The sequence below is a fragment of the Schistosoma haematobium genome, chromosome 6 (assembly GCF_000699445.3).
Source record: "Schistosoma haematobium chromosome 6, whole genome shotgun sequence".
NCBI lineage: Eukaryota > Metazoa > Platyhelminthes > Trematoda > Strigeidida > Schistosomatidae > Schistosoma > Schistosoma haematobium.
In genome coordinates, this window is record NC_067201.1 from 7,654,768 (window position 1) to 7,895,687 (window position 240,920).

At 34.8% G+C, this 240,920-nt stretch overlaps 9 protein-coding genes across 11 annotated transcripts; 3 read left to right on the plus strand and 6 right to left on the minus strand.

The window, feature by feature from the left end:
* The first annotated feature begins 1,121 nt into the window (after positions 1-1,121).
* On the plus strand, positions 1,122-24,721 carry MS3_00008430 (uncharacterized protein). 2 transcript variants are annotated; one of them, XM_035730189.2, is made up of 11 exons: positions 1,122-1,270; positions 2,816-2,895; positions 4,528-4,675; positions 6,613-7,188; positions 10,255-10,562; positions 12,856-13,187; positions 14,888-15,234; positions 17,883-18,295; positions 20,828-21,147; positions 22,045-22,113; positions 23,882-24,721. In XM_035730189.2, the coding sequence occupies exons 2-11, from the start codon at positions 2,832-2,834 to the stop codon at positions 24,062-24,064; spliced, it is 2,760 nt and encodes a 919-aa protein (XP_035587922.2). In that variant the 5' UTR covers positions 1,122-1,270; positions 2,816-2,831; the 3' UTR covers positions 24,065-24,721. The 2 variants fall into 2 exon arrangements, with proteins under 2 accessions (XP_035587922.2, XP_051065384.1); XM_051216771.1 differs by lacking the exon at positions 1,122-1,270 and having other exon boundaries at positions 1,751-4,675; positions 10,255-12,293.
* An 8,586-nt stretch (positions 24,722-33,307) lies between these two features.
* Positions 33,308-138,564, minus strand: MS3_00008431 (uncharacterized protein). Its single transcript, XM_051216772.1, has 3 exons — positions 138,170-138,564; positions 40,598-40,777; positions 33,308-34,637 (listed from the first exon to the last, which is right to left on the minus strand). Exons 1-3 carry the CDS (start codon positions 138,497-138,499, stop codon positions 34,353-34,355), a joined length of 795 nt encoding a protein of 264 aa, XP_051065385.1. The 5' UTR covers positions 138,500-138,564; the 3' UTR covers positions 33,308-34,352.
* Positions 46,321-55,376, plus strand: MS3_00008432 (uncharacterized protein). Its single transcript, XM_012937045.2, has 2 exons — positions 46,321-46,477; positions 49,851-55,376. The coding sequence occupies exon 2, from the start codon at positions 50,115-50,117 to the stop codon at positions 53,520-53,522; it is 3,408 nt and encodes a 1,135-aa protein (XP_012792499.2). The 5' UTR covers positions 46,321-46,477; positions 49,851-50,114; the 3' UTR covers positions 53,523-55,376.
* Positions 138,565-141,820: 3,256 nt separating the features above from the next.
* AP1M1_1 (AP-1 complex subunit mu-1) lies at positions 141,821-153,363 on the minus strand. 2 transcript variants are annotated; one of them, XM_051216774.1, is made up of 6 exons: positions 152,765-153,363; positions 152,604-152,730; positions 152,415-152,557; positions 151,199-151,270; positions 145,466-145,753; positions 143,344-144,110 (listed from the first exon to the last, which is right to left on the minus strand). In XM_051216774.1, exons 1-6 carry the CDS (start codon positions 153,335-153,337, stop codon positions 144,012-144,014), a joined length of 1,302 nt encoding a protein of 433 aa, XP_051065387.1. In that variant the 5' UTR covers positions 153,338-153,363; the 3' UTR covers positions 143,344-144,011. The 2 variants fall into 2 exon arrangements, with proteins under 2 accessions (XP_051065386.1, XP_051065387.1); XM_051216773.1 differs by having other exon boundaries at positions 141,821-145,753; positions 146,472-151,270.
* A 15,356-nt stretch (positions 153,364-168,719) lies between these two features.
* On the minus strand, positions 168,720-171,119 carry GLIPR1L1_6 (GLIPR1-like protein 1). Its single transcript, XM_051216775.1, has 4 exons — positions 171,024-171,119; positions 170,881-170,965; positions 169,241-169,344; positions 168,720-169,088 (listed from the first exon to the last, which is right to left on the minus strand). Exons 2-4 carry the CDS (start codon positions 170,914-170,916, stop codon positions 168,815-168,817), a joined length of 414 nt encoding a protein of 137 aa, XP_051065388.1. The 5' UTR covers positions 170,917-170,965; positions 171,024-171,119; the 3' UTR covers positions 168,720-168,814.
* A 4,406-nt stretch (positions 171,120-175,525) lies between these two features.
* On the minus strand, positions 175,526-177,281 carry GLIPR1L1_9 (GLIPR1-like protein 1; the record flags this gene model as incomplete). The annotated part of the gene is made up of 5 exons (XM_051219440.1): positions 175,526-175,886; positions 175,996-176,084; positions 176,797-176,878; positions 176,919-177,049; positions 177,108-177,281. The coding sequence occupies 5 exons, from the start codon at positions 177,279-177,281 to the stop codon at positions 175,526-175,528; spliced, it is 837 nt and encodes a 278-aa protein (XP_051065389.1).
* Positions 177,282-186,726: 9,445 nt separating this feature from the next.
* Positions 186,727-196,814, minus strand: TCF20 (Transcription factor 20). Its single transcript, XM_051219441.1, has 6 exons — positions 196,681-196,814; positions 194,086-195,340; positions 192,963-193,372; positions 192,276-192,871; positions 190,095-190,188; positions 186,727-187,426 (listed from the first exon to the last, which is right to left on the minus strand). Exons 2-6 carry the CDS (start codon positions 195,156-195,158, stop codon positions 187,365-187,367), a joined length of 2,235 nt encoding a protein of 744 aa, XP_051065390.1. The 5' UTR covers positions 195,159-195,340; positions 196,681-196,814; the 3' UTR covers positions 186,727-187,364.
* Positions 196,815-206,843: 10,029 nt separating this feature from the next.
* EXOSC2 (Exosome complex component RRP4) lies at positions 206,844-210,360 on the plus strand. Its single transcript, XM_051216776.1, has 3 exons — positions 206,844-207,327; positions 208,257-208,394; positions 209,096-210,360. Exons 1-3 carry the CDS (start codon positions 206,935-206,937, stop codon positions 209,723-209,725), a joined length of 1,161 nt encoding a protein of 386 aa, XP_051065391.1. The 5' UTR covers positions 206,844-206,934; the 3' UTR covers positions 209,726-210,360.
* Positions 210,361-231,088: 20,728 nt separating this feature from the next.
* BRIX1 (Ribosome biogenesis protein BRX1) lies at positions 231,089-235,770 on the minus strand (the record flags this gene model as incomplete). The annotated part of the gene is made up of 7 exons (XM_051216777.1): positions 235,642-235,770; positions 235,443-235,609; positions 235,350-235,403; positions 235,084-235,316; positions 234,259-234,619; positions 232,971-233,065; positions 231,089-231,223 (listed from the first exon to the last, which is right to left on the minus strand). The coding sequence occupies exons 2-7, from the start codon at positions 235,471-235,473 to the stop codon at positions 231,089-231,091; spliced, it is 909 nt and encodes a 302-aa protein (XP_051065392.1). The 5' UTR covers positions 235,474-235,609; positions 235,642-235,770.
* Positions 235,771-240,920: the final 5,150 nt, after the last annotated feature.

Sequence of the window (240,920 nt, forward strand, 5' to 3'; positions counted from 1 at the left end):
AAGAAAGTTAGAGGTGGCCAAACCAAAACGTGGCATCAGTCCACAAAGTCACTAACTTCTAGTCTGAGCCATGTTGGTAGATGCAGACTACTTGGCCGGGGTCCGCGCGACTATCGTAACCAATGGTTGGAGACTCTTGGTGACATGGCTCAGAATCGAACAAAATGGCGTAGGTGTATACACTCTCTATCTGCCCTTAAACTATGAGATTAAAATCGCTTCATACCTTTCTTTCTACGAAATAATTCTTTCTTCCTGTAATATATCCTTATATTCAATCGTTCTTTCATATATTACTACCACTGAATTTACTACTTCTATGAATCCGGTATTCATCTTGTTGTGTTAATGAGGTATGGCAACTTGAACCGATGCATATATGTGCCTGATCCTACGTTTTAGCTGACTGACTGGCTGGTAGAGAGTGTTACCACTTAAAGTGTTGTCAAACTAAAAATAAATATGGAATTTTCAGGTATAAGATAACATAGTTACAAGACTTCGTCAACTCTTAGTTTAGTAAGTATCCTGATCAAAAATTGCGCCCATATTCATTGCCAGACACAGAACTACACAATGGGAGTTGATTTAATTACTTGTAAACCGTTATTACAAAAGGCATAAAAGAATTCACTTTTCTATCCGTTGTAACGTAAGGAAAAAATATTGGGGACACACCCTCACATTCCTCAAATTTATTGCGATTGTTAAGAAGCAGAGCATTGTGGTGGCACTTAAATCCCTAAAATAGACAGTGCTATAATTTTCGACAATGAATTTGACCACAGTCATTCTGTTGGATACACCCTATCTGGAGAAACTCGGACCCGTATCAACGCTAAAGCACGATCGGTGATCCATACCACACATCTCTTGTCTTTGTTTCTAGGGCATTCACCCACAACAGCGTAGTCGAGCACTGAATATCTGTGATAACCATTAACAAAATATATATCTCAGTGCCTGGAAATCCGTTCAGAGAGCTCTTATAGACGCTCCATTTTTCTGGCAGTCTGCTTTTAAACAGAACTTTGTCTCGTAGTACTGAAAATTTTATTGGTTGGTGAATATAATTCAAGTCATGTTCGATTGGGCGAAATTACCATATCATTTACAGAAGCGCTTAATTCGTATAGTGCGCCTTCTTTGGTTTACATGCGACGTAGTGAGTATGAGTATTAAAGCTTACCTCTGGTCTTCTTGTTAAATTGGTCATTTCATCATCGGTAACCTCAATTTTTACGACATTGACTGGCAGCAGCAACTTCAGGTAATATTCACAAGTTAGTCAGAATTTCCTAACGCGCTTATGACCTTTCACTGATGACTCCGGAGCCATGATAAAGTCTCAAAAACTTTTAGCCTCGACCATACAGTTTCTATATTGTTTGTGTGCACTTCGGTTGTTGAGTAAACAATATGCTACTTGTCGATAACGACACGATGCACATAACCAAGCCTATGTAAGAGTGTACGCTTTCCAAACATCCGTATATATTGTAGTACTTGGCTGCAGCCAGTGTTACTGGCGCTTTTATTATCCAGTTGTATGTCCTTTAAGTTCGCCTTGATTTCCCCACTCTTGTTTGTTTGAAAACCTACTACTTAAGTAGTAGCGGTGCACTATATTATTTTGGAATGCAGCTTCAAAACTAATTTCACAAACTTAAAGTCAACTAGATATTATATAGTTCAGGACTTTAGGTAATCTGATCGTCCTAGATACTCTGAACTCCCTTAATTCAATGATTGAAAATAGTATATTTCTTACAGATCATTTGTATACACATTATTCTCACGACCACGTTGTTGATTCATTTTATGAGGCCGGTAGATTGTGGTTATACTGTGTTGATTTTTGTATTAGGCATTATCAGCATACTTGGCGTTTTGACTTAAAATTAAGTCATAAAGATCCAGTTTACGACGTGACCGTTTAGAGCTGGATAGTATGGTCCAGTTACTCAGTGCGCAGGTATTTGTTCGTGGACTACACTTTAGGTAATATTTCAATGGAGGGCTACTTTAGCACCCCAACTGAATTATTCTGACATCTAACTCAATGTTTTAAAATCTACTGCTTAAATAAGTGTTCTACGTTGTGGATAAATTAATAAAAGCTTCGTTAAAGGTATCTAGTTTGTTCAAACGTTTCTTTTAATGGAGTTGTCTCAATATTCTGAACACTTTTTTCAATTAAAAACGTAGTGGCCCTGTTGATCCGACTCCGTTTTGTATGAATGAGTGTGCCGTGAACAATAATCTCCCGTTTAATTCCGTATACTATACCTGGGCTAACCCTGCTTGTGTGGCGGCGGTAATATGGATTAAGTTGGATTGGTTTATTTCATGCAATCGTTTACTCAGACATTATAATGGGAAGCAGAAAAATCAAAGGGAAGAGAAGTCAAGCGCGCTAACTCATATTGATAAAACGTGACTAGTTATAGTCAAACAAAAATAAGCTAAAGACGTGGTAAATGGGAGTAAGAGAGACACACTCCTAATTAGAAACAGTCCAGTTTATGAGCAAGTAGTTGACGAAGTCAAGATGTGACTCAGGAAGAATAAATTAACTGGTCTATCTGGAAAATAAAACAACCCATTCAAGCGTAAAATAAAACTAAAAACTACAAACTACAAGTTTTGTTCGTTATAAATCAAGATTATCTTAAGTCTCATATGTTTATGAGTTACTCAATAAGTGTGTACTGATTTCTGTTCATCTACCTAATTAAGCTCATATGCTCTGCTATGCTGCCTATTAAGTTATTCAAAAAAATGTTTTTTAAACTGAAATTTTGTTTCCATTTAGGTCTAACTGTTTAAATATGGATACGTCAATGGAAGATTTGTTTTCTGATTTTGATAAATCTACTGTTTTAGTTGAGACAGGTAAATGGATTACAGTGAGCATGCCAGCGAGTCATTGTTAGGTTTAAACTGTTCTGATTTTTAAAAGATGTTTTTTACTCGTTTCAATAACATAAATTGATGAAGCAAAATGTGGACACTGGTTTTAGGACGTTTCATACCATAAAAGTGTTTACCTAGCCAAATACATGCGTAGCTTTTTGGCCAATAGTAATGACGTGAATTTTTAACTCATTACATATTTTATGTGATCAAATATAGTATCAAACTATCCAAAGATCACTATTCATAATCAATCTCTCTTTAGATGCTATATACCCCTTCGTGTATATTGGGACAACCAGTGGTCGCGACCATTCAGATGGGATTACATCCAGTTCCCAGATTTTAGCTAAAATATTACTCGACATGGTTGCTAAGACTGGACCGCCATATTTAATGACCTCTGGAGCCAATCCGTCTGGACCAGTTGCTCTTCCTCGTTTCAGATTAGCTATAGCTTTTTGAACTTCAATTAGAGTCCGGGGGTCTACTTCAATAATCCATTCAGGCTATTTGGGAATGGTGGGTGTTTGTAGAGTAGCTGGAGGCCAGTTGAATTGCTCCTTAAAGTTTTCCACCCATCGTCCTAAAAGTTCGGGCTGAGAGCAGATAAGAGTGTCATCTTTTCCCGAGATCGCCTCAATTACACTTGACTTTTTAATTCCAGTTTCTTTTTAATTACCCTCCGGAAAATTCCCATTATATTAAAAACAATTGTCTTTTTAATTAGTCTGAAAAACTGTCTGGTGTTACCTACAGCCGCTGCCTTTCTATTTCTTTTACTTTTGTTACCCACCACTACTCACGATCGTTCCATAGATCTGATGTACATATAAATAAACATACAGTACCAAACTTGAACTGTAAACCCACTTAATGAAGGTTAAGTGTTGAAATCTTGATGCAGCTTTGTTTGTCAATAGCTTTTAAATATTTTTATAACATGCGAATATATTTTAAAACTCTACAAAAATAGTATTTGCAATTTGTACACAGTAATCAATACGAATCGTCACATGCCTGATTGTTCAGTCACAACATCCACCTCTTAAAAAACATTTTTAAATTGTAGTACAAGATTTTCGGTTTTTTTTCAGTTATTATTATTTCTTAGTCTAACTAACTGTCTAATTTTATTAACTATCCCTGTACGGGACAAAATGTACGTTAGTTGTTGGACGCCCAGTTAGTACTGTATTTTTTCATACAAAACTCATGGTACCACCAGTGCGGATGAGACTTCCAGGATGTGGACAGTCCACTCGATCATATCACTCCCTATAGCCATTTCTTTAGTTACACAATATCTTTTATTTATTGACTGTTAACTAGTTAAATCATTCACTAGATAGTTGAGTATGAGCCACACTTTAAGTTCAGAGACTACTGTTACCATTCGATTTCCCGAACCGAATCCCTTTACCGCTAACCCACTTCTCTACTTTTTTATTGATTCGTTTACGGTAATTTGTTTTTTAGTGAGCTACTACATCAAGAATTCTTTTAACGTTATAAATAAGCAAACAAGTAAGCGAATAATCCTCCTAACCTTGCCGTTTTTCATGGTTTTTTATGGAATGATACAATAATGTTCTTAGTATTAATTCTTAGCAGATACAAAGAAAAATAATACAGAAAAGCATGACTTAATGGTACTTGCTACTGAGACAATAGGCAATGAAACTATACGTATTGAAGGTGTTCACCAAGCTTCTACTCAAAGTCTATGCTTAACCATTGAATTACATGAAAACTCTTTGTAAGTCTATTTTTATTGTATTTTCAGTTATACATATATGTTCAAGTCGACAAACTTGTTTCCTATGTATACAGAAATGACCAACTTCTGAACGAATACTTTGATCACAATTAGGTTTGAATCAATTTCCTTTTAGTTCACAATTCAGCGCTCCGCCGCGTGAACATTGAAATACAATCGCTACTTATATCTCTTCATTTTAATGATAAATTTTATATTTCTAATTGTCGTATTATTTAAAATATTCACCAAGCTACATTTATTTCATCAAACCAACATACCAACTATGTCTTCTTCCCAAATGAAATCAAATTATTAGATAGGGTTAGAGGCTAAGTTATTAGTTGATAAAAACGGGATCAGCAGCTTAATGTATTTATATGTGACCACAAAGTCAAACTTAAATCCAGTTTAGTTAGCCTTAATTTACATAGCTAGACTTCATTTTTATTCCATCCAGGCAGTAGGTCCCTATCACAATTGATTGATCACTGGGTTGTGATAAGTATCATGTGTGTTAAGTCCTTATTAGTGCAGATCGAATGCTATCGACCATGTTGCAATGTAGCCACCAGTCTAGGTGACTCGACACTGCGTGCACTATGTTGAGATAAGATGGTGGTTGGAGGTAGTCAACGGGAAACCCTGGACCCGGGACTTGACACACATGACATTGGTCACCACCCAGTGATCAATCAATTGTGATTACATCTCAGTCCTACAGGAGGTCGGTCGCGGCCCGGATAGCTCAGTGGTAACGTCTCTGACCGTGAAGTTGGGTAACACGGGATCGAACCAGTTCCCTCAAGATTACAGGTACACCTTGCTGACGAGTGCCAAGTAGCACGAAACCCGGGTCCAGGGTTTCCTGTCGACTACCTCCAACCGCCATCTAATCTCAATATATATCTGTATCTATTGATCAACAAGCTAAGCAGTATGACATTAATGGCCACAATGTTGAGCGTTTTATTGCTTCAAATAGCCAACGGAAGTTCTTCATTTTAATTTTTGTTGTTGATAACCATTTTTTAGATATTCAACTGTTCAACTTTCATCACAAACTGAACTTGTGACGAGCGTTTCACCTTTAAACTACTGAGTCCACATTTAGTGCTTTGCTTCTTTAACTTTAATCAACTAACGATCTTGCACAAACATTTTCCAATATCGTCAATTGATAACTACCTCACACTTGACATAATCAAACTTCATTGGTGATGGCTTCTCACTAGAACTCCAAGAATAGTCACCCCTTGGAAGTAATCACTAATGGGTACATTATTATCAATATTATCATGACCGGTTTGTGGAGACTGTTGAGTTTTATTTTTTACATCACAGACTGTACTATGTGATAATTATTTCAAATGTTTTGTCATAGTAGTCTAGTAGCATCTAACAACAACCAACCGTCAGTAAGTGTCATGATTCACTGTCTAGTATTCCTTGACCATGATACTTCACTAGACTCCTCTCAGATCAGAAAAATAATTGACAACGAACATATATATATATATATATATATATATATATATATATATATATATATATATATATAACGTGAACAACAGATATTCAGTTGTAAAGACATTGAAGTTTACACAAGAATCTTCTAACATCTCAATTCGTCCACTAGCTCTGGTCGGTTGAAAGTGGGCCAGTCAGCTCGTTTCGACTTTAGCTTGATCACAGCATGCAAACGTTAGAGCTTTATCCTACTAACAGTGGAATATATACGTTCATCTGGTTTGTATTGATACTTTATGTTGGGATTGGGAATTAAAACTAAAGCTCAATAGCCCATCTCTTGTACACATTACTTGCTTCTATAATTTAGAATCCTTTTGTTTTATTGATTTACCGAACAGAATTGATATTATTCATGAAAAAATCTCTGTTAATAATACTTTATTTTGTGTAAAATTTAATTTCAGGTTGTCTAGTTGCATTAATTTGGAAATTCCATACCAGTATCCCTCATCGAGCACAAATTTGTCAGAGACGAAGAATATACCAGTTCATATCTGTACTCTTTGTGATAAAAATCACTTTATGAATATAATTACTTATCCACAACATCAAACTTCGACAGTATTTGCTGATTTATCCTTCACATCGTCATCATCCTCATCAATATTCACCTGTTCTAAACGTTTTATTAATATTCTTTGTGATATTAAAAATGAAGATATTAGATGCGATCCTCATCTGGTTCGATTATGTAGCCTTCCAAATGGACTAGTCTATGCTATTTGGTATACAACTATGAATAAAAAACTTCATTGTTCAGTTGCATTTCCATTGTCATGTTGTAAGCCAATCGTGACTTGGGCTTTTATTCGTAATCCTGCAGCTAATTCTACACTGTCTCGTATAATTGACAATACATTAGCAGATAATCGTTGTACTCAAATCGAAAACAATACTGTGAATGATCTGCTTATTGGTTTAACAAAAGATGGTGAAGGTGTAGGTGTTTGGTTCGATTCATCAGATGTTTGTAACAAAAAGTTAGTTCTTATTTGTTTGTTTCCTAATTCGAGGCGCAATTTTGGTTAGTGCTAGGAGTAGATTGGAAAAATGCTGATAGAGGCTGAACCTAAACGTAACATTAATCTATGAAATCACTAAATATCGATCTAAACCACGTTAGTAGATCCAGACTATCTGGTTGGGGTTCGCGTATCTATCGTGACCTGTGGTTCATGTTGAGCGATGCGGCTCAAAATCGACTACGATGTCACAGTAGCACTCATTGCATTGACCTTTAGATCCTGATTTTCAAAATGATTCTGTGTTTTTTGTTTCGAAAAGTCATTCTCAAATCATATGTATTATGCCTAGACCTTTTTTACTGTCAATATATACTACTACTCTGATATTTATCTTAATTTTATTTTATTGTCCTGATATGTTGTAGCAACTTCAATCGATCCACATTTCTCAAGCGCCGCGTTGCCTATATGAGTGAATAACTGACTTTTTCACTGGTCATGTCTCAATTTTTATCATCGTCATAAGTTTGTTCTTCATATCCTTCTATTTTCCATCAGTATTACGTATAAATAAACAGTGGTCATAATCAGTATTCTGAATTCGATTGTCACAATTTATTTAGATTATTAATGTGTACTACTGGGCGGTTTGAACTTGTCATTTAGTAGTGTCTTTTCTGAAAAGATTTATATCATTTTTAAAGGTAAATTTTGCGGATATATCGACTGTCACAAAGCCACTCACAATATCCAAACAGTACTTGACATTTGTGTTCGTCATGGTTTGGAACTGTTAAACAGTGTACATCCAGGGCCGTACACATAGATGATTAATTCCATGAACTTCAAGTTCTTATAAATCTAAGTAACATATAAATAAAATCAATCATTTGGTAAAGTTGTTGATCTCCATTAGCTGTAGCGATTCGTAACCATTTGCTTCAATGTGGTACACTCAGTCGTGTAAATAGAGAAAAATCTAAATACTGTTAAGACAAAGTAAGTTTAATTTTTCCATAATGGGTTTATAACTAGCTTATTTCTCGTGGAAGGCTGTGAACTCTGGTTTAGAAATATGCGTGAACACTAATCACAATTTGTATAGAATATATGGAATCTGGCTAGCAGTGAAATCCAGGAAGCGCATTTCGTCTTATTTGGAACTCATTAGCTGCGTGTACCTTATCTGTCTATTTGAACACAATCATTGATACAAGGGAGGACCAACATATGTATGTGCCACAAAAAGCGATTATCATTCAGTTTTTCTGTGGACTGTATTACTGTTCGGGTACCCAAACCGTCACAGATAATTTTCTGACGAGACCATTCTCCGAGCATTTCACTTACACGTCTAATCCACAAAGTAGTGGAGCAACGTTGGAAGATGCAGTTCAATACTAGCCGGTCACCAATAATATATTCATATTCCATGTGTTCCCTCAGGATTCTGAGGCTCATGTGCACCATTGTTTTGAAATCAGAGTTTTTCAATTCATCTAGGTGGACCCTCCGTATCCATTAACCCGGTTTCAGTGCCGGACATTCGATTTTTGTCCTGTCAATTTCGTAAATAATAGCCCGTCGCGAGAAGGCTGTGAGTAGAACTCCCTTGGCAATGGCCATATACGTATAACCATGTGAGCATTTCTAGAGGGAGTGCGGACCCCCCCCTACCCCCAGCCGTACCCAGAGTTGATGTTCACCCGGAGACTCGAACCCAATGCTTTTCTCTTCAAACGCCATTACGTTATCCACTTAGTTTCTGGGTCCAGGTAGCTACTCACTTTTGCAACAGGATACGGGTACATTCAACCGACGATTTCCAAATAGGACAAAACGCGCCTCCTGGATCCCGCTGCTATACGCACGAACTATTCTATATCAACCTGTGTCATAGTGGCTATTGCCCCCAAGTGCCCTGGTACGGCCGAGAGTGGGGAGAGTCAGCTCCCTCTCGAAATGCTCTCACATAGCCACGCATATATAGCCTCTGCTAGGGAAGTCCTCACTACCTTCTCGTGGCGGGGGTGCTGTTTGCGAAATTGAGAGGACGAAAAGCGAACGTCCGGCGCTTCAACCGGGTTGGTGGACACGGAGAGTCCATCTAGGGGAGTTGGAAAACCCTGATTCCAAACCAATGGTGCACATGGGCTCCAGTATCCTGAAGGAAGAAGTGGCGTATGAACTAATCGTTGGTCACCGGTTACCATGGGACTGCATCTCCTTACGTTGTTCCACTGTCTTGTGGATCAGACCTTCAGGTCGAAAGCTTCGGGTGTGGCCCCCTAAGAAAACCACCTGCTTCGGTTTGGACACACGGGCAGTATCACAGCCCTCACACATATCAAATGAGATCTGTGTGGTGCATATGTATTTGGCGCCTCTTTGTACTAATATCTATGTTTTAAAATAAAATAAATAAATAATACATAGTGGCTATTTCGGGGAAGTCTGTACAAGATGCACATAAGCCAACTAAAACTGATCAACTTTTAGTCAAAAGATATTAATAACGGAATTAGCCAGATCATTTCAAATTGAACTGATCACAATGCCTCTTATACTTTTACTCTCCGTAAGTTGTGGAACATTTTTATATCATCCATTACAATGTTGCTAGGCTTCACGTGATTATAAAATTCCTCCAATTAATTTTCTTTATATTCTTTTTTTATAATTTAAAACACGGACTGATTATCTTCGTCAAACGACCACTAAATGTCAGTTTCATCCTCGTGGTGTAAATTCATAATCTCACCGGGTAAGGTTAGTCCACGGAGTTGGTCTCGAGTGGCTTACATCTCTGACTTGAATCAGTTTGCGATATTGTGCATATATCATCCACTACCACTTATGAGCGACTGTCACACGTGAAATGTTTTCCCGCCACTAATGACAGCTCTTCACTAAAGCTCCGGTAATTAACCCTAGAAATTAGCCACTGGTTAGAATATGATTGTTATTGGGATTCGTATCCCATGAACTTAGTTTTCTACACTTTACCATCGTTCATATTTCCCCAAATGTTTATTTATTTATTTTTTTTTTTTTGATAAATTTAATTTACTTGCAATACAGAGTTTTAAACATCACTGAATTCAGTTTACCCCAATCACCTGATCCAATTACAAAATGTCGTGCACAAGGTTCATGGCTCCATGTGATCACTCAAAGTGGACATTTAACATCAGTACATTTCAGTTTACAATTAAGACAATGTAATGACAATAATAATAGTGAATCAACGAAATGGGATTTGTTATGTCAACCAACTAATTTTCCTCGATTACCTATTCATTTATCACCTGTGAATAATATTGAGCAATGGATAAAATCGTGCCCAAGATGGCGTAATCTTAATGTTTGCGACTTTACTCGTTTGGCTGGTTGGTCGATAAATTTTTATTTGATTTTTGATTTTTTGTTTCAAGTTGTTTAATATGTACTTTCTAGATTTCTTCAGTGTTCTTTGTTTTCTGTGTGTGTTTGTGTGTGTAAACACATATAGGTCGTCCAAATTAAAAAAACACACAACTTATTTTGTTCATAATTCAGTCAATCATATGCAATGTACAACCTTTCACATATGTGCATCAGTTCAAGTTGCCACACAACATTATCTCAGTATGATGAATTAATCAAGCAAAATCGCATAGTGGTAGAAGTAGTAACAGTATCAGTAGTAGTAAAACGATTAGTTATAAAAGAGGGAAAAAGTACAGGAACGTGTTGAGACTTAGGATCTGACGTAGTACAAAGTGAATTTATCCACACCATTTCAAATAATTCTAATCGATGTCACTCAATTCTCCCAGTCACTGGTTGTAATTATAGTTAGGATTACAATCAGGTAATCCTCATCTATATACATAGTCCAGCTCAGTTTTCAATGACTTCATGGACCGATGCTACATTTTCTTTTGATCGCCCCTAACTTTATTTCAACCTATTCCTACACCAGATAACATCTCTCATCGAAAGAGGTGGTGTTTGGCCATACGTTATACATGTTCTAACCACCTCGGTGGATGAATATTCACTGCCTTATGAATCGGTTTGCCATCTTTACGTCCTAACGTCAGCCTTGCTCACTCGGTGGTCTCAACATACGTGTGCAATGCTTCGAAGGCATCTATGATTAAATGCTAACAACCTACGTATATCCCCTGTTCTAATGGGCAATGCTTTACACTCACAAAACAGAAGAGAGCAAACTGCCTTACACTGTACTCGTTTTTAGTTGGCAGATGAACGTCTCTCCCATACTACAAGTAACGTAAGTTGGTAAGAGCCAGTACATTTCACAAGGTAATATTTTCCAGTGTAGGCTCTTTTTCATCGTTTCTCTATAGCTCCAAGATTTTCAAACTTTATACTTTTTGTTATATATGCTCAGATTATTCGTTTTTGATCGTAAATTGATTCGAAGCACCTCCCACATGTGATTGAACTATGAAGTGAGTGGTACTGAGGACAGGTGTAGGGTACTAGGTAGAGACAATGAATCTGTATGATCTTCACAAAGGCGGTATTTGGGCATGTCCAGTATATTCACTAACCATCATCTACACCATTACGGAATGCTAACTGATTTTGTAGTAGATTGGAACAAAACTATGAGCAACCAAGATATCATCTCACTCCATACATTCAGTGACTGAAGGTCTAGAAAACCTAGACTGTAATAGATAGGTTAAATATGGAGATCAACGCCGTATTGCATAACTTCAAATTGCTACTGGTCGTAGTTGCTATATGAATATTTTCGTCCAGTCTGCCTGTCGTGTCAATCAAACCAGTTTGTATTGTAGGTGGCATTCGTCACGGGTGATGTCATTCAGAGTACCACTAAGAATCAAGGAGCACTAAACGACTGTTTCACCCTAGAATGAAACTTTTCAGCAGTGCATACTGCGATGCACCCGAGGATTGGATCCACAACCTTCAAGTCTCATGCCCAGCCCTTAACCACCAGACCACCGGATTGAGGGACCCAACGATGCAAATTTCCAGCTCCAATCAATTCACTATATAAAGCGACTATTATCTATTCATAGTCTTTGGCAACGACTGTTCCGCTCCAGATCAGTCCTTCATGAAACCATCTACGATGGCAAGTGAGTAGATTAGAAAAATATAACAAATATCCTTTGTCAAATTGTTCGAGATTTCATATTTTTCCAGGGACCAAATGGTTAAAGTCCTTAATCCTAGTTTCAAAGTCCACTCTACGTACTCCATTCTAGAGATCCGGGTAGTAACACCTAACCCTCATGTAAAACAGTCAATCAAACATAGTCCACACGATGTTAAATCACTTAGACTAGTGAACATAATACAGCTTGAGGGATAGAGTTTTGAGCTCGAATAGATCAATTATAATCCTTCAGATCATGAAGCTGGGTAGTGCGGATCCAACTCCACAGGGTGTATCAGTTCCCTTGTGACTGCATGCACACTTTTCTGAAGAATGCTAACTAGTTTGAAGCCTATATCTAAGGGTTTCCCACTTACTACCTTCAATCAAATAACAAAACATTCACTCTCAAAGTCTACTTTTATAAAACATTAAACTTTTTTTCATTGGTATGTCGTATTTGTATTAATGTTGTTATTATTGTCCCCTCACTGTTTTAATTCTCAGTTTTCTCTATCCGTTTTTGTCTTTCTCTAAACTAGATGGTCATTTGGGTAGTGTTGATTCACAAGGTTGCAAGACACGTCTAGTTGATCTATTATCATCTAAATCTGAAATTGATGCTCCTGTTAATTATACAGAACAACAATTGAATCAAACATTCATGAAATTAATCAAGACAAAATATCAAGTGAAAAGTTATTTAGCATGTCTACTTCTACTAAACCGTTTGAGTAATTTTAAAGTGAATACAGACAAAAATAATTGGTCTCAGTTCCCTTTAGATTGTAAAATCTATTTGACAACATGTCGTGCAGATCATGAGTCAGGAAACCAATCACCTTTGGAATTGATTGTTGATATCACAGTCCAGGTAAATTGATCTTTGTCAAATATAAATTTGAAATAGGTATTTATGTATTGAAAAGTGATATTTCATACCTTTTAGCCTACTATAATATAGTTTTCTTTATTCTGTCAGATTGAATTAAAAGTCAGTGTTAGTTGAATAGCTGTTACTTAATATAACTATGATGTATTTAATTTAATTCATCTTGTTACTGAACTCAACTTTTCTGTGGAAATGAGGCTTTACACCTGCATTGTGTTTTTTGACTATCTAGTTATCTTCAGTAGGGAGTTGTGGAGATTATTGAGTTTTTGATTGAGATTATGAATCGACCAAGATTAGACCACCATTGAAAACCTGGACGACCGTTTCGTCCTAGTATGGGACTCCTCGACAGTGCATCCACGACCCCTCATGCTGGATTCGAACTCATGCTGATAATTACCATGTGCTCACTAGTGACTAGCTTGGAGAGGTAATTCTCGGAGTTCTAGTGAGAAGCCGTGACCAGTGGAGCGAATCCGTGTCAGGTAGGGACAAGTATCTATCTCGAACAATGGAAGTTGGTTGCTCAATTTCGTGAATTATTTGGAGTTAAACAATAACACCGTTGGATGCCGGCTCAGTGGTCTAGAGGTTAGGCGTCTGTGCATGATGCCGAATGTCCTGGCCTCGGGTCACGCGAGCGTGATCGTGGATGTGCACCCCCGAGGAGTCTCACACTAGGATGAAATGGCCATCCTGTGCTTCCAGGTGGTCTAATTTTGATCAATTCATGATCTCAATCAAAATATCTAGTTATCCCTTGGTCAGTTATATTTAATTCAACTCTTCCCGAATGAATACACGTATTTATGGGGAGCGACCTAATATATTCCAATAAGCTGAAACAACAAAATATACCATAGTTGTTAGAGTGTCCATAACATCCTTTTTCAAAGTTTCCAGTAGCTTAGGAAACGCCAAGAAATGTTTTGTCCATCCAACATTAGATAGAAACACATCAAAAACATCCAAAAAAAATGAAGGATCACTTGTCACGTTTTTGATTGGATAATTACTTATACCACTACTATATTTAGCATATTATAAAAATCTAGACTCACACAACTATAATTATACTCGATTTTCTGTACATGAACTAGCTTTGAAGTCATGCTCTTACATTTCCCCCCTTTTCTTTGTTGTTCGGGTTGACGTGTGGATGTAGTTAAGGGTTATAAGAAGCAGTTAAGTAGGTAGTACTAGGCTTTTCAGTAGCAGACTTATTTGTATTAAAAACCTCCGAGTGTAGATGTCGATTTTACTTATCAGTCTTCTAGCATCTTATTGATTTACTCATCAACCATAACTAGTTGAATATGAGTCAGTCATCGTGTTCCGTTCAGAGTATGGAATAATCACTGACAAATAAACTATTTATCTTATTGCTATAAAAATAAAATAACACTTATTAGGAGAGCAGAATTATGACACCTTGGAAGAAATCATTTAAGTCACATTGTACATTTTGAATTGTGTAGTGTAGTTAAAAAAAAGCAACGAAATATTATATTCTGCATATATCCTGTCATTCTCACCTTTTCAGATTTATGAAAAGAAGTGATTGTATGGAATTATTATTATTATCACTATTTTTATTATTATCATTACTAATATTACCATTACTATTATTTACCTTCTTTGTATGAATACTCTTCTTTCTTATTAATTCTTATTCAAAGAATACAAAAGCTGATGACAATCTAGGAGAGAATATTAATGAATTATTATTTCATTCCGATTTAAACAAAATTAGTCTAAATAATCTGGCGCAAATTATATTATTCAAATCGTACATGAATAATGCAAAGAATTATATCATATCTGATTATCTTGAGAAATATTTATACATTGTTATCAAAATGGAAGCTGTTAGAACAGACTGTGAATCGTCATCATCATCATCGAATATGAAGGATTTAATCACAGATACCGATAAGAACGTGGTCAACAATCATCATTCACTTGTTTACACGTATAGAGAATTGTGGTTTTCATCACCGATAAATATCAATAGTGATAATTCCAAGTGAGTGAATTGTGTTATAAAATGTATTGTCAATGTTAGCATAGCGAAGGTTTGTGAAGAACGTTAAATTCATATATTATTTACATCTTTAAGTAATCATACTATAACTCAAAAAAACATTGGAAAACAGTGCATATCAATGACCTCCCTAAAGATCAAGACCTTCAGATCTCGTTGCGAACGTCTAACCTGACCATTTAGTTGGAAGTTCTGTGGTAGGAAGAAATACTATCCAGTTCTTTGTGGTTTTTCATGTGGTGAAGCTTTTGTTCGTGGACGACCTTTGAGCAATACCAAATTGACCTTGAGAAAATTTACCTATCTACTAGGGTCTAAAGGAGGTCTGAAAAACTAGAATCGAAATTTACAGTTGAAAGTCAGGGTTAGAAATTAGAATTAAGGTTTTCATCACAAACTGTCATCGACTATAATGCCAAAATGCTATTCAGCCGTATAGAGAAATAAACTTTACGCCAACATACAAGACTTGCTATCTTAAACCTGTTTGGTTCGTTCATAAATTACGGTGTTACCTTCCATGTTTATGCAGCTAATACTTCTCTGTGTTGTAATGCTTGGTTTTTCTGTCTACACAAATGGGATGCTAATTTGCCCTAGACGAACATCTACACTAGAAACCCTCCCAGTATCTATTCTACAAAACCTTAACACAATTCACATCGAGAACATGTGACTAGCCGGACTAGAACGTAAGTATATTTCCACACCAAAACCGACAATAATCACAATAATAATAGGAGTAGGAGCATATATAACTCATACCTGTCAAACTATCTATTAGGGTGACTAAGCAAATAACAAATCATTATCATCCTTTCCCATACATCACTGTGCCAATTTCTACATCGTTCATAGACAGTTGTTGGTTAATTGATTGACTGACTATTCGTAATATTTAAAATCCCACGCTATCTGTTTATCAACCTATAATAGAGAAACATTTTTACTAATAAGTTATTTTTTAATTTCGATAAATTTTTCCAGAAAGCATATTAAAACCAATAAATAAAGACCTTCTTAACCGTGGGTGATAGAAATAAATAACAGAGCTTGTAAGAATTTCGATGAAAAGAAGGTAATATCAACACTTGAGGAAAATATACTGCAAGTAGTTTTGGGAAATCAGATGATCTTCAAAATCAGTTGTAGTTTATTGAAGTTTCGGTGGCTTTGTTATTTGTACGGTTTAGTATGGCTATTATGTATGACAGTTCAGTAGTATTATGTGTTGGTGATTAATATTTCCGTATTTGTAGAGCAAGGAGAAAACTTTCATTAAATTAAATCTTCGACCTTAAAATCCGTCTAATTTTTACGATGTGTCTGTGGTTCAGTTGTTAAGTCGTTCGATTTTCAGTTACTAATTTCCAGGCTTCAACCCTTCTCCACTTCATTTTGGGCAATCTTGAATCTGTACCTGGTAAATGAGTTTAAAGAAAGTCCTCATACTTTTGGTGCTCACTACCTCTCACAATCCTTCCCTAAAATGTATAGAGGTATATTTGTAAAGAATTGGAACTAAGGAGTCAAAGACTAATATATAGATCTAAATAAATTAAATGACTACCTTTCTTTATCTATCTAATCCCTTAGTCGAGTAGTCTTCCGTTAAATACACATATGTACAACGTTTGTGAGTATATTGTAGTTGTTTTGTTGTAACCTTCCTACGTATATTTTTACTTTGTCCTGGTTTTAAACAATATCATACTTAAAAGTAGTATACATATTCATACATACACCATTTTGTACTGGGCTTTGAGTCTCACATTGTGTCGAACGCTAGTAAAGATAATGCCGTAATAATAAAGTAATTGGAATGGGATTCGACTCTGTGACCTGTTAGTTGAAAGTCAAGCACTTACGTCGATAAACCCCCATCTAATATCTACAGGTAGATAGTTATTCAAAGTATGTTCCACACTTCCCAACATTCCCAATTGATACAACTTCACTAACTCATTTTATGATTTCTGCGGTATTTCAACATAGCTCATCCAAGGATTTAGCCACATAAATCACGTTACGCAGTAGTCTATTAATTAAAGTAATAGTTATCGCCTCAGTTGTTTTTGGTCTATGATGCTTAATGATATGCTTTCATATTCAACCTAACGTTAACAAATATTAGTTTTTTACTCAGAAACAAAGTACAGATTCGTTTACTTGAATTCGAACAACACTGAGTGTTAGGGTTCGTAGTACTACCTATTTGTTCTGGCAGAAATAGGTAGAGCGGTACTCGGACCTACTACTTAGTGCCCAAAAGTTGAACGCCTTAAAACCACTGAACCACTGGTAATGCTAATTAGCACTTATCGCCAAACAGTATTTTAAATTTTGAGAGAACTGATGCTCCTTGTGCTATTCAAATTCTCGTCACCTATCTTCTCAATCTACGTTACCACGTTTGATCTCCTATAGGACTGAGATGTATTTACAATTGATTGATCAATGACCAATGTCATCTTTGCTTAATCCTTAACTCTGATTGAATTCTATTGATCAATAAGACATAGACATACATGACATGGTTAACTGCTCAATGATCACTTTATATATATATATATATCCATTAAAATATCACTGTAATAAAGTAATTAATACTTTTCTCAAAAACTGTGCAGATTACGACGTTGTATCATTCCATCAACAAATTGGTCACAAATATTTCATATAACTGAATTGAATAATTCTTCACTTTTTCAACATAATCTATTGCCTACTACTACTAATACTAACAGAATATTCTCAATTGACGGTAGTACACTTCAAGTGAATATTCAATTAGAATTTCAACCACCAATAATACCACAATATTTAGATTGTTTCAATCAAAAATCATTTGAAACTATAAAAAAATGTAATCATTCACCAATTTTAGTAAACATTGGTCATTGTTGTCTTGATTGTATACATTTTCTATATCAAATAAAAATGAATTCATTATTGAATAATGTTGTAAATGATAATCCAATGAAGTTAATTCATACAATGCATATTAATATTAATGATTCAGTATTTCAATCCATCATATCAGGTAGATTATGGTAGTTTTCTTTTGTAAAAAATTGGCTAAATCGATAGTTGTTTTTATTTTCTCTCTCTTTAAATGATGAATTAATCTAAGCTAGACTATTTCTAAAGGAGATTACTAACATCCAGTAACTGGATCATAATAATCATGGTTAAGGTTTGATAATGTATAGTTTAAGCACGATGACAAAAATTCAACAAGTGATTGTTTTCATTGCCTGGATATGTGCTATGAATGTGTTGGGGACGTTAGATCCCCAGAACTCACTTGGGAAAGGACCTAATTTTGTAATTTTATTTAAAAATTTTGAAATTTTCGCACCAAAGGCGCTCTTGTCACCTACATGTCGTATTTCCCACTTGGAAATATCTTAAATGCTATTGGTCCGTTGCGTCTTTTAGTATGCTATTTGGTAACTCTCCCCAAGGACGGTTTTGCACTGTATATATATGTGTTTGAATTGTGTTTGTTGTTATCACTCGTTTCTGGCTGTTTGGCAGAATATACTTCCCATTCCAAGCTTGAACTTCTCCCTCTAGTTAATGGGGCTGAGATACATCAATAGCTAGCTTAGTGGTCTTTGGTCACCGAGTCTTGTTCTCGTTCGCCGATCAAGTGAACGCGTGACAGCTTCAAACGTAGCAGAATGTTATGCTAGTAGATTTCAATTTGTGCATTATTCTCCCAATTCTGAAATTAGTTGGAGAAAGTTTGAGAGTTGGTCAGTTTATGACATTGGTGAGGTATAAAAGAAAGCTGTATAGGTCTGGTATCTATTTGCCCCTTGTTCGAATCCGGAAGATGGTATAATTCAGTGGCTTAAGATATCACTTGGCATAAGTCAGAATAGAAATCAGTGGTACACTAGCTATAGGTTTCTTTTACACTTTATAAAAGTAAGACGAACTTCCTTTCTTGGTTGTAATGTAACTGAGTCGTATCCATTATTGTATAATAATTTTGTCTACTAATTTTTTGATTGTACACTCCCCTCTTTCCCTTCTATGTCATTACAATTTCATCTCTTTATTTTTGTATCGGTCATACTTATTTTGATGCTCAGTTAGATCAGACTTTGTGTGTTAAACCAATAATAAGTAAATAAATAAGAATTTCAGAAAGGGGTTTTGCAGAGATTGTAGTAATTTAATAGTTGAGTTCATGAGTCAATTAAAGCTAGACCATCATGGATGTTACTAAGAATCAAAATGTACCACTGGATAACTTGTTTTTTTATGTAGTTTGGATCTCTTCAATGGTCCACATTCCCATAGGTTCGAATCGGGGACCTTATGGCGACCACGATAACTTTAGGCCTCAATGAGTTGCGGTTAAACTGTTAACATTTCCAGTTTTATATAATTTGTGGTATACCGCGGTAACCGGCTTTTTTGTTATGATGTATCCGTATCACTTCTGACATGGTTAGATTCTAATCTACTTGCTCTTTCTCATTAACATATCAGAAGTCTAAACTCTGTTCTTTCTTTTTCAGTTCAATTAGTCAGCTCTTTTTTTTAATCTGCTTTGATATAATACTTGTAACTTGTAAGTTGAGTATATGAATCCATATTTGCTACTGGAATGCATCACCAAAAATTTAATGTTTTCATCAAAAACTGACATAATTTGAAGGCAGAAAATAGGATTAAATAGAAAACTATTTTGTAGTTTACATCACGAACTAACTATGACTCTAAAATAGTCAAGAAGCATTGGAAGGCTGTTTTTCCGTGATGTGAGATTTCAGAATTACTCCAGCCTGTTAATTCGAAGGTCAGGGGCTTTCCACGAAGTCTGAAGGTCCTGAGCTCATCCTTGGCGTAAGTCGTAAATACTCACTGCTGAAATATTTCATACCAGAACAAATCAACTGTCCACTTCTTCATCCGTTCAAAGATTATCTAACTATTGCCATTCCCTGAGGTAAACTGTAGAATCCGATAATAAGAAAACCATTGTTAAACTTCTGAATCTTATTTTTTTCTTACATAGTTTACACATTTCTTGCAAAATCTGGCATACACTACTCTAATTTCTCAATATTTTTGATCTGCATCACTCACTTGATATTCAATTGTTTATCATTTTGTTTTTCAACTGTTTAGTAATGACATCTACCTAAGACACTTATCAGCTACAATTGTTTGATCACAGGTTAGTGCGTGAATAAAGTTGTGTTTTTTTAATCCTTTAAGTTTTAAACGAATTAGATCGATAAAGTTGCGATGTGACCAAACTGTGAAATTGGATAATGTGGGTTTTGATCCCATAGGAATTATCAGTTCCCTCAAAATTACAGATTACCCCTTGTTGACGAATACCAACCAGCATAAAACTGAGGATTTCTTGCCAACTACCTTGCAAATTATCTAACACACTTATAGGCTTTTATCATTTTTCTGCCTTCAAAAAAATCAACCAGTAGTAACCTACATTCTGATAAATTTTCTTTTATTCAATGCAATAAAAAGTAGCCAACTATTTGTTGATACTTATCTGCACTTTTTTCCGCCTATTTCCTTCTTTCTACAGATATTTTCAAAAATTCCATATCATGTTCAAGTAATCATCATGAAAATTTCCTTAAATTAATGGTAAAAAATAATAATAGCAATAATGGTCAATTATTTTATTGTTGTTTAACAAATCAATCTGTCAAATGTGAATGGTCTTTAAATTTAGATCCATTTAATTTTAAACAAGAGAACAAGAAAGAAGGGGAGATAAATAATATAGAAAACAACAATTACAGTTCCAATACCTGGTGTTTTACAATATCATCTGTTTGTTTACAAACATTATGGTTTATGTATAGAGCTATTGAGTTGCGTCAAAAAATATCATTACAGAAGGTAGATCTTGTTATCTTATAACAACTAGTATTGACCTATTGTTGTTTTTACTTGCAGATTTTATTGCTTGATTTAATTCCACACTGATATTTTATAAGATGCTCAGCAGGAAACTCTACTTGAACTACGTTTCTTGATAATTGCCACTGTTGGTAAAGCAAACCTACATTCTTGCAAAACACTGGTATTTTCTGTGGGATTTAAAGCAGGATCACCAAGCTTCACAGTTTGAGATATTATCAATAAATCTACTTCCCCAAATGCCATGGTACGGTCGAGAACGGGGAGAGTTCGCTCTCCCTGTAGAAATGCTCTCACATGTCCACGCGTATACAGCCACTGCCAGGGAAGTTCTACTTATTCCTTATCGCAACGGGGGTATTGTTTATGAAATTGAGAAGACGAAAAGCGAATGTCCCACATTTTAACCGGGTTAGTGTATACGGAGGATCCACCTAAGGGAGTTTGAAAACCCTGACTCCAAATCAATGGTGCATATGGGCTCCATAATCCTGAAGGAACAAATGGCATATGAACCTTTTGTTTGTCACCGGCTACCATGAGATCGCATCTCCTAACGTTGCTCCATCGCCTTGTGGATTAGGCACGTAGGTCAAAGGTTCGAGGAGTGGCTCTCTGAGAAAACCACCTGTTTTGGTATAGGCTCCTGGACAGTATTCCAGCCTTCACAAATTGAATGATTTCATTTTGATTGATAGATTTCGAACACCATTAAGGAGTAGAAAAGCATAGTATATTGCTCGCTACTCGCTACTTTTAACTATGATGTAGTTTGACTGTCTTTTTCTAAAACCTTATGACTATTGATCGATTATTTAAGAAACTTTTAAATTATCTTTGTTTTCCTATGCCTTGGTTTTATTTTTCTTCGCTTAGAATAATTCGATAGAAACTTCCAAACGTCCTACTGTTGAACAACTTAGATTAGAATGTTCTATCTTAAAGGTAACTATTGCTTATCGATGATGATATTTATCTTTTTTGTCGTTTAGACATCATTTATTCCACTAGATACTACTTATTGTTTTGAATGAGTAGTCTATGATAACAATAATACTTGCTTTATTCAGTACCACATGTTTGATTACAGTAAAATAAAATCAAAACAGCATCAAATATGCGGAATTGCAACAAAATCCCTATTTTCGAAGCACTGAATTTGTGAAGGTTAAAAAAAGATATCAAAAAATGATTACCAGTTGCGATTCATATTCATCTGTGAATATTTACAGTTAGTCTTGATCCAATGATAATTCTTTTTATCGTTGAATATGCGGAATCACCGTGATGGTACTTCTTAATTTTCGCAGTAATTAGATTTCTGATAGGTTGTTTACATTTCGTGAAAGTATGTAATTATACGCAGTTAATGGACATAAACCTGAAATAGGAATGTCTTTGTTGTAAATACATATTTTGAAAACTGAAGACCCAGATGTTCGAGCAGGTCATTCGTATCTGATATAATATTTAATTATCTAAATACAACTTATTTACTAAGTTCCTTTAGGTCCAAGTAATTGTTACTCCAAGACTATATGGTCTGCCTAAAATGCACAGAAACGGCCTGATTCTATGGTTAGTTTTAGATATGAGTAATTCATTTACGAAGTACTACTGGTAAGTCACGCTTATTCGTGTCTATAAAGGCTATTGATGCTACTTAACAGAAATAGATAAATCGGTTTTTCAAACCTGAAACACAATGAAAAGAACTTACGGCTTAGGATAATTATACTTCTGCCCAAATTATTATACTAAATCGATACAATAATTCAGTAAGTCGATTTGAGTATTTGATCATAGGTATCTTCGAAGCATCGCCAGTGAAACTTTGGACTACCGAGTAACCAATGCTAGGGTTAAGAATATTAAGGTACTAGGTATATATGTCCAATGGATTAAAGAGGTAGTAAATCTTCATCAACCAATGTGGTTGGGACATGTGTTACTTCTTCTGAGTCACCAGCTACCTTAAATAAGGATTTTGCTTGGTGTAGGAATAGGTTAGAAGAAAGTTAAGGTTGGCCAAACTAAGACGAGTAACCAGTCTATGAAGTTAATGACTATTGTACTAAGCCATGTAGGTAAGTGAAAACTACTTTTCCATAAACAATAGTTAGAGACTGATTAACATGGCTTCGTTTGCATTGACGTAGTCACACCCACTCCTTGTCCTCCCTTTAATCTTGAGTTTCTGAATTCCTCATAATTTTTTTATTTCACTGATTTATACTTTCTTGAATCATATCTTCGACACCTAATCCTTCCTATTACAATTAAAACTGTCAACACCTGTGCTACTCCAGTATTTGTCCTGCCAGGTTCTACGTTGCGTTTGACTACCTGATATCAAGACGAGTATGAAAAACGTCAAAAGTGTAAATTGGTGAAATAAAACGTCCAACGAATACAATAGAATTAGAAATAACTGTTATAAGTATTAAAAAGTTGCAAGTACAATAATAAATAGTTAGAATGGAATTAGTTTATATAAATACTTGAAAATGTACAATAAATGAAAAACACAAATCGATATTCTGTCAAAATTTATTAGATTCGAAGTGGTTACTTAATATTATTAAGTAGTATGATTGATATGCTAACAAGTTGGAAAGTTAGGTATAGAAAATGCCAACAAACTTTTAAATCATTTTTATTCATGAAAGTAATACACATCAGTGCACCCCACTACCTTTTTCTCTTTATTCAGAAATTACTAACTTCCCTACGCGATATTCGAGAAAGAATTGGTAATAAAGATAATAATAACATCAACGATAACTACTTAACAGAGAATTTATTATCGGAACCAAAGTGTATGCTGAATTTTCTTTTAGACTCTTATTGTGTCATTCGAAAAACAGCAATGTCATCATGTTTATTTTACCAATGATGATGACGATGTATATTATGTTGTATATATTTATCTAATCAAAATAAATATCTATCATCTGTACACGTCTTTTCAGAATGGTATCGTTTGATTTGTATTTATGACCAGTGAATGATTATGTGAATTATGAAACAGAATGAGAAAGGTTACTTCTATAGTAACCATTATTAGAACTGTATGTGTGGAGTTGGATATTCCTCGGACGCCTAAACCGAAGCTAGTGGTTTTTTGGGAGGTTATGCACTGGACGTTCAATCTAGAGGTCTAGTCCACAAGTCAGAGCATCAAAGACAGGATGCCGCCCTGTGGTAGCGGATAACGGAAATAGGTTCGTACCCCTTTGGTTCTTTGAGGATCACGGAGCCCATGTGCACCATTCGTTTGAAGCCAGGGCTTTCTAGCTCTCCCTCTAGATCGACCCTTCGTATCCATCAACTTGGTTTGTTTGCTAACTCTCACCTTTTGTTTTCTTACTTCCTTAAAGAACATTCGAATGCATGAAGTCAATAGGTAAAACTTCCCTGTCAGAAATTATAAATGCATGGGCGTCGGAGAGCATTTGTAAAAGGGTAGTGAGTTCTCTCTGCTCTCTACCATACGAATAGATTTAGGGATCATTCATTAGTCTAGCCTGTTTACGGAGTATATATATTTGGCTTTCAACCGCATTGTATCAAAGCTACCTGGTTTTTCAAATTGTATTAGATGAAGCAGAATTTGAACATGTAGGTTATCGGTTTAAAAATCAAACTAAACTCTAAGCCCTATCATATCGTCTGCATTACTGACAACAGTATCTTCATAATTAAATCACTCATTTTCCAACTAGTAGTTATAGGTCATCAGTTTAAATCTCACTCTTTCTACTTCGGCTCAAACAATCAAGGTATTATCACCTGATTCTGTTATGACTGTGTAACTCAAGATTAGATGACGAAAAATTGCACTTGATATATGATTTACATTGAGATTAATTAAATTGTTACTTTATTTAATAGAATGTTAACCAATTAAACAAGTTGATGTGGGTGAACAGATGAATAATCTGTATTCAATGTTAGTTCTAGCATTTATCAACTTATTACATTAATTACACTACAAAAAATAACCGTCTATTTATTCTAATCAAAATTTTGACTATACAAAAGCAACACTATTTTATGAATTCACTGTAATGCGTCGTTTCTTTAAAAATTGCTGTGAACATTGTGCGCATATTGCATAAATAACGCTACAATTGATCAGTGTGTTATATCATGCTACATCAATTAAGATGATTAAGTTTTTGTTGACTTGTCATTTTGCTAATTAAATTAGTTTTATAAACGTTTATTATAAATAAAAGTATTCAGAAAGAAGCACGATACTGTTTACACGGAGATCTGTTATCATACAATGAAGTTATTAACTATTGTCGTATCATTATCTATAGCAAATTTAATTGTCCTTATTATATGGTTTTGAAGAAACTAACAATTGTGATTATAGGGTTGTAAAGATTATTGAGTTCCACTGAAATCATGGACCGATCAATATTAGACCGCCAATGAAAACCTGCAAGCTCTGAATGGTCGTTTCGTCTTAACATGGTACTACTTGACAGTGCGAACCCGCGCACGTTAACCGAACCCAAGGCCATGGGTTAAACATTAAACCATCTAGACTCCGGTTCATTGGTCTAGAAGCTAAGTTTGCGAGGTCGCAGGCGCGTACTACTGAGGGGTCCAGTACTAGGACGAAAGGGCTATTCAGTGCTTCCAGGTTTTCAATGGTGGCCTACCACCGACTGGTTCATAATCTCAATGAATATGATCATATAATATCAGTATTTGATTGAGATCATGAACCGATTGGTGTTAGACCACCACTGAAATCCTGGAAACACTGGACAGCCGTTCCGTCCTTTTGTGGGACCCCTCGTCAATGCTCATCCACGATCCAGCCTCGCGAGATTCGAAACCAAAATCATTAAATTTTGGCAAAATATCTAGAAGTAATTTTACTTTTCAACTAGTCAATCATGAGAAGAAATCGTATAATTTTCTTAAATTTTTATTATCATATTACTTATAGTTATTGCTAAATATGAAAAAAGTAATTACTCTTCAGTACGTTATTGTATTTAATGGGTATTTTAAATTTTCTACTGTTTGACCTACGAAAAAAATTCTCGTAGACACTTCATTAACTGGTTTTTAATGAGATGCAATGCATACTAATCAAGTGAAGTTTGTTGGGTATTGCTCATTTGGTTATCTCCAGTTTATATGTAAATACATTTGACTGTTATGATTTATGACCCTCCTAATTATCATGTGACGAAGTCGCCAACCAGATCGTCGACCTATATGACCTTGTCTCTGTGCTAAACCAATGGTGCGTTGACCAGCAGCAGCAACGTCGATTCAACTCTGAGTCCTTATTGGTCCTCTGTATAGTAGCTTCCTGCTTAATCCAGTTCGCTAGATATAAACCATTCCCGAAACTGACTGGACTATGTACCAGACCTACTAATTATACACTTAATTTGATGTATTAAAAAGTATTTTTTCGTTTTGAAGATGATATTTTCCAGTATTAATCATCAATAGACTAAATAGCAATTAATAACTTTGCGTATATTAAGTGTAAAATCTTCAGAAAAATCAAGCTGTTATTCGTTCAATTTCGTGATTTGGTATACAAAACGGATGCATTGATTCAACAATTCAACTTAAGTTCCAAAATTCATTCAGTAAAAAAGTGTTAGTAAGTGGAAAGGATACTACCGAAGGACTTTGATATTTTGACCCATTTTAGTCAATCGGAAAGCAGCATGTAAATGGATTATACTCCAAAATAAAAAAAAACTAAGGAGAATATATTGTTTATGAGCGATGAATAAATCTTTACAATTCGACTATAGATCCCTAAAGATTGAAGTTTAAGAATTGGATTGTGGTTCAGTATTAAAAATAGAAGTTAGTTTATGCCATGACTTCTAATCTTAACCATAAGCCCTACTCCTGAACCTATCGTACTCGAGTCCTAACCTCTAACACAAATCTTTAATCTTGACTCTAGAAAATATTGCAGTAAAAAATTACTCTGTTTCGTGTTTCTGTGCACCCATGCACCGTCATTCTATTTCCGCATTCACATATAAGTATCTTCTTCAGCAATCCAACATCTTGTAAATATCTAGTGATGTTTTCTTTACAAATATTGGTCACTATACCGTCCACTGTTAACAACCTGATTTTATATAGCTCGATAAACTTGATCCTATGCTGATATATGCTCCATGACCTGGAAGTCCTTTTCTCTATCCTTATTGGTTCAGCAGTACACTTTAACTTTACCAAATTTCCAATATGCTTTGAGAAATTGGTAATGATTTGACTATCCAAAATAGCAAATATATATATATGAATCTCCCTATGAGTTCTGTCTTCATAATTTAATTTCACTGTGGTGATATGTTGTGGTAACTTGAACCTGTGTACATATGTGTCCCAGGTTCTATGTTGTTTACAACTAAATCACTTTTTGGTTTCATTAACATTAATCACCTACGTGGTAAAACATTTTTAGACTATCTAGTTAACCAGCTAATTATTCCATGGTATTTAGCCTTGTATAAACTAACTTATTGATAATCTTTTGTCTATTTACTCTCTTTCATTTCATTGTAAAAACAATAAATAAATATTCAAGAGCTACCAAGTAATCTGTCATGATGCATCATTTCTCCCATTTCAAATTAAACATTGTTTCCAAAATCAACATAACCAACTTCTTGTTTTAAATACAGATTAATTTATGGAATCGAAACAAATCGACCGTAGGATATGCATAACATATATATGCAGTTGAATTCATGAGTCGATCTAAGCTAGATCATCACTGAAAACCTGAAAGCATTGAATGGCCGTTTCATTCTAGTATAGGACTTCTCAGTAGTGCGTGCTCACGGACCCATGACCTTAGGTCTCACTCGCTAACGTTTAACCTCTAGACCAGTGGACCGACATCCAACGGTGTTTATGTTTAACTTCCATCGATCCATGAATGACTACGTTTCAAAATGATTTCCTTAAGTTCTAGTGAAAAGTTGTGACCAATGGAGTCTCCACAAATTCCATTCTGATATATATATATATGTATATATATAATTCAAGGGTAGCTGGGTTGGAATTTTCCAATCGATTTATCATTCCAGACAGACTTATTATTTGCCTGTCTTACTATACACATATGGATATAAATTTATAACAGATATTAATATGATACACATTAAACAGATTAAATAGACAGATAGCGCTATGTATTTCTTTTGTTTTTTCTCTTTCTAAAAGAATGATCCATTAAACTGTTACAAAATTCAATGTCCAATAAGTTTGCTTCTTTTTTTGTACAGTGAATTCTGTTTGTTTGTTTGTTTGAATAGAAATGGTACTAGACAAATTTCGTTTAATTTAGTTACATTAATCATTGAAATTTAGTAATATATTCATGAGAATCTGTGGGGTTTTTTTGGCTTTTCACAATTTGATTCTCATAAGATTTGAATAATTTGACATAGAAACTAACTGAAAGAGTAATCGATAAAATTAAAACACCGGTAAATAGTAAATCTGTGTTCTATAAGTTGTCAACAATTTTCTCATTTTATTCATGGTTATATAATAAAATATACCTTTGTGGGTCAGGGTAATTTTACATTGATTTTCAGGAGAACCAGACATCATCCAGATTTTCATGTGATAATCCAAACAGCACAGCTCAATCCCGCTTCACAAGAGAACTAGATACCATATAGGCTTAAACGCTACAATCTGAAAAGTACAGCTCAATCCCACTTGCAGGAAAACCAGATATTACCCAGGTTTAAACTTTATAACCTGAACAGTACAGCTCAATCCCGCTTCACAGGAAAACCAGACACTATATAGACCTAAACGCTACAATCTGAATAGTATAGTTCAATCCCGTTGCGCAACCACATAGGTACCAAGCACCCTGATTGACCATCTCATCTTATTTACTGATCCATGTTTTCAAATGGCACTCGACTCTTATCTGCCTCATAGATTGTCACGAATAGACTGAAATTATGAGTTGAGGTGGGGTACTACTACTACTACTATGAATACTATTAGTAGCATCAGTAGTAGTTGTATTAGTTAAGGAAGAGGAAGTTTGGAAATTTCATCATTGTTTCACACTATTAGTTCAATATATAACTTTACAATAGTGTTCACTGTCACATAATTTCCGTCATGGTTTAAACTGACTGATGCTTTGTACCTCTTATAATAAACAAAATTGGTTATCAGAAAAGAGGTGTGTTTTTTGTGGGCTAAACTTTGATTAACCTCATACTTGAAAAAAGATTCAAACAATCTTGGCTAAACTATAAGACTGACCAAGTGCATTCCTGAATAACAACGGGAAGATACAAGCAAAACAACACCAAGTGATCACAATTGGTTGATCACTGGGTGGTGATCAATGTCATGTGTTTCACGTCCTTCTTAGTGCATATCGAATCCTGTCCTGTTGACTACCTCCAACCATCATCTAATCTCAACATAGCGCACGCAGTGTCGAGCCACCTAAACTAGTGGCCACATTGCAACTTGTTCGATAGCATTCGATCTGCACTAAAAAGGACTTGACACACATGACATTGATCACCACCCAGTGATCAATCAATTGTGATTACATCTCAGTCCTACAGGAGGTCGGTTGCGGCCCGGACAGCTCAATGGTAACATCTCTGACTGTGAAGCTGGGTGACACGCGATCGAATCCGTCAGGGAGCACCAGTTCCATCAATATTACAGGTACACCTTGCTGACGAGTACCAATTAGCACGAAACCCGGGTCCAGGGTTTCCTGTTGACTACCTCCAACCACCATCTAACACCAAGTGAACTTAATCTTTCAATTTCTTCCACTTTAATATTTTTAATGTTGGTTTCTTGGTTCTCACATAGGTGATATTTTATTAAAATATTTTACGAATTCTCTTATTAAACTTTAAGTAGTCGAATGACCACTTAACCACATGTTTTTGATTCCTACAAATTATTATTTTGATTATTATAATTCCCTCCTCCGCCTTCTTCTTCCAAATACTCAATTCATTATTTGACATTATTCTTATAATCAGTTTGAAATTATAGAAATATTATATTACACCACCATTCGAATGTTGGCAGAAGGCCTATGCTCCTCCACGAGGGGTAACAAGCGTAAGTTAGTAACTACTCGATTTGCATTGTCTTATGGTTTTAAATTATATATATATAAAGAACTGAGTGAGAATAAATTTCTTCCTTCTATTCATCTGCTTTAAACATAGGGGTTGAACAATTTTAGTCTATTCGCTCATTGCAAACCATTGAGATACATGGATAGGGGGGGTAATCGGTGTTCATTGTTGAATATACACTAACTACAACAAAACAGTTGTTCAATTCATTGAAGTGATTCTAGTAATTAGAAATCAACTAAGAACCATTATTTTTTATATTGATGAAAGCGAGTTATCATAACTCTAGTAAACGATAATGTTTTTAGAATATCAGCGTCCCAGTTTCCATCAATAATTCAGACTAATACACAATCTAGAACATGTGATTTTTTGCAGTCGGCTTAAACTAGACAGAACAGAATTTCAATTTTGATAGAGTTTTGTTCTTTGAGCTGGATGGTTTAGTGATGGAGAGTTCATCGTTCTTCTGAACGACATCATCAGCACAAACTTCAGGTAAAGAGAACAAAACTCCATCAAAATGATCCATCTGAGCTATAAGTCTTCTCCACCATCTCAAAATCATATGAGCGTAGTACGCTTCTCGTTGTTCGAAAATGGAGGCATTTCGCGAAAAGGCAGGCTTTCACTTGAGAACAACTGTATTTTCTCCACGACTGTCTTCGTCAGCATGTTCTACCAACAAGTATATGATACAGACCTTCAATCAACTCCCCAATAGATGGAGAATAGCTGAGCAAAGTGGAAGGAAAATGGTACATCTAATGATAACTGATGCACACTACAGAATTTCAATTCAAAAGTTTTACTCTTGGATTTGAATAATTCTTTATACTATTTTACCTGTCCTGTTTGGTCATTAAACAGATAAATAAATACAATATTGCATTTAACCATAATCTAGTGAATGAGAACGCAGGTGAGGAAGAGCAATTTATGTTTTAATGCAAAATTACAGAGCTCTTTCATAAAATGTGAAAACCATACATCAATTATTTCATTTGCAAATCTATCAATTGTCTCTTATATCCTTCATGCTTCTTCCATTTCCCTATTCCTTTATGTCTCCCTTTCTATTTTCTTCAGTTCAATCTTCCCAACCTTTTAATTGATATTCCATTTTTGATCGGTGTCAGATACTACTTATATCTGTCAACATAAGTAGCATGCACCACAATAATACTTATTAAAACCATGTTAATTTTTCTGATTCATAACTCGTCACACTCGTGAATGTTTATCGAGTGATGTGTTTGGGCTATGTGGTACAAAAGGTTAACTACTGCCTTTTTTGAAGTACAATATTGACTTGTGTAGATGTAGGTTGAAAGAAAGTTAAGGATTGTCAAACCAAAATATTATATCAGTCTATGAACTAACTGACTTTCGACATCCACACGATTACCGTGTGGAGAAGTTGAACAACATGGCATGGAATCGGTCACACACATCGGTCTTTCCTTAAATCTGAAACTTTAAAGTGATTTTATACATTTTATTATTGATTCATCTTTTCTTCTACTACTACTGTAGTGAACAGAACACGGGTAGGGACAATCGAATGTATTTAACACAAAATTACAGGACTTGTTAATAAAATCTAACAATCAAATAGTAAATACATAGTTTGCGAAATGTCCACCAATTGTCTCAAAATAACTCAGACTTCATTATTCTTGCATTTTCATACAAATTGCATTTTGCTTCCATTCTTTACTGTTCGATCCTCTTGTCTCTCTGCTTCCAGACGTTGTGTTCACGACTAACATCATATACTACTTATGTCAATATAAGTAGCGCACACCACACTACTACTAATATTTTTACCACTTGTGCTACATTGGAATTTCTCTTGATAGTTTCGTTTTGCTATGCTGATATCATGTGACAAGTTAAATCAGAGTACATACATATACCAGGTTCTATATTGATTATGACTGTTCCAGTTTCACGGTCTCATTCCTGATATTATTTTATGATAATTGACTATCAAGTTTGGAATATAAATTCGTATTTGCATATAAAACATTAATTAGATAATAAATTATTTGTGTTACATTTCTTATGAAAATGCTAATAAAATGTAAGGTCTATTGTTTCAACATCGTACAATGTTATGTGTTCAGTCAATCGTTATACGGAATGGTATTCATTGGGAGTAACTCACTATTAAAATATAAATGTATATAGTAGAAGACATAAACCATCTTCTAACATCAGTATCTAGTAAGCATAATTTTCTAAGTATCTATAAGTGAAATCTTTTAGTTTGTAAGAACTTATTTATTTAGCTAAATAAATCATTTAAAGTATACATATTCGTAAACATGTTCAATAATCTATGGTTTGTTTTGAGAAACTTAATCGTTTAGTTTTAATGTCAACAATGTTTCATTCACCGAGTAAATATCAGGTCATAGATAATAATAATAATAATAATAATAATAATAATAATAATAATAATAATAAGAGCACTTGTGTCAAAGACTACAACCAGAGGTCTAAGAAGCTGCTAACAAAAATTAAGACTAGAATCATATTAGCCCAACCACCTACTGCCCCGATGTGCGATGTTTCATGATGTAGGAGTAGGTTGGAAGAAAGCTAGGGGTGGCCAGAACAAAACATGGCACAAATCCATCAAGTCACTGACAAGTGGACTGAGCTATGTTGGTAGGTTTAGACTACCTGGTTGGGATCCGTGAGCTGATAGCAACCGATGGTTAGAGACCTTGAATGATATGGCTCAAAATCGTTTGCAATGATGCAGGTGCATCCGCTCTTTGTGTTCTCCCGAGTTCTAATCTTCTTAATAATTCATGTCCCTTGTTTGTCCTCTTTCCAAATTTATTTCACTGGATTATACTCTTTTGAATAACATCTTCAAACCCCAATCTTTCCGATTACTGTTTATACTTTTACTACCTCTACCACTACGGGATTTGTATTAACAATTAAATCTCTGTGCTAATATGGTATGGCACGCACATACGAAATTCTACGTTGTTGATGACTGACTGAGTCAAAACCATTCATTTGTAATAAATATTCTTCGTCAAAAGATTATATATTCAATGCTACCAAATCATTTGACCGAATGTACTTGATTAAAAAGAATTTTTCACACTCAACAGTCAACGAAGTAAATCACAAGTCAACAATACTAATATTCTATAGTTAAATCATTTTGATATATTCCATGAAATCTAACTCTGCCTGGAGATCCTCTAGGGCTACTGCCGGTCCCAAGCCTAGATAAAGGAGGAGGAGGGTTGAGTATAGGGTTAACAACCCCATCTCGTCGAAAACTAACTCACTAAAGAAAAAAACGCTAACTAGAAAAAAATAATAATTCAATGAAATCTACGAATTAATAGTTACCTGTTCCAATCATCAACAATAGATTCTTGGGTGCATAGAATATTTTTATTATGTGTATATCCACACAATGTACAGTATAAAATAAAAGGAGCATGTCTTTAAAAAAAATAACCGAATTCCAAATATAATCCATTTAAAAGTCAATATCAGATAATTGTATACAAAATGAACATTCTAACATTGAAAGTTCAATTGTAAGCAAGCAAAATAAGGCATAGAAAATAAATATGATTAGCAGAATGTAACCATTGATGAAATCAATAATCAATTAACCAAACTCCAATTATTTAAGATAATTAAAAATCAATACTGAAAACAATATATATATATATATATTTTTGGTTAGCGTACACATTAAGGGAAGCACCCAACTGAGTCACAAGGCAAGCCCTCACATGGAATTCTGAAGACCAGAGGAGAAGAGGAAGACGAAAGAACACATTACGCTGGGAAATGCAGATAAACATGAGAAAAATGAACAAGAATTGAATGATGCTAGAAAAGAAGGCCCAGGATAGAGTGGGTTGAAGAATGCTGGCCGGTGACCTATGCTCCATTAGGAGTAACAGACATAAGTAAGTAATTAAATAGTCAAGAAAACGATTAAAGTAGTATTTAACAAAATAATTGAAAAAACACAATTAATTACATTCCTTGAGCATCAAAATAATCCCTCATTTCAATTAATAATTGTTTTGCATCATTAGTTCGGTTACCAATTTCATAGATTGCAATTAATAAAGAATTTTTTGTTAATAAACCAGATAATTCATATTTACCAATATTATATTCATTTGTATTTGGTCTTGTATAGTATTGAATTATATCCGCTAGAAGTACACCAGTTTCATCATCTACATCTTTATATAAACAAGAATCCATAGCTACATGAAAGTGTTTATCTATAATTACACGATCTGCTCGTTCAGCCTTATTATCATGATAGACAGTTGTAGTCGCCGTCGTCGTCGTAGTAGTAGTAGTAATAATAATAATCATTGAAGATGTCGTGAAAATATTGATCATAAACAAAAATACAAAAAAAAAAACAGATTTTGGGAAATTTATTTATAAAACGTAGATTAGTTACATCGTCGAATAATTCCATCTAAAGTATTACTGAACATTAGCGAGTATCTATTGAATAGGTGTATCATTTTAGTTTGAAATTTATTAAACTGTATACTCATAGTTGAAAATAGGAATCATCTTATCTTGATTTAAATTGTTCGAAAGTAATCCATTCACTGTGAGATCTATGTTCCATTCAATAGTGAAGTAGTGAATACTAATGGAAAGTTTCAAGCTAAGTGGAAATATTTGTTCAGTTGTGGGGCCCTTTTATTTGACGTCATTAAGGTCGGAAGATGTTGTCGAAAGGGCTCTCTACTTTAGTGTCCCGAGATCTGACTCCAAGGTGACCGTAATGAATGTTTGTTATTGAAATATATATTTCGCCTATTCTCGTATATAATCATCGGCTTAAATCGCGTTAGTCAATAAAGGAGTCAAATAAGGAGAATGGACATATATTTTGTATATAAAGTGAATGGAATAGGATGAAACAAAATGACGCGCAGTGGAGATGGCGAATAAGCCAACTCCTATTTAATCAAGCGTTAATCAATATTTTTAGGCACACAAAAATAAGTTACAGACGTGATGAGTAATGGGATAAGAAATGTACACACACCTAGGCGCTCATGTAAAAACAGTCAAGATTTTTAAGCGAATAAATAACAAGGTCTGAATGTGACTCAAGTAGAATGAATAGAATGGGCTTTCCGGAAGCCAGAATAAGGTACATGGGCTTAACATAATAACCGACATTACACAGTGTTCTCTAGTCTCCAATATTCGTTTGGATGAAGTCAGTCCGGTTTTTTTATTATCTTCAAATTGAACAGTATCCACAACCACCTTACCTTAATATTAAAGGTAACTAGCCAAAAAACAGCGTTAAACACTTTTCTTTTTAACTGCTAATCTAACCGATTATGTTAATTATTTCATACTAGACACAATGAGTTCCACAATATTTATGTTTTATTCAGATGAAATCACCTTATTACTAACCTCAATGGAATGTATCAACTTCCTCTATCCAACCTCTGGTTGCCTGCTTGAACATCTGGACTACTTATTCCTGCCATTTAGATATTTCAAAAAGTTAGTCGTTTTTTGTTGGGTTTTAACACATCATTAATTCTATTAATCACATAACCTTAATAGGTACGTTTCTGAAAAGTTTACAACTTTTCATTGTCCAAGTCACAAAAAATGACAATCAGATATATCGTGGTAGCCGGAAATATGCATTGAAAGAAATGAACATTATTCATATATGGATTCCTGAACTGTTTACATTTAACTGGCTACCACTCAGTATTTATCGTCAGGGTCAATCACAAAGTAAGAAAAGGAAACTTGTTGAAATACTTTGCTCTGAGGATTCTATATTGTACCAAAAAGTATAATATTGAATAAAGCCTCTAATAAAAATAGTCATTATAATAATGATAATACACACTTCTATCTAGTCACCACTCTAGTTGATATCATATAACTTTTAAGTTGTATACCCACCAATGCTATTCATGTTTCTTAATGCTAGATATGTCTGATTGTTATAAATTCTCAAAAACATCAGTTATTTCAAATTGGTTCGCTTTACCTTGTTAAAAAAAATCCGACATAAGGAAGTTCACAATACAAAATTATACCGATAGAACTTTCCAAAATCACTTTCAATTCCTAATCTTGAATAGTTCACATTGGAGTTTAATCACAATCTTGTATTATAAGAAGAGATGAATGGTGGCTAGCAGTGGATTCCAGGACAGGTGTTTCATCCTATTCCGGGCTCGTCAGCTGAATATACCTGCCAAATCCCATAACTGATGTTCAGTTAGGCGCACTAATCCAATTACCATTCGCTTCAAATGCCATTTCACCATATATCCACTTAGCTACTTAGTTTGAATGGCCACTAGATTGTACAATGGGGTGGAGTTTAATTCATTTTCATTAGTTTTTTGAATCTCCCAATTGACGTTTAGGAATGCATTTAGTTTAAGCATTCCCCACAGAGTGCAAAAATACCAAAAAGAGACCTATAACCTATAGTTTTAAGAAATTATCTATCATCAGTTATTCAGGATGGATGAATTATAACTAACAATGAGACCCGGAATGCGCGCTTCGTCCTATATATGACTTGTTGGCTGAATATGCCTGTCACATTTCCGTGTTGATGTTCATATCCAGATATGAACACAGTAACTTTACTTTCAAACACCAAGTGCGGTAGTCCCTGGGCTACCAACTGCAACAATATCAATCTAGATCCTTACTCAATGATATTCATTTACTGTCAAGTAATAATCAGTGATTTTATTTAACATATGCCCTCAAAATAATTGACATAATTGCAAAATTGATATCAACAATACTGAACTTTAGTATCAACAACGCATTGTTTGCCGATATTTCAAACTATTCTTCTTACAATGAAGTTAGAACAGGTCACTGTGTGCTTATTAGTTAAACTGTTCTCGTAATAATAAATTACTATTACGATAATCAGACTGACTCTGTAAATCCAGTGTTTGGGTAGAGAAAATAAAATCTACTGAACATTTTGTACTTTAATATTTAAGGGATATATATCATTAAATAGATTAAAGCCCAATATCCACCTTCACATTTATATAGCTAATTAAATCTATCGAGATGTGTGCTTTCCCATCCACTAAGAATAACATGTAATAGATAATAACAATTTTCCCTCCACCAGTCTACCTATCTCTGAAACACAGTATGAATCATTCCCTACCTTAATCATATGTAAATATTTACTTCATGTGCGTTTGTGTGTGTATATGTCTTTGTTTCTTTTGACATTCAACGTTGTATTCGCCTTAATTCACATAGTAATGATGATTTATTGACTCTATTTTTTGTACAGCAAGACTCTACTATCCTTTGCAATATATATAACATGGGATTTCCCAGTAGTAAACATCCATAACCTCGCTACATTGAATTGAATCCAGTATCCTCGATCTCGTGCGAGAACGATTAACCTCTAAACCACTGAGCTGACACGCAGCGATCTTAACATCTAACTTCAACTACTCCATGATTTCAACAGTGAAAATGTTACAATCTCCACAATTTGCGTAGGCTAATCATATAAGTGTATCAGTTTAATTCTGTTAGCCATAACAATTCGAAATGTTTCTGACCACTTATAAGTGCAAAACTTGATAAGAAATCACTGAAAATACATTGTGATCTTTATGGATTAGGATGAGAAATAGTTTATTACAATATGTGAACTATTCATGATTTATACTTTTTATACTACTAACAAGTAGTTCAAAATATTTTTTCTAAAGTTTTTCTTTCCTGAAGATTTACAACTTCCATCATTTGGACGTTCGGCGTCGTTTTTTTAAAAAAAAATTGTACTAGGAACTCAAATGAGAATTAGTATACGAAAATCCAAGGAAACCACGCCCATGTCTATAGTAGTAATCAATATTATCTAGCACATTAGCTATGAATACATTCCAACTGAATAATTTGTGGATTAAAATAGTCTATTTTTAGGGTAAAATATGAATCATAACTGAATCATCCAATACATTTGAAGTTTGTTTTAAATTTCAGCAGTTTTATTATTAAAACATACTGTCATTACGTTTATCAGATTTATTTTTATACTAATAAAAGTGTGTACTGCTCAAATATAAGTGGTGAAATTACTTACATTAAGTCACGAAACGTCCGAAATACAATCATTCTATACAGTGTGATATAACAAAACTATATCTATTAACAAGTGATGTGGTTTCGAAGTCCACAGACATTATCAGTTTCCTCAAGATTGGATTTTTATATGAAAACCAAAAAAATTTACGACAAACTGTCCGTCGGTACGAAAAGTAATTGGGCACTACTTATTCACCTTGTCAGTAGTACATAAGCTCATTTTAAATAGTAAGAGTTCAGATCAGCAAATCGTGGATTATTAGAATAGGTAATTTCTGGAGACGGTATAATTTTCATAGTTTTAAACCATGAACTGCTCTTAGCTAGGCCACGATTAAGGAATTGGAAGCATAAGACGATCGTTTAGTTTTATTATGGGAATTCTTTGCAGTGTGCATCCACGAACTCGCTAGTGGGAATCGAGGTTGAACGTTCGCGTGCAAGATTGAGGAGTTCCATACTAAGACAAAATGGTTGTCCAGAGCTTCAGTCTTTTCCAATGGTAGTCCAGCTAAATTGGTGAATTGCATTTTTCACATTTTAGCTTGACAATAAAGTATGCCATTACAAAAAACATCCATTTGATATTGTCATAAATAAATTACATATCTCTTAATAAAAATCAAAGAAGATTGTAATACATTACTATTTTTCCCCACACTTTATACTTTATACATATGACAGAGCTCATCATCCATAACTTGATAGAGTAATGATACAATTTTACAAACAGTTTTTGTTCTGTATGAAGTTTTTATTCTGAGTATTTCAAAATGAAATATTCATATAGCATAATACTGGTCTATCATAGACTAGACACAAGTTTTACCCGTGTCAGAGTTGTGAATCAGGTATCATCGATGCCATTAAATGATAAATGACTGGGACTATAAATCATGATATATTAACTCAGCGATTCGTACGTTAAAGGTTTGCAATGAGATATGCATAAACTGGGTGTACGTTTGGAACCACACTACTTAGAAGTTCATACTGAAACAAAACAGCTGTTCACTTTTTCTCATTTACTTACTTACGCCTGTTACTCCCGATGGAGCATAGGCCACCGATCAACCCTCTCTGTCCTGGACTTTCCTTTCCAGTTCTATCATATTGTTGTTCATTCTTCTCATGTCTGTCTCCATTTCTCGACGTAATGTGTTCTTTGATCTTCCTCTTTTCCTTCGGCCTTCAGGATTCCATGTGAGGGCTTGTCTTGTGACGTAGTTCGGTGCTTTCCTTAATATGTGTCCTATCCACTTCCAGCGTTTCTTCCAGATTTCTTCCTCCGCTGGAATTTGGTTTGTTCTCTCCCATAGTAGGTTGTATCTTTTGGACGATGGCTTTCGTAGTTCTCCAAGTTTCTACCCCATACAGTAGAACTGTCTTGACATTTGTATCGAAAATTCTGACCTTCGTGTTGTTTGACAGAAGGCTGTTTTGAGTTCTAGATGTTCTCCAATCATAAATATTCTGCTCTTGCTTTACCGATCCGCGCCTCCATATCTGTATCAGATCCATCATGTTCATCCATGATACTGCCCAGACATGTAAACGTTTTTACATCTTCCAAATATTCTCCATCAAATATGATTGGATTGGTGCATTTTGTGTTGTATCGGAGAATCTCGCTTTTCCCTCTGTGTATGTTAAGACCTACTGCTGCTGAGGCTACTGCTACACTGGTCGTCTTCTCCTGAATTTGTTGTTGCGTGTGCGATAGAAGAGTCGGATCATCTGAGAAGTCTAGATCGTCCAACTGCATTCTAGTTGTCCATTGTATCCTATGCTTCCCTTCAGATGTTGACGTCTTCATGATCCAGTCGATCACCAGGAGAAAGAGAAAGGGTGAGAGTAAGCAATCTTGCCTGACACCGGTCTTTACTTCGAACGAGTTTGTCAACTGTCCTCCATGCACGATTTTGCAGTTTAATCCATCATAGGAATTCATTATGATATTGATTATCTTCTCAGGTACGCCGTAGTGTCGAAGAAGCTTACATAGTGTTGTCTCCAATTTTTTTTAGTTTTTATTAATCATCTAGTGAAATTCATTCCATGATATAAACTACCATTAACACTAATGATAATAATAATAATAAACAACCACTTACCTGTGCTAATATCATAAATTTATTAATTTGTTCAATAGATGGTGTAAAATCCTCTGGTCCATAAGCATTTATGGCACCTGATCGACGATTGCATATAACAGCTTTTTTGACTAATCTCGTACCCAATATACTATTTTTTAAAATTCTATCATATACATCAGAATTGCTTGTTTGATCAAACTAGAAAGAAATTTATAGAATAGAATAAACTTAAGAAATTGACATAAATTTAACGGCTTCATCATAATAGATGTAAAACAGTTACCAACCAATAGTATTTGAAGATAGCTTTTTATCGAAGAACACAAATTAAGTGACATTAAAAATGTAAACCATAGGGTATTAGTTTAGTTGTTTGAAGGTTGAGTGATTTTCCTTAGAACTGAGAATCCTAAGATTAATACTGGTTGATGAAGTCTTACATGAACAATACTACTGAGGAGTCTTATACTACGAAGTAATAGTTATTCAATGACTCTTACTTGCCAGCGGTTGTTCGATTAAAGTCAGTTTATGTTGTAAATTAAAAGATTCAACAGAAAATTTCATGAAAAATCTTTTTTTATTAAAGTTGACTTATTTGGGAACAAATGAAGTGAGAAGTTAGGTAATAGAAGAACCTAAATTCATCCAAGTAGTTGCAACTAACTTGAAAATATATCAACTGTTGTTCACAGTTATATAACATATAGAAAGTATCAGTATAGTGGTTGTGGAGATTGTTAAGTTTTTGATTGAGACCATGAACCGATTGATGTTAGACCACCATTGAAAACCTGGAAGAACTGGACGGCCGTTTCGTTCTATTGTGGGACTCCTCAGCAGTGCGCACCCACGATCCCGCCCGCGCGATTCGAACCCAGGGCCTCCAGTCCCGCTCGCTAACGCTTAACCTACTGAACCAATGAGCCGGCATCCAATTGTGTTAATGCTAATCCCACGAGCGGGATCGTAGATGCGCACTGCTGAGGAGTCCCACAATAGGACGAAACGGCCGTCAAGTGCTTCCAGGTTTTTAATGGCGGTCTAACATCAATTGGTTCATGATCTCAATCAAAAAATATAGAAAGTACTTGATTTAAAAATCTTCATTTTATATGAACAGATCATTTTGTGCTTTGATGAGTTAGATCGTAACTCACTAATAATATAGCACGAGAACTCATCTACTTTACTTCAATGCTTGTCTAGGATTTTGAACCGAATATCACTTAACGTCTATAACAAATTTTATTTTTATTTATTAAACACATAAACATTGTTACAAGGAGGCACCAAACAGATATGCGCCACATAAATCATAAGATTTGTGCCAGGACTGGGATACTGCCTGGTTGCATAGACCAAAGCAGGTGGTTTTCTTAATGGACCATACCTGGAGTCTTCGACCTAAAGATCTGATCCACAAGGTAGTGGAGCAACATCAGGAGATGCAGTCCCATGGTAGCCGGTTATCAACGACTGGTTTATAGGCCATTTGTTCCTTCAGGATACTGGAGCCCATGTGCACCACTGGTTTGGAATCAGGGTTGTCCAACTCTCCTAGGTGAACCCCCCGTATCCACCAAACCGGTTAAAGCACCGGACATTCACTTTTCGTCCTCTCAATTTCGTAAACAACACCCGTGGTGCGAGAATGCAGTGAGTAGAACTTCTGTGGCTGTGGTTGTATGCACTTGGCCATGTGAGAGCATTTCGAGAGGTAAAGCTAACTCTCCCTACCCTCAGCCGTACCAAGGCATTTGGGGTTACTAATGTTTTAAGGATATTTATGGTGGAATATGTACAACTATGCCATGTTAAGTATCGTCTATACACTATCTCACCCAGCAAATGTATGAATCAGGCTAGAGTGGAATATAATTGTCATAGGCAAAAAAGGTATTCATAACCGTCATGATTAATATATATATATATATATATATCCTTATTAAAAAGTGTGTCACCTAGTAGTTTTATATTTAAAAGTTCAAAAATTCATGATGATAATGGATAAACCACGTGTAAACCTTCAGTTAGATTGACAGAAGTACATCATAATAATTGTTTTTGAAAAAACTACATCAACTGATCTATCTATCCCTACATCTATTCACATATTATTATTCATACTAAAACGTACTGTTTCTTGTGATTATAGCAACCGTATGAAAGAAACCCTGGGTTAGTCACTAGATTTGCGGAGATCAGTTACATATTCAGATAGTTTTTGTCACGGGCTGAGTTTATTTAGGATATAATTGACAACCGATTTCTTCATCTGATCAAATATCACTACCAAGATACTACTATGAATCGCACCAATGTCTTTTAGTTCTTTTTGCGACTAAGTTACTTTTAGACTACTGATTCATATGCAATTTGTTGCTATAAATGTTTCATGCTAGAACGAAACAACTTCTCAGGAATCGCTGATTTCAGTACTATCCTTAATTAATATTGATCACTGACAAAAATCACTTATAAATTCTCTGTCATTTGACAATAGATGTAATGTGTCATGTAACCAAACATGTAATACAAATATATATGTACTATAATTTACTTCGTATTGTCATTTATTGATTGAATAGCTGATTATTATTATTATTATTATTATTATTATTATTATTATTATTATTATATCAAACCGATCATGTCACTGAGAAAACTAATTGTACACAGCTAGTAAACATTTGATGATAACAATAATAAGACAATCACACAGTCTATTCATTTGATGTATTTACATATAAAATATTCTGTTCATAAAAAAAAAACACGACACAATTATACAAAAGCACACCGTTATTGATTAATTGGTAGTACCCAATGTCTTATTTATCTAAACTTTAGTACTAATCATATTATATCGATCAAATTGAATAGAATGTGGAAACTAGTCGAAGTGATTCTTAATTGTTTGAATTCAGTTTTGTGATAGTTACCATTGATCAGAGTAATATACCTGTGATGATATAACTGTGTCAAAAGTTTACTGTTTACACATTATACACACTTCAATGTATAATAAATATAACTGTTTAAACTTATCACAATTGACTGATCACTGGCTGGCGATCAATGTCATGCGTGTCTAGCCCTTATTAGTGCAGATCGAATGCTATCGACCATGTTGCAATGTAGCTACCAGCCTAGGTGACTCGACACAGCGTTCACTATGTTGAGATTAGATGGTGGTTGGAGGTAGTCGACTAGAAACCCTGGACCCGGGTTTCGTGCTACTTGGCAATCGTCAGCAAGGTGTACCTGTAATATTGAGGGAACTGGTGCTCCCTGGCGGATCCGATCTCGTGCCAAGTAGTACGAAACCCGGGTCCAGGGTTTCCTGTCGACTACCTCCAACCATCATCTAATGTTTAAACTTATCTTCATAATTTAAATCACAAACGGATATTAGCTAAACTATTATTGAAAACGCGGAGGCATTTGGCAATTACATTGTCTTAATTTGTAACTCTTCAGCAATGCACATCTACAACTTCACCACAAAACATCGAATCAGTTATCATATAATTCAAAAATGTGTGTTTTTGAAACCAGCGAACTAATTAAATGCCTTAAGGTAATCTAATGATCTACACCAGCTTACATCTTCGAATTCATGTTGTCAAGATAGCTGTTGAATTACAAGTGGTATTCAAATTCAACTACATAAATCTGTACTCAACTGAGGCTAACTAATGAAATGATTACAGAAAGATTATAAAATCCTAGAAATGTCACATTATTACACATAAACTAGAAATAGATAACTAATAACTTTATTTTATTATTATCAGAATGGGTTTTGTGGAGATTTTTAGAAATTTGACTGGTTGAAATCACGAGTCAATTGAATCTAGATCACCATGGAAAACCTGGATGCACTGGACGGCCGTTTCGTCCTAGTATGGGACTCTTCAGCTTTATTTTAGCTTTTCATACAATTCTAGAATCAGTATCAATTCAGAATGAAGTATTCATTCAATAGATTAGATGTTAGTAATTTGTTAATTCTTTAGAGAAAAAAAGGGTTTTATGATTATGTAACATTAAATCGAGTTTTGTAACTAATGTAATAGTAGTACATAAGTACACACATATATATTTCATGTTCATTATTATTGTTATTATTATTATTATTATTATTATTATTATTATTATTATTATTGAAATTTAAAGTGTTCACAATGAATTAGATTGACGTGTCATAAGAATAGAATGAAATTAAACTGTATCTAATTCATTCACTTCATAATGTACACATGTAACAAAGTAGGTGACTGACTTTTTGGTTACTATAAAATTATATGTTTTAATGATAATCAATTATACATGTACACATTCATAAACACACACACATATATATATATGCACATACACAATGACCTGTTAATATTATATAGAACTACGTATTTGAAATTCTCTGGTAATATTGGACATTCACATGCTTTTCGATTTAGTTAGATTGATTTATAATTATCATCAGTGTAAGGGTTGCAGAGATGGTGAAGTTTTTGATTGTGATCATGAATCGATGAATGTTAGATCACCATTGAAAATTTGGAAGTATTGGATGGTTATCTCGTCCTAGTATAAGACTTCTCAATAGTGCACATCCATGATCATTAAACTACGATGCACAGAAGGCTGGACTATGGAGATTTAATTATTATTTAATATGTTAGTACAAAGATGAAAGGTGGGGGAGGAATGGTCATCAGTGTCATATCATCTTCCAGTTATATGTAGATCAGATTTGATTCAGTTTGTAGAATGTGGAAAGTTTTCATTCATTTGATAAAATGGATGAAGTTCTGGAAAAAGATTTACAACTAAAATCAAATAACTAAATAATCAAGTTTGTATCTCAGTGATCTTGTAGTAAGTAGTGTTTTTGGACAAGAAAGTATATGGACTAATCTATCAGAAAGATTCTGATGATGTTAACAATCTTTTAAGTAACTTATTACTGTTACTATTGTGAAGAATTAGATGTTATTAAGAGCTAACTTTACCTGAAGCCCTTCTAGGGTTACTAATACCGGTCACAACCCTGGGTAAGTGAGGAGAATTGGTCATAAGGTTAGTAAATTCGTCCCCTAATGAGGATTCTTACTAAAAAGATATGCTAACTAGGATAAAGCCTGTTATGACGGGGTGAAAGGTCAAAATTAAATTGATTTGCTCATTATGATTTTTATTCAACATTAATGATTACTCAGTATAGTATTTGTTTCGTTTTCCCCAACGACATTTTATTCTGTATAACATACGACATTTTGTGTGAAGTATTTTTCATCTGTCATTTATTCTGATTATTAATCAAAAATGGTTGTACACACCAATATATAGATGGGTGTATTTCCAATTAGACGGGTCGGGATCGCTCGTGTTTCTGGCTGCTTGCGGAGTATATTTCCCCGTTCTAAACTTCGACTTTTCTCTCTAGTTAGCGGGGCTGAGACGCACAAGAATATCTAGCTTATTACTCTTTGGTTACAAAGTCTTTGTTTCGTTCTCAGACCAGGCGAACTCGTAATCTCTTCAAACATAGCCAAGCCAAGTAAACACTGTACAACTCATTTAGAATTCAGTGTTGCCTGGTAAATTCTGCATATTTCTATATTATGTTTCGAGGAAAGGAGAGAGAAAAAAAGATGACTGTTCATTTATATATCGTTAAAATCCATGTATTACTAATAAGATTTAATAATCCAGTGTGATGTATTGTCTACTTACTTGTTAGGTGTTTAGAGATAATTAGAAGAAAACTATGAAATCCGGTTTTAAGCAAGTTGATGCTTTCCACCAACATATACCTGTAATCTAGAACAAACTGGTGCTTCCTATGACAGTTGAACCCATGTCACCTCGTTTCAAAGTTTGATTTTTTCGGTAAGTGATTAGATCTTGTAGGGCTGAGATATTATTCACTGTGTAGTAACCACCGTCATGTTTGTCTAGTCCTTTAGTGTTAAAAGAGATTTGGGTAGGTAGATAAATAGATAATTATTCTCTCTTTTTAAAATTATCTTTCTATAATGTACTTTTAGCCATTAAATTAAAGATATCGTTAACATAGAATAAAGAACCTATTAGTCTATTCCATATTATCATGGTTTAAATCAATAAAATACACAGATTAAACTACGTAATAATGATGTAATTCACGGGAATAGCTTTTTGCTATAACTTAACTGTTTATTTATTTTTGATTAATATATTACAATTTAAATGTTATTACTTAAGTCTTGTTTCTGTCGTAAACATTTTAATTGAATACATTCAGTTCCCTCTGAACATACTAACCATTTAACATAGCCTTAGATGTTGTAAATATTTCTAATTTTGAGACATTCATCATCAAGATGTATAGATAGTCTTCAAATGATGATAATGGTCTAATCATCTGATTTAATTCACGGTTGCTTCTTCCTTGTGTCTTTGTTTGTGTATTGTATTGATTTAATGTCGATATATTGAATAATATTCTTCAATAGGCATAAAAAACATTTGAGTACGAATAAATAGACGGTGAGTCTATAATTTATGGACGAACGAGACCATGGATGTACACTGCTGAGGAGTCTCATACTAGGACGAAACGGCCGTTCAGTGCATCCAGGTTTTCCATGGTAATCTAGCTTCAATTGACTCACAATCTCAACCATTGAAATTTCTATTTTATGTGTTAGACATTTTGTTTATATAGGTTGGTTATGTTATTATTATACTGACGAGTTATACTGTCTTTAGTAATATTCGTTTATTATGGGCTTGTGTTAAATGATTGAAATTTTTGTGCAACCATCAATTGGTTACAATCATATCAAGAGATTAATCGCTTACATATCTCATAATCCATATCATTTCATGTTAGTTATAACGTTAGTTTGGGTAATATTGAACCTAGTGATCAACTTACTGAAAACATAACCATTTGTGCTAGTTATTATTAATATAATATAAAAAAAGTGATGATGAATTATGACCTTACACAATACTAAATTGTATTTAATGATCTGAATAATCTAATCTAAAATAATCTGTTCATAACATTCAGTCATTTGATGTATTATTCCAATCATAATCAGGATCTAGATACATATACGTGTGTTGTGTCGTTTATATCATTTGTGATACTTGGAATAAATGCAGTCCGATTTTAAATGTGTTATACAATCAACTCTTGTTTAAACAATTGGTACCTGGTTAACAGTCATATATATTATGTAAGCGTTAGAAAATCAATTCAACCTAGTTCTGAACAAATCCGATGAAGTTTATATTAAATTCACAACAAAATGGTTACAGATTGTGGATTTCACACATTGAAACATATTCCAATGGGTAGAACTTTTAATATGATTGAGTGTAAGAGGGAATTTTACTTGAGTAATTGGATTATGACGGCATAGCTAAATGACATCATGCTTACGGAAATATTTAATGATCCAATTGACTATGAGGGCGTTGTTATTGGTGGTGGATATTTCTAAAGATTTAAAATTTAGGATGAAGCAGTTATTCGTTATCTTCAGATCTTCATTAGTTCCCTAGTTATTTTAGGTTCTGGTGAAAACTGCCTTCAATCGAATCCAGAAACTCTAAAAGCTATCTGTCTATCTGTCATACGTTAAATTATTATGAAATATTAGTGCAAAGGGATTCTTGAACAATGTAGAATTTTCATAATTTAAATCACGAGCTGATCTTACACAGACCACCATTAAAAAAAGGATGCATTGAATGGACAGTTTGTCGTAATATGGGGGTCCTTAGAAATAGGCATCTATAACCTTGCTATAGATAATCGAATCCAGGACTCTCACTCTCGCGCAAAAGCGTCTAACCTCTAGACCACTGAATCGATGTTCGATGGTGAACATATCTGACTTGTATCAACTCATGATAATGTCTGACCATCTTCCATTACTTGTGAAGGATAACTGTCTCACACCTGACACGGATTGAATTTCGCTGTTCACAGTTTTTCACTAGAACTCCAAGGACTGGATCTTGAGACTAGTCGTTTGGGAGCACATGATGAGCGCTGCCGACGAGTCCTATACCAGTATGAAATGCCCGTACTATCCTTCCAGGTTTTCTCTGGTGGTCTAACTAAGATCAATTAGTGCTTTAGACTATTGGTAAATAGTTTGAATCCTCACTACTTCATGATGATAAATAGTCACTTCTAATCAAGTTTGCTTAAATATGCTAACTGCCATAAAGAACTTCGACTGTAAAATATCATAGATTTCAAACAGTAGCTGGCAAGAATCTTACGTACTAAAATAAATCTTCATATTGTTCCACTCAAGGCTTTGTTACTACTCTCTTCAAGATACTTAAAATAAAATTACGTAAGTGAAGAAATAATTTCTACTTTATATATTTCATTTCCTCATAACAAATTTCCATGTCAACTTTATCTCAATAAATCTCAGATAAATCATGTAGAAACAAAGAATGTTATGAGTTAAATATGTCCCACCAATAGAAAATAAGATTAAGATACTAAATACCGCCAAGATTTTATGGAGAAAAAAAACTTAAAGGCAGTCAAAACCATATACGTAAGGTTTTAAGTTTCCCTCTTTTTACGTTTTAACACTTTTGGAAAAGTTCAAAGTAAATATTTAAACATTTAATTTCATTTGTAATGGTTTGAAGTATTTTATCATTCATATTTTGAATGAGTTTTTATCAATCTTGGTTGGATTACATGCATCTTGTGTATAACACACCGATATAGCCATAATGTTACAAGCTTATGGATGGAATGTTACTGGTAGTTGGATCCTACACTCATGTTTAATTCCATTTAGGACTCATCATTTGGAAATACCTGGTCTCCAGAGTTTATTTAAAATTGAATTTCATACCGTTCTAGAAGCTAGTGCTTATCTGGGCTCAGTAGCTCAAAGGATAGTGCGTTGAGTGTTTAAAGCTAAAAGTACTGGGTTCGAACCCGTGAGTAAAAATTAACTCTAGGATGTAAATACATCTAACTGACGAGTTCCAAATAAAAGGTAATGCTTATTCAAGATTATACTGCTATCCACATACTACTTATTTTATATTTAAACACACGAATTCACCAGTGTTATTCCGCTAGTAACTAGAACACACTTTGTGGTATAAGAATCTGAAGATTCATGTTTGACAAGAATTTTCTTGTAAGCTATACCAGTTTTCTTCCTTATGATTAATCTAATAAATCTTATCTCTCTAATATTGTGCTTTACTATCACTATTTTTGAAGGAATGGACTTGATTTACTTAATACACATAACAAGTCACTGCTAACGCGCAAAAATTTTGGTGTAAAAAACTTGCTTCATACAGTTGAACCAATCAAAAATCAAGGTTATCCACACAGTTAATTAAAATGATGATTGGTAGTTCTAGTACTGTTTATTAATAATCTGATTGGTTACTTGTCAATTAGATTTGATACAGTTTATAAATCAGTCATTTTCATTTTGGAAGACTTATTCAAACTTTGTTGGTGTGATTTACCTACACAATGGGCTCTATTTTATCACGATTCAGTTCACGTAAAGATGAAAAATCAGACACAGATTCACGTTCAGCAACTACTATACGCAAACGTTTTAGTTGGAGATCTAATAAAAAGCCAACTGATGTCGGTGGTACTTCAGTGAACCGATCAAGTACTATGCCTGCAAGAACTAGATTACAACCAACTGAAGAAACTCCTGAAGACAGAAAACATGATGACATTTTTGATAGTGAACAAGATGAAAAGAGTTATTCAAAAGCTATTGTCAAACCAAATCAAAATGACGATACTTCACAACATTCAAGTGGACAACTGGAACAACACAATGTAGAATGCGCTAAAAAACCTATCGTATGTGAAATACCTGGGGGAAAAGATGAGAAACAACCTATTCAAATTTCATCGACTATTGAACCAGAAAATAAAGATAATATGGCGAGGACAATTTCTACGGAAGAAGCTGAACTGTTGATGGGTCATGTTTTACCAAATCAGGAAAATGTTAGTCCTCATGAAAATATAACTGTATCAGGAACAAATAGTTCTCTTACTCATGATAATATAAATTTCAATCATACTGAAGATCTAATAGTTAATAAACAACAACTACAAGAAACATTGGACCACTCTATTAATGATTCTTGTCTAACGATGGACCAACAAGAAATTATTAAAGACCAGAATGGATTTGTTGACGATACTCAGCATCATTTTGAAGATAAGACAGATTTATTAAAAGATGATATCCACTCTGAAGTAGTTCGAGAAGAGATAAAATTGGAGCAAAATCCACCATTATATCTTTCTCCAGAAGAGAAAGAAGAATTTGTGCATCAGGATATCCGTAGAGATAACAGTACTGAACAGTTAAACGCTGAAGATGATATTATAAAACAGGAAGGTGAAGAAAATCTGAGTATTGAAGGTTCTAGTCATAATGAAGTTATGCAGTCTTCACCGGCGGTATGCTTTTCTCGTTCAAATGTAGTTGAATATACACCTCCTGAGCAGACACACCTTGTTGATATAGATGAACAAACGTATAATCAGCAAACAAATAATATTTCAAACATTCAATCTTCAGAAACTGTTGCAGAGAAAGATTTAATCCATGAGCAGATTGTACAGAATGAGTTATTGGAATGTTCAGCTGAACCTCGTCCATTCCATAATCTATCTAACAATGAAAAATTCTTTAATTCAGAACTTATTGACACAGATAACAAGGTGAATTTCGTTGAAACTGAGAATACATTAGATAACGTAATTTCAGAACATGTCGAACAGAAAGATGCAATCCAAGAAACAATGGAAAAAGAGTTCAACGAAAGCTTAATCAATTCAGGTGAAACAAAAATTTTGTCGGCTGATGAACCACCTAATAATTTGAATGATAATACACATGTTGAACAAACTGATAATCTCTCCCACCATAAAAACACAGAGCATGAAGCACCGATTGACGAGGAAGAAACACTCAATGAACTAGATAAATGCTTATCTCAACCAGGTTTGACACATGATCCAATGCATAGTATATCTCCTATTACCACGGAACCTAATAATTTGAATGATAATATACATGTTGAACAAACTGATAATCTCTCCCACCATAAAAACACAGAGCATGAAGCACCGATTGACGAGGAAGAAACACTCAATGAACTAGATAAATGCTTATCTCAACCAGGTTTGACACATGATCCAATGCATAGTATATCTCCTATTACCACGGAACCTAATAATTTGAATGATAATATACATGTTGAACAAACTGATAATCTCTCCCACCATAAAAACACAGAGCATGAAGCACCGATTGACGAGGAAGAAACACTCAATGAACTAGATAAATGCTTATCTCAACCAGGTTTGACACATGATCCAATGCATAGTATATCTCCTATTACCACGGAACCTAATAATTTGAATGATAATATACATGTTGAACAAACTGATAATCTCTCCCACCATAAAAACACAGAGCATGAAGCACCGATTGACGAGGAAGAAACACTCAATGAACTAGATAAATGCTTATCTCAACCAGGTTTGACACATGATCCAATGCATAGTATATCTCCTATTACCACGGAACCTAATAATTTGAATGATAATATACATGTTGAACAAACTGATAATCTCTCCCACCATAAAAACACAGAGCATGAAGCACCGATTGACGAGGAAGAAACACTCAATGAACTAGATAAATGCTTATCTCAACCAGGTTTGACACATGATCCAATGCATAGTATATCTCCTATTACCACGGAACCTAATAATTTGAATGATAATATACATGTTGAACAAACTGATAATCTCTCCCACCATAAAAACACAGAGCATGAAGCACCGATTGACGAGGAAGAAACACTCAATGAACTAGATAAATGCTTATCTCAACCAGGTTTGACACATGATCCAATGCATAGTATATCTCCTATCACCACGGAACCTATTAATTTAAATGATGATATGTATGTTGAACAAACTGAGAATCTGTCACACTCTGAAAACATGGAGTCTATTAACTTGAATGATGATATACGTGCAGAACAGACTGAGTACACTTCACCTTCTGAATACAATGTAAATAATAATGTGTCTACGGAAAAGTTCATTGACACTGTAGTGGAAAGCTCAGCTGAACAAGTTATAGAATGCGATTTCTCTTCAAATGAGTCACGTTTTACATCAGAACTGGTATTAAGTGAAGAAAATAGAGAAGCTACTACAGACGTTGACTTAGAACATCCTACTGAAGATATTAAAACAGAAGATATTCATCATAAGCAAGCAAATGACACTGAAACTTTAACTACACTCGAAGAATCAGTTAACCTGCAAAATACAATGAACTCAACTCATATTGATGATGAAATTGATCAGCATCAAATACTTGAATTATCGTACAATGAAAATCATTCTGATGTTCCACTTAATGCAGATACCATCGATGTAATCACTTCAGAGAATTTACATACAAATTTGATAAGTACAAATGATGTACTAAAACAACAGGATGTGTTCAATTCAATGTCAATGAATGATGATAACGATATCATTAAGAATTTAGAAAATTCTAAAAATAATGAAATTCATGAATTTGAAGATGAAGCCCAATCTTTAGTTCAATCTGTTTTAAACAATGCAAAAGAATTTGTCTTTAATGAGAATAATTTTGATAATCATTACAACTCTGATAACATGAATACAAATCTTAACTTGACCAATAATAACAATAATGATTATCTTACTACTAATAATAACAGTTTTATGAATGAAGAAGATACTATTGAAATGAAACAAGATATAACAATGAAAACATCAATGGAATTTGATCATTCTGATCTATCTGAATTAAATAATCAACTTTTAAAGAACACAAATGATCTTGCCATAGCATAAATACAACAACAACAAAAATGACACATCGTTCTTCTTTTTGTTTTTGGTGACATTATTTGTACACATCAATGAAACCTATGATATGTTCATTAGTCAAACTCAATGAAAATCTAACTGTTCTTGTCAAATTTAAGTAAGTTTCATTGTTGTAATTAACCTGACCATTAATAAGACAGAGATAACTACTACTACTAATTCTCGGTTATTGATTGATACTATATATAGTTCCGTTTTGCCTATCAATGCTTTCTGATTAGTTTATGAACATTATCTTGATCATTGTTATGCTGTTATTGACTATGGTTTACATTTCATATATATATAACAATAATCTTATTCAATTATTTCATCTTTGTATGTTTCATTATGCATTTTCCTAATTGAAACGATTTGTGAGACAGGAGTAATTTTTATTTGAATTCACAAGCAAGACTATAACCATATATATATATATATATATATATATATATATATATATATATATATATATATATTATACAACGAATTGACATTGCTTTTGTTTGAACCGAGTGTTTTGTATTAGAACAAAAAGTATATCCATTTTTCTTTTCTTTTTTTTGTGGAGAAAAGAAAAAAAATTTAAAAAAATTAATTGTTCCCATGAATAATCAATCGATGTTTGCTTTATTTTTTACTGCTTTACCATTCAACGAACTAGTTTGTTGCTATGGCATGAATGATTGGAATATGTTCTCTGTGTTTTTTTTTTAAATTGTCATGTTCTTTTATTGATTTTAACTTTAATGCTTACTTACTTAAATAATGAGTAGTTTCTTTTTCTCATTTTTCCCAGTAATGAATTCATTTGTGTAGTATCAGTTTTGTTGTGCTACAACCCCCCCACACACACACACAGTATGCTTATAATCTTGTCTTATTTTTTTATTAATAAAAAATCAAATTACCATTTTGGTTACTTAATTGTTAAATATTAATATTCTTAATTATTATTACGAAGAAGAAAATAAAACACAATTACATTGATTATAACAATAATTTACTATTTTTACTCTATTTGGGTTCCTTTTATTTTTTTTCAAACTATGTGCGTTGACATCATTGAATCTAGTGATTACTCAGATAGGTCGTCATCATCATCATCATGGGTTGCACCTACGTGTGATTATCTCTCTCTCTGCGTGTGTGTGTGTGTGTGTGTGCACACTCGAACATGTATCATTCTAATAGTTAGTAAGTACTGATAATGAAAACGATGATGATAATGATTATCACATTCGATAGTTTTTTATATTTAAGAAGATAAGACCTTTAAGTGTTTGTTCAACTTGGTGAAGAATCTGCACATATATTCTATGTGATGACTGTAATGTATATATATTCAATTATATTTACCATGGAGCCTAGTACAATTGTACGTTAGTCAAAGTTGACACACTAAATTAGCAATGTAAGATACAATTAATAAAGCAATAAGCACAGGAGTTGAAATAATTGTTTCGAGAACATAGAATTAAATGACATTTGGATGAATACTGTCACTCAAAATCTAGACGGTAAAATGTGAATGCATTTACCTTATCCTGACCTAATTATGAGCTATAGCATGCAGCGTTTCCAATCGCTAGTCATATTAACCACCTAGACTCCAGCCAAGAAGCCCAAAATATGTCAACACGACTTAGACTAATAGTCACTGACTTCATAGACCATTCTCATCTCTTGGTTCGATTCCCTCCCCAATTTTCTTCCGGCTTACTCCAACTTAAGTCATCGTTGCACATAGAGGTAGATAGTGGTTAAGGGAGGGAATAGTCATCAATTAGAAATATATTACTCCTTATCTATTTAAAATTCCTGTGTATAAATTTCTAGTACAGTAGTGTGAATGATACTCATGTGTAGTATGTTTAGTACTAAATATATATAATTTTAATTCAGGAAAGGAAAGTTATGTATTAAATTAGGATTAGATCGCATTAGCAGATTATGATTTTAAAAAAAAGCCTAGATATTCTGTGTATGTGATGAAAATGTGTAACTAAGTAGCAGAAAAAGTGATAATTTGCATAATTACAACAAAAAAAATAATTCATTTCTCGAAAGAATATCAAGTATCATACTTCTACTTACCGGAATAAAGTGTTAAGAACAAAAGATTTTTTCAAACTGTTCCTTTCTCCTTGCTTTCGTCTGTTCCATGATATCAGACGCCCAATAGGATGCCTGTTTTCAAGTCAACAAAATAAAGTGATTTTCCCTAATTTAGTACTAATAACATCATAAAAGGAAATTCGAGCAAAGTAAGAATTTGATCTGATGGTTTAAGGATTTAAAGGTTCGAACTTCATTTTCTAGCTAGTTCAGTTGAAGCAACTGAATAGGATAATTTTTATGCTTCTAAATTGATGACTTATGTTCATTACATAATTATTGAGTTATATTTAAGAACCACATCTCTAAGATAGTGAAATAACACAGTCAATTAAATGTATAACATGAGAAAACATAAACTGTTTTACTATTGACGGGTAAATAAGGCATGTTATTTAAAGGTTGAAATTAAGTTAACTGTTGAGTACTTTTCCAAATAAACCATCACCACAAAAATAAAGTTCTCAATTATCTGAAATTAAAATGATATTCCCCAGTCAAATATGATATAATTCCTGTATTCATGCATACATATACACATATCAAATAGAAATCTTCAAAAATTTGAATGATTGCTTGGCTACATTAATGATGTGATACTATTAGATATAATTCACACCAAGAGAAACTAATGTTAAAGAGTATTGTTTAAGTATATGTGTTATCTTCTACATAACAAACAGTTTACTCAGGACTTTTCAATTATCATACACTATTGTTCACATATATGTGTAGTATACATGTTATAACTGTCTAATTAAAGGATTGCAAATAAAAAGTATTGTTAGTATTATAAGCAAAGATGGGTAGTGGCTAGCAGTGGAATCCAGGACGCGCGTTTCGTCCTATTTGGGACTCGTCAGTTGGACGCACCCGCATCACAGAGTTGATATTCACTCCGAGACTCGAACTCAGTGCCGCTCGCTTCAAACACCATCGTGTCATCGACTCAGCTACTGAGTCCTGATAGCCGCTTGCTTGTACAATGGGGTAAAGTTTAATTCACTTGGTATTGTTTTACATACGTCAATACGAGACTCATCAATTGCGGTCCTAAACATCAATGGAAAGATTCAAGTAAAACAATACTAAGTGAATTATTGATAGTATTATTTGTTAGGATTTGTAATTACCGATTTCGATACTCAAGACTGTCATTTTATATATTAATAACAAGAAAGCAGTCCCAAATATTATAGCATATTCGTTGAATAGTTTGCTGACAATTGTTTCTCTAGAACTTACTGGATAACGTATTGGCGTTTAAAACAATCGTTATTCATTTTCAGTCTCTATTTGATTTATTTATTTATTTCAACACATAAATATTGGTACAAGAGGGTACCAAATACATATACGCCACACCATATTTGTGGGTGTGTGGGCCGTGATACTGCCCGGATGACCAAACCGAAGCAGGTGGTTTCCCTAAAGGGCCACTCCCCGAGCCTTTGACCTAAAGGTCTGATCCACAAGACAGTGGAGCATCGTGAAGAGATGCATTCCCATGGTAGCCGGTGACCAACGATTGGTTCATACTCCATTTGTTCCCGCAGGATACTGGGGCCCATGTGCACCATTGGTTTGGGATCCGGTTAAAGCACCGGACATTCGCTTTTTGTCCTCTCACTTTCGTAAACAGCACCCCCGCCACGAGAAGGCAATGAGTAGGATTTCCCTGGCAGAGTCAGATTAACATTAAGCTACATGCAAGTGTATCTAGTTGGTAAAGTTCAAAGCATCATAAATTCAGTCCTAGATACCATTTTTAACCCTTATCTGGAAAATATCACATATCTTTGAGATTCTATTTTGATTAACTAGTTTAAAAATTTATCAGTTTATGTAAACATTAATAGATAATAATGGATGAAACAAGAGGACATACTTAATTATTAGTATATCAGTTTGTTTGTGTATACTTGAGATTTTTAATATAAGATAAGGATAAACGAACTAAGGGGAGTTTTACGATAACTTTTGGGAAAACTTATTATTCAAGCAAAAAGATATTTATAAAACAGAAAAATAGTATACTGAATTGAAGAAGTCTATCTATATATGGTTAGTTGCTTTATTAAAAAATACAACCAAAACTTATAGTCGCATGGAAACAGATGTCTATCAAACTATAAGTACAGTTTTATTTTCTTCATTCAGTATTGGACTATTAAAAAAATGGTTCACACAATCAATTTAATGATAAACAGAGTTTGTATGCGTATATGCTTTCCTATTGAATAAATTAGTTGCAAATAGTAAGATATTCTTATCTCAGTTGTGATTGAATGAAATATAACCAAATATACACTGAGTGTACTGGTAGCTCAATTGTCAGGCGGCTTCATAGTTTGAATCCCACTCCACCGAGTTTGGTTTCGACAACAAGTTTGTATCACTAGCGCTCACATTTAAAGTATAGTTCAAAGCCAAGGACTTAAATTTGTATCTGGTAAGAATTTTAACAGTAATTTATCAAACGTATTATTAAAAGAGCATTCATGGTATGAACTGGATATCAACTAGGAAATCGTAAGATACCAAAAGCATTTAACATTAGTTAGCAACATCTTAACGATGCGTATTTGCAATCCTATACAGGATAGAACCTTTGGATGTTGCAGTGAGCACTATACCTTTAGGATATTTACTAAAAATCTAATACTTACTTATCCATCTAATACGAGCATTGTCATTTTTAATGTTACTAATAAGAATTACTGACTGACTAGTAGACGGGCTATGAATTTTTCGGAAATTCTATCTCGAGGCAGTTGGTTACACCATTTCGTGGTCTCAAGTCAAAAATGACTAAATTCCTTACTTTAAGTGATTTGTTCTACTATTTTTTCAACTGATATTTCATTTGATTTTAGGCTATAAATGCTGTCTCCATGTGATACCACATCATCGAGAGATATAATAAGTGTGCATATACAAAAGCGTTTCGAGTCATATATGTGAGAGGCCGAATCACGGCTGAATCAATGAGATTCGATCACCACTGAGGAAAAAGCAAACATGGAATTAGTTACTAATGAGCGATTAATCAACCGCAAATATTTCAGTTAAACAGAAGGTCAGTTACGTCCGGAGCATTTCAGTGGTAATATCTCAAATTATAAAGCTCAGTGATATGAGTTAGAACCCTATGGGAAGTAACAGTCTCCTCAAGAATACAGATAAGTCTAATCGATGAGTACCAACTAACTGGGAACATAAGTCAAGTAGGGTTTCCTGTCGACTGCCTACGATCACCTAACATTTCAACGTAATACACATGATGTTGAGTCATTCAGACCATATGGCTGATCGATATAATTCAGTCGTCACCATTAAAACTAAAAGAACATGACATTTGTGACTACCGAGTGATCAGTCAGTTGCATTCATTTATTTTTTAATATAGTTTAAAATAAAATGAAGAGGAATCACTAAATAAATCATGATTGTTATTGTCTAGTAATCTTATCCTCATATTGATCACCAAAAATGAAACAATGTCACTTTCAACCAATATATAATGAAGAAATCAATCAGCCTTTCTTAAGGTTATTATAAAAGTTATGTACGTGTGGCACAGATTTAAAGAGTTCAATGAAATGAACGGATAACAAATATCTCTAGTTATATTAGTGGGAACCTTATAATTTTCAATGAGGAAACAATCTTAGAACTTAATAACAGTCGTGAATGTTGACTTGATAAAATCAACTATCAATATAAATTATATAACTTCAATTTCAGACTTTCATCAGCATCGCAATATATATCATCATTGAATGGTTGTTTCCAACTAAAAATGATTTGAATCCCATTTACTCAACTCATTTAAATATCTTATTGTCTAGTATAACTATAATTGACTGTTACTTTTATGACTGTTTGAGTACAGTAAACCATCAATACGCACTGATCGATATCATACTGTCTAGTATTTAGTTTTCACCGGAAAAGTCTATGTCGATTAAGTTTGCGATGTGGTCAGTAAATGTATTGAATGGATGGATATCCAGACTGTATTTCTGTTTCATGTTATATAATTTGGGATATTTGTTAGAAACCCTTTAGGCTTAGGACTATTTTGGCCTACTAGCACTCATTAGAAACATATAGGTACAGTCATCAGGAAAAAAATTCCCTCATGATATCAAATCAGTGTGTTTTAGTAACAATATTCTAAAGGAGAAATGATAAATATTCCTTGAAAAAATTTGTAGTTTTAAATCTTAAATGAAATGATTTCGCAAAAAATGAGTTTTATTACAATTGACGGTACACGACACTAAAATACATCCCTGTCTTTAAATGAATTAACCGAATGTGTTTCTGTGTTAGAATGTGAGATCTGTGCAAAACACAGTGAACAATGTCATATTTACCTAGTTCTTTACAGGTGATCGAGTTCTATTGATAAAGTTATAGTGTGCCGGGCACTTGTCTTAGTGAATTAACGTCGCGTACATTATGTTCAGATGCTAAGTGGTTGAAAGTAGTCGGAAGGACACTCTGCTTGTCCTACGTTTCAAAATGGTTGATACTCATCGACGAGACTCACGTGAAATCTTAGAAGGACCGAAACTACCTATAGAATTCAAATACGCATCGTCCAGCTCCATAGTCTGGGACGTTGCTATTAAGTTATTCAGTCTACAACTGAACTTTCGTAAGAACCATCAGTTCCTTCAACAATACGAGTGAGAATTAGTATGGAAAACAGGCCAAGCTGGGTTTTCCCCAAACTAATTCCAACCACCTAGCTTTGAGATTACCTTATTGAATATTTGTTTTAATCATTAAGTTAAAAATATTCAACTGATATTTATAACCAGCTTTTTGTAAGTGTTTTGGAGATTATTATGTTTGCGGTTCGACTCCATAGGTTGACATTAGTCGGATAACCACTGAAAATTAGGAAGTGTTGGATAGCTAGTTCGTCGATGTATGAGAATTTTCGGCAGTCCGTATCAATACTACTACCAGAGATCTAACCCTCAGATCCTTATATCTCTGGAAAAGTGTTCAATCTTCAGATCACTGTGGTTAGAATTGGATCCTTCACATTCCTAACTTCAATAAAGTCATAGATATACACCTCTGTAGAGTTCTGTACCATAATGAAACAATCATCCAATACATTGTTGATTACCTAACCAATATTTAGTCCGGGATGTAAAACTACTCGTATACCGTATTTGGCTTTTGATCACAAGAAGAGAGAATGAAAGAAATACAAGAACATAAGGAATAAAATTGCTAACTCCTACGACATGAAAAGTCGAGTGTGAAAAAATCAATACAATCTAAATAAACCAGTGACCTTTCTGAAAATACGATATTATCAGTTTTAAAACAACTATCCAACAACATTAAGTAGCATATGACCAGCGTCAAATGTTGCAGATATGAGTCATCATCATAGTAGACTAACTTTCAACAGTGTATGTTTGAGATGAATTACATCATAATAATTCAATGTTCTTCTATCGACGATCTACATTATTTATAAAAGATTTCATCGTTTCAATATTCAGAATTTAGATTATACTTTGGGAGAACACAAAGAGTGGATGCACCTGCGCCATTGCAAACGATTTTGAGCCATGTCATTCAAGGTCTCTAACCATCGGTTGCTATCATCTCGCGGATCACAACCAGGTAGTCTACACCTACCAACATCAGTCAGTCCACTTGACGGCGACTTCGTGGATTTGTGCCATGTTTTGTTCTGGCCGCCTCTAGCTTTCTTCCAACCTACTTCTACACCAGAAAACATCGCACGTCGAGGCAGTCGGTGGTTGGGCATACGTAACACGTGTCCCAGCCATCTCAAATGATGACGTTTTACTACTTCATCAATTGATTTGCCATCCTTACCCAGTACCCGTTTCCTAACAACGAACAATTTGTCAGGATTCTTCTAATATGCCATAAGATTTAGGAGGTCGAATAAATCGAACGTTTATTGCATAATTACACTTCAACATTGATAATCCATACTGCCAATATGAAACAGTGTAGACGGGAGGAACTTTTCCGATAGCTTCATTATCCCAAACAGAAAACAAAAAATAATAAAACAAACTAAAGGCGATAACAATCAGTCAGTTATTGAAGAAATCCAAATTAGGAAATGTTATCGTAGTTATCCCTTAAAGAAATATTTGACATGTAATAACAAAAAAACATAACCTAATTTCTCTTGTTAGAAAAGCTAGAGACTTTTTGGCCGTAAGTACATGCGACCCCAAGACACGAAGATAATTTAGCCCATTAAGAATAGAATTGATAGCAATTAACCTCATCTTTATTCAGAGCAACTGTTCACTAGAATGAGCTTGTTTTTGTTCTGTTTACGTTGACTAAATCGGATTGACTTGTTTCATCTTGATTATTGATAGTCTTTTGTAAGTTTATCGAATACTATTATAAATTTAGCTAATATCGTATTAGGAAATACTATACACCCTGCAATTCAATCACATTTACACGTGTATAAAAAATCTCAAGTTAGATTGATTTGGCAATATACTTGTTTTTGTCGTTTTACTTTATTCGAAATAAATGTCAGTTGGTTATCTTATAGTCCTTGAGCTATGATACATTATTTCTATTAGAGTTTCAACCACATTCCCATTCGAATCTTGATACATTCGAATGTGATTCATAGTTATTTCATGCATTAATTATTTAATAAGGTAATTTAATCACATGTAAAGTAACTTATTTACCAAGTGCATGTTTATTTACTCCGGCTTTGTGATAAACTTCGTGTGCATTGAGAGAGAGAGATCTAATATTAATTGATTGGCCAAGTTGAAAGAATTGGAGTGGTGTTCAAACCAGCAACATACTAGTAAACAACGGATGCTTTAATCAATAAACCACAGTGCTCTTTTTATATCTGATATGTCAAAGATATTTTATCTTGAAGACTTTTTCTAGGCTACTTGAAAATAATCAACCATATTGACGTCAGTGACTTATTTCTAGACGAAATTGCCGAATTTCTAATAAGAAGCTATGACTAGGGGAGTTTAATTAATATCAAGTGATAGGCAGCTACACATTCGATTCATTGTAAGACGATTGTATGATAGTATAAATTGATTGAAATTAAACATTTAAACCATTTGCTTCCAGCTTAGTAGTCTAAAGATTAAACATTCGCTCACATGATCTGGAAGGAACTGGAAAGAATTGCCCAGGACAGGGTTGGATGGCGAATGCTAGTGAGTGGTCTACGTTCCTTCATGAGGAGTAACAGTCGTAAGTAAGTAAGTAAGTCACATGATCTTAATATCCTGGTTTCAAACCTTGGTGATAGAATAGTGGATGATAAGAAAAGATAGATTGCTTTCTAGTTTCCAATGTGTATATTTAACTAAGATCATTCAATGATGCTAATAATGAAATAAAAGAAAGAACAATCATAATAAACCCACTCTATTCTTTTACTGATTAGTTTTTTTATCAACTTTCTTATTACGCAACATAAATTTCATCAGTTTTCTATTTTTGTTACATTTCTTCTATTCTAAACTTTTAATCTTTGTAATTACTCTCTTTCTCACACTGATTATACTTTTATGTATCTTCTTTTTTTAAAAAAAGAAAACTATTTTCCGTTAATTTGTCCATTTTCTTTGTCAGTTACAATGTCGTATTTATCGTAACAGAACAACAACAACAACAAAAAAGATAGAATAGTACAATAGAACAGTTTTAATACATTTTGATAAGAAACTACATATTTCATTCTAATGAAATTGAATTGCTCATTATTATAATTATTATTTTCTAATTGTTAAGCTTATGAGAATCTAGGGAATAGATTATGTAACGTCTCTTTTTCTTATTATTATTACCATGGTTGTTGTTGTTGTCAAGTTGTGTTTAAGATTTTTTTTCTTTTTATGGAAGGAGAAGAACTGTTATCGATTTTTGTTGTTGTAGACGAAAACATAAGATAATGTGAATGCTGTTTTAGATTTAATCGATTTTTTTAAATAAAAATGATATAAGTGTATATGTTGTGTTGAATGTATGTCGATTTAAAATAATCTTATTTTAATAGTTGAGATGGTGAGTCAATTGGAGTTAGACGACCATGAAGAACCTATAAGCACTGAACAACCGTTCCGTCTTACCATGTGGGACTCCTTCTTAGCAGTGCGAATCCACCATCTCACCTCGCGAGATTCGGACTCAGGACCTATCAGTTTCACGCACGAGACTACTGAGCTGACGTCCAATATGCACTGCTGAGGAGTTCCATAGTAGGACGAAACGGCCATTCAGTGTTTTCAGGTTTTCCATGATGGTCTAACTTCAATTGACTCATGATTTCAACTATACAAATTATTATAATATCCACAAAACCCCTTCTGATAATATTCTTATTATGAAATAATAAGATGTAAGGTAATAAAGACTACATGTGACCAGTTATAGAGATTTTGTTTGCTTTAATAAAAATATATGTTATTTGTACTATTGAGCTATAAAGTATTATTACAAGATTAAATAGTAGAATTTACATGTACTCATTTGTAAACAGTATGGAGTCTGACACAAGTGTACGTTGGTTTAAGTTATCTTTAACGTGATTTTAGTAGGACAAGATAAAGTCAAAATGGGGAATAGATAACTAGTTGAAATAATTGTAGTCACTATGATAATGAGAAGGATTAAATATTTAGAATATAGAATGAAAAGACAGAAAGAAATGACATGTATGAAGGAATACTAGAAATCGATATCTAGAAGAAAACAAATAGTGAATGCATTTGCATAATTGTGAACGATTTTAAACCACTTCACTCAATATCTCCGACGTTAATCGGGGTTATCACGGTGTTCCGAACCAGGTGTTCTGTATTTACAGACATAATTCAGACCAGTAGTCAATGATTTCATGGATTGACGTTATAGCCCCTAACTTTCTTTCAACCTACTCATATTACCAAACATTGTCCACCTAGACAGATTGTGGTTAAACATGCGTAACACGTATTCCAACTACCTCGATCGTTCTCATTGAAGACTTACAACATCATCAGGCGGTTTTCCTTATTTCCTTGAGAGCTCTATAAATTAGCGGAGTAAGTAGGTTGTGTGATAAATGGATAGCTTACGTATGCCACAAGTTATTCAAGTCGGCAAAGGCCAGCCGAGTCTCTATCTCTTCTCTAACTCATCCCTACGCTATGCAGCATTACACGTCAAGGTAGCTTGCAGTTGGACGCACACAACATGTTCTAGAAATCTCAATTGACGATCATTCATAGCTTTATCAGTCGATATACTATACTGCCATTGTACTCAACTCTTGATTATGGTATTACTTTAACGATTGTTGCACCATTGGTCACCAGTGGTTCCGTGACGTCTATATTATCAAACTACTTATATCATCTAACTTTATAGACCATGTTTCACAGTCAAAACAGGTAATACAATACTGTGTACTCATATTTTGACAGTCAGACGGATATGTTGCCTGTGTTACAGCTAGCTGAAGTTGGTGCAGGCCAATGAAATTTTAGATTATATATTGAGATTTGTTCAATCAACGATCTTTTGACTGTGTGCGGAGATTGTTGATGTTATCCAGAATTATTATGAAAGCTCGTTGATTAAACCGTCTAGCTCAGAGAATGCAATATCACCAAAAGTATCCACTTAAACTGCATATCTTTTGCATCGTTTCGAAATAAACAATCTACCAGAGCTGATGGAAATTCCGAAGTGGATTGACCAACGAACTGAACAACTTCAAACCTGGTGCTGATGAAAACCAATTCTAAAAAATTATCCTTTATCAAGAGCAACACATTCTAAGTATCCTTAGACTGTTGCTAACAGTTTTTATAAGATTCGAAATTTTGTGCAAGTTATAGTAGTTGTGTAATAAATGATATTCATCCCCTTCTAGCTATATTCAATAGAGACTTATATGAAGTTTATTTCACAGTTGGTTTCTTCACTACGTTAGTTTAGCTGTAAAAAATCAACCATCATACACTTTAGTCCAATCAGTTATGTACTATGGCCCGTAAAACATGATCTATGTTAGCTGAAGTTAGCTGACAATTTTCTTGTGTTAAACACATTCATACTGAAGAAACATCTATCGGTCCTGATAACAAAACATACCCTATTACATATTTATGAAATCAAACCTAATGCAATTTTAAATGATGAGTTCAGTTCACTAGTTTTTCTTTAATAGGAGCTGTAAATATCCACTCCTAAAGTCAAATAGTAACCCGAATAGATCAATCAAAATGTGATGTATGCCACTTATACGGACAGATATTAGTAGTATATATCAAGAATTGTAAACACAAAGAGCATTCGGAGTAGCATCAGAAATGAAGGAACAATGGAATTTGTAAGGGACAATCCAAGGAAGATGTGCAATTGGTATATTCAATGTACTATTTCCATATTTTGTAAATGCAGTGCGTAATTAGTCGTTCTTTGCCAAAGTCTTCTAAGGCTGTAATACTAGGCGATAAGAGTTTTAACCCTACAGAAAGAATTGAACCTGTTGCTATTTTAAACAGTATTTTCAGTTGACTAGATGCTTATAAATCACTGAACTAATAAAATAATCAATTATTGTTTACATTACCACATTATGACTGGCAGCTGTTATCAATTATTTAAAGTAAAAGTAAATTATTCATTTAACAGCACAACAAATCCCGAGTTCATCTATACTATTTGGATTCATACACAAACACACACACACATACAGAGAGAGAGAGAGAGAGGTAAAAAACATGTACACATTGGAACATGTAACAGTAACTAGTGTTTGCATGGTACTGTGAATTTTTTATGCCAAATAATATTTTTTGGATTATAGGACATGGTTAAATTGTAACATAATGTGAAAATCAGTGTACTGAAGTAATATGAGATATACAATTTCAATCTATTATGAATTAGGTCATTTCCTATAGTAACGAGAAAGGAATACAAAATGAACTTTGATTAATCTATAAGATAGTTTTTATTCAATATGAACTGTAGTGATAATGATAACTATACAAAGTTCTAAAAGAACTCTTGAAGTTTTTATGAAAATCTATAAATATTAAAATTTTCCTGTTGTTAAGAGTAAGGCAGATATCATTATCAGTGATATTAGGTGTTGTTAGATGTTTGAAGGCATATAGAGTTTGATCATTAACGAGGACTAGATGAACATAACATTGGCCATTACTACTTAGTGATCAATCATATGTCAGTATACAGTACTAAAAACAGTCAGTCGTGATCAATATACCGCAGTGGTAGCGTCTCAGACTGTAAGACTGGATAATGAGAGCCTGAACCCCACAAAAAGAATCATTTCCTTCAAGATGACTGGCGAATTCTACCGACAAGTCCCGACTTTTGAGAAACCCATATCAAACATGGTTTGCTCTATTCTAACTTCAACCATCCAACAGTGCAATGTGATCAACAGAATCCGATCAATACCAGAAGATTTAGATAAACGTGACACTTGCTACTACTTAGTAATCTGTCAGTTATCAATGTTATATGAAAATTGTAATATCTCATGAACTGATTAAAATTCGACATGTAAACTAACGAGTTCCAACTAAATGGTTTAAACGTATCATACTATACGTAACATTTGAATGTTTAAGATTTAACTCCTAATAAGATGAGTCGGAAACTAGCATGAATACAATTGTCCAGTGATTTATGTTTTAAATATATCTTTGTGATGTAAAACTTCTTTATAATTGAATAATCTCAATATACCACTTTAAGATGATTACAATCGTCAATCAATTCGGTAAAACAGTCAAACGAACAAAGAAATATAACATTATTATTTGAATTTGAATGTGATAGATTGTCCAAATAATCAAACAACATTCTCATAAACACATACTGCTGAAGAGTTTAATACTTTGTTGTTGTTTTTTTAGTGTATGAGCGAGTACTATCTGAAACTTTTAATGACGATCACAATACGATTTAAACCAATGTTAGTCAGTGCTACAAATGAAAACATTGCCATTACTTAATTGCAATGTTTCTAGTGATCAAACATACATTATAATAACTTAGATACTATTCTCATGTCCTTAGTACTAGTTGGATTCTACTGATCAAATGTTAATATGTCTGCTAGTCTATTCAATCACCCATCTATTAATCTCTAGTTTCTAAACTACTTTTCTCATTTGTACTAATCTGTAATTATCAGAAGGGGTTTTGTGGAGATTTCAGAAATTTCACTAGTTGAAATTATGAGTCAATTGAAGCTAGATCACCATGGAAAACCTGGAAGCACTGGACAGCTGTTTCGTCCTAGTATGGTACTCCTCGGCAGTGTGCATCCATGATCCCGCCCCTTGAGAGATTCGAACCCAGAACCTATCACTCTCGCGCCAGGCGCTTAACCAACCACCGTCCAGTGCTTCCAGGTTTTCCGTGGTGGTCTAGCTTCAATTGACTCATGATTTCAACCAATAATCTGCAATTGTAACTATTTACTAGGAAAGAAACATTTATTTTGTACACTTATTTTTTGAATGTATTTAAAAAAAAATTATATTAACGTTCTGTTTATCAATTCATCACATGTGAATGAAATGTTTATCAGTTCAATGTGTTAGCAACTACTAATCATGATAATTCTATGAGGATAAATGTATCAATCTCATTATTTCAACAACCCAAAAAAATCATCATCTGACAATCGAATTGGCAATAATGTTTGTTGAATAGATAATGAAAGATGTATAGGTAAGATATCGAGGGGTAAGCGAACGAGTGTATATGTTCTTATATACATGTATTTATATGCATGTTTAAATATTGACTGCAAAATTCCAATGCCATCTGATTAAAACATTACATTAATTCATATGTAGATGGTAAAATTGGCACTAAAGAAAGGAAGTTAGAATGATATTATGAATAGGAGAAAGCATGTAAACGATAATAAATAAAAGAAAGGAAAGTTTAAAAAAACTATTTTCGGTAATATCACCTCGATGTATGATAGATTGTATAGAATAGATAGATTGTGACTAGAATTGAAATTTAGGGTAGATGTTTCATCCTATTTTGAAGGTACCTTTAACACAGTATTGATAATCATGATAGAACTTAAACCAGGTACCTTTCACTTTAATTCATTGTGCTACTGAATCTAGGTAGTCAACATTTATGAAGTTTATATCATTGAATTTGAATGATTTGAAATATTTCATTTTTGATATTGTTGACGGAATTTTGACCAGTTTTGTTGATATATGAGCATTTTGTACACATTCCCTTAATTCCACTGTTGCACACAATTAATTCACCTTATAAAACGTATAACAAAATGTGTATATGAGAACAATCCAGATGGAATGAATATAGTTCCATGAACAAAAACAGTCAAAACTCCGTACTGAATATCATTAGCGGAATAATTTGAATACTTTTTAATAAATATCTAGTAGAATGTGGTTGAACTAATGTTTAGACACAGATTTCAATAACTTTGAACACTAGTTTTTCGTGTTTGTTCGTACTTGTCAGCAATACGTATTTAAGTTATCTAGTTTACTGGTGTTGTCTATGTGATTTGACTCTATTTCGTGATAATTGACTGTCAGAGATGTTAACAGCGAGTGATTCGAATAATGACTGAAATGTTCATATCAGATGAAGATAGCTAGTGAAATTTGTTTTAATGTTCAGAAAATTGTATCACTCAAGTTGGAATATGGCAACTAATTTAATTGACTGAAAATCATGCTGTACTTTGGCTTGAGTTAGTTGGTTGGAAGAAGCAATTAACAAGAAATATTGTTTTTCCGTCATAATCTTATATTCATTGCTGATTGATCTGAGTTGAGATACCATTGAAAATCATTGATCATTCAATAGGTGTTTCGTCTCCGATTAGAATTTATAAGCAACTCTCACCACCCTGTCAGGGATCAAGCCCGAGACCTGTATCTCGAACTCATTAATGTTTCTCGAGACCTTAGGCCTTGTGTTCGATTTCTGATGATGTCGCGGGTGCATACTTTTGAGGAGTTCTATACCAGAACGAGACAGCTGCCCAGCGCTTCCTGGTTCGCAGTGGTATCTCAAATGAGATCAACCTAAGGAAAATGCAATCTACAGAATAAACTGATCTTCGAAAAACCTCACTCAACTAAATTATAGTTAGAAACTTGGTTCATAATAGTTTGATGAGTCAAAAACAAAACGAAACGGGCGCCTTGGATGCCACTGCTGACCGTATTCCATCTATTCCATAAAAAACTTGTAAACCTTGTAAACCTTAAGCCAGTTAAGACTGATCAAAATCCCGTTAAAAATGCCAACGACAGAATAACTCAAATAATCAAAAATCAAATTAAAATTCATACAGATTGAACAGGCTAGCGCCTATCTGAACTTATTAACTAAGTGGATAACGCATTAAGCGTTTGAATTGATAGGTACCAGGTTCCAGTTTCAGTGTGAACATCAACACCAGGATGCAACAAGTACATCCAACTGATGACCCCCAAATAAGACCGATCAGAGGTCACAGATTCTGCTGCTAGCCACATTCAACGATCCTATATTTTACCATTTCTGATTCAAAATCCTGACTTCAGTTTTCGTAAAGGAATAATTAGTTATGGGTTTGTGGTGTATTTGACTGTTAAACACAGATCAATAGACAATGGATAAAAGCCTATGCATAAATAAATTCATTTTGTATTGTTTGTTTGTTCTAATCCTCCATTGATGTTTAGGACTGCAATCGATCAGTCACTTATTGTCATATGTGCGAATTGCCTCGAAATTGCCTTAAGTCACTAGCATTACAAGCCAAGATGGATTGTGGTTATTGGTCGATAAAATTGTGTGGAAAATTCGTCGCATTTGTTTTAATGTTATTCCTACAGTGTACTTTTATTGAATTTGATACCAGTTCAGATGTGACAAATTATTTCTGATGTTCGTCAACAGTTTAGTACTTCCAGTCAATGTAGATTGATGAGTCAATAATAGTATTAAAAAGGATTACATAACTATAGAATAATGCATGAATAGAACAGATCGATTATAAAATGACTTGCATGGTATTAATTAATCAATGCCATACTAATATGAACAAATGATTTGACAGAAGGGGTTTGTAGAGATTTTAGAAATTTCAGAGATTGAAATCATGAGTCAATTGAAGCTAGATCACCAAACAATAGAACGAATTAGTAAGATTATTTTTTAAGTTTTCTTTGATTAAGCAGGTGAATGAACCCATCACAGAATTCTTTTAGATTGTCAGACAACTCAACTAACAAGTTAGAGAGCATCTTCTTTTGAAACTTAAAAAGAATTAGACAAACTACATACAAATCTCCGTTCTGTCATACCGGGTCACTGGCGGCTATGTGGTAAATGGACAGAACCAAAGCATTCAATTTCTTCATATGAGTTACAGTATCATCAGTATATAAATTCCTTCCATCAGTGCTAATCTTCATTTCTTATATGTTTGCATAAATGTAACTATAATGTAAGAGAAAAACCTAATGGTGCATGTGTTGTTTTAATTTACACAATTAAAGTATTTTTAATGGTTCGAAATATTATAAACTCATAGTCAGAAAATCCATCCGTTATATGTTTAATTCTTGGTAATGAAATGACTACACGATTAGTATGTGGTATACATGGATGATTACATATTGTAAATTATGCGGTAGTTTACAATACTTCATCCATGCAAAAACATTACAATTAGGTTATTTGTAAAATTCCTGACAACATTCCTTTTTCTTCACTTCGATTCTTTTACACTACATAATATTTGCATAGCAGTGAACCAAATAGAATGTGGGAAGGAAAAATATTCCATGTTTTTTTAAACGTTAAATTAAATCTATTAGAGTCAACATATATGATGAAATTATTCACAAAAGTAGCCAACTAAAAGTATGGCCTATCGCAGAAATATTCATAAGTGCTAATCAACTAGTTTGACAAACAAATTAACAATGTCCTGAGTTCGCGCTCAGGATACGCGGTTGTATATGCCCATTGCTGAGGATTCCCATGTTATGACGAAATAGCTTTCCAGTGCTTCCTTGTTTTCAATAGTGGTCTAGTAAAATAAGCTCATGACTTAAACCAAGAATATTATGATCCAGTCGAAGAGTTTAATGAGTTGGCCAATTGTCACAGTAGTAGCGAATGTTCAACGATTTTCCAGCCAAAATAAACCTGTAATAAAAACTAACTCGGTAATTGTATGTAAGGGTGTGTATTTTCTTGCAGTTAGTGTCAAGAACTGTAGGTGATGTTTCGCAATTGGCATTTTGTGTATCATTAGGAGTTTAGTTTAAATATGTGGGCCACTGGGTACTGACTCAGTCGTCTTGGGGCAGAAAATTCCTTACTGGATATAAATGTCCTGAGCATTACATTCTTTAATGGATCTTAGTGTTCACTTCTGAGGAGTACTAAATGAAGGACAAAACAGCTGTTCACTATTGTGTAACCGTCAAAGCCTTGATACAAATAAAAATTATGTTCTTAACTTATCATATTAGTTATTAAATCACACTCTACTTCGGTCAATCAGTCGGTCAAAAGCAACGTAAGAACCTGGAACAAGTGTGCATAGGTCTATTTTGTAACAAATCATATCAGTACGGGGAGATGAAATCATGAAGAATGCCATCGTAAAAGAAGTGTTTGTAGTAGTATCAGTCATAATAACAAAGATTATTCAGAAAGATAATGATTCAACAAGGAAGAATGAACTAAAGTAATGAAAAAAATAAAATAATCTTAAAACTCAGTATCTAAGAAAAGACAAGGAGTGAGTACATCGACTCCATTGTGACCAATTCTGGGCAATATCACCCAATGTCTCAAACCACAGATTACAATTATCGAGAAGATCCCATTCAAGTGACTTGAACCTCCTAACATGGTTCCGATCAATAGTCATTCACTTCATGGATTGATCTCACGTTTCGGTTCAATTGCTCAAAGCTTTCCTCCAATTTACCAACACACCAGTTAACACAGTATACCAAAGTAGACTGAATTAAAAAACCAAAGTGAAATATTTATTAGTAATCTGACTATCTAAGGCATATTTATTCGACAGCAAATAGGCACCAACAACTTATATGTATCGAAAAGTGAAAAACAATTGTATCGTGGTAATCACTTGACTACTAGATAACTGTCTTGATATCTAGTGATGTACACTACTATGACTATACAAATCGTAATATTTGTGTGATAATCATCTATTGTCATTGACTATGACTGTTTCACTTTTAAATTCTCTGAATTCCATCAATCATGAATTCCCAATAGAATTTCAAGAATAAATACTATCCAAAAATTCAGATTATCTCCAATGTACTATTCACCATTGTAACTGGACAAAATATTGATATATCTACCGTTATCACTAGAGAAAAACTCAATAAGACTGATAAAGCTGCATATGAGAAAGAAGGCAAGCCTAATAATAAAGATCAGTTATACATCACAAATAATTCAGTGTATTTAGATATGGTTTTTGATTCATATTATCGTTTACTTATCTAGTTATCAGTTAAATGTAAACATAGTGTAAGAGTCAGTACTGAAATTAATCAATAATTTTATGCATGTATTGAATTTACAACATCAATAGATTGTACTGTTTTAAGTAAGAAATCTAACTTAACCATTGGGTTAGATACCGGGACCTTCGTAACACTAAACTAGATCGTTAATTTTAAGAAATGGTAAGATGTTACCATAGTGATTTTCGACTAGGGATGACAATAGTATTCCTCTAAAGAATAAGATTTGAACATGTGTAGAAGTACTGAAAAAGTCTTGAAATAATGATGAAACTTGTAACCAATATGTTTAAATTAATGATGCAAACTGTGTATAAATTTAATTCTGTTTGATTGTATATTGAGGAATAGATGACTGTAATTCGAATACACTGGTCACTAGAATCTTTTTTCCTTCATCCAAGCTCCATTTAATACAAAAGACAAATCTTATTGAAATATTTACAGATAAAGACTGATGAAGAATGAATATGACAAATATTGTGGTGTATGCTACTTATGCCGACAGACATAAATAGTATGTAGCACCAATGAGAAGTAGAAACCCTAGCATCAGACGACTAAGAATCTCGAGTTGAAGAGAATTGAAGTGAAAATAGAAAAGAATCGTGAACTGGAAGAATCATACAGAATATGAAGGATAAATGATGGAGATTTGCAAATGATGTATTCAATGTATGGTTCTCATATTATACCAAAATACTATGTAGTTTCGTATTATAATACATTGATTGTCCTAACTTGTGTTCTCGTTCATTACAATATCTATTGTTTATAATTACTTTTTCAATGTCGTTGAAACAACAACATTATAAACAAGAAACTAGCTAATCAATAAGTTTAAAATGGACTGTAACAGTTGTAATATAAGGAAATATAGAGATTTGAATTGATAAAACGGAATATAATGGTCGGCATTATTCGCATCGTTCATGAAATATGTTATATCCAAAACTTGAAATTCATTCTTCTATTTATTTAGTCAGCATGTGATACATATCAAAACGTAACATTAAGAATCAAGGAGCTGTAAAAAGTTGTTAGGACGCCTTAAAAATGTGTACCAACAACCAGACATGATATAGAACTGAATATCCATAGTTTTCATCATGAGTACAATATTATATATAACAAATTCAAACTGCCTATATAAAATAAATTATTCTAAAATTGTGTGGGAATGTACAAGAACATGTGACAATTATTGGATTTTAGGTTATGTGCAATCGATAGCAGAAAACTTTAGTTTCTATAATGTTAAATTTATGATATTTTTAGGGGGTAGATTTCTGTTTTCAGTCGTCAAGTTCCGTAAAGTATTTTTACATTCTTTCCGGCTTCCATTAATTAATATCAAGAAACTGAAATAAATTATATTAGTGGATATCAAGACAACACACTATATGTCAATGTTAAGTAATTCCCGACTTATAATACAACTTTAGTTTGTGCGTCGGCAACAACACATTTTAAGGAATCATGACAATCGAAAAGAAGTGGTTTCAGCTATTTTGAAGGAACATAGTTGTAATCTATAATTACTAATCATTATTATTAAAATACAAACACGAAGAGTATATCTATTGTGTTAAAAGGTGATAGTTATTAATGAAAATCCATGGGACATGTTACCAAGACACGTGATATTAAAGAAATCAATACTTACTATACAATTCTAATCTGTTACCAAATGTTACAGTAAGAAATGTTACCACACAAAGTTCATTTGGTTTGTAATCGGACACTAGTAAAACTAAGATGCTTTATAATAATAATCAATCATTTGAGTAATAATCAGTAAGATGATATAGTGTAGTTCATAATCCTAACCAAATGATACCGATCAATTTTCAATTTATTGATCGTTCTATGTAACTTGGCCTATCTGAGTACTTTTGCCGAATCCTCAACACAACGTATTTATGACCTGTAGTTGTGATTGCTCTAAGGATTAAAAATACACTCACAGAGACAATGCAATATCACTGAAACCTAGTCAAATCATCCAACAAATTTAACTGTTTCTACATGGAAGGACTGATCATTGGATGTTCTACTGTTTCCTGAATGTTGTCAAGGTCAAGGATGGTTAAAGCCGATTGATCAATTCAATTACTGGAATTGGTTCATGAGGTAATCAGTAGCTGTTTTACATTTTACTTTTACATTCTCTTTCTATCTAAATAAAACGTTTACATTATTAGATTCTTATTGTTGTCATAGTGTACTGTGGAAGCGGGATAACCTGAACGTTATGTTAAGGTGGTCCAGTCTAGCCAATTATTGTATAGTGTGACTTTGAAATAAAATTACATACTATACTTAGCACATTATTCCAGTTTAACTCCAGAAGTTTAAAATCTATATACCCAACTGATGACTGCTAATAAGTTAGGAATTCGCAGTTCATAGCTTTCTGCCACTCAACCAAAAATATAATTAACTCTGTTAAAACTTCGTTTATTATCGGTTGGAAAAGTGGTTACGTGTATACATATATTTGTAAACAGTGTCAGATATACATAGAACAAACTGAATATGGCCTGAAGAGCAATCCAGGGAGTGCATTTTGTCCTATATGCGACTTGTCGGCTGGTTGTACCTGAATCCCAGGGTTGATATTCACACCAAGACTCGATCCGATGCGTTATTCAACGAGTTCATGTAGGCTCTAGCTTGTGCAACACTATGAATTTTAATGTTAAATCAACCTTAAGATGCAGGTACTTCCAGATAATGAATCTCCAAGAAACACGCTCTCTGGATTCAAATGCTAGCGACATTTTATCAATTTTACATAAACTTGAGAAATAATAGCTATATCGAGGTGATCCCCATTGGACACACATATACCAACCAGGATTGATCGAAATTCAGTCAAAGTATGAACAATGGAATGATCTAAACCTCTGCACATTGAACTGATTTTAGATATAGATAATGTATTCCGACAAAATATGTTTAAACCTATATAATTTGACATAATTTTTAAGGAAAATTATAAATTTATGACTATTGTACAATGTAATCTTATTCCAGACAGATACATTAGACATACATGAATGAATTTCATTTATGAGACATGTATAAATAGTCAATAACCAGTTTGTACACATATATATGGATATTTGATTGACTATTGTTGTGTACATCACTCTTATCTGGGAACTAATTACTACCCAACTAGATTGATATTTAGTTAATAATAGTGTGAGTTGATAAACAGTTCGAACTGATCATTTAACTTCAGAGGGTTTTTTTTGGAAAAGAATTGAAAAGCAAAGACCACTGGAAGGTTGTTTCCTCATAGTATAAAACTGCCCTACAGTTTACATTTATGATCCCATCAGACGTTCAACCCATAACCTCCAAACTTTGCAACAAATACTCAAACATCAGATCACTGATTGAGATCGATTGGTTAAAATGTATGATCTTAGTCAAATCGTCATAGTGCTTGACCATTATTGGTTAGTAACATTTGCCTAAGATACCAGTGCCGTATCGTGAACTAAGAAGCAATGGAAAACGTATGATGAGTAGTCAAACGATATCTTCTGGTTCAACTTGGATGTTATATAACATGAAAATCATCAGTTACGAATAGAATTTTCATAGAAGCTAATATGAACAGTTCTAAATTTTACGGACAAAGCAGAAAAAACCCAACTATATAAAATGATCTTTCTTTGAACTAGTTTTAGAATCTCATTTGTAGAAATAAATGTCACCAGAAATCATTGGATGATCGTCAGTCTACGTGGTGAATTAACGAATCTTGGAGAAACGTGTATCACTGCACACAGGCCTAGTAATTTTAGTGGTCGGCTACGAAACCTCGAGGTCGTGGGTTCGATACAAGAAGGGGTTTCACGTATACACCACTGAGGAGTCCTGTACCAAGATGAAACGGCTTTTCAGTGCCCCCGATTTTCAATGATAACACAATGAAGATAAATTTGTGGCAAATCACTTCACCTCAATTACTCCTGTTACCCCTCGTGGAGATGTATGGGCCGCCCAGTTGGATTCTCTACCAAATTCTTCCCTGGGCAATCCTTTCCGGGTTTTTCCAGTTGCTACTCATCCTTTTCATGTCCGCTTCCAACTTTCGATGCAGCGTGTTCTTTGGTCTTCCTCTTTTACTTTTCTCTCCAGGATTCCAAGTTAGCTCTTGCGTCGTGATGCAGTTTGATGATTTCCACAATGTATGTCCAATCCACTTTTAACGTCATTTCCTAATTTCCTTTTCAGCTCGAAGCTGATTTGTTCTTCCCCACAGTAGGCCGTTGCTGATAGTATTTGGCCAACAAACATTGAATATCTTTCGTAGACAGTTGTTTATAAATACTTGTACCTTGTTGACGATGGTTGTAGTGTTTCTCGAAGTTTCAGTAGAAATGTCTTGAAATTCGTATTGAAGATTTTGACTTTGATATTCGTTGACAGTTGTTATGAGTTTCATATATTTTTCCCAATCCGTGTCCTTACACCTACATCAGAAACTGCTTGTTTATCAATGATGCTGTCTACGTACCTCTTACGCCTTCCAGAGCTTCTCCATCAGGTATGATTGTGATGGTGTTCTCTATGCTGTATTTCGAGACTTCGCTTCGCCAGTTTTTGTTGAGATACCCTCCATTCCAGTTTGTTGGTGTTTGTTCTCATTCACAAATCTCCCTGAGTAAAATGTGTAGTATCTTCGCAGTTATTCTATGTCGAACCTCAGTGCTTCAGATTAGTAATTTATCTGGTCCTGATGACTTCCTGCGCTCAACCTGTCTGTCTCGTTCATTGACCTTCTGAATTTTTTATTGATGAAAATCCGATTCTCCGTGTAGCTTCGTTTGTAGGTTTGTGGAGGAATATAAAGCCACTTATAAACATTTTATTGAATGCACATAAACTTGCAAACCTTTCACCATTCTCGTCCCTTGCTTCCAGTCATTGTCGTCCCATGATATCTTCATATCCGGTGTTTTCCATCCCGACTTTGGCGTTTAAGTCTCCCACCAGGATGATCAGGTTCTTTTCGTGATCACTTCTCTAGGGTCGATTACAACCTCTCATAAAACTGATCCTTATCGTCGTCGTTGCTATCATAGGTGGGTGCAAAACGCTAGATAACATTCATTGTGACCCTTTCCTTCTTTCTTAAAGGATGATTTAATGATCCTGCGTTCATGAGATTCTCATCCTATAGGTGTTTTTCATGCTTCTTTAGACGGCGTCAGAGCAACTCCTTGAGCATGCGAAGCGATTTCTACTTCATGGTTAGAGTATACCAGCATCTTTCCCGAATCTAATATTTCCCGTCCAGCTTGGTTACAATGAGTTTTACCTATTCCGCAGACATTTGACTGATCCTCCCACTTTCTCACATTGTTCGGACATTCCATGCACTTATAATAATTGTTGCTCTGGCTGCCAGAATGGGCATCAGTCTTGGAATTTTCGTAGAATCTCGGCTTTCACCGTGAAATGTCATAATTCTTTTAAGTGGAAATCCTTAGGCCTCGATGGCGGAGTATAAATAGTTTGACCTGCTTTCTCTGTCTGGAGTTTTTTTAATAAGGTTGTCTTCTATGGGACGGAGTTACTGACCCCGTGCTCAACCCTCCTCCTTTGTCTGGGCTTGAGATCGGCAGTAACCTTAGAAAAGTTACATTCTGAGTGACAAATACTGTCTAAGAATTAAACAAATATCTACAAAATCCCTCCGAATTAATTCAAGAAACAATCAAATCATGATTTCATTAATAAATTGTTTACATTCATTTTTTATCAGGTGAGATAGAAATTATTCTGGAGAATAAATCTTATGAATATTGTGATAGACTTAAGAGGTTAAAGGAATTAATTATGCACCCATACATAATAGTAATAATCAAGACACTTTTGATATCATACCTAGTTCAAGACTGTCAATGTATTATTTTTATATGTAGGCGTAAGTGGATATCATATTTGTGAAGTGAAAAATGAATAATTCTCTTTGTGTATGTATAGGGTATGGTTGGTTGTATTAGGAATGCAATTATCATCAATCAGCATTAAATTGCAATGATAACATTGACTTCAAATTACTTCAGGTGGTCTTAAATGAGACTTAAGATGCCTTAAAATTTCAGTCACACTTATCAGTCAGTGTCATGATCAACGAAATTCCATATCTATGAAAGTTGTCTAGCGCTGAATGAATGTGTTTGCTTTCATTATGGGAATTAAAATATTGTACTGAATGTTCCAGTGTAGATGATGGTGTCGGTATTTCTGTAACATTTAAATAAAATCAATATCTTGGAAGGAGTTAAATTACTAATATCACAGACAGTTATTAGGGATTGTGGTGTATAAACCGAACTAATAAGGCTTTAGTAATGTAAAAATTGATCTCACAAACCACGTATATATTGATATAGTTTCAACAGTTTGTTGCAAACACCAAAAAAACGCATACTCACCGGGACTTATTGTCTAAATCTGATTAGTATATTGTGATGTTAACTAAAGATTATAGATAAAACGGCCATTACCATGACGTAATTATTTTGTCCGGTTTATATTATCTTTTTTCCTTCGAAACTGAACATTTTCTGTAATATGGTCAGTGTGTTTCATATTTTAATACCAAAAAGTAGAATAGATTATAAGATAAATTAATATTCAATTCTATATTAGTTTAAAGCGTAGGGATAAGTTTGAAATGGCCGTATAATGTCGTAGTCAATTTTCAGCCAATCATCAGCAAGGCTATTTAAATCAAAGTATTTAGGAAAAGAGATAATGAAACCTGTTCGAGTTTAGTGAGATCTAGATAGTTTATTGATTTTCCATTAATCCTAATCAGTTTTTCAATCTTAATGTTGTAAAAAATATTACTACAGAAAATTTTTTCTTTTAGCCATGAACATTTTTGTAGTAAATTCATCATCACCTATAGAATTCTCACTAATAAGTATGCCTGCAAATTACTGACATGAAATTACAGAAGCCATACGCCTGGAGTCCCTCCGGGGGCTACTGCCGGTCCCAAGTCCGTATAAAGGAGGAGGGTTGGGCATGGGGTTAGCGATCCCATCCCGTAGAAAACTAACTCGCTAAAAAAACGTCAACCAGAAAAAAAAATGCATATGAAGAAGTTGTAAATAGTATATCCTGAATTATTTTTAACATTCCTACTTTGAATTCACTTGATATTGTTTTCTTGAATCTTCCCATTGATATTTAGGACTGCAAGTGATCAGCCTTAGTGGTTAACCACCATCCATCTTTACTTGTAATGCTTGTGACTTAAGACAATATCAAGACAATCTGCAAAAGATGTACATATGCCAATAAGATACTGATGATCAATTGCAATCCTAAACATCAATGAAAAGATTCAAGTAAACAGACAATATAAAGTGCATTTATCTATACATAGGCTTTTATCCATTGTCTGTTGATCGATATGTTTAGCAATCAAATACACCCTAAAGAAGAAACTAATCAAGATCTCAAAACCATTCATGGAAGAAAACATAAACAACTGCGTGGTCAACTACTAACAAATATAGAACACCTACTTCGAAAGAGATTAAACTACAATACAATCGACGCTTCAAAACTGGAATTCTTCGCAGTACTAGAGTCATAAATCAAAACTTCAGGAATAAGTGAAGAAACGCAACAAGAAATAAGGCAAACTATAGTAACGCTGACTCAACGGACTGACCTCACAAGAACAAAACGCTTTGAAGGAACTCAGTACTAGAAAAGATATTGTCATAGTTCCAGCAGACAAAGGACTCACCACAGTGATTATGGACAAAGAAGAATACACCAAGAAAGCCGAGAAACTACTTGAGGATAAGAGCACATACAAACTGATAAACAAAAATCCAGTCAAAAAAAAAGTTAGAAAACCAGGTCTTAATGACTTTAAACAAGCTCGTCAAAGCAGGAGAAATAACAAAGCAAAACCAATGGAGAATGAAATCCAATGGACTAGTACTCCCTCGATACAATTAAAACATTCAGCTTAGAGAACAAAGCTCCATAAAAGCAATAAAATGTGTATTAATCTTTATCCAGCTACAAAATCATTGTGTAATACTAACAAACAGATATACAACAAACTTTACATTATGTTGTTATGGTATTTGTTTGAAGATCATCTATTAATTGATGAAATAAATGACCGATTAGATGAATAATTTTTACATAAAACATAAATGAAAAGTATGTTTGTGGTCATTTATTATGAAAGAAACAAACAGAATTATTTGAAGCATTAAGATATTTGCATAACTTGAAGCAGAAAACCAATATAGACCAAAGGTAGAGTAAAACTTCGGGTCATTAACATTTACTTTATATTTTTGTATTTGTTATGAATAAATGTTATTTATCGGAAGGGGTTTGTGGAGATTTTAGAAATTTCACAGATTGAAATCATGAGTCAATTGAAGCTAGACCACCATGGAGAACCTGGAAGCACTGATAGGTCCTGGGTTCGAATCTTGCGGGGTGCGGGATCGTGGATGCGCACTGCTGAGAAATGTTATTTAGTTTGAATGATGAAGACTGTTCGTAATTCAATTAGTTAATATCATGTTAATTTGGCTTATTAACCATTTGATTACATAACATTCACTTTCTAGGATATTCGATTGTTTGTCCTTTTAATATATAATTATATTCTGGATAGTGACTAGTAGCGAAATTTCAAATATTTCTCATTCTACTTGGTATTCATTATTCGAATGCATAGTAGCATTTCTAGTTTGTGCACCCAGTCGATGATGTTTGGAGAGATCAGTAGTGAGTTTGAGTCATATTGTGACATATAAACACTAAGATATAGATACATTTAGTTGATGAGTCTGAACTAGGATAAAGTGTGTGTCTTATATTCTACTGTTAAGTAACAGGCGTCTGATCAACTATTATGTATAATAATAGTTTGATTAAGATTAATCCTAAATATGAATAACAAGAAAACACAATCTTTATAAATAATAATTCATTAACAATCCTTTCAAATTTTCCTGTTTCTGTGTACCACACACAATTTACACTTGCTTCATCCTTTCAATTGATATTTACTGATGTAGGAGTAAGTTGGAAAAAAATTAAGGATAGTCAAATCAAGAGGTACCATCAACTGTTATACTGAACCGTGTTCGTAGTTGTAGACTAGCTGGTTGGAGTACGAGCAATTCTATCCTTAGTCTATTTTTTTACTACTACTTATACTTTTACTGTTTCTACTGCTCTGACATTTATCTTGATAATTTCTCTTCATTATATAGACATGATGAAGAAGCTTGAACCAACGCTCATATTTCTTAGGTTCTATGTCGCTTATGACTGATTGATATCATACTTCAATAAGTGTTTTATGTCACCGGGCTAAAAGTATGAAGAAATCAATAAACCTAACCAAATAAAATGAATTAATTTAAGACCCCTATAAAACTTTCAACTACGACTACACGCTCTCACACAGCATTTGATCAATAACTTTTAGGTTTCGTAATGAATACGATATATTTAAGCCACTGAGTCATTATTTAGTTACCCACACTGTTCACGTTCAATCAGCATATAATATTCATCATTTTTCATCCAATATGTTAGTACTTTTTTTTGCCTTAGACATGATAAATTACACAAATCATCTCATTCTGCTAGAATTCCAAGAAATCTATTTCACAGATTTTTTCCAACAAGTACTATTTGTGGACTTCTGGACGTTGGCTTCCTAGTAACTTTTTAATACCAATACGTCTTCTGCATTCGAACTGTAAGTAAAAAACAGGAAGCGGACAGCTACGAAGAAGCATAACTTCAAAGAATAGAATAACTTCAGAAAAATCAGCATATAGATATGATCCCATGTACTGTTGAGACTCTGGAAGCTCCTGGAAAACATGTGAAAATTGACGAAAAATCCGATACTTCTCTGCTCAGGATGATGAAGGAATAAACAGTTGTTTTTTAGATTTACTTTGAAGTTTTCAAGACAACCGATTGATCGAAATATCTTGTTTGTGTTCTCCTGACTTTTGGAAAGAATAAGAAAGTATCACGTGCACTAAGCACTTACCTTCTGTCTAAAATCATGTTTTTCTGCTAATAATCTTTAGTTATCATTTTTATTATTAAGCATTTATAGATTTATTATTTCTAATATTTTATACATTGTATGATTCTTTGCGAATAATGTCTAGAGTCGATGAATTAACGTTGAACGTTCTACAAATTAGCAGTCATACTGAATGTATCTTGACCTTAGTAAATTGATACATGAATGTTAGATTTTCAATAAAATTTCTTCAAGCTCAGTGATGATTAACGCAAATTGGTCAAACAATGACATGGTTCGGGCACATCAAGCAACTTAATCTCTAGAAATTGCCTGTTTTAATCTGTTCTGCTAAATAAACCATCTATTTGTTAGGATTTTGCCTGTTCTATAACTACACTCAGAAAGTACTATAACCTGATCATCACCTGTTCCTTCGATCTAGATATTTCTTCAAGTTATCTGTTTTGTCGTTTGTTTTAGCACATCATTATGTCTATTGTGCTCACAATCTGTTCAGGCGCGTTTATGAAAAGTTTACAACCTTTCTCTATACGGGATACAAAAAGGTACAATCAGCGACATCATGGTGGCTGGCAATATGCATTAAAATGAATGAACATTAATCAAATGTGGATTACCGAACTTCTAACATCTAACTGGTCATCATTCAAAATTTATCGTCACAATCGATCAAGATATAAGAAAAGGAAACTTGTTGAAATACTTTATGCTGAGAATTCTATGTTGTACCAAAAATATAATGTTGAATAAAGTTTCTAATAATAAAAAAATAAATAAGAATACATAGTTTAGGCAGTTATAACATTCCATTTAACTCTAGTGGATCAAGACTGTTCATCAAACGACGTAAGTAAGTACATTATACCGATTATAGTCTAACATCAATCAATGTTATATATTCAGTTAAAATAATATTTTAATAGAATTTCGATAAAACTGTATAACACATAACCTTAATTTCTTAGTGTATAATCAACTGAAGTAACCATGTGAAATTAAAAAAACAATCAGCAAATGTGTGTAATGTCAACAGACAGCTAATAACATACTTCACATTATCATTGTATTTAGATGTACTACCAGGTAAAAAGAGATGGTTCAGATTCATTTAAAATAAAACAGTACTATGACGCAGTACGTCAAAGATTATACCATGGATTGGTGTCATAGCAGGAATAAACTTAGTGAATTTGTAATATATGACCAACATCCAAAAATCAATAACAGATGTAACAAAACCTTCAGTCGTTTTATGAATAGATGAATTTTCATGTAATTAAGCTCTGTTCTAATTATAAATAGATAATAACACTGTAAGTTTTACTCTAAAAGTATTTTTGTATTTAGGTTAGTTGTGAATCTCTTTGGTTATTTTTAACAATATAAGTACATGAGTAAATAATGATTGCGATCGATATTATTAGTTCCTGGAAATCATTAACAACTGGAAATTTTCATTTTTCAATGACCATAACATTAAATTTTCAATTGACCTAGTTGAGTAACAAAAGGAAACTCAATCGCAGTATAGTGATTCGTTCGAACCGGAATGCTACATAACATGTCAGCTTATATGTCAATTTTTAGTATGTGCTAGACAGCCACAACCACAATAGTTTTTCAATAAACAAAATCAACAAGCGTATCTTAAAGTCTAAACGAGATACGAATAAATAATTATCAGTTTTAGGGGTTGTGAAGATTGTCAACTTTTTTTCGATTGAGATCATAAACTGATTGATGTTAGACTACCATTAAAAGCCTGGAGGCACTGTACGGCCGTTTCGTCCTATTGTGGGACTCCTCAGCAGTGCGCATCCACGATCCCACTCGCGGGATTCGGACCCAGGGCCTTCAGTTCCGCGCGCGAACGCTCAACCTACAGGACCACTGAGCTGGCATCCAATGGTGATTGTGTCTAACCTCAACCAATCCACGAAGTTGCACGACCATCTTCCATTGTACTGAGATAAACACCTGTTTCTAGCCAACGCGGATTAGCTCCACTGGTAATTGTAATACTGTTAATAGTAGTGGCAATAATATTGTCAATATTAATGGTAGCAATAATAGTAGAAGCCACTATATATGGTGTTAATTCTTTTAGTTAGTCTGGATTAATGTGATATTAAATTTCCAATATACTAATTCACAGATTGAATGGGGTACCGGCTCAATGGTTTAGAGGTTAAGTAGTGACGCGCGAGATAGAAGGCCCTGGGTTCGAGCCCCGTGTGTTGGATAGTGGACGCGCTATACTGAGTCCCATACTAGGACAAAACGGTCGCCCAGTGCTTCCAGGTTTTCATTAGTGGTATAGCTTAGATCGACTTGTGAATTCAATTATAAGTACTTCAATCTCTACAAATCCCGAACTGGTAATTAGATAATTATTAAATTATTTAGAACTGGAAGAAATCTGAAGTTTCAACCTCCTCAATATGTGAATGCAACGAGAAAATTTTTTCTCAAAGAATAAAAATAAAAATCTTTCTAACCGTAATAGATAAATTTGGTAAACATGATCATTGGCTTACATCATCATCATCATCATCATCATCAACTGATCTTAACTGGAAAACTGATTTGTACGATATTCTGAAGATATGAAATTGTTTTGTGTCAGTGGTTTCGATCTGCTTACCCTTTGTAACACTATATTAAATCAAACTAAAGTGTATGCAAATCTTGAGATTGTTTTCAATGTCTCCAGTGATATTTAGTAACGAAATTTATAATTGATCGATCAATGATTATGTCATGTTACGTTTGTCTCATTATATCGATTTCATTCAGATCTTACAATAGATTTTTAATGCTACAAAATTGTTGCTATATGCATAAATTATTAATTAACTGATGTCATGAATAGCGAACGAGAGAGCGAGAATTTGAACAGAACGTATTCTAATGAAAAATGATAATTTTCAATACTGTATAACACCAATAACACGTAAATAACAAGCAATCACAAATATGACTTGTATCGTATTAAAAGTATTTCATGTTTATCATTATTGAGCATTGGGATCTGATCTATTTCAAGATTAGAATATCTTTACAACATTCAATTATTACATGAAGTTCTTTTCAAGAAGAAAGGCAACTATGAACAACACTCAACAATAGTTATTAACGACTGACAATTTGATCTCTAATGAAAAGACTATTTAATGGTCGTGGTAATTGATTGTAAGTCAACTGATGCTAGACCACTATAGAAAAATTGAAAGCACTAGACGGCTGTTTCATCCTAGCATGTAACTTCTCAGCAGTGCTCACTCACGATTCCGCCTCGCGAGATTCGAACCCAGAACCTACCAGTCTCACACGCGAGCACTTTACCACCAGACCACTGAGCCGGCACTCAACGGTGTTAATGTTTACCTTCAACCAATCTATAACAGATTCAGTAGTGATCAATGTTAATAAAAGCCAGATAAGTTCAGTGTCAACGTTTCAGACTATGAAACTGGTTTACACAGGTTGGAATCCTATAGCGAATATCATAGCCGTTATGATTTTAGTTACTACTTGATGTCAGGTGCCAGCTAACACAAAGAGTGTTTCCTCTCGATTATTTTTGAAGAACTATCACATCAAACAAAATACCTCTTTGTTTCTATTTCTGCCACCATTGAGGAATTAGCTAAATTCCAGTCATCATCATCATCCATATTTGTGTCAGCTTTCAATCTGTCAATTTGTCATCACAATTTATCCCAGAGAGTACAGTGTCATATGAAGATAATGACTCATTACGAACAGGTATCAGGGGGAAAATAATCGAAAACTTATATGAACTAGACAATAATTTTTGTTCTCATTCAGAACTCTTTATCTATATGAACAACTCTACAACACCAATACAATCCATCAAATCAACAAATCTAAAACCCCCTTGGGTAACGTACTACTACCTACTATGACAGTGACAATTATCTTATATTTTCAACTTTTAATTTCTTTTACTATTTAGTTATTACGGAAATGAAAGTGAATTAGTCATCGTTAGAAATGATTAAAAAAAAGATGTTCTGAATTTTAAAATCACATAGATACTATTGTTTATTTGAACATAACAACGATAGTAGCAACTATGATTATTTATAACAGTAATATGCATAAAGATTAAAAAATAGTAACATGATTATAAGTTGTAATTATATATCTTATCTCTAGTTTATACTATATAGATGCATCATTTTAGTTAATCAGTATTACATCAACACAATCGACATGGTGAATTAGTCATCAACTTTAACATGCTTACAAAATCAATTTATGAACGAGCTTTGAGCGGCGCCTTAGTGACCTTGAGAATGTTCATCTACTTACTATAGCTAAATGAGGGTTTGAAGAATAAAATGATTATGATTTACAATGGATGGTTAGGGTTACAAATTAGATTTATTGTTTTCATCATGAATTGATATTATTTAAATGCCAAAACATTATTCAGACAAATACATAAATGAATTTTGTGCCAAAATCTGAGATCTATTATCTTAAATCTGATTGGTTCGTCCATAAATTATAGTCTCACCTATAATACCAACGTGTATACACTGATATTATGTAATTAGTTAGAGAACACGTGTATAAATGCCAAATAAAATCAACATTAGACATGATTTAAAGGTTAAACTTTTCATTGACCTTGACTGACTACATATGAAAACATGTTGACCCTCCCCCCACCAAATAAGATGTAATGTAAGAGAAAAAAAGAAATTTACTATAACAGGGAGAATACTATGCAAGTTCTAATATATGGAATCAACTTATAATTAATTAGTATCAGAAGGGGTTTTGTGGAGATCGTAGTAATTTCAACAGTTGACATCATGAGTCAATTGAAGCTAGACCACCATGAAAAACCTGGGAGCACTGGACTGGCGTGAGACTGATAGGTTCTGGGTTCGAATCCCTCGAGGCGGGGTCGTGGATACGGACTGCTGAGGAATCCCAAAATAGGACGAAACGGCCGTCCAGTGCTTCCAGGTTTTCCATGTTGGTCTAGCTTCAATTGACTCATGATCTCAACTGTTGAAATTATAATTAATTAATTTTAGATATTTTGTATAATGATTGAAAAATTTAATTATAGTACTCTTATATTCTGCTATTTGTAAGCTTTCGTTAGGTACATAAACTGTTGTAATGTGTTGTATTTTCGTTAATTTATTACAGATCTATTGTTCAGTTACTTTTCACTTATAGTGTAGTATGTGTAAATTTTCTTTTCCTATTCATGCTGCTGAGTTCTCAGGTGCTAATCTACAATAGTATTTCCAATAAAATGACAGGTGTATCTTGTCTTCTCCATGTGATATGAAAACCTTAGTAACACATGACAACACTTTCAGCAATCATTTGTATCAGTATACAAATTAGTGAAGATTATAGAATTTTTACCAACTTTAAATCATGAACCGATCTTAGAGAACCATTAAACATCCAGAAACGTTGGATGGTTGTTTCCTCTTAGTATGAGACTCGTTAGCAGTACATATTCACAACTGTCACAAAGGATCGAAACAAGGATCTTCGATCTACCGAAATTAAATCACATAGTTACTAGTAACTACATAATTATTACTCGTGTAAGGGATCTGTAGAGATTATCAAATTTTTACAGTTTAATGGACACTTCAACTCATATACGTTACATTCCGTCAGTCAGTCATTTACGTATGTACATTGGTTCAAGCTGCCGTACCCAATTAGCCCAGAGAGATGAAATTACCAGGTCTAATCTCAGAATGGTAGAGGTGGTAAATTGAATAATTTTCATTTTCCTCATAATAATTGTATATGTTTGATCAATTGATAATTGATCAATATACAAATCATACCTAAAAATAAGGAAAATTATGGAGAATGAAAGTATAAAGCAGAAAGAGAGAGTGAGATAGAGAAGTAAGTAGACAGAAAGAATGTCTGTCTGCTTTGAATGGAACTATCGAGTGACTGATGTTACAATTCAGATAATCATTGGTGAAAAACGTAGATGATAAAAAACAGATGTTCATGTATCTCTAATAACATACACATGTATTCGCTGCTAATTTTACAGTAATGATAAACAAGATTAAGTAGACGCTCTCATAACAGACCTATTTTAATCAATTACATGTTGCGTCACCACACTATGTTTCAAAAAGAAATAATAATGTACTGGTTTTCTATTTAAATTTAGTATACGTAGAACATAGACCGACTCCTATCAAATTTGGGTGGTGGCTAGCAATCGAATCCAGGATATGCATTCGTGCCTATATGGGACTCTTTAAGAGAATGGATATGCATTTTCGTATTGTTACCCTCACTTAGAATTGAATCTAACACCTTTTACCTATAACTGCCAACGTTTTGTCTACTGAGCAAATGAGTTCAGATGGCTGCTGGATTGTATAAAGGGCATAAATTATTTATTTTTTTAAGGGTATATATTTTCCATCGTTAATATTATGAATCGCAATTGATCAGTCTCTTTCGAGATGTGCATCCTAAGTGAATTGTCTTGATAATGCTGTATAATTTCTGTTTGAACATCAGACTGGAGTAGAGATACATCCAGCTGGCAGGTCCCAAATAGGGTGGGACGTATCTTAGATTCCGCTGTTAACTACGATTCAACTTTTCTACGACTTGTAACTAAATTGCCATAATGAAGCACTCCACTCAAGATCCAGATACTCTAATGAAGAATGATTAACTGAAGTATACAACATCAACCACGGAAATATACAAACAATGCTAATAACAAACAGACTTCAACTTCGATTAATTTTGATTTGGTTATTTATTCTCTGAAGAAGTGGCTTACACTTAGCTACGAAACGTTAGAAAATCTGGTTTTTCTACTCATTGAGATATTACAAATATATTAGTTTATTTATGACAATCTAACAAATACTCACTTTATTCGAAATTATCAAGTCGAACCTTGGCAATGATACCTACAGACTTCAACTAAAATGTCATTAATCATTATAACATCAGCAAGGTTTTTCAGCGTTATTCATATATCCCTGACATTGTATAGGGAATTCTAGCAAAGTCCTAAATAGACGAAATCTGTTAGAAGTAAAACAATAATTTAGTGTCCGTTTTGAATGACTTACTGATTTAGGATGAATACTTGACTAAATTAGTAGGAATATTTGATTTGTAAAATAAAGCACTTTTTATTTATGAGTTCCTACGAAATATATATGATATTCATCAAACTATGTAACAAAATAATTGGAACTAAAATCAGTGAAATTCATTGCAGTGAACTGAATGAAAATCTATGCATCCTTAGACGCTAAAGATTTAAGTTCAAGTCCTTGTGATTGCTAAATAGATCAGTACTGTGACAGAGAGTAGTTGTTGAATGTTGTCTGCTTTCTTTGATTGCGATAAGTTAGGTCAGAAACATCGATTAGTATTTTATAACTTTTAATGATTACTGTGTGAAATTTTTGTGTAGAACAATACTTTCCTAATGATGAAGAGGAAGAATAGAAGTAGATCGTCCCGAATTACTACATCACAACAGCGCAGTGAGTTAAAATTACTGAAATAAATGTCATCGTAGTTTAAGAATGTACAATATGATTCAAGAATAAAGAGAAAAAAGAATAAATAATTGTGAAACTGAAGATCTAAGAGAAGACAAACAATGAATAAATCTGTTTCTACAGTAATGAGTTAATATAATCTCGCGGATTACAACCAAGCAACCTGCAGCTACCTATATGTTTCATTTCAATAATCAATGGCTTAATAGACTGATTAATTCATTTCTGTATTTGTTGTTTGAATATTTCCATTGATGTTTAGGACTGCAATTTATCAGTCTCTTATTTTCATATATGGATCCTGTGCGGATTGCATCGGTATTGTCTCAAATTACAAACATTATAAGCACAGATGGATGGTGGCTTGCAATGGAATCCAGGACACGCATCTCGTCCTATTTGGGATTCGTCATCATTGAGTGAACATTAATTCTGGGATGAAAGTACATCCAACTGAGTGTTGTATATTATAATAGAGTTTTCTAAAACGATTTCACTACAATTTTAATTTTCATTCAGGATTGTTGAGCTACACATGTGTGTGAACTTCTAGAAGTTCGAAATAAAATTTTTCATGAGAACTTCACCCCATCACTAAATGAACAGGAAAATGATCGTCAGTCAGTCAGTCAGTAACAACGTAGAACTTCTTACGTACGTACGTACATCAGTTCAAGTTGCCATACCACATTAGAACAGAGATGCAGTTATTGATTCAAATCCCATAATGGTAGAGGTAGTAAGAGTATAAGCAGTAATCGGAAAGATTAGGGTTTGGAGATGTTATTTAAAGAGTATAATACAGTGAAATAAATTTGGGAAGAGAAAAAAAGAGACAAGGAGGATTCAGGAAATTAGGATTTGGGAGAACACAAAGAGTGTATGCAACTGCGCTATTGCAAACGATTTTGAGCCATGTCATTCAAGGTCTCTAACCATCGATTGCTATCATCTCACGATCCCCAACCAGGTAGTCTACACCTACCAGCATCGCTCAGTTCACTTGTCAGTGACTTCATGGATTTGTGCCATGTTTTGTTCTGGCCACCCCTAGCTTTCTTCCAACCTACTCCTATACCACTGAACATCGCAAGTCGAGGCAAAGGAAAATGATTGAAGGTTCTGTGAATACAATATGTTTATTGAAAACCCAATAAATAAACTGGAATTATCAGTTTCTCATTTAGTATCTAAGACAACGATGTTTAAAATGAATTATTTCTTTTAAAAAAAGAGATATTCTGCTAAATATTGTTTTAACTTTTTTTTGGCAAACACGCACTTACACACACACACACGCATGCACTCTTACCTACATTATAGGAAGTGCAATGTTCAATGTTTTTATTACTTCACTGTTGTTACATTACTTTATTATCCTCAATTTAGTACAGTTAATGAATTCTATCATAATTCTATCATATGACGGATTCTTTTCTCTCTTCATAATTTAAAACACAAACACACACACATGATTACTGGAAGTGTAATTTTATTTTAATTAAAGAAAATTAATAGTAAATATTTAGGTTCCTCTTTTTTTCATGATCTTGACTTTTATTTTTGTCAACTTCTTAAATAAAAAACAACTTTTGATTTCTCAACATGATCATGTCAAATTGATGTTGACATACTGAAAAGTGATCATGATTTTCCTGTCCAATGTGTTTAATTCATCAGTTAAAATAGTTTAATACGAAGGTAGTGATATGATATAGAACTGATACAATAACTATATCAATTGGTTTACATTATAGAAAACATATCACACCGAGAAATGAAAACAGACATGAGAAAAATGAACAAAAATTGGAACAGAACTGGAAATGAAGGCCCAGGATAGAGTGGATTGGAGAATACTGGTTGGCGGTCTATGCTCCATTGGGAGTAACAGGCGTAAGTAAGTAAGTAAGTAAGTAAGTAAGTAAGTAAGTAAGTAAGTAAGTAAGTAAGTAAGTAAGTAAGTAAGTAAGTAAGTAAGTAAGTGAAGTAAGTAAGTAAGTGAGTGAAGTGAGTGAGTGAGTGAGTGAGTGAGTGGTGAGTGTAGTGAGTAAGTGAGGTGAGTGAGTGGTGGTGAGTGAGTGAGTGAAGTGAGTGAGTGAGTGAGTGAGTGAGTGAGTGAGTGAGTGAGTGAGTGAGTGAGTGAGTGAGTAGTGAAGGTGAGTGAGTGAGTGAGTGAGTGAGTGAGTGAGTGAGTGAAGTGAGTGAGTGAGAGTGGGTGAGTGGTGAGTAGGTGAGTGAGGTGAGTGAGTGAGAGTGAGTAGGTGAGTGAAGTGAGTGAGTGAAGTGAGTGAGTGAGTGAGTGAGTGGTGAGTGGTGGTAGGTGAGTGAGTGAGTGAGTGAGTGAGTGAGTGAGTGAGTGGAGTGAGTAGGTGAGTGAGTGAGTGGTGAAGTGAGGTGAGGTGAGTGAGTGAGTGAGTGGGAGTAAGAGTGAGTGAGTGAAGTGAGTGAGTGAGTGAGTGAGTGAGTGAGTGAGTGAGTGAGTGAGTGGAGTGAGTGAGTGAGTGAGTGAGTGAGTGAGTGAGTGAGTGAGGTAGGTGAGTGGTGAGGTGAGTGAGTGAGTGGTGAGTGAGTGAGTGAGTGAGTGAGTAGGTGAGTGAGTGAGTGAGTGAGTGAGTGAGTGAGTGAGTGAGTGAGTGAGTGAGTGAGTGGAGTGAGTGAGTGAGTGAAGTGAGTAGGTGAGTGAGTGAGTGAGGGAAGGTGAGTGAGTGAGTGAGTGAGTGAGTGAGTGAGTGAGTGAGTGGTGAGTGGTGAGTGAGTGAGTGAGGTGAGTGAGTGAGTGAGTGAGTGAGTGAGTGAGTGGGGTGGTGAGTGAGTGAAGTGAGTGAGTGAGTGAGGTGAGTGAGTAGTGAGTGAGTGAGTGAAGTGAGTGAGTGAGTGAGTGAGTGAGTGAGTGAGGTGAGTGAGTAAGGTGAGTGAGTGAGTGAGTGAGTAAGTAAGTGAAGTGAAAGTAAGTAAGTAAGTAAGTAAGTAAGTAAGTAAGTAAGTAAGTAAGTAAGTAAGTAAGTAAGTAAGTAAGTAAGTAAGTAAGTAAGTAAGTAAGTAAGTACATTATAGAACTTTACATCACTTTATCAATAAGATGAGTGAAACTGTGTGCAATTTTTTACTAGTAATCAAGAATTGTTTTATTTGTCATATAATGCATACTATCAACTACAAAATTGTGTCTGTTCGTTGAGATTCAAGTTTTAAATGATCGATGTTCATGTCAGGAAGAAGCGCTGGAAGTGGATAAGACACACATTGAGGAAAGCACCCAATTGCGTCACAAATCAAGCCCTCACACGGAATCCTCAAGGCCAAAGGAGAAGTTGAAGACCAAAGAACACATTACGTCAGGAAATGGAGACAGACATGAGAAGAATGAAAAAAAATTAGAAAAGAACTGGAAAGGAAGGCCCAGGATAGAGTGGGTTGGAGAATACTGGTTGGCGGTCTATGCTCCATTGGGAGTAACGGGTGAAAGTAAGTAATTAGTTAGCAATATTATCATTTATTGAAAATTTTTGGATGAAATTGTACAAAAATGTGTTATTTATAAAATAACACGCAAAAAACTAGTGTTTTTTTAAAAATCACAGTTATCTTCTTTAATATTTTCAACTATATACTTTAGGGTAATGAACTAACTGATTAAATTTAGTCACATCTGAGATGTTAAAAATAATTGTTGTCTTTGCCATTAGATGAGAATCATACAATACAATGAAACGATTGAAGTGGTGAACATGTTTCAGTGGAGCTGGGGCACAATAGTTTAAGGGTAATAGATTTACCTTAGGACATGAAATTATTGGATTTTATCCTTTATATTATCGATCATGGATACTGTTGCAAGACCTAAAAGTAGGATAACATTCAATGGTTCTTAAACTAATGTAAATCTCTTTTCAAAACACCATAATTTTTGTGTTCATATAGAGAAATAATGGCTGAACTTGGAAAATAATTGAACTCGAGCAATTTTCAGACTATGCACTTTTTTTATTTGTACTGGTTGTTTCAATCTGCTCGTTGGTGTTATAGACTGCAAATGATCAGTCACTTTTGGCATATAAGCAACTTGTGCTGATTGCCGCGAAATCCCCATTAAGTTATCAGTGATATAAGCAGAGTCGGATAGTGCCTAGGAGTGAAATTCAGGACTTACGTTTGGTCTTATTTGGGACCGATCAACTCAAATCCATAACATTAACAGGAAGATTCAAATAACCAATACAAATGAATTAAAATTGATATCTTTGAACAAGACAGAGATTATCTGGAATCAGTAACTAAGTTTATTATGCATTTGGCGTTTGAAAAGTACTGGGTTCGAGTGCCAGTGTGACCATTAACACTGTTGCAAACACAACCATCTGATGAGTTCCATATTGCACAAGATGATCACTCTAGATTTTACTGCTAGCCACTATCCGCTTTTTGTTATAGCTTTACACAATCAGGTGACTTGTCGACTTCCGTCTATTTAGATTTTACATTACATGTTTAGTAATTTGCTCAAAGATAATTAGCAGTTTAGTGTTTCAACCCACTCGTTAAATTACTATGTATCACGATCAAATTCAACTCGGATGATCTCAGATAGTTCAGTAATTAATTAATAATTACCTTGTTTTATGACACACTAGTCACTATCATAAGTTGATAATACCAGCTGAAAACGCTTTGACAACTGAAGAGTTTCACGTACTACCTCAGAATTGTTAATCAGTTGATACTCTATCACTGATGCAATTTAAAAGTCTTCTGTACTATGAGAATCATTATATCTTCTAACCTAATCGTCGAAGTGCATTATATCCATTGTGAGACTAAAAAATCATTAATTTACACTCATGTGCACATGTCGATGTATACTATAAAGCAGTCTCATACAATAACTTATCATAGCAATTTAGTTTTCAGTAGTTTTTCAGGTGATATCATTATATAATATGAAAAACTAACGAATTTCTCTTATGGATACTTCCATCATAATTTTGTTTTATCAAATTAAATCGTGAATGCGCACTTCCGAGGAGTCCCATACTAGGACAAAACGGCCATCCAGTGCTTACAGGTTTTCCGTGGTGGTTTAGACTCAATTGACTCATGATTTCAATCAAAAAACTTAACAGTCTCCACAACACCTAAACTGATAATTACCATGTGCTCACTAGTGACTAGCTTCGTGAGAAAATTCTCGGAGTTCTGGTGAGAAGCCGTGACCAGTGGAGCTAATCCGTGTCGGGTAGAAACAGGTTTCTACCTCAGTACAATAGAAGGTGGTCGTGCAATTTCGTGGATTGGTTGAGGTTAGACATTAACACCATTAGATGCCGGCTCAGTGGTCTAGTTGGTTAAGCGCCTGGCACGAAACTGATAGATCCTGGATTCGAAGCTCACGGGGTGCGGGATCGTGGATGCGCACTGCTGAAAAGTCCCATACTAGGACGAAACGGCCATCCAGTGCCCCCAGGTTTTCCATGGTGGTTTAGCTTCAATTGACTTATAATTTCAATCAAAAACAAATTAAATCTATTTGATAACTCGACTATCTTTTTTACTTAAGAGAAAGCTCCATTGTTTATTCAGTGTTTCAATATATGGTAGTCATATAAAACCTAGATTATGTGACATTTTCTAATATATTCTAATTGTCAATTTAAATACTAATCAGAGTATAGATATTTCGACTGATTTTTTCTGTTTATTTGTTTGTTTGTTTGTGTTTTATACCTGATATCATTTAGTAAATAATAATAATAATAATAACACTAACAATAACCCTTCAGTGTCTAATAAACATTAGTAATCTGTCTTCGATTTTTATTTCTTTCGGTAACACAAAAAAGACGTCTCACATTACTCGGATACTGAAATGTTCACTGGCACGTACACATACGCATATAAACGCAAACAAACAGTCTGTATAAATTTTTTTTAGGTTTTATTTACGTGGAATAAATCAATACAATTATTATCTATAAATCACGTGTGACGTACATTGATTAAGTCAAAAAAGTTTGATTGGATTTTGTCAACTTGTATCACTTGTGACTTGGGTTAAGTACATGTTTACCAACCAAAAGACTAAGATAATGTCCAGTAGTTTACTCTGTTCCACTTCCTAGCTGTGAAACATGATCTTTAGAAATAGAAGATATTCATAGATTATTATTTGTCGATCACGGTCGCTTTCAAAACATTGCTTGTTTACGTCGGACGTATAAAGGGAGAAATATTGAGGTTATTTTCAGAGGACTAAGTAATGAATGTAAATCGGTTGTTAATGTAGTGCATCTTTATCGACTAAGGTTATTAAGGTATTTCTTACGTGTGTCCAATACCGTCTACCTGGATGAACAATATTTGCTGGTGTAAGGAAACTAGAAGTGACCAAATCAAAACATGACATCAGTCCATGAAGTCATGACTATTAAGTTGGGTCATTATATACAGGTACAGATTAACTGGTTGTGGTCAACGAGATTATTGTAACCAATAGCTAGAGTTATTGAATGACACTGGTTAGCATCGGCTAAAATGACACAGATGCTTTTCATTATTTTTCTTCCCATATATCACAAGTTTAGAAATAATCTCGCACGTTTTTATTCCACAAATGTAAATTTCTTCCAATCGTATAGTCTATGGATGAGTTTTTCTCCTACCACAGAGACTGCTACAACTTCTACTTCGATATTTTATTGTGCTTATATGATATGCGACTTGAACCTATGAACATATATGCCAGGTTCTACGTTTTTCATGACTAACTGACTGACTGAAATAGATAATTTAAGAATAGCTATTCGTTTTATTTTCCAATCTCTTACAGGCAGACTAACAATACAGCATAATCGAAAAAGGCTAAGATTGATATGAACAACCTTAGCTTTCCCCATACATAGATTTATCTTGTTTACCACATCATTACGTGGATTTTTCTTGACTAGTTCTAAATATTCACCACAAGGAGTGAGTGAAGACATAAGCTTTTGTCTGTCTTATGGAGATATTTTGTATTTTGGATGTGCAAACTACATATCATATTCAGAGAAATTATATCTCGTACAGTTATTGAACTAATTAAATAATCGATTAAGGCTAAACAATTTATACTAAGCTTACACTGTCATGATACTATACTGTCGAAACTACTCGATTTGATCCCAGATGGATTTTTGAGAGTACACACTGGTTAATAATCACTTTGTACCATAAAAAACTGTTCAATGTTCCCTGATTTCCCAAAATTGTGTAGCTAAATCCAATCCATAATGTGGAATATTGTTTGTTCTTAATATAGACAACGGCAAAATGTAAACTTATTAGAAAATTGAGATATTAGTTAAGCATCATTTACCATCATTTACCGTTGATATTTGCTAATTAATAACATAAACTATCGGTAAAACGAGGGCTAGAAACGATCAAGCCAAAACGTGACATCAATCCATGAAATCATTAATTGTTCATTTGAACTGTGTTGAAATGTTCAAACATCTTAGTGTAAAGCCATGAGAAATTTAAAATTTTTAGTTGAAAATTCTAAGCAAAATGATTAAGAAATTAGTTTAGTTGAAGATAATTTATTGTTATAATCTTCCTCTAATGGTTAAGCCTAGTATTATCCAGACTCTTATCCATCTAATTGCTGCCGCTTTGTCTTGTATAGCATTCTTCAGCTGAATATACTTGTATATAAATGTTGATGCTTATAAAAGGACTGAAAACTAGTACCATTCACTTCAGTCGATCAAGCGATATCAATTAACGTGACAGACATAACAGCTTAATCTCATAGTTTACATCATTGGCTAATCCTAGTTAAACAATCACTGAAAACAAGGATGAGACACTGTAAAATTCTTGTTGTGCATCAAGTTCGGAACTAGTTGTGTAGTATCTATATTCACCCCAATGAGTCATGGTTTCTAGTAGTTGTTTAATTAAGATTGAAATGTGATATAAACTATAAAAAGATGTAACTTTTCTACACACAGTCAAAATTATCTTCAAATTTACACCATCCATCATTTTTCCTAGAATGTAGTAATACAATTGATCATAGATATTATCACTTTTGAAATAATTCAGGGTCTTTTCTTATTATTGAAAATAACACATACTAGAACAATTGTTAAATAGTTAGAGAGGGGTTTTGCGGAGATTGAAGTAATTTAATGATTGAATTTATGAGTCATGGATGTACACTGTTGAGGAGTCCCATACTAGAATGAAACGGTCGTCCAGCGATTCCAGGTTTTCCATGGTGGTCTAGCTTCAATTGACTCATAAATTCCATTGTTAAACAGTTATTAACATAACTTGCTAATTCAATAAAATTATAAACTTTAGTGGATAACCATTTGATATTAATGTATTAGCCAGCAACTTTTCATTTTTTTCAACCGTGTCAGCAGTACGAATTCTTTGAGTCTTATTAAAGAGACACTTAATCAAGCCTCGCTTGTATTGCAATGGATAGAAACTATAGAAATCTAAGTATTGCCCCATCCAAGTTTGTTTCCTATAAACTGATCATCTTATAGTACCATACTCCATTCGACTCAAAAGTATATCTAAAAAGGGCAATCGGCCATTATTTTCTATTTCATAAGTCATCACAATATCGTTTTGAACTCTATTAAGTTTATCTAATAATCGGGAATATAAAATTACCATAATTTTATTACCATTACTCATGGAAGTTTATCTGTTTTGCAACCACTAAACACTTGAACATAATAGTATGAAATGTTGTAGAGATTATTAAGTTTCTGATTGAGATCATGAATTGATTAATGTTAGACCACCATTGAAAACATGGAAGCATGAAATGGCCGCCCAACTCTTCGAAGTTCTCAATGGTGATCTAACACATCAATCAGTTCATGATCTCAATCAAATATGTTGAACTATTTTAATTTCCAATTATTTGTAGATTCAATTAATCTGTGTATCTCATTAAGTTAGTTTGTTTTTTTTTCAACTATAGTTACAAAAATTACATGTGGTATAAATTGGATATGTTTTTTGTCAAATTGTTATATGTCACGTCCAACTACGACAAATGTTTCAATTTTGAAAAGATATATAGATTTATATTTAATGAATATTATAGAGTTAACTGATATAATGAAATTAAGTTACCTAGAATTACAAGTTATTTAAAGATTGTTAAGTTTTTGATTGAGATCATGAATCAATCACAATTGATTGATCACTAGGTGGTGATCAATGTCATGTGTGTTAAGTCCTTATTTAGTGCAGATCGAATGCTATCGACCATGTTGCAATGTGGTCACCAGTCTAGGTGACTCGACATTGCGGGCACTATATATTGAGATTAGATGGTGGTTGGAGGTAGTCAACAGGAAACCCTGGACCCGGGTTTCGTGCTACTTGGCACTCGTCAGCAAGGTCTACTTGTAATCTTTAGGGAACTGGTGCTCCCTGACGGATTCGATCCCGTGTCACCCAGCTTTACAGTCAGAGGCGTTACCATTGAGCTATACGGGCAGCTACTGACGTCCTGTTGTGAGCCTGAAATCAGGATCGTCGGTAGCTCACTGCTGAGGAGTCCCATACTAGGATGAAATGGCCATCCAATTCTTCTAGGTTTTCAATATTGGTCTAACATCCATCGATTTATAATGACTTATGTTAATACACATACATACATACATATATACATACAAACAGCTCAGTACTAGTTAATCAGTTATGTTTTGAAATTTCCTCCTTAAATATTTTTTAACGAATATTCACTGTTGAATAGTTCTCAATTTTAAATAATTACAAATAATTTTTTTCTTAGTTTCCATAGCTATAAATTCTAAATTCTAAATGATAAATAATGGCCAAATTTAATTTAAATAGATCGTTTAACATGAGTGTATGAGTTTCAGATTGTTGTTAATGTTGGGCTAACTATTGTGCAGTGTTAGAGATAGGATAAGTGTCCATGAATTTGTAGCGCTTTTTTTTATTATTCAATATATATGGAATGTCTAGGATTTTCGAGTACTTTTTCATTTATTTAATGAGTGAATGAATATTATATGTAAGAGCATAATTCTCACTTGGGATTTCATTTCAAGCTCCAACTTTCACATTATTTGGATTTTTTTAACCCATCGACCAGGGATACTCTATAGTGGTATGTTCACTAAAGATGTATATGAATAGCCTCAGATAATTGTAGTGAAATCCTTAGTGAAAATTATGCTCTCATATACAGCAGTTATTCATCAATGAGCTAAAATGTTGCTAGAGAGTGCTAGCTATTAAACTATTAATGAACGTTGTAAAAAGGATTGTTAATCACATGAACAGCGTTAATTTGAATGAGTTTATACGTCACTTGAAATGGTGAGAATAACAATTCGAACTACCAAACATAGGGTCATAACATTAATAACGTAATCAAAAATTAGAATCAATGTTTAACCGAAGACTAAGTGATATTAATCCAATAAGTGTAGTGCCAGTTAAATTATTCATGTGTTCAAAAAATCAATATTATTAATCCATTTCATATATAGGTAGTTTTACGAGGTCGTTTACATAATGTGATCATTATTAGTAGATATTTAAGTGACCCGATTGTCCAGTAGATAACAAACCGGTGAATGGTAGACCGAGATTTGAGTCCAACACCTTTCGTTTCAAGTGCCAACACATTATCTACCAAAGGTTATTGAGTAAAGTTAGTCATTGATTTGGGAAGAATTGGTTAGGATTTTCTTTTCGTTAATTAATTATGATTCTGACAAATCACTAAAACATCGGTAACTTTTAACTTAACTCACTCACCTTTGTTATAGTCTGATTGGTTGCTTTTAAATAGGGAATTTTGAACTAAATGCAAACCATGGTAATAGTTTACTTTGGAAGTGGGCCAATCAGAATCGAGAACACAACTTTTCAATATTTGTGCAAAACTCAAACATTACATATAATAAGAAGTGGATATACCTATGTACACGCATCAAAATGTTTTAAATGATAGTAAAAAATTATTTCTGGTCACCAATGAGTAAAAATTATTGTGTTAAACGCAAAAAATGTTCAATTCTTTTTGTGTAGGTTTTATGTAACAGGAAAATTGAAACTATTCCTAAATCCTGATAATTAATACTCAAACAAACCTCACTCTGGTGCTACTATATTGAATAGGTGAACTAATCAGATCATTACTTACTTAATTACTTACGTCTGTTACTCCCAATGGAGCAAAGGCCGCAGACCAGCATTCTCCAACTCATTCTGTCCTGGGCCTTCCTTTCTAGTTCTATCATATTGTTGTTCATTCTTCTCATAACTGTCTCTATTTCTCAGCGGAATGTGTCCTTTGGTCTTCCTTTATTCCTTTGACTTTGAGAATTCCATGTGAGGGCTTGTCTTGTGATGCAGTTAGACACTTTCCTCAATGTGTGTCCTATCCACTTCTAGCGCTTTTTCCTGATTTTGCGTAGACAACTTTTAATAGACACTTGTATCTTCTGGATGATGGCTTTCGTAGTTCTCCAAGTTTCCAACCCATACAGTAGAACTGTCTTGACATTTGTATTGAAAAATCTGACCTTGGAGTTGGTTGACAGTTGTTTTGAGTTCCAGATATTCTTAAGTTGTAGATGTGCTGCTCTTGCTTTGCCGATCCACGCCTCCACATCTGCATCAGATCCACCATGTTCATCAATGATGCTACCCAAATATGCAAAGGATTTTACACCTTCCAAATCTTCTCCATCAATTATGACTGGATTGATGCATGCTGTGTTGTATTGGGAAATCTTGCCTTTCCCTCTGTTTATGTTGAGACCTACTGCTGCTGAGGCTGCTGTTACACTGGTCGTCTTCTCCTGAATTTCCTGTTGCGTGTGCGATAGAAGAGTCGGATCATTTGCGAAGTCTAGATCGTCCAGCTGCATCCTAGATGTCCATTCCCGATTGTGCTGACCTCTCGATGATCCAGTCAATCGCCAGTAGAAAGAGAAATGGTGAGAGTAAGCAACCTTGCCTGACACCGGTCTTTACTTCGAATGACTTTGTCAACTGTCCTCCATACACGATTTTGCAGTTTAACCCATCATAGGAATTCCGTATGATATTAACCATCTTCTGAGGCACACCGTAGTGATAAAGAAGCCTTCATAATACCTTATGAATTTTTCTATTCATTTATATGTCTAGAGAACATTTTGAATTGTCGCTGCTAATAGTTCATGATGAAAACGGTAAACGGAAACCCTAATTCTAGCCCTAAACACGTGAATATATGTAGGAAAAATGCAGGAGCTCTTAAAAATCTATTTGTGTCTTTATTGTGGTTTGAAAAGACTGGCAATCTATATCAAGACGAGATGGTGGTTGGCAGTGGTCGACAGGAAACCCTGGACCTGGGTTTCGTGTTATTTGAGACTTGTCAGCAAGGTGCATTTTTAACCTTGAGGGAACTGATGCTCTCTGACAGATTTCATCCCATGTCAGTCAGCTTCACAGTCAGAGACGTTCCCTCAAGATTACAGATGCACCTTGCTGGCGAGTCTAGAATAGCACGAAACCTAGGTCCAGAGTATCCCGTCGATTACCTCCAGCTACCTTCTCATCTTACCATAGTGCACAAGATGTCAACCCACCTAGACAAGTGACCACATTGAAACTTAATTGAACGAATTCGATCTTCACTAAGCAAAACCTGACACACATGACACTGATCACAACTAATCAATCAATCAATTGTAAAAGCTGGTAATCTATATCCATGAGGAAGAGTTTACATGTCGTCGCTTTTTTTAATGAAGGGCAAACTTTAGAATGCTTTAATAAATTTATTAATAATGTAAAATCAATCAGTACTTTGCAATGTCACTGCTTTCTTTTCCATAAACTATTCATTTACAAAGCTGTTTTCGGATTGTCTGAGAACTGGTTAATAATTAATTGTAGTTGTTTAAAGTTCTTTCCTTTTAACCAAACCATAAACCATATATTGTACAACGATAAATACTTTAAAAGCGTTTCCTTTTTGTTTATACAATACAGTTAGAGACTACTTGAATGCTTATAAATAATATAACTTGCTTTTGATGTTGACAGAACTCATTAATTATACGAAGAACAACGTAAAAGTACAATGTAGAAGCATAAAGACAGTTGATTTAATCGGGAAAAGTGCACTAGTCTTTGTGTCCTTCAACATCATTATTTGTATTTTATCATTTGATAATGTCCATTCAAAACGAAGCCCTACCATAACAGCACTTACATTTTAGTATATTGATTCGACAGATGTAAGTTCTATTTCAATAGATTTATTTAGAAAATAAACATGAGTATTTTGTTTATCTTTAGCAAACTATATAATTCCTAATTACATTCTAACTATTCTTATCTAAGTTGAATTTTTTAAAGTTTAACATATACTTATGTAAATGTATGATCCATCACCCCATCTGGGGTTGAAACAAGAACCTATATGTCTTGATGTGAGCGCCTAACCTCTAGACTACTGAGTCAGTATTCAATGAGTTACGTGGCTAACTCCAATCCGTGGTTTAAAATGTAGGCGCCTGTTATATCCGGACGAAGAATAAGTGAATAGTAACCTCTTGGATCTATTTGGGAACTAATATTATATATATTCTTGTCGCAAAACTATTAAGTAACTATATCATATGTATGTTCATATTCTTTTCATTATAAGCTTTTACTTGACTTATTGACTATTATTATATGATTTACTATTCTTGAGATATTCCCAATTTATTAATAGCGGTTTCTCACAATCACAGTCAATTTTTAGCTTGAACCTGTATAATTGTTATTCTCGGTTTTATGATATGATTAGGTCCGATTTTCTCGTATGTCTGGAATATATGATTCGTATAGCAGAGGCTGATATTTGCGTTCTGGACTAAACCGGCTGGGTTAGGCGAGAAGCTACTATCTTAGGGAGCCAATAGGAACTCGAAGTTGAATCTAGGCTGCTCGTACTGGTTTATGCGTTATTGACCTTGTCAAAAAATCGGTGTTTCAATTGGCGATCATATCACGTGATAACTAACAAGCCATAAGAACATAACAGCGCTTGTTGAGAGACCCATGGGGCTCGGGTTGGACCGTGGTTGAGATCTCTTAAAGAGTTCCGTAATCGGACCAAAACATTTTCCAAGTCTTCCTGGTTTTCAGTGGTTCATGATATAAACTATGCAATCCGAAAATGTCCACAAACTGCCTTTAGTAAATTTACACGTGGTTTACCACTGGAATAGTTTTGTTTCCTTATTAAGAAACTGGACATATTTGTTGTTTTAATTCGAAAATGTAACTGTTTATTTCTTATATGTCCATAATGTAAACCTTAATGACCATTTGGACTGAAATGCTTATGGATACGAAATTATCAAATTAAATAAAAAAAATCAGGAAATATTATGATGCATTTTATAATAAGGAGTAGGCTGCTTAATCAATACTGTCGTCCAAATTACAGATCAACCAATCAACTGAATAAGTGGACTTAAGTTGATTGGATAATTATCTATGATTGTTTGGCTGTTTGAATTTGGCCTTTATAACCATAACTGTCGCACAAAAAAAGCTATTTGAGACCGGTCTTATAATCAAATACCAAATCAAATACCGAGATCTATTATCTTTTACCTGATTGATTCGTCCACAGATTATAGTCCCGCCGTTTTATTTGTTATAGCCGCTCAATTATCACGTTTTGTACAAAATCCCCTGTGAACCGATCGTACGTTAGCATTAAGCACTGAAGTTGGCGCCGTAGCCTTGAAATCTCTAAAACGCTTCTGATTGGCTCGTCCATAAATTAGAGTCTCGCCCGACTGTCGAGTGAATGAATTACAATCAGCTAGATGGATGATTATCTCTCCTCTGATAATGCTTTAAAATCATTTACATCAGTAAATATATCTCGTTCCTTTACTGAATTTATGGAGACAAAAATGTTTGAATCCTGTTATTATTAAGTATACTGGTTAAACTGTCCATCTTATTGATACTTTACTCTAACATTATCACTGGTTAATTTAATTAGTTTAAATAAAACCTAATCAAATCAGTAGACCACAAAACATTCAAGCAAATTTATAGGGACAAACGTATCGCAGTAATTTTTGGTGTTATTATTATGTGTTCTCTATTTCTGTTGTCTTCTCTTTAGTTGCAGAAAATTATAATTCCTCTGTAATGGCACTGGAATTATCCCTCGTTACACTGTTCAACAAGATGTCTTAGTTCTTAACTCATACCTCATATCATTATAAACTTTCAAAAAGGTTTATGAAGCATATCTTCTCAAACATTGTAATTACATGTCTCTACCCTTTACATATAACATCACTATTTGCATCAACCTGGTTGTACCTGTAAACTGGCATGCCTTTTGTAATTATTCCCAGAATATTATTTATGTATGTATGAGTCCACCACTGTCCACTTTCTCAGATGACAGTGCTAACGTATGTACAAAAAAACTCATGGAATTAAATGCCATTGTCTTTAATTTAAGAGAAATAGATTGAAAATACGGGATTTGTTAGGATGTCATTAAGAACTATTGAAAATTTCGATCATTGTATTATATTTACATTTGGGCATTTGGGGGCAAAGCATGTTTCCGCCCAGGCCCAAAATGTCCTGGGTATTTACATCACAGTGAAAAATCGAGTAGTTCAATAAATTATTCCTACAATACTTAACCAATCTGTAGTTTCTAAACCTTAACATCTCTTTAAATTGTAAAAGAGCGTACTTGGATTTAAAAACTTATTTCTGTAATAAACAAAGGTGGATAGTGGCTAGCAGTGGAATCCAGGACGCGTTTTTAGTCCCCTTTGGGACTCATCAGTTGGACGCACCTGCATCACAGAGTTGATATTCACTCCAAGACTCGAACTCAGTGCCACTCGCTTCAAACACCATCGTGTCATCCACTCAGCTACTGAGTCCCAATAGCCATTTGCTTGTGCAATGGGATGAGGTTTAATTCACTTAGTATTGTTTGCTTATATCTCACCATTATTGTTTAGGTTTGCAATTGATCTTTGCTTATGAAACTTGTGATTTAAAACAATATCGAGGCTGCCCTCACAGGTTGCACATATTCCATTAAGAGACCGATAAATTGCAGCCCTAAATAACAATAGGGAGAAATAAGCAAACAATACAAAGTGAATCATTTCTGTAATGTGTAGTAATATTTCACTCTCCCAAAACGTAAAAAGTAGCAATGTACTCATCTAGCTGAAGTTAAACAAGGGCGGAAACTAAAAGATGACTATACCACCTAATGAATATTTAATTTAGAATGGTCTTTATTTTTTTTCCATGTTCTATTTATGAGATATTGGATGTATAATATCTTTCCCAAGTCAAAAAAATATTCCCCGCTAAATATCTGAGTCATATTACATTGTCCTAAAATTAGGGTGTTTTTTGTACCCTATGTAAATGAATCATACTGATGAAGCAAATAGATTAGAGATGCTGACCTTTAAGATTTAGAACAAGATTTAAAAGTGGTGTTTCGTGCACGAGATGAAGAATTATCGATGGGTCACTGGATAAAGTTGTACTTTATCGTCTAACGACCTTGGTATCTTGACTTATTTTAGCCAATCGAGGGAAAGGAAGCATAAATAAATGTTTTATTATTGGTAGGTCATAGGACTAAGGTCTTTATGCTATAGTTAACTTCAGTTAATAATGAAAACTTTAACTGTAACCCCTTACATGTGTACTGTGACTTTCAAATAGTTTGCAACCTGACCGCTGGTTCAACGGTAATCAACAGCTTTACCGTTTTCTCATTGGATTTCAACAATTGGGTTATAAGATAAAATTTGGTTAGACTATAGAGGGCTATCTAAACCTTCTTTGTAGTGTTGCTTTATGTAATTCTCGACTAAGTTGCACAAAACTGATTTTGTTTTTAGATCTCTGGTTGTTTAAATATTTTGGGCTAGAGATTTATTAGTAGAAATTCAGGATTTCTTATTTGTTGTTCTATTGGTAAAATCGTTATAATGCTCACTGTAAATACCGTAATATAGATCATTTTTAAGAAGAAATCTTTGCAGAATATTAGTGTTGTTTCGATTAGCTGAGAATGAGGTTAATTCACCAACATAGAGGATATTTATTATTTATTTTAACACATAGATATTGGTACAAGGAGGCACCAATTACATATGCCCTACACAGATCACATTTGATCTGTGTGAGGGCTGTGATACTTCCCTGGTTCCTAGACCGAAGCAGGTGGTTTTCTTAGAAGGCCACACCCCGAGCCTTCGACCTGAAGGTCTGATTCACAAGGCAGTGGAGTAACGTAAGGAGATGCAGTCCCATGGAAGCCGTTGACCAACAATTGGTTCATACACCATTCGTTCCTTCAGTATACTGGGGCCCATGTGCACTATTGGTTTGAAATCAGAATTTTCTCTCCATGTCCACCAACCCGGTTAAAGCGCCGGACATTCGCTTTTCGTCCTCTCGATTTCGTAAACAACACCCGTGGTGCGAGAAGGCAGTGAGTAGGATTTTCTTGGCAGAGGCTATATACGCGTGGCCATGTGAGAGTATTTCGAGAGGGAGAGCGGACTCTCCCCACTCTCGGCCGTACCATGGCATTTGGGGGCACATAGTGGATAAGCGGAATGTTATGAGTACAAGGAAAAGAGATAATTATTAATTTAATGAATATAGATAAAGCTGAACTATGCCGCCAGGTCAGTGGTGAACGTGAATATTGTTTAAAGGTTACGGAGTATTTATCGAAAGCTGCTAGGAATTAGTGTCAGAGTTTAGGATTAGGAGTTCAGGTTAATGTTTTCTTTACCAAATGGCATAGAATATATCGTTAGTATCCTAAAATCCATAGCTTCATATAGATGTCTAGCATAATAAGTTGTTAATTTATCCTTGATGTCTCTTGAAGAAGTTAAGATATCGGGGTCATTCGATGGTTTAGTTCAGTCTTCCTATGTAAATGTTTATCTCAGTACAAACCAATGGAAATTATTTGATTTAATGTTACTCATAGTCGGTTTCCTAGGAAATTATGTTTTTGCTTGTTAACTAGATAGTAGGGAGTTCATCAGTGCACAGGGGACTACATATATTTCTCTGTGGTTACTAAACAGTTGTCTAAATGTACATGTAACCGTTGTAGCTATGTCAAGTTGTATGAAAAACAATTTTATGGCCTTACAGAGGAATCGGAGGAAAATTGATCTACGGTTACATAAATGAGTTTGTATACTAAAAACAAAACTTAAACCCTGTTATGTTCATCAACCATGACTGGAAAGTACTGCACACGCATGTTTGAATAGTTTCTCAATAACAGACCCTAGAATTAACCAGTGACTGATAAACGACAAATGACTCAAAACCAGTTTCGGAGCCATTAAAGTTCATTGACTACGAAAAGGCATTTGATAGCGTGGACAGAACAACACTATGGAAACTTCTTCGACACTACGGCGTGCCTCGGAAGATAGTCAATATCATACAGAACTCATATGATGGATTACACTGCAAAATCGTGCATGGAGGACAGTTGACAAAGTCGTTCAAAGTGAAGACCGGTGTTAGGCAAGGTTGCTTACTCTCACCCTTTCTCTTTCTCCTGGTGATCGACTGGATCATGAAGACGTCAACGTCTGAAGGGAAGCACGGGATACAATGGACATCTAAGATGCAGTTGGATGACCTAGACTTCGCAGACGATCTGGCCCTTCTATCCCAAACGCAACAACAGATGCAGGAGAAGACGAACAGTGTGGCAGCAGCCTCAGCAGCAATAAGCCTCAATATACACAAAGGGAAAAGCAGGATTCTCCGATACAACACAGAATGCACCAATCCAATCACAATTGACGGAGAAGATTTGGAAGATTTAAAATCCTTTACATATTTGAGTAGCATCATTGATGAACAGGGTGGATCTGATGCAGATGTGAAGGCGCGGATCGGCAAAGCAAGAGCAGCATATTTACAACTGAGGAACATCTGGAACTCAAAACAACTGTCAACCAACACCAAGGTCAGGATTTTCAATACAAATGTCAAGACAGTTCTACTGTATGGGGCAGAAACCTGGAGAACTACAAAAGCCATCATCCAGAAAATACAGGTGTTTATCAACAATTGTCTACGCAAAATACTTCAGATCCATTGGCCGGACACTATTAGCAACAACGTACTGTGGGAGAGAACAAACCAGATCCCAGCGGAGGAAGAAATCGTGAAGAAGCGCTGGAAGTGGATAGGACACACATTGAGGAAAGCACCGAACTGAGTCACAAGACAAGCCCTCACATGGAATCCTGAAGGTCAAAGGAAGAGAGGAAGACCAAAGAACACATTACGCCGAGAAATGGAAATAGACATGAGAAAACTGAACAAGAATTGGAAGGAACTAGAAAAGAAGGCCCAGGACAGAGTGGGTTGGAGAATGCTGGTCAGCGGCCTATGCTCCATTGGGAGTAACAGGCGTAAGTAAGTATTATATAGGAGATTTATTATGGCCTATGAAAATGGAAAGTATAAGTAGACTACAAGCGTTTAGTCACAAATATCTTTTCATCATTGGTAGTATATGAAATAACCATCAAGAGAGTAAAGTTGAGGTTAGGAACAAAGTACTAGGTAGAAAAGATAAGTCCATTGATGAAACTAAAAATATTCATGAGCTAAGATAGTTGTGGCACATATCTAACTACCCCATACCTTGAAATGCAATGCTGGTTCAAATAGATTTATGTTAGAAAGATAACTTGGAGTGAGCTGATCAAGACATGGAATCAGTTCATGGAATAAATGATTACAAATATGTGCAGTATCTGGATGTTTGGACTTCATTTAGTTGAAGTTAATGAGGTAGTTAGAATTTGTGGTTTGACTTTAGTGACATTTCTTATCTTTCACCCACACCAACAGAAACTAATCAAAAATCCTATCCTGCACATCAACAACGAGACAGTTCAAAGTTTATCTAACCATGATGTAAACTTCATAAATGTTGAGCACGTTGGCAGCTATCTAAACTCAATTACTCAATAGATTAAGCATCATTAGGCTTTTGAAGTGAAAGATACAGGGTTCAAGTTCCAGTATGAATACCAACATAGATATGGCAGGTATATCCAACTAACGAGCTTTAAATAAAACAATCATACATTCTGGATTCTACCTCTAGTCAAAATCAATCTACCTTAAATATATATATTGTTACTTGCACATAGAACATGAGCTCCTGGTAGATTGCCATCACACCTTGTAAAAAGTGTGTCAACCTATATGAAACCTAAATCTACCAAAGTTTCCTTCCAAATCCTTCTTATTAACAAAAAAAGACAACCTTTCTTCTATTCAAAACTATTTAATGGCTTGTTGATTTTATGTGAATTCCGGAATATGTTAAATGATTCAAATAAGCAGTTCATTTATAATATGCATCTAATCACTGTAAACCAATAGTTTAAAATTCAACATTAGAATAAATTAATCCAAAGATGAGGTAGACAGGTCAATGTATAAACAGTAGCTTATCATCTCTTTCATCTTGTTTTAATCATTACTTTTTGTTCAATGTTTAATATTTCACTGTATATATACTATTGTATTGATACAGTTTTTATTGTTATTTACAAAGCAAGTAATAAAACAACATTTGATCGACAAATTTTCCATAATTTTAAATAAAAACGCTTTTTTTTCCTCTAAAAGTTACCATAGTAACGTGAATAAAATCTGTTTGTGTCACAGTGATTCCATATATCGTTTTTCTTTGTGTGTATAGAAGAAAAAAACATTGTTACCAGTTATTTATTGAATATGTTTTTGGTTGCTTTTTACTTATGAATATGAATTGTTGAAATACAAAAGAGAATTTCAAGATAATACTAATGATAAAGTGATATTAAGCAAGAATACTATAATATACAAAAAGGAAATAGTGTTGTTTCATTTTAGTACTGAACAATTGTTAACAGTATACACTGAAGTATTCTATATAGAAATGAAACCATTTAAACATTAAGGTCTAACATTCAGCATCTTGTTATTTTAGCCGTTGAATTGGAACGTCATCAATGATAAATTCACTCTAATTTTTGTAAGCAATGATGAATAGTGGCTAGCAGTGGAATCCAGGACGCGCGTTTCATCCTATTTGGGACTAGTCAGCTGGATGTACTTGCATCTCGGAGTTGATGTTCACTCTGGGACACGAACCCAGTACCATTCGCTTCACACGCCATCGCGTTGTCGAGTCCCAGAGTGAACATCAACTTCGAGGTGCAAGTACATCCAGCTGACGAGTCCCAAATAGGACGAAACGCGCATCCTGGATTCCACTGCTAGCCACTATCCATCACTGCTTGTAAAAAGCCTGTGAATTAAGGCAATATAGAGGCACACGCCCAGTATGCACATATTCCAATAACAGACTGATCAATTGCAGTCTTAAACCTCAATGGGAAGATACAAGCCAAACAATACCAAGTGAATTCACTCTAATTTTGATTATAAAATAGTTTGATGTTAGAATTCGACAAAATTTATCTTGAAACTAGATGATAATAAGTAGATGATTATGTTATTTTGTTTATGCTATCTGAATAAATAAGATTAGAAATTTTGTATAAGTCACTCAACTAGTCGGTCATTTATAAGTAGAACCTTCTATGTAAATGTATCGGATCAAGTTGCCGCACAACACGGAAATATGAAATCATGAAGAAAAACATATCAACAGTAGTGATAGTAGTAGTAGTGTGGCGAGACTATAATTTACGGGCGAACCAATCAGATTTACGATAACAGGTCTTAGATTTTGGCGCAAAATTCACTCATCCATAGAGTCTTGGCATTATAGCTGATGTCAGTTCGTGATGAAAACCCTATATCTGATTCCTAATACTAACCAACAACTATATATTAATCCTAATTCCCCATGCTGGTTTATAACCCTCATTTAGCCGTAGTATGTATATGAACATTCTCGAGGTCTCTTTAGCGTCGCTCAAAGGTCGTCCATAAATTATAGTCTCACCAATGATTTGAGAAAAGAGAATATATTCGCTTAAGTAAACGTATGAAATAAGCCTAAAACCAACGTTTCAAAGATAGAAAATAGTTATTTCTGCACTACTGAGATCGATCTTGAACCTGATGTGGGGTAGTGAGAGTAAAATATAATTGATCACTGAGAGTGGACAAACAGGAACTTAGCTTACTGGCTTAAATATGTGGTTTCCCTTCTCATTGGTTTCTCCCGATTCACTGAGACTAATTACTTGAAAATGTGGCATAAAGTTTTGTTCTAATTTATAATCTGCTCCTCTATTCTGGGTCGTGAATCCTGGATCTGTTATGACGTGACAAGCCTCATCGTTGCATTAACGTAATGTTGTAGTATATCTGAGAGAAAGAGAAGAAAAATAGTTTAAGCCATCCGTTATATCAAAACCATGTTGGTCAATAACTGCAACTATTGATCATGATAGTCCAGAGGATTTTAACTGGGTCGTTTACATCTACCCATATGGCCTAACCCAACATTCAGTGACTTCATGAATTAATTTTACATTTTTATATCATCGTCCCTCGATCTTCTCCAACCTGTTTCGTGTTCAGCCAACACTGCACATTGAGGTGGACAATTATTGGACATACGTAATATTACGTCATGATCATTCAATAAAGATTCACAGTCTTGTCAGTCGACATGTTAACTTTATCTAGCACCCTCTACATCTTTCTTTATGTATATATATTTGGTTGAAATTTAATGTAGCGACTGGTTTGATAAACCTAATTTAACCGGAACAAGTCATTGTTTTAACTCCAACAACTTGGTAGATGCTATAGTCTTAGTTAGAGTCCCACTGAAAAAAATTTCCTCACTCCTGGTATGATTAAATTTCGTTGGTTGTCATTTCTCAGTAGGACTTCAGAAACTCATAATGAAGTCAGTAGTGAACAGATGAATATAACCTACAAACTAAACTAATTTCCAAATAACCCTCTCAGATAAAAACGATGATCATTTGAAATAAGGAATGAGCTATTGATCATAATAACATTAGCATAGGTAGATAATGAAGAGGTGATGTTGTTAAGGGATCGTATCAAGTAGAAATACCTCAGTAAGTGTTATATGAAGTACAATAGTAAGTCATAGTAAAAAAAGAAGTAAGTATTGAGTACTGATCGACTTCTGTCAATCACTTCTCACTGTGTTGGCTACTACTGTAATTTACCCTACACTGTGAAGAGTGTATTTTGATGAGACCCGAGTTTGAATTCAACAGAAAGCATAAGTTCTTTCACGTTTAACTGTAAATCTAATTGAAGACATTCAATGAATATGAAACCTACATCAAAAAAGGTTTCCTCCCGACTTTTCCCAAATATCTAATATGAAAATATTAACTCCTTCAAGAAATACCGACATATCTTTTAGAGTAGTGTGACACCTAATCTGAGATCAAACTTTGGACATTCACAACAACTGTATCCGATGACCTCATACAAAATATAATTACTAGTACTTTAGATCACAGGCCAACACCTTGAAATTTGATCGACGAAATCCGTCAGCACTAAGGGATATTTCACATGGTATTAGTTATTTATATGGTCAATCCATGTAAACAGGTTCATTACTACGGTAGATAAGTTAGGACGTGTATAACTCAGTAGCACCAAACTTAACTAACACTAGGAGATAAGAATTGGAAACTCAGACAAAATTTACAGGTTAACAAAAATTCAGTTAAAATCCCAAAGCTAAAAAACAATCAAGTGTGGATGAATTGCACCATCGTCTGTTTACATAAATGTGTTTTAATTTGTAATAAGAAAATAAAAAAAAGAAATATTTTAATGGTTAAGATCATGAGTCAATTGAAGCTAGACCACTATGGAAAACCTGGAAACAAAACTTCAATTAATAAATTTACTCAGTAAAAATGAACAGCAACTATTAATCAACATCATCATCATCATCATCATCATCATCATCATCATCATCATCATCATCATCATCATCATCATCATCATCATCATCATCATCATCATCATCATCATCATCATCATCATCATCATCATCATCATCATCATCATCATCATCATCATCATCATCATCATCATCATCATCATCATCATCATCATCATCATCATCATCATCATCATCATCATCATCATCATCATCATCATCATCATCATCATCATCATCATCATCATCATCATCATCATCATCATCATCATCATCATCATCATCATCATCATCATCATCATCATCATCATCATCATCATCATCATCATCATCATCATCATCATCATCATCATCATCATCATCATCATCATCATCATCATCATCATCATCATCATCATCATCATCATCATCATCATCATCATCATCATCATCATCATCATCATCATCATCATCATCATCATCATCATCATCATCATCATCATCATCATCATCATCATCATCATCATCATCATCATCATCATCATCATCATCATCATCATCATCATCATCATCATCATCATCATCATCATCATCATCATCATCATCATCATCATCATCATCATCATCATCATCATCATCATCATCATCATCATCATCATCATCATCATCATCATCATCATCATCATCATCATCATCATCATCATCATCATCATCATCATCATCATCATCATCATCATCATCATCATCATCATCATCATCATCATCATCATCATCATCATCATCATCATCATCATCATCATCATCATCATCATCATCATCATCATCATCATCATCATCATCATCATCATCATCATCATCATCATCATCATCATCATCATCATCATCATCATCATCATCATCATCATCATCATCATCATCATCATCATCATCATCATCATCATCATCATCATCATCATCATCATCATCATCATCATCATCATCATCATCATCATCATCATCATCATCATCATCATCATCATCATCATCATCATCATCATCATCATCATCATCATCATCATCATCATCATCATCATCATCATCATCATCATCATCATCATCATCATCATCATCATCATCATCATCATCATCATCATCATCATCATCATCATCATCATCATCATCATCATCATCATCATCATCATCATCATCATCATCATCATCATCATCATCATCATCATCATCATCATCATCATCATCATCATCATCATCATCATCATCATCATCATCATCATCATCATCATCATCATCATCATCATCATCATCATCATCATCATGAGAATACAAAATAAGCTAATCATTACACTTTGATTGTAGTGGAGAATATAAACAGAAAGAGTAATTACACTTAATAATAATAATAATAAACATGTTTTATTGAAACAAAACAAATTCATCTTCATAATTAATAGTTTGAAGAGAAAAAGAAACAATCATCAAAATTACATGTTATGTAAAATTTTAATTTATATGTTATTTTTGTTTTAACGCTACAATTTAAACGATGCGCATAATTTAAATTTCAATGTTTAAAACAATAGAATTGAGGAAAGAAAGATAAAGGAAATTGTCCTTGCGTACGTAACTGTTTATGACTTAATTTTTTTTGGTGAATCTATAATTTATGGATGACCTTTGAGCGACGCTTAAAAGATCTTGCGAATGTTCACCTACATACTACGGCTAAATAAGTGTTATAAACCAGTGTAAGGAATTAGAATTAATATTTACAGTCGATAATTAGGGTTAAGGTATCAGATATATAGAGTTTTTATTACGAACTAACATTAGTTATAATGCCAAAACTCTATTTAACCAAATGAATGAATGAATTTCGCGCCGAAATTCAAGACTTTTTATTGTAAATCTGATTAGTTCGTACATAAATTACAGTCTCGATGATCGTTTTTTTTTAAAAAAAGATAGATATGAAGTGAATAGCCTAGATGTGATATATCAATTTGTAATAGAAAATCTAATGTATGTATTTATTAAGCTTCATCAGTTGTATTGTACCCTTGATATGTTTCGTGTGTGTTCAGAATTTTTAGAAAAAAATTTGGTAATAATAATAATTCATCATTGAGTAAAAGTGGAATGTAATAGAGGATGAGAATCAAGCATTAGTTTATTTCGATTGTTTAATCTATGACTTATACTAGATGATATCACATATTTCACAGTACAGATTAAAATATATTGTGTTTATAATTAATCAAAACAAATTTTTATCTCACTTCTTATCATTATAGATCGAAAACACTATACATTAAGTCTAATTTGAATTGCTGAAATTTACTGGTATTTACCGTCCCTAAATGTTCTAATACGATCGAGGGTGTGGAGTGTTAGCCCTACCTCTCGAAATGCTTTTTACATGGCCACACGTATACAACCACAACCTGGGAAGTTCTACTTATTGCCTTCTCGTAACATTACTGTTGTTTACGAAATTGAGAGGACGAAAAGCGGATGTCCGGAGCTTCAACCGGGTTGGTGGATATGGAGGATCCACCTAGGGGAGTTGGAAAACCCTGATTCCAAACCAATGGTGCTCATGAGCTGCACAATCCTAAGGGAAAAATGGCCTATGAACCAATTATTCATTACCGGCTAGTATGGGACTGGATCATCTGACGTTGCTCCACTGCCTTGTGGATCAGACATTTTAATCGAAGATTCCGACTGTAACTCTCTAAGAAAACCACCTGCTTCAACCTGGGAACCAGGGAAGTATCACAGTCCACACACAAATCAATAATTATGTGTTCAAATCAATCAATCAAGTGTTATAACAAGAACCAAATGGCAACATCATTCAATCAGTAAACATTTAATCCACATATTTATTTTTAATGATCTGATGAATAAGTTAACACCGTGAAACACTTAAATAATATTCAATATAAAATGTAATATTTCATTGAAATTTTACCAATGTAAATACAGGTTCCTTCTTTTTTGCTTTACACATTTCATATTTTTAGTTTTGCAACATGTCAACCATGTCAAGCAAAAGAAAAAAAATATTGAATTCATTTTGAAAGAAAGAAAAAAGAAAGAAAAGAAGAAAGAAAAAAACACTAAACAGTCATGGGTTGAAATAATAAAAATGACAACAACAACAACAATTAAAAATCTTAATATGCCTATCATCAGAATTAAAACACAATGGTTGTTTACACTTTAAAAGTGAACTTAAATTAGAATTCATTGTAAGCCAACTAATCATATTTAACTAACAACTATGCTTATGATCATTAAAGTTAGTATTACATATTTGGGCAGCATCATTGATGAACATGGTGGATCTGATGCAGATGTGAAAGCGAGGATCTGTAAAGCAACAGCAACATATTTACAAATAAATAACATCTGGGACTCAAAACAACTGTCAGTCAACCAACACCAAAATCAGAATTTTCAATACAAATGTCAAGACAGTTCTACTGTATGGGTTGGAAATTCGGAGAATTACGAAAGCCATCATCCAGAAGATACAGTTGTTTATTAACAGTTGTCTATACAAAATACTTCGGATCCGTTGGCCAGACACTATTAGCAACAACGAACTGTGAGAAAGAACAAACCAGATCCAAGTGGAGGAAGAAATCGTGAAGAAGCACTGAAAGTGGATAGGACACACATTGAGGAAAGCACCGAACTGAGTCACAAGACGAGCCCTCACATGGTATCCTGAAGGCCAAAGGAAGAGAGGAAGACCAAATAACACATTACACTGGAAAGTGGAGATAGACATGAGAAGAATGAACAAGAATTGGATGGAATTAGAAAAGAAGGCCCAGGACAGAGTGGGTTGTTGAATGGTGGTCGGTGGCCTATGCTTTATTAGGAGTAACAGGCGTAAGTAAGTAAGGAAAAAGAAAAGGAAAGAAAATTAACTACAACGTTTTTATGATAAATAATGTGATGAAAAAAGAAGGAGTTAAATGATTCTAATTTCAGTATGTTTAAATTTTCATTAGTTAGATAATATGTTACATGTTCCTGATATTTAATTATCATAACACTTAAAGGTAGCTAGTAATAGTGTATGTTAGAAGAAAACTAGGAGTAAATGAATCTAAATTTAATATCGGTTTGTGAAATTGTTGACTTTTTAGCTTCAATTATATTAGGAGGTGAACATTGCTTGATAAAGATTATTGTGACTGTCATGATCAGCTGTTGGAGTAGTTGAGTAAAATGGTTCAATATCCATATCAATGTCACAGGTACATTTACATTTTGCCTACCCTTTAGATCCTGAGTTTCAAAATTATTTCACACTTTTTATTGCACGAACTCATTCTTCTTTCTGAAACCATAACCTCTGTCTATTGTCTACCATTATTGTTATTGTTATTATTATTATTACTTCTACTACTATTATTGATAATACTTCACAAATAGTTATATGATATCATTATACGCTATAAAGTATCATCAAATAATTGGTAGTATTGTTCAAACGATAAGCAGAATGATGACCAGCGGAAACGCACCATGATACAACATGGTCAGCTGACAATTGATCAAAACATTATATCGGTGATTCAAGCACTCTGGTGAATTAATTTCAAGATAAATCATAACTGTCAAGTGTAACAGTCATTTTCTTGAAAAATGACTTATGAGTAAAATAGTAATTTAGTATACTGAACAATGAATAAAAGTTCAGTGTATAGATTATTTCTATCAACGGCTGGGGAAGCATTACAAATCAGGATGCATGGTGGGTTCATGATGTTGAAGAAAAATCTATAAAGAGTGTTTAGTCTGTTCATGTTCTCCGACCTTGTTCTCTTCCCCTCAACTCTTTTGTGTATTGTTTTATACTACTTATCAATATTCAGTAAATAGTTGTATCCCTTGCAATTTCCATATGTACGTTGTAACGCAAGTTTGTCGTGTAATATTCTAAATTATTTACATATGCTGAAAACATTTATTGCATTTCTCATTGTAATTACTTTCTTTCAGTCTCTGTAGCAGATATTCACTGTTTTCGTATCGTTGTTTAGTCCTTGCTTAAATGCAACGGTTTCCATACTGTTTGCTCTTGCTTATTGATAAACTCTTGTCAAGTTTAGACACAGTTGTCATTTGCACTGTCGTATGTTGTAATCATTCTTTATGTTACTATTTCAGGTGGCCCTTTCTATTTCAAACTTACGGACGCGGTAAACGCTACAGATACCTCACAAGTTGAGGTTCGTAACTAATTTATGTATATTATTCAATGAAGAACCACTTTTTTAGACGAATCGTTGTTTTGCGAACTTTGATTTTGCGCGTATCCCAACTGTGTGATTTAGGCGGTTTGATAAATTTAACAACGAGGCAAAATCGAATCTCTAGTCTTCTACACCAGATGTCAGTCAGTGAAGAAATAGTGGCACGAAATATGGTCACATATTATGTGAAACATTATATTAAAAGGTAAGGATTTAGCGGACCATTCATCTGTTACTGAATATTATGTATGATCACTAGGCTTAATTATCGCCTTCTTCATCAGAAAGAAATTATATTGCATTCGTCAATTTTCTTTGCTAAACTTTATGAAAATTTTGAATGGGTCGTGTAACTACTACTTATTTCAATTTGAGTAACAACACACGTAATTAAAATAATTGGCAAATGCTATATGATAGACGGTAATTAATGGCGAGGAAATAAATAGAACTCAAGTTATGAATAAATTCAGATATACAGTTATCGTCTTATGAAAAAAAAATCAACTTTATTAGTTTGTCAGTTAAAAAGCCAATTTTATATTTTCATTGAAATCATGAACTGATCAATATTAAACAACCATTGAAAACCTGGAAACTCTGAATGGCCATTTCATTCTAGCGTGAAACTCTTCAGCAGTAAGCATCCACTATTAAGTGTCCATGACTTAGAAAGTAGTTAGGAACGAAATTTTTCGAAAATGATAACCATATATCTTCTGAAAGCTCTCGTGATGTTTTAATTAATACTAAAAAAATTTCAATAATCTCTAAATGCTATTTAATTGTTTAAAGCTTTTGAAACTCAAAATAAATTCATTCATTTTTAGGATTTACATTGGACAGTGTTTGGTTTTAAGTTTAACCTTAAACTAATTAGTTGAGATCAAACAATTTAAAAAGTGGATTATGCTTGAAACATGAAAACTGATAGACACTTGACTAGATCTGATCCACCTTAATAATTTATAGCCGAAGTCTATTCAACAAATTCTAGAGTTTAATTAACTCAAAGTCTGAGCTGAACAACATTAGGTTTTCCGTGTATATATTCACTAATTTATCATGAATTCATCAGACTTTCACCTGTGTTAATCATCTGAGACGGATGAATACCATTTTCTATTTAGAATTGATTGTAAAGTTGAAAATACTCTAATATTAATCATATTATATTAAAGAAATAAAAAATTCATATTTAAATCAATGATTGCACACAACATTAGTCTTGAAGCTTACTTCACAAACTAGTTAATTGATTACATAACTATTAAATTTTAGAGATTGCTGGAAAGATGGTTCATCCATGAGCTTCCTAATTTCCAGTGTTTCACTAACCAAGATCAATTTATAATATGAACTTTGAAATTCAAAACTCTTCACAACCGTTCTTTTACTATAGCATCTGCAGCGATGCTGCCTTCTCACAAGGAAGGAAATGGTTAGAAAAGGTTGACCCTAAAAATGTCACACCTCACCTTACCTCACGGATTTCCGTCTCCGGCGGTAAGGCCCTCTGAAGAACGGAGCTAACACATTAAAAACCTTCCATAAAAAGGTCGTGTGTGACCGACCTCAAGCAGTTGTCCCTTGGGCTCTGCGGTCGTTAAGACCAACACTAATCCAATTTCCTTTTCAGGTTCCTCAAGAAATACCCTTTCACGGTGTGGGCAGCCGGGAAGTGACACCAGCCCTCATACCCGTAACAGCACATGAGACCAAGTTGGTCACATTCAAATCCTTCCTACACCTCCTAACACCTCTCTCATCTCCCCGACTAACCCTCCCCATGTCTCTTTATCACCTCGCACCTCTACGGCAAACGATTCGAGTACGCGGAACGTTATTCCTGGTCTCCTGAAACCACGCTCTAAACTACACATAGGAGCTTATAACGTCCAAACACTGTGCCAAATAGGACAGCAGGCTTCCTTAGTTAAGACTTTAGAATCCTGCGCCATCAATGTGTGCTGCGTCTCCGAGACGCGCATACAGGATCCGAGTAGCGTCATTCATTTGACCTCACCATGTCAAAGTAACCAACCAACTCGACTCACGCTTCATGTATCTGGAAGCCCTGATGTTGCTTCCCGTGGCTTCGCTGGAGTAGGTATAGCATTGAGTCCTAGGGAAGAACTAGCTCTCTTAGAGTGGATCCTAGTAGACAGTCGTTTGTGTGATGCCCGACTAAACGGAACAATAAGGATCCGAAAAGATAGGGACACTCGTCGTTGCCTCTACGTAGTCTCTGTCTATTCTCCCACTGACTGCAGCTCAAATGATGTAAAAGATGAGTTTTACAGAAAGCTTTCCGACCTTCTCCAAAAAGCTAGGCGCTCTGAAGTAGTAATAGTGGCTGGTGACTTTAATGCTTAAGTAGGTAAACTAAGCGATAGGGAAAGACACCTGGGGGGATCTTATAGCATCGTGGCTCAAAGAACAGATAATGGCGACCGTCTGTTGCAGCTATGCTCAGATAACCGCCTGTTCCTTGCAAATACTAACTTTAAGCATAAGGAAAAACGTCTTTTGACATGAAGACCCCTAATTCGTCCCAACGTTGGACCCAAATACATCACATCGCTATCAGCCACCGATGGAGGGGCTCGATAGAAGACTGTCGCTCATTCTGGAGCACATGCTTAGATTCAGATCATGCTCTAGTGTGAGCGCGTATTTGTCTGCATCTTACTGGATGTAGGAAAGACGATGAAAAGAAAGCTCTTAGGGCCCTACTTAATGATAGTCAAGCTAAGAGTATATTTCAGGAACAACTAGGAAAACAGTTAGACAGCCATTTATGTGGTTCCCACCCCGAGGCAGCATGGAATGACATCCGAAAAACCGTGGAAACAGCAGTGATATCTGCCAGTAAGGTAACCCGTAAGGTTAGGGAGCAACACTGGATCTCAGCAGCATCTACCGCACTGATAGATGCTCGGAAACTCATCCTATCTGGCTCTGAACATGACGAAGAGCGGGGTCAGCTTAAGCACAAGCTGACAAGAAGCCTACGTAATGATCGTGAACAGTGGTGGGTAGCGAAAGCAAGAGAGATGGAAAAGGCAGCGGCAATAGGTAATAGCAGACAATTGTTCAGACTTGTTAAGGAAACCGGTATTAGAAAACCGACTGTTAGCGAAACACTCTCAGAGAAAGATTGACATATTATACATTCTCAATCCAGGAGATTGGATCAATGGGCAGAACACTTCAGGGATCAGTTCAACCGGCCTTCAGCCACACTTCGGTTTCCCACGATCTCCAGTCAGCCTGAATGGCAAGTTAGTGTAGGTCCTCCGACTCTTTATGAAGTTGAAAAAGCTATAGGAAATCTGAAGCGAGGGAGAGCAGCAGGTCCTGACAGGTTTACCCCTGAGATTTTTAAGGATGGTAGTCCAGTATTAGCAGTGAGATTAACTGAGGTCTTAGGTAGAATTTGGGAACTGGACTTAATCCCATCTGGCTGGTCTCAATCACTGATTGCGACAGTCTATAAGAAAGGACAAACGTCCTCTTGTGACAATCACAGAGGAATCAGTTTGACTAATATAGTGTCTAAAATATTAGCTTCAATAATTCTTCGACGCCTAACCAAAGCTCGTGAAAAACAGATTAGAGAAAATCAGGCTGGTTTTCGACCTGGACGTGGTTGTATAGATCAGATATTCACACTATGTCAGGTTCTAAAACACAGACACACGTTCAGACGCCCCACAATTGTAGTATTTCTCTACCTTAAGGTAGCATTCGACTCTGTTGATCATGAGGTTCTATGGCAGTGTTTGTCATTTAAAGGAGTACCAGAGAAGTATATTAACCTTATAAAGGCTCTCTACTCGAACACAACTGGTAGAGTGAGAGCTTATGGCGAACTGTCATCAGAATTGATTACCTCAAGTGGTGTTCGTCAGGGCTGTCCACTCTCCCCATTCTTGTTCAACTTTGTGGTCGACATACTTTTACAGATAACACTCTCCTCATCTAAATTTCCAGGGGTTGAACTTCTACCGGGAGGTTCACTTGTTGACTTAGAATATGCAGATGACATAGTTCTATTTGGTGAAGACACTGACAAAATGCAGAGTCTTCTGACCACTCTAAGCAACAATGCAAGCATGTTCGGGATGCGATTCTTCCCCTCGAAATGCAAAATGTTACTTCAGGATTTGGTTGCATCGACACCCGAACTAATGATAGGGAGTGAAGTAGTTGAGCGTGTTGACTGCTTCACCTATCTTGGGAGTCTCATCAGCCCTTGTGGTCTGGTGTGTGACGAAATCTCAGCAAGGATACAGAAGGCTCGACTAGGTTTCGCCAACTTGCGTCATTTATGGCGTAGTCGACATATTCGTCTACCAGCCAAAAGACGTATTTACTGCGCAGCATTTCGTTCCGTCCTACTTTATGGCAGTGAAACGTGGGCGGTAAGAATAGAGGATATCCATAGGTTACTAGTATTTGATCATAGGTGTCTTCGAAACATTGCTCGTATATCGTGAGACCACCGAGTAAGTAATGCAGTAGTTAGGAAACGGGTACTAAGTAAGGATGGCAAATCAATTGATGAAGTAGTGAAACTTCACCGGTTGAGATGACTGAGACACGTGTTACGTATGCCCAACCACCGACTGCCTCGACGTGCGATGTTTCATGGTGTAGGAGTAGGTTGAAAGAAAGATAGGGGTGGTCAGACCAAAACATGGCACAAATCCATCATGTCACTGACAAGTGAAGTGAGTCATATTGGTAGGTATAGACTACCTGGTTAGGGACAGCGAGATGATAGCAACCGATGGTTAAAGACGTTGAACGACCTGTCTCAAAATCGTTTGCAATGGCGCAGGCGCATCCATTCTTTATGTTCTCCCAAATTCTAATCTTCTGAATTCTTCATGTCCCTTTTTTCCTCTTTCCAAATTTATTTCACTGTATTATACTCTATAAACAACATCTTCAAACCCTAGTCCTTCCGATTACTGCTTATACTCTTACTACCTATACCACTATGGGATTTGAATCGACAATTGTATGTGTGTGCTAGTGTGATATGGCAACTCCAACTGATATTCGAACGTACGAAGTTCTACGTTGTTACTGACTGACTGACTATAGTATTAATAGTACTAGTCACTATTAACTGAATGACTTACTCTTGTTTTAATTATATATTAACCAAAAGTAAAATATGTATTTTTTGTCATAAGTTATAGTAGTTTAAACGATATATTTACTCATAACTTCAACTAAAGTATTTAAAAGTACAATGAAAATCAATTCAATAATGTTTAATTCATGTCAAATACACTAATTGTTCATGGTCAAGACCGATATCAATTGAAACTTTACACAAATGTTTTAGCGGTTGACTCAATAGTTAAAGCATCCATCTTATAATTAATAATTTTCATATTTGAATTCTACTCTACCAAATTCAGTTATAGTAAATGGATCATATCAATTGTTGTAATACAAAAACGTATTGGTCATAAGTGAGTATACCAGCGTGTACTTGATTGTTCAAGTCATAAGTGTTACATTCATCATTTCCACTAAGTAATGTAAACTAAAAAATTTATAATGACATTGATTGCGAGAGGATATATCCCGCTTGAATACTTAGAACGTTTATGCGTCTACTTTATCCGGAAGTTTTTAGGTTATGTTTATTTAAGTAAACGGAATATATCTATTGAGACATAAAATAAGAAAGATTGATTCAGCAAAGAATTCTCTTTTCGGATAATTCATTTTCAATGTTGTACAATCGCAAATATACATACTTATTTTTTTCAGGATGATTAAAAGTACAATAATAACAATAATAGTGGTAATAAAAATCTGCTAAACATGGTAACAATGAGGTCAAACAAACAAAGGTGTTAAGCAAGCTTAGTTAGATAAAACGATGAAACTCTAAGAAAATCTATCCATAAAAAACTGTTGCGGAATGGCCAACTATCAAGTTTATACAGCTAGGTCCTTATTAGTCGAAAACGAAACTTAGTCATATTAATCGCTATACGAATACGAAGAATCCGTATTCCCGATGTCATAGAAAACCAGATGAGCATCTTAAAGAAAACACTTATCAAAAATATGTATCATACAATATGTATAGACGCGAATTTAAGACCCAAACAGCTTTGATCACACAAAACCTCGGTTGAAAAGAAAACACCTTACATGAACATCGATTTCAAAAGTGATAGAGTTACAGACGTCTCAAAGATGAGAATTTCTTATTCTCTGAAAAAAACGTTCTTTGCATTCACTTTGCGAGTAGTGTTCCCCAGACGATCAATGTTCATCAATAATCTTAAGGATAAATTTTCATTCGACTAACTCTGTATATATTTATCAATTTATCTGCTCATGTGGAGCCAGGTATATAGGTCATTCGATGTGTACTTCATCCAAAAGAATTCTACTGTATGATTCATCAAAGGATCGAACTCAGTAACTTTAGACCTTTTGACTTGTGCCAACATCCAGTTTACTGAATTTACATCCATTGGTTTACGTTTCTAACTTTCATCATTCGGGCGATACTACCCAACTCTCATCCATTGTCATTGATGGTATTCATTATAAGGGAAAATATGAAGTTTTTAGAGTTATTTTGTGAATATTTTGTATTTTTGCTGTATAATTAGCAGATAACTATATTGTTACATTTCTATATACGCCTTATTTAATGCTTCCGGTGGACCTATCAACCATTTTCACACTAATCAATTATATACCGTTTACTTTGCTCTCTATAACGTACGGCATTATTATGTTTAACATACAATTTCGTATTTGTATACGTTTGAGTCGTGGTTGAGTTGATCACAATAGAGAACTGATCTAATTTCTGTCCTCGTCTTCTGATTGACTGCTGAATTTTAAAGAGCTTAAGAACCAATAAAAGTTAACGTCTTGCTTATTGTTCATTGGTCGATTAGTCACTCGTTGATCCTATATTGGCATTTAAATAGGTGAATTAATCAACAATCAGAATTCTGATTGGGCAGTAAAGCTGGATCCTACTTGTCATGTCTTCTCTTTGGAATCCCTATCATTATTTCAGGAATTTAGCCACTTGTAAGTATGTAAGACGTCAGTAATAAATGTTTTCGAGGATAGTGTTTTTTACACACTCTCTATCGCTCTAGAACATTTTAGGGTTATTTTTTTCAGTCAAGAATATCTAGTTAGATATCTAGCAGTTTAAAGTATTGATTAACATTATTTATGAACATAAACAACTATTTTATTTCTAAGTATAAATTTGTGGAGATTGTTGAGTTTCATTAAAATCATTAATCAATCAATGTTAGACCATCACTGGAAACCTGGGATTACTGGACAACCGTTTCATCCCAGTATAAGACACCTTAACAGTGTGCATTCACAATATCATACATGGTAATTGAACCCAGGACCTTCTGTCTCGTGTGTAAACGCTTAACCTCTAGACTACTGAGCCGTCACTCTACAAACTTAATATATATGATTAGGTCTTAAGTATTATATGGTTTTTAGCGTGAAAAGTTTATAAGGAGTAAATACTATCAAGTTGAACAATCGTTCAAAAACACCATAAGACAATTCATCAATTAATCAGAACACATAGACTAAAAATTGGTGAATAACGTTGAGAAATTGAAAGATCAATTATCACTTAAAATCACGTTATCTATCCACTTCAGAAAACTAAAATTCTAATGAAATTGAACGGGAAATAGCCAAAATGAATCGACATTCAATAATAATCACCTGCTCACTAGTGACTGACTTCAGGAGACACTCCCGGAGTTCTAGTGAGAAGTCGTTACCAGTGGAGTTCAACCAGGTTTGTTGTGAGATATTAGCTCACTGATGACAATGGTGTGCGGTGACGCAACTTCGTGGATTGGTTGAAATCAGACATTAACACCGTTGGATGCCGGCTCAGTGGTCTAATGGTTAAGTGCTAGCACGCGAGACCAGTAGGTCCTGGGTTCGAATCCTGCGGAGTGTGGGATCGTGGATGCGCACTGCTGAGGAGTCCCATACCAGAACGAAATGGCCGTTCAATGATTCCGCGTTTTCCATGGTGGTCTATCTTTAATTGACTCATGATTTCAACCAGTGAAATTTCTAAAATCTCCACAAAACCCATTCTGATAATGGTATATATATCTAAGTTCAACGAATTCTGAATACTGCGTAACAATCTTCAAATGTTATTGATGAATAACTGCCTCATGCCTGCATTAATAACGAGAAATGACTGAAGTTAGAAATTTAACCAATTGGACGTTGATTAAACTATCTAAAGGTTGAGAGTTTGACTCGAGATGCAAAGTTCTTGAGTTCGATCCCTAATGAGACTTTAGATGTACACTTCTGAGAAATCCCATACTATTGTTTCTCGATTTTCAGTTATCTAAGATCGGTCTATTATTATGTAAACAAGAAAGTTCAGTAGTCACAAACTACTTATGCCAGTACTCATGCTATAAAAATGACAGAGTGAAAAAATCAAAAATTTCCTAACCAATAAGTGAATGGTATTGAGCACGAAATGACTCCACTTTCTAAGGGATATATATATGAATTGAATCCGGTTAAGCCCAATAAACTTTCTTTACTGTTAATATCCTCATTCAGTAGCCGGTTAAGGGGTTGAATATACGAAGTTTGTCTATCAGTATATGTCTTGAATATCGCACATCATAATGAAAAACACATATAAAACGAAGAGCTCCAATATGATTCATTCATTTGGTGTTTTAAATTAGTCGAATCTCAAGTCACAGATAGAACATAAAGATTTGTTTTTTGACATTTTGTGAGAAATTATCGGCAGTCAACTAGAATTTTAAAGAATGAAATTTATGGAATTAATTGTGGACGAATTAAACATAGACAGTGATAAATAGATTGCTAAAATGAATAAACCTTGATTCATTTAACACAATAGTGAGATTCTTTCTATTCAGTAAACTATTTTTGAAGTTATTCAGTCAAACAATATTATCAATGAATGTTTTATTTAGACACTGTACGGTTGTTTGATCCATACTTTTTCTATTTATTACTCTGATCTATGTAATCATTCACATTTGGATTAATGTTTCCATTACTTTTGTGATATCGGTGGAATATTCATGGAAATCATATACATTGGTTGTTTGAATCTTCCCATTGATATTTAAGAGTACAATTGATTAGCCTCTTAATGGCACATGTGCATCCTATGAGGGTTTCCTTGGTATTGTCATTAAATCACAAGCATTATAAGGAGAGTCGAAAGATGGCACACGTTCAATCCTATTTGGGACTTGGAAGCTGGATATGCATGTATCCCAGAGTTGATGATCACTCCGTAACCGATTTTGAGTCCTGGAATGAAAATCAATTCTGAAATCCAGGTGAAAAGTCATAAATAAGAAAAAAATAACATGCATCTTGGATTCCATTGCCAACCATCATCCACCTCTGCTTAAAAATTCGACAAAGTCATCGACATAATTTTTTCAGTCGAATAATAGAAAATTTTTACTACACAAAGATATACGTATCTTTTTGATGGAGTTTTGTTCTCTGAGCTCAGAGAACAAAACTCCATCAAAATCATTCAACTGAGCTACGAATCTTCTCCACCATCTCAGTATACGTATCTTACATAAATTGTATATTTTTTTAAAAACATATTTGTCATAATTTATACGAATATTCGTCAATATTAGAACGAAAAATTTGACAAGAATTGGGCGCCAAGTATAAAGAAGACATCATATATGAAAGTTATATTTGAATTAATCTCAACGATTGAAATTTAAATCATTCCAATGTTTCGTCCAGCAAACATGTCTGCACCTCTTCAGGGTAATAATCAAAATCAAAATCATTAAGGAAATGTATAGTGTTTAACAATCAAATTAAATCAATTCTATATTGTGCTAAGCCAATTATATTTGAATGTTGACCTTAGTAATTAGAATCATATCAGTCAATTAAATGAGAATCATGTGAAAATTTCACAATGTGAGAATAAATGAATGAATGGATTGTGTGCGTGTGTGTGCGTGTGCGTATGTGTAAGATTGAGTTATTAATAGTTGATAATCGGTGTTAAATTTGTTTTTATTTGAAGAAAAAATAAAAGTGCAAGTTGAAGGTTGAAAAAATTGTAACGAGGTTAATACTTCTGTTAATTATATTTTTTGCAACTGTGACTTTCGTAAAAAATAAGAACCATGAGCCGAACTATAATCTAAGTTTTTTTGATTGAAATCATGAGTCAATTGAAGCTGAAAGCACTGGACGGTCGTTTCGTCCTAGTATGGGACTCCTCGGCAGTGCGCATCCATTCGTGAGAACATTTCCGGAGTTCTGGTGAGAAGCCGTGACCAGTGGAGCTAATCCGTGTCGTGTAGAAACAAATGTCTACCTTAGTGTAATGGAAGATGGTCGCGCGATTTCATGGATTGGTTGAGGTTACACATTAACGCCATTGAATGCTGGCTCAGTGGTCTAGTTAGTTAAGCGCCTGGCACGAGAATGATAGATCCTGGATTCGAAGCTCACGAGGTGCGGGATCGTGGATGCGCACTGCTGAAATGTCCCATACTAGGACGAAACGGCCATCCAGTGCCCCCAGGTTTTCCATGGTGGTTTAACTTCAATTGACTCATGATTTCAATCAAAAAACTTAACATTCTCTACAACACCTAAACTGATATAATCTAAGTATCTCTCAGAATGTGTTGATTTTCTGAATACATTTATTTTCAACTTATTATTGTCTTCGTTCAACCAAACAATCAAGAAACGCTAGTTTGTGGTCATTAGATTCTATTTCCTTTGTTAGCTTAATGTTCTCCGAAACGCTGTTTATATTTTCGCGAACAATTTTTCTAAACCATTCCGTTTAATGATAATAAAAATGTCATGTACATACCGTAACCATACTTTTTGTGAAGTAATAGTCTCGTTACAAATAAAGAGCACCAACAGGTTGAATTGAATAGAGTTTTATCTACACTTAGGGATAAAAGCTACCTCAAAGAGTATTTAATGGAGATTATTAGAAATGAAAAAAAAACTAAAGTAGGATGTATACCGAAAAATTGGAAGTCCACCGTGGTCATTCCATACCGTAATGAAACATTAGAAGAAATCAAGAGGATTCTAAACAAACATGATATAAGAGTGTATTTTCGTGCTTGTGACACCATAAGATCACCATTAGTGAAAGTTAAGGATAGGTTCCCAAAGGAAGAACAACAGAATATTGTCTATGAGATCAACTGTCATAATTGTAATGCAGCTTATGTGAGAAAAACTTCCAGACAATTGAATGTGAGGTTGAAGGAACACAAACAATGTTTGAAAAATGTGTCCCAAATCCTCGACTGATCCAAAGAAACTTAAGAATAGGTCAGCGATAACGTTACATGTATTCAACTAGCAACTATATGGCAAATATTCGTTAACAAGTAATTAGACCTATCCAACTTGTTTATTGTACATGCATTGTTATTCTGACTGAAATTGATGTGAGTTTTGTTTAACAATACAATTATGTATTTGATGATTCTTATTTTACATGGACATCGGTTATTCAGAAACAATTTTTTCAACCTTCAACTTGCACTTTTATTTTTTCCTTCATACAAAAACAAATTTAACATAGATTATCAACTATTATTAACTTAATCTTACAGATACACACACATACACACAATCCATTCAGTCATTGTGAACTTTTCATATTATCTACATCTAGCTGACTCAACATCTAAATATGATTAGATTAGCACAGTACAGATTTGATTTAATTTGATGGTTAAACATTTTATATTTCTTTGATGATTTTGATTTTGATGATTACCCTGAAGAAGTCCAGACATGTTTTCTGGACGAAACATCGGAATGATTTAAATTTCAATCGTTGAGATTAATTCAAATATAATTTTCATATATGATGTCTTCTTTATACTTGGCGCCCAATTTGTCTTAATATTCATTAAAAATAGAACATCCGATGATTTCAATGTTTCAACCAGATAATATTGAAAATAGTAAATGGATTTACATAACTTTTTAGGACATTATACATAATACCATAATAATTAAAAGATTCATTAGTTTTATAGTAGAATATTAAATATTAATTTTTCTATGAGCATTAAAGTTCATTTATAGAATCCATAGATTGAAGTTAGCTGTGGAATCCACATGCGTTTCATCTTATTTGAAACTGAGCAGCTGGATGTACCTACCATACCCCAGTGTTAATTTTAACATTAGAACTTGAGCTCGGGACTTTTTGCCTTAAATGTATAACGTGTTATCCATTGATTTACGAAGTTCAGACAGACACTAACTTATGCAACGGGTGTTTTGTTTACATTGCTACTAAGATGGGTTTGAATTATTCTGTTATTGTTGATCAGTATGCTTATCTTTAAAGACACTGTGTCACTTTGTAATTTGTTGATTGTAACAGATAGGTTTATTTTTATTAAGAAGTTAGTCAAGGATGTGTACCATTGAGGAGTCCCATGCTAGGACGAAACAGCTGTCCAGTACTTCAAAATTTTCAATGGTGGTCTTGCTGAGATCAATTCTTGATTTATACTGAGAGGGAAACCTAAATATATTTAACAACATTTATGCATTACTCGATAATTTTTTAGAAAAATTATAGAGATTTCACGAATGTTATTCACCTCCCCATATATTTTTTCATAGTATAACCCTGAAGACTGTCAATCATTTCATTCAAATGGTATCTATAATCGTCACGGGCCTTATGTGTAACCATGGTAAATGGTAAAAAAAAGAAACTTTCAATTACTTCTGAAATGTAAGCGATTCGGTACCTATTTCAATGATTACCTTTTGATGAAACAGAAAAAAAAACAATCAGAACATTCATATGATATAAATGCTACTGTTTAAAATCGCATTACTATTTCAAACAAATTAAGAACTATGTATTTCATTAATGCTTTCAGTCAAATAGCCAATGAGTTGCTTTTAATCTCAACTCTATAGGAGAGCAGTTTTAATGTTTCAAAGTAGAGAATAATATTGAATACAATGAGTAACACGATAATAATGCCAAACAACAGTTTGATTGAGTACGAAAAATATTTCTCATACATATATATATACTTCCCTTTTTGCTAACGTTACCATCTACATGTCAATCAATGTAGTGTTTTAATCAGATGGTATTGGAATCTTGCAGTCAATAATTAAACATGCGTATATATATATATATATATATATATATATATATATATACCACCGTTTAGATGTGGAACCATTGGACAACCGTTTCATTCTAGTATGAGACTCCTCAACGATGATTATCCACTACAACACCAATCGGGAATCAAACCGTGAATTTTTTAAATGTGTAACATAGATCAGTTTATAAAAACAATAAAATTCAACAATCTCCATAATCCTACACTGAAAATTGTTTTCTGTTTGAGAGAAATTAAAATAAATCGGTTTACTTGAATGCATAAAAGACACGTCAATATTCATCATTAAATAATCAACCAAAAACTTAGTCACAATATGGAATTTTGTTGCTTTCTGGTAATGGTCAATACTAGTAGAATAAATATATCAATTTTATGATGGTGCAGCTGTGTAATTCTTATCATCTGGGCTTTATTTTATAGATCCTTATGGCTCATCATCATACTAATTTTAATGGAGTTTTGTTCTCTGCGCTGGATGATTTGGTCATGGAGCTTTCATCCTTCTTGTGAACGACTTCTATCTGAAGTTTATGTTGATGATATCGTTCAGAAGAACGATGAAAGCTCCACAACCAAACCATCCAACTCAAAGAACAAAACTCCATCAAATTCACCTACCTGAGCTACGAATCTTCTCCACCATCTTACCATCATACTAAATATATCTTTTGAACTAATCAAGAAAAAAATAAACCCTGCTCATTGTTACCGAAATGTGATGGATGAATTAAGCAACACAAAATAAGAGTTGTAAATAAGATTGTAGATAAAGATTTATTCAACATTGAAATTAAATTAAAACAATATTTCAAATATATTGATTTTTCAACGATTTATTTTAAATCGATAATCACTAATTAAATTTAAATGAAATTAATCACTGAAAAGTACTTGATGATATGAATTAATCAATAAATCAATGGTATATATATATATAACTAATTTGCTTATTTATACTATAACTCCTTGTTAAAATACAATTAAATGTCATAAGCGTTTGAAGAGAAATATAGTTTTGTATTGTCATTTGTACTTCAATCAATTATAACCTTGCCTATCATAATATAATTTAAAATGAACTAGTCTGCTTCAATTAAATATGTAAAATGTTTATCTTCTTTTTTTGAAAAAAACTAATTTTCACTGATTGAAATCATGAGTCAATTGGAGTTAGACCAACATGGAAAACCTGGAAACACTCTTGGAGTTCTAATGAGAAGCCGTTACCAGTGGAGTTCAACCAGGTTTGTTGTGAGATATTAGCTCACTGATGACAATGGTGTACGGTGACGCAACTTCGTGGATTGGTTGAAGTTAGACATTAACACCGTTGGATGCCGGCTCAGTGGTCTAATGGTTAAGTGCTAGCACACGAGACCAGTAGGTCCTGGGTTCGAATCCTGCGGAGTGTGGGATCGTGGATGCGCACTGCTGAGGAGTCCTATACCAGGATGAAATGGCCGTTCAGTGCTTCCAGGTTTTCCATGGTGGTCTATCTTCAATTGACTCATGATTTCAACCAGTGAAATTTCTAAAATCTCCACAAAACCCATTCTGATAAAACTAATTTTAACTAAATGTTGATAAAAACTAATTATGGAAAAAAATATGACAAGCACTTCGTCCTACATGGGACTTATCAACTGGATATAAGTACATCCTTGTATTGATGTGTCATTACTAGCTACTATACAAATATATATATATTTTTAATTTCACTAAATATATCTAAACAATCCACTCAGAATGAATATATACTAAAACCAACTGATCAGTTGAAGTTTTTAAAGCCAATAACAGGAAAATAAAAACTACTATAAATTGGAACTATTTCCTATTTGAAGCATAACAGTTTAGTATCAACTAAAGAACTAATGAAGGCTAGAAAACATCAGACAACTATTTCTTTCATAATTAATACGAATATTCGTCAAGATTAGAACGAATAGTTTGACAGACTCTTTAGCTGTATGGAACTAGAACCACACACAGTATCCAGGATATTTATCTGTTATAGCTTCTAACAGAACTTTGAAAAAAAATTTCTGAAATTAGTGAGTAATGGGTAAATGATCGTTATTAAAGTGAGAGCCTATAAAAGTTATTCAATTTGAATCAAAATCAACTGGATAACTAGTATGGGGGTTGTGGAGATTATTAAGTTTTTGACTGAGATCATGAACCGATTGATCTCAATCAAAAACTTAATAATTTCCACAACCCCTATACTAGTAATTAAGATGTGCTCACTAGTGACTAGCTTCGTGAGGAGATTCTCGGATTTCTAGTGAGAAGCCGTGACCAGTGGAGCTAATCCATGTCGGGTAGAGACAGGTATCTACCTCAGTACAATGGAAGATGGTCGTGCATTTTCATGGATTGGTTGATGTTAGACACTATACCCATTGGATGCTGGCTCAGTGGTCCAGTAGGTCAGGCGTTCGAATGCGAGACCGAAGGCCCTGGGTTCGAAACTCACGGGGTGCGGGATCGTGGATGCGCACTGCTGAGGAGTTACACAATAGGACGAAACGGTCGTCCAGTGCCTCCAGGTTTCCAAAGGTGGTCTAACATCAATCGGTTCATGATTTCAATCAACTGGATAAATCTATTAAAAACGTTTTGGTTCAATTTATTCGGATTCCTATGTATTATATCATTGTCTGTTTTTTGTTTTGCTTATTGATTTTTTTATATTTGTGCTAAACTGTTTAGTCGTTTTGATAAGTCAGTATATTACTGTTTCATTTGAAGGATTAGCGTTTTGATATTTTAGCACAAAAATTCTAGTTGTCAACAAGTGATATGATAAACTGACTTCATAATTGTTTGTCTTTCCAATAATTTTCGAAAGTTTTTACAATAAGCTTAGATACCCTGGTAAATATATAGAATACTAAATGAGTTATAATGTATTTTGTTAAATATACTTAGGATAGATGGATTATAGCTAGAGGTACAATCCCAGAGACGTGTCCTATTCAATTTAGGACTCGTCAGTTGGATACACCAATATTGTAATAATATCATACCAGTACCTTTCTCTTATAACGCGAACCCGTTATCCACTGATTTATTAAATCCAGTTGGTTATCAACTCGTTTGACAGGTATGATGTTTATATTTATTTGTATGATTTAAATTTCACACCTCCCAAGGAAGCTTTCGTAATATTCTGTTTCAGTAATAGAACGTTAAATAAAAAATTGTGACGAAGTTACGAAATTCATTTATAGGATTTGAAGAGTACTAAGTAATAATTAACCTAACTGGTAAGAAATTTTACTTTCTGAGATAACTTAAACACTTACTACTATCGATATTTGACAAGCATACTTTTATTTACCAACACTCTGAGCTATACACTAGGTGTGGAGGTTAATAATATTACCTTGGGAGGTCGAAAGCTATTGAAGTGGACATAGAGATGTTTAAACCTCAATCAATCATACATAACGTAAGAACCCAGCATCGATATGCATTACCCCAAGTTGCCACACCACATCAGCACAGTGACATGTATTGGTCATGACGAAAATAGTGGTGTCAGTATTAGTACTAATATCATTATTAGTAGTAGTGATGGTGGTAAATGATTAGCCAATGTAGAGAACATGATCTCATTAAAAGCTAACTACTTTAATCCTTAAGCCAGTACAGTATGTTGACTACTGGGAACATGATAACAAACTTTTTCAAGTTAGAGAAAAATAGTTTTTGTAAATAATCAATGATGACAGCTTTTTGACAAATAACTAATCCCATAATTTCCGCAAAACCCTATACTTGAATAATCACTTACTCATTAGTGACTAACTTCAAGAAACAAGTCCTGAAGTTCTAGTAAATAACCATGACCACTAAAGTTCAATCCTATCGAGTATGAAACAGTTATCCAACATAGGCAACGTTTAATGGTTGCACAATACATCTTGAATTGCTTGAAGTTAAACATTAACACGGTTGGGTACCGGATAAATGGTCTAGAGGTTAAGAGTTCGTACACGAAATCAGAGGCCTTGGGTCCAATTCCCGGTTGAGGAATTGTGAGTGAACACTGTCGAGGAGTCCTATACTAGGACGAAACATTTGCTCAATGTTTCCTTATTTTCAATGATTGTCTAACTGAAATTTAAAAATTATAAAAATTCTATAACTTCTATAAAATCCTATACTGAACATAAATAATACTCAAGTGAACTGGTTTCTTTCTCTCCATCTTTATTACTCCTTTTTTGACAATCATATGATGGAAAGAAAAGTCAATTTTCGATTGATTTACTCATTATGAGTTTTGGTTCAAGATTATTTCCGTTTTGACTCAAAGTATTTTTCATATATGTGATCTAATCCTAATTATTAATCAAAATGGGTGTACAATCAATATATAAATGAGTGTATTTTCTACTAGAATCGTTGTCGTCGTCGTCGTCGTGTTTTGGAGTTAACAAATCATCACTTATACCAGTCTTTGTGTTCTTACTTTCGCTTCGTGTGAATTGCAGAGGTCCCTCGTTCCGAGTATAATTGATAAGTGTTTCCGACATAACAATCAGTGACGATCAGATATAAAAAGTAGCATTAAAAAAAGCCAAGACAATAAGAATTCAAACGACAAATTATAACAGACAAAAATAATGAACAATAAACAAAAAATAGAGAATTCAATTAAACTTACTACTACATTTCCTTGAATTTCTTCATATTTTCTCCGTTTTACACTTGATCGTTTATCATGAACATTTTCTTTATTTTTACCAGTAAACCAATTAGAAATTGTTGAACAACCATGTGAATTAGGATTTATAGATGATATAGTCTCTAATGATTCAGGATTCATAGAACATATTGGTAATATAGGTGAAGGTGTTACTGTTTTCATTTTCAATTCATGATCATGATGTGATTTATGTTTAAAATGTGAAAAGAAACGACTAAATTTTCCATGTTTTTTATGTTTTATTGTTGTTATGTCATTATTTGCTTTAATGATTTCAGAATTATTCATTTATGGTTATGTTTAGCTAAGATTTACAAAGATTACTGTATTATTGTACAGTACGGTACTAAAAAATTGGTCGTGTGTACGTTGTACACTTTTCTAATATATGTGTGAGCACATGCAAATATGTGTTTGTAAGTGTATATATATGTATTTAGGTGTGTGTGTATATATGTGTGGGTGTTAAATTATATTCAAATGATCCACATATTAAAAAAAGGTGCATTATACACAGACACACTGACAGAAAAGAGAAACTATATTAAACATTTACTCAATAAATATACGTATATATCAATATATAAAAACTATACGGTTCCTCATTGTTCATTATCCAATTATGACTGAACACAGAACTCTTCCAAGAATAATAAAGATATGCCTTAATATACGCCCTATAAATGATTGATTTAACCAAGTATTGTACTATATTATTCTTTTATTTAATTTCCATGACAATTTCAATAATTATACTACTTAACAGTTAGTTTTAATTTTTTTCTTAAATTGAACTATTATACAATCACCAATGAAAGTAAAGTGTTTGGAAAACCAAATGTTTATTCGTTCATTGAATGTCATGTGTATTACTTAGAATTTAAGTATGAAGTGAGTAGTATTGAAATGGTAAGAAATGGAGGGAATCTATTCAATGAATCTAGTTTTAAGATAAGGGTAGCCATAAATGTGTACTGTTGAAGAGTTTCAAAAGTGAACTAAATAACCATCCACTATTCTCCAGTTATTATAAATGTTTTATGAATGACATTTATTTCTTATTAAGATTTATCCTCTAATAAGTCAGATAGATAGGAAAATTGGAAAGAATTGACGATCCATGTCTGTCTTTTTTTAGTGTACTGAGTAGGAAAGATTACGAATATTATTACATACCACCTTACAATAAGCCAATTTGGATACTTGTTGTTTTTTACATTATGGTTCAATGTACTCTGATTTGTTTGTATAGAAACTAAGTCTGTTTGAAATATAAAAACGATTTTGAACTGGTGATCATTGGTCTTTTGTTCTTCCTCTTCGTTCGGGGCCAAACGTTATGTACAGAGTATCGATTTCTCTCGTCCTATTTGCGTTTTTGTTATCTTAGGTTGTCTATGCGTATTAATCATTGTTAGGATAATTAACAACAGCCCATTGTCCATAATTCAAGATCACACTGATAATGATATAAAAATCATATTCATTGGACAAGATAGTGGCTATCTGGACTTAGTAGCTCAGTGTGGATTGTGTCATCGTTTAGAGTAACTGGCATTAGGTTTGAGTCGCAGTGTAAACATCAACAATTGAATATGGTAGATACATCCAACTGATGAATCTCAAACGGTACAAAACCTGTGACCTAGATTCCAATACTAGCTACATTCTATATTTCTCAAATAACTTGTGATATTCCAATAATACACAAAAGATGTCACACAAAAATGATCAAAAGTTAATTTTGAGTATCAACAATGGAAAAATTTAATTCCATAGTAAAGACGATATAAACTAGTTCATAGGTTTTTTTCAATTTAATCACTTCAATCTTCTGTGTACTGATTGCTCAGTTGATAGAATAAAAATTCTTAAAATGATGAATATGGTGACCAAACTGATACGTTCACCATTGGGCAAATCAATATCTGAGCTCACAACTTTTAATAAACAAAGCTATCAGCCTATTGGCTGTGTGATATACATGTATATCACGGACTGCTTTTATACAAAATATGTAAAAAAAATTGTAAGGCAATTCTCCAAGTATTTTACTAAAAAGAAAACTTCTACGGTTTTGATTTATAATAATAGACTGATCGATATTACTGTACAACACAAATTAACTTACAATGTAACTGAAACTTTCTTCAGTTTTTAAACATTGAATATCAACTCAGAAATTCTCATTACTGACTAATTTTGAGTGGTAATTCATCGAGTTCCAGTGAGTTACTATGGCCTATTGCGTTCAACTATGTCAATTGTGAGGCATTCGTCCATCAATGGCAATGAAGGATGGTTACACGATATTGATAGTTGGTTGGTGCAAAATATGTAAAATGATCAACGCCACCCCAGTGGTGAAGTTCATAATTTCAATTCTAGTCAGAGTTTAGGAAGCCCACTGCTGAAAATTCATATATTAGTCGAAACTGTTGTTTGGTGATTCCCAGTTTTCAATGGTTATTTAGTTATTATCAATTCGCAGTGTAAACAATAAGGAAATTTTTTTGGCATAAAACCTAAAATCTCTGGATTCATGTCTAAATAAGAAGCAGTTAGACATGTTGACTTCTGATAGATTTTAAAGTACGTTGGTTCTTAACTAGTAAATATACTGAAATCAACATACTGAATTAGAAGTTTGATGCTTAGGTCATTTGACAATCAATAGATATAATACGGTAAACTTTATCGACCAATGAGGAAAATATGTCATCAACTGTTAGTTGAGATATTAAGGCAATTAAAATATGTATTTACAGGGATATTCCATGTACTGGAATGACAAGCTAACATGTTATATTGTCTCAGTTTCTAGTTCTAATTTGCGAATTAGTTCGACTTCAATTATATTGCTGATGTATAAACTGACTAGATTTTTATTGACCAAGTTGTAATAATAATTCGTTTTAAGTAAGTCAAATAAGTGAATAGATTGTACCTTGTCAAGAAAATGATTATCCATAATAATTACTTGGTAAATCGGTATTGTTGTTCTGTTTAACTATGTGATGACATGAACCAATTACTGAACAATAAGTGACCTCATGTTTATCTAGTCCTTAAGGTTGGTTAACTTAAATTGATCTAGTTACAATGTGCCAGTCATTAATCTAAATGACTTAACATTTCATAGACTATACTTAGACGTTAACTAGAGAAGATCCACTCAGATTGTTGACACTGGTTCAAATCTCACAGAAAGCATCAATCCTCTAAAGGATAATGAGTGATAAAGTGAGTAAACAGGGGCTTTTTGAGAATTGCCTCCAACTATCTAAGACCGAAAAAAACCTCGAACTTCATTATGTTTAATTCATTGAATTTTTACACCGACACTATACAATGAACAATACGAAATACTAGAAGGAATTGATAATTTACTATTCTAATAACTTATTTCCTATTGTTATTAACATAGAAAAAAAAAAGAACAACCACATTTAAACAATCGAATTTGTTAGGAATAGGTAATTCTAATGATTCGTTATCATCACATTTTTTTTATTCAGCTGATCATTACTACTGATATATCGTTAAGATCGATTGGATGTAATAAAGGTTTTAAAAATAATCAATATATTTTACCTTTTCCAGGATATACTTAGTGTCGATCAGATCGATTTTATAGTGTTCTACATATATACATATAATGTTTTACACTGAAATTATTGATTATACGGAAATTAACTATTCACTAAATGTAATAACAGTCGTGTTTGAAGTAAAATTTAGTTTTAAGGTCATTTGAGTAGTTTTGAAGTGAAAATAATTCATTCTTTTTGGTAACATCAGATTAAACTTAAGTCACTAACCAGATGAATGTTATTTTCTAACCACTTAACAGACAAACTTTTGAAGGAATCTTACATTTTAATTATTCTAGATTTTATCTTATTTCGAAGTAAAAAAAAACAAGATCATATAAATATATAATCGGTAATTTATTGATTAAAAGCTTTTTAACTACCAATGAATACTAGAATAGAAATGAGCTTATATGTGACGATAGATCGGCAAGACTATGATTTATGGACGACTTTTATAGGGACTCGGAAGTGATCTTGAGCAACTCTACGCATTTATTAGATCCAAGATAGGGTTACAAATTAGTGTAAGGGATTAGGAACTAGAATTGATATTTTCATCACGAATTGGCATTCACTATAATGTCAAAATGCTGGTTAGCCATATGGATAAACAAACGTCGTGTCAAGATTCTCCATCTGATTGGTTCATCTATAAGTTATCGTCCCGCCATGATAACGAGTGGCTTGTAGTGTAACTGGCTGGAATCAGCCTGTATTAAATTATTGATTGATAAGGATGACTTTCAGTTCTCTTACTAAGAACACACTGGACCCTAAATATTGGAAAGCACGTTGTAGTGGTGCTATTTTTCTCAGCATGCTTACGTCTTCCTACCAGAAACATCTTCATGATTACATGATTGATAACTATTCTTTTGTACATTCAGGTAATAACTTTGTGCCCGAAAATGCTATCACCTCTGATTGTGCTATCTGTTAGGATCAAAAGCGTCACATTATTGTTAACATGTGACATATATTCAATCAATACAGTTTATGAACATTCTTCTCAAACGGTGAATTCTCATTTTTTAAATGTTATATTCTCTTCGTATGCGACAAATTTTGAGCATTGTGACCCATCACTACCCATTGGTCACTATAGCCAAATTGATCCCAAACAAGTAGTCTGCACCTGACATGGATCAGTCTGACAAACACTGAAATGTTTGGGTCCGATTTTTCATAGCTTTCTCCTTACTTGCTCCCACCCTATGCCAGGTGGTTTGAGTTAGAAACAACACATGTCCACGAAGGTTCACAGTCACATTAGTCACTTTGCCCTATTTATCTAGTACCCTATGCCGTATTTCTACATTATTTTGAAGAGACACTGGCAACTTGACCAATAGAGTTCAACCAACACTATTAGAACTTGACATAAGTGGTTCTGGCTACGATTGAATAATCAATCAATTGTAGGTACATCTCGGTCATGGTCGACGTAGCTCAGTGGAAACATCTCTGCTAATCATACACACATGAAGAGTGATGGATATACAGCAACCAATGTAATGATTTAAAATAACCAAAAAGTATATTAAATAGTATAAGTATTCAAAAAAGGAAGTTCATAATATACACCGATAATAAAGCGACACATATCAATCTCACATTAAACGCCTTTCACCGCCCCACCCTCATTCTCAAAAAGAAACCAGATAAATAACTAGAACAAAAAACGGATAGGTGCATGTATTAAAAGCTGTGACAAATTTTCCCCGTTTAAATCATAATCCAAATATAGAAACTGATAAGAATGTAATAACAATATTATCATGTATATAAACATGTTTCATAAAAAATACGGGGATAGTTGTAGTCTTAGAGTAGTAGTAGTGCATAAGAGATTATTCACAGCCATGTGGTAAATTATGGTTCAACTGATTGAATTTCAAAATAGTAAGATTATTTGTAAAATTATACAAGATGGATAGATGTATTGTTTGTTGTTGTTGTTTTTGTCGTCACCACTCAAAATAAACTTGTTGAAAATGGAACGAATGAAGTAAAAAGTTAAAATGAGATGAAAGTAGATCTCACATATTAAAACAGAAAGAAAAATTGATAAAACGATAATTTTGCTACTCAAATGACCGGAAGTAGTTGTAGTTAAAGAGAGAAATTTAAGAGAAATAGAGAAAAAGAATTAGAAATGATACAAAATAACATTGTATCTTCATGTTGATTGTTGTGCTCATGCTTTATAAAGTACGTAATTGATAATCACCGTTTTGTGTAATATAACGTACCCATGGAAGTGCGTGATAACCAGATTTTTCAATAATTTTTAAGTGATGAACCTAAATAATAATAATAACAATCATGATAATAATAATATATCCCGATGACATTTTGCGACTTCATGTAAGTCACCTCTTCAGAGTCCAGTCCCGTAACAGATAACAATTTTATGGAAAAAATCGAACACATATGACGAAATCCATCATTTTAAATGACTTTTGAATTGATCAAATGTTGATTTCAGATTGGGTACCATTGGAAACTAGAGAGTACTGGGTATCTCTTTCCTACTAGCATGAAATTACTCAGAAGTCATCAATGGGCTATATCGCTAATCGATTGAAGTTTAAATTGTGCCATTGGATATCGAACCGACGGTTCTAGTGCTTAAGTGTTCACCACGAGACATGAAGGTCCTGGGTTCGACGTCTGGATAGATTGTGTGGAAGCATTAGTGATCTCACCCCACACTAACATAAAATAGCTGCCTGATAGCTCTTTGACTTTCAGTGGTATGCCAACTGAGATCGATATGCAATAAATGCAGCTTGCAAACTTAGAAATAGTTTAAAACATCAACGGGCTCCACTTAATCAGTCATTAATAGTCAGGAAGCACTCCTCAGGACTAGATGCTTGCGGCAATGCCAGGGGTCGAACCGAGGAAAGCCATGTTTAGAGGTGAGAGCACTACTTTAAGACTATGACTTAGTTCGTAGCTAATGGTTCGCATCTCCAAATTCAGTTAACTCGCAATATTATTTCAGTAGTTTGTTCATAAGTAATTATTGAGATTTTAAACATCCTATTACTAATGAGTAGTTATTCCATAAAACAGTAAATATTTTAATGGACCAGTTACCTTTCAAGAACTATATACAAGCGCAAAAAACCAACCGAGTTCAAGGAGAGATGATTACACTGAGTCAGTTGAATTAAAAGTAATCTAGGTTTCAAATTTGAAAAACAGAATGCTTCTGTGAAACTGTTCACCAGTCTATTTTAAACTCAATAATATCAGTTTTGTTGAAGGAACTGACATCAATTACGTATCATTAAAAGCCAAAAAGTACTGAAAAGGTGTTTCGCCCTAATGTGGGACTCATCGAGAGTGGACCCATATGATATCACCATGTTTTAAACAGGCAAAGGATACATCTGACAGCCTTAACATAACAATTATTTATAGATAGTTCCTTCAGTCTAATATGTAACAAGCACCGTAGTGGTCAGTGACCTAAGAGTTGTGGCTTAGGGATTATCTGGATGGTTGGATTTCAAACACAAGATATAAACTTATTCTGCTTACTTTGCACTGAGTATACAGATAAATTTTTTTAGTCTAGAGAGGGATAAAAATAATTATTTATAATGTCATTAGAGTACTTCTATGTAAGAAAGATACCATCACAAACCTGTAAACCAGACACAGTGAAATATGGTATTTCGAATTTCACAGTTATTGGTGGTCTAGACTCCACATCTTGACCCCCTTCCACAGAAGGCAAACCAAAACTGGCTCTTAATATGTATTCTTTACCACCGGGAAAGCTGCGTATTGTCCAAACAACAACGTTTGTCTCGGGAACATACTTCGCACTACCCATTGTTGTTTTAAATCTTGGTGAGTCAACATCTGACGGAACTGGAACATGAATTTCAACTTGATTCGCTGTACTTCGACGTTTGAATTGTGCTTTAGCCTTTTAAGTTATAAAAAATAGCAGAAAAATTAAACAAAAGAAGAATTAGCAATTGTTCGGCCGAAGTAGTACTGGTGATTCAGCGTAGTGGTTAGAGCACTTGGTTGTTAACCACAATACAATAGGTCACAGGTTTCAACTCAGGTTTGGGAAGCCTGGTAGTAGTAACATCTTATCAAAACAGAATGCATTAAAATTGAGTACTCTGTAGGTGAGTTGTAGTGAGGTAAAGCAGTAGTGATTAAACGGTTGAAAGTCTAATTTTAACTACTAATCTCAATTCACTTATTCTGGGGTTTTGGGCAACCGAAAAATTGTAACTCCAAGTCTAGAAGATGAAGTTGTACATGGTTACAAAGTTACATTATAAACAGTGTAAGATTACTTTTGGTCATATATACTGCTAGTGGAGCATTTCATAGCAAAATCTCATGCAATTTAATCTTTTTGTATACAATAAATTGATGACAAAAAGTGACAATATATTTTCAAAATAATATTTAGGAAGACACCTTTGTTGTATTTTCTTAAACAGAGAAATATAAAAAGTAGTAAGTTCCCAAAAGGAATTAAAATAACTGAGACTAAACATCAAAGGGGATATCGAAAGCCAGGTATTTAGATAATTGGATTCATCACTTGAGAGAATTTAGTTTTGATAACACTAAACTATGATGCATTGAGGTACATTTCATGTTTGAGGGCTAATGGCACTCACCAGTTGCGTAAACTGAACTAGCGACTGAAAATCGAATACTTTAACCAATAAGCCACCACTCCAAAAAACAAAACTTGAACTTTTTAAAAGCATTCTGACTATTCAGACTATGTAAACAATTCTTAAGATTAAATTATATATATAATCTTCATTTTGTTGATAACGGTTTATTGGATTATTAATGAAGTCGAAATCTTGTCCATTGTGTTGAAAAAAATCAGCTGAAAGAGTTAGAAACATAGAAAACTATTACTAGGCCAAATCAACTATAAAACTAGACACTATGGATATATATATATATATATATATATATATATATATATATATAAATTGGTAGGGCGAGCAATGACTTAATTGATTGGAGTGCAAATGACATATGAGGTGATTTTCTCCAAAGATCTGTGACAAGTAAACATGCCTTGAGAAGAAATGACTAGCTGCATGATATTGTAAATGTGTTCACAAAATTAAATTATGCAAATCTGGTTGTAAAGAAATCATATGAAAAACGGTGTATTCATAAATTATTTTTATGGTCAAATGAATCTATATCAGAAGTCTTTGCGTGTTCACTATACGTTGTTGGATTCAGGATTTTCAGTACCAACAAGTCAGATAAGTATATCCACTGAAATATAATAGTTATCAATAACTGGGAGGCTTCATTTAGAGTGGTCAATAATTCTCCTATAAATAGTCAACAAGCTGGGTTGATATTTACTCTAAACATATGAAAACATTTACCCAATATTTTGTGGGGATGAGAATTTGAATTTGCAAAAACATTTTTCGAGCAGACAGTTAAGGTAAGCTCATGCAACACAGATAAGTATCGCAGAGTTAGCTACTTCATTGGACGAAAGCCTTCTTTACAACGACGACTAATATGGAAATGTTGGTCGACTTATTTGACTTCAAAAATACTATTTTATTCGGATAGCGTGTCGTTGTGTTACCATCACAAAGCATTTTTTTAGGTACAATACTTTACTCAACTAATCCCGAACCAGAACATAAAGTGGAAAAGAACGGGAATAGCTAGTCCGAAAAGTAAAATATATTTTACAAACGTTAGCGTTTATACAAGATGTACATAGGGGTTTAGCGTCTTCTAAAGCCATCCATTGGTGTTGATTGATCCATTTTCAACTAATCAATGTGCTTTCGCATGATCATGGTTTTTAAGTGTGTATTAACCAAGAATCTATTAGGCTAACACATTGACCCAGTGCCTGAAAATCGACCTAACAGCCAGGCCTTAATAGAGTTGAGAATGAGTGACCTACAAATCAAATTCCTCCAATCGCCTATGGCATTTTATTACTTATTTTGTTCATATAAAAATCAGCTGACTAGTAATCTTTTTTTTATTTCAAGTCATTTGAGGGCTTAAGTCAATGATACAATCTCGTAAGGAAACTAAAATTTGGCCACATTATACCATTGCTTTCATCTGCCAACTAATATTCTATTCGCAAAATTGATTGATCGCTGGGTGAGTGAAACAATCTGTGATGATGGGATGCTGATCAATAAACATCTACCGGCGTCTTGAACAATGTGAAGTTTTTTGAGGAGTAGTTGTACTGGTCTGTTGGCCCAGCAACATTGACCAGACTGTTCTGCCATCCATCGTCAGTGAAGATTGATCCCTTTAACGAGGTGGAAGTCCGCAGGGAACTTCAACTTCTGAAGCGCCACAAATTATCAGGCCCAGATGACTTACCTCCTAACATTTTTAAAGATGGTGGCGACTTTCTGGTTATGGAACTGACTGAGTTATTTACAAAGATATGGTAATTAGAGAGTGTTCCAACATCATGGAATGAGTAGATAGTTGTTCCTATCTTTAAAGAGGATTCACGTCGTTTTCGCAACAACTATCGGGGGATAAGTCTACTTCTGATAGCGTTTAAACTAATGGCTTCCATCATACTTTGTAGATTGTCCAAAACCCGAGAAAGATTGACTCGCGAGGAGCAAACTGGCTTCGGTTCTGGCCAAGGATGTGTTGATCATATCTTCAACCTTCATCAAATGTTAGAACACTATCATACTTATTACAGGCCAACAATCATGTTTCTTAACATTAGGGACGCCTTCGATTCGTTAGACAGGACTGTTCTCTGGGATTGTCTATCGTGAAAGGGTGTGCCTGAGAAGCTTATTAACATCTTAAAAGCCCTATATACTAACACCTCAAGCAGAGTGATGGCATATAACCACCTCTCTCCACTGTTCTATTCAAGCGATGGGGTTAAACAGAGTTCCCTAATCTCACCATTCCTCTTTAACTTTGTCATCGATGACGTTCTGGAAACAGCTCTGATGGATGTGGGTAATAGTGGTGTGCACCTGATGCCTGGAGAAAGACTTTTAGACCTTGAGTATGCGGATGATATTGTCTTACTGTGTGATAATACCCAAGCCATCCAATCCGAACTTAATCAGTTGGCAGTCAGTGTCTTTAGGTATGGCATATACCCTGCACCTTCCAAGTGCAAAATACTTTAACAAGACTGGCAGGACCCAGAATCTGCACCTACCCTGAGTATTTAGCAGATAGAAGTCGAGAAGTTCGTGTATCTGAGTAAGCGCTGGTGGTGGCGTGAGTGATGAAATCAATCCACGTATAGTGAAAACCAGAACGGCTTATACCAATCTGGGCCATCTAAGGTGCCTTCGTGATGTTAATCTGGTTATAAAAGGTTGGACCTACAACGCGTCGGTGAGAGCAGTTTTGCTCTATGCTTGTAAAACCGAGCCTCTCCGAGTTGATGTTAGACGGCTGTGTTTGAGCATCGTTGTCTCCGAAGGATTGCTGACATCCCGTAGCAACACCATGTTAATAATGCAGAGGTTCAGCGTCATATGTTCGGACACAGAGATGATAATTCGATTGGTGTCGCTATCTTGAAACATCGACTTCGGTGGTTTGGACATGTTTTACGAATGTCGTCTCAGAGAATTCCACGTCGTGCGTTATTATCCGACGCTGGGACCGGTTGTAGAAAGCGGAGAGGTGGTCAGTGTGTGGTGACGTGGTGTAGGAGAAAGCTGTACAAGATTGGCTTCTGTTGGTCCTTCACGACTCCCTGGTTGGGATCCTAGATATAGTGTAACATAGTGTTTAGAGACGTTAGCCGAATAGAAGCCAATGACGATCCTGCTGTAACTTTCTTCACAAAAGTGGACGAAAGGATTCTTTCTGTTTGTATTTTTCCTAACCGAATTGTTTCTCCCATTATTATTATTATTTCATTCTAATACACTAATTTTTGTCTGTTGTTGTTCTTCTTTTTATTATACGCACCTTACATTATCTCTTGACAACCCCATTGTTATTGTGTGGAGCATATGTATTTGGTGCCTCTTTGTACCAATGGTTATTTTCAAATAAATAAATAAAAGTGAACAATGCCATACCTGTCAGGTCCTTTTCAATGTAGATCGAATTCTATCGACCAAGTTAAAATGTGACTACTAGTATACGTTACACGAAATTGCATGCACTATGTTCAGATGTAAGGTGGTGATTGGATGTAGTCGACATGAAACCCTGGACCCAAGTTTCGTGTTATTTGGCACTCGTCAGCAAAATGTACCTGTAATCTTGAGGGAACTGATGCTTACTGGTGGATGCGACCCCCTTGGACTTAGCTTCAGTCAGAGATGTTACAACCAGTCTATCTGGGCCGCGACTGACCTGTTGTATGACTGAGATCTGCACTAAGAAGGACCTGACACACATGACATTGGTCACCACCCAGTGATCAATCAATTGTAAATACATCTGTCCTACAGGTCAGTCGCGACCCGGATAAATCAGTGATAACTAATATGGTTAGCAAATTATAAGTAGGCTAATGAGGTCAATCCTTGGTAAACAAAAGCGACCTGAAGGATAAGTGTCTAGAAATGGATTGATTACCTAAGGGGTAGAGTTGCATGTAAATAAATGAGTACTTGTGCATTTTATTCGGTAGCTCAATAGACTTTCTCATCTACTCTTGTCTTCTCGCTCAAGCAGTTAGGTAGGGGGTTAGCACGTAGCACATCGTGTATCAGTATCAGATTTAGGACACCGCCCATCATAACAGTAACGTCTCTGATCGTGAAGCTGAGTTAGACGGGATCAAATCCGCTAAGGAGCATCAGTTCCCTCAAGGTTACATGTACACCTTACTGACGAGTGTCGAATAACACAAAACCCGGGTCCAGGGTTTTCTGTCGACTGCATCCAAACACTAGTTCACATTGTATTTATTTATTCCAACAATCAAAAACTTCATCTCATATAAAGAACAGTTTGTTACTTAAAAAATAAGGTGCTAATTGAGAATTTGCTGTTATGAACAACCTAACTAGAGTTAGTCGAAAGTAAAAGTTTAACACTGTACTGACCATGCATACCTTACCACTTTCATGAACTTATAATACAATCTAACGATTTCTTAGTATTGTGAATATTATACTCCCTACTGAGTCTTGATAGTTCGTATATGTCAACTGGGACTTCAAACAACTATCTTGTAAACTAATCACTGTCAATATTAAACATAAAATTTAAAGTATTTTAAGTAGAGCTGGATGGTGAATAGCCATGTAATCCAGGGCGAGCGTCTCGTCCTGTTTGGGGACTCATCGACTGGATGTACCTGGACCCCAACATTTGAAGAAACAAATATAGAATATATATCAAAATAGTAAAGTATGCATGAATTTACCTTCACCATATACTCCATACGGCTATGTGCATGTTTCTCAATTATTGCTTCTACCCAGATCAGAGGTTTAACCTAGATTTAAAAAGAAATTAACATAAAATATATAGGTTATAGAGATACACAGTTTTTATGACTATTACATAAACGAACCTAGTGAAGGCTACTGATAATAAGGTTATGATAAACGATGTACGATACAGTGTAGGGAACCTGAAGAATGATAATTATTTCATTTAAATAGTGAAGCTGATGAAAACATTTTATAATTTCGTTCTATTTAAAATCGTGATTCAGTGGTTTAATCATATACCATGCATTTAGGTCTCACTAAATTATCCTGATTTAAAAGACTAAGTATAATTAACATCCCTTGCGCAACAAAAGGATGTCGACCAGTATATCAACGTATATAAGGTCTTTAAGCTACATATAGGTTTAGATAGGGGGTAAGAATAATATATGACTTGACACAGTAGAATGTAAGTCCAAGTTGACATATTTTTCGTCAGTAAACCTAGAAAAATTATTCGTCAAATTTAATTATTTAAAATACAGATTTTGGTACAAAAAACGTAAAATAAATTGTCTCATGAATTGATGCTATGGTGGAGATACGTTAGGTCAAATAATGGTAGTAACATTAATCCAGTTTCTTTAACAAATGTTTGCCTTTCCTCACACATTTCCATTATAATTAAATCCTAGCCTGAATAAACATCTCGAGATGCACATCATTTCCAAATGAACATATGAAGTTTATTTCCCTTAAACTAACTGTTTATAATGAAACTGCACGATGATTGACAATAATGTCTGTTTTGGAGTATATATGACATATTTTGTCTGCTATAGATTTGTACTCATGATCTGTGTAATACAGTAATTTTCAAAAATAACAACTAGATGGTATCTGCGCTGACCGGTGACCAGGCATAACATTTACACCTGTCAGGAATGTTGATTTTTTTCGCAGAACCGATGCTGAGATAAGGTGCATTGGTCTTTCACCTTTAAACTACCAATATGGTTAAAACAGTAATTGTTGCTCGAGTAGGTTACCAAAACCGTTGGCTAACACGAATAGAATACATGTATCGAAACGCTTTAAAACATAGTTATCTCCACAGATATCAATTTAATGATAATCTATCAAGTGAATATTTAAGTCCCATGATGGACAAACAAAATTTCTAATGATGACAAATAAAACACTTACATGGGTGTTGAGCCTGTAAGACATAAGTTCAAATTCACCATCTGGAGGGATAAAAGAGATTGTTCGATCATTTTCAAATCTTGACAGCCTAACACATTGATGGAATTTCACATCTTCCAGTTCTACAGCTTTGCCTTTATCGCCTATGTAAAAAAATATTGGACGGTAAAGGTCGAGCAAACTACTTACGTCCGATGTTTTCAAATCTGACTTTATCATTCACTCCCAAGCGGAGCTCAGGCATTCCAGAGAGATAAACACGAAGTTTTATGCTCCCCACAATCTCGCTGCGCAAAACGTTGCCAGTGGAGCTCACCTAGCATTTTAAATATCAAGCAATTTGGGCATACTAATAGATTCACAGACTCAACAACATCCAAGAAAACTTCATTTTTTCGATACTTTACATTTTCCGAGCGCCAGGATACAGCATTTGTAACAGCAACTGGAGGACGTGGAGCCACTTCTAGTTTGTGGCTCTCTTGTGTAATATATTCCTGAAGGATTTTTGTGTCAGTTGTCTGTGGATAACCAAAGTCCATAATTTCATCTAACAGTTCGTATGTGATAACAAAGTTATCACGAATACTCTCTTCTTCGAATTCCCCAAAATATTCAAGAAATATCTGCGTTGATGAGAAAACCAAGAAACTTACACTGACGAGTTTATACAGAAAAGCAAGAACCATTGCTACATTGGCGTTTTTGCGAGTTAAGCATACCAAATACAAGTAGTTGTATTTAACATAAGTGAATGTTATTTCCCCTAATTGTAAAACTGGAATAAGACTGCCTTCCTCTTCACGCTCCATTGCAACAGGCATAAACTTTTCAATGGCACTAGTTTCGACATCACCACGATAATTCCTATGAATGAGCACTTTTCCTTTGTTGTCTAAAATATATAATGCTGACACAACCATATCGTAGCGCTAAAGACAAGTTAGGCGCTAGTCGTCAGTAGGATAGGAAGTCACCCAACCTACATTAATCCCTATAATTTATATTACTGTGTAGAACCACTGTCGCTTTAAATTAATAGTGTCTATTACTATTAAAAACGTACGTAATTCATCTTGGCTTTTGAACGGACCTTAATAACTTACACAGGATGTGACCGTTGAGTCATTTTTACTTTCATAACTACTCTCTTGTTCTCATAGAAAATCACGACATTCAGCACACGCACATGTCTTATTTTTGTTTCCCTGTTTTTTACACTGATATTCCTCCCGAATATATGCCTGTCACTTATTATTATACATAGTTCCTGTCTCTTTGACAACATATGCACTATCGATTTCGAGCTACAATAACATTCGTAATGAATATTATAGCGACTTAACACAGTTTCGTCTTCTCGCTTTCCTCCTCCTTTCGTTTCTCTTATTGTTTGTCGACGGTAAAAATCGTATGAAGTATACGTATCTTAAATTCATTCTCATTTTTGACCTATACTGTTGTTCTCTAACACGAACTAAGTCAATAATTGTATACAGTGGTAGTTGGTATGTATATTTCGTCAACATCCTCATTCGATCAATGGTCTCCAAAAACGTATCAACAGAAATTTCTGGTATCACCTGTTCCGGTAGATAATTCTAGTAATTCAATACTTTACGCTATAAACGAAACCCCAGATATGAACGCATTTCTTTAGAATGTTCTGTCAAATGATAATTTCAAGAAGGGAGAAATAGGCAAGACATATTAGCATCAGGAACATTATTCCGTATACTGTAGGTGAGCATTAGATCATACCGTAACCTCCGTTACGATAGTGGAAATGGGTTGAGGCATCTCACTCTGTCCTCATAAGATAGTCCAGAGAGACCTTTTAACATTTCGGTCCCTCTCCGTTGAACCTGTCCTAGCATATTTGCTTCATTCTTGAAACAGTGATTCGCTGCCTGGACTCCAGATTCTAAATGCGGCCTCACAAAAATCGAGTAGGTCACCAATGATTTGGGACTTACTCGACCTAGACCAACCAGCTAACGTCGAAGTCACACCTCAACGTTAGCACCTAACGCGGATAACCCTTTCATCGTACCCAGATACAATTGCTGATTCAATGATCATACAACACAAACGACGTTATTACAGAAATATATTAGTGAGACTAGGTACATGAAACAGTGTGTAACCACTGCTTCATGAGCCAATCGATAGTGCCCAACTAATTGATGCGCGTTGGTTGCCTTTGGAATTGGCGAGGATCGATGAACTATTCGATATTCAGTGACTCGACCGACGGATAATTTGGCTAGGGCTCAATGGCATTTCACTGGCTCTATACTCTGCTTTAATACCTAGACATTTGCTTGTCTAAGTAATCAACTGAGTTATGAATGCCCATAAGACTAAGTTGTTTGACCGTGGTAGCCTTCAACTTACTCGTGTTACTACAGTTGTTGCTTGCTATGACTCCTAGATTTACGCAGTCCATTGGTTTCGGTGACACGATTTCATTTGTGCAGTGAAATGGATCGCTGCAGCTATTTGGTTGCATCACTACGCTCCTGTTCGGATTAACTTCTAATAATGTCCACACATTCTATCAATTAGTGAATTTAAGCTGTCCTGTAGTTTAATCTGACTGACATATTGTATATAAGCCTCCAAACCTTCATATCATCTGCAAACAATAGTACATATGAGTTCGCTGCACTTGGTAGTTCATATTCATAAAGTAAAAAGAGAAGAGTGCAGAGGATTACACACTGGGTCACCTCACTTTCTGAAGTTTTTCACGTTGTTAGGGATCGATTTACATGTGCCTGTTATTTACTATCACTGAGAAAGACGCATATCCAGTTTATGACTTCATCATGAATCCCAAAACCTTCCAGGTTTAACTTAAGTTCCACGCGAGAGACACTGTCAATTGCTTTACTTGGGTCTGCAAAAATTGCACCCACCGGAATATTTCTATCTTGCTCTGCAGCCCAATCTTCCCTTGAAATGAACAGGATTGTCAAGCATAATAAGACTTTCCTAAACACATGTTCTTTCCTGGATAAAAGATTATTCCCTTCCATATAATTTAGAACAGCCACTTGAATAACTTCTTTGATTAGTATGATGACTACACCGATTAGAATAACGGGACGATAGGTACTAACAAAGTCCCTACCCCCCACTTAAGAGACTGTACTGACAATAGAGTCTTTCCAGTGTCTTCGCAGATCTGACTGCAGAAAATATATCGAACAGCATTGGGAGAGGTTCAGCTGGTACGTACGCCAGAGCTTCCATAATTCTAAGTTGAGTGCCCTCAGGATCACCGGGCTCATCTGGCTAGGGATATTGAAGTAACCGTAAGACTGTTCTTTTCTTCATAACCACTGAATCAGTCGGTAAGGCTCCATCACAAATAATTGTTGGTTTTTCACAACTGTCGGTTGGAACATTACTAAAATATTTGGATAAAGTGGCGAGACTATAAGTTATGGACAAACCAATCAGGCATAAAATAATAGGTCTTATATTTTGGCGCGAAGTCCACCCATCCATTTGGCTAAATAGTTTTGGCGTCATAGCTGATGTCAGTTCGTGAAGAAAACCATAAATCCAATTCCTAACCCTAACCATCAAATGTAAATCCTAATTCTAATTCCTCACACTGGTTTATGACCCTCATTTTTTCATAGTTATTAGGTGGACACTCTCACTTTAGCGTCGCTCAAAGGTCGTCCATAAACTAGTCTCACCACTACTGTTTATATACATTCAAGTAGTGCTAAACCTTGTAATTTAGGTCCCATTAATTCGAGTGTTCCTAATGATCATTTATGTTTACCCACCACTTCGAACGGTAATGTTCATATTCAAAAGCGACTATAAACACCCCTTCGTTCATCCCATAACTTTATCGTGGACGCAGGCAGTATAGAGTGCATCACTTCATTCAAAAACTTGAAGACTTTAGATACTAACGTTGTAGTGCGACCCAATGAGATAACAATATTGGGGATTATTGGACGCAAACTGCCCATACAAGGATGCTGTGAATTTCTAATACGATATAATAGTTCTTCATATATCTCTTGTGAGGTTTCAGTTAGTGAACAATGACGGTCAGTACTGAGTTTGAAAAATTTGGATAGGATTACTAATGAGTCGTCTTTATTATTTTTTAACGAGGCTTCTAGTGCTTTACTTAAAGATTTGATATATGCGTGTGCTAAGGGCAGAGGTGGGATGAGGATTTGTAGAATTATGGTCTTCTATGATATTAGTACTTCTCTAATAATGGACCTAATCCTAAAATTGTAGATTTGTCATGATATAACTGCCTAATCTATAAGATCTTACGTGGAAGTCACATCATCGTATACACCAACTTACTGTATCATAACAATTACCAATACATGATGGAGAACAAGCATAGGCTAGAGAAAGAACAGTATATTTAATATTAATAAAAGGTATAAGGTAACATTTAGCAGAGACCACGCCTGCATAGCCGAGCCATGCCACTCGATCCGCTCCAATTAATTAAATTCCATGTTCTCGCCTTCTCCATCGTTAGGCATTTCCCCGCGTAAAATGTTGAATATCTATTTTCCGAGTAGCCTCATGTTCAGCTTTGTGGATTGTGTGGTTATGCTCCAATGCCACTACAGATTCAGCCTATAAAGTTTCATGTACAAGGTGATCTAGTCTGTCTTGACAGACGAATAATTCCTTATGATCTTCCAGATGCGGTGCATAAGATTTTGAATGATTCGTGCACAAAACGTATAATTAAACCGATTCAGTTTTCATCATGAGCAAATCTAAATGTCACTCTCTTGAGGTCTGATGGCAAGACCCCTGGAATATGTGATGACTACAGAATAATACTGAACTCCTGTCACTTGATGCAAACGCGCACAACGGTAGAGGCTGAAGATATTCTTAATCCACTTCATGGCTCTAAAGTGATCTCGAGAGTTGACTTGAAAGATGCTTATTTTCAAGTTCCCTCAGATAAACCTTCACTTCTTTTGACAAAACTTAACACTCATTTTGGTCCGTTCAAGTAGAATTTCCCTCAATTTTGTGTAGGTTGTTCGTCAGCCATATTTCAGGAAGTGATTAATAATGTAACTAGTGATCTTGAAGGTGTTAAGGCTTATCAAGATGATCTCGTTGTTCATGGTTCTGATAAACTAGTTCATGATCGTGGAACTATTGCTTTATTGCGTCGTTTAATTGGGAAGAATATAATAAAGGATCCTATGAAGTGTTCATTTTGTGTATCTTGACTTGAATGTCTTCGATACCCAGTTCGTTGTGATGGCTTTAGACCAGATTTGAAGCGATGAGCTCCATTGACAAACGCACCGTCTCCGAAAAACCTTACAGAAATATGTTCACTAGTGGATGCTCCTCAATACTATTCCTGGTTTATTCCTAATTTTTATTTTAGTGACAATTGTTTATTTAATATTTTGACATCTAGTCCATTCAAATTTGGTGAGGAACATGAGTCATGCTTACGAGGTCTACCAAAGGTTCTTCAAAGTGATGCCATTCTTCCAACTTACCCTCCCTCTGTACATTCTATAATTATTACTGATGTATCATCTGTGGGTATTGGTCCACTTTTGGAGCAGGAAGATAGACCAGTAATCTGTGTTTCACACAAACTTACTCTTGCTGAACAAGGTTATTCACAAACTCAGCGAGAAGCACTAGCTGTTTTGGGCTGTTAAAATAACCCAAAAATATTCACTAGAAAAGAAATTCTTTATTGTTACAGGTCATGAAGCCTTAAAGTTCATTTATCAACACGAAAATTTTTTAGCACATTCCTAAGCTGCTGTGGTTAGACGATAGAGTATTGTTTTGTGTGCCTATGACCATACCATTTAGCACAGAAGTGCCAAACAGATTGTGGTGTTTGTATAAAATAACGATTCCTTTGTACTTGTTGAATGTTTGGTTTCGAATTCCAAAAACAGTTCACTCGTTAGTGCTTATCCAGTACTTCTTCATCCAATTTCATTATTTCTGGGATCCCTAGTTTGTACTATAATTCAAATACTCTTAATTATCACACAGATTCAACACGTGAACTGCATGTCTCGACAGTCATAACAAAATAAACATGTCAATACTACAGACTGTTTGTTAGTGCAAGCTTCACCAGTGAGACGTCTAGATCTGAAAATAGAAACCACTAGATACTTTGGATATATACTTAGTGCTATACGGAAAGGTTGGAATGCTGACAAGAAAGATGGATTTCCTGCCTATTTTTCAAAGAGGGGTGGGCTATTTACTAAGTTTGGGATGTTAGATCCCCAGAACTCACTTGGTAAATGCTTTAATTCTGTAATTTTATTTTGGAAACGTGGATTTCCTCGTTTTCACACCAAAAACTCTCCACCTTCATGTCGTATTTCCCACCTGGGAGAATCTTTAATGCTATTGGTCCGTTGTGTATTTTAGTATGCTGTTTTTGCAACGCTTCCCAAGGACAGTTTTATGTTGTATATATATACGTTTGATTTGTGTCTGTTATTTTTCACTCGTGCTTCTGGCTTACGGAATGTACTTTCCCGTTCCAAGCTTCGATTTCTCACTCTAGTTAGCGGGTCTGGAACGCATCAGATTATCCAGCTTATTGGTCTTCGGTCACAAGTCTTGTTCCGTTCGCATACTAAGTGAACTCGTATCCGCTTCAAACCTAGCATACTACTCCTGATGGTATTTTGTGTTTAAATAATCATATTGTTATTCCTCCTTCATTGCGTAAATCCGCCCTGGAATATATTACTTACTTACTTACTTACTTACTTACGCCTGTTACTCACAATGGAGCATAGGCCGCTGACCAGCATTCTCCAACCCACTCTGTCCTGGGCCTTCTTTTCTAGTTCCATCCAATTCTTAATCATTTTTCTCATGTCTATTTCCATTTCTCGGCGTAATGTGTTCTTTGGTCTTCCTCTTTTCCTTTGACCTTCAGGATTCCATGTGAGGGGTTGTCTTGTGACGCAGTTGGGTGCTTTCCTCAATGTGTGTCCTATCCACTTCCAGCGCTTCTTCCTGATTTCTTCTTCCACTGGGATCTGGTTTGTTCTCTCCCACAGTACGTTGTTGCTAATAGTGTCCGGCCAATGGATCTGAAGTATTTTGCGTAGACAATTGTTAATAAACACCTGTATTTTCTGGATGATGGCTTCTGTAGTTCTCCAGGTTTCTGCCCCATACAGTAGAACTGTCTTGACATTTGTATTGAAAATCCTGACCTTGGTGTTGGTTGACAGTTGCTTTGAGTTCCAGATGTTCCTCAGTTGTAAATATGCTGCTCTTGCTTTGCCGATCCACGCCTTCACATCTGCATCAGATCCACCCTGTTCATCAATGATGCTGCCCAGATATGTAAAGGTTTTTGCACCTTCCAAATCTTCTCCGTCAATTGTGATTGGATTGGTGCATTCTGTGTTGTATCGGAGAATCCTGCTTTTCCCTTTGTGTATATTGAGGCCTACTGCTGCTGAGGCTGCTGCCACACTGGTCGTCTTTTCCTGCATCTGTTGTAGCGTTTGGGATAGAAGGGCCAGATCATCTGTGAAGTCTAGATCGTCCAACTGCATCCTAGATGTCCATTGTATCCCGTGCTTCCCTTCAGACGTTGACGTCTTCATGATCCAGTCGATCACCAGGAGAAAGAGAAAGGGTGAGAGTAAGCAACCTTGCCTGACACGGGTCTTTACCTCGAACGAGTTTGTCAATTGTCCTCCATGCACAATTTTGCAGTGTAATCCATCATAGGAATTCCGTATGATATTGACTATCTTCTGAGGCACGCCGTAGTGTCGAAGAAGTTTCCATAGTGTTGTTCTGTCCACGCTATCAAATGCCTTTTCGTAGTCAATGAAGTCGATGTAGAGTGATGAATTCCATTCAATTGATTGTTCCACAATGATCTGTAGAGTTGCGATTTGGTCTGTACACGATCTATCCTTACGGAGTCCTGCCTGTTGGTCACGAAGTTAGACGTCTACGCAGTCCTTCATCCTGTTTAACAATACCCTGTTGAAGACTTTTCCCGGTATTGAGAGAAGAGTCATGCCCCTGTAGTTATCACACTTGCTGAGATAGCCTATCTTCGGCATTTTGACCAGACATCCTTTTTTCCAGTCTGTTGGTACTTGTTCCTCATCCCAAATCTTATTGAAGAGAATGTGGAGTATCCTTGCAGTTGCCGCTACGTCTGTTTTTAGTGCCTCTGCTGGGATGTTGTCTGGTCCTGCTGCTTTTCCACTCTTGATTTGTCTGATGGCCATGCTGATTTCTTCAATTGTTGGTGGGCCAACATTGATTGGGAGGTCCGTGGGTGCTGCTTCGATGTTGGGTGGGTTCAGTGGAGCTGGTCGATTCAAGAGTTCTTTGAAGTGTTCTACCCACCTGTTTTGTTGCTCTTCAATGTTGGTGATTACCTCGCCTTCCTTGCTTTTCACTGGTCGTTCTGGTTTGCGGCGATTTCCAGAGAGTTTCTTTGTCGTGTCATATAGTTGTCTCATGTTTCCTTCTCTTGCAGCCTTTTCCGCCGTCGTTGCTAATTCTTCCACATATTTACGTTTGTCGGTTCGGATGCTCCGCTTCACTTGTTTGTTTACTTCTGTGTATTCAGCTTGTGCCTTGGCTTTTTCTGCTCTTGTTCGACTGGTATTGATTGCTGCCTTCTTGTTCCTTCTTTCTTGAATCTTATCCAGTGTATCAACACTGATCCATTCCTTGTGATGGTGCTTCTTGTGACCCAGGATCTCATGACATGTTGAAGTGATTGCCTCTTTGATCCCCTTCCAGTTGCTCTTCACAGTAGTTCCTTCTCCATTGAGTAGGTCATGAAAGGCCTGGAACTTGTTGCTGAGGTCTATCTTGAATTTGTTGAGTTTGTTAGTATCCTGAAGAAAGGCCGTATTGAACTTTTGTGATATTGTCTGCCCCGTTGTCCAGTGCTTCTTGAGTTTCAATTTCATCTTGGCGACCAGCAAGTGATGGTCTGATGCTATATCAGCTCCTCTCTTGATTCGCACGTCCTCTATAGTCCTTCTGAACGTTTTGTTGATGCAAATATGGTCGATTCGGTTTTGCGTGGTGTGATCCGGTGAAGTCCATGTGGTTTTGTGTATGCGTTTATGTGGGAATATGGTGCCGCCTATGACCAGCTTATTGAAGGCACATAGATTTGCAAATCTCTCACCATTTTCGTTTCTTTCTCCCAGTCCGTCTCGTCCCATGATGTCTTCATATCCAGTGTTGTCCGTTCCAACCTTGGCATTGAAAACTCCCATCAGAATGGTCAGGTCCTTCGTTGGGCACTTCTCGACGATTGACCGCAGCCTATTGTAGAATTGCTCTTTAGCGTCTTCATTGTGGTCGTTGGTAGGCGCATAGCATTGGATGATGTTCATTGAAATACCTTCTTTCTTTGTTTTGAACGAGGCTTTGATGATCCTTGGTCCATGAGATTCCCATCCTATAAGCGCACTTTGTGCTTGTTTGGACAGCATCAATGCAACTCCTTGTGTATGTGGTGCATTTTCATCTTCATGGCCGGAGTATAACAGGAGCTCTCCTGTAGTTAGTCGTTGTTGTCCAACTTGTGTCCAATGTGTTTCACTGATCCCAAGTACCTCTAGGTTGTATCTTCTCATTTCTGCAGCAATTTGGAAGGCTCTCCCGGTGTCCCACATTGTGCGAACATTCCATGTACCTAAATAAATGGTCGCTCTGGTTGTCAGAAGAGGAATCGGCCTCGTAACTTCCGAAGGGATTCGGCTTTCATCATGAGGCGTCATAATTCTTCTAAATGAAGACCTTCTAACTCCCAGGGCAGAGTTTAAAAGGTTTGAATAATTTTTTCTGGTTAGCGTTTTTTAGCGAGTTAGTTTTCTACGGAATGGGGACGCTAACCCCATGCCCAACCCTCCTTTTTTATCCGGGCTTGGGACCGGCAGTAGCCCCCGGGGGGACTCCAGGCAGAGTTACATATATAGTGAATATTTTGGTGTTGAGTAAACGACGTCCTTGATAAGGCTCACATGTTAGTGGCCAGAGATGAATGCGGATATATGTCATAAGGCAACCAACTGTGGAAAATGTCATAAGTTAAAAAGTGAGCCTCCGAAGCGCATTTCATACCATTATCGTCTGAGGCCTGGCAGAGAATTCATACAAACTATTGTGGTCCCTTTCTTGGCAAATACTATGTACTTGTAGTTGTTAATTCTTTTTCGAAGTTATCTGAAGTCTTCTTCACAACTTCATCAAATTGTGACTTTGTAGAATTATGGTCTTCTATGATATTAGTACTTCTCTAATAATGGACCTAATCCTAAAATTGTAGATTTGTCATGATATAACTGCCTAATCTATAAGATCTTACGTGGAAGTCACACCATCGACTACACCAACTCACTGTATCGTATCAATTACCAATACATGATGGAGAACAAGCATAGGCTAGAGAAAGAACAGTATATTTAATATTAATAAAAGATATAAGGTAACATTCAGCAGAGACCACGCCTACATAGCCGAGCCATGCCACTCGATCAACTCCAGTCCATTCAATTCATTGTTCGCGCCTTCTCCATCGTTAGGTATTTCTCCGTGTTAAATATTGAATATCTATTTTCTGAGTAGTCTTGTGTTCAGCTTTGAAGATTGTGTGGTTATAGTCTAATGCCACTACAACTTCACAATCCAAGCATTAAAAACGTGTTTGGTTGAGAAGGGATTTTTATGGTGTTAGCGGCTGATAATAGATCTCATTTTGCTGCGGATGCAGTCACTGCTTGGTTGAATGGTATAGGGTGCAGATATCTGTTCGCTGCTTGTTCTAATAATCAGGCAGAACGTTTTGTCGGGACATTAAAGCTTCTATTGATTCCATTATTGCGTCAACATTTGATGAAACGGAGAGAGGAGTAGATATATTTCTACTGCAATATAGACATGCTAAACACCCTGCAACGAAAGAGCCTCCATCAAAGCTACTAAAAGGAAGGATACCCCGTTCGAATATGAGGTGTCTGTATAAGTTACATATCATTGTGGAAACGGTCTTCGCCTAGTCACAAGGATTGTGGTGAGAATGTCGGGAAATCTATTACTCGAATTCTAGCTATCAATGATTTAAACACACACAATCGAAATGTTTATCAAATACGATTCCAGAACCAGGTGAGTCTTTCCCAGTGTTGGTTGTTAATTCTATTACTAATGAGTTGGTTCTAGACAATACAGAATCTGTATTCAATGTACGGCCTGACAGAAACATGATGAATCTGAAGAGAAGACGTATAATTGATTACAGAAACTTAGAACCCAGTTGAAGCTGTGGCGGTTATGGTGTTTGTATGAACTTAATGACTGCATGGTTTTGAATTCCAAATACAATAAGTTCGTTCGTGCTCATTTAGTTCTATTTAGCCTGCATCTAGACAGTTTGACTTCAATCTTTGCATTGAAGAGATTGCAAACTTGTAGATCCTTTGAAATTGAATCTTGGCTAAGGAGAGACAAAATATTTGCTTCGTTAATCCAAGTCTTAAAGGTGGTTACATTAGGAGACTGTAGTTTTCAGGAATTAATAATATACGGAGTTATCTGCTTTATTACCTCCTGAACTAAAGTAAATGTCGAGGCTTCTTATAGATGACTCATCAAAATGTGCCATTGTTATCAATCTCAATAAGGAGCTTCACAACATTAAGATCTTATTTGCCCGATAACCAGTTTTACAGTCATACCATTATTCAAATCTCCATGCATGTAAGGACACCACTAGTCGTTTATTTTATTCTTTCTTTCATACTACTTGCGGATTTAATGCACACCGAATAAATCTATTCGTTGAAAGAGTTAGATGTGAGTGTTTCAAGTTTGTTACTTTGATTTACCTATAAAACCTGCGCCTCCTACTCAGCCACGAACAAAATCTGGGGTTCAACTTACAGATAGCTTTCGGTATATAAATCTTTACGCACGGCTGCCTTATGTTACAGTTTGACGAGTGAGTCAGGAAGTTTGACCGTATTATTGGAAAGTGGTTTCGTAAATCTCACAGATAAATGGTTCTGGATGATGCCAATAGATTATAAACCAGCCACAGTAATCTGTTATGGGGTAGTTAAATCACACTGCTTGGACTGACAAATGATGTTCAAACTTTTTCAGCTTCATGAACTATCTGCTGCACAATCCTGAATTTTCTTAACCGTAAGTTGATAATTGCCCCAATGTGAGTACTTAAACGAGTATCATCACAATATGAACTTAAAAGAATTATGAACTGGTGACTTCATATGTTAAGTATAAAATATTTTATTCTAAACTGCAATCTATTATAGGAGATCACGTGAAACTGAGTTTGTTCACAATTAATTCAATTAAGTCATTTCATTAACTTATTAACGAACTGAGTCATCCGTACAACTACTTACCTAAATCATTGTATCTTTATTACTATTGCGAATGTATGAAAATGTACGCTTGAATATTGCTTACGGCCCACGCATTTATTCACTCTGCTAGTCTTACTACTAACCACTTATTTGATTCGATGACTCATTCACTTCGCCATATATATATATATATATGTCCATGTTATCCGTATTGATCGCTTGCTCTGCTTTCTCGCTCGCTTGATTGTACTCGGTTACTTATATTCGCTCATTCGCTCGCCTGTCCGTTTGCCTTTCGGCACAACTCTTTATGCTCGTTTAATGCATCTGTAATTTTGGACATCTGTGTGTGGTCTCGCAATAAACGTAATCAACGCTTCGTATTCGTCTTCTAATTAATATACCGTTGGGGTTATCTAGGACGGTTATCAAGACGAACTGTATACGAAGTTCAAGGAATATATCGAATACCGACCACCACAGAATTGGCGATCCCGACGCGCGAGCACGAAACAATCTTCGACGACATAATCCAATTCCGAAAATCCAACGTACTCTATTTCAATTCAAACTAGCATTTGGATTATAATTATAACTGTAGATTTGTTATCTCATTATTTTAATTATACGTACATTATCTCACAAACATTATTGAATATAACGATAATATTCACACTAAACGACGATATTTTACAAACAATTGATATTTTGGTGCAATTTAGTAGGTCCGTTCGTTGTTATAAATTGTACCATTTATTATTATCATTATTTTTATCGATTCACTTCTCCCTGTGACATTCATATTATATTCGTGTACTTTTTGATCTTTATAAATGTCTTTAAGTAACAACACAATAGAACTTTCACAAACGCCGTCCATGAGGTCCATTAATGTAACTATTCCCCCTTTTAAGGTCTCAGACCCTCAACTTTGGTTTGTCAGACTTGAACATTACTTTCTAGCTAATCGTGTCCATACACAGCGAGATAAATTTGGCCACGCGAGCTCATTACTTTCAGATGAAGTAGCAGACAACGTACGAGAGGTTTTAACTAAGCCAGATATAGAAAAGCCATATGACACACTAAAGCAGGCAGTGATTAAAGCTGTCTCATTAAGATACCGGCAAGCCGTCGAACAGCTTCTCACTCAAGTGCAGATAGGAGATAGGACTCCATCGCAGTTAAAAAACTATATGAGAAGCATAATCGGAGATAGAAAAGTAGATAAAAACGTATTTTATCAGTTGTGGTTACGACGACTTCCAGCGAACGTGCAGCAGGTCCTTGCAGTTGAGGACAGAGATGTCGACATAGACAACATTGCTAAAATATCCGATAGGATTTATGAGAGAATGAAACAAACGAGTCCTCAAAGACATAGTACCACTGTAGATGAACGAATCGACGCATTACGAAAGGGAAGATTCAAACAACCAATACAAAAATGATTTAAATCTTCCCATTGCATAGGCTAGTGACTTTCAGGATTTAGTAGGTAAGTGGATAAGTCGATAGTGTTTGAAGCGAATGGTACTGGGTCTCAAAGTGAACATAAATTTTGGGATGCAAGTACATCTAACTGACCAGTCCAAAACAGGGCAAAACGCGAGTTCTGGACTCTACTGCAAACCACCATTCATCTTTGCTTATAATGTTTGTCTTACATTTAAATGAAAACCTTGTTAGATAATCATTAGAATGGCTAATGTAAGAAAATATATGAATAGGTCTTCGTAAACACTTTACAAGCTTAAGTACTAGTATATTAAACCAAGCACCAGTTCGATTTCGACACTTATATGTATGCTACCTATAAGCAATCCTAACCCGTTAGTTGGGTGAGAAGACAGAATAAGAAGCTGTATCGGCAATCGAATCAAAGATACAAAGTAAAGCAATAATATGTCTGTGTGTCCAGTGGATAATTGAGCCAAATCTCAAACAGAACTGTTAATCCATCGACAACACTCATCTACCATTTGACTATTCCCTAGATTGTGATCACAGTGATCTGACGGCATTGACCCAGATGATCCCCTCTTTAACCTGAAAATCTGGTCTTTTATGATGTTTGGAATTATTTGAATTATAGCACGAACTAAGAGTCCAAGAAATAACGCATTTGAATTAAGAAGACACAAGCACAAACGAATGTACTGTATTTGGAATTCGAAATCGTGCAATCAACCAGCACAAAAGTATCATTAGTTCGTTCAAACACTACATCTTTAAAACTTGTTGAATAATAAGCACTGGCAAATATCATCTATTTTGTCTCTTTTATTGCTATAAACTATATTCAACTACCTTATAAGTCAGTATTCCTTCTGAAGTCTATATGCAAAGATTGAGGTAAGGGATATGTTAAGTTCTGATAAAGCACATTTATAATAATGTAACTAGTAAAGTGTATTTCAGTTCAGAAGTTAATGAACAATTTTTCAAGGGAAAACAATCAAGTCGTGTACATTCTAAATTCTTAAAGTAAATAGATATTAGGAGTATTTCATTAATAGAATCTAAAACTATGGTAACTTGTTGAACAACAAAGAGATCGTTAAGTTATTAATCTTCAGTTTAAAACTATCCAGAAATGCTACATATTGAAGATGATTGAAATATCCAAGATTCATTGTTAGTTAGATATTCCGTTGTAATTTAATGAAACTTCATTTCGGTAAAATCATTCAATGAATTGTTCGCTTTCAATGTACATGTTCATGAAGATATTTATAAGAGATCACACCTTTTGTAAAAAGGTCCTAGTAACAACTATTACTATTGATATCCATGTTAATATGTAATATATTTTTTAGTAGATTATCTACTTGGTAATTCACACTCAACTCTATTGTTTGACCTAGTTTAGTTGTATAGAATTCAACACCTGAGATTGTTATCATTAACTTGGAAGTCAAATAATTAGCGAGTAATATTTAGGATAAGCTCATACATGACTATATGTTACCAATGGTATAGTTACACTTTTGAATGGTTATTTGACATAAATGTTGATTTATTTTGAGTATAGAATTCAGTAGTATTTGATGGGGGAGTTAAATGTTATGTTGAACTTTTGTCTTGTTGGGGACGTTAGATCCCCAGAACTCACTTGAGAAAGGACCTAATTTTGTAATTTTATTTAGAAAATTTGAATTTCTCTGTTTTCGCGCCAAAGGCACTCTTGTCACCTTCATGTCTTATTTCCCACTGGGAAATATCTTAAATGCTATTGGTCCGTTGCGTCTTTTAGTATGCTATTTGGTAATTCTCCCCAAAGACGGTTTTGTACTGTATATATACGTTTTGATATGCGTTTGTTGTTATCGCTCGTTTCTGGCTGTTTGCAGCATATACTTCCCCATTCCAAGCTTGGACTTCTCCCTCTAGTTAGCGGGGCTGGGACGCATCAATAGCTAGGTTACTGGTCTTTGGTCATCATGTCTTTGTTCTCGTTCGCAGATTAAGTGAACTCTTGATAGCTTCAACCCTAGTATGTCTAAATAAACTGACAACTGATGAAAGTTTGTTTTCTTTTTCACTTACATAGAATGACAGATACATTTTAACTACATCATTGCTTAATCATAGATGATTTCATTCAAATATTGAGATGTGTTTATACAAGCATCTACTCTCTTAAAGACAATCTGAAGTAAGTCACATACACTAGGTCTACATTCTTTACTTCACCGTCGATTTTATAGTCAATGTAATATCGTTACTATTTTTTTAAGATACTTTAACACTAATCCATAGCTATAGTTGAATACATCTAAGTTACTAAGGTTTCAAGTCATTTATACTAAATCATCTCTTAATAAAGACTTACACTAGCAATCGATTACTAGAAATCAGTTATTGTTTTAGAAAAGAACAAAAATGTTGTCTCTCTTTCAATAATGTTTATATTTTCATTTAAAACATACAATATGGTTAATACACAGAACAGTGACATTAAATGTTTTGGGTAATTTTGAATTTTCACTGAATACAAATACATGTTTTTGTTACTATTCCATGTAGCATATTTGAATTGGCAAATCCACTCCATGAACTGATAAGTGTAGGCCAGTTTGGTTTTGGTATTTGTTTTGATATGTCTGGTTTACGAGTTGGTATGGTTCCAGGACGTCTAGTAGTTTTAGGACGTTTAGTAGTAATTGGACGTCTAGTAGGTTTAGGACGTCTAGTAGTTACAGCATAACATTCATCTTGTGATTTTGCTTCGTAAGGATAACGACCTTCATAGTTTCCTCTAAAATACAAAATAATATACAATGGAATGTATCAATTGAATTTTTCTTTTTAAAATTTAATGACTAGAAACATCTTTATATTACTATTATAATACTTAGTAGAATAAAATTATAGTACAATAATTAGTATTAATTATTCATATTTATTTACCCTGGGCCATAATTACAGACAACTGATAATCCATATGGAAATCCATAATTCCCGGTACAATTTGTAATACCACAACCAACATGAGTAGTATTTTGCCATACTAACTAAAATAAATAAAAAGAGTTTGAACTGATAATTTAAAGATGATTTGTTTAAATAGACAATTATATATTAGTATCAAAAGGGGTTTTGTGGAGATTGTAGTAATTCCATTAGTTGAAATCATGAATCAATCGATGCTAGACCACCATGGAAAACTTGGAAGCACTGAACGATGGTTTCGTTCTATTGTAGGACACCTCAACAGTACCTATCCACGACTCCACTTCGCGGCGTGGAGTTCATCCGGGTCAGTTGTGAGATAGTAACTCGCTGATGACAATAATGGATGTGTCACTCATTTTTGTGGATTAGTTGAAGTTAGACATTAGCACCAATGGATGTCAACCCAGTGGTCTGGAGGTTAAGCACTCGCACACGAGACTGATAGGTCCTGGGTTCAAATCTTGTGAGGTGAGATCGTGGATGCACACTGCTGGGGAGTCCCACAATAGGACGAAACGGCCGTCCAGTGTTTCCAGGTTTTTCCATGCTGTTCTAGCTTCAATTGACTCATGATCTCAACTATTGAAATTACATATAACTTATATGAAATGTTAAATAAAGAATAACCAGTGAGAAAATAAAATTTGATATTGACAACAAATATATTTATCGTTGACGATGTCCCAACTCGTGTTAATGTAACTTTCGATAAAAAATGAAATATATGGATAGATGTAACATTAAACATCTGTCTTTAATAATAATAATAATAATAATAATAATAATGATAATAATAATAATAATAATAATAAAAACTTCAGCTGTATCTATTTAAGATCTAACTAGAAGTGAGACCATGTCATTACAATGACCACTATAATACTAATCATTTACTTCATTAATTTCAATGAATAAATGAATAAAATTTTAAGTGTAGTAAGACTCAAATTGTTTTATAAGTAATAACTCTATATATAGTATGGTATCAGTCAGTCAGTCAGTAACATCATAGAACTTCGTACGTTCGAACATCAGTTCAAATTGCCATATCACATTAGCACAGAGATGCATTTGTCGATTCGAATTCCATAGTGGTAGAGGTAGTAAGAGTATAAGCAGTAATCGGAAACATTAGAGTTTGAAGATGTTATTCAAGGAGTATAATACAGTGAAATAAATTTGAAAAGAAAATAAGGGACATGAAGAATTCTGGAGATTAGAATTTGGGAGAACACAAAGAGTGTATGCACCTGCATCATTGCAAACGATTTTGAGCCATGTCATTCAGGGTCTCTAACCATCGGTTGCTATCATCTCGCGGTCTCCAACCAGGTAGCCTACACCTACCAACATGGCTCAGTCCACTTGTCAGTGACTTGATGGATTTGTGCCATGTTTTGGTCTGACCGCCCCTAGCTTTCTTCCAACCTACTTCTATGACATTGAGCATAGCATAGTATAGTATAGTGGTTAATTAATATTACAGCAATCTCATTATCACTTTACTAAAGTAAATATAAAGTTATTTCATAATAAAAATACCAAGTAAAATGTATTACGTCATCATGAATGTTAGTTTATTTGTATTAATTTACTTGAGTATAATGTCCACAAACACCATAACAACTCATTGAATAATAATTATACTGTTTATATTCATCTTTCCATGCATCGAATGCTCTAAAATAAGATTAAGAGGAATTAAGAAAAGAATAGTAATAATGATAATGTTAGTTACTGTTCAATTGTTTGATATCCTGCTATATTTTGACCAACATATTCTCATTTATGCGGTAAATTCACATCATTATGATGAAAATAACATTCATTTGCTAAATCTTTAGCTTTTGAAGCTAGTTCACCATCTCATTTCTATTTTACATGTAACATGTAATAGATCATGTTATATAAACTTACAAGATCTGGCAGATATTTCGCTGGAGGTTGTCCTTCAAATCTACATTCTGTTAAATTACGTCTAAGATCATTATGATATTGTAGAAGTTTTTGAAGTTGTGGATCATTTGGTTGTGAGAAGACAATGTTTACTTTTATATAAATTAATAATAATAATAAGATACTCATTTTATCTCTGAGAAGTATGGATGACAGACAATTTATAGAATCTTTTAGAGATAAAAAAAACCAAAAACAGAAAACAACCAAAAAACCACAACAACCGTACTGTTATGATGTGATTTGGCACATTATGCATTTACATTTCAGCCTATGTATATGAAATGACAGTTCTCTTTCTATTAAAATGATTGTTTGTTAACTATAAGTAGAATAATTTATGTAGCGTTTTGGGTTGTGGTTTTTTTTGTGCAATCCATGTTGAAATCAAACATGTGGTTCTTTCAATTTAAAGTTTTTATCGTTTCCATTGAATTATTTAGTTTATTCATATAATTGTATAACTTATTTATTTATTTACACTTGTTACTCCTCGTCAAAAAGCATAAGCGGCCAACCATTATTCTCCATCCAACATTATACTGGGAAGTACTTTCCAGTTGACTCCAATTGTTATTTATCTTTCTGATGTATGCTGTGGTGGCGTAGAGAGATGAGATGGTGGTTGGAGGTAGTCAGCAGGAAACCCTGGACCCAGGTCGTGTGCTACTTGTAATCTTGAAGGAACTGGTTCGATCTCGTGTTACCCAGCTTCACAGTCAGAGACCTTACCACTGAGCTATTCGGGCAGTGACCGACTTCCTGTAGGACTGAGATGTAATCACAATTGAGTGATCACTGGGTGGTGATCAATGTCATGTGTGTCAAGTCCTGGGTTCAGGGTTTTGCTGTTGACTACCTTCAACCACCATCTTATAACAACATAGTACACGCAGTCTCGAGTCACCTAGACTAGTGGCCACATGGCAACTTAATCGACGGCTTTCGATCTGCACTGACAAGGACCTGACACACATGACATTATTCACCACTCAGTGATCAATCAATTGTGGTGGTGGCCCAAAATTTCACCCTAGGTAGATCATTTGCTGCTTGTTATCAAGTTATCCAAATATACATTTCACCATTCCTTACGAATAATTGTTGACTGAATTCGGCATAGTGTGCTATTTGATCTTCCTCTTATTTGTTTCCCTTCAAGATTCCAAGTTATCGCTTGACTCTTACGACGTATTTTTTTAAATTTCCTTTTCAGATGCCACCTGGTATTTTTAAAAGTTCAGATCTCATCTTTTGAAATAGTTTCCACCAACTGGATATTTATGTTTTTCTGTTTCTTTGACCTAGTCAATAAAATTATCACAGCCTCTACAAATATTATCACTGAAAGAAGATCAGACTAGTTTTCAGCTTCATATGGATGAAGACTTAAAGCAATGTAAGAATCAATGATACTCTATCCATCTTAGTTTTATTTGTTTATTTTCACCTCATAGACTGATTTTATTTACAAAACCATTGGAACCCAACATGCACTACTTAACATTTTCGTTTCAATATGGGTACTGACTTCCGTTAATTTGCGATATTGTATTCATCCAGTCTCAAATATATTTTGTCAGTAAATCTCTAAGATAATTCGAAATTATTTCCACATGGGTAATTTATTCAAAGTATCAGTCATTTATTATAGTTACAGCATAGCTAAATATCCTATGTATCCACAGTCTTATTGTTTTTAACACAAATAATATGGACAAGTTCATGACAGATTGATACATTCAGTAATTTTATTTACCTTATCGTTAATCCTTTCAGTCAGTCAGCTACAACGTAGGACCAGGCACATACATACATCGGTCCAAGTTGCCATACCTCATTAACACAACAAGATGAACACCGGATTCATAAAAGTAGTTAATTCAGAGGTGGTAATATATAAAAGAAAGATTGCATATAAGGATATAATACAGGAAGAAAGAATTAGTTCGTAGAAAGAAGGATATGAAGCGATTTTAATCTCTTAGTTCAAGGAAAGACAGAAAGTGTATACACCGACGCCATTGTGATCGACTCTGAGTCATGTCACCCAGAGTCTCCAACCATTGGTTATGATAATCACGCGGACCCCAACCAAGTAGTCTGAATCTACCAACATGGCTCAGACTAGAAGTTAGTGTCTTCAAGGACTGATGTGTTTATCCTCTGCATCTCTACTTTCAGCAAACAAAAAAATATACAATGAATATTCAATTATCATACAACAAAGGATTAAGTATTCAGTAGTTATTGGTATTTTATTTATCAATTAATAAAGCATATCGGAGTATAGTTTTTTGTTAATGCAAGCATTCCCGAATTTAAACGAAGAACATTTTCTGGAAACAAGATATTGTAATAAAAAAGTGAAATATACACAAAGTATCTATGTATGTCGAATGATGAGGCATCCATTTGTCGATTACACTAAAATAATATTGTCAAATCAAATCCATCTTTCAATTAATCACTATGATATATTGCAGTCAGAAAACACTACTTGGCTTTGACTAGAAGAAACATTACTGACTAATAGAAGTAGGTTAGTCACAACGTTCAAAATTAGACAGTTTCCGAAATAAATAACATTACACACATTACCCTACATAAATAAGATTGTATGATCAGAAGAGTATTAATTACTGTATTATGTAAAAATAGATATGCAGAAATAACACGAATTACATATGGAGGACATTAAAATAAAAGGAAACTAACTCAAACTATTGAATACAAATGAGTAGTATAGAAAAAACGTAACAAAGAGTAAGCCTAGAACAATCGTTATTGAGTGAAAAATATTTGAAATTTTACTACGTAACATACGGCTGTAATTAAACTCAACTCAATTTCATAATCATGTCAGTCTGCTTAGCGACCAATCAGAATGAAGCGGGAATTATTATATCTGCCATATTTCCTCTCTGTTTTTTTCCACTGTCTCTTTTGTGTAGCTGCATAATTTAATGTTTCAGTGTGCTGAAATTCCTCTGTTAATGTAATACACTAAGTGTTATCGCAAATTGTCATTGGGTAATGTTTATTTTATCGGTTTTCGCTATGGCTATTTAAGTCAAAGTATTTCTTCAGTCAATCTCGCTTCTTTTATGTTATAAAATGTTAGTTCGTTTTGTTTTGTGTACAATCAAGCTACGGGCAATCATAAACTATGCAATTAACTAACAACTATATCTAATCATTTAATTTTATTTACTTTCGAATTCCCTCGGTTAATTACAGTTATTGTTAATTTCTGTCAAACCCTTTTATGAACTTATTCAACAGACAATGATATTCGGACAGTAAACATTCGTCTATTGCTTTGTATTATTATTATGATCACTATCATGTCTGTATAAACGTGTACGCTTGACCACATGTGACAGCCTACTCACATATCTCAAGTATAAATGGTGATGGCTTAATTATCGCTCGATGAGTCATTCTCTTTCCCATGTATATATGTGATTGAATCCTATTATTAGACGTTTCCTTGCCTTGTCTTGCCTTGTTGCACTGCTATTCCTTATTTCGATTTGACTATCAATTAGTTCTTCTATTCGCTCTCACACACACACAATATCAGATACAAATCATTCACTGAACATACACATTTCCCACTCTATGGGGAATGTTCTCTATCTGACGAACAGTTTATCAAAACTGACTTAACCGGAACGCTATACTTATGCATGATCAGGTTGATAATCTTTGTAAAGAACCATAGTTTCTCAAACGAAAATATAATTAATCTAGACATAATGATGTCGTGTACAGGGAATAGGAGAATTTAGTTTAGATATATTGTAAGCTAAGGATTTACTGTTGAATTACATGTTTAATATTGAATGAAGTGATTATTATTACTAATTACATTGATGAGCTGAATAAACGTGAAATCCAGTCAACACACCATACAACATACACTATACACAATACACATACAAAGATGAAATAATCAACACATAATGAACGTATTCATTAAATGTATCATTCCAATGACACTTGCCAACATTGTTTCTCACTCACCACATGAATTACAAAACACAAAACAATATGATTTGAATGAAATATATTCAATTATAAGTTATAAGTTATGACTAATTGCTACACACATACATATAGTTGAGTAATATCAACACAAAATAGTGCTGCATATCAATGGAAGTAAGTAATGAGTATAAATTCAGAGAAGGTTTTGGGTTACAGAAGTGAAAACAAAATTGAAAACAGATACGTGAAATAGATATGGAGGCGCCAATTATATTTGCCGAATAAATTCAATCAATTTCTGTATCGTACTCTTCTATTATTATGCTGTCCTTGTACATAGCCAAGCCCACTTCCACTACGAACGCTCTTTAAAAGCATGTGTAAAGCTTTCTTTCCGTATATACTCTTGGTATTAAAAAGATTATTTTGAATAATATTTGTAGGAACACATTGACTATTTGGGCGTCGTTCATGAACTCTACTTCCACTTGAACCGGTCGATGACAATTTGTGGTTGACATTCGCTATTGATAATGGTGCACGCTGTGTATTTTCACGCATCGTTTGAAAACTGTCTTTAGGAATATTCTGCTTTTCTGGGCACAATTCACGTGATTTCACTTCATATGGTTTCTCATCAGTCCAATTACCACTAAAACAGTCAACACAATAGAAATTCAGTTACATTCACTATGAGAACAACAACAAGGTGATTGCAAACAATACCATCTCTTCCCACATCATCAAGAGCAATCACTTACCCTGGACCATAATTACACACGATTGATAGACCGTACCTTGGACAACTCGCAACTCCACATCCAATGTCTGTGGTATTGGCCCAAGCCATCTGAAACGGAATGTGAACAAGGTATTAATGTGATCGTTCGGTAGGCCAATTGCAAGACATTTCCACAATGTTTCAACATGACCTGTGTGTAAATACATTACTTGTAAATGATGGAGATAATGTTGTCAACTGAAGGAGATACACGTGGAAATTCCAGTATGTGTTGAATGAGTATTTTTACACTTGGTGCAGTTATGATAACTAGTTGGATTCTACAGAACACTCAATCAATCACTCTCTCACTCACTCACCACTCATCCTGTCATGTCAACCAACAGTCGAAATCATTTCACCCATCACAACATCGTCATCTTCCATCTATACACAATGAGTTTCTGTTGAGTAGATTGCAATATTGTGTTTGTGTGTTCACACTAGTGTTGACAGATTGATTAGGATTTGAATGCACTCGTCAGTCTTAGTACATGCTGGTCAGAGACAGATTTCCTATCTGTTGTTTTCCACAGAATCACCTCAACTCTCAACAAAACACACATACTCAAATATGATCAAGTGTTGTGGATACCTGTGTGCATAACTGCAATGATCGGATTACGTATATTTACATGTGTTTTTCAGTCACTCCTGTAGAAAAGTGAAACCACTTGATTGTTATCACACATTCGTGGTGCATTATAATAGGTGTGAACGGTGAGTGGCAAATGACTGTGGGTATGTTGAACTATGTTGAAGTGGATGAGAATGGACTTACTTGTGTGTAATGCAAACATTCCATACAGTTGTTTTGATTATAGTCGTATAATTTGTGCTCATTGAACCAAGCATCTACTCCTCTGAATCAGAAAACAGTGAATTGAATAGAAATGAGCTTACGACTTAATGGTTGGACAGACAACAATATTTTGTCCAACACAAAGAAATTCATCTGAATAAGGTATTTCTTGTTGGAACATGCATTGGTTTGCCAATTTTTGTGCTTGTGCAGCCAGATCGTAATTCCATTTCTACAAATAAGCGTTACGTATATTATTTGAAGAAATTATTGAATAGTGAGTGATTTACCAATGGTGACATATATTTAGCTGGAGGTTGTCCATCAACTTTACAATCAACTAAATCCTGTCTGTATTTTCTATGCAGTTCGAGTATTTCTTCGCTGTTTTTGTCGAGTTTTCTGTTGATGTTCACGCAGTAGACATAATTGATGATAATGTATATTATCAATATGTTAAACATTTACTTTCTTTTAGTATGTTGTTGCAATGATTTTGAGTAATGATTTCATTGCCGTTTTATTTGCGTTTGTGTGAATTATCGGTGTTCATCCGTTCTTCTATTTGTTCATGTTTTGTTTATCTATATCTTCTCAACTGTATTATCTCAGTTTTCTCATTGGAAATGCTACGTGTTTTTTTTTTAATTGTTATTCTCATATATGTTTAATAGTACAAATATGCCTAAGTATGAATCTTTATATTAAGTAGTATAACAGTAGAGTTATTTTGATCGTGTAATATGTTGCCTGAATGATAGTTAGTAATAAGATGTGTTTTCTTCACTTATACATACACATGTTAAGCAACTTGTTTTGACATTACTTATGTACAAGACTGGCATATTAAGAACTAAACTGTATGCATACATCCTGATATCTTCTAATAATCTTTAAGACTAATTAAGTTTTTGATTGAAATCATCAGTCAATTGAAGCTAGATGACCATGGAAAACCTAGGCATTACCACAATTTGATGCCGGCTCAGTAGTACAGTTGGTTAAGCGCCTGGCGCGGGACTGATGGATCCTGTGTTCGAGTATCGCGTGGTGCGGGATCGTGGATGCGCGCTGTTTAGGAGTCCCATACTAGGACGAAACGGCCGTCCAGTGCTTCCAGATTTCCCATGTTGGTCTAGCTTCAATTGACTCATGATTTCACTTAATTCTTTTGTTGAATTAACATACAATTAAATGTATTTACTCTCAAACAGTAGATTATTAGATCAGGTTTAAAAAGAGTACACTTTTAAACATACTACTAGTTTGGATAACTATTTATAATAAATATATAAGTTAACCACTGATTTGTATTGGTTTATATTTTCTCTATATTGGTAATAACAACTTTAGATGAACAATCTCTTTCAGTAAATGGATATTTTGAACAAATTGCTAATCAATATCTGTCTATCGAATTATAATATTTTTCATCAGTCTAAATGATTGAACATCTAGTACACATAATGTTTTGTTTTTATTTGGTTCAAGGTAGTCATCAGGAAATTTTTCTTCATTTACGTTTCACGCTATTTGACACTCGTGTTCAAGAGATTATTTCAATATTAATGAAACGGGTATAACTTGAGTCATTTAGACATTGGTCTAATCTATGAATAACATTGGTTACTACTCAGTGATCAATCGATTATAACTATACTAACAATATTTTTGTAAACAATGATGGGTAGTGGCTAGAAGTGGATTCCAGGCCGCGCGTTTCGTCCTACTTGGGACTCGTCAGCTGGATGTACCTGCATCTGAGTTGAGGTTCACTCTGGGACTCGAACCCACTACCGCTCGCTTCAGACGCCATCACGTTATCCATTCAGCTACTGATTCATGATTGCCACTTGTTTGTGCAATGGGGTGAATTTAAATTCACTTGATATTGTTTTGGCTGGTATCCTCCCATTGTGGTTTAAGACTGCAATTGATCAGTCTGTTATTGGCATATGTGCATCATTGCTTACAAAAAGCTTGTGAATTAAGGCAATATCGAGGCATACGCACAGTATGCAGATATGCCAATAACAGACTGATCAATTGCAGTGTTAAACCTCAATGGGAAGATACAAGCCAAAACAATATCAAGTGAATTTATACTAACAATACATACAAAATAAAATTTAAAATCTTATGGGAACATTGCAAAAGTATATTCCTTTGTTCATATTTTAGATGAGATAAAATTAATTGTTCTTCACAACTCTCTCAATAGATTATCAATACGTTCACACACATAGTTTTCTCTCATTACTGTGAGAATTTCATTGAGAATGTGTTGTTATGGTCATTCAAATATGTGGGAATATAAAGTACATTTATTTTTTGTAAAAGAAAATATCTTGTTGATACTTCAATTGTTTTTTAGGTACTGATCACGGGGTGTGACTTAGAAGTTATCTGTTCCCGTCAAACTTCAGTAGGCCCTCCAATCATTCGACATTGATCATCTACGTTGGTGATCTACAACTTCTATTTGCCTCATTTATGTGAGTATCCTTTCATCCTTCCATTAATCCTACTGAAATAATTATATTTTCATGCTTATTATATACAGAATAATAAAGATCAAATTCTCAATTCAATAGACAATCTACAAATATTCTTCAGTTGATATTTTCACAATATTAGACACAATTTAATAATGTTACTAAGACTAACTAGTTGAATATCCCATAATTGAGAATCAGGAATTGTCAACTTGAAACACTTCAAACTCAACGTTTTGTATCCAAACTATTGTATTGGTTAATTAAAAGTATTACCTACACTTGGATTCGATGAAATTTTACTCATTCCTCTGGTAACAATGGTTCGGTCGGTTACATGTTAAAATCAGTATTTAGTAAATTAATCACAGCCACCGTTGAAATTGGCAATGTATCCCATGCGGTCAAAGTCATTACTCATGGTATATTTAAAGTAGTCTTGCAATTGTATGTAAAAAACTAATGAAACACATGAATGGTTCACTGCCGAAACTTTTCGGTTCTGCTGTCACATACTTGAAATCAGAATAGTTATAATAAAATATTAACGATCTACCAGTGATTCGGAATAATACATCGAAGGCAAATTAGCTTACAAAAGGAAATTCAGAATAACTTAATCATATTTTTCACACAATTATTTAACGTGTCTTGTTCTACTATCAATACTTCATAAAACGAAAATATATACTGTAATTAGAAATCAATTCAATGAAATACCCTCTCGAACAATGATAACCAAAAATCCACGAAACTTTATTCAGATAACTGAGAAAGGGTCATTATTAATCATATAAATTCATTATTACGGTTCACTGAGTAAACATGGGCAAACGGGAAATTCAACTTTGTTATTGCAAGCAAACAATAAAAACTCTTCTTTATTCATAAATGAATTGTGATAAGTAGATATCGATAGAAGCTGATATGCATTTGACAGACGGTTGTTTGACTTTGATGTGCATGCTTCTGTGCCTACAATTTATCGTGTCACTCCAGTTTTGATTATTGATCTTAGATACACTGGCGAATCGATATGGTGTTAATAACAACTCTGACTGATGCTATACAAAGTATGCCAATAACTTGTAGTAACTGGCCCTATGTCGAGCCCACATAGGTTATTCTATTCTCTGGACAGACCAGTTTATTCATTCTTCTCGAGTCACATTTTGACCTTGTTAATTATTCGCCTCTCCTCGCCTCGCTTCGCTCTTCCTTGTCTTGCCTAACTTCACTTTGTCTCACATCACCTCGATTCCATTTGACTATAAATATTGAGTAACGCTTAATTAAAGTGAGTTGGCTAACATGCCATCTTCAATCCGACTTGCTTCGCACTCACCTCTTCGTTTCGTTTCTCTGATTGTCTGCTCCCTCCAATGATTGTATAAGATATTTGTATTCAAACATCTGTTCTCGCATTTGAATTTCTTTAATTTAGTTATTCACTGACGCGAGTTAATTCGATAATTATATACAAGAATTGACCATATGCATAAATCGATAACGATAATCACATGATTAAATTGGAGTCAGATATTCCAGGGCCACTAAGATCTTCCGTGATGTAAGTGCGACCATTGTCAGGATTTACTACCAAAATGGACGACTTCAATGATGAAACTAATCACTGAATGTTTGGAGATATTTTCTGGTAGTGATGTACTCCAGAAAGAGGGTTATTTAAAAAGCTACCGAGCATTTCCCACTGACATGACCAACCATATATCGTGGTAACATAAATGAGTGCCTGTTCAATTTTCAAGATTCCAAGGAGTTCTATATAAGTCAATATTAAAAAGTCTGTTTGTCCACCATTGTGTAATGCTCCGTAAATAGGTTCAGCTGAGCAGGTTTTAAATATGAAGCGAAAAGTTGCTCTGTTGTCTCAAAATTTCCTTCTTAACTATATAAATTGGGTTGATTGAATTCAATAGGAAAGTAGAATATTAATCTCAAATTTTATATCATCATTATCTTAACTTGGGTACTGAGAACACATAGTTTACATCGTGAACACTAGCAGTGAAGACAAGTCAGCTATTGCGAACAATTTTGACCCATACAATCTTTCATTATAATCATTAGAGGAAAAATTATCAGACGTAGAACGACGTCTGCCACATTAACTGTGCCTATAAAAAATTTAACTGAAGATAGGTTTCAATAAAAATTGACAATTTAATACAGATTTCTGATCAAAATTCTCAGCAATCAAACCAACCAATCCTTTACACCTGCAATCCAACATTGCTGTAGGGGATATGATATTAAGGCGATGAATATGTCGAAGTTATATATTGAAAAACGTTACTAATGAAGTTCATTTTAAATATTTACAATCTGGACCACTTTTTTTTGTTATTTAAATAGCGCGAACTTGCCAACCGAATTTATCTTTATTAAGTGGAAAGTATTGAAGACTACTTTAATAAAATGTTACACAACAACTGAGAACTTATAAACATAAGACAAATCATGTGTGAAATAGGAATATTAAAGAACCAGTTAAGTGCAACTTGAGTATCGCAGATACAATTCACAAGTTCATCAATGAACCTTTAGCTACTGGTTTCCAATGACTTGCAAAGTTGAAAGATGTAATGAAACATCTAGTTATGAGTAATCGTTGGGGAATTTATGCAATTCAAAGATTTGACTACATTAGATTCAATTGCAGTAAGACTTTGTATGGGTACCAGCCCCTGGAGTAAACGATAAAAATTCCTACAATCCAGGAAACGCTGTCCTGTAATATTTACAATGTAATAATAGATTTCAGGAAGAAACAGGTTATTCGCTTCATTCACTTAACTTAACTGTATTTGTTGATGGAAGATCGAACAAGCAACCAGTAAATGAAAAAGTAATGAACATCTTCATTAGAATCGTTCTCCATAGAACTGAATCCAAAACACATTACAGTGTCAACAATATGCATAGTAGACACATATTGTGACATTCTATATAGATAAAAATAATGTAGAAGATTTCATCATTTTCGCTACTCATTACGTAATAGGTAGGCGCATTGTTTACCATGTAAGTATATTTGACTCGATATCGATCTCACATCATACGACTACATACCATTTTAATGATGTCGATGAACATTCTGACCATCAATGCATAATACCCATTCATTAAATCTCTATACTGAATGACATAATTATTTATTACTTATCATTTTGAAACCAGTAGTCATTTAATTGATATACAACTATTGAATAATCAATAACAGTATCAAAGCAGCATGATAATCAGTATTTAAAATGGGATAAATATGAGAATAACGATAAATGATTGTGATTAATTAAAACGAAGTAACAATGAATGGATTTTATACAATATCACCACCATGAACTAATACTTGATTATATTGACAGACTGAATATCCCTGTTGAGAACATTGTAAGCTGTGTGACTAAAGTGATGTTGTACTTTATTGAATTTAGGAAATTTTTGAGTGTTTTACATTCTGTCTTTACTCACTTCTCATCCACTCTTTTGCGTAATATTCCATACTACTTATTTACACTCAGTAAACAGGTTTATTCCAAAAATTTACAGATTTATATACACGTATGATTGTGAACTGGATCTGTACAACTTACATCGATCACAAGCGATTTCGAGGTCTATGTCGACATTTGCCATTTCCAGATTTACTTTCGTTTTATAACTATTCTCAATCTAAAATTACTAATCGATCACATCCACCTTTTGTAAACGATTTATTTCAAGTTTACTGATCAAACATCATTTTAACATGCAAAACGTCGAGGAAAAATTCAATTCATATATGAATTAATCTCTCTTCACCTTCTAAGAACTAAGATATCAACCGAGAATAATCTTTATTCTGAAATACTTGATAATTTCGGTCAGTATTCTCAAAATATCATTCCTCCAAACGTGACCAACAATCGTAAGCAGAGTGAAAGAAGTTCTTACTAAGAGTACCTTGTCCATATTTTTGAAAAATCACTGGAATTATATTGGTGGAAAAACACTATGTCCTTTTCACTCTCCACATATTAATTACAGATAAAAATATCATTTTAATAGTAGTGAGAGACCGTAACCTTTGGAGTTCAGTCTGCGTCGAGTGTGAGATCGATATACGCCTCATGGAACAGATGATGAGTCTCGCTAGAGCATGGATTTGTTGAAGCTAAACATTGAAACCATTGGATAGCATGTTAGTGGTGTGAACGTTATCTGTCCGCTCTTGAGACTGAACGTCTTGGGTTTGAGTTTCGTAGGAACGTGGATAAGCACGGGTTAGGATTCTCATACTACTATCAAACGACTGTCCAGTGCTTCCAGGAATTCAACGACGGTCAATTGCGAAACTACTCTGATCTCCACAAACTTTCGTACTTATATTTCAAGGAGTTTTATTGTTGTTTATTTAATTAACTTCTTCGTAGTCATGTTTAAATATTATTTAAAGATTTTGTGAAGACTAGTTTGATTATCATTAGAAATTCGTCGTTGGCTGACATTATTTTAAAATCAGTGGAAATTTAAGCGATGTTTCGTCTCACTACGTGACTCCTCTTCCAGACCATTTCAGAGATCATACACACAGACGTTTGCTCTCATTATTATTATAACTATTCCTCACTGTTGAATTCCATCGAGACAGATTCCCAAGGTTCTAATGAAGCTTATAAGTAACGAAATTCAGTTATGTTGGTAACGAGTGCGTATCTAGCTGTGGAACTCGATAGTACACATGCCATAACGAATGTTCGTTTAAAATTAGGAATGTCGACTGTTGGTTTGTAACTGTGTGATCTGATGATAAAACAACAGCAAGTTAACTTCAGGGTGGTTAGTTAAATCCCTGTCGGCAATGGTCGGTGTACACATTTGAGAACTGTGCAGAAACAAAAAACCAGTCCATTTCTCCCTTGTTATAATCTCTACCCCGATGTCGATCTGTGATATAACTCTACTACAATTGATGTTTCACTTCGGTTTACCATGTCATCTCACTAAACGGTCTTACTTTCCTAGGTGCCATTTCTTAGTCTTTAGAATCTTAAAACAGTCTGTTTGTGGAAGATGTAACAACAGTTGCACATTTAATCTGCCACTGATTTATTTTAACCTGTAAATCTTGTTGGTCGTGTCATTCGTAATCTGACTGTTTATAACAAATCACTGATTGATTTACTAGATTCTTCATGATGTTTCAATAATACATGACATTGAAGCTGTAAAATGTGATCGATAGACGAACACACCAATAATAAAGTGAAACGCCCACCACCACATTAACTCCCTTTGATCTTGTGCGACTCTATCTCTTTATTAACCAATCGCAGTTTGATGTTCATTGTAAAACAATATTTGCTTTGTTGACTCATTTTCCCTATTCTTTGGCTACTGTTCGGTACGTTATTTGTCTGTTTTTCCCTGTATTAATAGACCGTACTGTTTGTTTGTACACTAACGATGTTAATTTATGTTTTAGAAACAGATAAAGTTTATCTAGCCAAATTAGCTTGCTTGTTCTGACTGACCGAACCAAGACTCTGTATTCGACAGTCTAGCGATTAGCTTAGAGTTGAATCTGTAGGAAATTGTTTCCTTCATAATCATTGTAATACTCTTATTACTTTGATGCGCCACCCACCTTTTTACAGGAAAACATGAGTTCCAGTCAGCTGAACAGTTTATTTCAGTATTTGTAATGGAGAAAACTTATATTGTGCGGTTCGGAGGCCTAAGCATCACCTTACTGATTCATAATATTGGTTGATGCAGTTGTCGGAAACCTCTGAAGGCTAATTTGTGGTGTATCAAGCTTCTCATAATTGAACTTCTCTTTACTCGAAAATGCTCATAAATTATAAAAGTTACTTTTTGTGCAAACATTACAGTCGATGAGAAAAAGATGGGCAACTGACAAACTCAGGAGTGGCTCAAAACTTAGTCTCTGAAACTTAAGGGACGCAACAAGTTGACAATATTGTTAACCTTCGATGTTTCTTACTTATTGACCTTATTCATAAAATGGTAACACTAGATGCAACTGATTGTTCCAGTTAGAGGACTCATTTCATTGAGATTGCGGCTGATAACGTAAGAACTTCTTATTCATTTAGTCCCATAGAAAATCATGACTATGTACACAGCTAATTAGCGTTGATGTTAATCCCACTCCTTAAATTCTTTGAAACATCTTAATCTGATAATACTGAAAGGTATTTATCCATAAGTTCGATAAAAACTAAAACCTATTTGTTTCAACAATCTTATTCATCTAATACAACCACTTCAATTTTCTAAACGAAATAAAGGCTACTGAACATATAGACAGAACACACCAGAAATGATGGTACAATGACCGCCAAATAATAAATAGAGTTTACAGTCAGATATGTCCTAGAAGTTTTATTTGGGAGGAGGTGACCAAATAAATGTAATCGACCCCAAATGCTACTGTTTGTACAACTGATTTTAGACATTTTTTCATTTGCATTGATTTATCCTGTATGACATTAATTGGTTGATTCCAAGGCACTTTCGTTGTAATTTTATGCAAAGTGACAATTACTGAGTAACAAATTTCGTAATTGATGATCATTGAATTCGGTCAATACATATTGGCTTAACTAGTATGTAAATTAGTTTTCCTGGGTTCTCTATCAAAAAATCTACACAAACCTAGAATTCTTACTCAAGTTGGTCAGCAGAGAACGAGATGATAGAAGCAGTGTCGTCCACCATATTAAAGTAGGAGTTGAGAATAATTCATTTAGCGCACAAATAAATACAAACACAAAATTTCCATGGTATAAGGTCATGATTACAAACAAATAAACAGTATATAACAAGCTCGGGTACTGGACACACATAATCTGTAAACGGATAGACTGTTATAGTATATATATCAATATCATGACCTCTTATACACACATAGAAGTAATCTTATTAAAAACACACAATAAGAGAAGCACAATTGTAGTAAAAACAATTAACTAGAAAACAAGACTAACAAACACCTTTCATATACAAGTGGATACTACTTTGGAAAGAAAACCAACAGATAAGACAAAGAAGAATAGTAGTAATTTAGAAAAATCAACTGGATATCATCAGAATATACAACTCTAAGTGGAATTGTTTCTCTCAGCATTTGAGAACACGTATACACTATGATTAATATTCAATTTATTTTGGTATATTTTCTAGATCAAAATGAGGGAAAAATAAACTCAGAGGGATAGTAACACTTGGCATACTTATTCACACACACACATGCACACAAAAGCTACTAGGTATAAATATTTTCATCAACTGCTCCTTAAATCCCACCAACCTTTCACCAATTTGTCACTTGTTCCCATAGACATAAATATACATTTTCAAAAAAATAAATATAAAAGGCATAATCTTTCAACAAATTCATATACATAAATAAATTGATACATAGATAGATATACATGCATAGAGAAACAAATTCCATTGATAAAATACATGAATAAAATCAGATAGATAAGTAGATTTGATTGTAATTTATGATCATTATCATTACTATCGGATTTAGTTTGAGTCGAAATAGGGAAAATAAAAAAATAACAATAATAATAATAATAATATGAAGAGCATAGATACGTACATGTATGAGTAAAAAGCAAACAAACAAACAACAAAACGTGTATAATGAAAACGAAAGAAAGGAAGATGGAAGAAAAAACTGTACAATCACTATTTCTTTCTTCCTACATCGTAGTTTGTTCACAAGTAGTGAAGCGATAGGAAAGAAAGTGTTCACTTATTTCTGTATTTTAGATTCAATAATTATTAAGCCCCTATACAATATATCATATCATTGAAGAAGAAAAAAAAAGTGTGCAAACATACCTCTATCTAACTACATACATATACAAGATATCTTTACAAAACAATGCTTCTTTTTTTGAAGAAAAAAAACTAAATGTGTTAGGATGTATAAACGTGGAGCAGTAATAAAAACAAACACTTCGTAATCATTATAATAAGTATCTGTTGTTATGCCAATGGATTAACTGACTATGAATAGATATGATGCTTTTTGCACAGCAAAATATATTGATCTCGATCCAAATGACATTCTAAAAGTAAATAGAAGGTTATAGGTTAATCTTTTTTTTTCTTTCTTGACAAACACAAAAAATTATTAATAGAGGAGGAGATTGACTGACGAGAGAGAATATAGGATAGATTTTTTATCAAAAGAGATTATAATGAACCTACAGTTCAGTAATGAATAAAACTCATACTTTCTGATATCAAGCGGATTAAGATAATATTTACTCAAAGTCCAAACTCAGTATTCCACATTTTGTGAACTCAATTTTTTTTTAATTTAACGATATATTGAAATCAATCTGGTATGTTAATGAAAAGAAGCTATATTTTATCAGTCCTCTATTAGATTGAATTTGCAACATCGAAGAAAAATATTTTATTAAGATTGGACAATAAGATCAGTCCTGATCTAATCGAAAAATCATTGTTTATGAGCTAAACAATGTTGCAGTGTTTAATGATGCCTAGATTTTTTTCAGTTACCGATGCACTGTACACGTTTCAACTAGATTGTTGAACAACACAAATGAATATATATTTCGATGGGGCCTTCGATTGATTATCTCGAAACGTCTAATATCAAAATTATGCCTCATACTTGAGTGTTATAAAACTAACTTTATTAGTATCAGAAGGGGTTTTGTGGAGATTGTAGTAGTTTCAGTAGTTGAGATCATGAGTTCGGATCACGCGAGACGTAGTCGTGGATGCGCACTGCTGAGGAGACCCACAATAGGACAAAACGGCCATCCAGTGCTCCCAGGTTTTCTATGATGGCTTAGCTTTAATTGACTCATGATTTCAACTATTGAAACTAACTTTATTGTCAAGCTCGCATTTGATCAACAAAAAAGCTAAGAAGAAATTTCCAGAAGATAACTGATTCATGTGAAGATTTCAATTACTAAAGAAATTATACGATTGATTGTACGAATGACTGAAATAACAAATGTCATATGGACATAAACGAAAAAATTAAAGGTATTAAATATAGGTTTTGTAGTTGTAGTGGAATTGTATTATTTTACTGTCGTATTTTTTGTACCAATAATATTCCTGAATATGATGCACATCGAACTTCTCGGAATAAGTAAGTTACTATAATTCCACAACAAAAGATAGTGATGATCAACAATATACGGATATGAGATATGGTGAATTAAGTTGATAGAATACATTTTCCTGCCTATTAATAGTCTTTGAATAAATACTGTAACATCTATTAGAGTTAAATGAAATTTTAAAAAAGGGAACTTTATAAATTATCTCCTTATAGAGATTTAACCCGATAATCTCAGTGTAAACCAAGTTGAAGAAAAGAGTATTGATTTATAAACCAAAGGAAGTTGAGATGAAATCGCTGAAAATGTCATTGCTAGAACTAGAGGAACTATGAACCCTTAAAAACCTTTTTAATTGTGTAGACTCTGTCTGTTAAGATATGTCTGCTGATCAGTTATCGAACATAGGTCAATGAAATGAATTAGTCAGTCACAGAGAACATAAAACCTGGGACATATGAGCATCGGTTGCCAAACAACATCAGCAAAGCAACAAGCCAAATACCCGAGTATAAGAAGTAGTAACGATATCATGTGTAGTAGAAAATACCAGCCACAGACAATATGATTTGATAAGGACAAATTTGTGGGATAGGCAGAAAAAGATAATCTTAAAACTGAAGATCTAAAGGAAGACAGGGAGAAAGTACATTAGCGCCATGTCATCCAAATGTCTCCAATCACTGGTTATGACAATCATGTGAATTTCAACCATGCATCTGACACTTATTAACTGTCAATGACTTCACTGACAGACATTAAAACTTGGATTAGCCGCTGCTAGTTTATTTTCAACCTAATCGTAACTACAGCAAACATTTTCCGTCCAGGTTAGTGCTAGTTCGGGATATATAAATATGTCTCAACTGCTTCAGGAGATGAAGATTCGCTACCATTTCAACCAAACAGCCTTGAAATTAAGATAAAAGTGTTAGTGTAAAATTTCTTTTCGTAGAATTTGGAATATATTACTGATTGGACATTTCAATATTTTCATATAATTAATTTGATAGTAAAGTTAAAAATGGGCATTATATGATTCAAGATCCATGAATAACACTTACGTCTTGTGTTTATTTACCTACTACTGAATGCTAACTCTACAACCATTAAACTTAAGTACTATGATAAATCACAGAAGTGATTATAGTTGATGGAAATAACAGTTAAACACGATGAGATTATTATCACAACTCAGTAGTTGACTGGAGAGATTTTTTCATGTTTGAAACTGTTAGTAATACGTGTAAATATTATTTGCAATATAAACCCAAATAGACACAAGAAATAAAAATTCAAACAAGTAGAATGAAATGTTCATCTTGGATTCTGCTGCTAAATAACCCTTGTCGAATTATATGTACATCTGTTTATTGAGTTCATTTTATTATAGCCAGTAGATTCGAACCAATGAACAAACAAGTGATTAGGGAAGAAGAAGAAAACTAAAAAAGACATTTTCATCAAAGATAAAGTATTTCTAATGAAATTACAACAAAAATCTATTATTCTAAAAAATGATTGAAAGGAATGGGAAAACCTAGCATACTACATTATAGGGTCTAAAAAATTATCGGAAATATTATTATAGCTCAGAATTTTGTTTAAACACCTAACTTTACTCTCTTACCAGCTCTATGTGCGCATTGATAATGATAACTCAAATTGCATCCTCGATTACAACAACTTAGAATTGCTCCAGGTCTTTGACAATGTGAACAATGCTAAATAATGGAAAATAAATGAAATTAATTAAACAGAATTAGAGTTTTATTTTATAGGATAGAATTAAACGAAGTTAGATTGTTTTGGAACTGTATCTTCGATGCCTAAACTTCCGATTACCACTAATACTGTTACTACATCTACCACTTTGGGAATTACACTAACGATGCCATCTGACTGTGCCAATGAGTTATGGTAGCTTGGACAGATTTATATAAGTACCCGTTCTATGTTGTGTTTGACTGATTGAGTTCGTCGAAATAACGATTTTATGTGTAATTAAATCTTTTCTATACTTGTTAACTCAATTACTAGGTACGAACTCATATACTTGGGGCCGAGTCACACACACACTCCAATTGTGACGTTTAGTGAGACTATCGGGCTGTGCAAACTGAATGCAGTCATCATCTATGTAGAGACTCGGACGTATATGCGCTAGTCAAAGCCATCATATCACATAAGCAGGACAAGATGAATAGTATAGTAATTGAAATAATGTGGCAGTATTGATAATAAGAAAGGATAAGGACTGAGAAAATGGTTAACAAATGTGAATGAAGGAAGACTGGAATTCAAGACCTAAAGGAAGATTAAAGGTGAATGTATCTGTGCCGTTAACACCTATCCTGAGGCACACCACACGAAGTGTCCAACCACTTGATTGTGGTGACCACCTAGACACTAACTAGATAGTTTGTATCTACCTATGTGGATCGGTTTAATAGCCAATGACTTGATGAACTGACGGAGTCATGGTTTGGTCCCCACTAACGTTTTTTTAATTTGCCCGAACTGAAGTGCGGTGGGGTTCGGATCAGGAACGTAGTGGTTGGAATTCGAATGTCTTAACCATTGGGTCACTGATTCAGTATATGTAATAAATAGAACTAACACACAAGTCAGGTAGGGCTATAAAAAATACAGAGAGGATAATATATAAAACTAATGGTTGGTAAAAGCGTAAATTCCCCATGAAAATTTTCAGCTGAGTTGTGATTATTCAAGAATTGCGCTAGACAGTTTATAGGTCACTGACAATTCAACTTTATCTATGCCTTCGAATAACACTTGTTATTGAGTTTTCAAATATGTACAAAGTTGGTCAACGATGACATCAAAGAAATATTACTGAGTAAAACTGTTCCAATGGGAATTTGCAAGAATGTTTGATTAAACAGAGCTATTTATTGTTATACTGGGTTTTTTCCAGGGAAGAGCTTGTGGTTAGATATAAAGATATACACGACGTCTTACTTTAGTGATCATACGCGTTTTATAATGTACCGAATGTGATCCCGTTCAAATACTTTATAAGAACATGCAAGTTACAAATCATTTTAACCGTCAGATGATCTTTTTAAGATGAGATTTCACCTTGAAAATATACCTTTTAACATGTTAACGGGCAGACATTAGGCCAACAACAACTACGATCGCATAATCGTGGTGGGTCAAACAGTAGAAAGTCTTTTTTGATAACTTGAGAAGAGAGTGTTAAGTAAAGTTTGGAGGTTAATCGAATTGACTAATGGGTGACAGCCATCTACAATGATTTTGCATCTAAATCAACGAGATGATTTTTCACGAGTCTTCAGTAAAGACAAAAAAATCGGTTGATTATTCAGTGAGATTATGAGTTAAGGACAAAGTTATGAGCTTGTCATGGCCAATGTGGTGTAACTCTAAGGTAATGTGTAGCACTATAAAATATCTCTGTTCAGAAATAATGGGAAAATTAAGAATCAGTTGATATCTGTCATCCCCTAGTGTGCACTTTCTAGGATGTCCACGATGAAATGAATTTTAAACTTTGAAGTAATTATATGGTTAGAACACTCCTGAAGAACTAAGATAACAATAATTTGTGAAATTGATGTAGATATGTCACTGCTATTCTTGCTGGAAACATAGAGCGGCTCTACTGAGTAAAATACAGTGAAATTTCCATTGGATGTAAATAAGACAGTTTGTAAAATTTGATAATTCTATGTATCGATTAAAAAGGTGTTCATTGTCACAAAAAAGTATTCTACACATATATGATCAAAGAGATTACACTGAGTGTCGCAGAAATAAAACTTACTGCATTAAGGGCTAATTGTAATGCATCACCAAGACCGCCAATAACACCATTTCCGTTCACGTAAGTGCCAGGAGCCCAAAGTACACATTCAAAATGAAACCAGACTTCACCGTTCGATCCTACTCTAGGCCTGCAAGAGTTTGTTATCTTAGATAGATCGGGTGAATTTTTTGTCGGGGAGTGACCATTATTTATCGTACTATTTGAAGCTTTGATAACTAGGCGAAGAAAACCAGTATTAGCAGCTGTAGGACGTCCTTGGGCTGCTGCCGATCGTGTAGTAGTCGAAGTAATTACACCAGAACGAATTGCCTTTTCTATACTTCTTGCACGTCTGGATACAGGAGTCATGGGTGTATTAGACTGAGTCACTGTATCAGGAGACTGATATTCATTAGTGGAATCATAGATGAACTCTGAAGGTAATTGCTTCATATCTGCTTCTGTAAGCCAATAGGGACCATATAAACAACCAATTTCAGTATAATTGTTATCTTCACCACAGAAGGCACATATCCAAAGGCTATTAGGATTTACTGAGGTTGGGAACTGATAGTCACGTACCCGTAGAGGTCCTGAAGGTCTATATGTAATACCTAAGGTGAAAAATGTATATACACATAAGTTGTGACCTGCACAAGTTACGTACACTGTTACGAAAACGATCTAAATAAAATTTATGCTTACCTGTAAGAATACTACGAGATTCCATGCCGACGTCATGTTTATCAAGTTTAATTGATGCGCTTCCAGTTAGATTAGCTTTGAATGGACAACTAACAGGCATGGTACAATGAGAGAAGTATCCATTAACTTGTTGAACAGACAAGTCACGTAAAGCTGGGTTAATTATATGGGCAGAAAAAGATGAATTCATATCAATCAACTCATTATTAGTTGTTGAATTATTACAGACTATTTTAGATCCAGAAGGAATGCAATTGTATTTAGTGAAGTTGTCTGAAGTTTTCATAAGACTAGAAACTGTTCCTCCAGCTTGGCAAAGACATAAAAAGGGTGATTCTAAATACTTTCTGCGCATTGCAATATCTGCACTGGTCCCACCAGGAGTGTCAGATGTAACACCAGCAACAGATCTAAAAACGATTGAGAATAAACTCAAATTAAGATATTACAAAGTGAAATGTTTTCGATTGTTGGATGATCTTGCTTTATAAATAAAGGCATTAATGACATTAAATGTCTATGAACTTCAATAAAAATTCGGAGATTTGAAAATTTTAAATTGATAAAACTAAGGAAATGAAACATACGAATGAAAGTATAGTTATAATATAGACTAGTCTGTTCTATCAGATTTTTAATGTAATTATCAATTCTTGTTATCCAACGAGTGAAAGCATGCAGTGTGGATATATCAGCTTTATTTCATTTGATATATCAGGTTCCCGAATAAATAGTTCAATAAGACCTGGAGGAACTTAAGTACATGCTAAAGTCATTCCACTATCACAGATCAGCCTTACAAAGTAGATGTAATGAAAGTAAGAAAATTTCTGTGTACTGTCTGAAATTGTTTGTGTTATCTTGTGAAGTTCATTTATTCTTTAGCTTTAAATTCTAGGATTAGTGTTAACATTATTTTACATTTTCCTTATGGTGGTCTACAACGTATTAAACATAAAAAAAACTAGTAAGCAAAAATAATAAGGCACACTTATACGATAAACTTGACAGAATAAAAGCCACAACTAGTCCTGAATAAATACATTATATATTATTATAAAATTAAATATTTATGTAAAAAAAACCATGCACACATATGTTTGAAACGAGTGAAAAAACCCACTTTTTATTGCTGACTTTTTGTTGAACCCGACGAATAAGAGCTCTGGCATCGGCTCTACCACGAGATCCACCTGCTTGAGACTGGGAAAATGGCTCGAAATCGGAATCAGAATCTCCTCGAATTTTTCGTGATTTAGGTCGACGTCTTGATCGAGCTGATGTTTTTCGTTTTGTTGCTACTTTAGACTTTTCATTCAATACATTCGACTTAGTATCTTCATTTTTAACAGACGAGTCAGCTTTGAGGGGTTCATCAACCTTTTCTGGGGAGTTTTCTTTACTATTTGATGAATGGATATGATTCTCTAGAACCAACTTTGGAAGTCTTGCATCTTCATTTTTTAAAGATGAATCAGTGTTATTTGCGCGAATTATTGAATTTTCGCCAACTGGTCGTCTTGGTGAACCAAGAACAATAGAAATTTTTTCGAGAATTGGTAAACCATTAGCAGAATGGTTAGCCTCGTTCAAAATCGAGGAGGAAGATGTAGACGAAGATGAACTACTGGAACTAGACATAAACATATCGCTTGCTATCCTTGGGCAACTAGAATTCGGTGGTTTACTCAGAATTTGAGATGCATGTTGATTCATTTTAAATGCACCCCTGGGATGAGAGCTTTTCTCGGAAGCTGATTGAGATGAAATGGATGAAGGACCTCGAATTTCAGCAACTATGATTGGAGGAGAAGGGGAGGAAGGTTGGTTATTTTGGTTGTTGCTCCCATGAGTAGGAGAGGAACTAACGGGAGATAATGCTGGAGGCGGTGGGGAGCTACCACATGAATGACACTGAGAATAATCCGTAACCAAATTCTGTTCCATTGAGACAGTGAGACTAGGAAAGCAGGAATCAACCGAACAATTGGGAAAAGTGGAGATAGACTTATTGAAACCATTTTCGGAGCATAAAAACCCGTGATTCGGAGGATAATTTGATCGATTTTCAAGAGCATGAGTAGTTGTGGTTACAGTACACGAAGAGTTAAGTACACGCAAACTGTCACGCATGACGTTAGGATTCAATCCAGTATTTCTACCGACTAGGGAGTTACGACTTGACGACTCATTCATTCTTTGGAGGAGTAAGCATAATTATTCACTAAGCTCTCTGAAATCCATCTTAGAGATTCTGCCCCGTTTACTGAGAAATTACTATAGTTAATGGAATGATTTATGCTTTCTTTTCCTGACAACACTATTCAGGGAAACATAGAATGAGAGTAGAAAGAGATGGTAATCCACTCTAGTATAATCTGTAAAAGGGAAAAATAACTCTAATAAATATTGGTAGTGGAGGCCAGTAATATGTGAAATTTAAAACAAAATCCCGTAAAAATTCCCGCACTTTAAAACTAATAGTGGATTGTTGAACTGACGATACTACATTTATGAATATTTTAGAAGGTTAGGATCAAGATTAGAGTAGTTACGAATATTACAATGCAGTGAAGCAGTAAGATATAAAGTTGGGCTGAGTGTAATTAACCCAGAAGACATTCTAAACATGTCGCTTTTTGGATGATGGAAGACAAACTTCTATTCTATACCTCATGATATAGGTTACGTCAGAACGTACTATAAACAAGCAAGGATTTCACAAAACCCATAATCAAAGGGTTTGAAATTATTAACATGAACCAAATCATTTCGAATAATTAAAAAGAGAATAGTCTGTGAAAGCGCTTTTTTGAGATAAGGTAATTAGTAGGGATAAGTTGAGTATTGTAGAAATGAACTCATCTATATCGAGTAGTAAAGGGATCCCAAAATCATGTGAAATATAAACGGTGACAAGATATCCACCCTAAGCTGACGCAAAGGCATAAGTAGTGGACATTAGGCACACAATGTACTAAATACTCAATTTATTTAGTTACATAGTATGGTTTGAATGTGAAAATCCAAATGTGTGGTCTGTACTTTCCTCAGAAGCTAAACATCAAACATGCAGATTTTGCAGCATTATCACGTTATTCACAACTCCCGGCGATCAAAACCAACCTGGAGACTGGGAAGTTTAAAAACAATCTAGGTTTTGAATGTGAAAATAACAAGTTCGAAAGAATATTGAATTACTTTACTAGGAGTTGGGTTGAGTTTGTGTGGTCCCTCGAAACACAAGGACCATGTGGGTGTATTCTTGTTATTTGATGAAAAGATTGTGACCTAACTACAAATACGTGGCAGAAGTTAGCAAGATGAAAACGATCCTTGTACATGAATGCACAATTCTAACCTGACAGCTAAACCACCTTTATTAAGAATGCCCTGATAAACAGTACTTAAAGCGCTAGGTGAACTTACACTTTAAGGAGTCAACAGAGGCATCTTGTAATGAAAAAGTTGAAGACAGAAAATAAAGAGAATCAAAAGGATATAAATAACATACTACGATAGTATGGCAGTACCACACTAGTCATATTTCTTAAGCAGACGCACATAGAAATTACTGCTTATGTGACGAAAAAGATTTCTAGATGGAATGTATCGCTTTCTTACCAAATAAAAAAAATAACGGCTTTAAAGCCGTTAACAATTGTTAAGCATGAAAAGAATAACACGATTACATCAGTCAATATTGAACTAAACCTACAAAAAGATCCAGGATGAACTATGTGAATATATATCTGAGCGAGATTGACTATCAACAAGTACTCGGTACTGTTATGTAAGGAAGTCGTTATGAAACACAAACAGTACTCGCGCAATAGATGTGGCCGCCACACAATTGGCGCGTGACCTAGACTGAACTAAAACAAGCACTATGTCAGAAAGGCAAAAAGTGAAATTTTCGATATTTCCCGAATCCTCCGGCTGAATATAATTGGTTCTACTATCAAGATATGTATGACTAATTTAACGTTTACATGCAACGTAAGAAAAGTTACTGTGAAATAAAAAGAATGAATTGCCGTAGCTACTCAGGGAAATGTTGCGTTCTATTCCTAAAAGTCCTTCTAAAAGCGATGAATTGAGAAAATCGAGCACGTAAAAATTGTCCATTCGTTTATTTTTTTATTAATTTATGGACCATAACGGGTTACCAAAATAATTAGGTGTGCTATTTAATGACAGTGATATTTTTCCTTACTGAGAAAATCTTATTACTTTGATAGTTTATTACTTATCAAGACTACTTTCTACACTTTAATTTAGTTTATTTCAGTTAAGGTACCCGATGAGAGTGTCATTTTTGCTTTTAAAATAGTTTATCGTCGGCATTTTAAGTACTTCGTTTTCTATTGTATTTGTTAGTTTTTTGGTTCTAACAATTTACGGTTTACCACTTTTTCGGCCATATATCACTTTTGTTCTGGGTACTATTGTATCTAGTTTTATTGAAAACCTCTTTTCGGTGATTGAACAGTTCAAGAAAAGTAATTGCCAACGTCCGGGCTGTCGATATCCCGTTGAAACCGTCATGTAGCACGATGAGTGCAAAGACTGGTACTACGATGTTTGCACGAATTCGACATCTGCGGCATTCAAATGATTTAGTAAAATCGGTTGCGTATGGCTTTGCAGGCAGTGATGCTCGAACGCAAACAACTTGCTAACCGAGGTCATTTCAATGGTAAATGCTGCATAAAAGTGCGTTAGCGAACGATGTCGAGACATATCTGACAGTACTCTCTCTGTCGACACACAAATTGATTTAAAGTCACCTCGCGTGAGCTCATAAACAACTGACTCACAGCAATCAAAGGAGAAAAGTCTGTCTACAAAAAGGTCTGTCCTAAATAAAAACTCCAGAAAGGACGTTTCTTCTGTCCCACGTCCTCTAAATGGTAGTCGTCAGGAAACACCTAGGAACGGCTTTGGCAAGGCTCAATCTGCTTTTAGTAGGAAACACAACCTGGCTGCCAAAGTCTTCAATAACCTTTCGGAATCGCACCATGTGTTTGACACGACTGTGGTTGCTACCCTTGAGAAAGTTGATGAATGGGTACAGGTCGTAAACAAGAAACGGCATAACGATATAAATGAAAATTCAAACCCCCAAAATGTATCCGAGAAATTGAAGACTGATCACAGTGACAGGTCAGTTACTTTTTATAGAAGTAAGGAAAGCGAAAGCTCAGAACCTAAAACTCGTTTTGAGCACGACATTGGGTTGATTAAACAACTTCTAAATCAGCTTATGCCTCAAAATATCTCAGGAGTCACCTTGCTAAAGGTGTATAGACTAGGTTGTCATGCGAATAAGGGCCCATAGTCATGTCGACGCCAAAACGTCTTTGACTTTGTATACAGTGTTCGTATGTCCTAAACTTGGGTACCGCATACAAGCGGCTAGCCTCTGCTCAAAAAGGACGGCGAGCCATTGAAAATGGTTCAGAGAACAGCAACTAAGCTGATTCTCAGAATAGTGAAGCTCCTGTATGGTGCTCGACTAGCTAAGCTAAACCTATTCCCGTTATCATATCGAAGGACTAGAGGTGACTTGATTACAATTTTCAAATTACTTAGTGATAAATTTGCACCTGATATGCCCTCATTTTTCTTGTCTTATAAAACAGAGAATTTACGAGGACACTCAATTAAAGTTCACGAGCCCAGAACAAATTACTTATCAGCTGACTATCGACTTTCCCATTGAATTATCAACGAGTGGAATTCATTACATCTGCATGTGATTGAGGGTCCGTCCGTCGACTCTTTCAAAAGAAAGTTGGATCAACTGAGTAACCATGATTTCCAGGACTAACACAGGCCATCTAACCTCCTGTCCTTCCCAAACAAAAAAACCGAAACTGATCTTGTGATCAGAATATGATCGTTGGGATGGTTGGCTTGAAAAATCTTAAGCTGGAAGGTTGATTGTTCATCTTTTACCGTAACTCTTTATTCCTTTGCAGCCGTTTTTACCATTGTTGTACCATTTCTGGCAGACTCGCATCTACATCAAAACGTGTATACTTGTTTCTTCACCTCAAATTTTGTTGTCCTCAGCTTGGTTAACTGTCTTTTAAGTGTTAATACACAATTTTTCTACAAAGAATTAAAAATCACAATAGCATAGACCTCAGTTTCATCTGTTTCAAGCCTTTCACGAGAAAACCTGAGTGAAAAAATAGCATTAATGCACTTAACACTGGAGCTTTAGTTTTAGATCTTCTGGTATACATTAATGGTGTAATGTAGATGTACCAAAGCGATCACCACGCTTTTAACTACAGTCGCTTAATTTTTTGTAAAATAACGGTCAAAGCTAATGCAAATGCACAAAAATACGGAAGATTTTGAAGTGAAACATTATCCGATGAATACGTTGTAGCAGTAAATAAATCCACAACATAAATGGCTCTGTAAGTTTCCGACATTGGATGCTGACCACATTAGATTTAATGGACTCATCAAGCTGAAGGCGCTCGGTCATGCATCCGCACCAGATCACGTGGGGGGGCGCCGTGCTCAACAACCCCTGCAATCGCTAGCCATATTAGATCAGATGATCCTTGAGATATTGATAGATTATCAAATATATCTTCGAATCTTCTCGCCTCTGTCTTTTGATTTCACTTGGTAGGTGCGATTAATATTAGGTGTTACTGCTTAAAGCGTTGTCAAACTCCAAATACTTGTGGCATCTTGGACGTTATATATCTTGCAAATGCTCTCTTAACGATAATAAGTTTATTTAAGCTTTTATGATGGCGATTATTATTTGCAGGCCGACATCGTGTCTGTAAGATCTGGTCTGCTTACGGAAGAAATTTATGAACAGTCCCCGTAATCCCGTACTCAGTCTCAGCGGACCTACAGTTTAGAAAGGTAACTACAGATATACCTAATCGAAATTATCCGTTTATAAGACGTAAATTACTTCTTTTAGTACGAAGACATAAAATAGTTCAGTCAATTACTGCCAAAAACTAAACACATGTCTACCTAAAGGTGAACAGGAATAACATAATGGATCATTGATATGGTTAGTCTTTAGTGGTCCGAGATGTAACTTCAGTTAAATTGTGTGGTTGATTGTTATTGAAATACACATATCGACTATCCTCGTATGCAATAATTGACTCAAATCGCGTTAGCGAATAATGGAATTAAAAAGGTCAAATACGAGAATTGATTTTTTTTAATACATATATATTGTACACATGTTGATCTGGACAGACAATCAAAGGAACGAAGCGAAATGACGTGGTAGAGAAGGCGTGTAATCTGACTCCATTTAATCAAGCGTTAATCGACATTTATTGTCACACAAAAATAAGCAATAGACATATGATGAGTAGGATAAGATGTAAACACATGCTCATATAAAAACAGTCAGGTTTGATAAGTGAACAATTAACAAGGTCAAAAGTTGACTCAGGAAGAATAGATAAATTAGCCTGTTTAGAATTTAGAATAAGTTATGTGAAATTAGCATAGTAATCGACATTGAAACTCGCGTTCATCAATGAAGCCTGTGTGACTTCATGATTTATAGTAAAATAAAGAAGATAATTCTATTGATTAGTTTTAAGTAGGCGTTTAACTCAAATGTTATTGGTTGGCTTTTCCTTATTGATTGGGATTAACGGTGGTTTTTGTCATGTCCTTTGATCTTAACGCACATCATTTGTATGAAATATCGAATTGCTGAGAAAGATAGATATATATACATAAATAAACTTTGACTAGATTTTGGGTCTTACACCCTTATCCTTAAGTAGAAGTTGATGATTTTAGCATCAGTCCTGAGGTTAGAAATTGTGTAGATGATTTTTTTGGTAATAAGAGGAAAGTAGTGAAAGTGAACGCTGCGCTATTGTGATTGAAATATGTGAAGAGCAAAGGTGCCAGTGAGGTATCATCTTCATTCCTGTTAGACATGGTTGTCCTACGAGGAGTAGGAAAAATCCTCCCATCGTTTACTTACGGATGACATCTAAGCATGCACACTCGTACATATTGTGACTTATAACACAAGACTACTAGGACATTCGAATGTTCTGGCTGTGTTGACAAAAATGATCAGAAATAATAGTGATGAAAGATAAATTATTACTAGCCGGTCGACCAGATGGTTTACTTGACTACCATAAATGTTTTGGTGTATAACCAGTGAAATGTCACAGAGCCTCAGCCGAACCATAGCACAGGCATGTTAATAAATGTCGATTAGTTAAGTTAAAGTGCAGAGGCGGAGGACTCGAACGACACTTTGTTTTGCTGACCTTTCTCATGACAGTAGACACCTCAAGCTATTTCCCCTGTCTTGCTGTGGATTGTGAGGTAATATAAGATTTCTTCGTGCCGTTGTGTACCCCTCGTTCTATTTATAGAAGACACTAGGCTATTATCAGATAGGTCTGTAGTTAGATCGTGAGACAACACATAGCAGAGCGCGAAGCTACCTATTTCAAGCACAAAGTTTTTCAACGTTCAATGTTTAACAATAGGATATATAATCCCTAAACATGATAAAGAATTGAGTGAATTATTGAGCTTTAATATTTTAACGTTTGCATAGATCATTTTGGTCAACTCCTAGACATTCAGCCTTAGTTTTTACAAATTGCTTCCCTAATAGTCTATTGTCTATCCTTCTTCTACACTTGAGACTGATCGTCCAGAATGGGATTGTTATATGTTTGAAAACCGTAGATATATCGTCTGTCTGTAGTTTCGTTTCTCATATTAAATGCAAAATCTTAAAATTCTTAGCCAAAACATGCAGTATTAAGACATTTTGTTGATATGTTCAAGATTGAATCTTTGCAGCACAACAAATCATGAGAATTCACATAGGTCCCTGCTTTATAGCGGTAAATAAATCCTTCAAAATAAATGGTTCTGTAAGTCTCAGATATTTGACAATAACCACACTAGTTTTACCGGACTCACCTAGCTGAAGGTGCTTGGTCTTTCATCTACACCAGACTGAGAGCGGACACACCGTGCTACGCATCCCTTTCAAGTGTCTTAGGCTTTTGCAAGCATCTATAACATAGTTTGCTTCAACATAGTCATGAAAAACTCATGCAAACGTCCAGGATGCCGTGTTGCTGTTACAGCTGGCATGCAGTGCGACAACTGCAAAGGTTGGTTCCACGAAGCATGCACAGATCTGACAGCAACTGCGTACAACAGACTCAGCAAGTCAGACCAAAAGTGAGTACGTGACACGTGCAGCACGGAAGCTGTAGTCTTGCTGAGTAACATCATTGTCCTACTGACAGGTCTTCGAAATAAGTTGTCAGTTAACTTGGATAACGATAGAAAAAAACCGGTAGACAAACAAGAGCGTGCGACGGATGCAAAAATAGGGATGTCGACAGGTATACCATCGATGGAGCATTCATCAACACTAATGATGACGTGTCGAGGCTCGGCACCATCATTACGTCGACCGTATTAGACTCCCCAAGCAAACTCGGGTCTGCCAGCTCAGGGTCCCTGAACACAACAGTGGTTCCCAAAAACCCTGTAGGTGATTCGACCCACGTTAAGAGACCCCAAAAGAACCAGGCATCACCGCCTAAGCCGAGCAACCCAAGTGTTGCTTTACGGAAAACAACTGGTGATTTGGTCGCACAGTCTACCCCCAAGACTGTTCGTCCGGTCAATAAAGAGCCCAAGACTCAAAAACGCGCACTGATCTCCAAACAAAAAGTTATTAAACCTGAACCCATCGTGAAACCTGGTAAATTAACAACAGTTCGTGACGATTCTCTCATTATCATGAACCTCGTTGACAATCCTGACCTTCCTCTCAGTCTGCAGGACAAAATGACAGGATGCTCTGGGGTGAATTGAACAAGAAGCTCGAACTTCCTAGAATAGAGTCTTTGACGGTCACCCGGCTCACTTGAGGAAAGGATTCTAAGCATCTAAATCACTCGAGGCTTCTCCGAGTAACACTTAAGAATGCTACCGACGTAGAGGACGTCTTGCTAGCAAGTCAATTACTGAAATCCGATGGTAACGTAAGAATATTGCCCGACATACCGTACTCTGAGCGCAATATCATACGGAACATCCCTAAAGAATCTCGCGAGAAGTTTTTCCGCGGAAGAAACATAACTGTGCAAGGTATGCCGGAAAATGCAGACCCTACTCAATCAAATTCTGACATCAGGGAATGGAAATTCATTAAACAGTCTTTGAGGCTCAAACACATACTGACTCAGCATGTGACGAGACTAGCCAAGAAGGACGGTGATCCTAGACCCCGTCTAATGAAGATAACCTTCCCATCTTCACACATGGCGGCTGCAGTTCTGGAAGCATTTCGTGCCAACAGACGTCGATTGCCACCTGGAATCCACATGCACCCGGATAGGCCATATGAAGCTAGGACCAAACACAAAAGCAAGTTGGAGCTGACCATTCCACTTGTGAACTGTCTAAATGATTAAAAAAACGTGTAAAGGACAGGGCCTAACACCTCGGCAAACCTCATATAGGTGGGCTACCTGTCCATTCACATAAGGCTCATACAGAAAAACAGGACGAAGCTCACGCGTTCCAAATTGAAGGCATAAACTGCTTATATATGAACGCCGCGAGTCTACCAAATAAACTGGATGAATTACGTGAACTTAGCAACGCTAATAAGGCCCATCTAATCGGAATATCTGAAACCTGGATATCTTCTCAGTTCTCGGACCAAGAGTTAGCACTACCTGGGATGACTTTGTTCCGCAACGACAGAAAAACAGGAATTGAGGGTGGAGTAGCCATATACATAAGCTCTTGCTTGGAGGTGCACCAAGTTCACAACCTCGAGTTTAAAAATCTTGGGGAATCCATATGGTGCTCTGTATGATTGTCCAGTACTTCGAAGTGTCTAGTCGTAGTCATTTACAGGAAGCCAACTGCCGACATCGAGTACGATAGTCGTATGCTGGAAGGACTATCCCGCTCTACCCGTCTCGGTTTCACACACATCCTGATTCTAGGGGACTTTAATCTCCCTAGAGTCAACTTCATGGAACACACGTACACTAGAGGCGACAACTCAATTGAAGCTCGGTTCTTCAACCTCATCGATGACTTGGGCCTATATGAAAATGTGAGGTCGGCAACTCGTTGGAGAAACAGTCAGACACCATCGCGCTTAGACTGTGTATTCACAAACGAAGAATTCCTAGTCGACAACCTCTCAATCCTGGCTCCTCTGGGAAAGAGCGATCATGCCATCATAGCCTTCAGTTTTGTCATCAAAACTAAGCTAACGTATCCCAACAATAATTTGCGTTGGAATTTTAAACGGCTGAATGTGCCAGCTCTACATGACTATCTACAACAGGTGGCTTGGGATGTTCACCCTCAACCCGATGTGGACGGTCATTGGGACTTCTTACTGCACACGCTCTTATGTGCTACAAACCATTCAGTTCCTCAAACGGTTCCCGAAAGCTGCAAGCCACCTACAGTAATCAAGAACCGTACCCTTCGCCTGCTAAGCCGCAAAAGGCACTGCTGGGCGGAATATAAACGAACTGATAACGACGTAGCGTATAGGCAATATAAACATATCAGGAACATATTCACGAAGGCTATAAGAGAAGACAGGCTTCAGTACCAGACAAAGCTTATGGACACATTTGCCTCTAACCCTAGAAGCCTATTCCGTTATGCAGCCTCTCTTCGTCAAGCCAAAACAGGAGTTTCTCAACTGCTAGGTCTTAACGGCCCGACCAACAACGATGGCGACGCCGCTAACCTTCTGGGGGCACATTACTCTCAGACATTTCAGCCGGCTGACATCAACTTCACTGACGACAGTTTCATCTGCAATTCCACAGGACTTTCCAAAGTGGACTTAAGCGCCGATTTGGTGTTCCGGAAATTGCAGCACTAAAGACTAGATACTTCTCCTGGCCCGGATATGGCTCATCCTGACATACTGAGGGAGGCAGCCTCAATCCTGGCAACGCCACTTAGCGTGATGTTTTCACACTCGCTAAGCCGAGGCAAATTACCGAAAAATTGGAAGTTGCCTCACATCACACCAATTTTCAAAGGTGGTCGACGCAATGAACCTTCAAGTTATCGGCCGGTGGCTCTTCTGTCATTACCTTCAAAACTCATGGAGTCCCTGATATGCGACGGTTTAAATGACTATCTACTGTCCTTAAATTTCTTCTCACCCCAACAGCATGGTTTCAGGAAGGGTTACTCTTGTATAACCAACCTGCTGACTGCGGTGGACAGATGGACAAGCATCCTCGATCGCAAGGGAAAGGTTGATATCATTTACCATGATTTCCCAAAAGCTTTTGATAAGGTTAACCATATATGTCTTATCAATAAGCTCAAACGACTAGGTGTCAAACCACCTCTAATCGATTGGCTTACTTCATACCTAAAAAATCGACGCTTCAAGTTTAGGGTTGATTTCACTTTACCTCAGGCTATGGAATGTTCTAGTGGGGTCTCCCAGGGCTCAGTACTAGGGCCTCTTCTCTTCTTGATCTACATAAATGATCTTCCTCAACAGGTAACGTCAGACTTATTACTTTTTGCCGACGACGTGAAACTTTGGAGAGAGATACGCAACCAAGACGATATACAGGCACTTCAGGAGGATCTGACTCGACTTCAAAGTTGGGCAGACGATAACGGACTTACCTTTAACACTTCAAAGTGTAAAGTAGTCCATCTGTGACATGTCGCAAACTACAGTTACAACTTAGGAAACTCCTCTCTAGTAGTGTCCCAAGTCGAAAAAGATTTAGGAGTCCTGGTGCCCCATGATTTAAAGTCTTACGCTAACTGTGACAAAAATGCCTTCCGAGCAAACCTTGCACTGGTAACGTTGAAGCGCATTTTTGGACAGTTTGACGGACGAACTTTCCATACAATCTCCAGTAGTTTCATCCGTCCCCATTTAGAGTACGGAAACATAGTACTCCACCCTCACTCCAAAAGGACAAGGTCACTTTGGAGCGTATCCAACGGCGAGCCACGAAATCAGTTCGAGGACTCAAATCTAAACCTTACGAAGAACGCCTCCATTCACTAGACCTTTACCCATTAGAGTATAGGCGTCCTAGAGGTGATTTATTAATGGCTTATAGTATTCTTAACACTTCTGGACATCCTCTTAAACACCTACTTAAGCTTAGTTCCAACACTAACCTAAGGGGTAACACCCAGAAACTGGAAACACAACATAGCAAGACGGAATGTAGACACAACTTCTACTCCTTAAGAGTTGTGAAATGCTGGAATTCGCTGCCGGCCGAGCTAGTCCAAGCGACTTCTCAGGAGTCCTTCAAGAGGCAACTTGACCTATTCTTAAGGACCAAGGACAGCATCACACTATGATTTACCAATTTCTTTTCCTCTTTTATTGTTAGCATACCTAGGTTCCTGCCTGGAGGATTTGGTGATCCCCTGCTACTAGACACAGAAGCCTGTTAAGCGAAAGCTTCTTCTATTCCGTCCACAACCATTTGAACCATTTGAACCTAGATCGAACACTAGTCGACATACCGATAGCCTTTCAAATATATTCAAACCCCTTCATTTCTGACTTCTGATTTGACTGGATTGACATACTTTGATTATAGAGGTGCCGCTGTTAAAAACATTGTTAAACTTCAAATCCTTGTGGCATATCGGGCTTATAAAATCTTACTGAGTGAAGAATAATATAACTGTTGAATAGTCAGTTATTCCTCCTGTAAGTTCATTTGCTCATATAAAAGCGTTAAACTTCCATTCTTTTATTCTCGTTCCAATCTAATGGGCATAAAACTGAAGTAACATTCGTCCTGACATTTTTACAATAGATTTGAAGGTCGTACAGAAGAGGCAAAATATGTTTGTACGCTACACACACTAAAGTTGTCTTCACGTCCGCTCCTAGTCTAAATTAAAAACTTATCGCCAAGAGATGCCAATCTACATGTATCCAGCTATTGCTGCTCCCGAAAGGCATTCTGTTGATTATGTTTCTCAGGGTCAACCAGAGGGTTCAAGCATTCAGCAGGGTTCTGCCGTTGTTCCTGGAGAAATCGTTTTTTCTTCTGTTGCAAATCTTATAACTGGCCATGGAACCTATAGGAGTGTAGATGTTTCATCTACGGATATTGATGAAGATTTGACCTCCACAGTTAATCCAAACACTTTGACATCTGTTAATGGAGATCCAGGGATACAAGCAGGCAATATACACACTTCTCTAACTGGGCGTGTTAGGATAGTTAATAAACTCGTATATGTAGAGCCACCAAAGGCTCGATACTTCGGTAATGTTGGAGATACTGTAGTGGGCCGCATTGTAGAGGTTAGTTTCATGACTTTGTTGAAGTAATCCACAAATATATCTTTGCTTCGTTCATTAAAGCAACTTATTATTGTGAGGCTCAACAACCGATTGGCGTCACAACAAATGCGTCTCTTTCTTATGTTAGTTAGTTGAAGGGAATCCACTAGTTTCATTGTTCTGATTACCCATCCTTAAGTAATTGAGTGAGATCTTATGTAGCTGGTTTTAAGTCACTTTGCTCACCTCAGTAAATTCTGCTTTGTTTTGTGAAATATATTCCAAATCCTCCATTTACGTAGGTCGAATTCAGTCATTCAGTACTACTTAACATTTCAAAAGTTCCATATTGTTACTCATAGGCCAGAAATAAACATTACGTCCAATAAATGTCAGGTAAGTTTAATTCAAAGCTTCTAAACTAGTAAAAACTACAAATGATTCTCTAGTGTTTTCATGTTAGTGTTAGCTCATCACAATCCTGTGATACCAGTAATTTTTTTCTGATAGCCCTAATTGTAAACAGTGTTTTCGATTACAAGATACTACTGACATGTTAAAAAGTACTCGAAAGAATCATTAGCATAAAACGCGAGATTTAATAATACGAGTAGTTAAAATTTGAAACAATCACAAATTTTACTTGAAATTAATAAACATGCAATAATATACTGTAGCCAAATAAATTTTTGGGACGCTTCCATCGAATTTTCGGTTTGTCTAAAAAACGAGTAGGTCATCTACTTTTTAAATTTCTGTAAGTTAGTTTTAGTGTGATGATTCTAGTTGATTCCCTATTCTCATATGTAGTCCATTAGCTATGAAATTGCTGTCTATGTGATAGGTGTTATCGTCATGGATAATCACTATTTTGCAGGCTTTTTAATGTACATACGAGTATAACGTGTGAAACAGAGTATATACCATTTTCCCTCACTTGGTTATTTAAGGTTGAACAACGTCGCTGGCGTGTTGATGTCAACTCTGCTCTCCTAGCCAATCTAGCCTTGGCTAATGTGAAACTACCTGGTGGCGAACTTCGTCGGAAATCTGAAGATGATGAACGGGCTATGCGTTCTTTTATGAAGGTATGAGCTGACCTTATAATTGTTGAGTATGGGGAAGTTTTGCTGGTAAATAAATTGACCATTAGTTTCATTTAAATCCTTTTGACGTATAATCTTATACCATCGATTCGACTACTTTTGTCTGTGAAGTCAATAAACCTGGAGTCTATTGGTATGCAGATGACCACTGAAATTTCGGTTCTAAAATGTATCAGTCGTTCCTAGAAACTTTAACAATTTTTAATGTATGCATTTCGCTTATTAACCGAAAATATGCTTGGTAAAGACTGACACTTTAAATTCGGCAATTACAATGATGACATTGAATAGTGGCTGTTGTTATATCCTTATTACTTAAGATACAACTGTAATCAAATTTATGTTAGGTATACTACGTATGTCCTTACAGTGTTTACAACATTCCATTAATCCTTTTTATCTTAGAAAGTATTTTTTTTATGTCAAATCCAAAAACTCTTTTTTTCAGCAAATATACAAACACAAATAGTCAAGTTTGTAGAGCAGTGTTTAACAATGTCCGGATTCGAGATTTAAACATTTTATGGCTTATTTAAAGCTGGAGACACTCGACTAGAATCTAGTTTAGTAGCACTAAAGTCTTTACTTGACATTGTGTTTCAGCAACATTTAACTAATCAATGTGTGTTCATAGTATTAATTTTCTACGTTGGTATTTTTGATACATCTTTGCGTTTTTTCAGGAGGGCGACCTTATTGTCGCTGAAGTTCATGAAGTTTACAAAGATGGAACATTACAGCTTCATATGCCGGGTACCAGGACCGGCAAACTAGGAGGTGGTTGTCTTCTGCGTATTCCTCCTAGTCTTATTAAACGTCAAAAAATACATCGTCATCGTCTAGCGATTCCGAGAATCGATACACTTGATGGTCCTATAACAATATCTAATGAAGTTATCTCTGTTGGCCTCATACTTGGCTGTAATGGATATATTTGGACAGGCCCAGCGAGAGCCATGGATATTGGTCTTGGTTTGTCAGCTCCAGTTGAAGCAGACTCAAATACAGCTAGTGAAACGGAATTATTAGCTGAACGTATTGCAGTTTCTCGTGTACGTAATTGCATTTTAGCTCTCACACATAATGGAATGCCAGTATGGGAAACAAGTGTTCTTGCTGCATGTGAAGCTAGTTGGTCAGCTGATCAACAAAATGATGATGATGATGATGAGTATCAACTAGAATTCGAAACTAGTATCCATAATGACCCTTCTGGTAGTAAAGCTCGTAATCGCATTGCTCGTCTATTGCATCCGGAAGTTGCACGTCGTCTTGTTACGCTTGTTCAAGCAAAATTAAAATCTGATTACTAACTGTACAAAAATAGATACAAATATCTTGTAAATAAAAAAAATTATTTTTATAGCTACTTGGTGGTTTTTATCATAGATTAACATATTGTAATCTGGATAATTTTGTGATTGTGGTTTATTTATACTATTTAGTTTTGTGTTTATACATGTTCAAATATGATCATCTGAGGTTAAATGTACAAATCTGCACAATTCGATATTTTGCAAATAACGAATAGGCTGAAAGTTTGTCAATTATGTATGCCTGTTATATCAGGTGATTGAATTCAAACGATGGGTGTCTTTAAATCAAGGTGTTTTCGCTCTTGTTCGGATAGACGAAATTAAATATAAAGCTAGCAAAACTGTTCAAACTATCGAGCTCTGGCATTTATCAGGGTAGTTAACTTTCCTCATTTTTATTTACTTTTATCATGGATGTAACTCACTATCTAATTTCACTGGGAGTTATTTACTAGCCCCCAAATGTCCTAGTACGGTCGAGGGTGTTGAAAGTTAGCTCTACCTCTCGAAATGCTCTCATATGGCCACGTGCATACAACCACTGCCAGGGAAGTTCTACTCATTGCCTTCTCCCAACATTACTGCTGTTTACGAAATTGAGAGGACGAAAATAGAATATCCGACGCTTTAACCGGGTTGGTGGATATGGAGGATCCACCTAGGGAAGTTGGAAAACCCTGATTCCAAACCAATGGTGCACATGGGCCCCAGTATCCTGAAGGAACAAATTGTTGGTCACTGGCTACCATGAGACTGCATCTCCTAACGTTGCTCCATTGCCTTGTGGATTGGACCTTTATGTTAAAGGCTTCGGGTGTGGCCTCCTAAGAAAACTACCTGCTTCGGTTTGGGCACCTGGGCAGTATCCTAGTCCTCACGTAAATCGAGTGATTTATGTGGCGCATATCTGTTTGGTGCCTCCTTGTACTAACGTTTACGTGTTTAAATAAAATAATAAATGAAGGAAACTCGTTGACTTTGAATTTGCACTTAGCATAATCCTGTTTGTTGAGGACTTTAACAATCCATAGTTTTGTGAGCGCTTTAAGTAACAATGCTAGAATTTCTGTCCGTTGAACTACAGTTTGTTGTTTCTGGACTAGCATGTGTCAATGTTTAATTCAGCCATATAGAGTGAATTATTTCATGTAGACTACTTCAACTATTTTACAAGCCTCATCGATCCTGTTCATACATACAATGGACTCGGTTTCTTCCTAACTTGCATCATCTTTAGTGCAAGATGTTTATCTTACTAGAGTTTGTCCTGAAACACTTCATGACAACAAAACATGATACATGAAGGCAGAAAGCATGCATAGGTTAATAATATTTCATTTATGGCATGGAGTGAGTACCGTAGAGATCATGTTAAGGATATTAAGTGATATCTATTGGGTGCTGTCAACATTCATTGAATAAGGTGTCTAGAACATGTTAGACATGACACCACATTTTCTCAGTCAGTTTGTGGTAAACTATGTTAGTCATCCAATAATATTAGTGAGCATCCATCTTCCTTCTTAGCTCGACTAATCCTACAGGTTATTAGTAAATTGAAATACTTATTTCAAAGTAAGATACCAATGGACGCTGAATATTTCAATCGATTAAGTAGTTAGTAGAGAATCGTCTTAAGTTCTGAGTGTAGCGAACCAAGTAATTACCACTGGTTGACTTGAAGAACAAAATATTGTGGGCATTGATAAGATCGAAACAAGATTTCTAGAAAATAGATTCTGAGGTGTACCTTTAAGGCATGTTTGCTGGTGTAGAGATTAGTTGCAATAAATTTAGGAGTGGCCAAGATTTGACATCAGTCCACACAGTCATGGATTATTGGATCAAGCCGTGTAGGTAATCCTCACTACCTGGTTGAAGTTCACGAAAATGGTGGCCCGTGGTTGGAGCAGATCCACTCACTTTCTATCTTCCCTTGGATTTCGGGATTTGAAGTAATCTTATACTTTTTTCCACGAACTCATTCTTTTTCGAGTCATATTGTCTATGCCTAATATTTTCTATTACTACTTATGCTGTTACTATTCTGCTAATATGACATTTGTCATGGTGACTTGAACCGGTGTATAAATTTCCCGGGTTTTATGTTCTTTATGACTAACTGACTGAGGTGTTTCTTAATTCTGATATGGCTTCAGAGATTATCGTCTTGTATTATCTTGCAGTGCTTAGCCACAATGGCGTCAAATCAGTTATAGAGATTTACAGAAACGGTCATTTCATAAAATCAATGGAAATATAGAGAGAAACTAGACATACAACAGCAAACCATTTCAAATAATTAGTATCTAAATCATTCATTTAACAAACAGATAAACAAAAATCGCATGTTTATTAGGTGTTTATCAAATGCTTACACGTACATAATACCAGAGTTCTACACTGTAAACACAATAAAGAAAAATTGTTCTTACCATGCCTGGGAATTATTGATTTGTGTGACCCTCAGAAATTTTCTTGCTAAAATTCGTGCAAGGTCTGTTAGAGAACGTTATATATATGGTGTGATTTGTAATTCTATGAATATTTCTCTCATCCTATGTTATCTACATATGTTGGGATTATTGGTCTCACAATTTCAATTGACCTATGAACCTATTCGCTTTAATATTACGTGTCAATCATTTCAACATTGAAAATATTATTCAGTTCGAGATCTAGAAAGTAAAAATTCTGTTATTTCCATCATATTCTATATTGACATAAAATAGTAATGTACTCATTAGTGACTGGCTTCAAGCTGAAATTCCTTGAATCCTACAATGAAGCTACAACCATGTCGAGTATGAGATAGTTATCCACCGAAGCCAATCAATGAGGGTTGTGTGATTCTATGAATTGACTGAAGCTATACAATAACACCATTGGATACCGTCTCAGTGATCTAGAGTTTAAATGTTGGTGTAAGATGGGAGATGATGGATTGGATTCCATGTAGTAGGATTATTTCTGAATAGTGATACTGAGTTTCATACTAGTACGAATTTGGTTATTCAATGCTTCCTGGTTTTGAGTGGTAGTCTAAATAAAATAATTTCTAAATCTAGAAATAATGCTATATTCTTACGCTGTAATTTCCAGGAGACATTTTCGCTTTTACCTTGGTCATTAATTATTATTTTAAACCTAGTGAAAATTTCTAGGTAACAGTATTCTATGCTCTAATATCTATTTTGTAGAGAATTCTGATTGAATAAATTATATACTGATTACTGGTGTGCTGGGTATTTTTAGAACTTCTTTTATCGTAGTGACTTAGTAAGATTTTTGGATCGAAAATTTGATTTGTAAAACGAAATATTTCAACGGCAGATTTTTTATTGTTTTGGGTTTCATTTTAAAAAATAGATTTTATATGCAGTATTTGTGTTTTAATGAAGTGATGTCATTTCCGACATCGTAGTTTATGTACATTTAAATATTTAACATTTACCTGGTTAATGTATGTCTGTCTACTTGTCATGTGTTCAGACACTTTTAATAATGATAATAATAATAATCTTCCTTTCATCCTTGTACCTCTGCCTGTAGCTCTTCTAGGGTTACCACCGCTTCCAAGCCAGGGTAAAGGTGGAGGGTTGGGTATGGGGTCAGCAACCCCATTCTGTAGAGAATAATCTTTCTAAAAAAACACCAACCAGAACAACGAAATTAAACCACTTAAACTCTACCCTGGGAGTTGAAGGAAGAATTATAACGCATCATGATGAAAGCCGATATTCTTCGAAATCATCAGGCCGATGACAACTGGATGGACAAAGTACAAAGGTTCAATACAGCCTTCCTATGAGATACTAACAAACTCAACGAGTTCAAGATAACTCAACAACAGGTTCCAAGCCTTACTGGACCTACCGAAAGAAGAAACAACTATGAAGGACAACTGGAAAGGGATCAAAGAAGCACTAGCTTCAACGTGTCAGGAAGTACTAGGCCTCAACAAGGATCATAATAAGGAATGGATTTCTAACGAAACCCTGGACAAGATTCATGAAAGGAAGAACAAGAAGACAGCAATTAACAGCAGCCGAACGAGAACAGAGAAAGTCTAGGCAAAAGCTTAATACACAGAAACAAGCAAGCAGGCGAATAGGAGCATTAGAGTTGACAAGCAGAAATGCGTGGAAGATCTAGCAACTTGCAGCTAGAAAAGCTACAAGAGAAGGAAATATGAAACAACTATATGACACGACGAAGAAACTGACGGGGAGATATGGTAAACCAGAGAGACCGGTCAGGGACAAACAAGGTAGGCCAATCACCGAGGCTCAAGAACAGAGGAGCAGATGGGTAGAACACTTTGAGGAACTCTTGAATAGACCAGCCCTACTGGACACACCTGATATCGAAGCAGAATACACAGACTTTCCCATACATGTCACATCACCAAGGACGAAGGAAATCAGGATGACCATCAGATAAATCAAGAGCGGGAAAGCAGCACGACCCGATAATATAACAGATGAAGCACGGAAGTCAGACATCGAAGTAACTGCAAACATGCTCCACGTTCTATTCAGGAAGGTTTGGGAGGATTAGGACTTCGCGGATAACCTAGCCATTCTATCCCGTACACACAAACAAATGCAGATGAGGAAAACTAGTGTATCAGCAGCCTCCGCATCAGTAGGCCTCAACATACACAAAAGAAAAGTCAAGATCCTCAACTACAGCATAGAGAACACGAACCCAATCACAAATGATGGAGAAGCTGGAACAGGTGAAAGCTTTCGTGCATCTGAACAGTATCATCGATAAACAAGGAGGATCGGATGCAGACGTAAAGGTGAGGATTGACAAAGCAAGGGCTGCATATTTACAACTGAAGAACATATGGAACTCAAAATAACTGTCAACCAATATCAAAGTCAGAATCCTCAATACGAACGTCAAGACAGTCCTACGGTACAGAGCTGAAACCTGGAAAACTACTGCAACCATCGTCATTCTGGAAATCATCAAACTGCATCACGAGGCAAACCTCAACTTGGAATCCTGGAGGGAAACGGAGAAGAGAAAGACCAAGGAACACATTGCGTTGGAGATTGGAAGCAGACACAAAAAGGACGAATAACAGCTGGAAGGGGTTGTCTAGAACGGTGTTGGATGGAGAATGCTGGTGAGCGGCCTATGTAAATAAGTTCCATCCTTGTGTTGCTTATTTATATTAATACAATTTTTCATGTATTCATCTTCGATTTAAATCTGACAGAAGCTAGATCAACAGTGGCAGAGTTATTTAATAATTCTAAGGACTCGTTTGAAGTAATCTTATGTGCCATATAAAACCACTCACTAACATACTTAATAGTTAATTTATATATTAAGCTAACTATTAAAGTTGATAGTGAACAGGTAACTGTTTACTTAGGATTATATTAGATCAATTTATTTGCATTCTAACAGTTGACGGAGCAATCACTCATCAGTCGTTGTATGAACACATACTTCCAAATATTTCTGAATCAACAGAAATAAGTGGTTTACTCACAGTGCTATAGTGTGACCTTGAGTGCAGTACACTAATTTCTTTCGCACTATACCATATATTTCAACTACAATACATTCAGTAGTAATAACCTTTTAAGATACATGGTTGTTTGTATGTTTCATAATCGCTTGCTCTCTTTTCACGATCAAGTTGACTGCATAGTGTGTAATACAACTGATGAGTGTTTTCATTGATCTCCTTATCCATAACCATCTGACAATAGGATCATGGGGTTTAATAGCATACAACAGTACATTCAGACTGGTATTATGAGCATGATAATCTTGTAAATTTTTTTATATCAGTCTAACTTGTTTGGTAGATTTGAGTATAGTTTTTAAAACTTGAGGATAATATGTAACAGCTTAGGTTGGTTGGTTAAGAGTTGACCCCAAACAACCAAGCATATGTCAAAACAGTATTGTTCAAGTATTCATTCACTTCCTTATTTTGTATAAGCGTTATATTCCCTATTATCTTATATTGAATGTTGAAAGCCTTTGTTTGTCTGAACAGATAATCCCATGCTCCACTGTCACCGCGCTAAGATCGAAATAAAGACCTATTCACTACTTGTCTGGTTTCTTCTATCAATAGCACGAGGGTTACTTCAAGGCACGAAAAATACTCGAAAATTAGCTGCTTAATTAGTTTAAATGACCCGGACAGAAAATACTCAATAGTGATTAACTACTGATTAAAAACGATATTCCAAAGATGATATATTTAAATTCTGTTTGTACCTCTTCACGATTTCCTCTTATCTGTTAATTATATGGTAGGACTATAGTTAATGAATGAGCTAATCAGATATAATATAGTGGCTGTTGAATTTTGTCGCGAAGTTCTTTTACTTATATGGCTTAACAGAGTTTCGACATTATAGATCATGTTAGTCCTTGATGATAGCTCTTACCCTAACTCCTAACTTTTATCTGATCTTAATACTTCAAACTGATCCATGACCCTACTTTTACTCTGGTGATTGAAGTTTTTCAAGGCCACTTAGGTATTGCTTATAAATTATAGCCTCACTTATTATATTACTTACAAATATTCAGTAACTAGTAAATTATTCAATCATTTCAAGGTATAGGTTGTCGTGTGGTGATTCGAAGTATTTTTTATATCCGAAGTAAATTAAATAAATGGCAACTTCCAGGGATGATTTATGGATTATTGTTATATATGTGTATTCCTACTGTATGGTTATTAATTGACCATATCATATATATTCATCTTCCTTTTATCATAAGCTTTCATTTAGCCTATTGGCTACCATTATACGACTTAACATTCTTAACTTATTGCCAATCTGCTATTCAGTTTCCCCTAATCACAGCCACTTTTGGTCTGATATTGTATAATTTATTGTTTTTCGTTTAATAATGTGATGTGGTCTGCTTGTGTATAAACTACATGTCTGTAATGTATTATTCCTATAGTGGATGCAGATTATTGTTCTGGACTCAACAGGTGAGGCAAGGAGAGACAATACTGTATAGAAGACCACTAAGGATTTAGAGTTGTACCAAGGTTGTCAGTGCTGGTTGGCGGGTCAGTGATCATCTCAGGGAAAAAAGCCACAGAAATAGATATTCTGATTGGGTGTTTTATCACATGATATTTGACAGGGTCATAAGTCATAACAGTGTTTAAACTTAATCCATTTATTATTGTAACTATATTCCCTTGAAATCTCTAGCATTTATCTTCGTTTCTTATGTTTTCATTAGGAATTCCGTTGTTTGTAACAGTTCCCACAATTTCTGTGTATAGTTCTCGTTCCTATTTGTTCGTTGACATTATTGAATAGTACAGCTACTAGCTTTTACTTAACCTATCGTATGTTTTTTTGTAAATTATTCTTGTACAACCACTACGGGGAACACTTCTTTGATCATACTTTTAATGTGCGTAAACGCTTCCTTTACCTTACAAATTAAAGTTTGTAAGATCCATTACTTATATTATCATTAATAATCATATCGTATTTTGTAGACATATGTCATGGTTTGATTTCAAGATTTTACACGTTACTTATCGTTTGGTCTAAATCCCTAAGCAGTTTTATTAGCACCATATAGGCTAACTGAGGACATTTAGTAATATTATAGCAGGTAATATTAATGTTTTGCTTAAGATTCTATCTTACAAGTTAATAGAACAAGAAAGTCTTATATCAATTGAAGTCAGAGTTCAAAATATACTTCAAAGATCATATCTTCATCATTCAATTGATTAAGATTAAAACTTGAAGTTAAATTAACATTCTATTTTAAAAATGTCTTTTACTGTAATTTACTTTAATCTTTTTTTCTTTTCATTGATTTTGTCTTGCCAATACAATAAAAATAAACAAGACAACATTTATCTACCAGTTTGTTGAATGTCTACGTGTTGGATTAGTACATCTACCTTTAAATGGTTTAAATAATTTACAAACTAATTCACCACAACAACGAGTTCCCAATGTTTTACTACATGCTTCACCTTCTTCATTACATTTACCTATACAAAATATATAAAAGAATATAAATGATTCAAAGTTATAAAACAATAAATGATATTTGTTCTTTGAAGATAGAAGATCAATGGGTTAAATTGATCTATTTCTTTTTTTTAGTAATCGTTTTTGCTTGTCTTATCTTTTGAATATAGTCAATTGAAGGTTCAGGCACCACTTTCGTATGTAGTAGGTTCTAACAGTTTATCATTCAATAGGAAAACTCATATACAACGAGAATTCTATACATTATTGGCTTAAAAACACCCTTGAGTTGTTATGACTTAATTAGTGGATTGGAAACAATCAGTAGATAATATCGTATTCATTATTCGTATAAGTTTTTCTTCTAAATGGTTGGTTTAAACTGCTAGAGATTTGTTAGTTTATCTACTAATAAGATAAAAACTCAATCAACATTATTTCAGTACTGCAATCATTGAAACTATCATTAATATGTTGTGATTAAAAAGAGTTCTATCCACTGGAGTAGAGGTACTTAGAATTGATATGACTCCATCTTATTTATTTGAAATCTAAGTAAAAGTTCTTACTTCTCACAATATCAGTATCTGATTGTTTAGGAATTGAATCCAAGTCTTATTTTGAAGGGTGATTGCGACGAGTATTGTTGAAAAACAAAACTGACATAATTGTTTAATATTTGCCATTCAAAACTTATTGGAACTAATCCATGTCAGTTTCATACGGAAACATTCACACTTATCATGAGTTAGTCAAACCCTGATAGTAATTCACAGAAATAGATAATATATAATCTTTCATCTCCTTTTTCAGATTAATAACGAGTCTTAAGTAAATAAATAAATAGAACTGGTGAGGTTAATTATTCTCTTCTTTACACGACGACCACATGAGCAGACTTTCAAGAATTCATAAATTCATTTACAAAATAAGTCAGTTAAATAATCGTTTATTACGAATTCATTTTTGTATTGGTTGTTTGAATCTTCTCATTTATGTTTAGGACTGCAGCTGATTAGTCTTTTATTGGTATGTGTGAATCCGGCGAGGATTGCCTTGATATTGACTTAAGTCACAAGCTTTATAAACGAAGATGGAGGGTGGCTAACTAAGTGGATAACGTGATGGCGTTTGAAACGGATGGTACTGGGTTCGAGTCCCGGGATGAACAGTAACTTGGATGTAGATACATTCAGCTGACGGGTCCTGAGGAGACGGAACGCACGTTCTGGATTCTATTGCTAGCCATCATTCACCTCTGCTTATTTAGTACTAAGATGAGTGAAAATAGTGAGAATCAGTACAGATGAGGCACACAGTTCTTGATTCTGGCACTAAACAAAATGAGTTAAATCTAAATATATCGCCCTGTTGAAAAATGACCCAAATAATGATTGATATAACCTGGTTACCACTGAATACAATATTATTTTGTACCCGGTTTTCGTTGTAAGCACTTATTTCATCCATTTAAGAGAATAATTGTAAAATGTGCAGCATAAATGTGATGTTCATAAATCAGATTTTATGTGAACATTTCAAATATTTCAAGTGTTAGACTTTTAAATAGAGGAGTAAAGTTCAGAGTCGATAAGTGGTGTTGGGATGGTTCCCAGAAAGCTAAACGAAGCCTTCTGAGGCTTTAAGGGGGTTGAAGTGATTCTATCCAATCACAGCCCGATATTCTCTAGAATCCCGATGTGACATGCGGTGATAGGACAGCAGACTGGCTGGATTCTAATGATGTTACAGTCTATACCGAAAACTATAAATATACATGTTTTCCTGTACATTTTGACACTTAAGTGCACACTTCTCCTGTTTTCTGTCTTTGATTAGTGGCTTGAGGGTTTTTGGACGTCGAAGTGTCGAAATCGTTTGCCATTTTAGCCATAACCATGTGGTAGACTTAAAAATTTTAGTAACATAGTTTTATCTACACTATGTTGACATTCATTTTTCCTCAGTTTTCCATTTTGTTTTCCAAATTTAACTCGGAACAAAACTTCTTACTCAACATTAGCTAGCTTTTATATTTATGCAAAATATTACGTGCATTGTACCCAGTTGATGACTTTATTCCAACTACAATACATTAACGTTACATGTGTGGGTCGCGCTTTCAGCTATCTTCATGTACTGATCCATTTCTATCTAATTGAGTACGTTTTGGATAGATCTAGGAACTTTTATTATACAAAACTTTACTCAATATCTCTTACTTATCTTACTAACATGAGAAGATTGAACACGTTTGTGTGACCAGATTGATATAAAAACCTGAGTCGATATTGTATCAGTTCAATGATATATTTGAAAAATCTGAGATAAATTATAAACATAACTGAAGAATAAAGAAACAGAAGTGAATGTATTTCTTCTCCATAAAAATCATATAATCACCCTTTCATAAAGTATTATTAAGTCATTTATGTATTTTGAATAGAGAAAAAATAAAGATTTAAGTGGAATATTATGATCTAAAGGCAGACCGACATATCCTTGGTTCGAATTCTGCGAGGCGGGATCGTGGATACGCACCGCTGAGGAGTCCCATAATAGGGTGAAACAGTCGTCCAGTGCTTTCAGGTTTTCAATGGTGGTCTAGCTTCAATCGAATCAGGAATTCAATTATTAAATTGATATAAATACATTAAACTATTTACTAAAGATCTAAATATACTAAAAAGACTAAATTGTATAAGGAAGAACTTCCTATAATGTTGACAGTAACAGAAAAGAGCCAAAAGGCTAGAAATAAGCGGTTACGTAATCTCAATAGTTAAGATCATGAGTCAGTTGAAGCTAAACCACCATGGAAAACCTGAAAGCACTGGACGACTGTTTTGTCCTATTATGGGACTCCTCAGCAGTGCGCATCCTCGTAATCAACAGATGTTAATGTTAAATAGAAGTAAACTGAATAAAGTTTAGTTAGTTAAAAATGAATGAACTAGAAAAGAGTGAGAAAATAGTAGTGAGGATTTAGCGAAATAAGATGAATTCATGCTAGTTTGCCCATTTCCTTATTTATGGTGAGACAATAATTTATGGACGAACCAATCAGATTTAGGATATCAAGTCTGGATTTTGGCTCGAAATTCATCCACCTATTTGGCTAAATAATGTTTTAGCATTTTAGCTGATGTCAGTTCATGATGAAAACCGTAATTCTAATTCCTAACCCTAACCATTAACTGTAGATCACAATCTTAATTTCTCACATTGATTTGTAACCCTGATTTAGCCTTAGTAAGTAGGTGGGCATTCTCAAAGTTACTTTGGCGTCGCTCAAAGGTCGTCCATACATTGTAATTTAACAGTTTTTAGTTCTAAATTTACATACGTCTAATCCAACCGTGGTATCAAGTGACGACATGAGATTTCGTTTACTGGATTTCGTATTACGTCTATAATGGATAAAGAGATGATTCTAAGTAGTTGAATAAAGATCTCATTGCATGATTATTAGTAAAGAACTTAGAATTCAACAGATAATACATTTATGCATATGATTATCTATAGAAACAAATGATCTAACAACAGAATTCCATACTTAGTAGAACTATGCATGTGCAGTCATAATTATGTTGAAATCTTTAGTAATTCATAACATCAGAAAACAAATTAGCACGTTATAACGATAATAAAATCTATAAGAAATATACAATTTCCATAACATCCTATACTGATCATAATCAAAATAATATACTCAGTAGTGACTGGCTTCAAGCTGAAATTCCTTGAATCATACAATGAAGCTATAACCAGTGGAGCTCAACTATGTCGAGTATGAGATAGTTATCCACCGAAGCCAATCAATGAGGGTTGTGTGATTCTATGAATTGACTGAAGCTATACAATAACACGATTGAATGCCGTCTCAATGATCTAGAGGTTAAATGTTGATGTAAGATGGGAGATGATGGATTGGATTCTATGTAGTAGGATTATTTCTGAATAGTGATACTGAGTTTCATACCAGTACGAACTTGGTTATTCAATGCTTCCTAGTTTTTAATGATGTTTTAACTGAGGTTAGTTTCTTTTTGTAAAAGCTATGAGGATTCTATAATCGCCATAAAACTCTCTATTTCTTGAACTGTCAAATTACTTAGGTTACTTTTATATACAACACAAGTAGTATAATAAATCAAGGAAAATAAAGTTATACACATTCAAATAAATGTACTTGCTTACCATCTATATTTGATGATAGAATTAATAGTAAGTGGATAATTATGATTAATCCAGTCATAATGTTAAATTATACTGATGAAACAATTACTAATATAAATGGTAGTTACATATAATCTGGTTATAAATATCTATCAAGCAGAATGATATAAGTAGGCAAACAAACCGTTAAATTAGCCAATCAAATGAAAGATTCCGAAATAATTGACCTTGGTCAGTTATTCTTTAAATTACACGTAATATTAATTAATCTAAGGATAAATATGATTGTAATTTCAATAGTTGAGATCATAAGTCAATTGAAGCTGGACCATCATGAAAAACTTGAAAGCACTGGACGACCGTTTCATCCTATTGTAGGACTCCTTAACAGTGCGTATCCACGATCCCGACCCCCTCGAGATTCGAACTCAGGTAATATCGGTCTCATGCGCGAACGCTTAACCTCTAGACTACTAAGCCGGCCAACATCCAACAATAGGACGAAACGGTCGTCCAGTGCTTCGAGGTTTTCCATGGTTGTCTAGCTTCAATTGGCTCATGATCTCAACTATTGAAATTACAATAATATCCACAAAAACCCATTCTGATAAATATTATAGTCAACAAAATTTATAAATTATTCATTTATTAACTACTCTGACCATGATATATGTTATGATGTACAGTGTTTGAAATCTGATACTGATATACGGTATATTATGTGCTAACCTTTCAATTGACTACTTGGGTGAGAACATAAGAGTGAGCGAGAAAGTATATTGCGCTATCGAATGAAATGCACTTGACCCTAAGATCACGCAAGATTCTCAACATCCATTGGTCGGATACCATCAGTAACAGCCTTCTGTGAGAGAGAGCAATCCAGATTCCAGTCGAAGAGGAAAGTAAGAAAAGACTATGGAAATGGATAGGACATACATTACGCAAATCACCAAACTGCATCACGAGGCAGGTCCCAAATTTGAATCCTGAATGGAAGCGGAAAAGAGGAAGTAAATAATAAGAAAATAGCGAATTTCTGAAAATCAGGAAACTATATGATCATTAAAGATAAATGATTGTACTGAACGTCAAGTTAAGTGTTTTAGCGTCTATTATGTGCTATCGAGATACTTTAGTATCACTGTCAGCTTTTGAGTAAGTTGTATCCGTTTAACTTTGAGTTTCGTAGTATTTATGCTTGAAGATGCCGCAAGTATTTGGAGTTTGACAACACTTTAAACAGGAACACCTTTTATAAGCGAAACATATCCATCCATTGAAATAAAAAGTTAGAAGCGAAAAGGCTCGAAGATATAGTTGATAGGTTATCAATATATCGAGAAGTGACTGATCTAAACTGGCTAACGGTTGTAAGAGAAGTTAAGCACGACGTTCCCAGTTGTGATCTGATTCAGACTCGTGACGAAGCACCTTCAGCTAGGTGAGTCCCTTAAAACCAATGTGGTCACAATCAAATGTCTAAAGATTACAGTGCTATTGATTTGTTTACCCCCCCAGTGGGGTAGTAATAATCTTAAGACGTCGCAGTTTGTATTAAATTATACTAACACATTAGATATTTGTCGTAAAGACGACTATACTGAATGCAAATACTACTACTACTACTATTACTATTACTACTACTACTACTACTACTACTACTACTACTACTACTACTACTACTACTACTACTACTACTACTACTACTACTACTACTACTACTACTACTACTACTACTACTACTACTACTACTACTACTACTACTACTACTACTACTACTACTACTACTACTACTACTACTACTACTACTACTACTACTACTACTACTACTACTACTACTACTACTACTACTACTACTACTACTACTACTACTACTACTACTACTACTACTACTACTACTACTACTACTACTACTACTACTACTACTACTACTACTACTACTACTACTACTACTACTACTACTACTACTACTACTACTACTACTACTACTACTACTACTACTACTACTACTACTACTACTACTACTACTACTACTACTACTACTACTACTACTACTACTACTACTACTACTACTACTACTACTACTACTACTACTACTACTACTACTACTACTACTACTACTACTACTACTACTACTACTACTACTACTACTACTACTACTACTACTACTACTACTACTACTACTACTACTACTACTACTACTACTACTACTACTACTACTACTACTACTACTACTACTACTACTACTACTACTACTACTACTACTACTACTACTACTACTACTACTACTACTACTACTACTACTACTACTACTACTACTACTACTACTACTACTACTACTACTACTACTACTACTACTACTACTACTACTACTACTACTACTACTACTACTACTACTACTACTACTACTACTACTACTACTACTACTACTACTACTACTACTACTACTACTACTACTACTACTACTACTACTACACTACTACTACTACTACTACTACTACTACTACTACTACTACTACTACTACTACTACTACTACTACTACTACTACTACTACTACTACTACTACTACTACTACTACTACTACTACTACTACTACTACTACTACTACTACTACTACTACTACTACTACTACTACTACTACTACTACTACTACTACTACTACTACTACTACTACTACTACTACTACTACTACTACTACTACTACTACTACTACTACTACTACTACTACTACTACTACTACTACTACTACTACTACTACTACTACTACTACTACTACTACTACTACTACTACTACTACTACTACTACTACTACTACTACTACTACTACTACTACTACTACTACTACTACTACTACTACTACTACTACTACTACTACTACTACTACTACTACTACTACTACTACTACTACTACTACTACTACTACTACTACTACTACTACTACTACTACTACTACTACTACTACTACTACTACTACTACTACTACTACTACTACTACTACTACTACTACTACTACTACTACTACTACTACTACTACTACTACTAATTATAAGAATAATAACAATAAAGAAGTTAACCTTCCGTTAAAATGGTTATGAATCCACTTAGAATAATAATTAACAAATAGTGATTGGTAATAATAATTATCACAGTTAATTGTTTTGCAATGAAAACCATGATTGATGTACAATTAGGAAAGTTTTCCATTTAATATAAATTTATATCGTCAAGGTTATGAATAATAATAAACCGGAAATGAAAAATTTACATAAACTATATTTCATAGATTTATTTATGTATAATAGGGCAAACGTTGTATTGTTTTGTTTAAATGTAATCAGTATGGTAATTTAATTACTCATATAATACAATCATTATTACTTATATAAAGTAGAACTGATGAATGTAATACATTCCATAGTTTTGTACTATTAATTTCCAAATTTCTTCCAACGTACTGTTCTGTATAGACTTTTCAGAATATAATGTATCTTTAGGATAGATGCTAACTGTTAAATATTTGTGCTTCATCGATTGGTGATGAGATATATGCTCGTAAGGCAGTCTTAGACATTTTATTGAATAGTACATGATATACGACTGTAGAGATATTAAACTGTATTTTGAAAGTGAAAGAATGACTACATCCTGGTCTCATATTATTTAAAGTACTTTAAAAAATTATAGAATAGTGAACTGTGTATATCAAGCATTGATTTCTAACACTGACATGAAAATATTGACATTTTTCATGAAATACATTGCAGCCTAGCGTTATGAGTAGGAGGATCAGATGCAGACATAAAGGCGATGATTGGCAAAGCAAGGGTCGCATTCCAACAGATGAAGAACATATGGAACTCAAAACAACTGTCAACCAATATCAAAGTCACAATCTTCAATACGAATGTCAAGGCAGTTCTGCCGTACGGAGGTGAAACTTGGAGAACTACAACAACCATCATCAAGAAGTTACAAGTATTTATAAATAGCTGTCTACGCAAGATACTCAACATCCATTGGCTGGACACCATCAGCAACAGCCTTCTGTGGGGAAGAACAAACCAGACTCCATCTGAAGAGGAAATTAGGAAAAGACGATGGAAATGGATAGGACATACATTACGCAAATAAACAGACTACATCACAAGGCAAGCTTTAACTTGGAATCGTAAAGGGGAGAGGAAAAGAGAAAGGCGAGAGAACACGTTAAGTCGTGAAACAGAATCAGGTATGAAAAGGATGAATAAGAACTGGATTGGTTGAGACAGTGTTGGATGGAGAGTGATGGTGGGTAACCTATGTTACTCGACGAGGAGTAACAGGCGTAAGTAAGTAAGTAGCATTATGAGTCGAGTTTAAGTGATATATCTATGAGGTTTATAAATTCCTGTCATAAAATATACTCGTTGTTTAAATTTGAGGTTAACTATTCTCTGAAGGGAAGCGGAAAAGAGGAAGGCCAAAGAACACATTACGTCGAGAAATAGAAGCAGATGTGAAAAGGATGAATAAGAACTGGAAGGAGCTGGAAAGGACTGCCCAGGACAGGGTTGGATGGAGAATGATGGTGAGCTGCCTATGCTCCTTCACGAGGAGTAACAGGCGTAAGTAAGTAAGTAAGTAAGTAAGTAAGTAATTCTCTGTTATTAATTAATTGAAGTCTCTGAATACATTGTATTTATTTACTTAATTGAGTAGCCGAACTTTACAGTAAGTAGCAACTGATATTTCGATCCTGGATTACTTTCATAAAATGTTTAGAGTTACGATTTGGCAATCAATTCTTGAACAGTAATTAGGTTGGGTATTTATCAACATTTCAGGTGGCTGTGCAATGATGCATTTATTGCTTTATATCAACTCGTCATTTATATTTCTACATACTCTGAATAATCTTAATGTATGGTTTACCCTATTAGTCGACCTACTAGGATCAATAATTTTCACAGTATGGTTTAATATTGGTTAAAAAATCTCATTTCTATTTATCAGTAGTTCTTTACAGTTTCCGGTTTGGAAGTGTTTTGTGATATTCTTTTCACACTCTAAGATATAATACACCGAGAAGAACTGTTGTATTTATATCTCATAGATACAATCTCGAATGAAGATGGTTGTACAATATCATGAAGTGATTGGGGTTAGACATATAAGTGGTGTGGCAACTCGAACTGATGTACGTACGTACGAAGTTCTAAGTTGGGACTGACTGACTGAGACATATAAGCCAATGGCTTTGGACTAGTGCTTCAAAGATTAAGCGGTCCCAGAGAGACTTACAGGTCCTGGGTTCGATAACCAGTTGTACGGTGGATGTGTACAGCCCAGTTTCAAACTAGGATAGTAAAACATACAAATGCGCCATGATTGTCCATTGTTATCTAACATTTACAAACATCAGTTCAACTTAAAAGTACATACATAGTTGGCTTTGTATCCTACCTGTGTATTTAAAACTCCAAGACTCGATAAAAAATTTAGCATCCTGAAACCATCTTAGGAAAATGTTTGGCCTAGTTCATATAAATCAAGTACGTTAAGGTATACAATGCGTAATCATACACGACCGAATCATCTATATCCTTAGATTATCAATCATTAAAAAAAAACTCACACATCATTCACAGTACAATAGGGGCTGATATAGCAGAATACATTGTTAACATACACACATATAACTAAAAATCGAATGCTGAATTTATTTATTTATGAATGAATAAACATCATCAGTTTGTTACATGTTATTAAATGATTCACACTCCCTACTTTCAAAGAATTAAATTGTGAATGAGATCTTTGAAAACCAACTGCTGTATACTTCGCTAATACAGTAATATGATAATAAGAATGGTCTAGTTGGTACTATCGCTAGATTAGATACTCGAACGGTATACTATATAGAGACTAAATCACTCTATATTAGGTACAGGATTCATGAACAAAATAGAGAACCAGATTAAAACCACACAATACTTAATCCCATACTAACACAAGCAATCATTCGGTGAGTCCGTCAGTCAGTAACAACGTGAAACTTCGTACATACGTACATTAGTTCAAGTTGCCATACCGCATTAGCACAGAGATGCAGTTGTCGACTCGACTTCCATAGTGGTAGAGGTAGTAAGAGTATAAGCAGTAATCGGGAAGATTAGGGTTTGAAGATGTTACTCAAGAAGAATAATACAGTGAAATAAATTCGAAAAAAGAAAAGAACATGAAGAATTCAGGAGACTAGAATTTAGGAGAACACAAAGAGTGGATGCACCTGCTCTTTGCAGACGATTTTGAGCTATGTCATTCAGGGTCTCTAACCATCGGTTGCTATCGTTTCGCGGATCCCAACCAGGTAGTCTACACCTACCAATATGACTCAGTCTACTTGTCAGTGACTTTATGGATTTGTGCCACGTTTTGTTCTGGCCGCCCCTAGTTTTCTTCCAATCTACTCCTACACCATAAAACATCGCACGTCGGGGCAGTTGATGGTTGGAGAGTCCGGAGTAGAAATCAGTAGGAGGAAAGAGATTCACATATTTAATAATCATTAAGTTGAGCGCTTGTTTGTTGACATTCACTGACCACTCACATTTACCTTCAATAACATATATCAATAACAGTATAAGACTAAGTATAATCAAAATGGTTAATGCTTTTTGAGTATATAAAATTGTTTTTAATTATTCAATCACCAACCGACTAAAAATAATTTTAATGCAACTCATAAAATACAGATTATTTTGCTAAGCATTGAACTATAATTATTTCATGATGATTCGATGTACAATCCAAAGTTGATAAATTAGCATTAATTGACATTACAGAAGATTACATAATCGATTATTGAAGAAACAAAGAGATCTAAGACACTTTTCAGAATAAAGGACTGTTCCATGTTATAAGTTTTAACAGAGTACCTCGATAATATTAAAAAGTTTTTCAGGAATAATAAAATCATTGCATAGTGTTCGTCCTATATTAACCTCAAATAATGTACACTTATTTATATGAATGACGAACTATTCAATAATGTTTAGGTATGATTTAAAACAAGGGAGTATAGGACAACTGTTTCCGGTCAATATGCGATTCCTCAATAACGGGTACCCATTACCCTAGAACCATCAGGGTATATTTTACTAAGTACAGTTTCATAACCGTTGTCTCATTGTTTAATACTGCCTGAAAAGAAAGCTCATTTATTAGTGTTGGGATGTCTTAAGTTTGAAAAGTCAGATATTAATGAAACTTTTATATTTTGTATAATCTACAGGTGTAATCTTGCACTTCTAGATCTTTTTCTGTTAATACCATTGTGATAAATGAACTCGAGGATTCTAGATAATGGTTCAGTATTACTATAGATCTGCCCCATCCATGAGATTTCCAATATTAGTTATTTTAGTAGACAATAATACTGTATTAATTTTTCTTCACATTGTGTCTATTTTTTTACATCGTTTGTAAAATATTAGATGGTACTAACAAACTCCATCACTCTTCAGAATATGAAATTGAAGTACAATGATCTGGTAAAATAATTAAGGGATATTTTTGCCAACAGAGAGTACATTAAAAGTTGACTGAATTAAAAGAATATCGTTAACATTCTATCATACAGATTAAGACTTTAAATGCTTTCTAAGACTGCCATTTAAACATGGAAACTTAGCAAAATACGGATGATTATGGGTACGAGAAATTTCACGTAAAGATAAATGGTTTATAATCAGAAGGGGTTTTGTGCAGATTGTAGTAATGTTCAACAGTTGAGATAATGAGTCAATCGAAGCTAGACCAACATGGAAGCACTGGACGGCCATTTCGTCATATTGGGGGACTCCTCAGCAGTGCGCATCCACGACCCCGCCTCGCGGGACTCGAACCCATGACCTATCAGTCTTGCTCAACTTCGTGGAATAGTTGGAGTTAGACATTAACACCGTTGGATGCTGGCCGGCTCAGCGGTCTAGAGGTTAAGTGTTCGCTCGCGAGACTGATAGGTTCTGGGTTTGAATTTCGCGAGGCGGGGTCATGGATACGAACTAATGTGGAGTCCCATACTAGGACGAAGCGGCCATCCAGTGCTTCCAGCTTTTCCATTGTGGTCTAGCTTCAATTGACTCATGATCTCAACTGTTGGACATAACTGGTTGAATTCAGAAACCAGAATCAGACAAAATATCAATATTTTATTTGTACTAAACGTTACGAAAACATTTTGGAAGCAGTAAGTTGTGGTTTATATCTGGAATCACGAGAAATGTAAATATATACTAATACCATGACAACTTTGACAGTAAATGAATGGATTTTAAAGAGTTGTTCATCCCAGCAGCTAGGTAACCAGCGTTATTCTAGAAGAAAAGTTATTTGGATCGTTGACAAAAAATCAGCTGATAGCTTCTTACGCTCATTGATACATATACATATTTTTTGTCTACTAACAAGCATCAGAATCCCGATACAGAAGTGATGTTGTAAACTAACAAAAGATCCAGTACTGGTACATAACAATTAAAGGATTTGTCTTCTGATTCTAGTTGTTCAGTGTCGTTATACCGCAATCAAATTACCTAAACCGATTATCAAAATGAAATCTCTGCAACTAAAACGGACGGCAATAAACTTGTACAGACAGTGTCACTACTCGACCATTGATTGAAGAATGACATTTTCCTTAACTAATAATTACTGGATGTGATTTATTTGTAGTGGAATGAATTCTAGTGTGAATCAACCTTTTAAGGTCTCTGTAATAAAGTCTGAACTTACTTCTAGTTAATAGGTAAGGAAGAAGAGGATAGGGAACAATCGTGTCCATTGTAGTTAAAATCTAATTGATGAGCGCACAAAATTATTAGCAACCCAAGAGTTAATGCCGTGACTCACCTTAAGTATAGTTGGAATACAGCAACTTTTGTATAAAATGTTCGCAATTATGTGTTTTAGTTAACTGGTAGTAAATAAAGGGGGTTTTTTAACATCCGTTGAAGGTGGATTACCGACACAACTATTTATCCCACTAGTTAGTTCGAACTGTCAATCTGATAACTTAGTGCTAGATATGTATGTATACACTTAAAGCGTGAGCCATTACTTCTACTTATTAAAATCACACGAGAATATAAGAAAACACTAAATATAAGGCATGATAGAAATAGAATAACAATTTTATTCAAATATTTCATCTAATTCATCAACTATATGAATTTCTTTTATTCCTTTTTTACGCTTCCGTGTTTCCGTTTTATTATGTGTACGTTCTATGTATTTGCCTTGTTTACTAGACAATAGAGTACTTCGAATCTGAAAAATGAGGAAAACAAAATTGCGTGACGTAAATTTATACTACTGAATAACCAACAGAAGTAGTACAAAAGTGTGTGATAAAAAAGCGTTTAGACATGAACTCAAGAAAATGATTTGATTTGATATTCGATTAAGGGTTATAAAGTTATGGAAACCTAAATCGTTATTATTAATTTTTAATAATTATATCAATTAGAGGACCATGAACACAAAAAAGCTCATAGAAAGGAATATATGAAGATATTTGAGTATCAAAGAGACCCCTATTTAGTGAAGATAAATTGTCAGGTCAAAATTATAATTTTTTACCAATATAAAAAAGATCCGTACTACTAGCCAACTCAGACTGCGATTCAATCAGTTATCAGTATATAGAGGTCCCGAGGCATAATGATATTATCGATTAATTGCAACTCACATATTAAGCATTATACGATTTTCATTAAAGACGTTCAAAATACTTTACATTTTGACAGAGCATTTGTCTGATAGGACCACTTCATCGTTTGTGTACCCTAAGTAGCCTTGAGATGTAATCGACAAATTGATTTCAGAAACGTTTGAGATAAACAAAGTCACTTCTTTTTTAACACCGAAAAATGTGGACAGAAAAGGCGGTGGCGGAAATCTTTGATAGAGTTGAGTTGTGGTTGAACACGGATATGTCAAACATCTTTCGACTTGAAAAGGCTAAGTTTCACAAAATTTAAAGATTGAAATGTTTTATCTATGTGTTGGTGCAACGATGTTGAAGGGGTCTAGGTCAGCATGTAAAACCTTGAAGGCAATTGCATAAAGGGTAATAATATCTTTTGCACGTTAACGGTAATGATACAACTAAACAGATATAGGGGGACTTAACAACTACCCACTAATAGTGTAGTAAGTCTTTCTGTATATTTAGTGAAATATTCACATATACGTGCATTTTTTCGATTCAGTTAGTAAATGTCTATGAGCAAATGGTACTTTATTTATTTGGCTCACTCATCCGGTACAGATTCATTTAATTGGTTTTGAGTCACACTCTAGATATGAGGGTTAGAGATACTACTAGGCGAGACAATTTGAAGTAGGTGTAGTGCCGAAAGTCAAAAGCACTAACTGCTGGGCCACTTATCCACCAAATGAGTTTGGATCGCCAAACGCTACTTTCCATCGCTTTACAACTCATATGAAAATGGTTGACTATCTAAATAAGTGGGTTTTGTTCTAAACTTTATCTGTTCAAACTGACACGCGAGCTGCTGAGTACGGATGACAAATCGATTGGTGAGGTGGTGAATCTTTATATTACTAGAATTTAATCAATGATTTCGGTTACTTTATGGACTCCAGATCAGAAGTTCACAACTTACTACACAGTTCAGGATAATAGTTAATGACTTTACGGAGTGATGCTATGTTACCCCCTTTCCATCGCATTTATGTGATAACATAGCGCGACGAAGTAGACACGATTTATGCTACAACTGCGACAGTAGATGTGGATCAATCTGATGTGAAGCCTAATCAATTCATGTCAACTGAAAAATCTTCTAAATATCAGAAAACCCACTTTGGATACGACCATAAGACAGAAAGATACGCCGAACTACATATATGAGTAAGTTTTACTGAACAAGACAGTCCGTAACCTGTGTAATCATTCTGATCATGAAGAGCAGTGAATAATTTATGACGAATGTATCCAAAAAATGTAAAAAAGATCAAATCAAAACAAAGAGTAATTTAAATAACTTACTAAATTAGGAGAAATGTATTTTGGATTAGAATACAGTACTGCACCACAAAAGCTTCCAGAAAATATACGTATTGGATTTAGTGAAAAGCGTGGACCTAAAAAACAATCCTTAGCAATGAGATTTTGGCACATAACTCCTTATCAATTTATTACCCTAACTAAATGAATCATTTGTATCATAGTCTAGGGTACCAGCTATTCATTGTTTTATAAATGACCGTAATGCCCCGAAAATGTAACTTAAGTAGGTGGGGTGAAATATTCCCTAGAGAATTAATATATTATTAGACCCACAATTAGCAAACCATACGCAGCTAACAGCTAAGGAAATCAGCAGTCGTAATCTATACTAGGTATGTATGGTGAGCTATAATTAGATATCCACCATACTTATTTACGCTTATCAAAGTATTATTTTGAGTGATACTCAGTATTATTGATTACTTTAGATTTACGTTCGATTGTAGTTTACACTTGTTTTTAAGCACAGGATTATGACGTTGGTCGAGGTACTGAGTATTCAATTACTAATTTACAAACTTGAATCCTAATGCATCACCTATTTCTTTATATATAACTCACAATTTAGTAAGCTAACCAATTCTAAAAATTGAAGTACAAATTTGAGTTTTACAAGCTTGGACTTTCACCAAAAAGACAAATGAGTCATAAAAAAAGTGACGGTGACCATTTTATTTTTATTATTATGGTCGGAAAAGAATCGCATGTATGGCAAGTAGTATTAGTGTGGTTTACGAGAATTCTATTGTAATGCCAATGTAACCCAGTGTATTATATGCATACAGTACTTAGAATTTTGCCGTCTACTTAGTAAGGTATTGACCGGTAAGTTACTTTCGCTAAATAGTTTTAGGAAGTACTGAAGATACGATGTGCACTTTGCTTGATGCTGATGGTATACTCATAAGTATAGAAATAGGCATTTCGGTCGTTATCCAATTGTTACATGAGAGGATATAACTTTAACCACAGAATGATTGTCATTCAAAGACGAAAAAATCTGAACACTTGGACTAGAAAATTAGATTCATATCGATCACATACGTATGCAGCCCGCATATGGTTATGGTCAGGTGAAATAACGGATAGGCCTGGAAAATTAGGTGTCTAGACCAGAGCTATAACTTTAAAATGAGTACACTAAATGTATCCTGAGCCACTTAACATTTAGCTGACTAACATCTACAGACAGTCAACTGACTACTATGCTATTGTTCCTTGTTTCAAACAAAAGTTTCGGAAATAAGCACATATAATGGATACTTACCAACTTCGACTAGTGCTCCACTCTCCTCAGCAATCTGATAAACTCTAAACCATATACGATCATTGAAGTTAACAAACGTAAATGTCTTGTCTATATATGGCTGAGAACGTGGATGATGATTTGGAGTACCAAGAGTTTGTATAAACAATTCACGAATCAAGTTCATGTGAGGTTTGTCAGACTCTTCGAAAGACGGATCGAAAGCAAGCACAGGGCGACTGCTTTTTAAACAATTTCCTGTTAACTTTAATTCTGCAGTGGTACGAATATTTTCAACAAGAAATTTAACTGATGGACCATTGGGTACACAACTAAGCCACAAGTATAGGTCTTTTTTCTTGCGAGCCTCGAAATAAATAACCTGGGAGTAGGATAGCAAAATATCTATAAGCATCCGAAATAAGATTAGGATTAAAAACAAGGGATCGATTACAAACAAGTTGATGTATGGATAAAAATACAATATGCTCAGCTAGTTCACCAGTTATTATCCAGATCTACAAAGTGATGCTAGAAGGTTACACTGATAATCTTGGGGAATTCATAATCGAATGCCAATATTAGTTGGACTAGTATAAACATATCAATGGTAATTATCGGCGGCTTTGGAGGAGTGATCAGATATTCGGCTATCGTTAAGGAAGCAGCTGAGCCTCATTTTTGATGTGGACTTCAGTTAGGCTTATCATACAATAAATTCAGTTGAATGTAACTATTTCACTAACAGATTACTTCTATGTGTCATGGTAATGCAAGGATATAATTGATAGAACTAGGTTAAGGGAAACAACTACAGGAAGCCTGAAATCTACTTTGAACAGATACCTTATTAGTGTTGCTCATTTCAGCTAGTTCGTTTAGTACCGTTATTCCTTTCTTGTGATCAAGTTTCGAATCTGTCTTTCCATGGGGCATCATGTGTAATAGATCTTTCAACAAATGTCGGCCTATGTAGGAAACGCCTCTCGACGACATAATGAGGACACGCTCTCTATTTGTCCACTGTGGCTTACGTGCAGGAGGCTGGTCGGATAATCTAATTGACGGTAATAGTTTGGCTAAAGAAATCATGAAAATGAAGCAGAATTTACGCTTTTTGGTTGACACCTTCGGCTTAGAGCCATCATTTAACTTTCTTTTGAGACCTATGAAATACTAATAAGTCGTGATTTCCGGGAACTTACTATGAAATTTCTTCACAGACTTCTCTCCCATTTTGCTCACTGTAACGTAAGTAACTGAATATATTCCCAGTCATCAAGGTCGTTTAGTCTTCAGTAGTAAGGATAGGAGGTCTATTGACCTATATTAATCCTTGTAGTTTGTAACACTGTAAAGATCCAATCTAGTTCTGAATATATCAACAGAAGGTGTTGATATTACGTGTTCTGGCAGAGACTTCTAATAATTCACTACTCGGTGCGAGGAATTAGACTCGAGACGTGGACGATTTGATCTCAGTTTTTGAAATTTCTTCTAATGTCCTCTCAAATGATCAGTCCAGAACGGAAGGACAAGATCAACATCTTAATACCAAGGTCATCATTCAGTATACGATAAGCCAATATTAGATCAACCTGTATTTTACAGTAAGATAACTGAAGTAAATTGAGGTGTCTCACTCTATCTTCATAAAATAGGCCAGAGGGACCTTTTGCCATTTTAGTCCCTCGTCGTTGGACTCATTCCAACATATCTGCCTCATACTTGAAACAAGGATTAGCTGCTTGAATCTCATATTCCGAATGCTGTCTTACGAAAGTCGCGTATAATAATCTAAACACGTCGTCATCCAAAGACTGAAGAGACCATTCAAAACCTACGAGTTGTACAATTGCTGACATCACTGGCCATCATTTACCGATTATTAGTATAATTAATATTCCTTTGATGTAAGAAGAGCGTAGTTGTGTCAATATTTCTTTCATAGCCGGTGAGGACGGTTCTTTCGTGCTTGTATGCTAATCCTAATTTAATCAAAGATCTAGTCTTACACTAAATGATGGTTGTGGGAAGTATAAAAATTCCCCCAGTACACTTAGAAGCTAAGGATGAAATCGTCTTATTGAAGCGTAGATTAATTCCATGTGGTTTAAGAGAGGCTGAAAAGCTAAGTTAAATGTAATGGTTGGAAAAGGCATAATAATCTCAGTTGAGTCGTTTAGTTGAGCTACTCCAACTGTTACTCCGTCAAAAGTAAATGGAAAAACAACCAAAATCTGTAGTGATTGACACTAAATATCTGGCTGTTTCAGTTGTACCACCTAAGAAACTGAAGATATTCCGTACAGATTTAAAAGGTCAAGGTTTAAGATGCCACAGGTATTCGGAGTTTGACAACGCTTTAACCAGTAACACCTAATATGAATCGTACCCACCAAGTGAAATCAAAAGACAGAAGCGAGGAGGTTCGAAGATATATTTGATAAGCTATCAATATGTCGAGGATCGTCTGATCTACTCTGTCTAGCGATTGAAGGGGTTGTTGGGCACGGCGTTCCCACTCGTGATCTGGTATGGATGAGTGACCAAGCACCTTCAGCTTGATGAGCCCATTAAAACTAATGTGGTCAGCATCCAATGTCGTAAACTCACAGAGCTATTTATTCTGGGGAGTTAATTACCGCTGCAAGGTATTTGCTGATTGCATTGGATGAAGTCTGTGGTGAACGAACTAGTAATGCACCGCTTAGGCCGTTTAGAGACGAATTCCTACCGTTCGGAATAAATGTTTCCCCTTCGACATTTCAGCCGGCCTTGATGGTTGTGAATCGTATCACTACGATATTGTAGTTCGTGCTGGAAAAATAAAGTTCCATAACGAGCATCTTTTAAATTTATTTAAACATTTGTAATACAAACACGGCCGTAACTGGACTCATTTCAGTTTCAATTTAATTTAATCAGTTATCTGGAGTATTTTGTAGATGCTAGATGTTTTAAACTTGATAAGAGTCACTTAACTCCATTATTCTAAGCACCAGCGTCTACAAATACTTTAGTACTCAGATAACGAATTAATGCTTTTCGCTTTTATTACAGGTTTGTTCCTAACTTTGCGAAAGTATTATCTCCTATTTCGACTTGGTTTCTAGTAGAACGTTTTTATACGAACAAAAACACGAGAATATACTAGATAGCGCTCTATGGTTTTTCGAAGGTGAGGCTTTTCTCGTACTTTTTTATCCGGTCGAAAAGTCTACCCTTACTGCCTATGCATCTCCTTTGGGGTTAGGTGCGGTTTCTGCACAAAATGAGAAACCTGTTATTTTTCGAAACGATTAATCAAGTATGAACAGCGATATTCCCAGGCCCAAAAGGACGCTTTATCTGCGATATGAGTAGTTAAATGACTGTACATATACTTGTCAGGTGTGAAACTCTATATTGTAGCCGATTTTCAGGCGTTAAATTTTATTTGCCATCCAACTAAGTCATTTCAACTGTCATCTGCTGCCACGGGTCAGAAATAGCATTTAGAGCTGAGTGTTTACGATTTCACGACTGAGCGCCGAGTAGCTAAATACATGCCACATTCAAGTTTTCTATTATACCACTCATAGTTTGAAAGACCACCTAACGAAAGTGGTTGTATGTTGATTCAACCAATACATGTTGATATCTCAAATCCTGTAAAGGATACTCGTAAATACTTTGGGGCCGCCATAGTTGTAATGAAAATATGTCGAAGCATTTAGTGCAAGCATAGATTTCATGAGTTTTACAAAAAGATCAACGATATATCAACACATCCTGTAGGGTTTTCGTGCTTCAACGGTAGAATAGTAATTCCCCCACATTCAGATCTGCAGTACTAGATGACCTTCATTCTGCCCATCTGGAAGCAGTAAAAATGAGATCATTTGCTTTTCAAACCTGTTATTAGATTGAGATTGACGCTGATATAGGTCGAAAATCGAAAAACTGTCCTGCTTATTTACGTAAGCTGTCAAACACTAAACCTATTTTGTTTGTATCTTATGAACTATGATAACATATTCATATAAACTAACGTGGCCCATTTTTAACATCATATTGCGCCTTTGTTGTTATTGATTCATATACATACATATAATACATTATAGACGCATAGACCGAAAATAAGCGTGTGCCAATTAACCAATGCATTTACTGTAAAGTTAAATAATTTTTTTGTTGTGTTTAGGCGTATCATAATAATACATCCCAATCTCATGCTGCGTTCTTTGAATTCAAGTCCTTGATTTTGTCTTGCCGAAGTTATAAACTTATTGGGATTGTGTGGTGTTTGAATGAACCAATGATACCTTTGTACTGGTTGAATGCTTGATTTCGAATTCTAAATACAATACATTCGTTCGTGCCTGTGTCTTCTTAATTCAATTGCGTTAATCCTGGAATTCCTAATTCATACGACAATTAGAATACTATATTGGCGTCGCGATGGAGCCTGCAATGGAAAAGTTGGATATTCATTCAACTCCTGAAGCTTTTGAGGACTATTTGGAAAGGTTCGAAATATGGAGCATGACCAAGAAAGATGTTAAAGGTGATAAAATTGTGGCACATTTTCTGACATTCATTGGGAGAGAAGCGTACAGCTTATTAAAAACTTTGGCATATCCAGAAAAACCTATCTCACTCCCTTATGCAACTCTTAAAGAGCTATTGTTAAGTCATGTAAAATGCACCAGTTTTGAATGCCGTGAAAGGGCGAAGTTTCATAAGATGTTTCGTCAAAATGACCAAAAGGCTCGAGAATTCATCCTTGAATTACAGAAACAAGCTGCCAAGTGTAATTTCGGTGATCAACTTCATGTGCAACTGAGAGATCGATTAATTGCAGGAATTAACATACCGAGTTTGGAAAGAGAGCTGTTAAGAATGCCAAACTGTTCCTTTTAAGATGCTAGAACTGCATGTATTGACTACGAAGCAGTCAATGAACTTGATATCCAGTCGATGAAGATTTCTAATACTTTGCTTAGTCGTCGTTATGAACTACAATCTCAGGGTCAATCAAACTTGCGTTCATTTAACAGTGATTCATATTCTCGTGTAAATATGAAAGGTGTTTCAACGAGGAATTACAAAGCAAATCACAAATGTGAGATGAAGTTTGGTAAATGTTTATCACGTGGAAAGTTTCATGCTCGCAATTCATGTGTATTTCGTAATGCTAAATGTTTTAAATGTGGTAAGGTAGGACACATTCAGTCAGTATGCAAAGCTACTGTCCATTTTGCTTCAAACTGTACTAAATCTTGTTATTTAAATTTCAATAATTCGGATGTTTCTAGTGATCATTTATCTTTGTCTACTATTTCGAAAGGTAATGCTCATATTCAGAAGCGACTATATACATCGCTTGGTTCATTTCATGACTTTATTCTGGACACAGGCAGTATAGAGTCCATTATTTCATTCAAGAACTTGAAAGCTTTAGATCCTAACGTTGTTGTACGACCCACTGAAGTATCAATACTGGGGATTACTGGACACAGACTGCCCATACGAGGATGTTGTGAATTGCTAATCAGAGATGATAATTCTTCATACATACCTTGTGAATTTTTAGTTAGCGAAACAGGACTGTCAATATTGGGTTTAAAGAATTTGAAAAGGCTTAAGGTGGAGTTGTCCTTCTTAGTTTCTAAAGAAAATTCTGATACTTTACTTAAAGATTTGATAGCTATGTGTGCTAAGTGCAGTGGAGGTATGAAAATTCAGCCTATAAAACTTCAAGTACAGGGTGATCCCGTCTTTCTTAAAAGACGAATAATTCCTTATGGTCTTCGAGAAGCAGTACATAAGACATTAAACGATTTGTGTGTGAAAGGCATAATTGAACCAATTCAGTCTTCAGCATGGGGTGCTCCTATCGTTACGCCACTGAAGTCGGACGGCAAGACCCCTAGAATTTGTGGTGACTATAGATTAACTCTGAATTCCCGTTTGTTGAAGCAAACGTGCACGACGGTAGAAGCTGAAGATATTCTAAATCGACTTCATGGTTCTAAAGTGTTCTCGAAAGTTGACCTAAAAGATGCTTATCTTCAAATTCCTTTAGATGAATCTTCATCTATTTTGACGACAATTAACACTCCTTTTGGTCTGTTCAAATACAATTTCCTTCCATTTGGTCCAAGTTGTTCTCCAGCCATATTTCAGGAAGTTATGAATAAAGTAGTTAGTGATCTTGAAGGTGTTGAAGTTTATCAAGATGATCTCATTGTTCATGGCTCTAATAAGGTAGTTCATGACCAGAGACTTATTGCTTTATTGCGTCGTTTAATTGAGAAGAATATAACAGTGAATCCAAATAAGTGTTCATTTTGTGTATCTATTTTTGAATGCCTTGGATACCTAGTTGATGGTAATGGTTTTAGACCAGATATGAAACGACTAGCTCCACTGACAGATGCACCGTCTCCGAAAAATCTTACAGAATTACGTTCACTAGTGGGTGCTCTTCAATACTATTCCCGTTTTATTCCTAATTTTTCTTGTCGCGCCAATTGTTTATTTAATATTTTGACATCCAATTCATTCAAATGGGGTGAGGAACAAGAGTCATGCTTACGAAGTTTACTAAAGTTTCTTCAAAGTGATGCTGTTCTTCGAACGTACTCCCCTAATGTACATTCTGTGCTTATTACTGATGCATCACCTGTGGGAATTGG

Bases quoted from the DNA above. Each gene is read 5' to 3' on its own strand.
- MS3_00008432 (XM_012937045.2), top strand. From the start codon at position 50,115: ATGGGCTCTATTTTATCACGATTCAGTTCACGTAAAGATGAAAAATCA.
- GLIPR1L1_6 (XM_051216775.1), bottom strand. From the start codon at position 170,916: ATGAGTTGTTATGGTGTTTGTGGACATTATACTCAA. The intron at 169,345-170,880 runs GTAAATTAATAC...TATTTATTTTAG, and splicing joins TTTGTGGACATTATACTCAA to TTAGTATGGCAAAATACTAC. The intron at 169,089-169,240 runs GTAAATAAATAT...TTTGTATTTTAG, and splicing joins GTCTGTAATTATGGCCCAGG to AGGAAACTATGAAGGTCGTT.
- MS3_00008430 (XM_035730189.2), top strand. From the start codon at position 2,832: ATGGATACGTCAATGGAAGATTTGTTTTCTGATTTTGATAAATCTACT. The intron at 15,235-17,882 runs GTGAGTGAATTG...AAAACTGTGCAG, and splicing joins ATCAATAGTGATAATTCCAA to ATTACGACGTTGTATCATTC. The intron at 18,296-20,827 runs GTAGATTATGGT...TTCTTTCTACAG, and splicing joins ATTTCAATCCATCATATCAG to ATATTTTCAAAAATTCCATA.
- TCF20 (XM_051219441.1), bottom strand. From the start codon at position 195,158: ATGAATGAGTCGTCAAGTCGTAACTCCCTAGTCGGTAGAAATACTGGA. The intron at 190,189-192,275 runs GTAAGTTTTATT...TCCATTATTTAG, and splicing joins TACAATTAGCCCTTAATGCA to CATTGTTCACATTGTCAAAG. The intron at 187,427-190,094 runs GTAAGAGAGTAA...ATTTACTTTTAG, and splicing joins TCAATGCGCACATAGAGCTG to AATGTCATTTGGATCGAGAT.
- EXOSC2 (XM_051216776.1), top strand. From the start codon at position 206,935: ATGCCAATCTACATGTATCCAGCTATTGCTGCTCCCGAAAGGCATTCT. The intron at 207,328-208,256 runs GTTAGTTTCATG...TGGTTATTTAAG, and splicing joins TAGTGGGCCGCATTGTAGAG to GTTGAACAACGTCGCTGGCG. The intron at 208,395-209,095 runs GTATGAGCTGAC...GCGTTTTTTCAG, and splicing joins CTATGCGTTCTTTTATGAAG to GAGGGCGACCTTATTGTCGC.
- MS3_00008431 (XM_051216772.1), bottom strand. From the start codon at position 138,499: ATGAATAATTCTGAAATCATTAAAGCAAATAATGACATAACAACAATA. The intron at 40,778-138,169 runs GTAAGTTTAATT...ATTTCTTTCTAG, and splicing joins AAATTCAAGGAAATGTAGTA to TTTGATCAAACAAGCAATTC. The intron at 34,638-40,597 runs GTAAGTGGTTGT...CATGATAATAAG, and splicing joins AATTTATGATATTAGCACAG to GCTGAACGAGCAGATCGTGT.
- AP1M1_1 (XM_051216774.1), bottom strand. From the start codon at position 153,337: ATGGTTGTGTCAGCATTATATATTTTAGACAACAAAGGAAAAGTGCTC. The intron at 152,731-152,764 runs GTATGCCCAAAT...TTAAAATGCTAG, and splicing joins TTGAGTCTGTGAATCTATTA to GTGAGCTCCACTGGCAACGT. The intron at 144,111-145,465 runs GTTTGTGATGGT...ATTATTATTTAG, and splicing joins TCACTGTGTCTGGTTTACAG to GTTCATCACTTAAAAATTAT.